The sequence below is a fragment of the Crinia signifera genome, chromosome 4 (genome assembly GCF_055691185.1).
Source record: "Crinia signifera chromosome 4, ASM5569118v1, whole genome shotgun sequence".
NCBI classification, from domain to species: Eukaryota; Metazoa; Chordata; class Amphibia; order Anura; family Myobatrachidae; genus Crinia; species Crinia signifera.
In genome coordinates, this window is record NC_139220.1 from 316,496,490 (window position 1) to 316,784,847 (window position 288,358).

Sequence of the window (288,358 nt, forward strand, 5' to 3'; positions counted from 1 at the left end):
CCTCAGGGAATTCATCTAGGGGTATAGTGTACATTTCAAACCCTCAGGGGTTTCACCAATTTTGGTACAACTGGGCTGTGAAAATGAAAAATTACATTTTTTTACACAAAAATGCAGTTCTGGCTCAAAATTTTTCATTTTCACAAGGAATGAAGGAGACAAAGCACCCCAAAATCTGTGCCCCAATTTCTCCCGAGTACGGCAATGCCTCACATGTGACCAAAAAATACCAGTTGGGTGCATGGCAGGACTCAGAAGGGAAGGAGTGATTTTTGGATTTTGCAGCACAGATTTTGGTGGAATGAATGGTGGGTGCTATGTTGCATTACCAATACAGTGGAACCCCCCCACAAGTGACCCCATTTTGCAAACTACACCCCTCAGGGAATTCATCTAGGGGTATAGTGTACATTTCAAACCCCCAGGGGTTTCACCAATTTTGGTACAACTGGGCTGTGAAAATGAAAAATTACATTTTTTTACACAAAAATGTACTTCTGGCTCAAAATTTTTCATTTTCACAAGGAATGAAGGAGACAAAGCACCCCAAAATCTGTGCCCCCATTTCTCCAGAGTACGGCAATGCCTCACATGTGACCAAAAAATACCAGTTGGGTGCATGGCAGGACTCAGAAGGGAAGGAGTGATTTTTGGATTTTGCAGCTCAGATTCTGGTGGAATGAATGGTGGGTGCTATGTGGCATTAGCAAGACCCCCGATGCACGGTGAAATGATGAACCTAATAATCCATCGATGTGTGGTATATTTTGAAACACTCCTTTATACATAGGCCGGGTTTGTCGGGGCAAGTTTCACAGTGGAAAATAGTTTCCTTTCTTATTCCCTTTTTATAGCAAACTTTGCACCTTTTTTGTGTCCTGCCCTTTCTTGCAGTGGAGGGGATTTCGTTGGGAAAATGCTGCCCTGGTACAATACGGGGGCCAGTACTAGAAGTACTGGGGCCCTCTGCCTGCTGGTTACCAAATATTAGGCCCTTTATGACTTCCTCTTGAAAGTGCATAAATGTCCCCCTCTGGCCGGTAGAACGGAATAGCACGTAAGCGTTATACAGTGCCATCTGGATGATATACACGGCCAGCTTCTTGTACCAGATATTTGTTTTCCGCAGGGCACTGTACGGCTTCAGTACCTGATCTGAAAGATCCACTCCGCCCATGTACTTATTGTAATCTAGGATACAATTTGGTTTTGAGGTGTGGGTACTGGTACCTCGTACAGGGATGGAGGTGGTACTGTCTCCATGAATTGTTGTCAGTATAAGGACATCCCTCTTGTCCTTATATTTGACCAACAACATATTTTCGGTGCATATTCCCCTGCTTTCACCCCTTCTCATTACTTGGGCAATGTGCGTTTTGGGGAGGCCTCTTTGGTTCTTGCGCACAGTACCGCAAGCTGCTGTACCTCTTGAACCAAGGGCCTTAAACAGGGGGATGCTGGTGTAAAAGTTATCCACATAGAGGTGATAACCCTTATCCAGGAAGGGGTGCATTAAATCCCAGACAATTTTGCCACTAACACCTACGAGGGAGGGGGGGCATTCTGGCGGCTCAATTCTTGAATCCTTCCCTTCATATACCCTAAACTTGTGGGTGTACCCTGTGGTGCTTTCACACAGCTTATACATTTTTATGCCATACCTTGCCCTCTTACTGGGAAGGTACTGGCGGAATTTAACCCTTCCTTTAAAATGTATAAGGGACTCGTCAATACAAATAAATTTTTCAGGGATGTATAGCTCTGCAAATTTGGCACTGAAATGATCAATGACCGGCCTGACTTTGAATAGCCGGTCAAAGGTGGGATCATCTCTGGGTGGGCACTGTGCATTATCGGTGTAATGTATAAATTTATGGATTGCCTCAAAACGAGTCCGAGTCATGGCCATACGGTAAAATGGGGTGCTGTACAGAACATCTGTACTCCAATATTGCCTAATTTGTGGCTTTTTTACTATGCCCATATGAAACACCAGACCCCAAAACGTCATCATCTCTACTGCATCTACAGGGGTCCACCTAGCAAATGATGACGTGGGGTTTTGAGCAATAAACTGCTGGGCATATAAATTAGTTTGGTCCACCATTAAATTTATAAAATCATCAGAGAAAAATAATTTGAAAAAGTCAATTTCTCTGAGACCTGTGGAATCAAATTGGATTCCTGGCATGGCCAAAAACTCAGGAACCTGGGGCTCAAAATTGTCTGGTGGTGGGGTCCATACGAGATCAATTATTGGGGGGGGGGGTCTCAGCTGCTCTACGGGGGCGTCTTTGAGGGGGTCCCTCATCACCAGAGGAGGAAGAGGAGCTTAAGACGAATCCTTCAAATTCCCCGCTTGCCTCACTGGCTGTGTCAGAATCAGAGGCAAGCATGGCATATGCCTCCTCCACTGAATACATTCTTCTGGATGACTGGGATGACATTTGGGATGACATTTGGGATGACATTTTTATTTTTGTGTTACTGGTAGTGAAATGTTTCAACACGTGTATAGTGTAGGGGGGGGTACAAACTTTATTTCAACCCGGGGGGTATGTAGTGTGTTGTGTGTATGTAGTGCAGAACAAAAAAAATACTTTATACAAAAAAAAAAAATGAAGGGGTTAAAAAAAAAAAAAATTGAAGGGGTTAAAAAAAAAAAAAAATTGAAGGGGTTAAAAAAACAAAAAAAAAGGTCCTGCGCCAAAAATTGAGCACAGATGTTGGTCAGTAACGTCTGTCACTGAACAGCGCTCAAAGGCAACAGGAATTTGATCAAAAAAAAAAAAATAGATCAACCCTGTGCCGAAAAAGCTGATCAGTGATGTACGTCACTGATCAGCGCACAGTGGCCACAGGACACCCACAAAATCACAGTGTGTGTAAAAAAAAAATTAAAAAAAGACCACAGAGCACCCACAAAAAAAAAAAAAAGGTGATCAGTGATGCGACACTGATTACCAGTGAGGGGCAGCAGGTGCACAACCTTTGGTGCAACTGGCAGCAACTGACAGGTATATATAAAAAAAAAAACCTCTGCACCCCCAAAAAGTTGCTGATCACCTCAGATATAGTGATCAGCACAAAAGGCGGGGGTAGCAGACACAAAATATACACTCTCTATCACTCTCTGTCACTATTTCTCTCTATCTCTCACTATCTATCACTATCTATCACTATCTATCACACTGCAGCAGCAGCACTGACAGTTATATGTATAAAAAAAAACCTGCACCCCCAAAAAGGGGGGGTAGCAGACACAAAATATACACTCTCTATCACTCTCTGTCACTATCTCTCTCTATCTATCACTATCTATCACTATGACACTGCAGCAGCAGCACTGACAGTTATATATATAAAAAAAAAACCTGCACCCCCAAAAAAGAGGGGGTAGCAGACACAAATCTCTCTATCTCTCACTATCTATTACTATCTATCACTATCTCTCACTATCTATCACTATGACACTGCAGCAGCAGCGACAGTTATTGGTACTTGTGAGTTATCTGGACGCCCGATTTTTTGATTGTATGCCTTAAGTTAAGGCATACAATCAGATACAATGCGATGCGATATCGCATCGCATCGCATCGCATGCGACCATCGGATGCGATGACCCGATTTTTCCATAGGAATCAATGTTAAAATGATTCCTATGGAAAAAGGGGTCCTTTTCATACCCCTACTATCCAAGTGGGCATGGAGTTGGATATAAACCTGTGGCGAGCGTAGCGAGCCACCGAGCCCGAAGCGTGGCGAGCGAAGCGAGCCCCGCGAGGGGACGGTATTCCGTGTCCCCTCGCGGGGCTCGCTACGCTCGCCACGCTTCGGGCTCGGTGGCTCGCTACAGGTTTATATCCAACTCCATGCCCACTTGGATAGTAGGGGTATGAAAAGGACCCCTTTTTCCCATTGAATTCCATGTTAAAATGGACTCAGTCCATTTTAACATTGATTCCTATGGAAAAATCGGGTCATCGCATCGCATCGCATCCGATGGTCGCATGCGATGCGATGTGCCCGATCCGACTCGATTTTGAAATCGGGCGTCCGGATAACTCACAAGTACCCAGTTATTTATATATAAAAAAACCCTGCACCCCCAAAAAGGGGGGGTAGCAGACACAAAATATAGCTCTCTCTGTCACTATCTCTCTATCTCTCTCTATCTCTCTCTCTCTATCACACTGCAGCAGCAGCAGGAAGTCTCAGGAAGTCAGATCCAGGAAGCGTCCAGCACGCTACAAGCAGTGATCAAGTGATCAGGTAAGGTATTTGCAAGGATCAGGTAAGTATTAGCAAGGATCAGGTCAGTATCACGGCAGATAGGCACGGTGACCGCTCTGCACGCTACTCCAGACCGGAATGGCGTCTGCAGCGCAGTCACCGTTAGTTTAAATGTCGCGCCTTGGCTGTGATTGGTCCGTGGGTCCCACGGACCAATCACAGCCTTGGGGGCAGGTGGGGTGAGGTGTCATCGTCACCGATGACCCCCTCATGCCCCCTGACGCCCGGCGGTGATTGACACCTGTGTTACCAAGCGTCTGATTCGCTGGTAACACAGGAAAACGCTGTGAATGGCTGTTCACACTGAACAGCCAATCACAGCGATCGCCGACGGGGGGGCGACATCGCAGCCCCCCCTGGGCATGCAGGGACATGTCTGCTGTCAGGGACAGCAGACATCGTCCCTCTGTCACTGCGTCTCGAGACGCAGTGACAGTTTAAAGTCATGACGTATATATACGTCATGTGTCGGGAAGTACTTCCCGGCCATGACGTATATATACGTCAAATGTCGTGAAGGGGTTAAAAAATTTGAAGCCGAAATCCCACAATCTGTCAAAGACAATCCATTACTGTGGACTACTTATAAATTATTGCATAAGCTGAGACATACAGGGGTGGGGTCCTGGGGTGCACACCAATTGAGAGGTGCGACCCTGCGGAGACCTTTCAGTAGAACTGCATACAAAGTCAAAGGTGCAGGTGCACAAATTAAACTCCCAATTTCAAAAAATGCAAAATTTTATTGCAAAAATTTTGAAATTGGGAGTTTAATTTGTGCACCTGCACCTTTGACTTTATAAGCTGAGACATGCAAAACATTTGAATTCACACCACTCACTATTCTTAACATTCGTGGGCAATGAAGACTTCCAGCATGGAGAGGCTGCATTCCCCTTTACCCTGTTTGACAGAAGGAATCTCTAGTTTGAAGGACATATGCGACCCTTCCTCAAAGTATTAACCTTTCAACAGGCTTGCCAGAAATTCCCAATACTGAACAACTTTCCCCTCGCTTACTTCCAAATGAGCCACTATGCCAAAATAACAGTGAAACACCTCTCTGACAAAGATTGGTACAATGACTTGGATGGGGTATTGAGAGCTAAGCCCGTAATCGAAAAAGCCATTTCTTTACACTACAACTACCTCAGACCACTTATAGTACACGAGGACACAAGGTCAGGTATGAAGCTATGGCTCAGGGATTTCCCCGATCCATCATGCGAAATATTGCTTAAAACCTTGGTAAACTCTTGCCGTATGTTACCTGCTGCTCAATACCAGGAGCAATTTTTAAATCTTTTTCATAGAGCTTATTTTTCACCGCATAGACAGCTCCTGGCAGGGATGCCATCAAATGGATCCTGCCCTCGTTGTGGAGAGGCAGAGGCGGGGTTATTACACTGTCTTTGGACATGCCCAATTACAAGAGGCTTCTGGCTACAAGTGAGGAAATTCACGCTAGATAATTTAATAAACTACATACCCTTTAATGCAGAATGGGCCATATTTGGAATCATTCCTACAGAACAGAGGGTAACTAGGGGATGCAGAAAACTTGTACTGGCCATACAGGCAGCGGCATGTAAAACCATTTTGCATGATTGGATATCCACGCAGCCTCCTTCGTTTGCTCTCTTTAAAACTAAGCTCCATCACATCTTTCAGATGGATTGGTTGGAAACAACCTTAGATAAAGAAAAACGAACCCAACATTTTTTTGAAACCTGGGAAAGTTACATTGTGACTCTACCAGCAGACTTTCAAAAGAGAATTCAAAACACCTTACAATACACAGAATGGTATGAGACGAGGAGGCTGCTGGGAGATCCCCCAATAGTAGTGGCATAGGAGGAGGAAGTTTACATATAAACCTTGTACTAAGAGAAAGGGGTCATCATATTGTTATTCTCGGTTGGGGGGTTTGGGAGGATGGGGCCTTCACACACACAAACATATAAAGAAATAACTACCAATAACTCACAGGAGACTTTTCATGGTTACTTTTATACTGCCTTTTAATGGAGAGATGTGCAGAGGACATTTTTGAATTTTGAATATTGTTAAACAACAAAATAATGAAAATGTTTGCAGTTCATTTGAAGAATTGTATGATCAATTTGTAAACGTTTCAATGTCCTGATGTGTAATGCATTGCAACATTAACATAATAAAAAAAAAAAAGTTCATAATCTGCACGGTTTCATTGGCTATGTGCTGTAGTCAAATGTAGGAGGTGATCATAATTATGTAACTATACTGTGCATTCTGTCATTTGATGTGTAACAAGTTGTAGCCTTTGGGAAAAACAATTGCTACATTCAGAACATTTATATAGTCTCTCCAGTGTGACTCCTCTGATGTCGGACAAGCTCTGACTTCCAGGGAAAACATTTGCCGCATTCAGAACATTTATATGGCTTCTGTCCTGTGTGACTCCTCTGATGTCGGACAAGCTCTGACTTCCAGGGAAAACATTTGCCGCATTCAGAACATTTATATGGCTTCTCTCCTGTGTGACTCCTCTGATGTCGGACAAGCTCTGACTTCCAGGGAAAACATTTGCCGCATTCAGAACATTTATATGGTTTCTCTCCTGTGTGACTCCTCTGATGTCGGACAAGATTTGACTTACAGGGAAAACGTTTGCCGCATTCAGAACATTTATATGGTTTCTCTCCTGTGTGACTCATCTGATGTTGGACAAGAGCTGACTTAGATAAAAAACATTTACTGCATTCAGAACATTTATATGGTTTCTCTCCTGTGTGACTCATCTGATGTTGGACAAGATGTGACTTAGATAAAAAACATTTGCCGCATTCAGAACATTTATATGGTTTCTCTCCTGTGTGACTCATCTGATGTTGGACAAGATGTGACTTAGATAAAAAACATTTGCCGCATTCAGAACATTTATATGGTTTCTCTCCTGTGTGACTCAGTTGATGTATAACAAGAGCTGACTTGCGGGGAAAACATTTGCTGCATTCAGAACATTTATATGGTTTCTCTCCCGTGTGACTCCTCTGATGTAGGACAAGCTGTGATTTAGAGGAAAAACATTTGCTACATTCAGAGCATTCATATGGTTTCTCTCCTGTGTGACTCATCTGATGTTGGACAAGATGTGACTTTTGGGGAAAACATTTGCTGCATTCAGAACATTTATATGGCTTCTCCCCGGTGTGACTCCTCTGATGTACCAGAAGCTGTGATTTAAATGTAAAGCCTTTGTCACACTCAGAGCACACATGTGGTCTCTCTCCTGTATGAATCCTCTGATGTTTTACAAGATCTGACTTACAGGAAAAACATTTGCTGCATTCAAAACATTTATATGGCTTCTCTCCTGTGTGACTCCTCTGATGTAGGTCAAGCTGTGACTTACAGAAAAAACATTTGCTGCATTCAGAACATTTATATGGTTTCTCTCCTGTGTGACTCCTCTGATGTACGACAAGATATGATTTACAGGAAAAACATTTGCTGCATTCAGAGCATTTATTTAGCTTCTCTCCTGTGTGACTCCTCTGATGTACCAGAAGCCTCGATTTAAATGCAAAGCCTTTGTCACAATCAGAGCACACATGTGGTCTCTCTCCTGTGAGACTCATCATGTACGAGATAAGAAATAATTTAATGTTAAATGTTTCTTCTATCCAGAAAATAGTTTAGGTTAATCCTCCAGGTGTAAGAAGAAATTAGGACTAACTGGCTGGATCAGAGAACAATGTCCCTTCTTGCAGAATTTGGACTAATAATATTAGAAGATGTTGTACAATCGTCCTGTAAAACAGTTAAAAAGTAAAAGGTTAACATAGTTCAACTGTGATGTCAGAGTTATTGTGTATGGAACATTATATATTTCTATCTACAACAAATATTGGTCGCTGACCATTGTTTTTATATTCATGTATGTTGCCAAATTGCTGGGACTATTTGCAGTCGGATGCACAACAGAAGATTCAAATATGTATATAGTACACACGGCCTATTAATGTTTCTATGACTATTGTATAACCCTCTTCCTCGGAGCATTACTGACCCTCTGTACTGACCACAGATTAACAAGTGCTATTGATCCTGCACTTTTGGCTCCCTTATCTACATGCAGACATGGGTGATGTTACCCCAAAGATGGTGCAGTGTTGCACCTGTGTTTCCAGACGGCTTGATCCAATGGCTCTAGAAACATTCTACTGGCGGGAACTTGTGGCAGAAAAAAACACCCGAAGCAACACTCCCCATACATAGGGATAACACTCAAAGTGACAGTGACAATGTTATGCAGGAAACCACAATACACCGCTGTTAATCAAATATGGTTAAGGTCAATTATATGCAATAAGCATTAACACAATGCACAGTTAATATTGTAGACTCAATAACAGTAACTGCAAAGGCATATACATCTTACTATCAACTACTTGCATGAAGCATAAAGGCAAACATTCAAATATAAACATCAATCCAATATATTAAGGCAAGTAACACTGTCAGTAAAAGGCTGTAATATCTGGACTGTCCGCATGGTGATGTTACATCAGTCATGTGCCCGGTTAAGGTCTTTCAAATTAAACTGTGAAATGAAGAAAAGCTGTGCACAGTATATGTTATCCAAATTGGTATTATTGAACAAGCACTTGTAGTGTAACGCATATGCCTCCAACAGGTGGTGCTATGGAGCAGTTATTTGCAATGTACAGCACAGGCTTCCAATGGAGAGTGCTGTGACTAAACAAAACCTCCTTGAACAGTCTGTCTCTGCTGCTGGCAGTAAGAGGTCCTGAAGGGCTTTTCCTTTTCAGGACATCTTCACCTTTTCCTCTCTCCTGACCTCTGCCAGCCCCCTCTGCCCAAATGCACCAAAACTGTTTCCCACTCCTAGTGCTATACCGGTCTGAGTTTCTTAGTAGGGCTGTTGCCCAGAAACCAATCCAGGGAATTAACCCCTGCAGCACTCCATCTGGTCTCATACGCAGCCATTGTAGTCCACACAAATTTCTTAAAGGGGTATCCCAAGAGCAGGGTACAAATGTTCACCTGCTGTAGAGATGCCTGTCCTCAGGCACTACTTTGAAGAGAAATTTCTGAGCAAAAAGTCTTTGCAATATCACAGCAAACTTAAACAACAAAATGCAATCAAGATAAACATAAACAGGTAATACATTTCTACTTTTCTGTCACATAAATGGCTAAGGGTCAAACTGGGGTATTTCCCCGGGGCTCCCATCCCTCCACCACAGGACTCATTTTCCCTGATGGTGCACATGGATTGTACTCTACATCACGGCATGAGGTCTGCAATGAGCATGTGAAAACTTTATTACATCTTCTGGACCTTTGTATAGCCTTCTGTATCCTAAATTCAAACTCTTTTCCTATTATTGTTGTGTACTCCTGATCGGTGCCAGGCTTCTCTTCGGCCTTCTTTGATTTATTTGGGGTTTCTGCAGGGATATTAACTTCAGGCATTGGCATAACTGACTCAGAGATTGGGCCCCTTGGAACCCAAAAGCCCAATGCCTCAGCCATGTGGACCTTCAGTGCCCCTTTCTCATTTCGATCGCACCTGCATCTGTTTGCCTGAAGTCTGCTGCACTGGAATCTGCATCTTCCACTCTTTGTATACGGTCACACTTTGCCTCGTGAGAACGTTGTGGTCTAATGACATTTTGAAGGCAATGCTGCACTGTCTCATTCTGACCTTTAACAACTGGTCTCTCACTTGTTTTCAACAGTTTACTTTGCTTTGGGACTTCAGGTTCTGGTGGTCAGGGAGGATTGTTGTTAAAGCCTACCAGTCTCTCCATTAACTTCCTGTAGTCTTCTTCCCCTCTGGCTGTGCTGATCATATTGCCAGCAACTGTGTGGATCATTGCTGTAATGCATGAAGTGTTGGTACCTCTCAATGTGTTCACTCTGGTGACATCCTCTACAGATTGGTTGGACCTTATGTTGCAACTGGTTTGTAGCCTGTCGGCCTGATTCTCGAGCGACCTCCCATTATGGATGATTCCTTGCACTGCTTTCCTGTTTTTTAAGGTGTGGTACTCTGATGATTTACCTGATTGGTTTGGTACTATAGTCAGCCCCATCACTCTGGTTCAGCCCCAATAACTGGAAGACGGACGATTTAAAGTCTGAGAAGTAGCTGCCTGGTTGCTGGCCTTCTGCAGCTGTGACTGGTTCGATTTCCTTGCACTCCTTCCATGAAGAGTTTGATTAGAGTTTCATTGGCCTGTCCAACATCTTGAGAACCCAACGTCTGTATGGCCTTCATGGCATCCTGTAGACCTAGCATGAACTCCTGCAGTGATACAGGCGTCTCTATAGCTCCGCTACAGTATTAGAGACAAATAGTTCCCGCAGTTTTTGGAGTATTCGTTCTACTCACCCGCCTTTACATCATGAGGAGGAGCAGGGCCTTTTTACTGTCCCATCAGTATCACCACTTTTTGTTATTCGCTGAGAGGATATAGGCGGAACATGGAAAGCATTTTGGGGACCCATGTTTGCAGTCTGCACATGTGCATATTTGCACAGTCACCACATCATTCACTGGAGGTGTGGGATTGTTGCAGGCAGAGGGCGTTGGCATGGGTATGCCCAGCATTTCCTAAATGTACCCATAAAACCGCTGGGCATCCCCATGCAAACCCAGGTGGGGAGCTGCCTGTCAGGGGTGGACAGCTGATGTCACAGGATCTCAGCCACATTCTCAGATCAGACGGCACAAAGATAGGTCTGTCAAGACTGACATATTTGCAAACAGGAGAAATATCATTAGATCAGGGCTTGACAAGTTTCTTTAAAATCTAAAAGCCAGGATGAAAATGTAGGAGCCAGACAAACTAAGACTTAGGGACAGTGTGCCAAAGGAGCGCACCAAATATTTACACGTGCCATAATGCCTTTTACATATACCACATGCTGTAATGCCCATTACACATTACTCCACACACGGTAATCCCTACTACATATAATATGACACGCTGTAATTACATATTATGCCACATAAATTCCACTTACATACATGATTGTTGCTATGGGTTTCATGCTAAATTCCAGATGCTAACATGTTCTGCCAATGGGTTTACATGCTCTTCCAGGGGATTACAGGGTCTGCCAGTGGGGTTACAGGGTCTGCCAGTGGGGTTACAGGGTCTGCCAGTGGGGTTACAGGGTCTGCCAGTGGGGTTACAGGGTCTGCCAGTGGGGTTACAGGGTCTGCAGGATCTGGAGGTTCAGCAGAGCTGCCCTGACACATCTGCGGCTTCCGGATACTTAGGCCACAGCTGTAGCACGTGGCAGGCCCCAGTGTCGGAGAGCAGAACGCTGCTCAGTAGGTGCTCCGTGATGCTGTGCGGGGAGGGATGGGAGTGTCTGCGCTGCTGCCTGCACCCATTGTGCAGCCCAGGGGTCGCGCACCACTGCCTGCGCTCAGTGCACTGCCGTTGGTCCCTTAGGAGGGGGAGAGGGGGGGTTGGGCCCCACTACTGCTGACTTCCAGCAGGCAGCACGGGCACTGCTGGTCCTTCAGGGGGGGGGGGTCGGGTCAGGCACCCTGCCCGCGCTGCTGACTTCCAGCAGGTGGGGGGTGGATGGGCACCGCTCAGTGCGTTGCTGCTGGTTCCATAGGAGGGGGGAGAGGGGGGTTGGGCACCCTACCCGAGCTGATGACTTCCAGCCAGGAGAGCCGGCGGGGGGGTTAGCTGCCTTTGATGCTGCTGCTACTGACTTCCAGCAGGTGGGCTCAGTGCGCTGCTGCTATTTCATTAGGTTAGGTAACACTGCACACTGGCCTGCACATGACCAGATTCTGCTTCCTCCCAAAGAATCTGGTCGCCAGGAAGCAGAATCTGGTCACCATGACGACCTGGTATTTGTCAAGCCCTGCAATAGATGGTAGGGCCTAATCCGGAAGATGTACTTCCTACAACATATACCGGCTACGTAACGGTCCTTGCATCCATCTGTGTCACTGAACCTGCAATCTGATCTCTTCACCAACCCCATCTGCATTCTTCTGAGGTGTACTGTAAAGCTGGGTACACATATATACAATTGTCGGGCCATTCTTCCGTTCTGGGTCGGACAGCCGTTCAATTGTATAGGTGTGTACGCTGTCCCGTACGAGCGATAAACGGCAAAAAACTGTCTTGTCCGTCCATAGTCGGTCGGTCGGCGGTTCTTTGCTGTTTAATTTTCATCCGACAGGACGGCCTCATATCGGAACAAAAGTGCATTGTGTACGCACGGTCGATCGATATGATGGCCGTTCTTGTGACTATACTGCCAAAGTTGGAACGCCCATGTGGGCGTTCCATAGCTACATGATCTCTCCTACAGATATAGTTACTATAATAAAGTACATTGCATTCAGAACGCACACTTCAATAAATCATGTGTGGAGGTGACAGGGTTAATGTAGTTCACGGAGCCGCGGCTCCACTGCTCATGATATATCAGGCTGTCATATAGAGGCACAAGCAGACAGACAATAGCCCTTAAAATTAAGGATAATACAAGGCACAGTTGCTAATATTTCAATATGCATTACATAATGTGACACACACGGAGCACCAAACTTCTATAAAGCCGGGTATGCGACTAGTCAGTTTGCGGTAGTCACCCTGCCAAACTGCTATAAAGCCGGGTATGCGAGTATAGTCAGTTTGCGGTAGTCACCCTGTAGTCGCATATCCGGCTTTATAGCAGTTTGGCAGGGAGACTACCGCAAACTGACTAGTCGCATACCCGGCTTTATAGAAATAATGAACTACAATAGTTACACTATAATAAGTACATAGATTCCATTCATGAAGTTGTAATGGCTGGACGAACATGCATATTAGATGTAAATGTGAAGCAGCAAATGATATCAGAAATAAAAACGGGAGATTTATGAGGTGAATATACTGAACACAGTTTATTTAATCAGTAATAGTGCAAGGTTACAATGTTGTCAAAACAAGTCTAGATGGTAACAAATGGAAGCAACACATGTAACAATGTTAGATAAAAGGGTACGTGCACATATAATGTCTGAAAATGGTGAAGAGCAGCCGGATGTGGTGTGGAGCCCCTGGCTAGGGGTCTGTTGGCCGGCTGTTCGTAGGGGATGGACAGTAGTGGTGTGGGAGGAGTCAGGTGGGATACCTGAATTCCCACAAAGTTCTTTAAGGTACCTTGTAAGCACAGTCCAATGGTAATGAATAGGTTCCCCGTTGCAAGGTCGGTCCCTCGACGCCGCTTCCAGTCAAGGCACTGGTGTCCGCGGGTATCTGTGATACTGATGCCGATGATGGCGGATGCACAGGTGTGAGGCTGGATGGCAGTGGCACTGGGTTCCCGTGCTGGTACCGCTGGAGAGGCGCTCTGGGTATCCCTGTGCAGCATGGTGATGCCGGGGGGTGAGTTGTCAGTCGGGAACGAGACCCCCACTGATGGTATTGGCTTCCCTGTGTGAGTGGATGTAAGGTGGCCGTGGTGATGTGGTGCGGAGCCCCTGGCGGCGTGGACTACACAGGTCCCACCACCGAGGTCAACAGGCACCGCCGCCCAGCTCCCCCTGTCAGCGCAGCACGCCGCCAGCCTGCACGCGGCTGCTTTACATCCAATCACACAGGGCAGCCAATACAATCAGTGGGGGTCACATCCCTGCGATGTGCTCTGCCAGCTGCATGAACAGTCAGTCAGACCGAGCTGCACAGAGGGGAGAGTATCCCGCTATGACTACTTCCAGATGGCAGTAGCTCCGGGGGGCAATATTGGGAATGCTTTGCAAAAAGGCCAGCATCGCAATCCCCCATTAAAATATATGTGGAGTGCTGGGGAAATGGAGGTTTCTCCCGATACCTGCTGTGTGCGGCCCGTCCGTCACATAGTGCTCGGGCCTGAGTACCGGAGACGCAGGGTAGCTCGGGCATGAATGGCAGGCTGTAAGCGGTGGGAAGGCAGAGAGGTACCCGGGCAGCTTACACTATGGTTGCATCAGCCGGCATTCCTCTGTGTCCCTGCATACGTGCTGCCTACTCCGCTCCCCCGTCGCTGCACCACGGTCACTGGCAAGTGCTCCACGACTATGGGTACCGGGGCAGCAGCGCTCTCACTGTGACAGGAAGTCTGAGGTGACTGTGTCCCGACTGTATGGGCGCCTTATAGTGTAAGCTGCACGGGTACCGCTCTGCCTTCCCACCGCTTACAGCCTTCCATTGATGCCACGAGCTACCCTGCGTCTCCAGTACCCAGGCCACCTCACCGCCACTGCCTGGAGCTGCGGCCGGTCACTCACCGCATCCAACTCGGTCTCGGCTGGAACAACCCCGGAACAGCACCAGAAGAACAGTACCGGCAAGAGCTCGCTGAGCCTTGAGGACAGAGGTGCACTGCGGCAAACAGGAATTTAGATTAAATAAATATATATCTTGCTAACTGGAGCCTGGACATATATATTTATATATGAGGGGATATAAATAACAGAGCTACCGCAGTTAATGTGATTTTTCCCGACAACGTAGCAGCTGCTGGGGGTTTATTGGGGGAACTTAATCTGAATTCCTGTTAATGTGGCTATTACAAAACAATATGCATTACATAATGTGACACACATGGAGCACCAAACTTCTATAAAGCCAGGTATGCGACTAGTCAGATTGCGGTAGTCACCCTGCCAAATTGCTATAAAGCCGGGTATGCGACTAGTCAGTTTGCGGTAGTCACCCTGCTAAACTGCTATAAAGCCGGATATGCGACTACAGGGTGACTACCGCAAACTGACTATACTCGCATACCCGGCTTTATAGCAGTTTGGCAGGGTGACTACCGCAAACTGACTAGTCGCATACCCGGCTTTATAGCAATTTGGCAGGGTGACTACCGCAATCTGACTAGTCGCATAACCGGCTTTATAGAAGTTTGGTGCTCCGTGTGTGTCACATTATGTAATGCATATTGAAATATTAGCAACTGTGCCTTGTATTATCCTTAGCCATTTTAAGGGCTATTGTCCGTCTGCTTGTGCCTCACAAATTTAACTGCGGGACCAGACCGGCATTTCTATACAGAAGTTTAGTAGATGCGTACTCCGTCACTTTTGTTTAGGTTCTGTACCCATGCCTCTTTGTTTTAGTATGCCCTTAACCCAGCCCATTATGATAATTTTGTTCATATATATCGTGTCAAAAGCCCAAATCGAGAGAGTGTGTACAATCTTTTTCTTGCGTCTGTTTGGACGGGAGTGTTAAAGTAAAATTGTACAGGTGTGTATGCGCGTGATCGGCTGTTGTTTGTGGACGGTCCGATGGGAGTACAGTCGGCCACACGGTTGCAAGAAACAGGGATTGTATATATGTGTACCCAGCTTAAGTGTGTGATGAGAAAGTGCTTTAATTAATTATTGACTTTAAACTGGTCTATTTAATAGGAAGTAGAGCATAACGCTCAGTTTTGGACTCTATGCAACTAATGAATGTGAGATGTTGGAATCTATATCCTAACAATTTTATATTCACATGTATCTATAAGAATATGTTTTATGAAATATCTAGTGTTATACACGAATTATAATATTTTAAGTGTTATTATTAAACTCTAAATTGTTTATTTGCTCTCTTTTCTACTGCCTCTCTAATCACCCTCTTCTATCCCCGTCACCCCTTCCCATCCTCCATTAGCCGCTGCCTCCTTGCCACTTTCTACCTTCTCATATTACCCACTGCCATCCATTGCCAACCTCTGCTCCTTCCTAGTCACTTCTGCCTCAACCTTTCTCCCAGCCTAACCACATCTCTACCCCTAGCACCAAACCCTCCCATCTCAGCCTAACGCCATCTCTCACCCTAATGCCTAACCTTCCCGACACAGCCTAAGCCAGGGCTCGACAAACCCACAGTGACCAGATTCTGCTTCCTGGCGACATGATTTTTGTGGGAAGAAAGTAGAATCTGGTCATGGCCAGGTGGATGGCGCTGTTATATGTCCGCTAGAGCCGGCATTGCGGTACTGCAGCCGCAGCAGCCCGGCCTCCCCAGCACGCAGCAGCTCCGGCTCGTTCACCCATGTACCCGGCCGCCAGTGCTGTCAGAGTCCGGTCTCCCACACACACAGAAGCATCAGCTCTGGCTCCTCTTCCGGTTGGTTCACCCATGTACCCAGCTGCCGACACGGTCAGAGCTCTGTTCACCGCGCACAGAAGCAGCAGCAGCTCCTCCTCCGGGTGGATATGCACTATATGTACCCGGCTGCCACTGTCAGAGCCCGGCCTCCCCCGGACACAGCAGCAGCTTCAGGTGCAACTGGCCACCGCCGCTGCCACTAACCCCCAGCTGCTGTCAGACTATGGCCAGGCAACAATCAGTTTAACCCCTTGGCAAGAAGCAGGTTAACCCCTGGCAGAACATGGTAACCTCATAGCAACAAGCATATTAACCCCTGGCACAGCATGTTAACCCTATTGGCAATGAGCAGGTTTACCCTTTGCAATGAGAAGGTTAACCCCAGGTAGACCATGGTAACCCCATAGCAACAAGCATATAAACCCCTGGCACAGCATGTTAACCCCATTGGCAATGAGAAAGTTAACCCCTGGCAGACCATGGTAACCCCATAGCAACAAGCATATTGACCCCTGGCAGAGCATCTTAACCCCATTGGAAATGAGTACGTTAACCCCTGGTGTCAAGCATGAAACCCATGGCAACGAGCATGTAGGTATAAGCAGAACTTATGTGGCATAATATGTAATCACGGCATGTGGTATTATATGTAATGAGCATTACGATGTTTGGTGTAATGGTCATTAAGGCCCGTGGTATATGTAATGCCCGTTTTTTGGGGGACGCGCCTTCAGTGTGCACTGTCCCTATTATTAGTTTATCTGGCTCCAAACATTTTCATCCTGGCTCCTAGAGTTTAAATACATTTTGTCAAGCCCTGGCCTAAGCCCATCTCTCCCCCTAGTGCCTAACCCTCCCACTCCAGCCTAAGCCCCATGTCTCCCTTGTGCCTAAACCTCCGGACACAGCCTAACCTCATGACTCTCACCCTAGTGCCTCAACCTTAAATCCCAGCCTATCCCCATCTCTCCCCCTAGTACCAAACCCTTACATCCTAAAACCATCTCTCCCCCAAGTGCCTAACCCTCCCATTCCAGCATAAACCCCATCTCTCCCCTGTGCCAAAACCTCCTACACAGCTTAACCTCATGACTCTCGTCCTAGTGCCTAAGCCTGCCATCCCAGCCTATCCTCATCTCTCTTCCTAGGGACTAACCCTCCCAATCCCAAACTATCCTCATCTCTCCCCATAGCACATAACACTCCCATTCCAGCCTAACTCTATCTCTCCCCCTAGTGCCTAAATCTCCCACCCCAGCCTATAACCCTCCCACCCCTTAGTACCTAACACTCCCATATTACCCACTGTCATCCATTACAAACCTCTGCTCCTTATCACTCCTTCCACAACCAACTTCATCTCTCTCCCTACTGCCTTACCCTCCCATCCCAGGAAATCAGTTTGCTCCCACTAGTGCCTAATCCTCCCAATCTTAAGCCCACCTCTCCCCGTAGTCTCTAAATATCCCACTCTAACCTCCATCTCCCCCCTAGTACCAAACCCTCCCATCCTATCCCCATCTATCCCCCTAGTGCCTAACCCTCCCGACACAGCCTAACCCCATCTCTCCCCCAATTGTCTCAAACCCCCATGCCAGTCTAACTCCATCTTCCCCTAGTGCCTAACCCTCCCATCTCAGCCTAACGCCATCTCTCACCCTACTGCCTTACCCTCCCATCCCAGGAAATCCATTCGCTCCCCCTAGTGCCTAACCCTCCCATCTTAACCCCATCTCCCCCCTAGTGCCTAAATATCCCAATCTAACCCCATCTCTCCCCCTCGTACAAAACCCTCCCATCCTAACCCCATCTCTCCCCCTAGTGCCTAACCCTCCCGACACAGCAGTGTTTTTCAACCACTGTGCCGTGGCACACTAGTGTGCCTTGAGCTGTTCTCAAGTGTGCCCCCAGATCTAGAGATGCCCAAACCAGTTTACAGCCACCATCAGTTCAATTGTAATTTACTGGTCTCTTCTTTTCATGTAAAGGGCCAATGTATTTTATTTTTGTTACCTGTGGGGACCAGTGTGTTTGTTTTTTATATGGGGGCCAATAGGTTTGCTTGTTTTTCCTGTGGGGACCAATGTGTTTTGCCCTGTGGAGATCTCAGTGTGCTTTGGCAATTTAAAAAAACAGGATTTTGTATTTAACGTTAAATCCTTTTCTCCGATTCCACAGGTGTCACTGGAGTTACAGTGGGGAATAGAAGGGCGACTGCAGGGAGCATGGGCACTTTAATAATTTTCAGAGTCAGTGTGGCCAGCTCCTCCCGTTCTACCCCCAGACAGTCAAAAGAATTGTGCCCGGAGGGAGCTAGAAGATAGGAAAACACTTCCCAGGAGGAGGTTAGTACAAACAAAAACACTCTCTTACACAGAACAGTATAAGAAAAGAACTGAAATCGAAAAGAAGGTCATAACACACAACCTAGACCACACATACAACTGTGGAGAGTTTCAGCAAAGGCAAACGACCGAAACTCAGACCAAACTGGAACAGACCTATGGTGCTGTAAAAAACAAAAACAAATAGAAAACACCCTGGTCGGAATGAAGCAAAAAGAACTTCAGCGCAGAGGTGGGCGTCCAGTGACACCTGTGGAATCGGAGAAAAGGATTTAACGGTAAGTACAAAATCACGTTTTCTCCTTCATCCACTAGGTGTCACTGGAGTTACAGTGGGGACGTCCCAGAGCTCCCAACACGGGCGGGATAGTGATGAGATCCCCTCAAATGATCCCACTATCTTCCCGAGCAGTCTGGTGCAGAGATGTACCGTCACCCAATTGGTCTTTAAAATCTGCCGGACTAAGGTCTGCAGAGATAGGATCTTTTCTTCCGACAAGAAGATCTTCATCTGAACCGTGTCCATCAACATCCCCAGGAACAACAACCTTTGGATGGGTTGAAATTGAGATTTCTTGTAATTGAGGATCCACCCATGTTCTATCAGTGTCGACTGGGTCAGGAAGAGGCTGTCCAACAATTCCTGCTGCGATCGAGCCTTCAGAAGCAGGTCGTCCAGGTATGGTATTACCATGACCCCCTGAGATCCCAGAATTTCCATCATGACTGCCATGACCTTGGTGAAAATTCTGGGTGCAGATGATAGGACAAAAGGCAGAGCCTGAAACTGCCAATGTTGTTCCTGGATCGCGATGCGTAAGAATGCCTGATGAGGCGGCCAAATGGGGATGTGAAGATAGGCATCTCTGATGTCGAGGGACATCAGAAACTCTTCCCTCTCCAGTCCAGCAATCACTGACTGGAGAGACTCCATCTTGAACTTTATGGGCTTCAAATAAGGGTTTTGGCACCAGGAACATGCTGCAGTAGAATCCTTTGTTCCGAGAGTCTCAAGGCACATGGATCACCACTCCTAAATTTTCTAGCTTCGCTATGGCCTGCATCAATAGGATGCCTTTTCCTGGAGAAACTGGCAAACCGGTCTTGAAGAACCTTTGAGGAGGCGTATGTGGGAAGATGATCCCGTAGCCAGAAGCTATCAAATCCTTCACCCAGGAGTTGTGACACGAGTGTGCCCATTTCTCTTTGTAGAGTTGAAGGCATACTCCCACCCTGGAATCTCCCAGGTGGGCCGGGAGACCGTCATGCAGTGGTCTTGGCGGCAGTCTTAGGGTCAGACTGGGTACTGGCTGTACCCCCTTCCACGTCCTCTTGACCCTTCTTTGTGAGAAAAACCTCTGGCACGTCCACATAATCTGGAGACTGGGCGAAAGGACCGAAAAGAGGTCCCCTGAAAGGTCCTCCGCAGAGCCGGGGTAGGTGGTGCTGTGGGTAAAAAATTGGATTTACCTCCAGTAGCCTGGGAAATCTATTTGTCCAGTTCGGGCCCGAACAGAACCTCCCCATTAAAGGGTAGCGCTTCCACAGCTCTCTTGGACTCAGCATCCGCCTGCCACTGCCATAACCATAGGGCCCTTCGGGCAGATATGGAGAGGGCAGACAACTTTGCTGCCATGATGCAGATATTCGATGAGGCCTCCACCAGGTAAGCCGAAGCCTCTCGGATATGCTCTGCCAGCCTGACGAGAGTTTCCTTGTTTGGATTTGTGCATAAGTCAGAGGCTATCTGTGTAGACCACACACCGATGGCCTTGTTGACCCAGCACCCTACCTGTGCAGGACGCTGGATAACCCCTGCAGCCACGTATATGGACTTCAGTGTAGTTTCCAACTTCCTGTCCGAGGGTTCCAAGAGAGGAAGCCCCCGGGACCGGCAGTACTGTCTTTTTTGAAAGACGTCACACTGAAGAATCCACTGTGGCAGGAGTTTCGCATCTTTTTCTTTATCTAAGTAGATAAAAAATTCCAGATTTCTAGGTATTTTTTTTATCAGGATGATGCCAAGCTGTTTGTAAGTGGTCATCTAATTCCTCAGATAAAGGAAAAAATACCGCCTGTTTTTGGCGCTTTCCAAACATAGAGGGCCAAGAAGGAGTGGCATTGCCATCCTCCACTTTGAGGGCCAGGGTCATAATAATCACCCTCTAATGCTGGCATGTCATCATCAGTCATGCTCCTCCAAAATGTGAGGAAATGCTCTTTTGCTGTGTAATAAAGGGGGGGGGGGGGGGGGGGGGCTCTTTTGCTGTGTAATAAAGGGGGGAGGGGGGGGGGGCTTGAACTAACAGCAGCAGCTGGTCCAGGCACTAGAGCAGTGATTTTCAACCTTTTTACCTTGCGGCACACTAAATAAGTTTTAAAAATTCCCAAGGCACATTATGATCCCCACAGGGCAAAACACATTGGCCCCCACATTAAAAAAAAAACAAAAACCTATTGGTCCCCATATAAAAAGCAATCACATTGGTCCCCACAGGTAACAAAAATAAAATACATTGGCCCTTTACATGAAAAGAAGAGACCAGTTGAACTGGTGGTGACTGTAAACTGGTTTGGGCATCTTTAGATCTGGGGGCACACCTGAGAACAGCTCAAGGCACACTAGTGTGCCACGGCACAGTGGTTGAAAAACACTGCACTAGAGCCATGGTCAGTCCCTGTACAGGCGAGGACAAATTTGCCTGCTGTGATCTAGTTTCCACCATGTCCTTTTGAGAAGCTGCCAACTCTGAGGCCAGTTTAGACATGACCTCTGTGAGTTGCGCAGCCCTGACAGGGGTGACTGGGGCAGGCTGCACCGGAGTGTCTTCCATACATTTGTCACAGCAACTTTCTCCCTCTGTGGAAGGCACAAACTTAGTTGTGCACTTCCTACAAGCCACCTTTTTTACCATGTTAGACATATAATTTAAACACACAGTTGAAAAAATAGGATTTTGGGTACCTACCGGTAAATCCTTTTCTCGTAGTCCATATGGGATACTGGGCTTCACTACTATGGGGATTGAGACCTCCGCAGGAGAGACAGGCACATAAAAGAACTTTCAGTGTGGGTGCACTGGCTCCTCCCCTCAATCTCCCTCCACTAGTCAGTTAATGCAAAAACTGTGCCGAAGGAGAGCATGTGAGGAGTATGTGATAATGTATTGTGGTGAGATTCATCCAGCACACCCAAACGAACAAAAAACATATAAAAGAGGTGAATCCTAACAACTTAAGAGGACACCTGTAACTAGAACAAATCTATAGTCCTATTTATCCTATAGAAAACAAGGCAATAAGCCTAACCATAAAGTAGGTCTGACAGCAGAAAAAGCCGCACTGAGGCGGGCTCCCAGTATCCCATATGGATTACGAGAAAAGGATTTACCGGTAGGTACCCAAAATCCTATTTTCTCTACCGTCCAATGGGATACTGGGCTTCACTACTATGGGGAGGTCCCAAAGCTACCAGAACGGGTGGGAACGTGCGGATTCTGCTGTAGAACCGCATTCCCGAACTGGGAATCCTCCCTGGCCAGGGTGTCAAACTTGTAGAACTTCACAAATGTGTGTTGCCCTGACCAAGTTGCGGCCCTGCATAGCTGCATTGCCGACACCCCTCGAGCAGCCGCCCAAGAGGTACCTACAGACCTGGTTGAATGAGCCTTTACTGAAAAAGGAAGCGACAAACCAGCTGATGCATAAGCCTGCTGGATAGTACATCTTATCCACCTGGCAATGGTACGCGTTGAAGCAGGTAAACCCTTCTTCTGCGCATCATAAAGCACAAACAGGCTGTCCGTCTTACGGATCCTAGCTGTGTGCTTGACATACCCTTTAAGGGTGAGGACCACATCCAAGGTATCTGGTATATCTGGGTGTGTCGCGCTAGAAGGAACCACAATAGGTTGGTTTAGGTGGAACCCTGACACCACCTTTGGAAGGAATTGTGGTCTAGTCCTGAGTTCCGCCCTATCGTTGTGGAACACAAGGTAAGGGCTCCGACAAGATAAGGCCCCGAGCTCGGACACCCTCCTGGCCGAAGCTAGAGCCAGCAAAACAACAGTCTTCCAAGTGAGGTGTCGCAGCTCAGACTCTTCCAATGGAACAAACCGGGCTGATTTCAAGAAAGTAAGAACTACTTCCAAATCCCATGGTGCAGTGGGAGGCACAAAGGGGGGCTGAATCCTCAGCACCCCCTGTAAGAAGGTTTGCACTTCCGGCAAGGCCGCAATCTTTTTCTGAAAAAACACAGATAGTGCAGAGATTTGGACCTTTAAGGAACCCAATCTGAGTCCCTTATCCAGGCCAGCCTGAAGGAAACGTAGCAGACTGTTTAATCGAAAACTGGCCGGAGGCAAGTCATTCTTCTCACACCAGGCAATATATCTGCGCCATATTACATGATAATGAGCAGCCGTCACCGGCTTCCTGGCTTTTATCATTGTAGTGACGACAGAGGGATGGAGACCCTTGTGGACTAAGATCTGCCGCTCAACCTCCAGGCCGTTAAACGTAGCCGCTGTAAGTCCTGGAAGACGAACGGGCCCTGGAGGAGCAGGTCTTTTCTTAGGGGCAGACGCCACGGGTCTTCCACTAGCATGGCCTGAATGTCCCCGTACCAGGCCCTTCTTGGCCAGTCTGGTGCCACCAGTATGGCCTCCGTCCCCTGATGCCGGAGCCGCTTTAGCACCCGAGCCAACAATGGGAGAGGTGGGAAGAGGTACACCAATTGGAAATCCCAGGTCCAGGTGAGAGCGTCCACCGCTATCGCCCCTGGGTCTCTGGTCCGTGCACAGTACATTGCTACCTTGTGGTTCAATCGTGAAGCCATCAGGTCGATCTGAGGGAGCCCCCACAGATCCACTATGGCATTGAACACTTGAGTGTGAAGGCCCCACTCTCCCGGGTGAAGATCGTGACGACTCAGGAAGTCCGCCTCCCAATTGTCGACCCCCGGGATAAAAATGGCAGACAGGGCCTGGACATTCTGTTCCGCCCAGGACAGAATTTTTGACGCTTCTCTCATGCAAGGCATGCTCTTGGTACCACCCTGCCGATTTATATAGGCCACAGTGGTGGCATTGTCCGACTGGACCTGGATCGCCTTTCCCTGTAACAATGGAGCTGCCTGTAACAGGGCATAGTAGACCGCCCTCAACTCCAGCTTGTTGATATGAAGGCCTGACTCCAGTGGAGACCATCGACCCTGTAGGCGGACTCCCTGTGTCACAGCTCCCCAGCCCCTCAGGCTGGCGTCCGTGGTTACCAGAATCCAGTCCTGGATCTGGAACCGTCTGCCTGCCAACAAATTGGATGAATCTAGCCACCACTGTAGCGAGATCCTGGTTCTTGTTGCAAGGCCAATCCTTCTGCGCATCTGCAGGGGGGAGCCGGACCATTTTGTCAGAATATCCAATTGAAAGGTCCTGGAATGGAAGCGGCCAAATTGTATTGCTTCGAATGAAGCCACCATCTTGCCTAGAAGCCGGAGGCAAAGATGGATCTGTACCAGAGGTGACTGTAGGACCTCCCTGACCAGCTGTTGTATTGCAGTGACCTTTTCCATCGGCAGAAAAACTTTTTGTTCTGATGTATCCAGGATCATGCCCAAGAAAACCATCCTCTGGGTTGGAACCAGCGATGATTTGGGCATGTTTAGGATCCACCCGTGGTCTCTTAGAACCTGTATGGACAGATTGAGAGCACTGCTTAAAGCCTCCGCCGACCCTGCTTTTATTAGCAGGTCGTCCAGGTATGGCACTACATTCACCCTTCGGAGCCTGAGTAGTGACATCATTTCCGCCATTACCTTTGTGAAAACCCGCGGGGCTGTCGACAGGCCGAAAGGTAACGCCCGGAATTGGTAATGGTCGTTCCCCAAGGCAAACCTGAGATAGATTTGGTGTGGGGGCCAGATAGGAATGTGTAGATAGGCGTCTTTGACGTCTATAGAGGCCAGGAACTCCCCTCTTTCTAGGCTGGCGATCACAGAGCGCAAGGACTCCATCCTGAACTTGAACACGCGCAGGAAGGGGTTCAGTGACTTTAGATTCAGGATGGGTCTTACTGAGCCGTCTGGCTTCGGTACCAGGAATAAGTTGGAATAATATCCCTGGCCCTGCTCCGTGACTGGCACCGGTACAATTACCTGAGACTGAAGCAGCCTGGTAATGGCCCCCTGAAGGAGCACCTGATCTTCCTGGGATGCTGGGAGTGCCGACCTGAAGTATCGTCTGGGATGGTTTGTCGAATTCCAGCTTGTAACCTAGAGAAATGAGACCTCTGGCCCAGGTATCCAGACCCGAGGCGTCCCACACATGGCTGAAATGCAACAATCGCGCTCCCACCGCGAGAGAGTCTCGTGGCGGGAAAACCCCGTCATGCTGCAGGCTTAGAGGAAGTCGCGGCATTTGGACGGTCCTGGGTGTTGGAGGTGTTAGGCTTCCTAAACTTGCCTCTCGTGCCCCTGCTGGCATTGGAGGCGCCCCTAGCCTTGGGGCGAAACCTGTTCCCACGAAAGGACTGCTGGGAAGCACCTGTGAAGGTACGCTTTGCAACCGTGGGGGCTGATGGAAGGAAGGTAGATTTTCCTGCCGTGGCTTTGGAAATCCAACCGTCTAATTCACTGCCAAACAGCCATTCTCCTGTAAAGGGAATACCCTCCACACTCTTCTTTGAGTCTACATCTGCAGACCACTGCCGCAGCCACAAGGCCCGTCTGGCTGACACCGCCATGGCTGAATTGCGCGCGTTAATTGCGCCCAATTCCTTTTGTGCCTCGCACAGGATTTTTGCGGTATCCTGAATGTGACGCAGGCTGTCCCCTATCTGGGCCACAGTCATGTCACCCAACAAGCCTTCCTGAATCTGGGTTGACCAGGTATGAATAGCCTTGGCCATCCAGCAGCTGGCTAAAACTGGACGCTGGGATGCCCCACTTGAGGGTAGCTTCCAGCCTTCTGTCCGCCCCGTCCTTAAGGGTGGATACCCCTGGGACTGGTAGCAACACCTTCTTAGAGAGGCGGGAAACAGAGGAGTCCACTACCGGTGGCTCCTCCCATTTCTTTCTGCCCAAAGGTTCAAAAGGATATGCATTTGTGAACCTTTTTGAAAGAGTAAACCTCTTATCAGGGTTTTGCCATGCAGCCCTGAAAGCAGTTTCTAACTCTGCCTGCTCAGGGAAGTACACTGGCTGTTTCTTCTGAGTCATGAAGAAAGGATCTCCTTCTGTGGATGCCTCTACAGGGAGATCTAAAACATCCCTAATGGCCCTGATAAGGGGCTCGGGACCATGTACTGCCGTCTCAGGGGCTGGTTCCTGCAGACCCTGCTCCTCACCCTCCTCCAATATGTCCTCATCGTCCTCATCTGTGTCAGGATCCATAGCAGTAGCCTGCCTCTTTTGAGGCTGTGCGGGCGGGGGAGGTACACTTTGGGTATGAAGAATATCCACCCTGGCAGATAACATGGACAATTCCCTCTGAACCCTCTGCGTTTGCTGAGTGTTAGTGGAAAGCTGTGAAGCCACAGAATCCAACAAGGTCTTTATGTTGGAGGCCCACGCAGGCTCCTGCTCGTCTGCCTGCGATTGCCCCGCAAGCTGTGGGGGAACCCCACTGATCTGGGTGTCAGCACTACTGGGCTGTGGTGACATACAAGCCTCACAAGTAACCTGGGACTGTGACTTGGGCACAAACTTGGTGCTACACACCATACAAGTGAACTTTTTCACCATGATGAGATAGTACTACAATGTCTGTAGTAACAAACACAACCCCCACGCAGTCACACACGTGCACACACTGCTGGATGTGTTTCCTCTGAGTTTAAAATTATTGCGTCGACCCAGGGATTTGAACCTGTGAATGGTGCAGTTGGTGCTTTTGTTGCTAAGCAGGAGCACTGCTGATTCAGCCATTTGGCTCTATTGAAAACAGACTATGTGCTTGCTTTATGCTGTGTCTGTAACTAAACAGTGGGGAAAAAACAGAGCAATTGGGGAGCCAAGTGCACCCTTAACCTGAACTCACAGATCTGGGTGAGCTGGTAACGCTAAACACAGTGATATAAACAACACAGTGTCTGACTAAGCTAGATAGCGCAGCAGCGCTAAATCGCTATAAAAACCTGCTGTCTCTGCCGTGCTGCAAGTACCCGGATCCACCACGCCAGTGAGGAGCCCTGTAATGGAGTCTGGCAGCGTGTGAAGAAGCAGGAAGTGACAGCGCGCGCCCAGCAGAGCTTGGTCCCGCTCTGAGTGAAGCCCCGCCCCCTTACACGGAGCTGGCGCTTACATATAATTATACTGACATTATTAAAGGTGTAAAATATATATCATACATTATACCCTGAGGGGTGTCCCTGGTGGTCCAGCGGCAGCACCCCTATGCCAGTTATCAGACGCGGTGTTCACGCGGTCCCTGCTGGAGAGCCGCCATTACTAGCCGTCGTCTTGCCGCACCAGAAATGGCTGCGGGGACCCCTTGTGGGACCCCCAGCCTGTACTCACCACCGATGTCTTCAGACCTGTCAGGGGTGTGCGGCGGCTAGGGGACTTGCTCACTACAGCGCAATGCTGTGCGGTGACAAGTCCCACGCAGGACTGGATTGTCCTGTAGCAGGGTCAGCTCTGCACCTGAAGAGGTCGGGGACTGACCCTTCCCCTGACACCCACGAAGCAGGACAGCTGTGTGGTCACTACAGCGCCCCAAAATAACAAACTTGAAAATAAATGTGGAAAAAACTCTGGAGCATCCAGAAGCACTGCCTCTCCTGAGGCACATTTTTCAAAACTGACTAGTGGAGGGAGATTGAGGGGAGGAGCCAGTGCACCCACACTGAAAGTTCTTTTATGTGCCTGTCTCTCCTGCGGAGGTCTCAATCCCCATAGTAGTGAAGCCCAGTATCCCATTGGACGGTAGAGAAATAACAGCACCTTTCCCCCCAGCATCACACACTGCCGGATGTACAATAATGCTCTCAAACAGCATATTTGGAATTACATCATGGGTGGGGTTTTACTTCAAAAGTGAGATCTATATTGCAGTGTAAAAATAGAGCAGTCGGTATTTACCCTGCACAGAAACAATACACCCAAATGAAACTCTCTGCACATGTTACAGCTTCCCCACCTGCAGTGCACATGGTTTTGCCCATTAGAGAGTGATTGTGCCTTTGCGAGTGAACTAGAATAACCCCCTAAGTGCACGTCCCCTGCCTACTGTGTGCTTATTGGTGAAGAGAGGAGGAACATTCATATATACATGTTACTGAGCGGGCTGCTGTGTGCACATTTTACATATTATACACTAAGTGTATGTCACCTGCCTACTATGAGCTTATTGGTGAAGGGAGGAGGAACAGTGATGTAGGTGTTCCTGAGCAAGCTGCTGTGTGCGCACATCTTACATATTATACACGAAGTGCATGTCACCTGCCTACTGTGTGCTTATTGGTCATGGGAGGAGGAACCGTCATATAGGTATGTTACTGAGCGAGCTGCTGTGTGCGCACATCTTACATATTATACACTAACTGTATGTCACCTGCCTACTGTGTGCTTATTGGTGATGGGAGGAGGAACAGTCATATAGGTGTTACTGAGCGAGTTGCTGTGTGCGCACATCTTACATATTATACACTAACTGTAGGTCACCTGCCTACTGTGTGCTTATTGGTGATGGGAGGAGGAACAGTCATATAGGTATGTTACTGAGCAAGCTGCTGTGTGCACACATCTTACATATTATACACTAAGTGTACGTCACCTGTCTACTGTGTGCTTATTGGTGATGGGAGGAGGAACCGTCATATAGGTGTCGCTGAGCGTGCTGCTGTGTGCACACATCTTACATATTATACATTAAGTGTTCGTCACCTGTCTACTGTGTGCTTATTGGTGATGGGAGGAGGAACCATCATATAGGTATGTTACTGAGTGAGCTGCTGTGTGCACACGTCTTACATATTATACACTAAGTGTACGTCACCCGCCTACTGTGTGCTTATTGGTTACGGGAGGAACCGTCATATAAGTGTCACTGAGCGAGCTGCTGTGTGCGCACATATTACACACTAAGTGCACGTCACCTGCCTACTGTGTGCTTATTGGTGATGGGAGGAGGAACCGTCATATAGGTATGTAACTGAGCGAGCTGCTGTGTGCACACATCTTACATATTATACACTAAGTGTACGTCACCTGCCTACTGTGTGCTTATTGGTGATGGGAGGAGGAACCGTCATATAGGTATGTTACTGAGCGAGCTGCTGTGTGCGCACATCTTACATATTATACACCAAGTGTACGTCACCTGCCTACTGTGTGCTTATTGGTGATGGGAGGAGGAACTGTCATAAATGTATGTTACTGAGCGAGAGGCTGTGTGCGCACATCTTACATATTATACACCAAGTGCACGTCACCTGCCTACTGTGTGCTTGTTGGTGACTGGAGGAGGAACCGTCATATAGGTGTGTTACTGAGCGAGCTGCTGTGTGCGCACATCTTACAAATTATACACTAATTGCACGTCACCTGCCTACTGTGTGCTTATTGGACACCTGAGTGCCGCATCCCCATTGCCACATGAAGGTTTCCCTAATTCAGACATCATCTCCTGAGCCCCTATAATACCCTAATGACCCAGAGCAGAGATTGGCAGAGCCATTATAGGGACTACGTAAAAACCGGACTAGACTCCGGACCGCCGGACAGGACATCAAAATCTGCAGTCCGGAGCTTATAGGGTCCTGTCCGGGGGGTGTCTTGTCCGGGGGTCCCTGTGATAGCTATCACCAGGGACATGGGGGAGGGGAGATTACAGCCTCCCTCTGTGGTCCGGACCGTCCGGTTTTTGCTACATGCCCGGACCATACAGGGAGACTTTATTCTACCCCTCCTCCTCTACCTGGTGACAGGTGTCACAGGCAGAACCCCCAGACAGGACACCCCCGGACAGGACATCCCCCGGACCGGACGCTACAAGCTCCAAAATGCAGAGTTTGATGTCTGGTCCGGCAGTTTTGTCCTGGTCCGGTTTTTACCCATACCCGCCATTATATGGGGAACAATATGGGCCTATGAGGAACGAGGCAGTGACCTCCTGATGGAGTTATCAATGGATGGAACATTCCAGTGGTTCCACCTCAAGCTGCCAGTCTGTGCTCACTGCACTATGAGGCACCGGTGTTATTACCAGTGGCGGAACTACCGAGGGTGCAGCTGCTATGGGGCCCGGCGGCTGGGGGGCCCCATGGACAGCAAGCACTCCCCTGCACCGTGACTGGTGGTATAGTGATTTATAAAAGAGCTGTCGCGGCGTGGGAATTAGTGCAGGGGGGGGGGGGGGGGGTCGCGCCGTGCGGCAGCAGCATGCTGGGAAAAAGCAGGACACTGCTGCGGGGAAAAGATTTCAAGGAGCTAGGGGGGTGTCGCGCCAGGCAGGGATCTACAGCCGCATGTTGGGAGAGAGGTGAGGACAGCAGCGCTCACCTTCAACAGGGAGGCGGGGAGTGCCAGGCAGTGGCTGCCGTGGAACTGTATGTACATGTTGCTGTTACTGAAGAACTCGACAGCACAACCTCTGCTGCTGTGGGAGCCAAGAAATTCAAAGAACAAGTGAATACAAAAAGGTGAATGGATGCAATTGGACTAGAGCAGTGGGTCACACGTGTGTCTGTGTGTACAGTATATATATATATATATATATATAGTGTGGGATGTGTGTACAGTATATATAGTGTGGGATGTGTGGGTGTACAGCATATAGAGTGTGAGGCATGTGTGTACAGTATATATAGTGTGGGGTGTGTGTGTATACAGCCTATATAGTGTGGGACATGTGTGTACAGTATATGTAGTGTGGGGTGTGTATACAGCATATATAGTGTGGGGCATGTGTGTACAGTATATGTAGTCTGGGATGTGTGTGTGTGTGTGTGTATACAGCATATATAGTGTGGGGCATGTGTGTACAGTATATGTAGTCTGGGATGTGTGTGTGTGTGTGTGTGTATACAGCATATAAAGTGTGGGACATGTGTGTACAGCATATATAGTGCGGGATGTGTGTGTGTGTATACAGCATATATAGTGTGGGACATGTGTGTACAGTATATATAGTGTGGGGTGTGTATACAGCATATATAGTGTGGGACATGTGTGTACAGTATATATAGTGTGGGGTGTGTGTATACAGCATATATAGTGTGGGGCATGTGTGTACAGTATATATAGTGTGGGGTGTGTGTATACAGCATATATAGTGTGGGACATGTGTGTACAGTATATAAAGTGTGGGGTGTGTGTGTGTGTATACAGCATATATAGTGTGGGATGTGTGGGTGTACAGCATATAGAGTGTGGGGCATGTGTGTACAGTATATATAGTGTGGGGTATGTGTGTATACAGCATATATAGTGTGGGACATGTGTGTACAGTATATATAGTGTGGGGTGTGTGTATACAGCATATATAGTGTGGTGCATGTGTGTACAGTATATATAGTCTGGGATGTGTGTGTGTATACAGCATATAAAGTGTGGGACATGTGTATGCTTGGGAGCTGATTCATAGAAATTTAAAAGAACCACTGATTGGTGGGACTGACTGTGGGCATTGTAGTATGTGGTATAAGGTGTTATGGTCATTGTGGTGTGTCGTGTAATGGTCAGGGGGGGGGGCCCATTATAATTTTTGCTATGGGGCCCACAAACTTCTGGTTACGCCTCTGGTTATTACTTACAGTGCTGGCTGTGTCTGGGGGCAGATATTGGGTTATTACCTGCCCCCGTGCCCTCTGTCCTCCCACCCTCAGTACACATTACACGGTGCCCAGCACCAGGGTCCTCACACACACAGCGGGACTCACCTCTACCTCCCCGCCGCACTGCCCGTGATCCCGCCGCTTCCTGCACCCGGCTCCGTCCCCTGATCTGTGAGGTAATACAGCCAGGGAAGGGAATGGGCGGGGACACGTGGACGCTGGCGGTGTGCTCATGAAGTGCACGGTGTCAGCGTCATAGTGGATACACACCAGCCTATGCCTCTGAGGCCCTGCTCCTAGTCTCCCCCTGGCGGCCCCCTGTGGTCACACACTGCACGTTATAGCCACAGGGAATCACTACAGGATCCTGCAGCATCGTCACAGAACAGGAAGATCAGCGCCGCAATCCCTGCCGCACAGTAATGACCCGGTGACGTCAGCAGCAGCTCCGGCGCCCAGTCTCCTCCCCTCTGCCGCGTGTTCCCGCCCATTCCCTTCCCCAGTGCCGCGTGTCCCCTGCCCCGGCTGTATTACCTCACAGATCTGGGGACGGAGCCAGAGACAGGAAGCGGCGGGATCACGGGCAGCGCGGCGGGGAGGGAGAGAGGTGAGTCCCGCTGTGTGTGTGCGGGGGGACCCTGGTGCTGGGCACCGTGTAATGTGTACTGAGGGTGGGAGGAGACAGGACACGGGGGCGGGTAATAGCCCAATATCTGCCCCCAGACACAGCCAGCACTAGTAATAACACCGGCGCCTCATAGTGCAGTGAGCACAGACTGGCAGCGTGAGGTGAAACCACTGGAATGTTCCATCCATTGATAACTCCATCAGGAGGTCACTGCCTCGTTCCCCATAGACCCATATTGTTCCCCATATAATGGCTCTGCCAATCTCTGCTCTGGGTCATTAGGGTATTAATGGACCTCAGGAGATGATGTCTGAATTAGGGAAACCTTCATGTGGCAATGGGGATGCGGCACTCAGGTGTCCAATAAGTACACAGTAGGCAGGTGACATGCACTTAGTGTAAAATAAGTAAGATGTGCGCACACAGCAGCTCACTCAGTAACACCTATATGATGGTTCCTCCTTCCATCACCAATAAGCGCACAGTAGGCAGGTGACATGCACTTAGTGTATAATATGTAAGATGTGCGCACACAGCAGCTCGCTCAGTGACACCTATATGACTGTTCCTCCTCCCATCACCAATAAGCACACCGTAGGCAGGTGACGTGCACTTAGTCTTAGTGTAAGATGTGCGCACACAGCAGCTCGCTCAGTAACATACCTATATGACTGTTCCTCCTCCCATCACCAATAAGCACACAGTAGGCAGGTGACGTACACTTAGGGGGTTATTCTAGTTCACTCGTAAATGCACAATCACTCTAATGCAGGCATGTAAAGCCCACTGGCCGCATGTCGTCCTGGCCACCTACTTTTTCCGCATGTCGCCCTGGCCACCACAGGCTTATGTGCTGGCTGCTGATGCTGATCGTGACAAGCAGCGGTCCAGTGCCTGCGACCAAGGATCACTCAGTTGCCAGGTGCTCGTATCGCAGCAGCAGCAACAAGTGACACACCCTGCAGACACCTGCGATAAGCACTGCTGGGAACAGGCTTCAAGGGCTGCTGATTGACTTGAAGTTTCTTCTGAAGCCTGTTCCCAGCAGTGCTTTGCATGGGTGATGTCACAACGCACCAGCGCACAGGCTTAGGGTGCTTTCGTCAGGTGCTAAAGGATTGTGGATGCGGGCAGTCGGAGCGACGGAGGTGGGAAGGCATATTTGCGGCAGAAGCAAATCAGAGTGGCGGCTGAGGGTAGAGTGGCAGTGGCGCTGCCATAAAGTAAGACTGATTTTAAATGTTCATAATGCGGTTATGGTGGGGTGGGATGGCCGGTTGGGGGAGGAGGAAAGGGACAGGTTCTGCTGATCCCACCTGAATGTTTTGTCTGAAAAGTAAAAAAAAAAAAAGATAACACTCACTGACCCTCAGTGTAAGGTTGGTGGGCATAGCTTTCTTTTGTGGGGTCAAACTCATGGCCCTCCAGCTGTTGTGGAAGTACACGTCATAGCATGCCCTGCCACAGATTTTATATAATGGATTGCTAAAACTGTGACAGGGCATGCTGGGAAATGTACTTCCACAGCAGCTGGAGGGCCATGAGTTTACACCACTTGTAATTTATGGTGTGTTAGGTGTCAGCTGGAATTCCATGTGTCAGAATGTGTATTTCGGGCTCATTCCCTGTGTCAGAATGTGAATTTCGGGCTCATTCCCTGTGTCAGAATGTGAATTTCGGGCTCATTCCCTGTGTCAGAATGTGAATTTCGGGCTCATTCCCTGTGTCAGAATGTGAATTTCGGCCTCATTCCCTGTGTCAGAATGTGAATTTCGGCCACATTCCCTGTGTCAGAATGTGAATTTCGGCCACATTCCCTGTGTCAGAATGTGAATTTCGGCCACATTCCCTGTGTCAGAATGTGAATTTCGGCCACATTCCCTGTGTCAGAATGTGAATTTCGGCCACATTCCCTGTGTCAGAATGTGAATTTCGGCCACATTCCCTGTGTCAGAATGTGAATTTCGGCCACATTCCCTGTGTCAGAATGTGAATTTCGGCCACATTCCCTGTGTCAGAATGTGAATTTCGGCCACATTCCCTGTGTCAGAATGTGAATTTCGGCCACATTCCCTGTGTCAGAATGTGAATTTCGGCCACATTCCCTGTGTCAGAATGTGAATTTCGGCCACATTCCCTGTGTCAGAATGTGAATTTCGGCCACATTCCCTGTGTCAGAATGTGAATTTCGGCCACATTCCCTGTGTCAGAATGTGAATTTCGGCCACATTCCCTGTGTCAGAATGTGAATTTCGGCCACATTCCCTGTGTCAGAATGTGAATTTCGGCCACATTCCCTGTGTCAGAATGTGAATTTCGGCCACATTCCCTGTCTCAGAATGTGAATTTCGGCCACATTCCCTGTGTCAGAATGTGAATTTGAAGGCTAAATAGACACTGATATATAATATGATATAGAGGACGCGACTGTATTTATTTCCAGCTTTTGCTTGAGGTAGTGACCATGGCTTTTTATTTCTTGCGGCCCACACAAGACTTGAGCTGTGTACACAGGGGGCGATATATCGCTCAATGTCCCATTTGCATCTGGTCGCTGATGAAAAAGAAACTGCCGGGAGAGCCTGGCAGTGCTCCTGCAACCAGCGATCACTACGGGGGAAAAACGGGAGCACACACCCGTCGATATATCGCCGGTGCACATTCCCATCACTGGCAATATAGTCGCTCAGCGACCATATTGCCTACAATATTAGCAAAAATCACCCCCGTGTGTACACGCCATTAGACCTTGATTATTCGGCCCAGTTGGGATTTTGAGTTTGACATGCCTGCTCTAATGGGCAAAACCATGTGCACTGCAGGTGGGGAAGATGTAACATGTGCACAGAGTTACATTTGGGTGTATTGTTATTTCTGTGCAGGGTAACTGACTTCTTTATTTTTACACTGCAAGATCTCACTTTGAAGTAAAACCCCACCCACATCTAATTCTCTCTGCACATGTTACATCAGCCCCACCTGCAGTGCACATGGTTTTATCCATTAGAGATTGATTGGGCCTTGGCGAGTGGACTAGAATAACCCCCTTAGTGTATAATATAAGATGCGCGCACACAGCAGCTCACTCAGCAACATACCTATATGACTGTTCCTCCTCCCTTCACCAATAAGAAAACAGTAGGCAGGTGACATAGACTTGGGGGGTTGTTATAGATCTCACTTTGAAATAAAACCCCGCCCAAATCTAATTATCTCTGCACATGTTATATCTGCCCCACCTGCAGTGCACATGGTTTTGTCCATTTGAGAAGGAATTTGCCTTTGCAAGTGAACCAGAATAATCCCCCACATGTATGTCCTGGACTTCCCTCTTAAGTAATAATTGCCATCAGCTGTGGTAAAACACCTTTCTAATCAATGATCCTGCTCAATACAGGTGATAGCAATCATACATTAAGATGGATGTCCAGAAACAGAGCATTGTGTCCCTCTTGGAGAGGGTCATGTTGGGAAGTTTGCATGCCTAACGTAAGCTTAAACCAATTGGGTGTCGGATGGCCTCCCGACAGTCCGGCTTCTGATGGTCAATAGACGGGCATTAGAATTCCCAACTGGTAAAAGCCTGTCTGTTGGGATCCTGACTGGCCGGTTATTCTACCTGGTGGGGGTAGAACAGATGGAGAATAGAACCTGTGTCGAGCGCAGTGAGCATGCAAAGGGCTTTTATGCACTCACCCCACTGTCACAGTGTTGGCAGACGGGATTCCAACATTGGTGGTTGACCATCGGAAGGTATCACAACTATTGGGAGGTCATACAACACCCAAATTCATTTACCCTTACTCTATATGGCCAAACTCAAAGCTGGGAAAAGCAGGCTGATGCGGAGTTAATTGTTAGTAGTAGTAGTAAGTATACTTCTACAGTTTGTTGTAAATTCTCAGTTGAGTATGGTATTGTAGCTGCCATCCTTTGCCCTCCTCGTGGATGCTGCTGGTGGCGTCCCTCTGAAGTCCAGTCTTGTCTGGAGCTAGATCCTGGGAGACTCCATTGACCAGCCTGGCCAGTGGATAGCAGTCAGTGGGTACTTTAGCGCGACTCTCAGCCTTTAAAAAAATCAGCAGCTTCCTCCGTTTCTGATCTGACGTCAAGTACATAACCCAGAGCTCGACAAATTTGTTTAAAATCTTGGAGCCAGGATGAAAATGTAGGAGCCAGATAAACTAATAGGGACCAAAAATGTACAGACGCCATAATACCCATTACATATACCACATGCCGAAATGTAATATGTATATGTAATGGGCATTATGGCGTGTGTAAATGTAATGTAATGGAAAACTACATTTACACGCTCCATAATGCCCATTACATCAGGGCTTGACAATTTTTTTTAAATCTAGGAGCCAGCATGAAAGTGTAGGAGCCAGACAAGCTTAAGGCTGCCCATACATGGTGCGATGTGCCTGGGCGACAGAAGAGGACTGTTCGAGAGAGGGAGGAAAGAGAGAGAGGGGAGAGAAACTAGAGGCAGGGGGGTGAGTTAGGGTTGAGCGAAAGAGAGAGGGCATGCTGAAGAGAATAAGGAGAGAGGGGATGGGGGAGACATCAGGGGAGAGAGAGGGTTACAGACTGGGTGAGAGCATAGGAGAGAGAAATGGGACGGGAATAGAGCGAAAAAGAGGAAAGAGACAGCGTGGGGTAGAGGTGAGAGAGGGATGAGATGCGAGGGGAAGCTGACAGGGGTGAGGTGACAGCGCTATGGGGAAGGGGAGACATGATACAGGGTGAGATGACAGGGCGCGAATAAGTAAGGTGATGGAAGGAGAGGTGAGAGGTGTGATAAGGGGCAAGATGTAATGAGATGATGGGGTGATGTGACAGGAAGAGTGAGTGAATGGGTGGAAAGGTGAGGCAAGTCTTCTCACCAGCATCAGTGGGTCTCCTGGTCCCCAGCACCAGCTGCTGCTCGGCTACTGGTCCATTGCTTCCTCTCCCCTGGCTGCCACATTATCCCCTGCTCCCTGTGCCAGCCTCCGCTTGGCTGGGGAGAGGGGATGTGCGGGGGGTGATGTGCTGCTTCTGCACTGCTAGTAGAGGGGGGGGCGGGCAGCACTGCCCGCCGCTGTACTGGTAGGAGGGGGGTCAGCTCTGTCTGCGCCGTGGCTGTGCTATTAGCAGAGGGGGGGCAGCGCTGCCTGCGCCACGGCTTTGCTGTTTGGAAAGGGGGGGGACGGTCTGCACTGCCTTTGCTGCTGCACTGTTAGGAGGTAAAGAGGGGGTGCAAGGGGCGGCCAATGCTGGTCCATGACGAGATTCTGCTTCTGCCCAGGGTTAACGTGCTCTGCAAGATGTAAATTCTTGTGCTGTGGGTGACACTGTAGGAGCCCCCCGGCCTCGATGTCCCTGAGGCAGGCCTGCAGTAGGCTGTAGTTAAGGCCGGAGTTGTGCTATTGAAGAGGTTGGGTCTCTTCCTCCAGCCCCCGGGATTTGGCTGAGCAGCTGCTTTTTACCAGGGAAAGGAAGTCTACCTGCTCCAACAGCAGCTGGGGGTTAGTGGTGACATCGGCCGGGTGAAGTGGCTTCGCAGCCGGAGGAGGAGCTGGAGCTGCTGCGGCTCTTGGGGTGGCTGGGCTTCTGCGGCTGTGAGACCGGGATGCTGCCTGCTGGGGCTTGTGTGGGGGTAGCCAGGCTGCTGCCTGCTGGGTCTTGTGCGGGCTGCTTCGGCTGAAGTTTTGAAATAGCTACAGGCTGCAGTGGACCTGCTCTGGGTTGTCCAACGCTCTTCCCGGGTGTTAAGCGCACCTGGCCACGAGCAGATTCTGCTTCCTCCCCAAAAAATCTGGCGACCTGGCGCCAGCCCTGATGTAATTCCAAATATGCAGTTTGAGAGCATTATTGTGCATCCTGCAGTGTATGATGCTGGGGGGGAAAGGTGAGGTTAGGCTGTAATGAAGGGTTAGCTACTAGGGGAGAGATGGGGCTAGTTTTTGATGCAGGGTTAGGCACTAGGGGGAGAGATGGGGTTAGGCTTTGATGGGAAAGTTAGGCATGGGGGAGCGTTGGGGTTAGGCTCGGATGGGAGGGTTAGGCACTAGGGAAAGATGGGGTTAGACTTGCATTGTGGGTGAGGCAATAGGGGGAGAGATGGTGTTAGGCTGTGTCGGGAGGGTTAGGCACTAGGGGGAGAGATGGATTTGGGCTGGAATGGGAGTGTTAGGTGCGGAGAGATGGGGTAGGTTGGGATTTGGATGGTTAGGCCCTAGGGAGAGAGGTGGGATGGGAGGGTTAGGCACTAGGGGAAGATGGGGTTAGACTGGTATGGTGGGGGTGAGGCAATTGGGGGAGAGATGGGGTTACGCTGTGTTGGGAGGGTTAGGCACTAGGGGGAGAGATGGGGTTAGGATGGGAGAGTTTGGTAATAGGGGGAGAGATGGGGGTTAGGGTGGGATGTTTAGGCACTAGGGGGAGAGATGGGTTTAAGATTGGGAGGGTTAGGCACTAGGGGAGCGAATGGATTTCCTGGGTTGGGAGGAAATCCAATCCAAATCCAGTAGGGAGAGAGATGAGGTTAGGCTGGTTGAGGAAGGAGTGATAAGGAGCAGAGGTTGGTAATGGATGACAGTGGGTAATATGGGGGTTACGTACTAAGGGGTGGGAGGGTTATAGGCTGCGGTGGGAGAGTTAGGCACTAGGGGGAGAGACATGAGGTTAGGCTGGAATGGGAGAGTTAGGTGCTAGGGGGATAGATTGGGAGGGTTGGTCCCTAGGGAGAGAGCTGTGGATAGGCTGGGATGCAAGCTTAGGCACTAGGGCGAGAGACATGAGGTTAGGCTGTGTCCAGAGGTTTAGGCACAGGGGAGAGATGGTGTTTAGGCTATGTCGGGAAGGTTAGGCATAGGGTGAGAGATGGAGTTAGGCTGAGATGGGAGGGTTTGGTGTTAGTGGGAGAGAGGTTGAGCATTATGCTCTACTTCCGAGTCAATAATAAATTAAAGCACTTTCTCATCGCACACTTACAGTACACCTCACAAGAATGCAGATGGGGTTGGTGAAGAGATCAGGTTGCAGGTTCAGTGACACAGATGGATGCAAGGACCGTTACGTAGCTGGTATATGTTGCATCTATTGCAGGACTTGACAAATACCAGGTCGCTAGTGGCAGCGTTTCCCCACCCCCCTTTCCCTTCTAATGAAACAGCAGCAGCGCACTGAGCCCACCTGCTGGAAGTCAGTAGCAGCAGCATTCCAGGCAGCTCCCCTCGGCTCAGTCGGCGCTCTGTGTGCCGCTGCTCCACATGCAGTACCGTGTACAGGGGTGGGGAATGGTGTGGCCAGCACTGTCACATTGCAGGGGGAGGAGCAGTTCATTGGGGCGCCCGCTGGAGTGATGCCTGGTGATCCCTGTGCCCCTGGGTCATCCGCACAAAGAGGCCACTGTCTCTCCTCTAGAGGGTCATATTCTGAGGTATGCAGTGTGTTTGTACCACAGTCTATATAAGTTCTGTATATGGGTGCTGTGTATATATGGGTGTTCTGGGGAGGTGGTGCAGTGCTATGTGTGTATCAGTGTGCTGGGGGTTTCAGTGGTGCAGTGCTATGTGTGTATCAGTGTGCTGGGCCGACTCAGTGATGCAGTGCTGTGTGTATATCAGTGTACATTTTTGACGCGCATAGTTCCTCTGGCATCTGGCTCCTACACTTTCATCCTGGCTCCTAGATTTTAAAAATAATTGTCGAGCCCTGGGTTACATCACCCATGTATGTAGATAAGGGAGCCAAAAGTGCAGGATCAATAGCACTTGTTAATCTGTGGTCAGTACAGAGGGTCAGTAATGCTCAGAGGATGAGGGTTATACAATAGTCATAGAAACATTAATAGGCCGTGTGTACAATATACATATTGGTATCTGCTGTAGGAGGATAGAGGGCTCCATGCTGTGCGTCCGACTGCAAATAGTCCCAGCATTTTGTCAACATACACGAATATAAAAACAATGGTCAGCGGCCAATATTGTTGATAGAAATATATAATGTTCCATACACAATAACTCTGACATCACAGTTGAACTATGTTAACCTTTTACTTTTTATATTTCTTACAGGATGATTGTACAACATCTTCTAATATTATTAGTCCAAATCCTGCGCAAAGGGACATTGTTCTCTGATCCAGCCAGTTAGTCCTAATTTCTTCTTACACCTGGAGGATTAACCTAAGCGACTATTTTCTGGATAGGAGATTCATTTAAAATTAAATTTTTTCTTATCTTGTACGTGATGAGTCACACAGGAGAGAGACCACATGTGTGCTCTGAGTGTGACAAAGGCTTTACATTTAAATCGAAGCTTCTGGTACATCAGAGGAGTCACACAGGAGAGAAGCCATATAAATGCTCTGTATGCAGCAAATGTTTTTCCCAGAAGTCACAGCTTGTCCGACATGAGAGGAGTCACACAGGAGAGAAGCCATATAAATGTTCTGAATGCAGCAAATGTTTTCCCCAAAAGTCACATCTTGTCCTACATCAGAGGAGTCACACAGGAGAGAAGCCATATAAATGTTCTGAATGCAGCAAATGTTTTTCCCGGAAGTCACATCTTGTCCGACATCAGATGAGTCACACGGGAGAGAAACCATATAAATGTTCTGAATGCAGCAAATCTTTTTCCCAGAAGTCGGATCTTGTCCAACATCAGAGGAGTCACACAGGAGAGAAACCATATAAATGTTCTGAATGCAGCAAATGTTTTTCCCACATGTCACATCTTATTGTACATCAAAAGAGTCACACAGGAGAGAAACCATATAAATGTTCTGAATGCGGTAAATGTTTTTCCCAGATGTCACATCTTGTTGTACATCAGAGGAGTCACACAGGAGAGAAACCATATAAATGTTCTGAATGCGGCAAATGTTTTTCCAATAAATCAGATTTTGTTAGACATCAAAGGAGTCACACAGGAGAGAAACCATATAAATGTTCTGAATGCAACAAATATTATTCCCAGAAGTCACAGCTTGTCCGACATGAGAGGAGTCACACAGGAGAGAAGCCATATAAATGTTCTGAATGCAGCAAATGTTTTCCCCAAAAGTCACATCTTGTCCTACATCAGAGGAGTCACACAGGAGAGAAGCCATATAAATGTTCTGAATGCAGCAAATGTTTTTCCCGGAAGTCACATCTTGTCCTACATCAGAGAAGTCACACAGGAGAGAAGCCATATAAATGTTCTGAATGCAGCAAATCTTTTTCCCAGAAGTCGGATCTTGTCCAACATCAGAGGAGTCACACAGGAGAGAAACCATATACATGTTCTGAATGTAGCAAATGTTTTTCCCAGATGTCACATCTTATTGTACATCAAAAGAGTCACACAGGAGAGAAGCCATATAAATGTTCTGAATGCAGGAAATGTTTTTCCCAGAAGTCACAGCTTGTCCGACATGAGAGGAGTCACACAGGAGAGAAGCCATATAAATGTTCTGAATGCAGCAAATGTTTTCCCCAAAAGTCATCTCTTGTGCTACATCAGAGGAGCCACACAGGAGAGAAGCCATATAAATGTTCTGAATGCAGCAAATGTTTTTCCCAGAAGTCACAGCTTGTCCGACATGAGAGGAGTCATACAGGAGAGAAGCCATATAAATGTTCTGAATGCAGCAAATGTTTTCCCCAAAAGTCACATCTTGTCGGACATCAGAGAAGTCACACAGGAGAGAAACCATATAAATGTTCTGAATGCGGTAAATGTTTTTCCCAGAAGTCATATCTTGTCCTACATCAGAGGAGTCACACAGGAGAGAGACCATATAAATGTTCTGAATGCAGCAAATGTTATTCCCAGAAGTCACATCTTGTCCTACATCAGAGGAGTCACACAGGAGAAACAATATACATGTTCTGAATGCAGCAATTGTTTTTCCCATTCCTGGTGATGGTAATGTTATGGTCTGGGGAATGTTTTCATGTCATCCTCTGGGCCCAATCATCCATGTGGACAGCACTCAACCAGTTTGGTTATGAATCCATCCTAGCAGATAACGTACATCCATGCATGTTTGGGACACTGGGCTCTTCAGGCAAGATAATGTGACGTCACAGAGGTAGAAATGTCTGACAGTGGTTGGACAAGCACGAGTAAGACTTCTTAGTACTTCCCCAGCCCAGCCCACTAATACCCAGACTTTGAATTTGCCCCTTTCCGAGGGAATCAGAAAGACCCGGTTTGTATCCAGTACTCCAGTACAGGGTTCCAGCAGCTCCTCTGCGTACTGGAATTTCTATGACTGGCTGTGAGTTCTGGATATTGCTACAGGAACCCTGCACAGTGCCCTTTATCACCTACAGGTTTCCTATTACCTCCTCATTATTTCCATCAGGCATTTGTGTTATTGCTGTTTTACCTTCCTCTATTATATTATGTATTATATTGTCAATTAGTGCAACGAAGTCACTGGCCACCTGTTTCCCATAGTAACCAATCATAACATGTTTGACGGCATACTGATAAGAGCTGATATCAGGTTGCTATGGGTTACATCACAGCCTTGCGCTTCACACCATGGGCATCATGGCTACCTGCCAAGGCCAACCTTTTAGCAAAGATGCAATTTTTGTGGACAAAATCATGCTGCACTGCAGGTGGGGCAGGTGTAACAGGTGAAGAGAGCATTACACTTGAAATTTAAATTGCAGTGTTAGAAAAAGCAGCCAGTATTTACCCTGCACAGCAACAAAATAACTCACCCAAATCTCACGCTCTCTGTACATGTAACATCTGCCCCACCTGCAGGTCTGAACCAGGCCCCATGTCATTAACAAATTCTCAAGAAGAGCACATTGTGCACCAGGCTAATATCATAATATCATCGTAATAGTATATATGACACTGACTATATGTGTAATAACCATTGTGTCCAGCAGCTGTCCCCATACACTCATATACAAAGGGATCTGGATAAATGTGAGTAATTTTTTCCTTATTGTCAAATCATTTTGTACATTATTCTATATTTTAAAGTTATTTTGTAAGGTGTTTTCTGTCTTTATAGCTAATTCTGAAATGTAAACCAGATTCAGGACACAATGTTGTAACAGTACATTCTGCACATTACCGATGTTCTAACAGCACATTCCGCACATTACCGATTTTCTAACAGTACATTCTGCACATTACCGATGTTCCAACAGCACATTCCGCACGTTACCGATGTTCTAACAGCACATTACCGATGTTCTAACAGTACATTCTGCACATTACCGATGTTCCAACAGTACATTCTGCACATTACCGATGTTCCAACAGCACATTCCGCACATTACCAATGTTCTAACAGCACATTCCGTACATTACCGATGTTCAATACTTTGCGAACTTGCCAGATTCATAGTAAAATAGTTTTGTTGCGGATGTGGAAGATAAACTTCACTTCTAAATAATGTCCTTCATATATCTGCAAGATCTATACCAATCGATAGGGAAGACAAATGACGCATAAACACTCACGGTGTATAACCAAATGATACATGCATATACAGTTTCCATACATCAGATAGAGATAATACATACATGAGAAAAGCCTGAATCTGTATACCAACAATCCTGCTCCCCCCCACACCCCCTCCTCTTCTGGTGCCTGTCCGTACAAACATTCTTATCTTCTGAGGAATACTTTCTTATCTTGTTTGTTTACTCAGTGGGGATGCAGGTCCCAAACTCACTGGTTCAAGACAAAGAATATAGAATGTCAGCATTTATTATAATTTCTAAACTACAGTATGTGAAAGTTCACAAGATGACAACATGACTTATCTTATGATTTTTGTATTCTATAGACATTAGCAGTGAGATCTATATTAGATCAATACATATCAAACCGATGATACAGGATAACATAAATGGCATTTAAACAATAATTTTTTTTTTATAAAATCATCCCTGCTAAAGACTGATGCTAATATACTATATTAGCTATAGTTAAAGCTTACAAAACTAAATATAGATTAGTTCTTAAAATCATTTAATCAATTAATATCAATATAAATATTTTTTTTTTTTAAATATAAATACAGGGATAAAAAGCACTGAAGAGAGCATATACTAACGTAGTTCATTTAACTTCAACAGAATGTGATCAATGATTTTGTATCTCACTAAAGCTGTGTGCAATCCAAACTAAAAAGATTATAGTTGGCCACTATTAAGCTGTGGTTATAGATGGAGCCACACATCCATTGCACCAGTGCTCCTAGATGAGGGTTTGTCACACCACTTTCTCTATCATCCATATGGGATATTGGGAATTTCATCATAATGTATTGGGGAAGAGAGGTATCCGCAGGAGATAGGCACATAGAAGCTCTTTCACTGGGTGTACTGGCTCCTCCCCTCTACTTCCTCCCACATAACCAGTTGAAGAAAATGTGCCCTAAAGAAAGGGTGCTCACTGTGAAGCTCCAGTTTTTTTTCAGTTTAATTTCTTTATTATTTTGGGTCTGCTGTTTCGGCTTTATCAGCATTCCTGCATCATGGGAAACCAGGGGAAGGGTTCCGTTGCTGACCTCTCTATGTACCAAATTGACCCTGCTGCAGGACCACTGTCCTGAGAGGGTGTTTGCCACCGCTGTCGCGTAGATGTCACCCCTGGTTCAGCCCGAAAAACATCAGTGGTGAGTATGACCCGGTGTTTCCTCGGTGGGCACCCCAGTATGCGTTGCGGCAAGATGGTGGCGGCGATTGCAGCGTCCCTGCACAGCGACCACGAAGCCCTGCCACATACTGGATTTAGGTGCTGCCACTGTACCCGAAATGCAGCACTGCATTAGGGTTAATTATGCCCATTTTCCAGTATAAATATATGTGTACCACCCAGCGCTATGCATTGGGTGAAGCTTAGTCAGAGTGGGACCTGACCTCTGAGGGCACCAAACTAACAGGTTCTGCTTCTCCCTGAGCTCTGTAATCACCATTCACCTCCTGGGACACTCCTCAGCGGTGTGGGAGGAGGGAGAGTTCAGCAGTGACAGCACAGGTTTTGAGCGCTTTTAACCTGGTGAAGTTGAATTTATGTCTCTTTATTGATAGCGAGATCACATCCAGTGGAAAGTTTATTCATTTTTTGCGTCATAAAACTGTTATATCAATAATGAAAATTATTCACTGTTGGAATAAAGAGAAATCCCTATACAGATCAATAAAGGTATGATACATTCCTTCTACATAAAAGTACATAAAAATAATAAATTAGATATTCTTGATTGAAGCTTCCTATTCTCCTCTTTCTTCCATTTCCCATTTTGTAATTATATAAGGAGTATAAAGATTGAAAAATCTTCCTTATCTATTTGAAAATAAATTATAAGAATAACCTTTAAAAAGAACATCTAAGAGTCTTCCATATGTTCCTTGTTTATATCACCTGTCAAAAAGTAATTGTATATATCATTCTTTCCTTTTTTATATGCTTACCAATATGTTCTACTTTTTGTAGATATATGTAAAGCACCCCTGATGAAGTCTCATAGTGAGGTGAAACGTGTCGGGATTTTGTATACATCCACTATTTAAAGAAAATCCAAGAAACTATTGTGTGAAAAAAACTTTGTGTTTTTTAATAAATGTTTTATATTTGAGAATTGTGTCTATGAATGTTTTGAAATAAGGAAAGACAAAAAAGAAACTTGGCGATATATAACACTATTGTGGCTTTCTCCAATCTAAAGGTGGGCATACATCGAGCCGATTTGGTCCGATTTTGGCCGATTGCGATCAATCGGCCTGTTAAATCGGACCAAATCGTTTCTTCATGACATGGCGTCGGGTCGATGCGCGGTCCCATGCTTATCAGACCCAGGGGTTGGACCGGCGGGACATAAGATCCGTCGCAATCGGTGGGGCGGGCGCAGTGCTGGGGCGGGCGGCGGTGACCAGAAATGATCATCAGTGTCCACGGTGTCCAGCGCCGTAGCCGGTGGGCAGCAGCTGTGGCAATTACAACTTTAAAATAGCATGTCAAATGACTGCCCGGCTAATGATTGGCTGAGATAGAGCACTCTCAGCCAATCAGCGGCCTCCCTCTGCGGCCGCTGATTGGCTGAGAGTGCTCTATCTCAGCCAATCAAAAGCCGGAGAGTCATTTGACACATTATTTTAAAGATGTAATAGCCGCCGCTGCGGCGCCGGACAGTGAGTGTACACTGATGATTTGGTCACCGCCGCCCGCCCCAGCACTGATCTGATTAACGCTGCTGCCCCACTCCTTCCTCCCCAGCCGGCCACTCATTTGAGAGCCGCCGCTGCCCACCCCCACTGCTCCTCACCGCCCTGCAGCTCCCTGTTATTTTTTTTTTTGTTACATGTGATAAATCAAATGCGATTTATCACATGTAAAAAAATGGCACCTCAAGTCCTAAATCTTATGTGAACCTCCCGGGGAGCTGCCGGGTGGCTCGGAGGAAAATTGTGTCCGACTTGTCCTTAGGACAAGTCAGCTCTATGTATAAGGGCCTTTAGAGCTAGGTTGTTGGTGTACAGGTCCCCCTCAGTGCCTGAGTCTTACCCTCAGGTTTGTTAAGCTGCCACACATAAGCCGTAATTCACATAGTGCATTACCTGTCACATAGTGTGCCATGATGGGGGGACAACAACCTGAACCCACACACTCACAGTGATTTGTAATGTACAAAAAGTACATTACAAATCACTGTGTATGTGGGTTCAGGTTATTGTCCCACCCTCATGGTCAGGACAATAACCTGCATGTTATGCAGTGTGAAGTTTTCTCCTGCTTCTAGTTCACAAGTGACTTGTATTTACTCAGCGCTCAGTGGTGTCTCACCCCAGCTTAGTGGAAATATGCAGTCTGCCCCTCAAGAACCAGACTGGGCTAGCTCCATAAAGAGCATGCTGCAGGATGTGTCCTCTCAGCTAGCTGCAGTCACTGCTCAGACTCAGAAAGTCAGACAGGACCTATATATTCTGTCAGCCAGAGTGGATAATTTATCCCCCACTCCTGTGCACTCTTGTAAATGGGGCGCAGAGGCTATCCCTCCTGATACAGATGAGGAGCCTGAAGTGGGGGAGGATTTAGATGAGCCCTTATAGGACTCGCAGCCTGCACTTACAGGCACTGAACCACTCATTATGGCCATTAGGGATGTGTTAGACCTCCCTTTAATTGAGTCTGTAGTGGGGTATCCATTCTTTGGAGCCCAGAAAAAGCAGCCTATTGTTTATCCAGACCAGGCTGATTTGGAGGATGCATTCAAGGTGGCTTGGAAGTCCCCAGAACAACATTTTAAACTCACAAAGCGGTTTGTGTCTGCATTTCCTTTCGAGCCGGCTGGCCAAAAGGTGTGGGAGGAGCCTCCTGTTGTGGACACGTCCTTATCACTCTTATCCAAAAAGGTGGTGCTACCGGTACCAGGGTCCTCCTCTCTGAAGAACAGCTCTGGTAAAAAAAAGCTGCCCTTAAGGCTGTTTATACCGCTAGCGGCACGTGTCAGCGCCCAGTTCTGGCGAGTTGCTGGATGGCTAAGGCCGTCCACACCTGGGCCTCCCAGATACTGGAAGGTTTACAATGGGACATGACTGTGGCACAGATTTCAGAGAAACTGGGCCACATCCAGGATATGGCCAAAATGCTGTGTGATGCACAAAAAGAATTAGGTGCAATAAATGCACGCAATTCAGCCATGGCAGTCTCCGGGCGCAGAACCCTCTGGCTGCGCCACTGGGCAGCTGATGCTGATTTGATGCGTAGTGTGGAAAATCTCCCTGCCAGGGGACAAAGTTCAAGCACTCCAGATCCTGGTGAGCTATCTATTGGCTGCGGTACAAGTCTCTGTCCATCAATGCATCCGGGGCTTGGGCAAGATGGTTGCCTCTTTCGAGACAATCTCATATGGGAGGTTCCACTCCCGTGTGTTCCAGTTAGACCTCTTAAGCAAATGGTCAGGATCCCACCTCAGATGCACAGGAAGATTTTCCTGTCCATGAGATCCAGGGAATCACTAAATTGGTGGCTCCAGCCTCCAAACCTGCTGGGAGGCAGGTAAAAGTCCAGTCGGACAATGCGACGACTGTGACATTTATCGGCCACCAGGGAGGTGCGAGTAGCAAGTCCTGCATGAGGGAGGTCGCCAAGATCCTCAGTTGGGCAGAGGCTCATCTGACTGCGCTGTCGGCCATTTTCATCCCCGGGGTGGACAATTGGGAGGCGGACTTCCTGAGTCGTCACGACCTTCACCTGGTGGAATGGAGCCTAAAAGAACAAGTCTGTGCATGCATTGTGGATCGGGGGGGGGGGGGAACCCATAGATACATCTGATGGCATCCAGACTCAACAAGAAGTTGGCTCGGTAATGTTCCAGGACTAGAGATCCTCAGGCGGAGTCAGTGAACGCACTGACAACACCTTGGTGGTACGACCTGGTGTAGGTATTCCTGCCAATTCCATTACTGGCGAAGGTTCTATAAAAGATAAGAACAGACGGAGTGGAAGCAATTCTTTTAGCTCCTGACTGGCCTCGCAGAGCGTGGTACGCGGACCTTCAAACCATGTTAGCGGACGATCCATGGTGCCTCCCTCAAGAAAGAGACCTGCTCACTCATGGTCCCTGCGTCTGCCAGGCCTTAGAGCAACTACGTTTAATGGCCTGGAGGTTGAGCGGCAGATTCTAGCTCACAAAGGTTTGCATGCGTCAGTCATCTATTTTCTGTAGTCTGGTTTGGCCTACGTTTAGGTTCCTTAAAGGTACAGATTTCGGCCCTCTCCATTTTCTTTCAGAAGAAATTGGCTTCCTTGCCAGAGGTCCAGACTTTCCTGCAAGGGGTGCTGCATATTCAACCCCCCTTTGTGCCGCCTACACCTCTGTGGGAATTGGAGGTGGTCTTAGACTTCTTGCAGTCATCTTGGTTTGAACCCTTGAACTCAGTGGAGTTGAAATTCCTGACATGGAAGACAGCAGTTCTGTTAGATTTGGCTTCAGCACAGAGGGTGTCAGAGCTGGGCGCTCTGTCTTGCAAGAGCCCATGCCTTATATTCCATGAGGATAGGCTGGAGCTTAGAATGAATCTGTGGTTTCTTCCAAAGGTTGTTTCAACCTTTCATTTGAACCAACCTTTTGTGTTTCCAGCAGGTGGGCCTCACTCGGAGATCCCTGCTACGTTGGATGTGGTTCGGGCTGCAGGTTGTACATCCAGAGGATGGCTAGGCTTCGTAAAACAGATTCCCTCTTTGTGCTGTACGATGCCCAGAAAAAAAGGTCATCTGGCCTCAAAGCAATCAATTGCTCGCTGGCTTTGTACTGCTATCAAACAGGCCTATGCTGTGGCTGGCCTGCCTGGCCCTGCTACTGTTAGGGCTCATTCTAACAGGGCAGTGGGCGCATCCTGGGTGGCTACCCGGGGTGGTTTGGCACTGCAGCTATGTAGGAAAGCTATATGGTCGAGCCAACATACATTTGTCAAATTTTATAAATTTGACACCATTACCAAAGAGGACATTCAGTTTGGGAATGCGGTGCTGCAGCAATCTCTGAACGTTCCCACCCGTCCTTGAATCTTGGGTATAATTTCCATACGTTATGATGATACCATATGGATGATAGAAAAAATAGGATTTTAATACCTACCGGTAAATCCTTTTCTCGGAGTCCATATGGGATAATGGGCGCCCGCCTCAGTGCGGGATCTTGCTGCCTTATTGATCCGGAATAATGGATCCTGTTACTGTTATCTTGAATTACAGTTATACTGTTTCTTGACTTCAGTTATATTGCCAATCTTAGAGAAAAAATTAATTTAATTATGCACTGAGTATTCTCTTCGTCCTCCTGTGGTTCATATTTCCAATTTCTTTGTTATTTTGATAGCATGATATTTTCATATATTTGTGAGAATGCGGTGCTACCCCTCTCCTGTATAAAGGTTTACAATGGAAAGAAGAAGAGAAATTGAAGAATTTTTGGGGTGCACTCCGGAAATATGTCTGAAGGGCGTCCAAATGATATTTTCACAATTTCTAAAATTTAACTTTTATTGAGGCAATTTTAAAAAAGAGGTGAACTCATTACACCCTCTTCAATAAGACAATAGTAAGAATGTGCATAAAAGAGAGAAAAGAGATTGTGATTAAAACCAAGATGTGGATACTAGGTTGTGCAGTCTTATCTGCTATATTTATTATCCCATTTTTCAAGGATTCCTCTGGCTTTTAAATGTTCTCACATCCACTGATACAATACATGTATGTATTCATTTGAGACACTTTGTATTTTCTTCTTTAAACAAGGTGTCTATATTTATACAATGTATCAGTGATCTGATTGTTGTTGGTACTCCCCAGAGAAATGGCAACAAAATTTACCCTCCTATGTTGGATTAGGGCAGTGTTGTGCACTTTAATAGAATAGAGGAATGCAGTTGATTCTCTGCTATTTTTGTTGCTGCAATTATTTTCCTTGCAGATAGTGTGCAATACAGTTTTTATAGTCAATATTAGAGTTGTGTGAGTTATAACATAGACTCTTTTATTTATGCTTAATTTTTTTTTTTTTTTTTCAAAATATCTTTATTGGATTTTTTCCATAAGTAGAATACAGACATTTCCCAAACGTGAGAAATAACAGGTATGTACATACTGGTATTATAAACCATTATAAACCATGAACATGTCAAAGTGGGAAAAGTCTGTGGTAACAGGGAGTTAAGAATACATAGCATTTAGAGTCTTAAGCTGGGTACACATATATACAATCCAACCGTTTGGCCGACTGTACTCCCGTCCGACCGTCCGCAAACAACAGCCGATCACGCGCGTACACACCTGTACAATTTTACTTGCGACGTCCGATGTACTCCCGTCCAAACAGTCGCAAGAAAAAGATTGTACCACCGTACACACTCTCTCGATTTGGGCTTTTGACACGATATATATGAACAAAATTATCATAATGGGCTGGGTTAAGGGCATACCAAAACAAAGAGGCGTGAGTACAGAACCTAAACAAAAGTGACAGGGTACGCGTCTACTAAACTTCAGTATAGAAATGCCGGTCTGGTCCCGCAGTTAAATTTGAGAGGCACAAGCAGACAGACAATAGCCCTTAAAATGGCTAAGGATAATACAAGGCACAGTTACTAATATTTCAATATGCATTACATAATGTGACACACATGGATCACCAAACTTCTATAAAGCCGGGTATGCGACTAGTTAGTTTGCGGTAGTCACCCTGCCAAACTTCTATAAAGCCCGGGTATGCGAGTATAGTCAGTTTACGGTAGTCACCCTGTAGTCGCAAACTGCTATAAAGCCGGGTATGCGAGTATAGTCAGTTTGCGGTAGTCACCCTGTAGTCGCAAACTGCTATAAAGCCGGGTATGCGAGTATAGTCAGTTTGCGGTAGTCACCCTGTAGTCGCATACCCGGCTTTATAGCAGTTTGGCAGGGTGACTACCGCAAACTGACAAGTCGCATACCCGGCTTTATAGAAATAATGAACTACAATATTTCAAATGGGGATTAGTGCAGCGCTCTGCTCCTAGGTGTATGTGTGTGGGAATAAGTTGAGTGGTACAGTGTTGTTTAAAACTTTTACTTCAAAAATAATTCAGATACAATACAGTGTAGATACAAAGTATAACATATACAAAATTCATACAAATTAACGTTTCTGTGGGGATCGTAGTAAGCAAGAAGTAGCAGAATGAAAATGTCTGTCTGTCACAGAAGGCTGCGACACAGTGCTTCCTTGCTCTCTTACTACTGGGATTTCTGGGGGGCACTTTATGGGTTGGTGCTGGGTGGGTTGGGGTATCAGGGTGACAGAGTCCAGTAACGGTGCACGGTGGCGGCGTCCCGCTCGTCCGTGATAATTAGTGCGGTCCTATGCGCTTGATGGTTGACAGCGGTAACGGCAGAACATCAGCACCGGCCGAGACGCGACCAACAACAAGCGGAGAAGACACACGGGGAGAGCCGTATGAGAGAGACGAGAAGCAAGCCAGGGTGAGTAGGCGGGGGTCCTTAAGACAGGCACCGGGAAGGAAGGGGTTACCCAAGCCGCCTCCTACCCGCGCTCGCTGCCAGACATTCCACGTCCCCGACCGCGGCACAGGACTGCAAAGGCAGAGGGCTGTTAACCCGAAACCTAAGCAGCACTTCAGCCACGACGGGACACAAGGAGTGACCAGACCCACTGCCACCACTGAAAACCCGTTCGCTGCCGTACCACACCAACGAGCCCACGAACCACTAATTATCACGGACGAGCGGGACGCCGCCACCGTGCACCGTTACTGGACTCTGTCACCTTGATACCCCAACCCACCCAGCACCAACCCATAAAGTGCCCCCCAGAAATCCCAGTAGTAAGAGAGCAAGGAAGCACTGTGTCGCAGCCTTCTGTGACAGACAGACATTTTCATTCTGCTACTTCTTGCTTACTACAATCCCCACAGAAACGTTAATTTGTATGAATTTTGTATATGTTATACTTTGTATCTACACTGTATTGTATCTGAATTATTTTTGAAGTAAAAGTTTTAAACAACACTGTACCACTCAACTTATTCCCACACACATACACCTAGGAGCAGAGCGCTGCACTAATCCCCATTTGAAATATTGTAGTTCATTATTTCTATAAAGCCGGGTATGCGACTTGTCAGTTTGCGGTAGTCACCCTGCCAAACTTCTATAAAGCCGGGTATGCGACTACAGGGTGACTACCGCAAACTGACTATACTCCCATACCCGGCTTTATAGCAGTTTGCGACTACAGGGTGACTACCGTAAACTAACTATACTCCCATACCCGGCTTTATAGAAGTTTGGCAGGGTGACTACCGCAAACTGACTAGTCGCATACCCGGCTTTATAGAAGTTTGGTGCTCCGTGTGTGTCACATTATGTAATGCATATTGAAATATTAGCAACTGTGCCTTGTATTATCCTTCATTTTAAGGGATATTGTCGGTCTGCTTGTGCCTCTCAAATTCCTTTATGTTGTGACATGAGCAGCGGAGCCGCGGCTCCGTGAATTACATTAACCCTGTCACCTCCACACATGATTTATTCATGTGTGCTTTCTGAATGCAATGTACTTATTATATTGTAACTATATCTGTAGGAGAGATTATGCAGCTATGGAACGCCCACATGGGCGTTCCAGCTTTGGCAGTATAGTCGCAAGGACGGCAGCATATCGGTCGGACGTGTGTACACACTGCACTTTTGTTCCGATATGAGGCCGTCCTGTCGGATGAAAATTAAACTGCAAAGAACCATCGACCGACCGAGTATGGACGGACAAGACAGTTTTTTGCCGTTTATCGCTCGTACGGGACAGCGTACACACATATACAATTGAACGGCTGTCCGACCCAGAACGGAAGAACGGCCCGACAATTGTATATATGTGTACCCAGCTTTAGCCTGTAACAGGGTTGTAGGATACAGTAGGTTGTAAATTGGTGACAGTGTAGATATTGCATAATCTTTCAACCAAGCGGGCTTAGTGCCTTAAAGGTAAAATTTGTGACCGAATCCATTGTACATCAATAAAGAGGTGAGTAAACCTGTTTTAGGGGACGTCTGTATTTGGTGGAGGGGGGGAGAGATGAGTAAGGGGTGAGGGATGGAGAGGAAGGCCCAACGGGGCCAAAAGGGAGGAGAGAGAGGAGGGAAGAAATGGAGAAGGTTTTGAGAGAGAGGACCAATCACATTGTGGGTGTAAGGGTGAATGTATTCTTCCCGGAGGCAAGGGGGGGGGGGGGGGGGGGGGTAAAAAAATAGAATAAATAATAATAAAGGAGGGGGAGAGGGGGAGTCAGTTCTATGCATTATAACTTCACATTATTTTAGTTTTCACATCATTTCAGATGGTATCAATCATTTATGTATCTCTTGCAGTTAGGCTCTGTCAGGCCCTCCAAATCTACTGACATTTTAATACAGTATATATATATATATATATATATATATTATATATATATATACTGTACAATGCATTCTGCAACCTGTTACAAGTAGGGAGAAGCCTTAGATAGGGGGTCTGCATCTTAGTCAGAGTTCAAGTCCGGTTCGTGGATTTATTTATATCTGTGTTGGCAAGACTGTATGATCACCTGGTCTCTAGTGTGAGTTGGCCGGGGTTTTGGTCACTTATATACTAAAGGTAGCTCCAATTGGGCGCACTCTTAAGGTCCTATTTCCAGCATATCACTGAGTTGAGTCTGAGATTCTGGAGATCTTAGTTGGATAAATGGTCCCCATCTTCGAAGGAAGCCTGAAGTCAAAGAGCGGGTGTAATACAGGGAGTTGTACCTGTCGTAGGTCATGTATTTTAGCATCAATTCTTCTAGTTCGACCAGTGTGGGGGGTATGTTTGTCTATCCAGGAAGTCAATATGACTTTTTTAGCAGCAGTGAATAGTATGGAGAGGAATGGTATAAGGGATTTATGGGGCATCTGTAGGTCCCAGCTGTCAAAGTTTAGGAATAGCAGAGGGGCGGGGTGCAATTGTACTTTTAAGTTGAAAGAGTTATTTACATAATTCCAATCTTATACCAGAATTTTTTTATATTTCCACAGCTCCAGAAGCTGTGGCTGAGAGTAGCTGAGTGGAAGCCGCATTTGAGACATCTGCCCGTTTTGTCAGGGTCAAAAAGCTACGCTGCCTTTGGGATATGTACAGTATGCCCTGTGGACTAATTTAAAGTGTATTTCCTGCAGCGTGGAAGATTGGAGGACTTTCATGGAAGAGTGAAAGTGTTGGAAAATATCTGTGGATGATAATAAAGGGAAATCTTGTTTCCAAGCTGTTGTGATTTTGTCATGTGTGCTAGAAGCAGAGAGTGATTGGAGTTCAGTATAGATCAGTTTTGCTTTAAAGGAACCTTTTTGGAGTTTCTCTGTCCAGACATGCAGGTGGGAGTGGGGGGTGGAAGCTAAGGCTGAGGGAGACAAAGATTGTATGTAGTGGTGCAGTTGCATTATGGGGAACAGACTGATTTGAGGTAGGCCAAACTTTTCCCGTAAGGTGGGGAAGGAGAGTAATGTGCCTCCCGGGACAAATACCTGAGATACGATTTGTAAACCCTTGTTCTTAATGCGGTTAAAGGCGGGGTTATTTATGGCAGGCGGGAACATGGGGTTCCCCCAAATTGGAATCCATTCAGTTTGGATGGGGTTAATCTCCAATTTAATGCAAGAACCACGCCATGCAATATATCTCTAAACAAAGGGTTGTTATATATTTGTTTTTAGGAATATGTTTGTTTGGCCGAGGTGTGGAGCAGGGCTCCCCGGGAGAAGGGGAATAGAAGAGCGCAGTCTAGGTCGAATATAGAAAATGAGTCATTTTCCACCAGCCAACCCACCGCATATCTCATTAAGAGAGCATTGGAATAGTTGATGTCTGTGAGACCTAGGCCTCCATCAGTTTTAGGTAATTTCAGCTTGAGTTGGGCAATTCTGGGCTTTTTGCCCTGCCATATGAATTTTGTGCAGGCTTGATTTAGAATAGCTAGATCTGATGGTTTGGGTTTAATTGGAAGCATTTGTAACGGGTATAAGAGGCGGGGTAGCAGTACTGTTTTGACAACCTCTGTCCTCCCCAGAAGTGACAGTGGGAGATTTCTCCAGTCTTGTAAGGTTTTGGTAATTTTGTGTATAATGGGGGGTAATTAGCCTTGTCTAGTTTAGTTAAGTCATTTGGTATTTGGACACCTAGGTATTTGATTTGGTCAGAGTGGGATTTAATAGAGCGTAGCTAGTCTCCCTCAGGAAAGATTGGGGGGGGGGGGGGGGGGGTTTATAAAGAGTAGCTCGGATTTGTCCACATTGACTCTGTATCCTGAAAAACTTCCAAAGTCCTTCAGGATCTGAAAGACCGTTGGGATGGCGTGTTGTGGGTGAGACAGAAAGATTAACATGTCATCAGCAAACAATGACACCCGTAGGTCAATGTGGCGAATCCGTATACCCTGGAATAATGGGGAGCTCCGAAGTGTGATGGCCAGGGGCTTGAGGGCTAAAATGAAAAGGAGGGGTGAAAGGGGGCATCCCTGTCTTGTACCTCTCAGGATCGGGAACGGGGTAGATAGAAGTCCATTTATAATTATTTGGGAGGAGGAGGCATTGTAAATGGTAGATATAAAATCTATAAATTTAGTTGGGAAGGCAAAGCGCTGTAAGGTATGCCGAAGGTGATCCCAGTGCACCATGTCTGCATCTAACGAAAGAAATGGCCTTTGGGCTGTCCGACATGGCGCACTGGGACATAGAAACCCTCCTGATATTTATTGCGGAGTTCCGACCTTTAACAAAGCCGGTTTGATCCTTGTGGATCAATGAGGGGAAGATATGTTTTAGTCTCTCGGCCATTATTTTTGTCAGTAGTTTATAGTCAATAATTGAAATCGGGCGATAGGAGCCAGGGACTGTAAGGTCTCTGCCTTGTTTAGGGATAACTTTAATATTGGCTGAGTTGAAATATAAAGGGATGGATTTATTGCTGATGTCATTGAAGACATCAGTGAGTAAGGGGATTAGTTTGGGTGCTAATAATTTATAATAGTCTGGCATAAGACCATCGGGGCCAGGGGCTTTACCAGACTTGAGTCCTGAGATTGCTCTGGCTACTTCTTCTTGGGAGATATCTTTAGTTAGAATGGAGGCATCCTGATAGGACATCTCAGGAACAGTTAAGGAATTCTAGAATTGGGTTTCTTTTTGAGGGTCAGGGGAGGGGTGGGAATAGAGGTTAGTGTAAAAATCAAACAGTATTTGGGCAGTATGTTCATTGGAAGTGGTGAATGAGCCTTGGGGGGTATGTAATGGGCGGATTGTGGCAGGGGGTCTTTGACCTTGGAGAAGTGAAGATAATAATTTACTTGATTTGTTACCAAATCTATGGAAGCGGGAGGATTTGGAGAAGGAATAAAGTGATTCTGACTTTTCAATGATACCCTCATACAGGGCTCAGGCTTCAAGGTATGTTGACTTGTGTGCAGGGGAAGGGTGGGAGGTGAAAGTTTCATATGCGTTGGTGAGGGCTGTCTGGGCAGCCACATAGTCTGCCTATATCTTCTTTGGAGGCCTGCCAGGACAGGGGGGGTTGTCTTCTGAAATTGTCATTGTCTTTGGCATAATTATCCCAGGTCGTTTCTATGGCTGATCTGAGCTTGGTGGAGCACAGTAAAGTGTGTGTGGGGGGTGGGGGGGGTTAGAAGTAGGTTGGGGGCTGGAAAAATTAACCTTTATATGTATCACAGCATGGTCCGATATAACTATTGGGGCTATCTCGCACATTTCTATCTTTGGAAGAAGGAAGTGCGACATTAACACATAGTCAATGCGGGACATAGAACCCGTGGAAGCTGAGAGGCAAGTAAATTCACGTTCTGTCGGGTTTAGAGATCTCCAAACGTCTAAGAGTTGGAGGTTTGAGCAAATTTCAGGGATGCCCAATTTCGGGGGTTTGCGGGTATGTCTGGGGTTCGATTGTTTATCTAGGGCTAGGGATGAGACCATATTGAAGTCTCTGCACAAAATTATGGGGAGGTGTAAAAATGGAGAGAGCAGGGTAGTAATAGACCTCATAAATAATGTGGAGTATTGATTTGGAGCATAAATATTTAAACATACAAACTCTTGTTGGTCATATTTAAGACAGCACAATACATATCGACCCTCTGGGTCTTCAACATCTTTAGAGGCACAAATGTCTAGGTGAGATTTAGCTAGCATTAGTACACCTCTAGCTTTAGAATTATAATGAGCTGAGGCTAAGGGTTTCCATTTGAGCATATTTAACTTGACCAGTTCCGTAGGTAACAAGTGGGATTCTTGCAGGAATACAAGGTCTAACTTTAGCTTATTGAGATAAATCAGGATATTTTTTCTTTTTATCGGAGAATTAATTCCTCCAACATTCCAGCTGCCTAAGTGCAGTGCCATACCCTGTTACACACAAAGGTAGTCAAGGGGGTGCATAGCATGAATACTTTAGTTGTAGCATAAGATGTCTGCATAGAAAGGGTGAGGGAGGGGGGAGAAAACAAATAAGGAGAACATAAAATTAGCATAACAATAACAGTTACAGGACCATAATTGGCAGCTTCCGCGATCCATGTGAGAAAGCTTCTCCATTTCTCTCGGCTGGATCACAGAGTGGCTCCCAAGCCGGGGACGGCCCATCAAAGTTCTCTTTAATGTGACACACCAAAAGAGAGTACCAAGAGAAAAAAAGGGGGGGGGGGCTCTGGGGTTTGTCCCTGTTAAAAGGGTGTTTATACAGTCTTGAAGCCTCTGGGTTGGTCAGTGAGGATGCCCTTGTGTAGGAAGTTCAAGAGAGCACTGGGGAAGTGGCGTCGGCAACCCCTGGTTGTTGGGCGGGGAGGGTGTCTCTTTGTTCCCAAGAAATAAAGGGAGAGGCTCCGTGGAAGGGGCAGCGGGTCAGGCATCGGAAAGGGGGGGTGGAGGGTTCTGTTGAAGGAAAAAGGTTAATTTTTTGGAATCTTGGATCAACTAATGTGCCGGGAGGAAAAATTCAAAAATTTTCAGAGATAGTCATAAACATCCAGATGGTCTGTGATAATTGTCACGATCTGGGTAAAACAGACATTGTTTTTAATTTCAGGTGTCTCTCCACTGATGGACTAATGCTGCAGCTGTGCAGCAAGGCCTGCAATCTTGTCAGATGCCTCAGTTCACTACAGCTGCACTCATTAGCCAGCCAGGTCTCCTCCCACCTTCAGGTATAAAGGTGTGCGGAGGACTCCTGCACTTTGCTAGTGCTTCAATTGTCATCGGTCTTTCTCACATGCAAGTGTTGTCTGCTGGTGTTGTGTCTCCCTAGGTGCTCCAGTTCCTGAGCCTATCCAGGTTTACCATCTCCTGTGATTCCGTGTCTGCTGCCAGACTCACCTGCTATCCCAGCCTAGCTCCAGGATTCCAGTCCTGTTTCGATATTCCGCCATCATCCGATGTTCCGCCATCGATCCTGATCCGGGGTCCGTCATCATCCGATATTCCAACATCATCCATAGTTCCGATGTTCCATCATCATCTGATGTTCCACCATCATCTGTGAGTTCCTATATTCCATTGTCATCCATCATCTGTGATTCCGGTGTTCCATTCCTCATCCAAGATTCCGATATTCATCTGGTCTCCGATGTTCCAACATCACTTCATATTCTCATCACTTCAGTAAAGTATTGCCACTCAGTTATTGACTTTTGTTCAAAGTTCCATCTGCATACTTCACTGTTTACCGTTATACAACCTTCCTGACATTTTCAATAAATACTGGTTGTATTTTACCGCTGACTCTTCACTGCCTCTGGGTGCACTGTCGCACATCGCATATGCGCAGGGGTCCTCTGCAGCCTCCCCGGTTCAGGTACCGGTCCAGGTCCCCACCAGAGGTCTCAGTCTCCACGACTCAGACCCCTGGTGTGACAATAATAGATGTAAGGGTACTTGTTTCCTAGCACGGCCACACCGTTTTAGATCGGGTTGATCGTGCGTGAAAAAATCGCGTCGGTCGCATCACATGCGACCAGATCGCATGCGATGCGACCGACGCGATGGACCCGATTTTCACATTGATTCAAATGTGAATAGGGTCTCTGGGACCCTATTTTACATTGGATTCAATGTAAAATAGTCCCTAGACCCCAATTTTTACCCCCGCAACGCCACCCCATGATTGACGCCAACCCGAAGCGTGGCGAGCGCAGCGAGCCCGCGGGGGGCAGCGGTACGCGTCCTCTGACCTTTTCATTCCCCTACTATCCACGTGGGCGTGGAGTTGAGAATATAAAGTGTGGCGAGCCACCGAGCCCGAAGCGTGGCGAGGGGACGCGGACACCTGTGAAGCCCGCGAGGGGACACTGATACCTGGCTGCGCTCGCCACGCTTCGGACTCGGTGGCTCGCTACACTTTATTTTCTCAACTCCACGCCCACGTGGATAGTAGGGGTATGAAAAGGTCGGAGGACGCGTACCGCTGCGCTTGCCACGCTTCGGGTTGGCGTCAATCGTGGGGTAATGTTGACAATGGGGGGGGGCATATACAATGAGAAATGGCCCATATTAGGCCATTTCCCATTTTTGCCCCGATTACAATGTTAAAAATATTTTAACATTGAACCCTATGGAAAAATCGGGTCCATCGCGTCGGGTGCCATGTTAATGCACCCGACCGAAGTGATGGACCCGATTTTGCCTTTGCCGGCAAAATGGACCTGATTTCAAAGGAAATCGGGTCCATCGAGGGTCATCGTGTACCTTAAGTTAAGGTACACGATGACCCCCGATTGTGGCCGTGCTAGGAAACAAGTACCGATGTAAGTAGCTGAGATATCTCCGGAGTACAAAGGCCGGAACAATGGCCGCTGACTTGAACGTGCCAGTGAAACTTGAGGCGAGCCAAATTGCTAGTTCCAATGGTGTAAGGGCTAACTGTGCTGTCGGCTCTAACATGGAGGACCTAATTCCTTCTTATAAAGTGCAAAGCAGCGTTATCGATTACATCACTCACATTCAGACATTCTGCGCTGCGATGAGGATTGGCAGTCCATCTCCTCCAGGTAGGCCTCTGTATTGAAAAAACACAAGCACAAGGCTGGTGGAGCAGCGCTAAATAATTGATAACACAATGATACTGTTACCAAATGATTGGAATTGATAAAAATGCTTTACTAAAAAATGCACATAACCTAATCACAATAAAAAATACATAATAAAAAAGTACACAATACAGTAATAGTTACAAGAATTGGTGGTGTGCATACACAACAAATTCCAGACCACAGGGAAGAAATTGGTTCAATGTGGAAAAAATAGAGGGGATATCCCAAATTATTGGGGTACTGCACTTTACCGGATCCGTCTTAAGTAGATAGATTTGTGTCCTCGCAATGATGGTAGTATAGATGTTAACCACTGGAAGGAAGTAGGCTTCCGCTCCTTAGATGTATAGTTCCTCCTTATTAAGGTGCATGATGGTAATTGTAGTCACCAGAGGTTCTTTACAAAGAGCGGTGTCCGCCAAGAGAGTGCCAGTGAATCCATGTTGAAGGCTTCCAAGCCAGTGACACCACGGCCCAGCACTTGGGGTGACGTTTAGTTGGTAATGAGTCACGTGGGGTGTATGGCTCGGTGTCCGCCAAATTTGTAAAACAAGGGGTCCGGGTGGTGCTGGTATTAATCTGACTGCAACAATGGAGAAGTCCACACAAGAGTAGCCTGGGTCTGGAGGCACCTGACGCGTTTCGCTGCGTCCTGCAGCTTTCTCAAAGGTGTGAGTGTTTGGGTTGGTTCAGGTATATATATACCTTTCTTAATGAGGCAATCAATAACACATGTTCAATCCAATCATAGGTGAAATAATCTAAAATAATGTTAAAAATCCAATTACTATGAGGAGGCAGACATACTATATTCTATATAATATAGTTAATTCCTATTAGCATAAGGTTTATTAAGGAGAAACCAAACTATTTAGGTCCGATCACGTGATCGGGGCAGATCAAAGTTATAGGGACGTTATTACAGTACCTAGTGACTCCAAATTAATTTATATATCCTGTAAGTAATGGCGCTATAGATCTGATATAAACCTAACTGGTTTAAAGAAGAAATAAGGAGTATAAATATAAGAGAGTAAATGGAACGCAAATGCGTTCCAAATGTGTGATACAATTACTTCTGTGATGGACCCGGAAGTATATAGAGAACGAGGGCATAGAGAAAGCATTAGGCACATGATTACAGGAAATGTCTATGATAGGTGGATGCATGGGGAATCCTCCGAAAATTCGAGGGGAACAAGGTTTGGTTCCTCACCTAAAGTTAATCCTACAAAATATGTTTTGCATTGTAATGTTATTCACAAGGTTGTGTCTCTCTGTACGCTTCTCCGAGCGTATTGTTGGCCGGGGAGAGATACAGAATTGGGTCTTCTCGGCTTTACGTTTAGAGGGGGAGGGTCTGTGTGGGGGGGGGGTAAACCTTCCGTTGAACCCTACTCCCGGCTACTCAACTCCAACTTTAGACCATCATAGCCACCCCCACAATAACAGCGGAGATGACTCCGCCGCCTAAAAGGCCTAATCTGTATCTAGTCTCCTGGAATGTGGGAGGCCTCAACACGCCCATAAAGAGGAAAAAAGTAGTGACCCATTTTGCGCAAACTCCACCCAGCGGTTTCCTTATTCCAGGAGACACACTGGGTGGCGGAGGAAACCTCCACATTGCGTGCCCCCTGGATAGCTGAATGATCAGCCCCATATAAATCAAAATCGAGAGGGGTTGCAATCCTGTTTCCTAAAAATCTAAAATAAACCATTCTACACACAATACTAGACCCCAATGGGAGATATATTATAGTTGACGTAACTATAGAAGGCACAAACTACACCCTAGTGAATATATATGCTCCCAATGTGGGGACAGGCACATTCCTACGTAAACTTATCCATGTCCTGGCATCCAGAGCATGTTACCCACTTATAGTTGGGGGAGATTTTAATGCGGTATCAGATCCAGTGATAGACAGATCCCCGCCAGTATCGAGGCTGGCTTCCCCAGGTTGGAAGGAAATGCAGGAACTTAGAGAAACACTACAACTTAGTGACCCTTGGCGCCTCTTGAACCAAACAGATCACTCATACACCCACCTCTCCAGGGCTCACGGCTCTTTGTCTAGAATAGACTGTATCCTAATATCCAACTCCTTACTATGTAAACTTAAATCAACAGCATTAAAAGACATAGAAATTTCAGACCATGCCCCGGTCACCCTGGAGTGGTGGTGTGACTCAATGGAGGCATGCAGCCCTAGTTGGCGTTTCCCGGAGTATTTAGCTAAGTCGGGGGACTTTAAAAAATTTCTAAAATCCATGTGGTCTAATTTCTTAGACGACAATATCGAACACTGGGACAACCCGGTGTTACTCTGGGAGACGTCAAAAGCGGTGATGCGGGGACACATAATGAGTTATGTCTCAAAACTACGTAAAGATAACAAGCGGAACTATTGCTCCTTGCAATCTGCAGCCAGCGAAAGTTTCGAAAGATACAAAAACTCGCCCACGAGTGACAATATGGAAACCTACTTGAGAGATAGAAAATTACTAGAAACCTTTCTAACAGCGCAGGCCCAACAAAGAATAGACTACACAAAGAATACATACTACAGATGGGGTAATAAGGGGGGGAAATTACTTGCGGCAATGTCCAGACCCTGGAAAAAAAGAACTTATATTAATGCTATAAAAGACTATTCCTCAAATAAGATTGTAACCCAAACTAAGGATATTTTAAGATGCTTCCATAATTTCTATCAGGACCTGTATAGTCCCATCCCCCACCAGCCCTTACTGAGCCAATCCATGCTTAAGAGCGCAAATCTTCCCAAACTGACTCAAGAACAAAACGAAGGCCTGACTGACGTAATAACGGAAGAGGAACTTACTAGGGTTCTGAAAACGCTCAAACCAAATAAAGCTCCTGGCCCAGACGGGTACACGGGATCCTATTACAAAATACTTCACACCGAAATAACCCCTTCCCTTCTGGAACTATATAATAACATATACCAAAACTAACCCAATTACCCCTCCTTCACCAATGCATATACTACATTAATACCAAAACCAAATAGAGATCCACTCCGAGTAGACTCATACCGCCCAATAACGCTACTTAATGTAGACTTCAAGATACTTTCCAAAATCATAGCAAATAGGCTACAAGACATACTACCTGATCTATTAACCTCCCACCAATTGGGCTTTGTACGGGGACGCCACTCGGTCAGGGCCATTCGGACGGCCATTGCTGCAACAGTAGCAGCGGTGCAATCAAAAAACTCTGAACGTATGCTACTAAGTTTAGACACGCAGAGGGCATTTGACATGGTGGCCTGGCCGCACTTATTCCAAGTTTTAAAAACCAGGGGCTTCAATGAGGACTTTATAAATTTAATTCAATATTTTTACAAAAGCCCAATAACGGCTCTACTAGTTAACGGAATGAAGAGTGCACCGGTGCAGATACTCAGGGGCACACGACAGGGGTGTCCCCTGTGACAGTCTCCCCTGGTCACTATAAATGTTGTTATTACTGTATATATGTAGAGCCTGTAGTAGTACACTAAGGTTATGAGACAAGGACTGGTATAGCCTGCGTGCTGTACAGGGACTGGGCAGCATTACCCCGGAATATTATCAGACCCCTCGCGGGACAGTGTGCGGCACAGGCTGGACTAATAAAGTTATCTGGGGCGCGCTGGAGGGACACAACGGGTGCCAGGCGCGAGAGCAAGGAGTTAAGAGCGCTGACAGTTGGGAGGTCTGGGGCAGTTGTTCCGGAGGATAGAGAGAGAGCGGAGTCACGTCCATAAGGGAAGCGCAGAGCTGCGGAACTATGGTCTTAAAACTTACCTGGATGCTGGAGCGGGTTCCGGAGTGGAGATCGTGAAGTGTCCAGAGGTATCAGAGTAATCGGTTGCCGTTACGGGTCCTGTCGCCGGCTGAGGAAGTAGGAGAGGCTGGGAGATCCTGTCGGTGGACATCTTGCTGCGTCATCAGGAAGGCGGAGCGGGGCAGTGTCATTGCCTGAGGAAACAACAAGGGAGTGGTGAGTGAATATCACACCCCGCCCAGCTGGCATATTATCTTCACAAGTTTCCCCCCACATCCCTGTCACTCAGAGTGACTGTATTAGGGGAAGGGCGAAACCCGACCAATCGGGTCAGGGGAGGCCTTAGGGGAGTACTTCTACTATCCTACAACACGGAATATAGCATCTGAACTAATAATCACAGAGGCAGAGCACACAGGGCTAAACCCGATGGGAAGACATCAGGGGACGCCCCCTACTGGTCAGTGCTGAAGGTAACAAGCTGCCAGATATTGTTGAGTAGAAACAGACTATATAATTGCATCAGGAATAACCAGGAGAGGAGGGTTAAACCCGGCTAAGTGCCAGGGGAAGCCCACAGCGGTATCTTCCTTGCTAAGGAATCAGTGAGTACTGGATACTGAATAACAGAGTGTTCACCATCTTAGCATTCCCAAGGTGACAGGCAGGAAAGAATTTATGTACTTCAGTGTAATGCAGCCTCTTCACTAGAAATATCAGGACAGAACTTATTAAACTCCTAGTAGCTAGAGAGACTGGTAGTGACTCCGCAGTACAGAATTATCTATTCCGAGCCGGGCATGTATACGGCTGTATTACATAATATATTGTACATATGTTATTGCTAACGTATATATAAATTACACTGTAGTGAGTGAGACAGTTGGCTAGAGTGAAGTAACTACTGGCGATTTACTGTAACCGCTCGTATAGTTAGTATAGTCAGTTACCTACATTATTGCGCAATAATCCGGCAGTAGGTTTCCGTGCACGGATAGGGAAAACTTAACATTTAATAGGACTGTTTAGGTGAATACGTGTATTGTTTTAGAGTACATTGATTACACTCAGGTAAGATGGAGTATTGAGGCTGGAGAGAGAGAAAGTGGAAGCGTGAAGGAGTAATACACGTTCCGGCATAATAAAGCAAATCCTGAGTGTGTTCAGTTTGTTAATTCGATAGTTGTTGGCCTGCGTGCCTCTCACGGAAGAATTGGGACCACCTGTGGTCCGGTAAACTTTGTTAATAAATTTTACTATATTTATTCTGTTTGTCAGTCCTTATATCAAGAAGAAGAACAAAGCTCAGTTTAACGGGGTACGATCACTCGGATCCTGTTAACCCCCATCCTGTTAACCCCCATCTCCCCTCCTCTTTAACTTATCTATTGACCCCCTTTTGAGAATGCTACAATCAACCGCAACATTTAAAGGTATTGAGATAGGTAATCAAGAGGTCAGGGTCTCTACTTTTGCAGATTACTTGATGCTATACATTGACAAACCCAGTGAATCCCTACAGAATATTTTAAAATTGCTAAAAGACTTCGGGATTGTATCAGGTTTTTAAATAAATTTAACAAAATCAATAGGTCTATACTTAACCCCGGGAATCTCTCACCCTAGATGGAGCACTCACCTACACTTCCTATATAGTGTATCTTGGGGTGAAACTCCCTAAAAACCCGGCCGATCTATATAAAATCAGTGTCACAGAAGCCATTAAAGTCATTGCCGCAGAACTAGACAAATGGAAGACACTGTCTCTATCATACTTAGGCAGAGCCAAATTAATTAAAATGACAACGTTCCCGCGACTTCTGTACATATTGCAGTCTCTCCCTATTATGTTGAATAATCCAGATATCAATAAAATAAACAGTTTGTTCAGGAATTTCATATGGAGGGGGAAAAAACCCAGAATAGCGTTAATAAAATTACAACAACCAAAGATAAATGGGGGGATAAATTTCCCTAATGGTCAGTCATATAACTATGCGACCCTGTTACACTTTCTGCGTGACTGGTTACATAATGGGGAAACCTACGCTAACACGTAAATTGAAAAGCAATTCTTTTCAGATGGTAATTTAGTAAGCTTTCTTCAAAAATTTGAAGCCGAAATCCCACAATCTGTCAAAGACAATCCATTACTGTGGACTACTTATAAATTATGGCATAAGCTGAGACATGCAAAACATTTGAATTCACACCACTCACTATTCCTAACATTCGTGGGCAATGAAGACTTCCAGCATGGAGAGGCTGCATTCCCCTTTACCCTGTTTGACAGAGAAGGAATCTCTATTTGGAAGGACATATGCGACCCTTCCTCAAACAAAGTATTAACCTTTCAACAGGCTTGCCAGAAATTCCCAATACTGAACAACTTTCCCCTCGCTTATTTCCAAATGAGCCACTATGCCAAAATAACAGTGAAACACCTCTCTGACAAAGATTGGTACAATGACTTGGATGGGGTATTGAGAGCTAAGCCCGTAATCGAAAAAGCCATTTCTTTACACTACAACTACCTCAGACCACTTATAGTACACGAGGACACAATGTCAGGTATGAAGCTATGGCTGAGGGATTTCCCCGATCTATCATGCGAAATATTGCTTAAAACCTTGGTAAACTCTTGCCTTATGTTACCTGCTGCTCAATACCAGGAACAATTTTTAAATCTTTTTCATAGAGCTTATTTTTCACCACATAGACAGCTCCTGGCAGGGATGCCATCAAATGGATCCTGCCCTCGTTGTGGAGAGGCAGAGGCGGGGTTATTACACTGTCTTTGGACATGCCCAATTACAAGAGGCTTCTGGCTACAAGTGAGGAAATTTGGACATGCCCAATTACAAGAGGCTTCTGGCTACAAGTGAGGAAATTCACGCTAGATAATTTAATAAACTACATACCCTTTAATGCAGAATGGGCCATATTTGGAATCATTCCTACAGAACAGAGGGTAACTAGGGGATGCAGAAAACTTGTACTGGCCATACAGGCAGCGGCATGTAAAACCATTTTGCATGATTGGATATCCACGCAGCCTCCTTCGTTTGCTCTCTTTAAAACTAAGCTCCATCACATCTTTCAGATGGATTGGTTGGAAACAACCTTAGATAAAGAAAAACGAACCCAAAATTTTTTTGAAACCTGGGAAAGTTACATTGGCCCTTTTTCTGATCGGTGCGGATATTACCGCATGCGGACGGACCGCCGATGTTGATCGTCTGCGCATGTGCAGAGGTCACTCTGCGCATGTGCAGGCGATTTCGCCGCACGGATTCTATATACGCCGCACAGGGGGCGTAGAGGGGCGTGAGGGGCTACTTAGCCTCATTACCCTATGCATACGCCCCGCGTTTCATGGGCGTTCCCATGCAAACGCGGGGCGTATGCATGGTAATGAGGCCGTGACGCGTGGGTACGGGGCGGGCATCTGACATCGCCGGATGTCAGCTGCCCGCCCCCATACATGATTTCACACGGACAAGTGTCCGTGTGGTCTTGTGTTGCGGGACCTGGTGGAGCGTGCGGCCCTGCATTCGATTTTCGGCGACCATCGAATGCAGGGGCTGCTCCCAAGACGGAGGAGGCGTATGCCCGTCCAATTTCATGCGGATCGCCACGTATCCGCGTACGGACGGAAGGTGGCGATCCGTATGGAAGGCGGGGATTCGCCTGCACGGTCGTGGCCGCATATTCTGATCGGGCCGCACCGATCAGAATAAGGCCCATTGTGACTCTACCAGCAGACTTTCAAAAGAGAATTCAAAACACCTTACAATACACAGAATGGTATGAGACGAGGAGGCTGCTGGGAGATCCCCCAATAGTAGTGGCATAGGAGGAGGAAGTTTACATATAAACCTTGTACTAAGGGAAAGGGGTCATCATATTGTTATTCTCGGTTGGGGGGTTTGGGAGGATGGGGCCTTCACACACACAAACATATAAAGAAATAACTACCAATAACTCACAGGAGACTTTTCATGGTTACTTTTATACTGCCTTTTAATGGAGAGATGTGCAGAGGACATTTTTGAATTTTGAATATTGTTAAACAACAAAATAATGAAAATGTTTGCAGTTCATTTGAAGAATTGTATGATCAATTTGTAAACGTTTCAATGTCCTGATATGTTAATGTTGCAATGCATTACACAATAAAAAGAATAAAAAAAAAAAAAAAAGTTCATAATCTGCACGGTTTCATTGGCTATGTGCTGTAGTCAAATGTAGGAGGTGATCATAATTATGTAACTATACTGTGCATTCTGTCATTTGATGTGTAACAAGTTGTAGCCTTTGGGAAAAACAATTGCTGCATTCAAAACATTTATATAGTCTCTCCTGTGTGACTCCTCTGATGTAGGACAAGCTGTGACTTCCAGGGAAAACATTTGCCGCATTCAGAACATTTATATGGCTTCTCTCCTGTGTGACTCCTCTGATGTCGGACAAGCTCTGACTTCCAGGGAAAACATTTGCCGCATTCAGAACATTTATATGGTTTCTCTCCTGTGTGACTCCTCTGATGTCGGACAAGATCTGACTTACAGGGAAAACATTTGCCGCATTCAGAACATTTATATGGTTTCTCTCCTGTGTGACTCATCTGATGTTGGACAAGATGTGACTTAGATAAAAAACATTTGCCGTATTTAGAGCATTTATATGGTTTCTCTCCCGTGTGACTCATCTGATGTTGGACAAGATGTGACTTAGATAAAAAACATTTGCCGCATTCAGAACATTTATATGGTTTCTCTCCTGTGTGACTCAGTTGATGTATAACAAGAGCTGACTTACGGGGAAAACATTTACTGCATTCAGAACATTTATATGGTTTCTCTCCTGTGTGACTCCTCTGATGTAGGACAAGCTAACAAGTAACAAAAGATAGCAGTCCTTTGCAAAAATAAACAAGATGGCAGTCCGTTCAAAATAAACAAGATATGTGCCGGTAGTTCTGGGAGGATAAGGCAATGTTCAGGATTTGGGTTTAGAGAAAAGGATACCTGAAGATTGGACGATTGGCTGACTGAAGATTGGACGACTGGATGACTGAAGATTGGACGGCTGGATGACTGAAGATTGGACGGCTGGATGACTGAAGATTGGACGGCTGGATGACTGAAGATTGGATGGTTGGATGACTGAAGATTGGATGGTTGGATGACTGAAGATTGGATGGTTGGATGATTGAAGATTGGATGGCTGGAATCAGGATACAGGTGAATGACAGGATTACTGGGACGTAGCACACAATAGCTGGATGCAGATTGTAGCAGGCAGGTCAGGAAACTGGTATCAGGACAGGGTAGCGACTTGGCGTTGACACAGGAACAGGTGACTGAGATAACAGAACTGAAATGGCTGACTTGGCATATAACAAATAACTGAAGAAAACCGAGTATAAACACAGGAACTAGATGAGCAGGAACTGGAGCAGGAATTGGACAATTTGGGGACCAGACCGGGAGCGCTGGACAAGCAGAGCCTCTGGGAGCTGAACGCTGAAGACTCACATAGGGATTCCAGGAAGCAGGTTTGAACTGCACAGAGCATCCAGCACATGCAGCAGGAAGACAAGTTGCTGAAGTCAGTTCTGCCTCTGTGAGCAAGATATTTATCCCCCCTGCCTTGTATTGATTGGAGGAAATGACAGAGGGCAATCTGCAATCTGAGGCAGGAATCCAGAATACTTCAGTCTGAACTAAACAGGTGAGCCACATGGAACAGGAGAGCAAAGGGTTACAGGTGATTCCAGCTTCTGCCAGGATTTCTATCAGGTGCAATCAATCAATGAACCAGCAATGCACAGACTGTCTGGCAGCATGAATGGAGACAGGACTGAGTCAGACTGAGACACAGAGCAGAATCACCATACAGATAAGCTTGACTAAGCAGATCTGTGACATTACCCCCTCCTTCAGGGTGGACTCCGGACACCTATGCCAGAACCTTCTTTGGAAGGGAGCTCAAGGTTAACGACGATGCTTCTTCTTTTTCTTAGATGAATGCTTTGATTTTTTTGAGGAAGGTGAAGCTTTAGGTTCTGCAAAACAGGCACCAGAGAGCACAGGACCTCCCAGGAAGGGAGTGGCATCATAATCAGAATCATACTCTGAATTTGAGTCTTGGTCTAAGGTCAGGATTGAAGACCTCTCAGTTGAATTGAAACTCCCTGAAGGACCACTGAGGTAGCATGAAGCGGAAGATCCAATACATATGGTGGGTATTGACGGGGCAGATTGCTTTTCAGAAGATGATCCTGGAGAATTGGACAGTCCAGAGGAACCAACACAATGGGTGGACATGGATGTGTACCCAATTCTAACGTCCATAGATTTGGGCATCAATAGACAATTTTTTGAAACCTTGGAGGTTCTAAGGCATTGTTGAGATGGCGCACAATCTTGGATGGATGGCAAAGAATGGTTGGTTTTGGCCACCGGATGACTTTTAACTGTAGTGGTGGAGGAATTCTTACAGGGAGTCTTTGAACCGAACCTTTCCACTACGGCCTTGGAGAAGGATGTCAGATCTCGAAGTCTGGAGTCGTTAGATTCATAAAGCGGACAAGCCCACTCCAAAGCTTCTCTTTTAAATGACAAAAACAGGTAACTGACGATGTTGGCTAGCGTGAGACCAGATGAAGGTTCGGTTTCCAATATAGACAAATATTGGTTCACCAGGGCTTCATAATGGACAAGATCCCCATCAAAATAGATGGGCGAATATTCTCTGCTTGAATCTTGAAATGGTTTTGATGGAATTGGGGCTTTGGAAGGCTTCAGCTGATCAAGAATCTTGGACTTTTTAGAAAAAACTGGAACCACGGAAGCCTCAGACACGGCGGGCACATTGAGTGTTTTGTGCATGGCAGACCCCTCGGATGCCTTGGGCAAGGCAGTCTGCACTGGAATAACTGGAACAACCTCAGGCCCAGAGGCCAGGGCAGGTGTGTCCTCGGGCCCGGAGGCCAGGGCAGGTGTGTCCTCGGGCCCGGAGGCCAGGGCAGGTGTGTCCTCGGGCCCGGAGGCCAGGGCAGAAGTGTCCTCGGGCCCGGAGGCCAGGGCAGAAGTGTCCTCGGGCCCGGAGGCCAGGGCAGAAGTGTCCTCGGGCCCGGAGGCCAGGGCAGAAGTGTCCTCGGGCCCGGAGGCCAGGGCAGAAGTGTCCGACTCTCCTCCAGGGTCTCTGGTATACAGGACCCCCTCCTGGGACTGGACACTTGGAATTTCTCCCTCTTGGAGCTCGACACCTGGATTCACCCCTACTTGGGACTGGACACTTGAAATCCCATTTTGGGGCTGGACACAGAAAGCCCTCTTCTGGGACTGGAGACTTTGAACCCCCTCTTGGGGCAGGAGACTTTGAACCCCCTCTTGGGGCAGGATACTTTGAACCCCCTCTTGGGGCAGGAGACTTTGAACCCCCTCTTGGGGCAGGAGACTTTGAACCCCCTCTTGGGGCAGGAGACTTTGAACCCCCTCTTGGGGCAGGAGACTTTGAACCCCCTCTTGGGGCAGGAGACTTTGAACCCCCTCTTGGGGCTGGAGACTGAGAGCCCTCTCCTGGGGCTGGAGACTGAGAGCCCCCTCCTGGGGCTGGAGACTGAGAGCCCCCTCCTGGGGCTGGAGACTGAGAGCCCCCTCCTGGGGCTGGAGACTGAGAGACCCCTCATGGGGCTGGAGACTGAGAGACCCCTCATGGGGCTGAAGATTCTGGACCCCCTTCTGGGGCTGGATACAGCAGACCCCTTCTTGAGACTGGAGAGGCTGAACTCCCCTCTGGGGCTGAAAAGGCTGAACCCCCTCTTGGGGCTGGAGACGGGATACTCGTTCTGAATCTTTAGCACAAGATACCTCTGCTGGGGCTGCGGTATTGGACAACCCTCCTGAGGTTGATGAGACGGACACATGCTTTTGGGCAGAAAATCCTGAGACTCCACCTCCAGTAATGGATACAGGAACCTTCCCAGGAGCTCTGTGGACAGCAGTAAAACCGTGTTTGGCTAAGATGATCTTTGTTCTAGGGCCCCAAGTATTAACTCGGGTTTCTTTCTGAGCTGTAACGGGAGGAATCTCCCCATTTCTGGGCAGACGGAGAGAACAATCTTCTATGAAATGGTCTGAACCACCACAATAGAAGCACAGGTCTAGCTGCCTGCGCCGCTGACGTTCCTCCTCAGACAGCTGGGCTCGTGGTCTGCTTTGTGGTATGTCCTTACAAGGCTTATGAGAGGACTTCTCAGGAGTACTTGGAAGTGTAGTGGAAGTTCCTTTGCGCACAGTTCCACTGGAAAGGGGTACCAAAGAACTGTCCAATATGGCAGAGACTACAGAAAAATTTTTAGATGGTAATTCCTGTAGTTGATTCAGTAACTGGTGTAAAACCTTTAATGTCTCTGATTCTGGCTCTTTAAAGGTCCAAGCAGAACCAGATTGCAGATGGCAAAGTAACGGACTTATGACAGACCCACTGTCCGCAGAAGCCTCATCGTCCTCCTTTGGAGTAGCCAGGTAGTCAGGGGGTAGAGGTGAAGAGGCCAAATGACATGCGGCTGCAGATGTGACACGTGAGGATTCATTAGCCGGCAAGGATTGCTGCAGCTTGCAAGAACAACCAGATAAGTCTTGCCAGAACTTTGTGAGTAAGAACTGAAGATCAATCTGTCTCTCCATGCTGGTACTGTGATCTAGACAACCCACACTTCTCACACTCTGATCACTGACCAAGTCCATGTGACTTCAGCAAACTGTCACGAAATGGGTGTGTGGAATCAGTCGTGACTGGAGTGGTCAGATGGTGGATTGATGGAGTGGTGCGGATCTCAGGAAGAGAGGCGTGACCAGCCGGAGATGGGTTAACACAAACAGGTTTATTGAAGGAACTCATATAACAGATAATGTAACCAGGATCAATACTTCTTGATTGGACAAATAATAAAAAGATGCAAGTCTCTGATAAATAACAAGTAACAAAAGATAGCAGTCCTTTGCAAAAATAAACAAGATGGCAGTCCGTTCAAAATAAACAAGATATGTGCCGGTAGTTCTGGGAGGATAAGGCAATGTTCAGGATTTGGGTTTAGAGAAAAGGATACCTGAAGATTGGACGATTGGCTGACTGAAGATTGGACGACTGGATGACTGAAGATTGGACGGCTGGATGACTGAAGATTGGACGGCTGGATGACTGAAGATTGGACGGCTGGATGACTGAAGATTGGACGGCTGGATGACTGAAGATTGGATGGTTGGATGACTGAAGATTGGATGGTTGGATGATTGAAGATTGGATGGCTGGAATCAGGATACAGGTGAATGACAGGATTACTGGGACGTAGCACACAATAGCTGGATGCAGATTGTAGCAGGCAGGTCAGGAAACTGGTATCAGGACAGGGTAGCGACTTGGCGTTGACACAGGAACAGGTGACGGAGATAACAGAACTGAAATGGCTGACTTGGCATATAACAAATAACTGAAGAAAACCGAGTATAAACACAGGAACTAGATGAGCAGGAACTGGAGCAGGAATTGGACAATTTGGGGACCAGACCGGGAGCGCTGGACAAGCAGAGCCTCTGGGAGCTGAACGCTGAAGACTCACATAGGGATTCCAGGAAGCAGGTTTGAACTGCACAGAGCATCCAGCACATGCAGCAGGAAGACAAGTTGCTGAAGTCAGTTCTGCCTCTGTGAGCAAGATATTTATCCCCCCTGCCTTGTATTGATTGGAGGAAATGACAGAGGGCAATCTGCAATCTGAGGCAGGAATCCAGAATACTTCAGTCTGAACTAAACAGGTGAGCCACATGGAACAGGAGAGCAAAGGGTTACAGGTGATTCCAGCTTCTGCCAGGATTTCTATCAGGTGCAATCAATCAATGAACCAGCAATGCACAGACTGTCTGGCAGCATGAATGGAGACAGGACTGAGTCAGACTGAGACACAGAGCAGAATCACCATACAGGTAAGCTTGACTAAGCAGATCTGTGACAGTACCAGAAGCTGTGATTTAATTGTAAAGCCTTTGTCACACTCAGAGCACACATGTGGTCTCTCTCCTGTATGAATCCTCTGATGTTTTACAAGATCTGACTTACAGGAAAAACATTTGCTGCATTCAAAACATTTATATGGTTTCTGTCCTATGTGACTCCTCTGATGTATGAGAAGATATGATTTACAGGAAAAACATTTGCTGCATTCAGAGCATTTATTTGGCTTCTCTCCTGTGTGACTCCTCTGATGTACCAGAAGCCTCGATTTAAATGCAAAGCCTTTGTCACAATCAGAGCACACATGTGGTCTCTCTCCTGTGTGACTCATCATGTACGAGATAAGAAATAATTTAATGTTAAATGTTTCTTCTATCCAGAAAATAGTTTAGGTTAATCCTCCAGGTGTAAGAAGAAATTAGGACTAACTGGCTGGATCAGAGAACAATGTCCCTTCTTGCAGAATTTGGACTAATAATATTAGAAGATGTTGTACAATCGTCCTGTAAAACAGTTAAAAAGTAAAAGGTTAACATAGTTCAACTGTGATGTCAGAGTTATTGTGTATGGAACATTATATATTTCTATCTACAACAAATATTGGTCGCTGACCATTGTTTTTATATTCATGTATGTTGCCAAATTGCTGGGACTATTTGCAGTCGGATGCACAACAGAAGATTCAAATATGTATATAGTACACACGGCCTATTAATGTTTCTATGACTATTGTATAACCCTCTTCCTCGGAGCATTACTGACCCTCTGTACTGACCACAGATTAACAAGTGCTATTGATCCTGCACTTTTGGCTCCCTTATCTACATGCAGACATGGGTGATGTTACCCCAAAGATGGTGCAGTGTTGCACCTGTGTTTCCAGACGGCTTGATCCAATGGCTCTAGAAACATTCTACTGGCGGGAACTTGTGGCAGAAAGAAACACCCGAAGCAACACTCCCCATACATAGGGATAACACTCAAAGTGACAGTGACAATGTTATGCAGGAAACCACAAGACACCGCTGTAAACCAAATATGGTTAAGGTCAATTATATGCAATAAGCATTAACACAATGCACAGTTAATATTGTAGACTCAATAACAGTAACTGCAAAGGCATATACATCTTACTATCAACTACTTGCATAAAGCATAAAGGCAAACATTCAAATATAAACATCAATCCTATATATTAAGGCAAGTAACACTGTCAGTAAAAGGCTGTAATATCTGGACTGTCCACAAAGTGATGTTACATCAGTCATGTGCCCGGTTAAGGTCTTTCAAATGAAACCATGAAATGAAGCAAAACTGTGCACAGTATATGTTATCCAAATTGGTATTATTAAACAAGCACTTATAGTGTAAGGCATACGCCTCCAACAGGTGGTGCTATGGAGCAGTTATTTGCAATGTACAACACAGGCTTCCAATGGAGAGTGCTGTGACTAAACAAAACCTCCTTGAACAGTCTGTCTCTGCTGCTAGAATTAAGAGCTTTTCCTTTTCAGGACATCTTCACCTTTTCCTCTCTCCTGACCTCTGCCAGCCCCCTCTGCCCAAATGCACCAAAACAGTTTCCCACTCCTAGTGCTATACCGGTCTGAGTTCCTTAGTAGGGCTGTTGCCCAGAAAGAAATGCAGGGAATTAACCCCTGCAGCACTCCATCTAGTCTCATAGGCAGCCATTGTAGTCCACACAAACATTCCAAGGGGCCCAATTTCTATGCCTCAGCCATGTGGACCACTACTTCACTGCCCCTTTCGAATTTCGATCGCATCTGCATCTGCCTGAAGTTTGCGGCACTGGAATCTGCATCTTCCACTCTTTGTATACGGTCACACTTTGCCTCGTGAGAACTTTGTGGACAAATGACATTTTGAAGGCAATTCTGCACTGTCTCATTCTGACCTTTTACAACTGGTCTCTCACTTGTTTCCAACAGTTTCCTTTGCTTTGGGACTTCAGGTTCTGGTGGTCAGGGAGGATTGTTGTTAATTCTACCAGTCTCTCCATTAACTTCCTGTAGTCTACTTCCCCTCTGGCTGTGCTGATCATATTGCCAGCAATGTGTCCACTCTGGTGACATCCTCTACAGATTGGTTGGCCCTGATGTTCGAACTAGTTTGTAGCCTGTCGGCCTGATTCTCGAGCGACCTCCCATCATGGACGATTCCTTGCACTGCTTTCCTGTCTTGTAAGGTGTGGTACTCTGATGATTTTCCTCCTTGGTTTGGTACTATAGTCAGCCCCATCACTCTGGTTCAGCCCCAATAACTGGAAGACGGACGATTTAAAGTCTGAGAAGTAGCTGCCTGGTTGCTGGCCTTTCCACTTTTGCAGCTGTGATTGGTATGATTTCCTTGCACTCCTTCTATGAAGAGGCCAATTACAGTTTCATTGGAGAACACAATCTCGAGAACCCAACGTCTGTATGGCCTTCATGGCTTCCTGTAGACCTAGCAGGAATTCCCGCAGTGATACAGGCGGTTCTATAGCTCCACTACAGTATTAGAGACAAATAGTTCTCACAGTTTTTGGAGTATTTGTTCTACATTTTTCTTTTCCTTATACACCCCTGCCTTTACATCATGATGAGGAGCAGGGCCTTTTTACTGCCCCATCAGTATCTTCACTTTTTGTTCTTCGCTGAGAGAGTATAGACGGAACATACAAAGCATTTTGGTGACCCATGTTTGCAGTCTGCACATGTGCATATTTGCACAGTCACCACATCATTCACTGGAGGTGTGGGATTGTGGCAGGCAGGGGGCGTTGGCACGGGTATGCCCAGCATTTCCTGGACGTACCCATGAAACCGCTGGGCATCCCCATGCAAACCCAGGTGGGGAGCTGCCTGTTGGGGGTGGACAGCTGACATCACAGGATCTCAGCCACATTCTCAGATCAGACAGCACAAAGATAGGCATGTCAAGACTGATGTAATGCCTATTACATATACCACATGCTGTAATGCCCATTACACATTACTCCACACACAGTAATCCCTACTACATATAATACGACATGCTGGAATTACATATTATGCCACAAAAATATTACTTACCTGCATGCTTGTTGCTATGGGTTTCATGCTAAATGCTAGGGGCTAACATGCTCTGCCAGTGGGGTTACATGTTCTGCCAATGGGGTTACTTGCTCTTCCAGGGGATTACATGCTCTGCAGGAGCTGGAGGTTCAGCAGAGCTGCCCTGACACATCTGCAGCTTCCGGATACTGAGGCCACAGCTGTAGCACGTGGCAGGCCCCAGCGTCGGAGAGCAGAACGCTGCTCAGTAGGTGCTCCTTTATGCTGTGCGTGGAGGGACGGGGGCGTCTGCGCTGCTGCCTGCTGCCCAGGGGTCGCGCACTGCTGCCTGCGCTCAGTGCGCTGCCGCTGGTCCCTTAGGAGGGGAAGAGGGAGGGTTGGGCCCCACTACTGTTGACTTCCAGCAGGCAGCAGGAGGGGGACGGGGTTGGGTCAGGCACCCTGCCCAAGCTAATGACTTCCAGCAGATGGGGGGTGGATGGGCACCGCTCAGTTTGCTGCCACTGGTTCCATAGGAGGGGGGAGTCAGGTCAGGCACCCTACCCGCACTGCTGACTTCCAGCCAGGAGGGGGGTTTTAGCTGCCTATGATGCTGCGGCTACTGACTTCCAGCAGGTGGGCTCAGTGCGCTGCTGCAGTTTCATTAGAAGGGAAAGGGGGGTTAGGAAACGCTGCCACTGGCCTGCACACGACCAGATTCTGCTTCCTCCCTCCAAAAGAATCTGGTCGCCAGGAAGCAGAATCTGGTCGCCATGGCAACCTGGTATTTGTCAAGCCCTGCAATAGATGTTAGGGCCTAATCCGGAAGATGGACTTCCTACAACATATACCGGCTACATAACGGTCCTTGCATCCATCTGTGTCACTGACCCTGCAATCTGATCTCCTCACCAACCCCATCTGCATTCTTGTGAGGTGTACTGTAAGTGTGCGATGAGAAAGTGCTTTAATTAATTATTGACTTTAAACTGGTTTATTTAATAAGAAGTAGAGCATAACGCTCAGTTTTGGACTCTATGCCACTAACGAATGTGAGATGTTGGAATCTACAGTATATCCTAACAATTGTATATTTACATGTATCTATAAGAATGTTTTATGAAATATCTAGTGTTATACACCAAGTATAATATTTTAAGTGTTATTATTAAACTATGAATAGTTAATTTGCTCGCTTTTCTAAAACATCAACCACTGCCTAGAGCAGTGGTGGCCAACCCGTGGCTCTTGAGCCTCATGCGGCTCTCCCCCTTGTAAAGTGCGGCTCCTGCTCCCACTGCTGCCCGCCGCCCACCGTCCGTCCCAGTCCCCCCTGCTGCCGATTCCCTGAATCCCTTCTCCTTCTGAGGGGAGGAGAGTGCACATCGCGCATCTCTCCTACCCCTTACTGTGCATCCTTGTGACTGGGCCGTCTGCCAATCAGAGCTTGGTGGCCAGCAGCCAATCAGGAGCTGGCCAGCGAGCTTTGAATGGTGGACGGCCCAGTCAGAGGGAAGTGAGGGGGAAGGAGACGCGTGCTGTGCTCTCCTCCCATCGGTGACATGACAGGAGGACTGCAGGGGGACACCAGACTGTCCTCTCCCCGCCCGGCAGCAGCAGCAACAATGGTGAGTGCTGCTGCTGGGGAATTTGCACTGTGGGGGCATAGCAGTTTGTGGCACTGTGGGGGCATAGCAGTTTGTGGCACTGTGGGAGCATAGCAGTTTGTGGCACTGTGGGGGCATACCAGCTTTCTGGCACCGTAGGGGCATACCAGCTTTCTGGCACCGTAGGGGCATACCTGGCACCGTGTGGTGTATACCTGGCACCGTGGGGGGCATATGTGTATCTGGCACTATTGGGGGCATATGTATATATGGCACTGCACTATTGGAGGCATATTTGTATCACACCCACCCAAGGGGTCAAAATAGACTACACCCTTTTTTTGGCGCATGCGCCTTCGGCGCGCGGATGATGTCGGCTCTTTAGCTTGACTACCGATATTTTTTGGCTCTTTACCTCTGACCGGTTGGCCACCCCTGGCCTAGAGGAAAAAAACCAGTAGGCGCCTTCTGTACACTTAAAACAATTTATTAACAAATACCGCAAAAAAAACATAAAAACATATAGATCAATAAACAATAAGACGATAATGCATGCATGCACAAAACCACAATTATTTTAAAAAGCCATTTAAATGCAAGTGCATAAGGTTGTAACTATAGTTACCAGTTCCTTTTTAAACAAGTGGGGTGTTGAACTTTGGCAAATATTTCCAGCAGATCACACTCACTGGTGGTGTGGGTAATACTTAGAGAAAGTCCTTTCCAGCAGGGTTTATAGTATCAATTCTTTCCTTAATGCTGGTAATATGATAGTTACTTTGTTTAGTAGGATACGTCAGTCTTTTAATTAGCAACGCAACCTCTGTATCCATCTGACCTGTAGATTGCTCAGTGTGTATGCTAGGTCACAGTACCTTTGTGTAGTTTCCCCACTTTCTTTGTCCGGCCAGTGGATCTAGCTGCAGCCAGACTGTACGGTACTCCAATGGATATGGAGCAGGTGATTACCGCTCTTGTGTGCGCCGCTGTCAGACCACCGTGTGTGGCGGCTGCCGGGTGATGTCCTTATGCCGGCTAAGTGTGTCAGCTGGGGGGACCAGGTTACCGCGGGTGGGATTAAGCCAATTGGCAGATAGTTCCTCTCGGAACAATGCCGTCAGTGTACCCCGCCGGTCCTCAGCTGTAAGCACTTCTGAATAGCTCCTCACAAAGACGCGTTTCGCCGCACTCAGGTGGCTTTGTCAATTTCAGGAATGAGGGGTTCGTGTTGGGGGAAGGCTTTATACCTATCAGTTAGTTATACACAGGTGTGTGTCTCCTTTGGCAAATCAATCACTAGCACTTGCATGGCTACACTTTCTGTCTTACTTCACATATGCAAGACAGCTGGATTTAATTCACAAAATCGGCAATTGCAAATATATAAAAAACGACACAACCTTAAAATCACACATATATGTATAAATAAACAAGCACACATGTACACATATGTGCTTGCTATACTGACAGACTTTCATTTCTTTTTACTGTATTAATTTGTATTTTTCATTTTTTATTTTCAACCACTGCCTCCCTGTAATCACCCTCTTCCATCTCCGTCACCCCTTCCCATCCTCCATTAGCCGCTGCCTCCTTGTCACTTTCTACCTTCCCATATTACCCACTGCCATCCATTGCCAACCTCTGCTCCTTCCTAGTCACTTCTGCCTCAACCTCTCTCCCAGCCTAACCACATCTCTTCCCCTAGCACCAAACCCTCCCATCTCAGCCAAACGCCATCTCTCACCCTAATGCCTAACCTTCCCTACACAGCCTAAGCCAGGGGTCGACAAACCCCGGGCGCCAGGTCGCCAAGGCGACCAGATTCTGCTTCCTGGCAACAAGATTTTTGTGGGGAGGAAGCAGAATCTGGTCATGGCTGGGTGCATGGCAGAGCAGATCTGCCGCGGCTATATGTCCTCTACAGCCGGCATTGCGGTATTACAGCCACAGCAGCCCGGCCTCCCCAGCATGCAGCAGCTCCGGCTGGTTCACCCATGTACCCGGCCGCCGGCGCAGTCAGAGCCCGGTCTCCCCTGCACACAGAAGCAGCAGCAGCTCCGGCTCCTCTTCCGGCTGGTTCACCCATGTACCCGGCCGCCGGCGCAGTCAGAGCCCGGTCTCCCCTGCACACAGAAGCAGCAGCAGCTCCGGCTCCTCTTCCGGCTGGTTCACCCATGTACCCAGCTGCCGGCGAGGTCAGAGCTCTGTCTGCCGCACAAAGAAGCAGCAGCAGCTCTTCCTCCGGGTGGATATGCACTATATGTACCCGGCTGCCGCTGTCAGAGACCGGCCTCCCCGGACACAACAGCAGCAGAAGCTCCGGGTGTAACTGGCCACCGCCGCTGCCACTTACCCCCAGCTGCTGTCAGTGTATGGCATGGCAACAAGCAGTTTAACCCCTTGACAAGGAGCAGGTTAACCCCTGGCAGAACATGGTAACACCATAGCAACAAGCATATTAACCCCTGGCACAGCATGTTAACCCCATTGGCAATGAGCAAGTTAACCACCCCTGCACACCATGGTAACCCCATAGTAACAAGCATATTGACCCCTGGCAGAGCATCTTAACCCCATTGGAAATGAGTATTTTAACCCCTGGCGTCAAGCATGAAACCCATAGCAAAGAGCATGTAGGTATAAGCAGAACTTATGTGGCATAATATGTAATTACGGCATGTGGTATTATATGTAATGAGCAATACGATGTTTGGTGTAATGGTCATTACGGCCCGTGGTATATGTAATGCCCGTTTTTTTGGAGGGACGCACCTTCGGCGCGCACTGTCCCTATTATTAGTTTATCTGGCTCCTACATTTTCCTCCTAGATTTTAAAGAAATTTGTCAAGCCCTGGCCTAAGCCCATCTCTTCCCCTAGTGCCTAACCCTCCCACTCCAGCCTAAACCCCATCTCTTCCCTGTGCCTAAACCTCCGGATACAGCCTAACCTCATGTCTCTCGCCCTAGTGCCTCAACCTTCCATCCCAGTCTAAGCCCATCTCTCCCCCTAGTCCCACTCCAGCCTAAACCCCATCTCCCCTCTCTCCTTACTCTCTTCCGCATGACCCCTCTCTTTGGCTCAACCCTCACTCACCCCCCTGCCTCTAGTTTCTCTCCCCTCTGTTTCTTTTCTCCCTAACAGTCTCTCCCTGTCTCCCCTATTAGCAGGAGACTAGACTAGTGCAAGAGACAAAAGTATATGTGATGGGATCCAGGAAAAGCAGAGAAGGACCCTAACTTTATAAAGTCAGGGGTCCCCGGGACTCACACTTTTTCTCTGACCGCGATCACTGGACACTCACCTCACTCCACCCTCTTTTGCCACACGTCACCTCACTCCCTCTCAAACCCCATCACCTCACACCCAGCCTCTTCTGTCGCCCAGGCACATGGCACCATGTATGGGCAGCCTTAAGCTTGTCTGGCTCCAACACTTTCTTCCTGATGTAATGGGCATTATGGCACGTGTAAATGTAACATTACATTACATTTACACACGCCATAATGCCCATTACATATACATATTACATTACGGCGTGTGGTATATGTAATGGGTATTATGGAGTGTGTACATTTTTGGTCCCTTTTATTAGTTTATCTGACTTCTACATTTTCATCCTGGCTCCAAGATTTTAAAGAAATCTGTCGAGCCCTGGGTTATGTACATGGCCTCAGATCAGAAATGGAGGAAGCTGCTGATTTATGTAAAGGCTGAGAGTCGCGCTAAAGGACCCACTGACTGCTAACCACTGGCCAGGCTGGTCAATGGAGTCTCCCAGGATCTAGCTCCAGACAAGACTGCACTTCAGAGGGACGCCACCAGCAGCCAGGAGCATCCACGAGGAGGGCAAAGGATGGCAATTACAATACCATACTCAACTGAGAATTTACAACAAACTGTAGAAGTATACTTACTACTACTACTAACAATTAACTAAGCATCAGCCTGCTTTTCCCAGCTTTGAGTTTGGCCATATAGAGTAAGGGTAAACGAATTTGGGTGTGGTATGTCCTCCCGATAGTTGGTATTCCGATGGTCAACCACCAATGTTGGAATCCTGTCTGTCAATACTGCAACAGCATAAAAGCCCCCGGCATGCTCACTGCGCTCAACACCGGTTCTATTCTCCATCTATTCTACCCCCACCAGGTAGAATAACCGGCCAGTCAGGATCCCAAGAGACAGGCTTTTAACAGTTGGGAATTCTGACGTCTGTCTATTGACCATCAGAATCCGGACTGTCAGGAGGCCATCCGACACCCAATTGATTTAAGCTTGTTAGGCACGCAAACCTCCCAACATGACCCTCTCCAAGAGGGACACAATGCTCTGCTTTTGGACCTCCATCTTAATGTATGATTGTTATCACCTGTATTGAGCAGGTTCATTGGTTAGAAAGGTGTTTTACCACAGCTGATGGCAATTATTACTTAAGCGGGAAGTCCAGGACATACATGTGGGGGGATATTCTGGTTCACTTGCAAAGGCAAATTCCATCTCAAATGGAAAAAAAACATGTGCACTGCAGGTGGGGCAGATATAACATGTGCAGAAAGAATTAGATTTGGGAGGGGTTTTACTTCAAAGTGAGATCTATATTGCAGTGTAAAAATGAAGCAGTCAGTATTTACCCTGCACAGAAACAATATAACACCCAAATCTAAATCTCTCTGCACAGGTTACATCTGCCCCCTGCAGTGCACATGGTTCTGCCCATTTCTGAAAAATTTGCCTTTGCAAGTGAACCAGAATAAACCACCAAGTGCACGTCACCTGCCTACTGTTTGCTTATTGGTGAAGGGAGAAGGAATCGTCATATACAGATGGAGCCACTGCCATCTATCTCTATAATAGGATTAAGTGAGTAATTGGATTACACTACTAATCCTCTACTCTATTGTTCTATGTATTGTATTGCAGCTGAGAACAATAGGCTAGCCATCCTGAGCCAGGGCCTAAGGAAGATAGATGAGATGGGCTCCTACTGCAGGTATGTTACTGAACGAGCTGCTGTCTGCCCACATCTTACATATTATACACTAAGTGCACGTCACCTGCCTACTGTGTGATTATTGGTGATGGGAGGAGGAACCGTCATATAGGTATGTTACTGAGCGAGCTGCTGTGTGCGCACATCTTACATATTATACACTAATTGCACGTCACCTGCCTACTGTGTGCTTATTGGTGATGGGAGGAGGAACCGTCATATAGGTATGTTACTGAGCAAGCTGCTGTGTGCGCACATCTTACATATTATACACTAAGTGTACGTCACCTGCCTAATGTGTGATTATTGGTGATGGGAGGAGGAACCGTCATATAGGTATGTTACTGAGCAAGCTGCTGTGTGCGCACATCTTACATATTATACAGTAAGTGTACGTCACCTGCCTACTGTGTGATTATTGGTGATGGGAGGAGGAACCGTCATATAGGTGTTACTGAGCGAGCTGCTGTGTTCACCCATATTACATATTATACACTACTGCTGTGTACACACGGGGGCGATATGGGCTATAATCGCTGGGTATATGGTCGCAGGCGACCATATTGCCAGTGATTGGAGTGCGCACCAGCGATAAATCGCCGGGTGCGCGCTCCCGTTTTCTGCCCCATTGTAATCGCTGGTCGCAGGAGCTTTCTCCTGCGACCAGCTAATTACCTCTGCGGCTCCCCCAGCAGAGGTTCCTTTTCATCAGCGACCATCTCTGGTCGCTGATGAAAAGGAGACACTGAGCAATGTATTGCTCAGCCATATATTGCAAGCAATATATGGCTGAGCAATATATCTCCCCCCGTGTGTATGCACCTTTAGTGTATGTCACCTGCCTACTGTGTGATTATTGGTGATGGGAGGAGAAACCGTCATATAGGTGTTACTGAGCGAGCTGCTGTGTGCGCACATCTTACATATTATACACTAAGTGCACGTCACCTGTCTACTGTGTGCTTATTGTACACCTGAGTGCCGCATCCCCATTGCCACATGGTTTCCCTAATTCAGACATCATTTCCTGAGCCCATATAATACCCTAATGACCCAGGGCAGAGATTGGCAGAGCCATTATATGGGGAACAATATGGGCCTATGGGGAACGAGGCAGTGACCTCCTGACGGAGTTATCAATGGATGGAACATTCCAGTGGTTTCACCTCACGCTGCCAGTCTGTGCTCACTGCACTATGAGGCGCCTGTGTTATGCCCCTTTCAGACCGCACTTTTAAAACGGTAAATTGCCGTTTTTTTACCGTTTTAAAACGGTAATGTGTGCGGTCTGAAAGGTCCAGTCCCACTTAACCGGTTAGAAAATGCCGTTTTTTCTAACCGGTTAAAATGCAGGGTCCTACCCGTTTCTGAACCGGTATTTTAGCGCAAAAATCGGCTCAGAAACGGTATTTAGGACCCAGCCAATGAGCTGGGTCCTAAATTCAGCACAGTGAATACTTAATGAGCGCTCATTAAGTATTCACAGCACTGGAGCCCCCCCGCGCGTGTCGACACCCCCCCGCGCGTGTCGACGCCCCCCCGCGCGTGTCGACGGCCCCCCCGTGTGTCGACCCCCCGCGCGTGTCGGCGCCCCCCCCCCCCCGTGTCGACTTACCCCGTGCCGGTATCTCCGTTGTGGTTCCCGGCACTGCAGCTCAGTATGCTCGGAAAGCACTTATGAAAAAAGTGTCTTTCAGAAAATGGCTGCCCCCCATACGGAAGACAGTTTTTTTAAACAGGGTTTCCTATGGGGCAGCCATTTTCTGGGAGACACTTTTTTCATAAGTGCTTTCCGAGCATACTGAGCTGCAGTCCACAACGGAGGTACCGGCACGGGGTAAGTCGACACGGGGGGGGGGGCGCCGACACGCGGGGTGGGGTGGGGGGGCGTCGACACGCGCGGGGGCGTCGACATGCGCGGGGGGCGTCGACATGCGCGGGGGGCGTCGACATGCTCTCGGTCGACACGCGAGGGGGGGGGGGAGCTGCACGGAGGGGAGGGCTGAAGGCCGCACTGGCTTTGACCCTGTATTTGGAAAGTTTCCAAAAACGGGTCTGCCAGTGTCAAAAAATCGGCACTTAAACGGTAATATACCGTTTAAGTGCTGCGGTGTGAAAGGGGTTTTATCTGGCAGACCCGTTTTTGGAAACGTTTCCAAATACAGGGTCAAAGCCAGTTATGCGGTCTGAAAGCAGCATTATATTACTTACAGTGCTGGCTGTGTCTGGGGTAGAGATGTGTCGTTCGCGAACGATCCGGTTCTTTTGAACGGATCCATCAAAAGAACGAACGAGCCGCCGATCCCAAAATGGTGATCCGGATCGGTTTCGCTTAGCATTACATACAATACAATGCACATTGCATTGCTTGAGCTCAGCACTGCCCCCTTTGGCAGCTGAGATATTTTCTTCTAATTGGCTGCTTGTGCTGCTGCTGCTGTTGCTGTGTCACGTGCAGATCTAGTTTCTTCTGAATCTGGAAGCCCTGAGGGAGGTCTGGTGACTACACATCAACAGCAGACTAAGCAGAGCAGAGGCATTGGCACTGGCAGGCATTTCAAGATTGCTTCACCTGAGTTCACCAGTAGTATCACAGAAAGGTGTGTAGTAGAAGTATGAACACACAGACACACAGACATAAATTAGGCAGTGCACATGTGTTTTTTTTTTTTACTAGATCTGTGTTTGCTGGGCTGTGTAGTACATTTAACTTTAATTTGGAGGGGGAGGGGGCCTTCTTTTAACTTTCATTTGGGGGGGGATGGGGGGCTTGGCAATGAGCAAATTTAGTCTCCCTTGGCAACGAGCAAATTAATACCCCTTTTACACAGCTGCAAAACCCCGGGTCTTCAGCGGGTCAGACCCCTGTCAGCGGCAGTGTAAATGGGACACGCCGTGTCCCTTTATACGGGACTTCTACCCAGGTCCTGGGAACTGGATTGTTCGTCAGACAAGCGTTGGTCAGACAGTCACTAGGTCGACATGCAGAAAGGTCGACATGGGAAAAGGTTGACATGGGAAAAGGTAGACATGGACGTTAGGATGACATGAGGAAGGTCATAAGGTCGACATGGGGTTTTCGCTGTTTTTTGACCCGAATGTCAACACAGTTGACATGGACACAGTTGGAAGTGAGAATCGGACCCTCGCATCGCTCGCAATGCTTTGGGCACAGTGTCTCACTTCGCTCGCCACACTATTATAATCTCACTCCATGCCCTAGTGGAAGGTAGGGCATGAAATACCGCCTGTCGGCACATGTCGGCTCAAAAAACAGTGAAAATCCCCATGTCGACCTTATGACCTGTCGACCTTCCTCATGTTGACAACAACTTGCACCTTACTTAGAACAAGAAAGTTCTGTAAATGTTACTCAGTCGAGTATGTTCTGAAAAAAAAAGTTTTACATATTTTTACAGTTTATTTTGAATAAAATAAATGATTGTTGAACAAATTATGCTTCATTATTATTAAATTACCCTTTCAAGAATTCACAGCAACTTGAACAGTATTGACGCCAATCAGCTCCTACCTGTCATGTTTCAAACCAAGCCTTTAACTTCACAGGAAGGATCTGATTGGCCAGTGAAAAAAAAAAGCAGACACTATCACTTCACCGAGCTTTAAAATCTTAAACCCCTTAGTGGCACATTTATCAAACCATATTTGCGGCTAAATCCCTGAAAACACACGTTTTCGGGGTTTAGCAGCAAACATTAAGTATCCCCTAAATGTATCATCGGGGAACCGCAGCAGGAATCTCCGATCCCTGCTGCGATCCCCCTTTCAGCGCCGCCGGCCGCATCCCCATAGGTTTCTATGGGGGATGCGAAGCTGCCCGACGTATCAACATCGGGCAGCCCGGCTTCGCACCCCTGGGCTACCGCCATTCTGAGATGGCGATAGCCCATTGTAGTCTATGCCTACACATCGCACTGCCCGGCTCGGATGAGAGGGGTCAGCGGGGGTCTGACCCCCCGGCTTCCAGGTTAGGGCTTCGCTGCGCCCTCAAAATTGATAAACTGCCCCAATATAATCAATACCCCAGGACACCACCTCACAAAGGATTATTCCCTGTATTTGTCATTGTACAAGTATATAGGTTGGCATGAGGGAAATGGTTGTATTTAATGGGTGAGTAGACACTTTTATTTTTATATCATAGGGACCCCCTCCTCCCTCCCGAAACTGGCAATGAAAAGGGGTCTTCAAGAGGGAGGCCTGATTTGTACAGTGAGCCACAGAATGTCAGACCCCACCTCCCCCTACTGCCGTATCCGGCGGCATGTATGCCTGAAATGCTGAGGGCCTATTGGGGAGATATTCAAGGGGAGGGGCTACAGGCTAATTGTAGTAGTAGTACAGAGACCGGTAGGGACCCTGAGATATATAAGGGGGCAAACCGGCGTATTCAATATTCAATTATCTACTGTGTTTACCACGCAGGGCTATTCAATTATTAGTCAATTTCCCCTGTGTGTAAAACCATAGATTCTACGGGCTAATACTGTGGAGAACAATCTATGTTAAGTGCACCACCTAGGTCAGGGTTAGAGATCCTTTGGCCCCAGCTGTTGTTGGACTACACATCCCAGCATTCCCTGCAACAGTGTTATCATGGCCAAATAGCAAATTGTAGCAGGGCATGCTGGGATGTGTAGTCCAACAACAGCTGGAGGGCCAAAGGTTCCCCATCTCTGACCTACGACTTTGCTCTGTTTCTGGACTTCCCTCTTAACGAATGATTGCTATTACCTGTTCTAAACAGGTAAATGGGCAAGAAAGGTGTTTCCACACAGGTAATAACAATCAAACATGAAGAGGGAAGTCCAGAAACAGAGCATTGTGTCCCTCCTGGAAAGGGTCATGTTGGGAGGTATGGTACACTAACTCAAACCATAAATAACTGTCTTTTTTACACAAACTGACCCGTAGAGCCGCCCAAAGGAACTAGATCTTTTCAGTGACCGACCCGGGTCGAGTCGGGTCCGCAAAAAGAGCCGTTTTGCCCATCTCTAGTCTGGGGGCAGATATTGGGCTATTACCCGCCCCCGTGTCCTGTCTCCTCCCACCCTCAGTACACATTACACAGTGCCCAGCACCAGGGTCCCCACACACACACAGCGGGACTCACCTCTCTCCCTTGCCGCCGCGCTGCCCGTGATCCCGCCGCTTCCTGTCTCTGGCTCCGCCCCCAGATCTGTGAGGTAATACAGCCGGGGGCGGGCAGGGGACACGTGGCACAGGGGAAGGGAGTGGGCGGGGACACGTGGACGCTGGCATGGTGCTGTAGTGCACGGTGTCAGCGTCATAGTGGATACACACCAGCCAATGCCTGTGAGGCCCTGCTCCTAGTCACCCCCTGGCGGCCCCCTGTGGTCACACACTGCACGTTATAGCCACAGGGAATCACTACAGGATCCTGCAGCATCGTCACAGAACAGGGAGATCAGCGCCGCAATCCCTGCCGCACAGTAATGACCCGGTGACGTCAAAACAGCTCCGGCGCCCAGTCTCCTCCCCTCTGCCGCGTGTTCCCGCCCATTCCCTTCCCCAGTGCCGCGTGTCCCCTGCCCCGGCTGTATTACCTCACAGATCTGGGACGGAGTCGGGTGCAGGAAGCGGCGGGATCACGGGCAGCGCGACGGGGAGAGAGTGAGGTGAGGGTAGAGACTAGATCCCCTTCAGTTACAGTAACTGCCTTAGGAACTAGCACTTTTTTATTATCTCAGCTAGTTCCTCTTCAGTAAATCAGTTACAGTTACTGCATGGGAACTAGCATTTTTTATTATGCCAGCTAGTTCCTCTTCTGCTAGTGTAAATATTTCCCCCCTGGAGGTCATGAACGGAATCAGAAGTGTATTTAGCCTACTTTATTATTTGTGTCTACATCCACTTCTGTTATTGTACCTAGTACATGAATTGAAGTGGATGTAGCCCATTTATTATGTTGTGCCTTCATCCACTTCTGTTTATGTAATTTATTATGACCCCCTTGCTGTCAGATACTAAAACTGATGTGGATTTAGCCAATTTATTATAATGTGTCTAGAACCACTTCTGAATTTGTATAAAGAGGGTGATTCACTAGCATTACCAGTGTATTCGTGCTGGGGACCGATGGTGTGGCTCTGTGCATATATGTGCATGTGTAGTTTCTCAGTTTGAATGCCTTCGGTGACTAGCACAGTTGCCAATGTATTCGTACGAGTAGTGGAGGGTGGACACCGGTCTTTGGCATGAGAATGCCCAGCATTTTATGTGTGCCCCTATGAAACATTACCTGCATGTGAAGCATACAGTATGCCCCCTATAGGTCGTGAACAAAATTAGAAGAGGATTTAGCTCATTTTATAAAACAACGCTAGTTCCTCTTCAAATCTAGTACTAAGAACATAACCTGCATGTGAAGCATATGCCCCCTATAGGTCGTGAACAAAATTAGAAGTGGATTTAGCTCATTTTTTAAACAACGCTAGTTCCTCTTCAAATCTAGTACTAAGAACATTACCTGCATGTGAAGCATATGCCCCCTATAGGTCGTGAACAAAATTAGAAGTGGATTTAGCTCATTTTATAAAACAACGCTAGTTCCTCTTCAAATCTAGTACTAAGAACATTACCTGCATGTGAAGCATATGCCCCCTATAGGTTGTGAACAAAATTAGAAGTGGATTTAGCTCATTTTTTAAACAACGCTAGTTCCTCTTCAAATCTAGTACTAAGAACATTACCTGCATGTGAAGCATATGCCCCCTATAGGTCGTGAACAAAATTAGAAGTGGATTTAGCTCATTTTATAAAACAACGCTAGTTCCTCTTCAAATCTAGTACTAAGAACATTACCTGCATGTGAAGCATATGCCCCCTATAGGTCGTGAACAAAATTAGAAGTGGATTTAGCTCATCTAAAGAAAAAACAATAATTCCTCTTCAAATAATGTACCATGAACTTTTATAGATTTTGAAAACTGCACTAAAGGCATCCATTTTTTACCTTGCATTCATAAATACATTTTTCAAGTACAAGGACAATCATGTGAGTACTCTCAGGGTGCATGGAGTACACAACACCCAAAATTAGGTTAATTGGAGGCAAAAGTGTATAAATTGTAAAAGTTGACAAAAGTACTGTATGCATCAAAGACCTGGTAGCAGCTTGGCACACAGCTGTGCCAGAGAAGCCCCTTCATGTGCTTCCCAAAAGGAAACCAAACAGCTGAAATCATGTATGGCAAATAAGCTTTAAATTGCATGGTAGAAATTGTTCACTTGAAAATGTGTTTTTCTGTGTTAAAGGGATATTCATTCAGAATATTAAGCATAACCATCATGCACAGTAGCACTGCCTAGACACAAAACATAAATTAAGAGAGATTGCTTTTTTACAAAACCTCCTTTTGTACCTCCTGACCTACATGTTTTATTAATGCATATATACAGTATACAAGATTTATCTCCTGTGGGTATGGAAGTGTACAGGCTTAACTAGGTAAAAGGGCATACACACGTAGAGATGTTTGCTAAGTAATTTTGCTAAGCTATTAAGGGTAGGCAATTTCCTGGTGTCCAGATCCAGATCATACACATGCAGAGATTTGTGCTAAGCAATTTAGCTTAATAAACAAAAAAAGGCCGGGTAGTAGTTTGGAATGGGATAGGGTGATCATTATCTCTCATTCTGTACACACAAAGAGATTTCCTGTCTTTGCAGATGATAATTTGACTGCATGCACTGACTTAATTAGCAGGTTAGGTCTGTGTTTACTTTCTAAAAGTTAAAAAAGAAAGCAGCGCTGGTAGAATTAAATATGCATAAAATTTAATGGAAGTATGACACAATAAAAATAATCACATGAACATATAAACATATATTAAAATAATTTAAATGGACCCAAGTTTGAATAGTCACCAATTTTTGGAGAAAGGTAAGTCCTGCTCTGATCTTGGTATAGGGGGTTTTTGGGGAGTCCGTATTAGCCAATGATGGTATCCTGTAGATTTTAGAAAGTGGACTCAACCGATGGCACAGTTGGAAATTAGCCCAATCGGGAGTCCTCACTGCTGCGAGTGACAGGTATCCAATTTTTTGATGGCAAGAGACTTCCAGAGATGATGAGAGAAAAGACGATCAGATAAAGTAAGCAGGTGAAGCGAGTCCTTAGATGTTTGTAGGTAAATTGTTTTTACACCCACGTTGCTTTTGTGGGTGTCCTGTGGCCGCTAAGCGCTGATCAGTGACGTACATCACTGAACAGCATTTTTGGCACAGGGTTGATATAATTTTTTTTCTACAGTTTTTTTAAATTGATTTTTTTTGGAGAGTGCTGTGGTTTATTTTTTTTTAAATTGTTTTTACACCCACTTTGCTTTTGTGGGTGTCCTGTGGCCGCTGAGCGCTGATCAGTAACGTACATCACTGATCAGCATTTTCGGCACAGGGTTGATCTATTTTTTTTTTTTGGATCAAATTCCTGTTGCCTTTGAGCGCTGTTCAGTGACGGACGTTACTGACCAACATCTGTGCTCAATTTTTGGCGCAGGACCTTTTTTTTTTTTTAACCCCTTCAAGGTTGTACCAAAAGCTGCCTTGAAGTTGCTGAGTGACGTACATCACAGATCAGCATTTTTGCCACAGGGTTGATCTAATTTTTTTTTTTTTTATTGGGATCAAATTCCTGTATAAAGTATTTTTTTTTCTGCACTACATACACACTACATACCCCCGTGTTGAAATAAAGTTTGTACCCCCCCTACACTATACACGTGTTGAAACATTACACTTACAGAAACACAAAAATAAAAATGGCATCCCAAATGTCATCCCAGTCATCCAGAAGAATGTATTCAGCGGAGGAGGCATATGCCATGCTTGCCTCTGACTCTGACACAGCCAGTGATGCAAGCGGGGAATTTGAAGGATTCGTCTTAACCTCATCTTCCTCCTCTAGTGATGAGGGACCCCCTCAAAGACGCCCCCGTAGAGCAGCTGAGACCCCCCCCCCCCAAATGATTGATCCCGTATGGACCCCACCACCAGACAATTTTGAGCCCCAGGTTCCTGAGTTTTTGGCCATCCCAGGAATCCAATTTGATTCAACAGGTCTCAGAGAAATTGACTTTTTCAAATTATTTTTCTCTGATGATTTTATAAATTTAATGGTGGACCAAAGTAATTTATATGCCCAGCAGTTTATTGCTCAAAACCCCACGTCATCATTTGCTAGGTGGACCCCTGTAGATGCAGTAGAGATGATGACGTTTTGGGGTCTGGTGTTACATATGGGCATAGTAAAAAAGCCAGAAATTAGGCAATATTGGAGTACAGATGTTCTGTACAGCACCCCATTTTACCGTATGGCCATGACTCGGACTCGTTTTGAGACAATCCTTAAATTTCTACATTACACCGATAATGCACAGTGCCCACCCAGAGATGATCCCACCTTTGACCGGCTATTCAAAGTCAGGCCGGTCATTGATCATTTCAGTGCCAAATTTGCAGAGATGTACATCCCTGAAAAATTTATTTGTATCGACGAGTCCCTTATACATTTTAAAGGAAGGGTTAAATTCTGCCAGTACCTTCCCAGTAAGAGGGCAAGGTATAGCATAAAAATGTATAAACTGTGTGAAAGCACCTCAGGGTACACCCACAGGTTTAGGGTATATGAAGGGAAGGATTCAAGAATTGAACTGCCAGAATGCCCCCCCCCTCCCTCGTAGGTGTTAGTGGAAAAATTGTCTGGGAATTAGTGCACCCCTTCCTGGATAAAGGTTATCACCTCTATGTGGATAACTTTTACACTAGCATCCCCCTGTTTAAGGCCCTTGGTTCAAGAGGTACAGCAGCTTGCGGTACTGTGCGCAAGAACCAAAGAGGCCTCCCAAAAACGCACATTGCCCAAGTACTGAGAAGGGGTGAAAGCAGGGCACAATCCACCGAAAATATGTTGTTGGTCAAATATAAGGACAAGAGGGATGTCCTTATACTGACAACAATTCATGGAGACAGTACCACCTCCGTCCCTGTACGAGGTACCAGTACCCACACCTCAAAACCTAATTGTATCCTAGATTACAATAAGTACATGGGCGGAGTGGATCTTTCAGATCAGGTACTGAAGCCGTACAGTCCCTTGCGGAAAACAAAAATCTGGTACAAGAAGCTGGCCGTGTATATCATCCAGATGGCACTGTATAACGCTTACGTGCTATTCCGTTCTACCAGCCAGAGGGGGACATTTATGCACTTTCAAGAGGAAGTCATAAAGGGCCTAATATTTGGGAACCAGCAGGCAGAGGGCCCCAGTACTTCTAGTACTGGCCCCCGTATTGTACCAGGGCAGCATTTTCCTAACGAAATCCCCTCCACTGCAAAAAAGGGCAGGACACAAAAAAGGTGCAAAGTTTGCTATAAAAAGGGAATAAGAAAGGATACTATTTTCCACTGTGAAACTTGCCCCGACAAACCCGGCCTATGTATAAAGGAGTGTTTTAAAATATACCACACATCTATGGATTATTAGGTTCATCATTTCACCGTGCTTCGGGGGTCTTGCTAATGCCACATAGCACCCACCATTCATTCCACCAGAATCTGAGCTGCAAAATCACTCCTTCCCTTCTGAGTCCTGCCATGCACCCAACTGGTATTTTTTGGTCACATATGAGGCATTGCCATACTCGGGAGAAATCGGGGCACAGATTTTGGGGTGCTTTTTCTCCTTCATACCTTATGAAAATGAAAAATTTTGAGCCAGAACTGCATTTTTGTGTAAAAAAATGTAATTTTTCATTTGCACAGCCCAGTTGTATCAAAATTGGTGAAACCCCTGGGGGTTTGAAATGTACACTATAGCCCTAGATGAATTCCCTGAGAGGTGTAGTTTGCAAAATGGGGTCACTTGTGGGGGGTTCCACTGTATTGGTGCTTTGGGGGTCTTGCTAATGCGACATAGCACCCACCAACATTCCACCAGAATCTGTGCTGCAAAATCCAAATATCACTCCTTCCCTTCTGAGTCCTGCCATTTTTTGGTCACACATGAGGCATTGCCGTACTCGGGAGAAATTGGGGCACAGATTTTGGGGTGCTTTGTCTCCTTCATTCCTTGTGAAAATGAAAAATTTTGAGCCAGAACTGCATTTTTGTGTAAAAAATTAAATTTTTCATTTTCACTGCCCAGTTGTACCACAATTTGTGAAACCTCTGGGGGTTTGAAATGTACACTATACCCCTAGATGAATTCCCTGAGGGGTGTAGTTTGCAAAATGGGGTCACTTGTGGGGGGGTTCCTAACTTTTAGCATCTTATGGTGCCTAGAAACCTACATGGTGCCTAAAAAATAATCTCATAAAAAGGAGGCTCCAAAATCAAGTAGGTGCTCCTTCTATTATGAAGCCTGTGGTTTGGTCAACGTGCACACTAGGGCCACATATAGGATATTTATGAAAACAAAAGAATTGGGAGAATCAATTTTTAGTCACATTTCTCTAGTAAAATCTACTGTGTTCCTTAGAAAAATCAGCAAAAAAAATGAAATTTTGAAATTTCACCTACACTTTGTTTTAATTCTTGTGAAACACCTAAAGGGTTAACAAACTTCCAAAATGCTGTTTTGAATACTGTTTTGAATACTGTGAGGGGTGCAGTTTTTGAAATGGCATCATTTATGGGGGTGTCTCACATACAAGTCCCTCAAAGTCACATCAAAACTGAACTGGTCCCTAAAAAAAATCAGTGTTTGAAATTTTCTTGAAAATTTGAGAATTTGCTATTCATATTTTAAGCCTCCTAGTGTCCAAAAAAATTAAAAGGAGGTTGAAATAATGATGGAAACATAAAGTAGACATATGGTCTATGTTAGTTATTAACTATTTTGAGTGGTATGATTATTTGTCTCACAAGCAGAAAATGTAACATTTTTAAAATTGCTAAATTTTCCATTTTTTTACGACATTTTGGTATTTTTCACAAACAAAACACAGACTGTATCGACCCAAATTTACCACTAACTTGAAGTACAATGTGTCACGAGAAAACAATCTCAAAATCACTGGGATAAGTAAAAGCAAAAAAAAGTTATCCCCACTTAAGTGATACATGTCAGATTTGAAAAAAAGGGCTCTGTCAGGAAGGCAAAAACAGGCTGCGGCGGGAAGGGGTTAAAGACAAGTGGTAAACATTCACAGTTTTGTGCTACCTTTAACATAAAAACAAAATTTTATTTATATATATATATATCTTCATACCTTGTTAACCATTTCACTGAAACTACTATCGTTCATACAAATGGAACAATGTACAAACATACAATCTTTAACAAAACATTTAGCATAGGACAAAAAATGTAAATTAATAATACAGGGTAGGGAGGAGAGAAAGCACAGATGTTCACAAAATTGTTGAGCATGAATAATTGGGGAAAAATGTAAACGATGGGTGTTGATTTTTCGGCATGTTAAAAATATCTAATAACCCTGCCCCATGCACTGATAAATAAAATTAGAATGATAAAAAAGGCAATGTTTATTGCCTTAAGGTCCACACAAAGAACGATCCAGAGGACAGATTATTAGATTTCCCATCAACTCACTGGTAGCTTCCCGATAGCTCATGGACAAACAATGTGGTAAGTTTATACATGACTTAAGATACCACCGGAGCCTGTAAATGGGGCAGATTTATTAAGCTTGGAGAAGAGATAAACTGGAGATAAAGCGGAGAAAAGGTAAAAGGAGATAAAGCACCAGCCAATCAACTCCCAACTGTCTTTTTCAAACACAGCTGATTGGCTGGTGCTTTATCTCCTTTTACCTTTTCTCCGCTTTATCTCCAGTTTATCTCTTCTCCAAGCTTAATAAATCTGCCCCAATATTACAAGCAGCAGGTAAGATCACAGGATTAAAGGAATGATCTGCAGAAATGCGCATGACAGTTAAGGGCCCTACATATGCAGAGATGTGTGCCAGAGATACATAACGGGAGATTCAGCACAAGAGATTTCACTCTTGTGGCTCATTTCAGACAATGAGCCACATACAGAGAGATTTGTGTCAGAGATTCATAATGGGAGATTCAGCACGGGAGATTTCTAATCTGTCACAGAAAGTGAAGAAACGTTGGTGGTACAGTGGGAACGGACATAAAAAAAATACTTACCAAGTCCGGGGTCCAGCGTCTCGTCCTGTCATAGACAATAATTTTGTAAAATAAAAAATGGCATGGGGTCCCCCCCCCCAGGCATGACCAGCCCCGGGCTTTTTGAGTGGTCCTGGTTCCCAAAATCCAGAGGACAAAGTGTGTGGGGTCCCCCGGATCTTGGGGACCAGCACCAGGCTCTTGAGCTGGCCCTGGTTTCCAAAATATGGGGGACAAAATGAATAGGGGTCCCCCATATTTTGGAGACCAGCACCAGGCTCCACTAGCAGGGGGTGTAATGCCATAGCCAGGGGACACGCTTGATGGTGTCCCGTGGCCAAAGCATTACCCACCCTAACTAGTCAGCCCAGGCCGGGAGTTTTTGGGGAGGTGGGGACCCCCCAAATAAGGGAGTCCCCCCTCTCCAGGGCACCCCAGGCCTGGGCTGCAGCCCGGGGCTATCCCCTGCACCCCTGGGCGGTGGGTGCAGGGTTGATAGCTTAACAATAATATTGTCTTTTACAGTAGGACTACAGGTCCCAGCAAGCCTGCCCCACATGCTGGCACTTGGGAGAACCACAGGTACCAGCATGTGGGGCATTAAAGGCCAGTCGGTACCTATAGCCCCCCTGTAAAGGAAATATTAAAATAAAACACAAACACAGATGTTTTAGTATTTTATTAACTGCATCTGGTCTTCACCCAGGGGGGCTCCTGCCCCCCCCGGGCTTCTGCGGTGTCTTCACCTGGGGGGCAGCGGCTCCCTAAGCTCTTTTGCATGGCCGCTGCCTCCCAGGGCTTCTGCCTCTTCATCTGTGTTCTTCACCTGGGGGCGGCGGCCTTTTAAGCTCTTTTGCATTGGCCGCGCCTCCCAGGACTTCGGGAGCTCTTCTCTCCTCCTCCGCCGTCGGACTGACTGCCCCTACCCTGTCTCGAGCTGGCTAATATAGCCAGCTCGAGCGGGCGGGGCAATGACGCGGCGAGCCGTGATTGGCTGGCCGCTGCCATTTTGAAATTTGAATTTTTTTTCACATTTTCGTCCCGACGCCGCCGCCGAGAGGAGAGGTGGGGGTGGCGATGGGGATGGGTGCTACTGGTGGTGGGGGAGGGGGGTCAGGGGTGGAGGCGGCGGGTTCTGCAGTCGCTCGCCCTGCTCATCTGCCCGCAGCCACACATGCGGGAGATGAGCAGGAGCTTTCTGAGCGACTGCTCTGAATTGAACAGCCCGTCCGTTCTGAATCTATGACAGATTCAGAACGGCGGGTGCGCGCATGTAAATCGCTGTGTGGGCTATATACACAGCAATTTACATGCATTTTCTGAGCGATTTGTTAGAATCGCTCAGAAAATGCCTGAATATCGTGCTGTATGTGGGGCCCATTACAGTGTATGGACAACAAACGATTTGCACATTTATGAACGATTTGTCGTTTAGATGCACTGGAAAATGCTAAATTTTTCAGAAAAAAAAGTCTGTGTGGTGACTTTTAGACACTAGGTTGGCCCTATATCAGGCATTACCAACCATGGCACACGAACAGTGCATGTTTTAGTGATATCCAGGCATCAGCACAGATGACTATTAGTGCCTCAGGTATTTTTATTTAGCCTGTGAAGCATGTATATCACGAAAACATGCACTGTTGGTGTGCCATGAGGACCATGGTTAGAAATGCCTGCTCTATACAGTACATGATTATAGATGGTATTATTGATTAACTGTAGAAGAAAATAAGTGAATTTGAAATGACATATATGCAACCTTGAAATAATAGGTACTGAACCTTTCTAATGGATATAATAGAACAAAATATGTATAAATTTCCAGTCTAAACCAGTGGTTCTCAAACTGCGTGACATGGCACACAGAGGTGCAGTGGGAAACTTGCAGGGATAACTCAGGTTGTGGTCAAGGACCAATTCTAATTATTTTGATTCAATGGAATAGGCAAATCCAGTGCTGGTGGATGGTGATCATAAAACACGTGGACAAACAAAAGCAAATCCTGTCCCTCACCATGTAAATGTACCTAAGGTTGACATAAAAACACATTGAATATATTTTTCGCAATTTCTCAACCAACCAACTTTTGGGCTAGAAGTGCCACTAAAAAACTTCAGATACTGTAAAGCCCCCCATACATTAGCCCGACTTGTCCTAGGGACAAGTCGGACCCGATTTCCCCGGCAGCTCCCCGGGAGGTTTCCATCATGATAAGGCACTTGATGTGCCAAGTTGTGCATATGATAAATCGCCATGCGATTTATCATATAAAACTCCCGGGGAGCTGCAGGGGGAGAGCGGGGTGAGGGACACTGGTGAGCAACAGGGGGGTAGCCGGGCATTGTAGCTGTCAAATAGGCAGCGGGCGGTGGGGGGGCGCTGGAGAGCCGGGCTGGGGACACAGGCAGCAGCGGGCGGGGGTGGACGCCGGTGAACGAGCTGGCCGGGCGCATCATGACCGGGGACGGGGAGAACGCTGCAAGAAAAAAAAAAAAAAACATTACAAATGAATTGGAAGCCAGTGATTGGCTGAGAGCTCTCTCAGCCAATTGCTGATTGGCTGAGAGAGCTCTCTCAGCCAATCACTGGCTTCCAATTCATTTGTAATGGGTTTTTTTTTCTTGCAGCGTTCTCCCCGTCCCCGGTCATGCTGCGCCCGGCCAGCTCTGTTCACCGGCGTCCACCCCCGCCCGCTGCTGCCTGTGTCCCCAGCCCGGCTCTCCAGCATCGCCCTCCCCAGCGTCTGTCACCGCTGACGCTGCCCGCTCTCCCCCTGCCTGGCTCTGGCGTCCCCCGCCCGGAGGCTGCACATAAGATTTAGGAAATCCGACTGCCCGACTCCGATCCGATGCGCACGGGACCGCGCATCGGGGGGGCTGTCAAACCATGCGATTTGGGCCGATTTCATGGCCCGATTCATCCGAATCGGGTGAAATCGTGCCCAAATCGTATAGTGTATGGGGGCCATTAGGCTACAGTATTCACAAAAGTTTTAGAACTACTGCTCTAAAACATTGGTTATCTAAATATAAAGATAACAAGTAAACTTTCTACAGGTCAAACAGCAGATGCACAGGTGTATTCATTGTTCACTGGAACATTTTACAAGGTGAGGAGGCATGTAAAATAGGAACCATTTGTGGGCCTGAGTACAGTGATAGATCACATTTGTTTACACAAAGTAAACATTTAATGATTGGCAAGATAAAAACAGCAGACATGAAATACAAAAGCACAGGCTTAAGTTTAACTTAATACTGTATATTAATATAATTATGGAATCATTTTTGATTATATAGGTTTTAAAATGGAATGAAGTCTTCTTAAACACAGGTAACCGATTGTGTGAAGCGTGACCGACTTTTTCCAGGTGTGTTCAAAACGAAAACAACTCTTATCAGATAATGTTTATTAAGAGCACTTTATGATTATGGATTTAAATAATGACAAAATAAAGTTTACTTTTTAGCGATCTTTTTAGAACCCTGCACCTTTAAAAATGTGTGCAGTTCCTCGTCCCTGCCTGGGGTGTCACTCTTCTGGTGATTCTCAGCACACTCTTGTCTGTATCTTGGTGCTTATATACAAACCAGAGTGTGCTGAGTATCAGCAGTACAGAGTGACACCCCAGCCAGGGAAGAGAAACTGCACAAATTTTTAAAGGTGCAGGGTGCTAGAATGAACACTACTTTTACTGTACAGGTGAGGCATTCATGTCTGATGTAATAACATGCAGTTTGAAAGCAGAAGAAATGTAGCTCATTTTGGAATACTAAAGGGGCATAGACACGGTGAGATTTAGAGTAGGCCAGATTTGTGCCATGTGATTTTCCTAAAACTGTAGACATGGCCGGTTTTAAATACGGACGATTTTGACTATACTACAATATATCGTTTTAAATATTGGCTGGGTGTGCAATATAGTAAAATTTTGCTTGCAATACGGACACATTTGGAGCGCTTACCAACATTGTACGATTTGAACCATACAGGCTAAACTAGTAGTTAAAATATCATTGTATGTACGGCATGATTGTCAGCTTGAAAATTGATAAAAAAAAAAAAAAAAAAAAACACAGGAGTCCAATCAAAAGACGCCACAATAGTTGAGTTTTTCATTTTCAGTTAGTGTACAGACATTCTGTCAATGACTTTCTGCGTTACGTCCAGCAGATAAGGTTTTCAATTCTGAGAGCCGTAGAAATCTGGGAAGAGAAGGAAAGTCTGCATGAGTCAAGTTGGGATGTAATGAGATAGTAATATCTGTGACTTTAATGCTGCCTGCACAACATAGTTGAAAGGACAACAGAGGGTGTCCGTCCCCTGCAATATGCTAATTTCCAAAACAAATCGTGGAAGTTGCTGTAGTTTCTTAATTTACTATTGCTGAAAAGAAAATGAATAGTAGCTCAAGCGAAATCTTGAGGATTGCTGCAGCATGGACACAATCTATTGTGAACAAAAAGCTGAATGCAGATTATAAGGGAATCACATGTTGAACAGGATCATTTGACATCCTGGAAATCACAATAAATCCAATGCAGGCAATTAACTGATAAAGTGGTCCAGAACAATTTTTCACAAGTATCACAAGGGAGTGAACTGGTTCAGGAGTCTGCTGATCCTACCAGGCTGATTGTAAGTGCTACCTTAAAGCATTCAAGGCAGTTTCCCTTACTCTCTAAAGAGAGCTAAGCAATATATTACCACCCAGTAACAACACAGGCATTTATTGGTGTACATACCAGAATTTCCTAAATAACATAACATGCGCACCTAAGATGAGTCCACAGGATCACTGACCACAGTGTACACAAAACTGAGAATACAGTGCTGGAAAAGCATGGAGACGCGCCATATTACCTCTCACAGCAAGATCTTGCAATTCAAGATCAACTGCAATTCTCCCAGTGGTATCTGGTATAACTTGGTATTGCAGACAGGAAGATTCCATGCTCACATTATAGAGGCAACTTTGGACCGGCTATGTGTAAAAGGTGATTGTTTTTCTTTTTAAATGGTCTTAATTTTTATCAAATTTTTTGATCTATTTTTCACACTCACATGAATTATGTTTTGGGAATACTTTTTTTTTCTGTGTATGCTATTTTGTATATTGTATGCAACATGGTCCATGTGCATAAAACCCACATTGCACAGAGGGAATGATTAATAAAAGCACAAACGCAAGTTAAACTACATTTTACATAGTGATTTAGCATGAGAAAAATCGGAATGACTGCACGCAGTGACCAAAAGCTGTGGCATATATGAAAGGATGTTGCTGTTTTGAGGATGGGGCAGTGCCATCCTGCAATCCTGGAATGGAGGCTAGTCAATTACATTTTCTGTGAGTGAACAAGCCAGGGTCTGCATAGGAGGAAGATTTCTTCACCTGGCAAACTGTCAGGACGTTACCATTGTGAGAAACCTTTATTCTGGTAACATTGTAAACGATGGGTGCAAAGGGGATCGAATCAGACGCAGAGACTGGTAAAACTGAAACACCTTTGTTCTGCGAATGGCCAATATGCATCACTTATCCCAATGGGAAATGCGTGCAAAAGGATCAACCAGAGGTGAAATTGCTGGGGCTTCAAACATGGAAGCCAACAGGAGCTGAATGGAGAGGTTGTGGCTAGCTCAACTTGCGTTTTTGTAACAAAACAGAAGTTACTATCCAACCTCACTCCTCCAAATCAACATGGACATAGAGGAGAAAAATAACCTGTGGCGAGTTAAGCAAGCCCGCAAAAGGGCAAATTGTTCCTCTTTGAGGTACTAGGAAAAAAAAAAGGGATGAGCGCTTAAAGAGGACATCCTCTAAAAGTGCAGAGAAGGAAGACCAGGTCACTAGTAGTCAGAGGTACTTTGAAAAATAGAGTATTTTAGCCTTGGGGCTAAAGGAAAAAACGGGCGCCTACTGGGGTGGTGTGTCAAGCTGCTCCTACTGGGGGGGGGGGGGGGATGTCAAAACCCCTAAGAGGGTACACGTAAATCAAAAAGGTGGCGTGCTAGAAATGGATCAGTTTAGTGAACAGTATTTATTAGTATACTAGGTGATTCATCGCGCCCTACGGGCGCTCTTCACACCGTCGTAAGGGGCTGCGCCCCCTTAATTTGTGAACGTTTGTATATGAGAAATATGGTTGGAATTGTATGAAAGATGCCCTGTATTGCAACTTAGGTGTCCGCGAATCGCGGGAGGGGGGGTCGCGGAGGGTGCCGCGAATTGCAGGAGGGGGGGTCGCGGGGGGTGCCGCAAATTGCAGGAGGGGGGGTTGTGGGGGGTGGATGCTGCGAATCGCGGGAGGGGAGGGATTGCAGAGAATCGTGGGAGGGGGGTCGCGGGGTGGGTTGCCGCAAATCGCGGGAGGGGGGTTACGGGGGCGGGGGTTGCGGCGAATCATGGTAGGGGGGGTCGCGGGGGGTGTGCCGTGAATCACGGGAGGGGGGGTCACGGGGTGGGGTGCCGAGAATCGCGGGGGTGTGTGTGCCCTGAATCGCGGGAGTGGGGGTTGCGGGGGGGGTGGGGGGGTGTGACGCGAATCGCCACAAGAAAAAATCAACACAGAAAGGTCAACACATGTAAATGTTGACATAAGTGTGGCACTTCATTGGTGTCCATGTCGACACATGAGAATGAATATGAAAACATTCAAAAAATGAAAAAAAAAACTTCAAAAACTCATGTCAACCTTTTTCATTGTCGACCATAGCCATGTCAGTGTTTTCCATGTGCAATTTAATTCTGGAGCTGCCGCGAATCGCGGGGGGGGGGGGTTTCCCGCGAATTGCGGGAGGGGGGGTCGCGGGGGTGGGTGCCGCGGATCGCGGGAGGGCGGGGTTCACAGGGGTACCGGTGGGGGGTTGCAGCGAATTGCGGGAGGTGGGGGGTCACGGGGGGTGCCGCGAATCGCGGGGGGGGGGGGGGTTGCGGGGGGTGTGACGCGAATCGCCACAAGAAAAAATCAACACAGAAAGGTCAACACATGTAAATGTTGACATAAGTGTGCCACTTCATTGGTGTCCATGTTGACACATGACAATGAATATGAAAACATTCAAAAAATGAAATAAATCTTCAAAAACTCATGTCAACCTTTTTCATTGTCGACCATAGCCGTGCCAGTGTTTTGCATGTGCCATTTAATCCTGGGGCTGCCGCGAATCGCGGGGGGTGCCGTGATTTGCGGGAGGGGGGGTTGCGGGGGGTGGGTGCCGTGAATCGCGGGAGAGCGGGGTTCATGGGGGTTCCGGTGGGGGGTTGCCACGAATTGCCGGAGGGGGTCGCAGGGGGGTGCCGCGAATCGCCGGAGGGGGGGTTGTGGGGGGTGTGACGCGAATCGCCACAAGAAAAAAATCAACACAGAAAGGTCAACACATGTAAATGTTGACATAAGTGTGGCACTTCATTGGTGTCCATGTCGACACATGAGAATGAATATGAAAATATTCAAAAAATGACAAAAAAATGACAAAAACTCATGTCAACCTTTTTCATTGTCGACCATAGCCATGTCAGTGTTTTCCATGTGCAATTTAATTCTGGAGCTGCCGCGAATCACGGGGGTGTGCCGCGAATTGCGGGAGGGGGGGTCGCGGGGGTGGGTGCCGCGAATCACGGGAGGGCGGGGTTCACAGGGGTTCCGGTGGGGGGTTGCCGCGAATTGCGGGAGGTGGGGGGTCACGGGGGGTGCCGCGAATCGCGGGAGGGGGGGTTGCGGGGGGGTGTGACGCGAATCGCCACAAGAAAAAATCAACACAGAAAGGTCAACACATGTAAATGTTGACATAAGTGTGCCACTTCATTGGTGTCCATGTCGACACATGACAATGAATATGAAAAAATTAAAAAAATTAAAAATAAATCTTCAAAAACTCATGTCAACTTTTTCATTGTCGACCATAGCCATGTCAGTGTTTTGCATGTGCTATTTAATCCTGGGGCTGCTGCGAATTGCGGGGGGGGGGGGGGGGGGTTGTGCCGCGAATCGCGGGAGGGGGGTCGCAGGGGGGGTGCCACCAATCGTGCAAGGGGGGGTCGCGGGGGGTTCTTTTTGCCGCGAATCGCGGGAGGGAGGTCGCGGGGGGGGTGTTTTTTCCGCGAATCGGGGGGGGTCACGGGGGAGGGTTTGCCGCGATTCACGGGAGGGGGGGGTCGCGGGGTGGTGGTTATGCCGCGAATTGCGGGAGGGGTCGTGGGGGGGTACTTTTTGCAGCGAATCGCGGGAGGGGGGGTCGCGGGGGTGTTTTTGCTGCGAATCGCGGTAGGGGGGGTCGCGGGGGAGCGGGTGTTTTTGCCGCGAATCGCGGGAGGGGGGGGTGGCGCGCGGGGGGGGGGTTTGCCGCAAATCGCGGGAGGGGGGCGCTCACCTGGTGGCTGTGGAGTAGCAGTGCTGGGCAACATGGGAAGGCAGTGGGTGTCTGGCACTGTCTGTGGGCTCACTGGGCTGGTTCTCTGTCACATACCTCCCAACATGACCCTCTCCAGGAGGGACACAATGCTCTGTTTCTAGACTTCCCCTTAATGTATGATTGCCATCACCTGTTTTAAACAGGTTAATTTCTCAGAAAGGTGTTCAGCACAGATGAAGGCAATCACACATTAAGAGGAAAGTCCAGGAACAGAGCGTTATAGACACAGACACCCACTTTGAGTGACAGATGTAGCCAAATATATAGGAGAAAACATATAATTAATCAATGTTCATTCTAGCATCCACCATATTTGAAATCTATGCAGTTAATCTTCCCCGTCTGCTGTGGTGTTTCTAGCACATGTCAGGTTTGCATATCAGTGCTGATATACAGACCACACTGTGCTAGAAGCAATTCAGCAGACAGCGACACCCTAGGCGGGGAAGAGGAACTGCATAGGTTTTCAAATATGGCGGGTGCTAGAATGAACACTACTTAATGCATGTGTATAAAAAAATAGACAGTTTTTAAATTATTAAAACATAAACATATATAGTATTCAATGTAAAAATAAAAATGGGGCAATCAAAGCTTGGACACATATAGGTTGGAATCGCGTTGTGTCCCTTTGCAAAGTTGGTTATAAATGTTCAGTTTACCCAGGATGGGTCCATTGTGTGATTAGAGTACAAATCCATTAACCTTGCAGGGACACAAACGCAATTCCAACTTATAAGTATACAACATTTGATTGCCCCATTTTTATATTGAGTACTATAGATGTTTGTTTAAATAATTTTTAAACTGTCTATTTTTTTTATACCCATGCATATGCATGTTTTATACTAATATACTGTTTAATATTAGCACCCAACTGATCCATTTCTAGAGCTCAACCTTTTTTTGGGTCACAGGTACATTGTAAAAGGGGATTTTTGTAAGAACTTACCGTTCGAACCCCTTTCTCTGAGTCCAGTCCGGTGACACAGCTAACCTTGGGATGTAGAGGGGTCCGCCAGGAGCCAGGCACCTATGCTTCAAACTTTGGGAGCAGGCTCCTCCCTTCTGCATCCCATCATGCCTCAGTTCGACTTCAAAAGCACACTAGGATACATAACTCAGAACAATGCCTGAACATCTTTTATATATATACATATATTTTTTAAGGCAACATAACATTAACCATAACATGGCAACACATGAACGGTACACTTAACTGAGCGTAAGGGAGGGATCGCTGTGTCACCGGACTGGACTCAGAGAAAGGGGTTCGAACGGTAAGTTCTTACAAAAATCCCCTTTTCTCTTTCGTCCAGTCCGGTGACACAGCTAACCTTGGGACGTTCACGAGCCGGTCCTTTGGGAGGGTACGCTCAGACCAGCAGTTCTCATCACTGCCTGTCCGAATGAAGCGTCCTCCGACGCGAACTCATGGAACCTGTAAAATTTGGTAAAGGTATGAACAGAGGACCAGGTGGCAGCCCTGCACAACTGCTCCGCCGTAGCCCCATGGCGCACCGCCCAGGAAGAAGCAACCGACCTGGTAGTGTGTGCATTAATACGAGATGGAACAGGTCTACCCGCTTTACAGTAGGCAAAGGCAATGGTAGATCTTAACCAACGTGCGATGGTCTGCTTGGATGCAGGCCACCCAATCTTATGCACATCATATAGCACCAAGAGCAAATCCGATTTGCGAAAGTCCTTTACCCTCTCAATGTATATCCACAAGGCGCGGACAACATCCAATCTCTTCATTTTGTCCCTATTTTTAACCCCTTCTGGGGGAACAAAAACTGGAAGTACAATATCCTGGTTCAAATGAAAAGACGTCACTACCTTAGGTAGGAATTTTGGAACTGTGCGTAACACAGCCCTGTCATCATGAAAAATCAAAAACGGTGACTTACATGACAAAGCACCCAACTCTGACACACGTCTGGCTGATGCAATAGCCAATAAAAAAGTAAGTTTCCATGTTACGTACTTCAATTCCGCAGATCTAAGCGGTTCAAAAGGAGGATTCTGTAGCATGGATAGAACCAAAGACAGATCCCAAGGTGCCACCGGCTGCTTATAAGGTGGTTTGAGTCTAGCAACTCCTTGTAAGAATGTCTGAACCTCCGGCAACAAAGCTACCCTTTTTTGAAAAAATATGGATAAGGCTGATAGCTGTACTTTTAACGATTGCAGACTAAGGCCTGAAGAAACGGTGTGCAGCTTCTGTCTCTCACACCATCTAATGTAGATTTTCCAGACCCTATGGTAGTTAGCCGCAGACACTGGCTTGCGGGCCCTCAACATGGTCTGTATAACCTCATCAGAAAACCCCTTTTTCTTCAATAAGGAGGTTTCAAAAGCCACGCCGTCAAACTTAGACGAGCTGGGTCCTCGTGAAGGAACGGGCCTTGCAACAACAGGTCCTGCCTTAGAGGTAGTTTCCAGGACTCCTTCGACAACCTCAGTACAGTGGAGTACCAAGACCTCCTGGGCCAGTTTGGAGCAATCAGAATTGCTCGTACCTTTTGGTCCCTTATCTTCCTCAAGACTCTCGGCAACATGGGCAAAGGTGGAAAGATGTACACCATCTGGAACTCCCACGGAACTGTCATGGCGTCCACCGCCCAAGCAGTCGGATCCCTTACTCGGGAGCAAAACGTCTGAACCTGACGGTTCGATCTCGTTGCCATAAGGTCTATGTCTGGGAGACCCCAACGACTGACAATCTCCTGAAAGACATCCCGATGAAGAGACCACTCCTCCCTCCTGTAGGGATTCTCTGCTGAGGTATCCGCCTCCACATTTTTGACTCCCGGTATAAAAATGGCCGATAATGCTGGAACATTGATCTCCGCCCAGCTGAGATCTTGGATACCTCGGCCATAGCCATCTTGCTGCGAGTCCTGCCTTGATGGTTCAAATAGGCCACCGTCGTGGCATTGTCCGACTGAATTTTCAGTGGAGACCCTCTGAGATACGACTCCGCCTGCAGTAAGGCATTCAGTACTGCCCTCAGTTCTAGGATGTTTATGGGCAATTTTGTCTCCTCTACTGACCAAAGTCCTTGTAGTCTTAGATGAAGGGTCACTGCCCTCCAGCCCTTCAGACTGGCGTCGGTCGTTATGACCAGCCAATCCAAGACCTGAGAGATTTTCCCAGTTGTAAATTCTCCACATCTGTCCACCACAAGAGAGACCTCCTGGACTCCGTGGACAGGTAAAGAATCTCCAATTTCATCCTTTTGGCATCTCCTGACCAACAAGCCAGGATGTTCCATTGAAAAATTCTGGAGTGGAACCTGGCGAACTGCAAGGTTTCGAAGGTTGCCACCATCTTCCCTAGTAGTCTGACTCCCTGCCACACTGATGGTGCCGGGGCTTGGAGAATTTCCAAAACCATCAGCCGAATTTCCAACGCTTTGGATTCTGGGAAGATGTGTGTCTATGATCACCCCCAAAAATTTCAGATTTTGCGTCGGTGTCAAGTGGGACTTGGGTTGATCTCTTAAAAACTGTGTCGCCCTCTCCAGGTGGACCTTCAACTTCTCTGCTGATTCCGCTTTGAAAAGCAGATCGTCCAGGTAAGGGATAACAGTTATCCCCCCAACCTGAGAGCTGCCGCCATAATGGACATCACTTTGGTGAATACTCTCGGAGCCGTGGCTAGTCCAAATGGGAGTGCCTGGAATTGCCAATGCTTCTCTCCTATTGCAAATCTTAGCAAAGACTGGAATTCCCTGTGAATGGGAACATGGAGAGGCATCTTGAATGTCTACTGATGCTAAAAACTCCCCTGGTTCTATACTCAGCAGCACTGACCGTAGAGATTCCATGCGAAAGTGATCCACCCAGAGATGAGCATTCAAAGATTTTAAGTTTAGAATGGGCCTGAAAGACCCGTCTGGCTTGGGAACCAAAAAGAGTATTGAATAAAACCCTTTTCTTCTCTCCCCTAGGGGCACTGGAATAACTACCCCCTTCTCCTCTAGAGATATGGCTGCTGCCAAAAGAGAAGCTCTGAGGGAGGCTGTCCTTGGTAAGGGCGTTGGAAGGAATCTGTGAGGGGGCGGGGCCTCAGTTTTATCCGATATCCTTCTGAAACAATGGAAAGCACCCACGGATCGTCCGTGACTACCTTCCAACTGTCCTGAAACTGCAGGAGCCGACCCCCTACCCTGATTCCAGAACAGGGAGTCTCCGCCCCGTCATGCCGAGGGTTTGTCCTCCCCCTTGGCAACGTGCTTCTTATTAAAGGCGCCAAACCTGGACTTGGAAGCCCTACCTCTGCCGGCTTGAAATCTTCCCCGGCCTGACTGACCTCTGCCAGATGCTCCCCCCCTAAAGGAGGGCCGAAAGGACTGCTTAAACACTCCAAACTTCGACCCAGTAGACTTTGAAGTAGTAGGAAGAAAGGTGCTCTTACCACCCGTTGCCTGTTTGATTATCTCATCCAATTCAGAACCAAACAACAACTCCCCTTTAAAGGGAATATTCTCTAAGGATTTCTTGGACTCACTATCTGCGTCCCAAGCTTTTAACCAGAGAGCCCTTCTGGCCGTGACAGACGTGACCGAGACTTTTGACGCCATCTTGGCGCCCTCCTCACTGGCCTCACCAATGTACTCCGCGGCACACTTTAACTTTTCAACCATGGCCAAAGCTTCAGCATCATGCTGCAGATGACTCTCCAATGACTCAGTCCACTTGATCATGGCCTTAGCCACCCAAGCCGAGGCAATGATGGGCCTCATAGTGAAACCCACTCCCTCAAAAACTGCCTTTAAACAGCCTTCTACCTTTTTGTCTACCGGATCTTTAAAAGCCGCGCCACCCTGCACTGGAAGTGCCGTGGCTTTTGACAATCTGGCCACGGAGGAGTCCACCAACGGAACTTTCTCCCACACCTTAACATGATTCTCCGGCATGGGATACATGTTTGCATATTTTTTTGCCATCAATAGCCTCTTGTCCGGGGCCTTGCCAGCCTCACCCAGCAGAGCCACCATGCCCTCATCTGATGGGAAAGAAACTGGTTCCTTTTTACTCCGCTTAAACACACACTGTGTAGAGGACTTTTCCTCTACAGGTAAATCCAATGCCTGTTTGACGGCCCAAATGAGGTCCTCAATGCCAGAGGCTGAGAAATCTGCTTCCTCCCCCTGTGACCAAGTTAAATCCTCTTCCTCCACATCATCATCAGCATATACTGGAGGAACCACTGGGGACCCCTGCCGTAGCATAAATTCATCAGAAACCTTTGTGAATTGCTCCAAAAGGGAAGACATTTTATGCACCCCCTGAGCAGTATCCTGCATAGTCTGCAGCAATATGGGGTCTCCCTGTGAAAGGGGAAGAGATCCCTGAGATGAGGGAATAGGACCTGGTGATCCTACTAACGATCCCCTCTGCCTGTTTAAAGCCTCTGCTAAAGCTTTTACAGACTGTCCCAAAGCCACAGCCCAGGCCGGCTCAGCCTCCCTGGGACTTGTGGTGCGAGTTCCACAGGAAGGGCACAATTCCCCCTGGTCCAACTGTTCAACCGACATATTTACATTACATTTTTTGCAATGATAAAACATCTCAAGCGCTCCCTCCCCAGCAACAGAACTGCACTCGTCTGCCATGATAATATCAAAGAATTAAACACTGCACAACGTTCAGGCAAAGTCACAGAGTAATGCACCAAGTGTACTTATCTGTGTTCCTGTTGCTAGCGATACAGTGGAGGAAGCGTTCTCCAGAGAAACTTCTGAGCAGGCTCTGTCTTTCTCAGCTCCGCAGCAAGCACAGAGTAATGGCGCCAGAAACGAGTGGAAGAGTCCAATCTTCCTAATAGTGAGGGAAGTCGCGCTTTTGGCGCCAAATCCCCTTCAGGCGCACCCACCGTGTCTCTCTCTCATCTCCAGTGACTCCCCCTCTAGGGATCACTTGGAGTTGCCCAGAAACGCTGGGCGTCCTGTAAGGAGCTTCAACTCCCCTGGGGGATTTCAGCTCCCAAACCGTTAAAGATGGCGTCTGCCATCGCTGGAGGACCCTTCCCCAAGATCCCCTTCTAGCAAGGCGCTGGATGGGGTCCCCCGTGGCCCAGGACCAGTCTCCGTCTGAGCGGAGCTCAGCGCTGTGCAGAGCGCACATTCTCCCTGAATGTACCTCTCTGCACACAGGACGCGCTTCTGTCTGTGTCCTGCTGCGCTCTTCAGCATGTAATGACTTCCACAGAAGTCCTATGCTGGCAAAACCTGCACTATAAGTTAAGAAAATAATAAAAACCTAACTAAAAAATCAAAGAATAAAAGTGTGGCTGCGCGCAGCCACTCAGCATTGCACCCACTCCTGTGGGCACCTAAACGAAACTGAGGCATGATGGGATGCAGAAGGGAGGAGCCTGCTCCCAAAGTTTGAAGCATAGGTGCCTGGCTCCTGGCGGACCCCTCTACATCCCAAGGTTAGCTGTGTCACCGGACTGGACGAAAGAGAAATATAGATTACACAGGAATAACGTGTTAAATGGCGTATGTTAAAAAAAATTATACCCATGACTTGCCACTTCTGCAGCTTTCTTCACAATACATTCCCCACATTTGCGCAACATCTCCATGGAATGCCTTACCCTGCTTCACCATGCACTCGCTTTGTGTGCACACTTGTCCCGCACACCTGCTGTCAATATGCACCGTCACTGTGACCAATTGCCCTCAGTGTTTGAATGACCCTACCCCCCCCATGCATCCTGACCTGCTCTAACCCCTATGCAACCTGCTTCCCCTATTTTGCCTTACTGTCCCCACCACCTGTAACCCCCAATCCATATATAGTCCATAGCTGTGCTCACTCACCTTCACCCTCTTCCCCCCCCATGTGCCCCCACTGTGCAACATGCTCCCCATATGTGCCCCCACTGCGCAGCCTGCTTCGAAGCAGGCTGCACAGTAGGGGCACATGGGGACCAGGCTGCAAAGTAGGGACACATAGGGAAGCACATGGGGAGCAGTAGGGATGGTCATCGGTGCAGTCGCCATCTATGGCGAGTCTACACCCAGAAATCTATAGTCATAAACTATGTGATGGATAACCATCGATAGTTTTAGCTATCAATGGTTATCCATCACCATTGACTGAATGGCTGGAGGACCAATCAAAATGTGGGGGTAGGGCTTCATGGTGTTGGGGGCGGAGCTATGCTCAGTGTCCCGGCATCTTGAAGAGAAGAAAAAAAGAGAAACATTGTTTCTACTATGCCATCGATGTAGGAAAACCATCTGGCATCAATGGCAAAAGTATTTAACAATGGCCATAAGCCATAGATGACTCAAAATAATTGATTGTTTATGGCCGTTGATGACTGATGGTTTTCCTACATCGATGGCATAGCAGAAACAATGCTTTTTTTTTCTTTTCGTCAAGGTGCCGGGACACTGAGCATAGCCACGCCCCCAACCCCAGAATGGATTTTGAATGGTCCTACAGCCACTCAAAGGTGATGTATAACTATCGATTTCTTTTAGCAATCGATGGTTATCCATTACATAGTTTATAGAAACAGAATAGAGGTGCGCTACAAATGTCACCAATGATTATTTCAATCAATAAACACAAACATTTGATGTTACAGCATATATTGTTTCATCAGTAAAATAAATCCAATTTCTTAAAGTTAATAGTTTATGACCATTGATGGCAAGCATCGACTGCACCGATGGCCATCACTACTGCTCCCCATGTGCTCCCCCCTGTGCAGCCTGCTCCCCATGTGCTCCCCCCTGTGCAGCCTGCCCCCCATGTGCTCCCCCCTGTGCAGCCTGCTCCCCATATGTTCCCCCCTGTGCAGCCTGCTCCCCATATGCTCCCCCTGTGCAGCCTGCTCCCCATATGCTCCCCCCTGTGCAGCCTGCTCCCCATATGCTCCCCCCTGTGCAGCCTGCTCCCCATATGCCCCCCCGCTGCAGCCTGCTCCCCATATGCCCCCCCCCGCTGCAGCCTGCTCCCCATATGCTTGCCCCTCCAGCCCGCGCCCCATATGCCCCCCGCTGCAGCCTGCTCCCCATATGCCCCCCCCCCCCGCTGCAGCCTGCTCCCCATATGCTTGCCCCTCCAGCCCGCGCCCCATATGCCCCCCGCTGCAGCCTGCTCCCCATATGCTTGACCCTCCAGCCTGCGCACCATATGCCCCCCCCCCCCCCCCGCTGCAGCCTGCTCCCCATATGCTTGCCCCTCCAGCCCGCGCCCCATATGCCCCCCGCTGCAGCCTGCTCCCCATATGCTTGACCCTCCAGCCTGCGCCCCATATGCCCCCCCCCCCCGCTGCAGCCTGCTCCCCATATGCTTGCCCCTCCAGTCTGCGCCCCATATGCCCCCCCGCAACCTGCTCCCCATATGCTTGCCCCTCCAGCCTGCGCCCCATATGGCCCCCCTTGTGCAGCCTGTTCACCATATGCTTACCCCTGCAGCATACTCCCCATATGTTCCCCCCCTGTGAAGCCTGCTCCCCATATGCTCCCCCCTGTGCTGCCTGCTCCCCATTTGCCCCCCCGCTGCAGCCTGCTCCCCATATGCTTGCCCCTCCAGCCTGCACCCCATATTCTTTCCCCTGCAGCCAGCGCCCCATATGGTCCCCCCTGTGCAGCCTGCTCCCCATATGCCCCCCCCCAGCCTGATACCCATATGCTTGCCCCTCCAGCCTGCGCCCCATATGGTCCCCCTTGTGCAGCCTGCTCCCCATATGCTACCCCCTGTGCAGCCTGCTCCCCATAAGCGCCCCATATGCTTGCCCCTCCAGCCAGCGCCCCATATGCTCCCCCCTGTGCAGCCTGCTCCCCATATGTTCCCCCCCTGTGAAGCCTGCTCCCCATATGCTCCCCCCTGTGCTGCCTGCTCCCCATTTGCCCCCCGCTGCACTCTGCTCCCCATATGCTTGCCCCTCCAGCCTGCGCCCCATATGGTCCCCCCTGTGCAGCCTGCTCCCCATATGCCCCCCCCCCCAGCCTGATACCCATATGCTTGCCCCTCCAGCCAGCGCCCCATATGCTCCCCCCTGTGCAGCCTGCTCCCCATATGTTCCCCCCCTGTGAAGCCTGCTCCCCATATGCTCCCCCCTGTGCTGCCTGCTCCCCATTTGCCCCCGCTGCAGCCTGCTCCCCATATGCTTGCCCCTCCAGCCTGCGCCCCATATGGTCCCCCCTGTGCAGCCTGCTCCCCATATGCCCCCCCCAGCCTGATACCCATATGCTTGCCCCTCCAGCCAGCGCCCCATATGCTCCCCCCTGTGCAGCCTGCTCCCCATATGTTCCCCCCCTGTGAAGCCTGCTCCCCATATGCTCCCCCTGTGCTGCCTGCTCCCCATTTGCCCCCCGCTGCAGCCTGCTCCCCATATGCTTGCCCCTCCAGCCTGCACCCCATATTCTTTCCCCTGCAGCCAGCGCCCCATATGGTCCCCCCTGTGCAGCCTGCTCCCCATATGCCCCCCCCCCCCCAGCCTGCTCCCCATATGCTTGCCCCTCCAGCCTGCGCCCCATATGGTCCCCCTTGTGCAGCCTGCTCCCCATATGCTACCCCCTGTGCAGCCTGCTCCCCATAAGCGCCCCATATGCTTGCCCCTCCAGCCAGCACCCCATATGCTCCCCCCTGTGCAGCCTGCTCCCCATATGTTCCCCCCCTGTGAAGCCTGCTCCCCATATGCTCCCCCCTGTGCTGCCTGCTCCCCATTTGCCCCCCGCTGCAGCCTGCTCCCCATATGCTTGCCCCTCCAGCCTGCGCCCCATATGGTCCCCCCTGTGCAGCCTGCTCCCCATATGCCCCCCCCCCCAGCCTGATACCCATATGCTTGCCCCTCCAGCCAGCGCCCCATATGCTCCCCCCTGTGCAGCCTGCTCCCCATATGTTCCCCCCCTGTGAAGCCTGCTCCCCATATGCTACCCCCTGTGCAGCCTGCTCCCCATAAGCGCCCCATATGCTTGCCCCTCCAGCCAGCACCCCATATGCTCCCCCCTGTGCAGCCTGCTCCCCATATGTTCCCCCCCTGTGAAGCCTGCTCCCCATATGCTCCCCCCTGTGCTGCCTGCTCCCCATTTGCCCCCCGCTGCAGCCTGCTCCCCATATGCTTGCCCCTCCAGCCTGCGCCCCATATGGTCCCCCCTGTGCAGCCTGCTCCCCATATGCCCCCCCCCCCAGCCTGATACCCATATGCTTGCCCCTCCAGCCAGCGCCCCATATGCTCCCCCCTGTGCAGCCTGCTCCCCATATGTTCCCCCCCCTGTGAAGCCTGCTCCCCATATGCTCCCCCCTGTGCTGCCTGCTCCCCATTTGCCCCCCGCTGCAGCCTGCTCCCCATATGCTTGCCCCTCCAGCCTGCACCCCATATTCTTTCCCCTGCAGCCAGCGCCCCATATGGTCCCCCCTGTGCAGCCTGCTCCCCATATGCCCCCCCCCCAGCCTGATACCCATATGCTTGCCCCTCCAGCCTGCGCCCCATATGGTCCCCCTTGTGCAGCCTGCTCCCCATATGCTACCCCCTGTGCAGCCTGCTCCCCATATGCTCCCCCCTGTGCAGCCTGCTCCCCATATGCTCCCCCCTGTGCAGCCTGCTCCCCATATGCTCCCCCCTGTGCAGCCTGCTCCCCATATGCTCCCCCCTGTGCAGCCTGCTCCCCATATGCCCCCCGCTGCAGCCTGCTCCCCATATGCCCCCCCCGCTGCAGCCTGCTCCCCATATGCTTGCCCCTCCAGCCCGCGCCCCATATGCCCCCCGCTGCAGCCTGCTCCCCATATGCCCCCCCCCCCGCTGCAGCCTGCTCCCCATATGCTTGCCCCTCCAGCCCGCGCCCCATATGCCCCCCGCTGCAGCCTGCTCCCCATATGCTTGACCCTCCAGCCTGCGCACCATATGCCCCCCCCCCCCGCTGCAGCCTGCTCCCCATATGCTTGCCCCTCCAGCCCGCGCCCCATATGCCCCCCGCTGCAGCCTGCTCCCCATATGCTTGACCCTCCAGCCTGCGCCCCATATGCCCCCCCCCCCGCTGCAGCCTGCTCCCCATATGCTTGCCCCTCCAGTCTGCGCCCCATATGCCCCCCCGCAACCTGCTCCCCATATGCTTGCCCCTCCAGCCTGCGCCCCATATGGCCCCCCTTGTGCAGCCTGTTCACCATATGCTTACCCCTGCAGCATACTCCCCATATGTTCCCCCCCTGTGAAGCCTGCTCCCCATATGCTCCCCCCTGTGCTGCCTGCTCCCCATTTGCCCCCCCGCTGCAGCCTGCTCCCCATATGCTTGCCCCTCCAGCCTGCACCCCATATTCTTTCCCCTGCAGCCAGCGCCCCATATGGTCCCCCCTGTGCAGCCTGCTCCCCATATGCCCCCCCCCAGCCTGATACCCATATGCTTGCCCCTCCAGCCTGCGCCCCATATGGTCCCCCTTGTGCAGCCTGCTCCCCATATGCTACCCCCTGTGCAGCCTGCTCCCCATAAGCGCCCCATATGCTTGCCCCTCCAGCCAGCGCCCCATATGCTCCCCCCTGTGCAGCCTGCTCCCCATATGTTCCCCCCTGTGAAGCCTGCTCCCCATATGCTCCCCCCTGTGCTGCCTGCTCCCCATTTGCCCCCCGCTGCACTCTGCTCCCCATATGCTTGCCCCTCCAGCCTGCGCCCCATATGGTCCCCCCTGTGCAGCCTGCTCCCCATATGCCCCCCCCCGCCTGATACCCATATGCTTGCCCCTCCAGCCAGCGCCCCATATGCTCCCCCCTGTGCAGCCTGCTCCCCATATGTTCCCCCCCTGTGAAGCCTGCTCCCCATATGCTCCCCCCTGTGCTGCCTGCTCCCCATTTGCCCCCCGCTGCAGCCTGCTCCCCATATGCTTGCCCCTCCAGCCTGCGCCCCATATGGTCCCCCCTGTGCAGCCTGCTCCCCATATGCCCCCCCCCCAGCCTGATACCCATATGCTTGCCCCTCCAGCCAGCGCCCCATATGCTCCCCCCTGTGCAGCCTGCTCCCCATATGTTCCCCCCCTGTGAAGCCTGCTCCCCATATGCTACCCCCTGTGCAGCCTGCTCCCCATAAGCGCCCCATATGCTTGCCCCTCCAGCCAGCACCCCATATGCTCCCCCCTGTGCAGCCTGCTCCCCATATGTTCCCCCCCTGTGAAGCCTGCTCCCCATATGCTCCCCCCTGTGCTGCCTGCTCCCCATTTGCCCCCCGCTGCAGCCTGCTCCCCATATGCTTGCCCCTCCAGCCTGCGCCCCATATGGTCCCCCCTGTGCAGCCTGCTCCCCATATGCCCCCCCCCCAGCCTGATACCCATATGCTTGCCCCTCCAGCCAGCGCCCCATATGCTCCCCCCTGTGCAGCCTGCTCCCCATATGTTCCCCCCCCTGTGAAGCCTGCTCCCCATATGCTCCCCCCTGTGCTGCCTGCTCCCCATTTGCCCCCCGCTGCAGCCTGCTCCCCATATGCTTGCCCCTCCAGCCTGCACCCCATATTCTTTCCCCTGCAGCCAGCGCCCCATATGGTCCCCCCTGTGCAGCCTGCTCCCCATATGCCCCCCCCCCCAGCCTGATACCCATATGCTTGCCCCTCCAGCCTGCGCCCCATATGGTCCCCCTTGTGCAGCCTGCTCCCCATATGCTACCCCCTGTGCAGCCTGCTCCCCATATGCTTGCCCCTCCAGCCAGCGCCCCATATGCTCCCCCCTGTGCAGCCTGCTCCCCATATGTTCCCCCCCTGTGAAGCCTGCTCCCCACTGTGCTGCCTGCTCCCCATTTGCCCCCCCGCTGCAGCCTGCTCCCCATATGCTTGCCCCTCCAGCCTGCGCCCCATATGGTCCCCCTTGTGCAGCCTGCTCCCCATATTCTTGCCCCTCCAGCCTGCGCCCCATATGGCCCCCCTTGTGCAGCCTGTTCACCATATGCTTACCCCTGCAGCCAGCACCCCATATGCTCCCCCCTGTGCAGCATACTCCCCATATGTTCCCCCCCTGTGAAGCCTGCTCCCCATATGCTCCCCCCTGTGCTGCCTGCTCCCCATTTGCCCCCCGCTGCAGCCTGCTCCCCATATTCTTTCCCCTGCAGCCAGCGCCCCATATGCTCCCCCCTCCAGCCTGCTCCCCATATGCTCCCCCCTGTGCAGCCTGCTCCCCATATGCCCCCCCAGCCTGCTCCCCCTTGTGCAGCCTGTTCCCCATATGCTCCCCCCTGTGCAGCCTGATCCCCATATGCTCCCCCCTGTGCAGCCTGCTCCCCATATGCCCCCCCCCCATTGCAGCCTGCTCCCCATATGCCCCCCCATTGCAGCCTGCTCCCCATATGCTCCCCCCTGTGCAGCCTGCTCCCCATATGCCCCCCCCCAGCCTACTCCCCCTTGTGCAGCCTGTTCCCCATATGCCCCCCCCCCAGCCTGCACCCCATATGGCCCCCCCAGCCGGCACCCCATATGCTCCCCCCTGTGCAGCCTGCTTCCCATATGGTCCCCCTTGTGCAGCCTACTCCCCATATGCTCCCCCTTGTGCAGCCTACTCCCCATATGCTTGCCCCTCCAGCCTGCCCTGCGCCCCATATACTCCCCCTTGTGCAGTCTGCGCCCCATATGCTCCCCGCTGCAGTGTCCTCCACATGTCCCCACTTTGCAGCCTGGTCCCAGGTTTATTACCTTAGTGTCGCTGGCACGGGAAGTCAGTGGCAGAATGGCAGAGCATGTAGCAGCATTCGGCGACGGGTAGAGAGTGAGTGGCTGGCGGGTGACAAGCTTAAGTATATAGTGGTCGGTCACTTGCTGGTGACATGGTGTGGTGGGTCAGCGGGCATCAGACTGACTGGCGCCTGAAAATCCCGCGCAGTCGGGCAGCATTGGGTCAGCTAGTGTCCGGCACACAGGTCAGCTAGCGGGCATCAGACTGACTGGCGCCTGCAAAGCCCGCGGCGCGCAGTATCGCGCTGTGTATGGTGTAGCATGGGCAGACTGAACGGCGTCTCTGAATTGAAAATCCCGCTGCTGCAGTATAGTGATCACATGGGGTGATCACGTGATGGTCACGTGGGATGTGACGTAATGTTGGTACGCCTGGAGAGAAGGAACTAGACACTACCGTGAGGTGAGTCCCGCTGTGTGTGTGCGGGGACCCTGGTGCTGGGCAGTGGGCACCGTGTAATGTGTACTGAGGGTGGGAGGACAGAGGGCACGGGGGCGGGTAATAGCCCAATATCTGCCCCCAGACACAGCCAGCACTGTATGTAATAACACAGGCGCCTCATAGTGCAGTGAGCACAGACTGGCAGCGTGAGGTGAAACCACTGGAATGTTCCATCCATTGATAACTCCATCAGGAGGTCACTGCCTCGTTCCCCATAGGCCCATATTGTTCCCCATATAATGGCTCTGCCAATCTCTGCTCTGGGTCATTAGGGTATTATAGGGGCTCAGGAGATGATGTCTGAATTAGGGAAACTTTCATGTGGCAATGGGGATGCGGCACTCAGGTGTCCAATAAGCACACAGTAGGCAGGTGACGTGCACTTAGTGTATAATATGTAAGATGTGCGCGCACAGCAGCTCGCTCAGTAACACCTATATGACGGTTCCTCCTCCCATCACCAATAAGCACACAGTGGGCAGGTGACGTGCACTTAGTGTATTATATGTAAGATGTGCGCACACAGCAGCTCACTCAGTAACCCCTATATGACGGTTCCTCCTCCCATCACCAATAAGCACACAGTAGGCAGGTTACGTACACTTAGTGTATAATAAGCAAGATGTGCGCACACAGCAGCTCGCTCAGTAACACCTATATGACGGTTCCTCCTCCCATCACCAATAAGCACACAGTAGGCAGGTTATGTGCACTTAGTGTATAATAAGTAAGATGTGCGCACACAGCAGCTCGCTCAGTAACACCTATATGACTGTTCCTCCTCCCATCACCAATAAGCACACAGTAGGCAGGTGAGGTGCACTTAGTGTATAATATGTAAGATGTGCGCACACAGCAGCTCGCTCAGTAACACCTATATGACGGTTCCTCCTCCCATCACCAATAAGCACACAGTGGGCAGGTGACGTGCACTTAGTGTATAATATGTAAGATGTGCGCACACAGCAGCTCACTCAGTAACCCCTATATGACGGTTCCTCCTCCCATCACCAATAAGCACACAGTAGGCAGGTTACGTGCACTTAGTGTATAATAAGCAAGATGTGCGCACACAGCAGCTCGCTCAGTAACACCTATATGACGGTTCCTCCTCCCATCACCAATAAGCACACAGTAGGCAGGTTATGTGCACTTAGTGTATAATAAGTAAGATGTGCGCACACAGCAGCTCGCTCAGTAACACCTATATGACTGTTCCTCCTCCCATCACCAATAAGCACACAGTAGGCAGGTGACGTGCACTTAGTGTATAATATGTAAGATGAAGATGTGCGCACACAGCAGCTCGCTCAGTAACATACCTATATGATTGTTCTTCCTCCTATCACCAATAAGCACACAGTAGGCAGGTGACTTGCACTTAGTGAATAATATGTAAGATGTGCGCACACAGCAGCTCGCTCAGTAACACCTATATGACGGTTCCTCCTCCCATCACCAATAAGCACACAGTAGGCAGGTGACGTACACTTAGTGTATAATATGTAAGATGTGTGCACACAGCAGCTCGCTAAGTAACATACCTATATGACGGTTCCTCCTCCCATCACCAATAAGCGCACAGTAGGCAGGTGACGTGCACTTAGTGTGTAATATGTAAGATGTGCGCACACAGCAGCTCGCTCAGTAACATACCTATATGACGGTTCCTCCTCCCATCACCAATAAGCGCACAGTAGGCAGGTGACGTACACTTAGTGTATAATATGTAAGATGTGCGCACACAGCAGCTCGCTCAGTAACACCTATATGACGTTTCCTCCTCCCATCACCAATAAGCACACAGTAGGCAGGTGACCTACAGTTAGTGTATAATATGTAAGATGTGCGCACACAGCAGCTCGCTCAGTAACACCTATATGACGGTTTCTCCTCCCATCACCAATAAGCGCACAGTAGGCAGGTGACGTACACTTAGTGTATAATATGTAAGATGTGCGCACATAGCAGCTTGCTCAGTAACATATCTATATGACAGTTCCTCCTCCCATCACCAATAAGCACACAGTAGGCAGGTGACGTACACTTAGTGTATAATATGTAAGATGTGCGCACACAGCAGCTCGCTCAGTAACACCTATATGACGGTTCCTCCTCCCATCACCAATAAGCACACAGTAGGCAGGTGACGTACACTTAGTGTATAATATGTAAGATGTGTGCACACAGCAGCTCGCTAAGTAACATACCTATATGACGGTTCCTCCTCCTATCACCAATAAGCGCACAGTAGGCAGGTGACGTGCACTTAGTGTGTAATATGTAAGATGTGCGCACACAGCAGCTCGCTCAGTAACACCTATATGACGGTTCCTCCTCCCATCACCAATAAGCACACAGTAGGCAGGTGACGTACAATTAGTGTATAATATGTAAGATGTGCGCACACAGCAGCTCGCTCAGTAACACCTATATGACGGTTCCTCCTCCCATCACCAATAAGCACACAGTAGGCAGGTGACGTACACTTAGTGTATAATATGTAAGATGTGCGCACACAGCAGCTCACTCAGTAACATACCTATATGACGGTTCCTCCTGTCACCAATAAGCACACAGTAGGCAGGTGACGTACACTTAGGGGGTTATTTTAGTTCACTCACAAAGGCACAATCACATAATACAGGTATGTCAAGCCCGCGGGCCGCATGCGGCCCTGGCCACCTTCTTTTGCGGCCCACAAGTTGATGGGCTGGCTGCTGATGCTGATAGTGACAAGCAGCGCTCCTGTGCCTGGTGCCATGGATCACACAGTTGCCAGGTGCTCGTAGCTCAGCAGCAGCAACAAGTGACACTCACACTGCAGGCACCTGCGAAAAGCACTGCTGGGAACGGGCTTTGCATGGGTGATGTCACGACGCACCAGCACACAGGCTTAGGGTGCTTTCATCAGGCGCTAAAGGAGCGTGGAGGCGGGCAGTCGGAGCGATGGAGGTGGGAAGGCATATTTGTGGCAGAGGCAAGGCAGAGTGGCAGCAGCGGCTGAGGGCAGAGGGCATAAAAGTAAGACTGATGTGCTAAATGCAGTTATGGTAGGGTTGGGCGGTCGGGTGGGGGGTTGGAACAGGTTCTGCTGATCCCACTGGGATGTTTTGTCTGAAAAGTAAAAAAAAAAAGGTAACACTGTGACCCTCCGTGTAAGGTTGGTGGGCATAGCTTTCTTTTGTGGTCAAACTCATGGTCCTCCAGCTGTTGTGGAAGTACACGTCATATAGGGAAGCCAATCCCGGGATTGGCTTTCCTAATAAAAAAAACGCCCTGGCCGCCCCGCATTTACTTACTTTTGCGGCCAGGTTGCTGGGTGGGTGGGCAGCTACATACTGCCGGTACCCGGGTTGCTGCTTGCTGGCTAGGTGGGTAGGCGCGAGTGCGCCTTCATACTGCTGTGGGGGAGCGGGACTGAGGAGTTGCTTGCTACCTTGCTGTGGGCGGGCGTGATCTCTGCCTACCTGCCTGCGCAGCGTGCTCTCCGGGTATGGGAGAAGCCGGGCAGCTTCTGAGCGTGTGCCCAGACGCTGCCCGGCATTAGACTGCGCATGCGCAGTCTAATCCCGAAATCCCAGGATTGGAAACTCCAATCCCAGGATTGAAATCCCGGTGTTTTGGGGGCTGGATCCCGCCGATCCTGGGGTTGGCCACCCTAACGTCATAGCATGCCCTGCCACAGATTTTATATAATGGATTGCTAAATCTGGGGCATGGCATGCTGGGAAATGTACTTCCACAGCAGTTGGAGGGCCATGAGTTTGACACCACTTGTAATTTATGGTGTGTTAGGTGTCAGCTGAAATTCCCTGTGTCAGAATGGCCCTTATTCTAGTTCAGAGGCAAATTCCTTCTTAGATGGACTAAACCATGTGCACTGCAGGTGGGGCAGATGTAACATGTGCAGAGATAGTTAGATTTGGGTGAGTTATTTTGTTTCTGTGCAGGGTAAATACTGGCTGATTTATTTCTACACTGCAATATAGATCTCACTTTGAAGTAAAACCCCACCCAAATCTGATTCTCTCTGCACAAGTTACATCTGCCCCGCCTGCAGTGCATATGGTTTTGTCCATCTAAGAAGGATTTTGTCAGAAAGAGTGAACTAAAATAATCCCCAATGTGATTTTCAGGGCTCATTCCCTGTGTCAGAATGTGAATTACAGCTCATTCCCTGTGTCAGAATGTGAATTTCGGGCCATTCCCTGTGTCAGAATGTGAATTTCGGGCTCATTCCCTGTGTCAGAATGTGAAATTCGGGCTCATTCCCCGTGTCAGAATGTGAATTTCGGGCCCATTCCCTGTGTCAGAATGAGAAATTCGGGCTCATTCCCCGTGTCAGAATGTGAATTTCGGGCCCATTCCCTGTGTCAGAATGTGAATTTCGGGCCCATTCCGTGTCAGAATGTGAATTTCGGGCCCATTCCCTGTGTCAGAATGTGAATTTCGGGCTCATTCCCTGTGTCAGAATGTGAATTTCGGGCTCATCCCCTGTGTCAGAATGTGAATTTCGGGCTCATCCCCTGTGTCAGAATGTGAATTTCGGGCACATTCCCTTTGTCAGAATGTGAATTTCGGGCACATCCCCTGTGTCAGAATGTGAATTTCGGGCACATCCCCTGTGTCAGAATGTGAATTTCGGGCACATCCCCTGTGTCAGAATGTGAATTTCGGGCACATCCCCTGTGTCAGAATGTGAATTTCGGGCACATCCCCTGTGTCAGAATGTGAATTTCGGGCACATCCCCTGTGTCAGAATGTGAATTTCGGGCACATCCCCTGTGTCAGAATGTGAATTTCGGGCACATCCCCTGTGTCAGAATGTGAATTTCGGGCACATTCCCTGTGTCAGAATGTGAATTTGAAGGCTAAATAGACACTGATATATAATATGATATAGAGGACGCGACTGTACAGTGCTGACAGTGGGTATTTATTTCCAGCTTTTGCTTGTGGTAGCGACCATGGCGGTTTTTTTTCTTGTGGCCCACACAAGACTTAGACCTTGATTATTTGGCCCAGTTGGAATTTTGAGTTTGACATGCTCTAATGGGAAAAACCATGTGCACTGCAGGTGGGGAAGATGTAACATGTGCAGAAAGAGTTACATTTGGGTGTATTGTTATTTCTGTGCAGGGTAACTACTGACTGCTTTATTTTTACACTGCAATATAGATCTCACTTTGAAGTAAAACCCCACCCAAATCTTATTCTCTCTGCACAAGTTACATCTGCCCCACCCGCAGTGCACATGGTTTTATCCATTAGAGAGTGATTGTGCCTTTGCGAGTGAACTAGTATAACCCCCTTAGTGTATAATTTGTAAGATGTGCGCACACAGCAGCTCGCTCAGTAACCCCTATATGACGGTTCCTCCTCCCTTCTCCAATAAGCACACAGTAGGCAGGTGACATACACTTGGGGGATTATTCTGGTTCACTTGCAAAGCTAAATCTTTCTCAAATGGACAAAACTATGTGCACTGCAGGGGGCAGATGTAACATGTGCAGAGAGATTTAGATTTGGGTGTTCTATTGTTTCTGTGCAGAGATAATACTGACTGCTTCATTTTTACACTGCAATATAGATCTCACTTTGAAGATAAACCCTACCCAAATCTAATTCTCTCTCATGTTATATCTGCCCCACCTGTAGTGCACATGGTTTCTCCTACCAGCAGCAGGGAACACTGCAGTAATCATGTGTGGGATAGAGTGGGTGCATTGGAGGAGTCGGCACTTTAAGTGAAAATTTGTCTGTGGCTGACTCCTCCCCCCTCTATCCCCACCCAGACCCCAGTCAGGGAGATTAGGTTTTACTTTATTTTTTTCTTTTAATTTCTGCCTATTTTTACTCAGTGACACAGGCAGCACCTGGCTACAGGTCTGCCTGCTACGAGGGAGCTCTGGAGGGGTCTGGTTGACACTGCTCGCAGTGATCCTCCAGTACCCAGCCTCCGGAGCACCGGCTCCGGGTACTCACCGCAGCTGCTTGCGTTACGGGTCCACGGCTATCCCCCGCCCCCCGCTTAAGCTCCAGGGCGGTGAGTAAGGCGCTGTGCGCCATGTAAGGGGGTGGCCAGAGTAGCACGCTGGCCAGGCAGAACATGCAGCACATGGCTTTGGAGGTATATGGCTTGTGGGAGGTCCTCTATCCACACAGACGCCATTGCTGTCGGCGGGATCCAGGTAGCGGTGCGTCTGCAAAACTAAGTCTGCAGGCCTGGTTTACTAGTTTCTGTACAGACTTCAAAGCACTACCTTCCTACACTACAGGGGCACTGTAAGTTGCGGAGGGTCTTTTACACACACACATTGGGAGGGTTGTGGCTCCTCTCTACCAGGGCTTGACAAATTTTTTTTGAATCTAGGAGCCAGCATGAAAGTAGGTGCCAGACAAACTAATAATAGGGGCAGTGCGCGCCGAAGGCATGGACATTTTTTTACAATGCAATGCCTATTACACATGTCACACCCCTATTACATGTTATTCCACATGCCATAATGCCCATGACACGTTATGCCACAGACTGTAATGCCCATTACACATTCTACAAAACACCGGCATACCCATTACATATAATACCACATGCTGTAACGCTTAGTACATATAATGTCACATAAATGCCACTTACCTACATGCTCATTGCTACAGGTTGTATGCTTGATGCCAGGGGTAACATGCCCTTTTGCCAAGGGGTAACATGCCCTTTTCCTCGAGGTTGCATGCTGGAATCCGGGCTTGTCCAGCAGCAAGAAGCGGTGGCGGCTCAGCGCACGGTGCCCCGGAGAGCAGAGGTGCAGCTGCCAGTAGAGGTGCGGAAGTGGGGCCGGGGGGGAAAGACCCCTGTTAGCAATAGTAGCGCTGTCTCCCTCGCTGATCCACACAGTGGGAGAGTCAGGAGGCGCATCGGCTCCGCGGGGACTCGGTGCCTGGAGCAGGATGACGCACTGCAGGGAAGGAAGGTCTCAGCCTCAGGCCACCCTGCAGTGATTGGATGAGGCAGCGTTGGCGCTGGGGACTTTGATTGGCTGCTGCAGGACCAAGTATTTTAAAAATGTGTTCTGCTGCTGCGAATACGGGGAGGGGGTCAGGAACCGTGCTGCCGCTGGCCTGACAGGACGGGGAGACGGGTGGTCAGGCTGCCGATGACAAGATTCTGCTTCCTCCCTCCCTGCTAAAAATCTGGTCGCCGTGGCGACCTGGCGCCTGGTATTTGTCGAGCCCTGCTATAGACACCCAGGCCCTAAGGCTGCTATCTGTACCTTTCAGGGTTTTTGTGTGTCCTCAATCTCTGTGTATATGTGTATGTCCTAAGTATTATTTATATATATATATATATATATATATATATATATATATATATATATATATATATATAGTAACCTTCGGATGTGCGGCACTCGGAAATAACGTGATAAACACAGGGTAATCCTACTGATTACCCTGTGTTTATCACGTTATTTCCGAGTGCCGCACATCCGAAGGTTACTGCATTTGTCTACTAGTGAAGGCACCGGGACCCGTCATTAAAGGGGTTTTACATGGTTATTGGGAGTGCCGGACCCGGAATCTTTTATATATATATATATATATGTATGGAGTATAGTGGCACACACTCGGATTTGCACAAAAGAAGTCAGACTACAGCAGTAGAATCCGTTTCGGAGTTTAATCCGTTTCAAGGACAGAACAAACAGTAATGAAAGAACACTTACATATATAGCCAGGTACCGGATCCCACTTCACGGCGCTCTCCCCGTTGCTCACTCCTCTCAGAAGGCGCACTTCCTGGTAATTCATGTGTTCAGACAGCTGGTCTACCTCCTGACTCGCTGGACAGCGTCCGTTGCTAAGAGACAGCAGCGTAGGGTAGAGATGCCAGTTCAGTGGGAGCGATGTGCAAAACACCTAAAAACCAATGCAAAAAATGTTAAACCACACTCGGGCCCTTATTCTGGTTGGTGCGGCCAGAGCCGCACACGGGGCTCCGGCCGCACAAACCAATCCCCGCCCACCCTACGGATCGCCACGGCCGTCCGTACACGGACGGCTGGCGATCCGCATAAAAATGGTGGAGGCGTACGCCTCCACCATGGTGGGAGCTGCCCCCTGCATTCGATGGTCGTCGACCATCGAAGGCAGGTCCGCACGCCGCGGCAGCTCCCGCAAGCTGAGACCACACGGACAATCGTCCGTGTGGTAGCTTGTATGGGGGCTGAAAGCTGACATCCGGCGACGTCAGCTTTCCGCCCCCATGAGTTGCGTCATGGCCTCATTACCATGCATACGCCCCGCGTTTGCATGGGAACGCCCATGAAACGCGGGGCGTACACATAGGGAAATGAGGGCATGATGCCTCTCACGCCCCTATACGCCCCCTTTGCGGCGGACGAAATACGTCTGCGGCGAAGGGGGCTGCACATGCGCAGATTCACCTCTGCGCATGTGCAGAGTAAAAACATCGGCGGTACGGCCGCACGCGGGCCGTACCGTCCGAATTAGAATAAGGGCCTCGGTGAGGGAGGACGGAGGGGGAAAGGAAAAAGAGGAAAGGAAGGATGTACCGGGAACAAAAGGGGGTAAGGCGGGGATGACATGGGGAGGTATACGTATCAGCATACAACAATGTACAGCAAATGATGATAAATGCGAAAAAAAACAGATAAATGGCAACGTTAATGTCAAGTGGGGGATAAGTAGTCTGTCTAGAAAAACATGTTAAATGACAGTTGTTCATTTAAACCTCTAGGGTTCACTGTATCAAGTTTGAAAATCCATGGAGTCTCAATTTGTAAGAGGCGTCTGCCCCTGTGATAATTGTGTATCGCAGATTGGCGTGATAATTGTGTTTGGCAGCTACGAAATGTTTTGCAACAGGCTGTTCAATAGTCTTGTTGGATAGAGCAGCTCTTATGGCAGTGCGGTGGAGGGCAATCCTTTCTTTAAAAGTTCTGATGGTCTTACCAACATACCCGAGTCCGCACGGGCATGTAATAAGGTAGACCACGTATGTCGATGAACATGTGAGGACATGTTTAATAGGTATCTTTCGTCCCGTGTGAGGATGGTTGAAGGTTTTACAAGCAATCAGGGCACTGCAGGTAGTGCAGCCCGTGCATAGATAGCACCCCGCAGGTTTGCGGTAGGTGCCAGGAGGAAGTCTGTTCGAGATGTCTGTGCGTACGACCAGGTCTCTGACGTTTCGGCCTCTCGTGTAGCACGACATCAGTCGTGTATTTTTTAGCGATTTGAGGTCTCTATCTTGTTGTACAGCAGGCCACAGTGATCGTGATGTGCAGCGAATGTGTTCATCTGCTGAATTAAAGGACCTTACCCAACCCATCGTGTCAGGGGGGAAGTCTTTAGTTCTCCTTTTTCTGAGAGTCTCCTCTCTAGGTATCCCATCTATTCTTGCTCTGGCTCCTTTGATCGTTTCTTTGGAGTATCCTCGCACATAGAATTTATTCTCCATTGCTTCTAAGTCCCGATTCAGGGCTGTATCGGAGCTGGTGATTCTCTTTACTGTGAGTAGTTGTGAGAACGGCAGTCCTCGTTTGAGAGCTGGGGGATGGTGGCTTTGAGCCACCATAAATTCTATGTGCGAGGCTTAAATGCATTGATCAATTCAGGAACTAAATCTCCACTATTTATTAATATCAGTTAATTTAGTGTGTGCAGAGCCCCTACAATGTCTGTTTAAACAATGTGGTCACAAGCCATAGGGCACCCCAAAACTAGGAAAGGTGAGTGCCGATGTTTAGTGTGTGTGTGTGTGTATATATATATGTATATATATGTATATATCCATATCCTTGTACAATCATGGCTGGAAAGGCTACTTCTTCCAATTCTGCTGTAAAGTTGTACTCCTGTAAAAACTGCAAAGGGCAATACACCCAGCAGCATATGAAGGGTGTTTCCCTCTGTGAGTCCTGTTAGGCACTTGTGGATCCATTTCAGAATGTTCTGGCTAATTTAACTGCTGAGTTGGTAGCTTCTAGAAAGGATAGGTATCTGTTGCAGTATCCGCTCACAAAACTGGCATCATCTGAGCCAGTTTGGGCTAAAACTCATTAACTCTGTGAATTCCCTGTCACACTCCTTGGCAGGTACATCTCACAAAAAGCCTCCTTCTCCAGTCTCAACTAAAAGGAAGGCATTGGCTTCTTTATATATTCCTCAGGATTCAGATGATGATGACTTTGAGGATTTAGAAGAGGGAGAGTTTGTCACAGCCCAGGTTCATGATCCCCCACAGGAGGATTTAGATGAAGAGGATGCTCAGGGCTGTAGATGGTTTAATTAGAGCCGTTCGAACTACCCTAAATTTAGAGGAGACAAAAGCCCCTCCTCAGGTTTCTATCTTTGGCCGTACTCCGAAGAAACCTTTGTATTTACCAGATTCTATTGAACTGGACAACCCGCTGTTAACTATTTGGAAAGTTCCTGATAAAAAATTTCAGATTTCATCCCGTATTAGGACTTTATATCCATTTTTTTCCAGAATCCAGAGAAAAGTGGGAATCTCCGCTACCCCAGATGTTTCTCTGTCTAGGCTTACTAAGAAAACTACCCAAGGGCGGTCTCTCTTAAAGAGGCTCCAGATCGCCATCTGGATACTACCTTAAAAACCATTTACACCACAGCTGGGGTTTTGTAGAGACCTGCACTAGCTTCTGCTTGGGTGGCTCGGGCCATGGAGGTGTGGGCTACACAGCTTATCTTAGGCCTAGAACAAGATACTCCTAGGGACGAGCTGTTACCCTTGGCAGAGTTCATCAAGGAAGCATCCACCTATATTAGAGAGGCGTCTTCTGACGTTATGTCTCAGGGAGCCACAGTCTCTGCCTCAGCTGTTGTGGCCAAACGCACAGTATAGTTGAGATCTTGGCAAGCAGAGGTGGAGATCAAGAAGGCGGTTGAGGCTCTTCCATTTACAGGTGAAATGTTATTCAGCTCGGAGCTGGATAAGCTCATATCTCAGGCCACAGGTGGTAAATCTGCATTTTTACCATCTTCAGCCCCGGCCCATAAACGATAGTTTATGGCGTCTTTCTTTCATGGCTCATCCAGTTTTCGAGGCAGATCCAGAGGAGGATTTTCATCCTTCAGGGGCCGTAGAGGTAGAGGTGCAAGAGTGGCCACAGCCACTACTGCCACTGTCCGTAGACAGGATCCCAAGCCCACTGACGAGCCAGTGGCATTACGGTCTCGCCACGGTGGGCGTGCGTCTACTGCTTTTTGTCGAGATATAGAAAGCTCACTGCAGAGATGCGTGGGTATTAGACATAATTTCGCAGGGATACAAACTGCAGTTCGCGTCTCTTCCCCCATCAAGATATTTTCCAATAGGTCTTCCAAAACTCAACAAAGCAAAACAGGCCCTTTGTGGATCAATTCAGGGCCTCTTAGATTCAAAGGTAGTTGTCCCAGTTCCTACACACCAGCGGGGCAGAGGATTCTACTACAGCGTTTTTGTAGTGCCCAAGCCGGACGGCTCGGTGCGCCCAATTTTGAATCTAAAAGACCTCAACCTTTACGTTTGTTATCAGAGATTCAAGATGGAATCAATCCGGTCTGTAGTAGCGTCTTTAGAAAAGGGAGAGTTTTTAATGTTATTAGACATAAAAGACTCATACCTACACGTCCCCATAATGGAATAGCACTAGAGTTTCTTGAGGTTCGCAATAAACGATTGCCACTAGCAATTCAGGGCTCTGCCATTTGGCCTTTCATCGGCTCACACAGTCTTTACCAAAATAATGGCTTGCATGATTGCTGCGGTCAGTCTCCAAGGTATCACGATCATCCCGTATTTGGATGACTTGCTTATCAAAGCTCCAAGTCAGGAGAAACTGATGGAGGATGCCCTTGTCACATGCAATTTCTTGACAAATCATGGTTGGATCCTCAACTTCAAAAAGTCACACTTGACCCCGTCGAGGAGACTGAAATTCCTAGGACTCATTTTAGATACAGAAAACGAGACCATCTCACTTCCCATGGAAAAGATCAGGGCAATACAAAAGATGGTTCGCCAGGTCTTGTCTACTAGCAGACTATCAGCACACGTCTGCACTCGCTTACTAGGGATTATGGTAGCTTCATTCGAGGCTCTACCATATAGTCGTTTTCATACCAGGACCTTCCAGGGAAATCTCCCAATGGTCAGGCTCCCATTTACAAATCCACAAGAGGTTTCTCTTGTGCCGGGAAGCACGACTGTCCCTGAATTGGTGACCACTCCTCATCTGTTGAGAGGCCGCAGTTTCAGGCCCTGCAATTGGACCGTTCTCACGACGGATGCCAGCTTGAGAGGTTGAGGGGGCGGTGACCCTAAACCACACTTTTCAGGGAAGATGGTCCATACAAGAATCAAAGTTGTCGATAAATGTATTGAGCTCAGAGCCATCAGGCTCTATACCAGGCCCACAACCTAATCAAGGGCCTTCCGGTAATGATACAATCGGACAACGCGACTTCTGTCGCTTATATAAATTGCCAGGGTGGTACCAAGAGCAGGGCAGCGATGAAGAAGGTTCGCCCAATCCTGGAATGGGTGGAGGTCTTCGCTCCCAAATTCTCGGCAGTATTCATCCCGGGGGTGGAAAACTGGCAAGCAGACTACCTCAGCCGTCAGACTTCCACCCAGAAAAATGGGCCCTAAATCCGGAGGTTTTCGAACTTATAACCCATCGATGGGGCACTCCCCAGATCAACATGATGGCATCCAGGCTGAATCACAGACTTCCCCTCTATTGTGCCAGGTCGAGGGATCCAGCAGCTCTGGCTGTGGACGCGTTATCGATCTCCTGGTATTTTGACCTCATTTACGTTTTCCCTCCATTTCCCTTACTACCACGGGTACTTAAATGGATGAATGGGGTCCGCTTCTGTGATATTGATAGCCCCGGATTGGCCAAGATGGGCTTGGTACTCCGACCTACATTTTCTGCATGCCGACGCTCCGTGGGGTCTACCTCTCAGGTGCTGCATGTCAGTCCTAGAACGCAGCATAATTTTTACTGAACACAAATAGCTGCCAGCCGCACAACTAGCCATGGACTGAGCGTTGTAACATAGCAACGCCTGACGCGCAAACAGGAAGCCCAGTGCGTTCCACACGCCGTGAGGCTTCCAGCGCTGTGTTGATACTAGGAGGGTGGAAGTGACGCGCGAAATGCGGGTCACCTGCGTTCCATTTACCGGAAGCCAATACTAAAACAGTGCTCCAGACCCTGGAAATGAGTGAAATACACCAGCGTCTTCACTCCTATGCATCCAACTCCTGCACACCCACAGGAGTTGGATGCATACTGTACACCAATCGTATTTTAACCACATAAACGTGGAAGTGATCCCTGTGGTTGAGCAGTTCACCTCAAGCTATTTTTTGGCAGAAATTGGGCTTTTTGAAGTCCTATACCTCTGCAGGACAGAGGTTTTATCGAAACTGACGTGGTCAGTAACCCTTATATTCATTTCTTCACCATTGGAAGAAAACCTATTTTTATGGTTCAAACCAGATTGGATCCTCACTTGCCCCATATGAAGTCCTAAGGGACGAAACGCGTAGGGTTTCGTATCCTAAGAAGTTTCATGTACCTTGAAGTTGGATCTGTTGACATTCACCTGAATTAAACTGTATCCGAAGTTGTAACCTGCATCAAATGTTGTACAAACTTGTTTTTATTGATATTTTGTCATTGTAAAAGTTGAATAAATATAAATCTTATGCACCATTGTATGATTTATAATATACTAAAGTGGTGAAATAGACAGAGCGCACATCCACCTTTTCTTCCTTCCATCTTTCCCATTTAGTACCTATATTAACAGCTAGGTACGGTAGAAGTGCAGCTCACAAACCAGCGCAGAAAAAGGACCACACTCCCCCCCACTTTTGATATATATATATATATATATATATATATATATATATATATATATATATATATATATATATATATATTCTCTATAATAGGTCTGCCTCCTATATGTATATAAGTGTAAAAATAAACTAATGATTGTAATAAATATGATATACATAATTGGTTAATGAGCAAGCTTAAAGACCTTAACTGGGCACATGACTGATGTAACATCACCTTGCGGACGGTCCAGATATTACAGCCTTTTACTGACAGTGTTACTTGCCTTAATATATTGGATTTTGATGTTTATATTTGAATGTTTGCCTTTATGCTTTATGCAAGTAGTTGATAGTAAGATGTGTATGCCTTTTGCGGTTACTGTTATTGAGTCCACAATAATAACTATGCATTGTGTTAATGCTTATTGCATATAATTGACCTTAACCATATTTGGTTTACATTGGCGTCTTGTGGTTTCCTGCATAACATTGTCACTGTCACTTTGAGTGTTATCCCTATGTATGGGGAGTGTTGCTTCGGGTGTTTATCTTTCTGCCATAAGTTCCCGTCAGTAAATTATTTCTATAGACGTTGGATCAAGATATCTGGAAATACAGGTGCAAAACTGCACCATCATTGAGGTTACATCAGGGCTCGACAAACCCCAGGCGCCAGGTTTTGCTTCCTGGCAACCAGGTTTTGCAGGAAGCAGATTGCCCCGGACAGGGTGTGGCACGGTCCTGCACATGGAGCAGTGGCACACAAACACACAGAGCGGATACGCAAGGTGACAACTCACCCCCGCTGGCTGCCTCTGTATCTGATGGATCAGGTCCGTGGGGCGGGTAATTCAATCTCAAGGCTTCAATCAGAGCTCACTGCCGGCACCTGATTGGCTGCTTAGCCGTGAGCCAATCAAAGAGCTCTAGGTTCAGCAGCCAATCAAGTGCTGGCAGTGAGCGCAGATTGAAGCCTTGAAATTTGAAATAGCTGTGCCGTGGACCTGATCTGAATTGGCAGCCAGCAGGTGTGAGTTGTCATCTTGCGCTCTGTGTGCTGCCGCTCCACATGCAGTACTGTGTACAGGAGGGGGGGGATGGTGCAGCCAGCACTGTCACGGTGGAGGAGCAGTTCATCGGGGCGCCCGCTGGAGTGATGCCTGGTGATCCCTGTGCCCCTGGGTCATCCGCACAAAGCAGCCACTGTCCCTCCTCTAGAGGGTCATATTCTGAGGTATGCAGTGTGTTTGTACCACAGTCTATATAAGTTCTGTATATGGGTGCTGTGTGTGTATATTGGAGTTCTGGGGTGGTTGTGCAGTGCTATGTGTGTATCAGTGTGCTGGGCTGACTCAGTGATGCAGTGCTGTGTGTGTATCAGTGTAAATTTTTGGCGCACATAGTCCCTGTTTATAGTTTGTCTGGCATCTGGCTCCTACACTTTTATCCCGGCTCCTAGATTTAAAAAAAAATTGTCCAGCCCTGGGTTACATCACCCATGTCTGCATGTAGATAAGGGAGCCAAAAGTGCAGTTACTCTGTGGTCAGTACAGAGGGTCAGTAATGCTCAGAGGATGAGGGTTATACAATAGTCATAGAAACATCTATAGGCCGTGTGTACAATATACATATTGGTATCTGCTGTAGGAGGATAGAGGGCTCCATGTTGTGCGTCCGACTGCAAATAGTCCCAGCGGTACTTGTGTATTAGCACGGTGCCCACTTTCCCTACGTACGCTAACGTAGTGAAATTGTATTGCATGCCATTATTGTATGGCATGCGATGAGATACGATTTTCCTATGGAATTTATTCACTGCTCTCTGTCAGTGAATAAATCAAAAAAATCGTATGTGATCAAAAAATCGGGTCCGATGAAAAAATCAGATCCGATATCGGATTTCACCTGTTATAATGGCATTTTATGTACTAAAAAAATCAGGTCCGATCAAAAAATCGGATCTGATATATCGGATCCGATTTTAACTGTTATAATGGCATTTAATGTGGTATACAATTAAATTACATATGATGTAATTTATTTAGGTCCCCCCAATATCAACGTCATCCCGAAGCGTGGCGAGCGGCGGCGGAACGCGTCCGCCCGACCTTTTCATACCCCCACTATCCACGTCGGCGTGGACTTTATTTCATATAGTGGCGAGCGGATACATAATACATGTAACATAATACGCATCCCCTTGCCCTCGCCACACTTCGGGCTCAGTGGCTCGCTGCGTTCACCACACTGTATAAAATCAACTCCACGCGGGGCTCACTGCGCTTGCCATGCTTCGGGATGACGAGGATATTGGGGGGGGACCTAAATAAATGACATGTCATTTAATTGTATACCACATTAAATGCCATTATAACAGTTAAAATCGGATCCGATATCGGATCTGATATCATCTGATATATCAGATTCCAATATTGGATCCGATTTTTTTAATCTGACCCGATTTTATTTATTTATTTTTTTTAGTACATAAAATGTCATTATAACAGGTAAAATCGGGTCCGATATCAGATCCGATATTTTCATCGGACCCGATTTTTTTTTTTTTTTTTTTTGATCGTATACAAGTTTTTTTTAATTTATTCACTGACAGCAGTGAATAAATTAAATAGGAAAATCGTAACTCATCGCATCGCATGCCATATTATAATGGCATGCGATACGATACAATTTCTCTACGCAGAATAGCCCACTAAGCTATTTGCTTAGTGGGCGCCGTGCTATTACACAAGTACCGTCCCAGCACTTTGGCATCATACACTAATATAAAAACAATGGTCAGCGACCGATATTTGTTGTAGATAGAAATATATAATGTTCCATACACAATAACTCTGATATCACAGTTGAACTATGTTAACCTTTTACTTTTTAAATTTCTTACAGGACGATTGTACATCTTCTAATATTATTACTCCAACTCCTGCACAAAGGGACATTGTTCTCTGATCCAGCCAAGTAAAGTCCTAATTTCTTCTTACACCTCTAGAGGATTAACCTAAGCGACTATTTTCTGGATAGAAGATTCATTTAAAATTAAATTTTTTCTAATCTTGTACGTGATGAGTCACACAGGAGAGAGACCACATGTGTGCTCTGAGTGTGACAAATGCTTTACATTTAAATCACAGCTTCTGGTACATCAGAGGAGTCACACAGGAGAGAAGCCATATAAATGCTCTGAATGCAGCAAATGTTTTTTTTCTAAATCACATCTTGTCCGACATCAGAGGAGTCACACAGGAGAGAAACAATATAAATGTTCTGAATGCAGCAAATGTTTTTCCCAGAAGTCAGTTCTTGTCCAACATCAGAGGAGTCACACAGGAGAGAAACAATATAAATGTTCTGAATGCAGCAAATGTTTTTCCCGGAAGTCACAGCTTGTCCTACATCAGAGGAGTCACACAGGAGAGAAACCATATAAATGTTCTGAATGCAGCAAATGTTTTTCCTCTAAATCACTTCTTGTCCGACATCAAAGGAGTCACATGGGAGAGAAACCATATAAATGTTCTGAATGCAGCAAATGTTTTTCCCGGAAGTCACAGCTTGTTCTACATCAGAGGAGTCACACAGGAGAGAAACCATATAAATGTTCTGAATGCAGCAAATGTTTTTCCTCTAAATCACTTCTTGTCCGACATCAGAGGAGTCACACAGGAGAGAAACCATATAAATGTTTTGAATGCAGCAAATGTTTTTCCTCTAAATTATATCTTGTCATACATCAGGGGAGTCACACAGGAGAGAAACCATATATATGTTCTGAATGCAGCAAATGTTTTCCCCTGAAGTCACAGCTTGTCCTACATCAGAGGAGTCACACAGGAGAGAAACCATATAAATGTTCTGAATGTAACAAATGTTTTACCTATAAATCACAGCTTGTTATACATCAGAGGATTCACATAGGAGAGAAACCATTTACATGTTCTGAATGCAGCAAATGTTTTTCCCGGAAGTCACAGCTTGTCCTACATCAGAGGAGTCACACAGGAGAGAAACCATATAAATGTTCTGAATGTAACAAATGTTTTACCTATAAATCACAGCTTGTCATACATAAGCGGAGTCACACTGGAGAGACACCATATAAATGTTCTGAATGCAGCAAATGTTTTCCCCGGAAGTCACAGCTTGTCCAACATCAGAGGAGTCACACAGGAGAGAAACCATATAAATGTTCTGAATGTAGCAAATGTTTTACCTCTAAATCACAGCTTGTTATACATCAGAGGATTCACACAGGAGAGAAACCATTTACATGTTCTGAATGCAGCAAATGTTTTTCCCGGAAGTCACAGCTTGTCCTACATCAGAGGAGTCACACAGGAGAGAAACCATATAAATGTTCTGAATGTAGCAAATGTTTTTCCCAGAAGTCACAGCTTGTCATACATAAGCGGAGTCACACTGGAGAGACACCATATAAATGTTCTGAATGCAGCAAATGTTTTTCCCAGAAGTTACAGCTTGTCATACATCAGATGAGTCACACAGGAGAGAAACCATATAAATGTTCTGAATGTAGCAAATGTTTTACCTCTAAATCACAGCTTGTTAGACATCAGATGAGTCACACAGGAGAGAAACCATTTACATGTTCTGAATGCAGCAAATGTTTTTCCCGGAAGTCACATCTTGTCCTACATCAGAGGAGTCACACAGGAGAGAAACCATATAAATGTTCTGAATGCAGCAAATGTTTTTCCCTGAAGTCACATCTTGTCCTACATCAGAGGAGTCACACAGGAGAGAAGCCATATAAATGTTCTGAATGCAGCAAATGTTTTCCCCAGAAGTCAGATCTTGTCCAACATCAGAGGATTCACACAGGAGAGAAACCATATAAATGTTCTGAATGCAGCAAATGTTTTTCCCTGAAGTCACATCTTGTCCTACATCAGAGGAGTCACACAGGAGAGAAGCCATATAAATGTTCTGAATGCAGCAAATGTTTTCCCCAGAAGTCACATCTTGTCCTACATCAGAGGAGTCACACAGGAGAGAAGCCATATAAATGTTCTGAATGCAGCAAATGTTTTCCCCAGAAGTCAGATCTTGACCAACATCAGAGGAGTCACACAGGAGAGAAACCATATAAATGTTCTGAATGCAGCAAATGTTTTTCCCGGAAGTCACAGCTTGTCCTACATCAGATGAGTCACACAGGAGAGACTATATAAATGTTCTGAATGCAGCAATAGTTTTTTCCCAAAGGCTACAACTAGTTACACATCAAATGACAGAATGCACAGTATAGTTACATAATTATGATCACCTCCTACATTTGACTGCAGCACATATCCCATGAAACAGTGCAGATTGTGAACTTTTAACTTTCTTTGTGCCCACTCTGTGGAATGCCCTCCCACACACAATAAGTCTCTTCTCCAATCTCCAAACCAACAAGCACTCCCTGAAAACTCACCTCTTCAGGCAAGCTTATCAAATTCCAGAACCAGCCACTTAACCTTCATACAGTATATCGTTCCCATCTAATCACATCCCCACTGTACAGTCCACACATATCCACTCTCTTCTTTTTCACATATTCCATCCTCCTGACCCATTGCCAAACTGCTGGGTCACCGTATCATACAGCAGACCAGGAACCTTTGCATTCTGGTGGAACTAATGCAATAAAGAATATCCTTGTGTATCAATGCCTATTTCCCTATAGATTGTAAGCTTGCGAGCAGGGCCCTCATACATTTGACTGTCTGTAAATACCCTTTTTGCTGCATCACTGCAGAAAGATGGTCCCCTAAGGGACAAACAGGCGCTGGTGGTGGTTCAAATCTCAGCTGCTGTGCAAAAGTGGGGTAGTTAATCCCACAAACAAGAAAAGAAACAAAGTGGTGGCACAGCGCTAGTTTGAGGAGGAATAATAACCATGGGATTAAGAATTAATTTTAATTAAAACACATAAAAATTGATTACATAGAAAATGACATATAAATCATGGTATTTGTAATAAAATAATCTCACTGTCAGGATGGATATCAAGGGCACCGGGGATTGGAAACTGTATTGAGATTCCTATTGGTGGAAACTGTATTGAGATTCCTGTTTGTGGATGGGGGGGGGGGGGGGGGGGGTAATGTCCATCGTTTTTTTTGTGTAATCCAATGATGGAGAGGGAGTTGTAACAACTCTGTTCAGAAAATGTCCCCTTTTGGGTATCTGAGGGAATCAATGTGGTGGGTAGTGACTGGATCCAAGGGGGTCTCAATGTCCTGTGGTCACTCCGTGGTCAATCGTGCTTCAATCCCCTGACCTGCTTTTGATTCACTTGTCTAGTATCCACCAAAAATGTCTGAAAGTGGGTACAGTGGGGTGGGCTGGGGACCTCTCAATGGGGTCCCAGGGGGATTGGACTGGACTGGAACAGGTGGCTATGATGGACAAGCTGCACCCGGAGGAATTCCTCTATCCGTAGTCCCTGTTGATGGAAAGTCTCAGTAGGTGGCCAGTGTGATAAGGCTCACCTGGGGAGATGTTCTCTGAGAAGTCCCAAGTGCTGATAAGCTGGTCCAAAGAAGGAGTATTCCCAGTGGCAGATGGGGGGGGGGTGATGCAAGGTGGCTGATTCCAATCCTGTACCCACTTTCGGACATTTTTGGTGGATACTATAAAAGTCCAATCCCCAGTGACTCACTCTCCATCATCTCTATCAATGGATTACACAAAAAAACGATGGACATTACCCCCCCCCCCCCCCCCCACATCCACCAACAGGAATCTCAATACAGTTTTCACCAATAGGAATCTCAATACAGTTTCCAATCCTCAGTGCCCTTGATATCCATCCTGACAGTGAGATTATTTTATTACAAATACCTTGATTTATATGTCATTTTCTATGTAATTACATTTTTTGTGTGTTTTAATTAAAATTCATTCTTAATCTCATGGTGGTTATTCCTCCTCAAACTAGCGCTGTGCCACCACTTTGTTTCTTTGTTGCATCACTGTCTCCTATTGTAAAGTGCAATGGAATATGCTGCGTTATATAAGATACTTAAATAAATATTAAATAAGCTGGTGGCGGCAATGTTTTGGTCTGGGGAATGTCATCCTCTGGGCCCAGTCATTCATGTGGACAGCACTCAACCAATTTGTTTATGAATCCATCCTAGCAGGTAACGTACATCCATGCATGCCGGGGCCACTGGGATCTTCATGCAAGATGATGTGATGTCACACAGGAAGAAATGTCTGACAGTGGTTGGACAAGCACGAGCAAGACTTCTTAGTACTTCCCCAGCCCACTAATACCCAGACTTTGAATTCGCCCCTTTCCGAGGGAATCAGAATGACCCCCTTTGAATCCAGTACAGGGTTCCAGCAGCTCCTCTGAGTACTGGGATTTCTATAACTGGCTATGAGTTCTGGATATTGCTACAGGAACCCTGCACAATGCCCTTTATCACCCTACAGGTTTCCTATTACCTCCTTCATCCTAAGGGGACACTGAAGTACTACGCTGGGGATTGAGTGGTGTATTTGAGGAGTCAGCACTTTAAGAAACTTTGAAGTGTCGAAGTGTAGCATGGCTCCTCCCCCTCTATCCCCCCCCCCTCAGACTCCAGTCTTAGTTAAGTGCCCGGAGGAGTCGGTTCCCTGGGCAAGGGCTCCTTCTAAGGGGGCTCTTAGTTTATAGATTTTTATTTTTTAAGAAGTGTTACAGGCAGCCAGGGGACCCTGCTGGCTGCCTGCTACGTGGGACGCCCTCCAGGAGGGTCAGAGCGGCACTGCCTGCGGCGCACTCTCCTGGCCCCGACCACCAGCGCATCGTCACCGCCGGAGGTCTCGGGCAACAGAGGTGACGGCTGGACCAGAGAAGCGCGCTGGTCCAGCGAGAACAAGCAGCAATCACTCAGCGCTGCTGCACACAGCGCGTGCTGAGCGGGTGACGACAGGGCGCGGAGCTTATGCACTCCCGGTCCCCTGGTTCTCTGAGCGCCATTTTAACCAACGCTGCCTGTTCATCCTGGTGTGCCTCCAAGGATCTGTCTGCACAGGACATCAGAGCGCTGCTCCAACTCATCAGCACTGCGCTGGATTAGTGTCAGGGGGTTTTCCCACTGGGTGCCCCCGCTGGAGTGTTTTTAAATTGTGGTGGGCCTGATTCGGGGAAAGCAAGCTCCTCTCCCCCTATTACTTATTCTCTCCTTCTCTGCTCCCTATCATTGTGTGTGGGTCAGTGTGTACCGCTGTGTCTGACTGCTGTATATACGGTTTTCAATATGACTGCTAGATCTCAGTCTAAGGCACAAAAACTGGCTGTGTGCACACAGTGCAATGAACAGTTTACACAGCACGTTAAGGGTGTCACCCTGTGCAAAGATTGTCATGGAGGAGATGAAGAAAAAGCTTCTTCCATAGTTAATGTGGAAGGGGTTACCAGTGTACTATCCACCCTAGCAGCAGAATTGGCTGCGTCACGCAGGGATAGGGAAGTGTTACACTCACAACTGGCCTCCATGGGTTCAGCTGGACCAGGGACCTCATAAAATCTGTGGATTCCCTGGTAAAAGCAACATCCACTCAGCCAGCAAGCATCCCTCCCCCTTCTCTTAAAATAACTATTCCCTTGTTGCTACGGGGGGATTCATCGGGGGACGAGCAGGACGACCCCCTGGGAGACTATGGAGACTTGCAGGATGACCCCCTCCCTCAAGCAGATGGGGGGATGAGGTAGTACAGGAAGGGTCCCAGGGTCTGGACGCCCTTATACAGGCTATCAAATTCACCTTAAATGTAGCTGAGCCGGATCCTCCGGCCTATACCCCTATCTTTGGCCCGCCCACTAAGGCGGCGGTATGCTTCCCAGAATCTGTGGAATTAGACAAACCTTTATTGGACATCTGGAAAGCTCCGGAAAAGAAGTTCCAATTGTCTAGACGCTTTAAGGGGACCTATCCCTTCTCCCCTGAGGCAAGGGCTAAGTGGGAAAACCCACCTTTCGTAGATGCTTCGGTGTCTAAGCTTTCAAAGACTGCAGCCCTTCCTATACCAGGGGCAGTAGCCTTAAAAGAGGCTCCTGACAGACGTCTGGAAGCGGGGCTAAAACATTTTTACCACTGCAAGCGTTACCCTGCGCCCCATTTTGGCCATTTCCTGGGTGAGTAGAGCCATGGAACTATGGGTCGAGGAATTATCAAAGGGCCTTGATGAGCAAAGGTCTGTTGAGGACTTGGCTTTGCTGTCCGCTCAGATGCGTGAGTCTGTGGCATACATAGGAGAGGCCGCTAGAGATTCTGCAACCTTGATCGCCAGGGTTTCCGCTTTATCTGTCACAGCTAGGCGCTCCCTGTGGCTCAAATCATGGCAAGCAGAAGCAGATGTCAAAAAAGCGGTAGAGGGGCTACCATTCACAGGAGAGGTTCTTTTTGGACCTGAGCTGGACAAACTAATTGCTCAGGCCACAGGAGGGAAGTCCACCTTCTTTCCATCTTCGGCTCCTCCTCCAAAGAGGCCTTATCAAGGACCTACTTTTCGTTCCTTTCGGGGAGCCCCAAAATTTAGGGGTAAATCCAGGGGTTCATTTGCCACATGCAGGGGCAGAGGCTTTGGTGGCACGGCCACTGGCTCAACAACAGGAACCCGCCGTCCTGAAACCAAGCTGCCAGAAAAACCCACAGCATGACTGCCTCCCATCTTACCTGGATTCCAGGGTGGGGGGACGACTAAGGGACTTTCAGCACATCTGGAGAACGTCCTGTACAGACAATTGGGTGCTGTCAATTATCACTCAGGGTTACAAGCTGGATTTTGCTTACAACCCTCACCAGTTTTTCACCATGGGCCTTCCCCATGTCGAAAAGGACCGCCTGCTTCTGATCCAAGCGATTCAAAAATTGTTGGCGGCTCAAGTCATTATACCGGTTCCAACAGACAGAAGTGTAGAAGGCTTTTATTTGCCTCTTTTTCTGGTGCCAAAACTAGACGTTTCGGTCTGCCCGATACTAAATTTAAAAACCTTGAACAGGTACATAGCCTACCAAAAGTTCAAGATGGAATCGCTACGATCAGTAGTCGCCGTTCTAGAACCACTGGAATTTATGGCTTCCTTAGACATCAAGGATGCCTACTTACATGTACCCATTCACGAACACTACCAAAAGTTCCTTCGCTTTGCCATCAAGGAAGAGCATTTCCAATTTCGGGCCCTGCCCTTTGGCCTTTCCTCCGCTCCGCGCCTCTTCACCAAGATCATGGCGGTGATGGTCTCACTACACACAAAAGGGGTGAATGTGGTTCCTTACTTGGACAATCTTTTTATCAAAGCCCCGCCCGAAGCCCTGCTACTTCAGAGCATCCAGGTCTGTTGCAAAGTTCTTCTGCAACATGGGTGGGTCCTGAATTACAAAAAATCGCAACTGATGCCGTCCCAACGGATTCTCTTCTTGGGACTCGCAGAGGATTTTCCTGCCAACGGACAAGATTCTCTCCCTTGAGGAATTGACCAGACAGGTTCTCAGGCCTCACAAAGTGTCAGTACACTTGTGCATTCGCCTGTTGGGCAAAATGGTGGCCTCTTTCGAGGCCCTCCCATTCCGACGCTTCCACTCCCGTACTTTCTAGCTAGATCTCCTCAAAAAGTGGTCAGGTTCGCATGTGCACATGCACAAACAAATAGTTTTGTCTCCATGCAGTCGCCTATCTCTACATTGGTGGCTCCATACACCAAACCTGATGGAGGGCCGTCGGTTTGGGGTCTGGGACTGGACCATTGTCACAACCGAGGCGAGCCTCAGAGGTTGGGGGGCTGTTGTGCTGGGCCAACACTTCCAAGGTCGCTGGTCTCACCAAGAAGCACAGCTTCCAATCAACATCCTGGAGCTTCGGGCGATCCGCCTGGCCTTACTCAGTGCAGACCTCCTCCTCAGGGGACAGGCAGTTCGGATTCAGTCAGACAATGCCACGGCGGTGGCATATGTCAATCGCCAAGGAGGGACTCGCAGTCGCAACGCGATGCAGGAAGTCCGACCGATTCTGCAGTGGGCAGAGCGGCAAGCCATTGCCTTCTCAGCAGTGTTCATACCGGGGGTGGACAACTGGGAGGCAGATTACCTGAGCCGCCAGGATGTTCACCCGGGGGAATGGGGCCTCCACCCGGAAGTCTTCGCTCAGATTGTCCATCGTTGGGGAGTTCCCTAAATAGATATGATGGCATCAAAGCACAACCACAAACTTCCCCGGTACTGCTCCAGGTCCCGGGACCTGACGGCGGTGGCATCGGATGCCCTAACCGCGTCCTGGGATTACTCCCTGATTTATCTGTTCCCTTCGTTGCCGTTGCTTCCACGAGTACTCAAACGGATAAAAAGGGAATCGGCAACAGTCATCTTGGTGGCACCAAATTGGCCTCGGCGCCCTTGATACGCCGACCTTCAGGGGCTCCTGATAGACAAGCCATGGCTTCTTCCTCAAAGGGACGACCTTCTTCTACAGGGGCCGTTCGTTTACCAAGGCTTACCGCTGTTGCGTTTGACGGCGTGGCTGTTTAAGCCGCACTGTTGAGTAGAAGGGGTATCCCCAAATCTGTCATTCCAACGATGATGAGGGCCAGGAAGGAGGTCACTTCCCGTCACTATCACAGTACTTGGAAAGCTTATGTGGCTTGGTGCGAACGCCATAAACTACACACATCTGTTTTTTGTCTGTCCCGGGTACTCCGGTTTTTGCAGTCTGGATTTAAGGCAGGACTTCGTCTCGGTTCGCTTAAAGTCCAGGTGTCTGCCTTGTCGATATTTTTCCATCGACGACTGGCGGTCATTCCGGAGGTCCAAACTTTCCTGAATGGGGCCTCCGGTTCATGCCCCGGAGGAGCCTTGGAATTTGCCACTGGTTCTGGATTATCTTAAGTCCAGTGTCTTCGAACCTCTGGAATCCATTGACCTTCGTCTTCTTACGTGGAAAACGATCATGCTTTTGGCTCTTGCTTCGGCGCGACGGGTGTCAGACCTAAGCGCTCTGTCATGCAGGTCACCGTATCTCGTGTTTCACCACGATAGGGCGGAACTTCGCACTAAAATGGATTACCTTCTGAAGGTTGTGTCTGCGTATCACCTCAACCAGCCAATTGTTGTACCAGCATTGACAGGTGATTTAAAATCTCTGGATGTCGTTCACACCTTACAGGTCTATGTGAACAGAACCAAAGAGGTCCAGAAGTCAGACTCACTCTTTGTGCTTTATGCTACTGCCAAGCGAGGTTGGCCGACCTCAAAACAAACCCTAGCAAGGTGGATCTGTTTGACCATTAAGCAAGCTTATGTACAGGCTTCGCAAGTTCCGCCTTCAAGGGTGTCAGCTCATTCCACACGTTCTGTGGGTCCTTCTTGGGCGGCAGCTAGAGGCATGTCTCTGACTCAGCTGTGCAGGGCAGCGACGTGGTCTGGTCCAAACACGTTCATCAAGTTTTACAGGTTTGACACATTTGCGGCCTCCTCTTCCAGTTTTGGCAGTGCTGTTCTACAGGATGCCCAGTGCCTTCCCACCCGTGGGGATGGCTTTGGGACGTCCCCAGCGTAGTACTTCAGTGTCCCCTTAGGATGAAGGAGAAAATAGGAATTTGGTACTCACCGTTAATTCCCTTTCTCCGAATCCGTAGGGGACACTGAACGCCCTCCCGGCGCTGTTCTAGCCTGTGTAGGGTTGTTCAATCTGTATGCGTGGCTGTTGAGTGCATACGATTGTCTGCAGTTTACTGTTATGTTATGTTCTGTTCTGTTTTCTGTTTGTAACTCTCTCTCTGTCAGAAATTCCCTGGTCTCTTTTCTCCTCTCGGCCACAGTTAACTAAGACTGGAGTCTGAGGGGGGGGATAGAGGGGGAGGAGCCATGCTACACTTCAAAGTTTCTTAAAGTGCCGACTCCTCCAATACACCATTTAATCCCCAGCGTAGTACTTCAGTGTCCCCTATGGATTCGGAGAAAGGGAATTAACGGTGAGTACCAAATTCCTATTATTTTCACTATCATTCATATGGGTTACTGAGGTCTCATTACATTGGGAAACAGAGGGTATCCGACAGGAGACAGGCACATAACTTTTCTTCAACCAGGGTGTGCTGGCTCCTCCCCTCTACTTCCCCTTACTAGCCAGTTTTAGAAAATGTGCCCTCAGGAGAGGATGCACACTCCTGGAGTTCCAGGAGAGTTTTTCTTCAGTTTATTTTATTATTTTCGGGTTGCTGTTTGGGCTTAACAGCTTCCCTGTGACGAGGGGATCCGGGGGAAGGGATAGTTGTAGGCCTTTCAAGGAACCGAACTGATCCCAGCTGCAGGTCCACCGACTTGAGGGTGCTGTTACTACGGGCATTGTGCTGCAGAGAGCACACCCCCAGCATGCCGCACACCCCCTGGCTCAGCCTGAAAACATCTGTGGTGAGTGTTAACTGGGGTCCCCACAGTGGGGTACCTCTGTTTATGTGTGGCAGAACGGCGGTGGCCCTGCACAGGGACCGCGCATGGAAGTTTTCAATTCAAGCCACGCTGAGACTGGATGCCAGGCAGTGCCACTGGACCACCAGGGCATATACCGCTATGTGGGTTCATCTTTATTAAAAGGTTCCCAGGCACCATTATTAATATTGGAGAAGCCCGGGCGCCATGACAAGGGGCGGGCCTTAGCTCAGAGCAGGACCCGAGCGCGCCTGTACACTGCTTCCTGCTTCTTCTCATGCTGTGGGCACCATTACAGCAGAGATCACTCCTCAACGCAGCTTTGGGAAGGAGAGATCCGTCCGCAGAGACAGCAAGTATAGCGCTTTAAGTGTGCAATACAGCCGCTTATTGCAGTACACAGTATACATATATTGGTGTCTCTACATTGAGACCAGTCTACCTAATCTGAAGACCAGGTTACAGGGTGCTGGTGTCCCCATATACCTCTGAGTTAAGCATTTAACTGCTAGTTAAGCATTTTACATACTGTTTATACCTATATGTGATAATCTGCGCATAGAATCAGATACTGTACATTCACTGCTTGTGTGATTGCAGTGTGTTTATAGGGAGTGTTATTTTCTCCAGCATGGTGAGGAAAATAATTTGCATGATTTGCAGCATCAAGTTTGCATCAAATTCTACATCACAGGTTGCTTGTGAGCAATGTATGTCACCACAGCTCAGTAACATGTCTCCGCAGCTCAGTGGTGGTTCGCAAGCTGATTCCCAGCCTGATGGACTGCTTGCAGCCAAGAGGGTTAAACGAATATAACAGTTATTCAGCCTTCCTCAAACGGTCACCATGCAACTGCCAACCAGACCTATACACAAAAATTACCCCCAAATAATTTAATCAGTCCATATTGAAACCTCTCTATTATATGTACCCAAGCGTCTCTTCAACATATACCTTATATCCCCCTATCAGTACCACACAAGTGGAACACATATAAAACATGTAATACAAACAATAGGTGTGATACTTACCAATACCGGTTGAAATCCTGTGTATATATATAAAAAACAAAAAAGAAAAAACAAAAAGAGAGAGAGAAAGAGAAAAATGTTATTATAAGAAACATGAAATCAAACATTAAATTAAAATGCACAATCCTTCCAAACACTCTACTTAAACCACCACCAAAATACTCATTACCACCCAATCTTAATCACTATCATCCAATCACAATATTTATCCCTCACATCACACCAATCCAATCAGATTGGTCCCCATTGGATCACAGTCAATATCCAATTGGTACCCACAAGACTTTGTATAGCTTATCCAAAGCATCACAACTAATGAGAATTAGCACAATATAAACTCAAGCACAGATTCAAAACACTATCACTGCACCATTAACATAAACTCAGTAATCCAACAATCCTAATACAATCGCATACATTTCTTATGATTTTTCTCACAACCTATTTGTTATGTTATCACACATATTTTGCTTTTTTGTCACCAAATCACGTTTATTTCTCAAAAGTCATAACCCCCATCCTAACACTGCCTAATAATAGGACCTACCTTTGCACACGAGATAACACCAAATAATAGAATAAATATAAAATAACTAGCATCTTGAGCACTCTCAATATTGACGACTCAGACATCACGCATTCAAAGGCAGGATATAAGATATACAGAGTACCGGGCAGGAGAATCACTAAGCATACTGAATAATAAAGAACGCCAAATGGGTACCTAACATCAAACCGAAGGAGTGACAATATAAACCCATGAACTCAGGGGGAGAATGGACTCCAATAAGCAGAATATGTAAACCATGCTACGATTACCCCAAAGATTAAAACCACGTAAAATAACCACAACTCTAAACATACACGTTCCGGGGCGCCAGTACACAGCATACAGATGGACGGGCGATGCCCGAGAGAACGATCATTGGCGTATAGTAAACACGTGACACAGGCAGCGGCAGCAGCATAATGCCGCACAGTAATGACACGCGTCTAGTGACTCGCGTCATTGGCCAATTGACCAACACGTGACCCGCGAAACTCGAAAATGATTGGCGGGACATCCTAATAAAGATTAAATGGCGGAGATCAATCATTTGGCTAGCTTGAAGAAGCACCTAAGTGTGAAACACGTGTCCTAGACCCGTGCTAGGCAGGTGTAATAGGATGTAAATTGTACTATCTGTTGTTATATTATTTCCACTGTTTGTTTATCTATAGCTGAAATCGCTCTGACCTATTGCTGGCATTATTGAACTACTATAGCTCACGCAATCTATCAACCTAGGTAGATAGTAATACCAACTAGGTGAATGTATGGTACAAACACCCAGCCAATATTGCACACCTAAGTGACCACCTAACAAAGGAGTGGTGCACAGAAGGGTGTAGCAGGCACAATTGAAGAGGGTGCTTGTAGGCAATACCAACAAACCATATATATAAAAAACGTGACATAGTTGCTCAAAATTGGCACTGACAATTGAACCAGTATATCAGGAGATACATATATAATATCAGTTCACCAGCAGATGTCAGTAGCGACTAGGAGGAACATAATAAAGTGTATCCAAAGTTGTTGTATTAAAATCCTGGACAAAACGCCAAGACAGGAATCAGAACAACAAAGTATCCACTGAAAGCTATAGAATTTATATGTACACTCTGAGAAGCGTGTAGCATATGCGGTCAGATTTTTCATACAGTATCAAGTCCCATATGATACACTCCATCATATATAAACCTGAGGTGAATACAGTAAAACACTATATAACAATCTACTGTGACAGAGCCAAAATTAAGGCCATAATCACAAATTTCACTAACTGCCATATGCTGATTATAACAGCTTAAAAGGCACAGCTTATAAAACTGAGGAGGAAGCAATAAAATCTCGGGCATACAATAACAGTGTGACATAGAGCCGGACTTACGGCCAGACCACACACCCGATACGTACCTCACCATCTGCCAAATGCTGACATAAACAGCTAAATAGGCAATAACAACAAGAGATGTGAATACGATATATAACATTTATGTGACATAGAGCCTAATATACGGCCAAATCACACAGCCTGTTCAAACATAGAGATACCGCTCCACAGACAAAATAACCATATGTGATAGAAATTCACAGTACAAATGTGACAGTGTATACCCTCAGAGATAAATAATAAAAACATAACTAAATCTATGGGACTCAGAATATCCATTTGAAAACTACAAAGTGGAATATAGAGCCAATTCTAAGGCCAAAACACTTACCAATACAGCCATTAGAAGCTGAAAGGAATAATTTGAAGCAGATAGATCTAACTGTATCCTAAAAAATCTGCAGGTGTGTCAGTTGGACATATGGGTTGGTAAAATAAGTAAATTTACTCACTACCAAGATAAAACCCTGGGACCAACTGTCATATCCCCTTGTACCAACAAGAACAACAATAACAGTGTATTGACAATTGAAAACAGTGGAAGTACATACATTTTCTTTATATAGGAATACCACCCAACTATTAATAAACTAAAACATCCTATGAAACCTGCCTACACGTTTTAAAAATCTGTCCTACACTAATTTTTCTTTCTTATCACTGTGTATATATGTATGTTGGGATATTTTAACCTCTTCAATTTTCGCACATCCTTGTGGCCTACCCCGTGTCAAAGTTCATAACAATAAAGACGATAGGGGTCCCCACAATTTTATGTATATAAAAAGAAAATTATTTGATCAATGATATTTCCGTGAGACCAGGAGTGCATCCATAAATAACTGTCTTTTCCTTCCCCTCAATATTTTGACTACTGACTTACAGTTGGTCAGGATAGCACCCCCGCTACATGATAAAAATAAAAAATATATAGCGGCGAATACCCGATAATATAGGGTAAAATATACATTATTGAGTGCAGATTCCAGAACCCTATCTGTTCTTGCTCCAAATATACTGCTACCCATGCAGTCTCTTGGACTCTAGCACCATTAAAACTCCAATTGTATTAATCAAATATCTACAAAACTTAACAAATATAAAGCCAAACGGTTGTAATCCAAAATGTCGGCATTTAGTCTAGCCAAAGACCTAGAAAGCAGAAGGGACAAATTAAGAAGTGATATGGATTCTATATTTTTAGACCATTCAGAAAAATCCGGTGGTCCCCCGACTAATTGGTCAGATGACCTATACGCACTAAAGAACGCACTCATGAGACAGAGTAAAACCGTGTGGAATCGGACCACATTCGATAATTACTTGAAACACAATCTGGTCCCCCGAGGCCTAAGACCTAGAGTCTTTCCGGCGTTTGATTTGGCAAACGAAGACCTGAAGGTAGAGTGGGAAAAAACGTTATTACAATGTTCCAAAGATCTGATCAAAATTCTGGTAAAGCATGATGAAGTTATTTTAAATCAGCTCTCACAGGAAATAATGGTACTGGGAGAAAAGCTTAAAAACTTCGAAACATTAGATCAATTTCAAAAACAATACGATAAATATAAAAAAGAAATTGAGGCCTATGAATCAGAAATCATTGAACGCAAGAAAAGGAAGTTCCATAGAGACAAAATGGACTTCCAAAATAACAAAGTATTCAAATGGAACATGAGAGCAAATAGACCTGCAAACCCCAATAGAAGTGGCAACACTTCAAACTACACCACGTCGGAACCTGACTCATCCGATAATGAAACAGGGGACAATAGACTTGCACGACCTCATTTTTTAGGACTAGGCAGAAGGGGCCGAGACACTGGAGAAAGAGCAGGAGGGGCCAGGGGAGGAAGAAGAAGGAAACGGGAATACCTCGATTGGCAGGAGGAACCCAGAGACAGGAGGCGTTTCAGGGAATGAGATATCCCGAAACTGCAGATGTTACATCAGACTCTGCACCCCTAAAAATTATCAACCTCACAGACAGGGAGTTAACACCTAGCCAAGAATCTATTCTTAAGAGAGGCCTTTCCTTCTCACCCTCCACACAGGCCGACAGGTTTGACCTGGAAAAGGATTTAAACTTATTCACTAGGAAAATCCTCTTGAAAAAATTCTTTTGTCAAACAAAAACTCCACCAGCCAACCCCAGCAATCAGGAAACCTTAGGGGAAGAAGACCAACTCGCATTGGATATCTTATTACACCTAGAATCCGAAAACCAGAATGATGAGCCTAACCCACTGGACACAGACCAATATCATAAAGCACCAGAACCCTTTGATAAGTCAAAAATAAAGAAAAAATCAACATTCATACCAGATGCAAAAATTTGCCCCCAAATACAGGTATATCAGTCTTTAGTCTCACAAGATCTAGACAAATTGCTGGGTAAACAAAGACACAAACCAGAGAATATCACAGCAGGAGAAAAACGAGCTCTTAAAGAAATGGCATCCTGGCATGACACAATTACAAAACCATCAGACAAGGGGGGGAACGTGGTATTGTGGCCACGCACCCTGTACACTCATGAATTACAACGTCAACTAAAAGACTCTGAGTGCTACAAAAAACTTATCTTTAGCCCTTGCACTGAATTCTCCCGCCAGTACAATACTCTGATTAAGTCAGCACATGAGAGAAAAATCATCTCCAATAATGATTACAAATTTTTACAAATTAAAAACCCCAGGACACCAATCCTATACCTCCTCCCCAAAGTCCACAAAAATGCCAAAGTACCACCGGGCAGGCCAATTCTATCTGGCAAAGGAAGCTTAACTGAGAATTTAAGTATATATGTGGACCAATTCTTGAGACATCACGTCACATCTTTACCATCATACCTACGAGATACGATGGACGTATTAAATAAAGTTGACAATCTTACAGTTAACCAGAATATATGGCTGGTATCCCTGGACGTTGAAAGCCTTTATACCAGCATCAAACATGATAAAGGCATCGAAGCAGTACAGTATTTTCTGAATATGGACGCAAATCATGATTTTAACCAATTTTTGATAGAATCCATCAGATTCATACTCACCAAAAATTACTTCACGTGCCAGGGTTCCCACTATCTCCAGGTACGGGGGACTGCAATGGGGACAGCGTGTGCCCCAACGTATGTGAACCTGTACCTGGGATGGTGGGAAAGGGAGGTAGTGTTCAGTGATCCAAATACGAAATTTACAGAAAAAATCCCATTGTATCTCCGTTTCATTGATGATATCCTGCTATTGTGGGAAGGAGAAAAAGGCGAATTGGAGGAATTCATTGGAATTCTAAACCAAAATGACTTAAATCTAAAGTTGACACATGAAATAAGCCAGAGCCAAATCCATTTCCTCGATCTCCTAATCAGTATTGACACCACTGGAAATTTGTGTACAGACCTATATAGAAAAGAAACCGCAACGAATAGTTTGCTGCACGCCTCAAGCGGCCATCTGCCAAGCACAATTAAGGCCATCCCTAAAGGGGAAATGATAAGGACCAAAAGGAATAGCTCAAACCCTCAAATCTTGCAAAAAAGAGAACAAGAATTAGCTGACAGACTAATAGAGAGAGGATATAGTAAAAACCTTATTAAAAAGTCTCGAAAGGAAGTACAAAAAATTACACGTGACTCCCTGCTCCTCCCCAAAAAACGGAATCCAAACCAGACAGAACCTGTTAGGTTCATTGGTACGTATAACAACCACTGGAAGGATATCCGTCAAATTTTACAAAAACACTGGCCTGTCCTACAGACAGATGAGGATCTAAAGCAAATCCTCCAACCCCAAGTCCAAGTCAATTGGAGAAGAGCAAGAAACGTAAAGGACCATCTAGTACGTAGTCACTTGGCAGAAATACCCCCAGCAACAGCCATTACATCGAAACAAGGCTCTGAAAAATGCGGCAGGTGCAAAGCATGTAGCTATATGATTCCGACAAAATCATATAAAGACAAATTCGATAAAATATGGCACATAAAAGGTCTGATAACCTGTACTACCATTGGGGTGGTATATCAGATACAATGCCCATGTGGCAAAGCCTATGTGGGAAAAACCAAGAGGCCATTCAAGGTCCGAGTACTGGAGCATGTTGGCTCCATACGGAACGCCAGAAAGGATTCGGAAAATTTCAGAAAACTTAGCCCGATAGCAAGACACTTCATGCACCATCATAATAGTGACCCCACGGGGCTCAAAGTGTTTGGCATGCGGCATATTCAAATGGGCATCAGAGGAGGAGATTTAGATGCTGAACTCCTAAAGACTGAAACCAAGATGATCTTTCTGATGGACTGCTTGCAGCCAAGAGGGTTAAACGAATATAACAGTTATTCAGCCTTCCTCTAAACGGTCACCATCCAACTGCCAACCAGACCTATACACAAAAATTACCCCCAAATAATTTAATCAGTCCATATTGAAACCTCTCTATTATATGTACCCAAGCGTCTCTTCAACATATACCTTATATCCCCCTATCAGTACCACACAAGTGGAACACATATAAAACATGTAATACAAACAATAGGTGTGATACTTACCAATACCGGTTGAAATCCTGTATATATATAAAAAACAAAAAAGAAAAAACAAAAAGAGAGAGAGAAAGAGAAAAATGTTATTATAAGAAACATGAAATCAAACATTAAATTAAAATGCACAATCCTTCCAAACACTCTACTTAAACCACCACCAAAATACTCATTACCACCCAATCTTAATCACTATCATCCAATCACAATATTTATCCCTCACATCACACCAATCCAATCAGATTGGTCCCCATTGGATCACAGTCAATATCCAATTGGTACCCACAAGACTTTGTATAGCTTATCCAAAGCATCACAACTAATGAGAATTAGCACAATATAAACTCAAGCACAGATTCAAAACACTATCACTGCACCATTAACATAAACTCAGTAATCCAACAATCCTAATACAATCGCATACATTTCTTATGATTTTTCTCACAACCTATTTGTTATGTTATCACACATATTTTGCTTTTTTGTCACCAAATCACGTTTATTTCTCAAAAGTCATAACCCCCATCCTAACACTGCCTAATAATAGGACCTACCTTTGCACACGAGATAACACCAAATAATAGAATAAATATAAAATAACTAGCATCTTGAGCACTCTCAATATTGACGACTCAGACATCACGCATTCAAAGGCAGGATATAAGATATACAGAGTACCGGGCAGGAGAATCACTAAGCATACTGAATAATAAAGAACGCCAAATGGGTACCTAACATCAAACCGAAGGAGTGACAATATAAACCCATGAACTCAGGGGGAGAATGGACTCCAATAAGCAGAATATGTAAACCATGCTACGATTACCCCAAAGATTAAAACCACGTAAAATAACCACAACTCTAAACATACACGTTCCGGGGCGCCAGTACACAGCATACAGATGGACGGGCGATGCCCGAGAGAACGATCATTGGCGTATAGTAAACACGTGACCAATCACGTGACACAGGCAGCGGCAGCAGCATAATGCCGCACAGTAATGACACGCGTCTAGTGACTCGCGTCATTGGCCAATTGACCAACACGTGACCCGCGAAACTTGAAAATGATTGGCGGGACATCCTAATAAAGATTAAATGGCGGAGATCAATCATTTGGCTAGCTTGAAGAAGCACCTAAGTGTGAAACACGTGTCCTAGACCCGTGCTAGGCAGGTGTAATAGGATGTAAATTGTACTATCTGTTGTTATATTATTTCCACTGTTTGTTTATCCATAGCTGAAATCGCTCTGACCTATTGCTGGCATTATTGAACTACTATAGCTCACGCAATCTATCAACCTAGGTAGATAGTAATACCAACTAGGTGAATGTATGGTACAAACACCCAGCCAATATTGCACACCTAAGTGACCACCTAACAAAGGAGTGGTGCACAGAAGGGTGTAGCAGGCACAATTGAAGAGGGTGCTTGTAGGCAATACCAACAAACCATATATATAAAAAACGTGACATAGTTGCTCAAAATTGGCACTGACAATTGAACCAGTATATCAGGAGATACATATATAATATCAGTTCACCAGCAGATGTCAGTAGCGACTAGGAGGAACATAATAAAGTGTATCCAAAGTTGTTGTATTAAAATCCTGGACAAAACGCCAAGACAGGAATCAGAACAACAAAGTATCCACTGAAAGCTATAGAATTTATATGTACACTCTGAGAAGCGTGTAGCATATGCGGTCAGATTTTTCATACAGTATCAAGTCCCATATGATACACTCCATCATATATAAACCTGAGGTGAATACAGTAAAACACTATATAACAATCTACTGTGACATAGAGCCAAAATTAAGGCCATAATCACAAATTTCACTAACTGCCATATGCTGATTATAACAGCTTAAAAGGCACAGCTTATAAAACTGAGGAGGAAGCAATAAAATCTCGGGCATACAATAACAGTGTGACATAGAGCCGGACTTACGGCCAGACCACACACCCGATACGTACCTCACCATCTGCCAAATGCTGACATAAACAGCTAAATAGGCAATAACAACAAGAGATGTGAATACGATATATAACATTTATGTGACATAGAGCCTAATATACGGCCAAATCACACAGCCTGTTCAAACATAGAGATACCGCTCCACAGACAAAATAACCATATGTGATAGAAATTCACAGTACAAATGTGACAGTGTATACCCTCAGAGATAAATAATAAAAACATAACTAAATCTATGGGACTCAGAATATCCATTTGAAAACTACAAAGTGGAATATAGAGCCAATTCTAAGGCCAAAACACTTACCAATACAGCCATTAGAAGCTGAAAGGAATAATTTGAAGCAGATAGATCTAACTGTATCCTAAAAAATCTGCAGGTGTGTCAGTTGGACATATGGGTTGGTAAAATAAGTAAATTTACTCACTACCAAGATAAAACCCTGGGACCAACTGTCATATCCCCTTGTACCAACAAGAACAACAATAACAGTGTATTGACAATTGAAAACAGTGGAAGTACATACATTTTCTTTATATAGGAATACCACCCAACTATTAATAAACTAAAACATCCTATGAAACCTGCCTACACGTTTTAAAAATCTGTCCTACACTAATTTTTCTTTCTTATCACTGTGTATATATGTATGTTGGGATATTTTAACCTCTTCAATTTTCGCACATCCTTGTGGCCTACCCCGTGTCAAAGTTCATAACAATAAAGACGATAGGGGTCCCCACAATTTTATGTATATAAAAAGAAAATTATTTGATCAATGATATTTCCGTGAGACCAGGAGTGCATCCATAAATAACTGTCTTTTCCTTCCCCTCAATATTTTGACTACTGACTTACAGTTGGTCAGGATAGCACCCCCGCTACATGATAAAAATAAAAAATATATAGCGGCGAATACCCGATAATATAGGGTAAAATATACATTATTGAGTGCAGATTCCAGAACCCTATCTGTTCTTGATTCCCAGGAACCCTCATGGGCTACTGACATGAAAGCCATACTTGAGAATGTTTCAACACAGCTGGCAACTAATACTTTGCAGACTAAGCAGGTACAGCAGGATTTAAAGGTGCTCACGGCAAGGGTGGATATTCTAACACCCATGCCAGGGGTGTCCCGTAAACGGGCACTTGAAGCCATTGCACCTGACTCTGATATAGACGATGGTGACGCAGATGATGTTGTAGATTCTCAGGCGTCACAAACTTGCATTCAGAGCACTGAAAATTTGATCCTAGCTATTAGAGAGTTATTAGATTTACCTTTAGAGGCACCTGCTGAAGGGGATTCCTTCTTTGTGTCACATAGGTGGCAAGATGTTTTCTTCCCTGAACATTCTGATTTAGAAGATGTGTTTAAAGCTGCCTGGAAAAATCCAGAGAAACGCTTCTTGTTATCCAAGCGTTTTAAGTCTGCCTTTCCTTTCGACCCCACGGGCAGAAAGGTGTGGGAGGAGCCCCCTATAGTGGATGCTTCGGTGTCCCGCCTTTCAAAAAAGGTGGTACTCCCAGTCCCAGGTACTTCGACCTTAAAAGACACAGTCGATAGGAAACAAGATGGCACTGTAAAGGCTATGTATACAGCCAGTGGGGCGTCCCAACTCCCAGTGCTTGCTAGTTGCTGGATGGCAAAAGCTATCTTTACATGGGCAGGCCAGATACAATAAGGCCTGCTGGGTGACATGGATGTACCTACTGTGGCTGAAAAGCTACGTCACATTCAAGACACGGTAAAATGATGTGTAAAGCACAGAAGGAGTTAGGAGCCATTAACCCCCGTAACTCGCCCATGGCTGTGTCGCAGGGCCCTGTGGCTGCGACAGTGGGTCGCTGATGCGGACTCCAAATGCAGCGTGGAAAGCCTCCCCTTTTCAGGGGACAGGCTATTCGGGAGTGAGTTAGATGACTTAATTTCAAAGGCTACAGCTGGTAAGTCCACCTTCCTCCCGTCAGCTTCCACTCCGGTGAGACGCCCCTTTACAGGTGGTACACAACAGTCCTTTCGGACCTCCAAGTTTAGGCCTAAGGCCAGAGGGGGCTCCAACGCCAATAGAGGTGCACGCGGTAAGCCCAGAAAGGCAACGGCTTCTGCAACTAGAGATCATAGCACAGGCACGGCCGCACCTAAACCTGCCGCATGACGGGCTTCTCCCACCTCAGGATATTCTCGCGGTGGGGGCTCGGCTGAAATATTTCAGCCATGTGTGGGATGCATCCTCCCTCGACCCTTGCGTCAGGGAGGTTATTTCACACGGTTACAAGCTGGAGTTCGAAAGACAACCCCGTCAAAGATATTCCAGGTCTGGACTCACAGCAGCTACAGAGGATCGCAGTATCCTCAGACATGCAGTACAAAAGTTGGTGCATGCACAGGTGATTGTACCAGTGCCTCCATCAGAAAAGAACAAGGGTTACTTTTCAAACCTATTTGTGGTTCCAAAACCAGATTGGTCAGTAAGACCCATCTTGAACTTAAAGTCCTTTATCCCCTATCTGAGGGTTTTCAAGTTCTGAATGGAATCCCTGAGGGCGGTTATTGCAGGACTGGAAGAAGGAGAGTATCTAGCGTCCATCAATGTGAAGGACACATACCTGTGTGGGCTCCACACCAGGCATTCCTGAGATTTGGAAAAAAGTTTTTATTCACTAGAAATAATCAGGCGCAAGGTATTGAGCTGGATCTCCAGAAAAAGCTGCTGCTCAGGTGTGGGGGAAGTCACTCCCCACTCTTAGAAAAAAGAGAGAAACAGGACATGCACTAGGCGAGTCAAGCAGCGCTTAAATCAATGAATGATACCAAATGGTAAGAAAAATAGCAAATTTTACTGTTTAAAATGCATACAAGATAATATAATACATAAATTACATAAATAAAACCAGTATAATAGATCAGGTGGGGAAGTAAACGTAAATTGGAATGAATGAAAAATAATAATAATTAAATAAATGAATCCCCGCCTCAAGTGGACAGATTTGCAATTCTGGACGAACAGTTCCAGTTCCAAGCCCTACCATTTGGACTTTCGACGGCCCCATGAGTCTTCACCAAGGTGATGGTGGAAATGATGTTCCTACTAAGGACTCGGGATAAATATTATCCCATACTTGGACGACCTGCTACTGAAAGCTGAGTCAGTGTCGAAGTTAATGGGGGCCATAGAAATGACCAGACATCTTCTGTCGGATCATGGATGGGTACTAAATATACCCAAGTCTTCACTGATACCATCCCAACGTCTCCAGTTCATGGGGATAATTTTGGACACAGTGGAAAGAAGGGTGTTTCTCTCATTGGAGAAAATTACTGCACTACAACAGCTGTTACGAGAAGTGCTGTCTCCGGAGAGAGTCTCTGTCTTCCTCTGCATCAGGCTGATGGGGAAGATAGTGGCCTCGTTCAAGGCTCTCCAGTTCAGGAGATTCCACTCGAGAGTATTCCAGTGGGACCTGTTAAGCAAGTGGTCGGGATCACACATCCACATGCACAGGTTTATTTGCCTGTCTGTAAAGGCAAAACAGTTGCTGCAATGGTGGCTACATGCGCCAAATCTCCTTGCGGGGAGACGATTCGGGATTCAGAACTGGATTCTGCTTGCTACAGATGCTAGACTGGGGGGCGGTAACCCAAGGAATGCGGTTCCAGGGACGATGGTCACCACTGGAAGCACAGCTCCACATAACTTGGAGCTGAGGGCAGTAAACTATGCTCTTCTGGAGGCTTAATCCCTCCTGGAACATCAGGTGATACAAGTCCAGTCGAACAATTCAACAACGGTTGCTTACATAAATTGCCAGGGAGGTGTGAAGAGCAGAGCATGCATGCGAGAAGTCTTCAAGATTCTTGACTGGACAGAGCTCCATGCGGTGGCAATTTCTGCCATCTTCATCCCCGGGGTGGACAACTCAGAGGCGGACTTTTCTAATGACCTCCAGGTCCAACTACAAAGTGGACAGGTATTGCTCAAGGACAAGAGATCCACATGCAGAGGCAATAGATGCTCTGACTACAATGTGGTCGTACGGACTGGTGTATCTGTTCCCGCCCCTTCCCCTTCTGGGGAGAGTGTTCCAGAGAATCAGACACCAAAGGGTGGAAGCAATCCTAATTGCACCAGATTGGCCCCGGAGAGCGTGGTACGCAAGTCTGCAAAACATGTTGGTAGAAGAACCTTGGAGACTGCCTCTCAGAAGAGATCTTCTGGTACAAGGCCTTGTCTTTCAGGACTTAGGGAGGCTTTGTTTAATGGCCTGGAGGTTGAGCAGAACATCTTAGGGTACTTGTGTATTTTGGCGGCGCCCATCTCATCGCATACCATAACGCATGCGATGGTATGCGATGCGACGCGATTTCGTTGGATAGTGTGCGATGGCATACAATTTTCAAATTGTATGCCATTGTACATGGCATACAATGCCATACGATGCGATGCGATTAAACATTGTATAAGCACCCTAATGGGTGCTTATACAATGTTAAGCACTCTAATGGGTGCTTACAATGTTAAATGCACCCCCACGCCACCCCCCACTATAAACGTGAACCCAAAGCGTGGCGAGCGCAGCGGTACACGTCCTACGACCTTTTCATACCCCCACTATCCACGTCGGTGTGGAGTTGAGAATAGAAAGTGTGGCGAGCGCAGCGAGCCCGAAGCGTGGCGAGGGGACGCGGAAACCTTCACAGGTATCCGCGTCCCCTGGCGGGCTTCACAGGTGTCCGGGGGGCTCGCTGCGCTCGCCACGCTTCGGGCTCGGTGGCTTGCTGCGCTCGCCACACTTTCTATTCTCAACTCCATGCCGACGTGGATAGTGGGGGTATGAAAAGGTCGTAGGACGCGTACCGCTGCGCTCGCCACGCTTCGGGTTCACGTTTATAGTGGGGGGGTGGCGTGGGGGTGCATTTAACATTGTAAGCACCCATAAGGGTGCTCAAAAGCACCCTTTAGGGTGCTTATACGATTTTTCATCGCATAGGGGTCAAAATCGCGTCGCATCGCATGCCATCGGGTACATGGCATGCGATGCGACGTGTTCATCGCACAATGCTGAAATCGGGCGCCGCCAAAATACACAAGTACCCATCTTAGCTCTAAAAGGATTTAATTCCTCGGTCATAGATACAATGACCCGGGTCAGGAAGGCAGTGACGGTGTCACACTACCACAAGATTTGGTGAAAATATGTGTCTTGGTGTAAGCACATGAGTTTTCCGCCAGCGAACTTCAGATTGGACCGTTTTCTGCATTTTTTGCAGGTGAGCCTTGACAAAGGACTCCGGCTGGGGTCCTTGAAGGTTCAAGTATTCGCCCTCTGTCTTTTTCTAGAAAACTTTAGCATTGAGAATACAGCCTCCATTTGTACCCCCGATGGCGCCTTGGGACTTGGATGTCGTCCTGACTTATCTTCAGTCATCCTGGTTTGAACCAGTGGACACTATTGACTTAAATACCTCACCTGAAAGACAGTGACGTTACTAGCTCTGGCCTCGGCCAGGAGAGTTTTTGAGCTTAATGCTCTGTCTTGTAAAAGTCCATGCCTGATATTCCATCAGGATAGGGCGGAACTTTGGACGAGACAGCAGTTCCTGCCAAAAGTTATCTCGGCATTCCACGTGAACCAGCTGATTGTGGTACCTTCTCATTCGGGACATCAGGATATCCCGGGAATCATTGGATGTGGTGAAGGTCTTGAAGGTTTATGTCAAAAGGACAAGGGTCCGTAAGACAGAGTGTCTTTTTGTGCTTTATGATGCACACAAGAAAGGCTGCCTGGCATCAAACAATCGATTTGCTAGGTGGATTTTGTTCCACCATACAGCATGCATATGTGGCAGCCCAATTGACTATACCGGCCTCTGTGAGAGCTCATTCCACTAGAGCCGTGGGCGCATCCTGGGCGGCTGCTCGAGGTGTGTCTGCATTGCAGCTATGTAGAGCTGCCACTTGGTCAGGTCAACATACTTTCGTCAAATTGTATAAGTTTGACACTATGGTCAAGGATGATACCCAGTTTGGGCAGGCGGTGTTGCAACATGCTTCGCACGTTCCCGCCCTTTCTGGAAGCTTTGGGACCTCCCCAATGTAATGAGACCTCAGTACCCCATATGAATGATAGTGAAAATAGGATTTTAATACCTACCGGCAAATCCTTTTCACAGAGTTCATATGGGGTACTGAGCGGCCACCTCAGTGCGGTGCTCTGATTGCAATTATTGTAATCCTGTTCCAGCCCTTCTTGCAGGTTGCGAGACAGTGGCTTCTGTACTCTTGTACTTTACAGGTCCGTTGGCCTAAGTGGGAGCATCTGAGTTTCGGTGACTTATTGCTCCCCACAAATCATTAAGTGATATAACGTTTAATGTCAATATAACACAATGACGGGGTTAACTAAGTTTAGTTGAGATTGTTGTTATGTTTGTTGTGGTGTGCTGGTGCGAATCTCACCACCTTACTTATGCTAATCCTACCTCACATACGTTAGCCTTCCTTCGGGCACAGTTTCTTAACTGACTAGTAAGGAGAAGTAGAGGGGAGGAGCCAGCACACCCTGGTTGAAGAAAAAGTTATGTGCCCATCTCCTGTCGGATACCCTCTATTCTCTAATGTAATGAGACCTCAGTACCCCATATGAACTCCGTGAAAAGGATTTACCGGTAGGTATTAAAATCCTATTATTTCTCTCAGGCATTTGTGTTTTGCTGTTTTACCTTCCTCTATTTTGATAAGTATGTATTATATTGCAAATTAGTGCAATTAAGTCACTGGCCACCTGTTTCCCATAGTAACCAATCATAACATGTTTAATGGCATACTGATAAGAGCTGATATCAGGTTGCTATGGGTTACATCACAAGGCTGCAATTTTTGTGGACAAAATCATGCTGCACTGCAAGTGGGGCAGATGTAACAGGTGCAGAGAGCATTAGACTTGAAATTTAAATTGCAGTGTAAGAAAAAGCAGCCAGTATTTACCCTGCACAGAAACAAAATAACTCGCCCAAATCTAACTCCCTCTGTACATGTTACATCTGCCCCACCTGCAGGTCGGAATCAGGCCCCATGTCATTAACAAAGTCTCAAGAAGAGCACATTGTGCACCAGGCTAATATCATAATATCACAGTAATAGTATATATGACACTGACTATATGTGTAATAACCATTGTGTCCAGCAGCTGTCCCCATACACTCATATACAAATGGATCTGGATAAATGTGACTAATTAGTTCATTATTATCTAATCATTTTGTACATTATTCTATATTTTAAAGTTATTATTTAAGGTTTTTTCTGTCTTTTTCTAGCTAATTCTGCAATGTAAACCAGATTCAGGACACAATGTTATAACCGCACAGTACCGATGTTCTAACAGTACATTCCGCACAGTACCGATGTTCTAACAGTACATTCCGCACAGTACCGATGTTCTAACAGTACATTCCGCACAGTACCGATGTTCTAACAGTACATTCCGCACAGTACCGATGTTCTAACAGCACATTCCGCACAGTACCGATGTTCAATACTTTGCGAATTTGCCATATTCAAAGTAAAATAGTTTTGTTGTGGATGAGGACGATAAACTTCACTTCTAAATAATGTCATTCATATATCTGCAAGATCTATACCAATCGGTTGGGAAGATGAATGAAGCATAAACACTCACGGTGTATAACCAAAAGATACCTGCATATACAGTTTCCATACATCAGATAGAGATAATACATACATGAGAAAAGCCTGAATCTGTATACCAACAATCCTGCTCCCCCCACACCCCCTCCTCTTCTGGTGCCTGTCCGTACCAACATTCCTATCTTCTGTGGGGATGCAGGACCCAAACTCACTGGTTCAAGACAAAGAATATAGAATGTCAGCATTTTTGTAATTACTAAACTATGAAAGTTCACAAGATGACAACATGACTTCTCTTATGCTTATTATATTGTCTCTCACTCACCTATAGACATTAGCAGTGAGATATGTTGCATAAATACATATAAAACCGATGATACAGTATAACATAAATAGCATTTAAACAATACTTTTTTTTTAAATCATCCCATGCTAATATTCTATATTAACTATTCTGAAAGCTTAAAAAAAGTAAATATAGGTTAGATTCTAAACTCCTGTAACAAATATCAATATAAATAATTTATTTTTAAAATAATACAAATACACGGATAAAAGGCACCGAAGAGAGCATATACTAACTGTGACAAGGACACTGGAGTAGTGTTTGAGGGCAGGTATATTTCTCCCAGGTTCTTGTCCTTTTAGAAACAGTTGTTTTGCCTCAGAGGGCTAATCAGCAAGCAAGCTGTAAAAAAGGCTGCCAGAGAGCAGTGTGAGGAGACTGCAGAATCTCTGTGTGAGAAACCAGCTGCCTTATACAAGTGAGCCACCCAGTGTTGACTGGGAAACTTTGTGTTTTGTTTAGAGATAGTTAGGAATATCCTGTGTTTAGTTAGTGCCGGACAGGCAAGGTATTTTCTTTTGTTGTTTATTTTATTTTCTGCTGAATAAAACTGGTTGCGGCCAGTTGCACCACAAAGACTGGACTTATATGATTTCTCAGCTGCTGCTGGCTGCCTTCTACTCCAGGAAAAGGCATCCAAATTGCCCTACAGTGTTATAACTGTAGTTCGTTTAACTTCAACAGAATGTGATCAATGATTTTGGATTGCACACAGCTTTAGTAAGATTCAAACTAAAAAGACAATAATTGGCCACTATTAAAAACTGTGGTTACAGATGGAGCCACGCATCCATTGCACCAGCGCTCCTAGATGAGGGTTTTGTCACACCACTTTTGTAGCGTGCTCAGATGCACTTTTTTGAGACGCCACACAATATGCATGGAATACACATTGCTACCGCTGGGTGGATAATGCTCCACGGTACTCTTTACCTAGAAGGGCGCCCACGATTTTGATCGTGGGCATCGTAAGGAAAAAAATAATGCGTCGGTCGCATCGCATGCGACCAAAAAATCGCATGTGATGCGACCGACACGATTACCACGATTTCCCATAGGGAACAATGTTAAATGTCCCAAATGACCTGTTTTTCCATAGGGAACAATGTTAAATGGCCCACAGAAGCCAAATAGGCACCCTGAAGTGTGAAATGGGCCCCCCCAATTGTTAACGCCACCCCACGATCAACGTCAACCCAAAGCGTGGCGAGCCCGCGAGGGGCGGCTGTTCGCGTCCTACGACCTTTTCATACCCCCACTATCCACGTCGGCATGGAGTTGAGAATAGAAAGTGTGGCGAGCCACCGAAGCGTGGCGAGCGGACGCGGACACCTTGACAGGTATACAAGTCCCCTCGCGGGCTTCACAGGTGTGCACTCGCCACGCTTCGGGCTCGCTGCGCTAGTCACACTTTCTATTCTCCACGCCAACGTGGATAGTGGGGGTATGAAAAGGTCGAAGGACGCGTACCGCTGCGCTCGCCATGCTTCGGGTTGACGTTGATCGTGGGGTGGCGTTAACAATTGGGGGGGCCATTTCACACTTCAGGGTGCCTATTTGGCCTCTGTGGGCCATTTAACATTGTTCCCTATGGAAAATCGGGTCAATTGGGACATTTAACATTGTTCCCTATGGGTAATCGCGTCAGTCGCATCGCATGCGATTTTTTGGTACATGCGATGGGCGCCCTTCTAGGTAAAGAGTACCTGCTGAACTAATACAGCTGAGGATTGTTATTGATATTTCAGTACAAATCAGGCCGCGCCATTCACCAAGAATGGGATGCAGTTGCATCTGAGAAGCCTGTTTATGTCATGCACGGGGAATGGCGCTGTGGCTCCATCTGTACAGTACATTACAATACAAGCTCAGGCAAATGGCCCGTGGAGCATCTAGGTCCACTCGGGCAAATGGCCCGTGGAGCGTCTGGGTCCATTGTGGGAGGAAACCAGAGTATCCGGAGGAAACACACACAAGTACAGGGAGAATATACAAACTTCCCATGGTTGGAAACAAACCTGTGACCTCAGTGCTGTGAGGCAGTAATGCTAACCATTACACCATCCATACTGTATATGGGCACTTTTGGTACATGTGTCTCATTACGCTAGTTAAAACACATAGGGGCTATGGGGATACAGCAAGCATACAGTCACCATACTTTTTCATAGTAGGCCAGACTTGTGCACCGAGCTGGTTAACAAAATGATTACCAAGTCTGAACCAGGGCTTTATTGAAGCCCACATCTGTGGAGCAAGCAACGGCAAGGTGCGTCTTATTATGCTAGTTAACACACAGGGGCTGCTGACAAAGTCACAGACACTGCAATGATCAACCTGCAATTCCAGTCCCCTACCCGCACAGCTGTCCAGGTTTGGGCACACCTGCTGTGAAACTGAGCTGAGCACCTGGCAGAAGCTGACCTACCTGAGCCAGGATTGCTCACTGTCGCCTCCCTGCAGTCCGGCAATGGAGCCCTGTCAGCAGAAAAAGCCAGAAGCTCCTGCAAGCTGAGTGGACAATTGGAGGGGATCCCACACATGGTTGCTTGCAGCTTCCCTTGCCGGTATCCCATAAACTATTAGCTAATCTGACCCGAAAGCTAAGAGTCTCATCTTTCATATGGTACTAGTCTCGAGTCTCTAGGACACCTAGAACCTGAGATATTGGGGTAAACAAACAGCTTTTATTGTACTGTGCTGTAATGGCTACCACTATAAGTGATATCTCTAGAAGTATAATGGGGAGAGATAAAAGCTCCTCGCTAAGTACCTGGATGCCAAAACACTGCTTAGCATTTCCAAACCATTTTTTCCATAGTGGGTCTGAATTAACAGGCCCATTATACTCTATGGGAAAAATGTGTCCACCTTGGCTTCCAGGCAGACTGGCTACTAGTTTTTTTTTTAATTCTGGCAAGGGAAGTGGGGTGGGGTCCCTTCTAATTGTCTGGCCAGCTTGCAGGGTTCTCTGGCTAGGGGACTTGGATGGAATTTACAGTCATCACGCTGGCTTTCTTGACTGAAAAGAGAAGGTCTACCATGGGAGGGAAGAGGTGGAGGTAACCGTCCTGCAGTAACCTTCAGTGGCAGGTTTTTATTACCATGTCACCCCTCCCGGGGCGGGTTTTTAAATGATGAGTCGATCATGAAAATTCATCTTACAATAATTTATTTAAGAATACAATAAGTCGTCTTTAGAATATTTTGCCATGAAGGCAGACTATAAGAAAAATTATATAAACAAATTCTAATACTTTTTTTTTGGTGTGATAATTTGAAAAGCAGCCTCCTGGATGTAATGGGATGTTCCCACACAGGTTACATTCCCATCTTGTTTCTTTTCTTCCAGGACAAACTCTGCACACTGGGATACTTCTTCTTTTCTGCGGCGGTATATGAGTTGGGAAGTGTCTTTCAGTAAGACGAGCTGGTGGGTCCGTTTTTGAGGGTCTTCCTCCCACGAACAAATTCCTATTAATTTTATACTTCTCTAAAATCCCATGAATGGCTTTATGTATAAATTGTAGGAGACTGCAGTTTTCAGTTATGGGCATTCACAAGAGTTATATCTGTCAAATGAAAGAATAGTTTCCTATACCATCTGACACTCTTTCTGAGGCACTCATACAGTTTTATTTTTTGGTCTAATCTGTCTACTCCCCCCCCCCCCTCCCCCATGTTTGCATTGTAATCAATAACTGACTCTGGTTTCTTCACCACTTCTCTGGTCTTTCTGTTATTTTTTCCTGTGTGGAATATTCTTCCCCTGTGAGATGTGGATGAGCTGAACAATTTTTACTGCAGATTTGAAAAAGGAGCCCAGTGCCTCAACCTCCCCCCCCACTCCCCTCAACCATAGTAAGGCAGCTCCACCACCACACCACCCTGACTGCCACTCTGAGGTCTTGCAGGTGGGCCAGGGGGAGGTGGAAGCTTTGTTCAAAAGGTCAGACTTAGGAAGGATGTGGGTTCTGATGGAGTGTCATCATCTACCCTTAAGACCTGTCCAAAGCAGCTTGCACCCATCTTCACTGTGATCATTAACACCTCACTGGAAACGAGTAGGGTCCCTGCCTGCTTCAACAGCTCAGTTATTCCGGTTCCCAAGAAGTCGGCTGTGAAGGATCTAAATGACTACAGGCTAGTCGCACTGGTCATGAAGGCATTCGAAAGACTGGTACTGAACCATCTGAGGGAAGTGACCAACAAGATTCTCGACTCCCTAAAGTTCCCCTACCGAGCAAACAGATGTGTTGAGGATGCAGTTAACCTAGGGATGCATTATATCCTGGAAAATCTGGATCATCTAGGCACAAACGCGAGGGTCCTATTCATCGACTTCAGCTTGGCATTTAGCACAATTGCCCCCGCTATCCTACAGCCCAAACTTCTTTCTTAGGAGTTCCAGAATCTACCTACTCCTGGATAGTGGACTTCCTGATGACACGGAAACAGGTTGTGAAAGCTGGAGCCTTTACATCCGCCCTACATATGATCAGCACTGGTGCCCCCCAGGGATGTGTCCTTTCCCCCCTTCTCCCTCCACACTAACGACTGCACCTCGAGTGACCAGTCAGTAAAAATCATAAAATTTGCTGATGACACCACCATCATCGGCCTAATCAAGGAGGCGAATGAGTCTGCATAGCGTTGAGAAGTGGACAGGTTTTCACAGTGGTGTGGCAGAAACAACCTGGACCTAAATCCCATCAAAACAGTCGAGATGGTAGTAGACTTCAGGAGAAAACCAAATGTCACGGTCCCACTAGTAATTTTCAACAGAGTGGTGTCATGGGTAGAGACCTTCAATTCCTTGGGACAAAAATCTCCCGCAACCTCAGATGGGAGCCCAAGGAATTCACATTGACATTCCGCAGGAGCTGCTACGGCTCTTTTACACTGCTATCGTGGAGTCTGTTCTATTACAATCTGGTTTGGAGGGGCCAATGAATCTGACAAACAAAGCCTGCAAAGAATGGTATGGACAGCAGAGAAGATAATTGGGATGGACCTCCCCCTGTAAGGGAAATATACTTAAGCAGGGTCAAGAAGCACGCTGGGAGGATCGTGGCGGACAAACTCCACCCTGGCCATAACCTGTTTGATAGGTAGACGCTTCAGATCCATCCCTGGCAAGTTGGAAAGAACCCCAAAAAGCTTCTTCCCGATAGCTATTAAACTATTGAACAATGTACTCTAAGATACTGCTAATCTCAACACCTTACAGCTCTGTCTAACCTTGCAAATCATAACACGTGAATTGTCATTTTGTATGCACAATTGATGCTATGTATGTATGTCATCCCTCTTGCACCATGCTTGAAGCTGCACTGTATCCACAAAAAATTCCTAGTATACGAGAGTATACATGGCCAATAAAGGGATTCTGATAACATTGCCACATCTTTTTGTCCCGCCATTTGGTTGCTATATAAATTCCTGATGTGTAGCAAAGTTCATCTTTCTTCAAATTAGAAGCCTGCAGTTCCTTTGGCATCTCCTACCTTTCAAAAGAAATATCCAAGAGGGATATCGAGAAGTCTCCCGGGTGGGGCACAGCCTTCTAGTTCAGAATGTTAAACAACTCAATTTTAATGTTTAAAAAGGGGGGTCTTTTTAATCAGACCTGAATGACATTGGACAAAGACAAAACAACATTAAGTTCCCACTTATATCAGAATTGATCGTGTGGGGGATAATTACATCACTAGTCGTGAGAAAGCAGTGAAATATCAGCTTTCCTTATTTCCCTGTTGTGCATGAGACAGTGCAGAGTCAAAATTGGGGTCTCTGGGAATGAGAGAACCAATAGTAGTAGTAGTATTAAATAGGTGAAATACAAATCACTATGATTCCTTGCGGTATGCTGCTGCCCGTTGTGTACAGCAAATAGCCGAAGTGAACAACGGGTGAGCGATAACACTCTGGTAGTGAGGTATATAAAGAAGTATTTTTGGTGTGTTTAGGTATGTGGTCCTCAAATGTTCCCAGTTCAGTCCCTGTTGCCAGAAATGGCATTGCAGGGAAAACAACATAGGTTCAAAGGTACACCACTGGGATGCCGTTGCAGGAATAATCAGAAAAGTGGGAAACTTGATTATTTACGGCATAAATACCGACCTTAATAATCATTTCCCCTCTCTTATCGAGGATATCAGACCCTACTGCTTTAAATAGTAATCCACTTAGGTCAGTTCCCGTTGCCACAATGTTCCTACCATAATTAATAATCTATCAAATCCACTCCATTCTCTTTCACAACAATATACCCTATTTGGAGATTTAATACTGCCCCGTCACTATCATTTCTTCAACCTTTTATTTACTATTTATTTTGTAATATTACCATTACTAGCATTATCATCGTTATTATCTCATTAGCATGATTCATGCTATTTTCATTATAAATCCATCTATAGGTCATTTTTCAATACCATCTCAACTTTGTGCATACAATTAACCAAACTTGCAGTGGCAAGGGCATATGTCATTCTTTCCTACCTGACCCTCTCCATGAGGGAGACAATGCTCTGTTCCTGGCCTTCCCTGGTAATGTAGGATTGCCATCACCTGTGGTGAAACACCTATCTTATCAATTACATTACCAGGGATGTCCAGGAGCAGAGCATTTTCTCCCTGAAGGAGAGGGTCAGGTAGGCAAGCATGGTATACGCAGTCACCGATGCTCACAGCAACGGAACGCTGGTGGCAGCAGTGTGTATGGAGGGTGTGGCTGGCTTCCGCTGCAGTGCATGGTGTCATAGTGGATACACACTAGCACAGTGTTGCCAACCCAAAAATGAAAAACAAGCAAATGATGACTGAAAGAAAAGCTCAAAACAAGCCCAACCCAATCCTAAAAAGCCCCAAAATAAGCTGTACTGGGCAGCCTGGAGCCAGCAGCAGGAACTGCGATGTCGCTGTGGTGGGAATAGGGCTTTGCCACCCTGCAGCTATTGAAGCTGATAGCGGCAGGGGGTAGAACAGTCAGCGCTGTGGACCATTCATACATTTGCCTTGCATATCGTCGTGTGCACACAAGCTCCTTACATGAGGGAGAAGCGGTATCATTGCACATAACATGCGCTGATATCCCCTTCTTCCCCATTGTGCTCAATATGAGATATTGTGAACTTGCGATATTTTACTTGTCGGTACTTATTTCCTAGCACGGCGCCCGCGATTTTGATTGTATCAATCGCGTCGCATGCCAACCAAATCGCATGCGATGCGATCGACCCGATTTTTACATTGGAATCAATGTAAAATGGTCCCGGAGACCCGATTTTACATTGATTTCAATGTAAAAAGCCCCAAAACCCCAAATTTGTTACTGAAACCCCCCCATATGGTTGAAATGTCCCCCCATTATTAACGCCACCCCACTATTGATGCCAACCCGAGGCGTGGCTAGCGTAGCGAGCCCGCGTGGGGCGGCGGTACGCGTCAGCTGACCTTTTCATACCTCCACTATCCACGTCGGCGTGGATTTGATTTTGTAAAGTGTGGCGAGCCCGAAGCGTAGCGAGCCCCGCGAGGGGACGCGCATAACTTCACAGGTATGTGCGTCCCCTCGCCACGCTTCGGGCTCGGTGGCTCGCTATGCTCGCCACACTTTATAAAGTCAACTCCACGCCGACGTGGATAGTGGGGGTATGAAAAGGTCGTAGGACGCATACAGCCACCCCTCGTGGGCTCGCTGCTCCCGCCACGCTTCTTCGGGTTGCCGTCAATAGTGGGGTGGCGTTAACAATAGGGGGGGGGGGGGGGGCATTAACCATAGTTAATACCCATGACAGGGGCATATACAATGAGAAATGGGCCATATTGGCCCATTTACCATTGTTTCCTATGTAAAATCGGGTTGATCGCATCGCGGGTGGCCCGCGACTGACGCGATCAACGCGATTTTAACTTAAAAAGTCAATTAACATGGTTCTCTATGAGAAAATCGCGTTGATCGCAGACGCGATCAACGCGATTTTTACTTTTACCGGCTATTAAGCTGGTAATTGACATAAAATCGGGTCCATCGCGTCGATCGCATGCCTTAAGTACCTTAACTTAAGGCATGCCATCAACCCCGACGGGCGCCGTGCTAGGATACAAGTACCAAAAAATCTGAGCTCTGGCCACTGAATATATTTGTGGTCCTTTATACGCACTGAGAAATATTAATAGTAAAGGTGCCCATAGATGGTGCGATAGGCACCGTGCATTTTGAATGTGATGCAATCTAGTGCTGGAACACGTTTATCATCACTGAACTAGTTCAACACAGGTGACTGCAATTATCAATTAAGAGGGAAGTCCAGAAACAGATAATTTTGTACCTAATGGAATGGGTCATGTTGGAGGGTATGAAAACAATCTAACAACAAGCATCATTGTTAAAAACAGATTGGCCCTACTGAATACACACATAGTACATAGTTCTCACCAATTTTGTCCCTTATCTCTATGCTGAATGACTTACAAAGAAAAACAACACCAAGCCCAAAATAAAACAAGGCCAAAAGCAGCTACGAAAAATAAATGTAAGCCCAAAAACAAGCAACCATCAAAAAACATAAGCAACTCAGAAATATAACAAGCCCAAATCCGCTTGTTATAAGCTGACTTGGAAACTACTATGCAGGGAGGGGAGGGGGGGCTAAGGTAAATGCTAAATTGTAGTGGGCTAAAAGACCTTCCATGCCCAGGGGGAGGAGCAAGGCCGGGGGGTTAGCTCCTTCACTATGCACGCCACCACTGGTTGCCTTTAGTAACCAGGGGGCGAGCGGAGTGTGGGGAGCGTCCATTTGGCACCCTTCTTCCGACCTTGCTCCTCCTCTCTCCACCCCCTCTTTTCCCCTGTGACGTTAGCTCCCAACTTTCATGGAGCCGGAGGCGGGACACAGTTGATGCACGCCGAAATTTCGGGGGAGTGGGCTGATTTTGGGGGCGTGGCCTATACTCTTAGTTCTTCCACGAGGCCACGCCCCCATTTTGCCGCTATGCGGGCATGCCCAGGGGCAAATTTAGGGGTCAGGCCGCCCCTAGGCACAACATTTTTGGCCGCCCCCCCCCTATTTTAATGTAATCATTATTAAGGCAAAAGTCCTAACTAGTATTTCCCAGATATTATCAATAATTCTCAAAGTTATATTTCATTTTTCATTAAATGACTCTTAAAGCACATTATTGCTTTTTTTTTTTTGGTGCATATATGTTTATGTATATATATGCAGACAATGGACCGGCACTTCCCACAAAGATGGAGATAGAAGCTGCTTGCCTTTGTAAAATACAATAAAAAGCAAGGTTCCCAGATCCCCACAAGGTCACCAGGAACAACACGTCACTGCAGCAATTTGTAGAAATGTGAAGAAATTTCTACACATTGCTGCAGTGACATGTTGTTCCTGGTGACCTTGCAGGGATCTTGGAACCTTGCTTTTTATGTGTACATATATATATATTTCACTCAAATTTAACTGTAGTCCACCTTTATTATTTTTTTAAGCAGCCTGCACTGCTCACTGTACGGAGGACCCGGAGGGAGGGAGGCCGGCAGTTGGAGGATCTTTATTAGAGGTGTCTCAGTCAGTCTCTCTCACAGTCTCACACTGTGACTGACTGAGCGCAGGGAACTGTGCACTGCTTAGCTCATCTGCTGTACCCGCCTATTGGCTACACAGCAGCCAATAGGCTGCGTGTATAGGGTAGCCAATGGGCGCAGGCGGCAGTGAGCCTGAGCCAAAAGCCAGATGCGCAGGAGGACCACCGGTGATGTAATGTGCATGGCAGAGCGGGTGGATAGCGGACTCCCAACAGCCCCCTCGCCGTGGGACACTGCCTGCTGCGGGAGGGACGCGGGAATGTCCCCGAAAACCAGGACATTCCCGCGGTTTTCGGGACTGTTGGGAGGTATGCGTTAGGATACCCTCCAACTGTACCGTTTTAGTCGGTACAGTACCGTTTTTTAATGGCCTGTACCGGCTAAAACCCCCTGTACCGATTGTACCGTTTTTTTATTTTTTAAGCCATAGCACTTTACATGCACGGCGCGCTTCCTCCCCGAGGTGACCAAGGGGACTCTGGGACATGTAGTTTTCTACACGGCTGGCTGCTTCCTGCGTAGCTTGAGGGGTAGCCGACTGACAGGACTACAAATCCCGAGGTGCACCTCCAGAGGGGAGCGCAGCAGTGCAATCACAAAACACCTGTATACTGGCAGCTGTACAACTGTGAGGGAGAGGACCAGCACCGGGAGCAGGGCTGCTAAGGTAAAACCCAATATTACACTTACAGTATATATATTCACAAGCCCCATTGCCACCAGTCCACTGTGTTCATCTCTATATATAGTTTACCACACACGGCGTACCACAATGCCCAGCATAACCCTAAAACTCCCTGCTGCAATTGTAAAATCCTGTATCTGTGTTACAAGGAAACAGATGCACGGCAAGGCCATGTATCATAGCTGCACCGTGTCACAGTGACCTGACGTGTTGCTCTGACCCTCTAAACAACAGATCAAGTACTAACCTCAACTGTGCCATAACATTGAAAGTATAGGAAATGATGCATAACCACGCCCCCTTCCTGTGGCCACACCCCCATTCTGAGTCGTACCCCTTTTTGCCCTTCAGATGTTGGGAGGTATGCGGGTTAGGAGGTCCTTTAGTCCACTACAATTATGGGCCCTACACACATGCCGATGTGTGCAGGGCTACCTAGCTATGCTAGGTCGGGCTGTGCTGCGCCGCTAGGGTTACCACCCGTCCGGGATTACTCCGGACAGTCCGGTAATTCATACCGGCGTCCGGAGTCCGGAAGGGTGGCTGTCCCGGACTATACATTGTCCGGTAATTGGTCCCCCCGTGGCAGCCCGCCCGGCTGGCACCACCTATACTGATGCGAGAGGCTGCAGTGCGCCGGCTGGCCATCAGTGACAACATCATTTACATACCCGGCCGGGCAGGGTCCCACCCCGTCGTGAGGAAGCCGGCGCCGGGAGGAGGGCAGCGGGGCGGTGATGATGACGTCAGACGGACCGTCCTCCTAATCTCCCCCTATGTCTGTTGTTGCTGAGTGACACTCCGCTGCTTCTGCGCTGGCTTGCTGGGAGGAGGTGGGACACAGAGCTCCGGCTCCTCCTGCGGGCTGCGACCATGTGACCTAGGATGGGGAATCCTGATGACTACTAAAACGGTAATGGTACTTATCCCTCCTTCTGACCCATGTTATGGGTTCCATGCTTTTATCTTCTTTTACCATGTGAGTGTGCCTAATAAATATTTGTATTTGTGACTGTGAAAACGGTATTTGCACCATATTTGCTTCAATCGAGTCCCATTTAGGGCACAAAGAGGAAGAATATATCTTTGGGAAGTAGACATATATGCTTGATATGCAATTTTACTACAAACCTTTGTGAGTGGAATATTAAAATAAAATAAATCCACCCTTTCTGTATAGTGTTGCACTATGTCTTTTCTTGTTTGAGTTTCAGAGGAAAAGAATTACAAACTTTCTATGTGAATTGTGCCCTACTTGTTAGTGGTTACACGTTTTATGAAATTTCGCCAGTGGGTGTCACCATTTTTGGGACCCGGATTAGACTCCGGACCTAGGGTTACCACCCGTCCGGGATTACTCCGGACAGTCCGGTAATTAAGCCGGGTGTCCGGAGTCCGGACGGGTGGTGTTCCCGGACTATACAATGTCCGGGAACCGCGCTGCCACTAGTGACTAGAGGTGAGTGTGAGTGAGGAGTCGGGAGTGGGACACGGGGAGATGGCTGCTGCATGGACCTGGCTTGCTCACTGGCTATTTCAAATCTCACGGTTCATCAGCCAATCAGGAGTGGTGGCTCCTGATTGGCTGTCGGACCGCGAGATGGCGCGAGATGTGAAATAGCTAGTGAGCAAGCCAGGTCCGTGCAGCGCCTAGCTCCCCGTGTCCCGGCCGGCGCTCTGTTATAGCCTGCCTGCCTGCCAATAACACTACTGGTACACCGGATGCAGTGGCACCAAAGATCAGCCCACCCACAGTCTCCCCCCGCACTTAGGAATCACAGCCGGCAAGTGAGAGCGCTCCCTGGAAGCGCTCTATCGCATTACCGTCTGCCTAGAAGTTGCACCTCGTATAGCAGGTGGTCTATAGTGCCGGCGTGCAGGACCACTGGCAGCTCAGCACCTGGATGCAGACGGGGACTGATCATGTGGCAAGCGATCAAGTCCAGCCCAGCAAACCGTGTGAGAGAGCATTAAGGTACCGACTCCTATATTGGGGCAACTGGGACGCCAGACCCCCTTCCCAGGGCTCACCCCAGCTTTACAAGCAAACTAAGCTTTACAAGCAAACTAATTATTTGTAAAGCACAGGCTCAGCCCATTGAGATGGAGACATTATTATCCTTTTGCACCAGTGAAAGTTACCACACTCTGTAAGTATAGCAGCGCCACAACACATGATAGCATCACAGGTAAGCGCGGTGTTGGACTACAATCCTGTTACCTGCCTGTTTAAACTCCCCCTTGACAATGAGCATTATTAATATTCCCCCCTTGGCAACGAGCATTAATAATATCATCCCCCCCTGGCAACGAGCATTAATAATATCCCCACCTTGGCAATGAGCATTAATTAAATTCCCCCTTGGCAACAAGCATTAATTAATCTTGGCAATAGGCATTTGTTCTCCCCCTTGGCAAAAGGCATTTGCACTCCCCAGTGGCATCGAGCATGAAGGCCCTGGCATCCAGCACAAAACCACTATCAATTAACATGTAGGTAAGCAACACTTATATCTAATAGGCATTACGGTATATGTAATGGGCATCACAGTGTGTGGCATAATGTGTAATGGGCATTAAGGTGTTTGGGATAATGTGTAATGGGCATTACGGTGTTTGACATAACATGTAAAGGGCATTACAGTGTGGAATCATGTGTAATGGGCCTTATGGTATTTGGTATAACGTGTAATGGGCATTACAGCATGGGGTATAATATGTAATTGGTGTGACGTGCAATAGGCATTACGGTGTAAATTTTTGGCATAACATGTAATGGGCATTATGGCATGTGGTATACTATGGCATTTTGTACACTATGTAATGGGTGTGTGACGTGTAATCTGCATTATGTTGAAAATTTTTGACGCGCGCCTACGGCGTGCACTGTCTGTGTTATTCCGACTTTCCAAAATACCTTTTCAGTCCTAGCATATCGTGTAATGGGCATTGTGGTGTATGGCGTAACATGTAATAGGCATCACGCTGTGTGGCATAATGTGTAATGGGCATTATGGCATGTGGCATACTATGGCATTTTGTATGCTATGTAATGGGTGTGTGACGTGTAATCGGCATAATGTTAAAAAATTTTGGCGCGCGCCTACGGCGCGCACTATCTGTATTGTTACTCCTTTCCTAAAAACTTTTTCAGTCCTGGCATATTGTGTAATGGGCATTGCGGTGTATGTCGTAACATGTAATGGGCATCACGGTGTGGGGCATAACATGTAATGGGTATTATTGTGTATGATGTGTAACATGTAACTGTTATGGTATGCAAAATCAAGAATGAAATTGAAGCAAAGGTTAAAAAAATTCAACGTAAGGGGGTAAAAGGGCGGAGCTGGGGGCGGGACATGGGTGGGGCAGTGGGTGTGTCCAGGGGTGGGCCAATGTCCGGGAATCTCTCAACAAAAAGGTGGTAACCCTATGCGCCGCTATAGCATAGCACACAGAGCTGACAGCCCACACACAGAGCGAGCTGTCAGCTCTGTGTGCTAAGCGAGCGGACAGCGCCAGTGTTCTCCGGTGGGAGAACACTGCCGATGCCGAGATTGATGGACACTGTCCATCAATCTCGGCCACCGATAAAGACGCGCGGGGACGCGCACGGATGCCGATCCAGCCCCCACACATACACTGATGTGAGGGCATTTGCTAAGCGACTTTGCCAAACTAAGCAAAATCGCTTAGAAAATGCCTTAATATCATTATCGGCATGTGTGTAGGCCGTATTAGACCTAACTATGCATGCTAATTCCTGTATGTAGCCCTGCTCTTGGTCTCCCCCTGCTGGCCCACTGTGGACACACACACGTCACAGTTACAGGAAATCACCACAGTATACTCCGGCAACGTCACTGCACAGGAGGATCATGGGGTATCAGCGCCGCAATCCCTGCTGCAGCTGCAGAGTCATGTCCCGGTGACGTCAGCAGCAGCTCTGAGTCTGCCAGTCTCGGTGATCGGACAAAGCAGCGTTCACGTGTCTTCGCCCAGTCCTCGTCCCTCTTCCTGGTCTCCCCGCCCCATTCCCTTCCCTTGTGCCGCGTGTTCCCGCCCATTCCCTTCCCTTGTGCCGCGTGTTCCCGCCCATTCCCTTCCCTTGTGCCGCGTGTTCCCGCCCATTCCCTTTCATTGTGCCGCGTGTTCCCGCCCAGTCTCCTCCCCTCTGCCGCGTGTCCCCTGCCACGGCTGTATTACCTCACAGATCTGTGGACGGACTGGAGCCGGGTGAAAGAAGCGGCGGGATCACGGGCAACGCGGCGGGGAGGGATTGAGGTGAGTCCCGCTGTGTGTGTGTGGGGACCCTGGTGCTGGCCACCGTGTAATGTGTACTGAGGGTGGGAGGAGACAGGACACGGGGGCGGGTAATAGCCCAATATCTGCACCCAGACACAGCCAGCACTGTAAGTAATAACACAGGCGCCTCATAGTGCAGTGAGCACAGACTGGCAGCGTGAGGTGGAACCACTGGAATGTTCCATCCATTGATAACTCCATCAGGAGGTCACTGCCTCGTTCCCCATAGACCCATATTGTTCCCCATATAATGGCTCTGCCAATCACTGCTCTGGGTCATTAGGGTATTATAGGGGCTCAGGAGATGATGTCTGAATTAGGGAAACCTTCATGTCGCAATGGGGATGCGGCACTCAGGTGTCCAATAAGCACACAGTAGGCAGGTGACGTACACTTAGTGTATAATATGTAAGATGTGCGCACACAGCAGCTCGGTCAGTAACATACCTATATGACGGTTCCTCCTCCCATCACCAATAAGCACACAGTAGGCAGGTGACGTACACTTAGTGTATAATATGTAAGATGTGCGCACACAGCAGCTCGGTCAGTAACATACCTATATGACGGTTCCTCCTCCCATCACCAATAAGCACACAGTAGGCAGGTGACATACAGTTAGTGTATATTATGTAAGATGTGCGCACACAGCAGCTCGCTCAGTAACACCTATATGACGGTTCCTCCTCCCATCACCAATAAGCACACAGTAGGCAGGTGACGTACACTTAGTGTATAATATGTAAGATGTGCGCACACAGCAGCTCGCTCAGTAACACCTATATGACGGCTCCTCCTCCCATCACCAATAAGCACACAGTAGGCAGGTGACGTACACTTAGTGTATAGTATGTAAGATGTGTGCACACAGCAGCTCGCTAAGTAACATACCTATATGACGGTTCCTCCTCCCATCACCAATAAGCGCACAGTAGGCAGGTGACGTGCACTTAGTGTGTAATATGTAAGATGTGCACACACAGCAGCTCGCTCAGTAACATACCTATATGACGGTTCCTCCTCCCATCACCAATAAGCACACAGTAGGCAGGTGACGTACACTTAGTGTATAATATGTAAGATGTGCGCACACAGCAGCTCGCTCAGTAACACCTATATGACGGTTCCTCCTCCCATCACCAATAAGCACACAGTAGGCAGGTGACGTACACTAAGTGTATAATATGAAAGATGTGCGCGAACAGCAGCTCGCTCAGTAACACCTATATGACGGTTCCTCCTCCCATCACCAATAAGCACACAGTAGGCAGGTGACGTACACTAAGTGTATAATATGTAAGATGTGCGCACACAGCAGCTCACTCAGTAACATACCTATATGACGGTTCCTCCTGTCACCAATAGGCACACAGTAGGCAGGTGACGTACACTTAGGGGGTTATTTTAGTTCACTCACAAAGGCACAATCACATAATACAGGTATGTCAAGCCCGCGGGCCGCATGCGGCCCTGGCCACCTTCTTTTGCGGCCCACAAGTTGATGGGCTGGCTGCTGATGCTGATAGTGACAAGCAGTGCTCCTGTGCCTGGTGCCATGGATCACACAGTTGCCAGGTGCTTGTAGCTCAGCAGCAGCAACAAGTGACACTCACACTGCAGGCACCTGCGAAAAGCACTGCTGGGAATGGGCTTTGCATGGGTGATGTCAAGACGCACCAGCGCACAGGCTTAGGGTGCTTTCATCAGGCGCTAAAGGAGCGTGGAGGCGGGCAGTCGGAGCGATGGAGGTGGGAAGGCATATTTGTGGCAGAGGCAAGGCAGAGTGGCAGCAGCGGCTGAGGACAGAGGGCATAAAAGTAAGACTGATGTGCTAAATGCAGTTATGGTAGGGTTGGGTGGTCGGGTGGGGGGTTGGAACAGGTTCTGCTGATCCCACTGGGATGTTTTGTCTGAAAAGTAAAAAAAGGTTGGTGGGCATAGCTTTCTTTTGTGGTCAAACTCATGGTCCTCCAGCTGTTGTGGAAGTACATGTCATATAGGGAAGCCAATCCCGGGATTGGCTTTCCTAATAAAAAAAAAACGCCCTGGCCGCCCCGCATTTACTTACTGTTAGTTGCTGGGTGGGTGGGCAGCTTCATACTGCCGGGACCCGGGTTGCTGCTTGCTGGCTAGGTGGGCAGGCGCGAGTGCGCCTTCATACTGCTGTGGGGGAGCGGGACTGAGGAGTTGCTTGCTACCTTGCTGTGGGCGGGCGTGATCACTGCCTACCTGCCTGCGCAGCGTGACCTCTGAAGTCACGCTGAGAGGTCACGCTGCGCAGTGCTCTCCGGGTATGGGAGAAGCCGGGCAGCTTCTGAGCGTGTGCCCAGACGCTGCCCGGCATTAGACTGCGCATGCGCAGTCTAATCCCGAAATCCCAGGATTGGAAACTCCAATCCCAGGATTGAAATCCCGGTGTTTTGGGGGCCAAATCCCTGGATCCCGCCGATCCTGGGGTTGGCCACCCTAACGTCATAGCATGCCCTGCCACAGATTTTATATAATGGATTGCTAAAACTGTGGCAGGGCATGCTGGGAAATGTACTTCCACAGCAATAGGAGGGCCATGAGTTTGACACCACTTGTAATTTATGGTGTGTTAGGTGTCAGCTGAAATTCCCTGTGTCAGAATGGCCCTTATTCTAGTTCAGAGGCAAATTACTTCTTAGATGGACTAAACCATGTGCACTGCAGGTGGGGCAGATGTAACATGTGCAGAGATAGTTAGATTTGGGTGAGTTATTTTGTTTCTGTGCAGGGTAAATACTGGCTGATTTATTTCTACACTGCAATATAGATCTCACTTTGAAGTAAAACCCCACCCAAATCTGATTCTCTCTGCACAAGTTACATCTGCCCCGCCTGCAGTGCATATGGTTTTGTCCATCTAAGAAGGATTTTGTCAGAAAGAGTGAACTAAAATAATCCCCAATGTGATTTTCAGGGCTCATTCCCTGTGTCAGAATGTGAATTACAGCTCATTCCCTTTGTCAGAATGTGAATTTCGGGCCATTCCCTTTGTCAGAATGTGAATTTCGGGCCCATTCCCTGTGTCAGAATGTGAATTTCGGGCCCATTCCCTGTGTCAAAATGTGAATTTCGGGCCCATTCCCTGTGTCAGAATGTGAATTTCGGACCCATTCCCTGTGTCAGAATGTGAATTTCGGGCCCATTCCCTGTGTCAGAATGTGAATTTCGGGCTCATTCCCTGTGTTAGAATGTGAATTTCGGGCTCATTCCTTGTGTCAGAATGTGAATTTCAGGCACATTCCCTGTGTCAGAATGTGAATTTCAGGCACATTCCCTGTGTCAGAATGTGAATTTCTGGCTCATCCCCTGTGTCAGAATGTGAATTTCGGGCACATTCCCTGTGTCAGAATGTGAATTTGAAGGCTAAATAGACACTGATATATAATATGATATAGAGGACGCGACTGTACAGTGCTGACAGTGGGTATTTATTTCCAGCTTTTGCTTGTGGTAGCGACCATGGCGTTTTTTTTTCTTGTGGCCCACACAAGACTTAGACCTTGATTATTTGGCCCAGTTGGAATTTTGAGTTTGACATGCTCTAATGGGCAAAACCATGTGCACTGCAGGTGGGGAAGATGTAACATGTGCAGAAAGAGTTACATTTGGGTGTAGTGTGGTTTCTGTGCAGGGTAACTACTGACTGCTTTATTTTTACACTGCAATATAGATCTCACTTTGAAGTAAAACCCCACCCAAATCTTATTCTCTCTGCACAAGTTACATCTGCCCCACCCGCAGTGCACATGGTTTTATCCATTAGAGAGTGATTGTGCCTTTGCGAGTGAACTAGTATAACCCCCTTAGTGTATAATATGTAAGATGTGCGCACACAGCAGCTCGCTCAGTAACCCCTATATGACGGTTCCTCCTCCCTTCTCCAATAAGCACACAGTAGGCAGGTGACATACACTTGGGGGATTATTCTGGTTCACTTGCAAAGGCAAATCTATGTGCACTGCAGGGGGCAGATGTAACATGTGCAGAGAGAGTTAGATTTGGGTGTTCTATTGTTTCTGTGCAGGGATAATACTGACTGCTTCATTTTTACACTGCAATATAGATCTCACTTTGAAGATAAACCCCACCCAAATCTAATTCTCTCTCATGTTATATCTGCCCCACCTGTAGTGCACATGGTTTCTCCTACCAGCAGCAGGGAACACTGCAGTAATCACGTGTGGGATAGAGTGGGTGCATTGGAGGAGTCGGCACTTTAAGTGAAAATTTGTCTGTGGCTGACTCCTCCCCCCTCTATCCCGACCCAGACCCCAGTCTTAGAAAAAGTGCCCGGAGGAGTCGGTCTCCTGGGCAATGTCTCCTCAGGGAGATTAGGTTTTACTTTATTTTTTTCTTTTAATTTCTGCCTATTTTTACTCAGTGACACAGGCAGCACCTGGCTACAGGTCTGCCTGCTACGAGGGAGCTCTGGAGGGGTCTGGCTGACACTGCCCGCAGTGATCCTCCAGTACCCAGCCTCCGGAGCACCGGCTCCGGGTACTCACCGCAGCTGCTTGCGGCTTGCGTTACGGGTCCACGGCTATCCCCCGCACCCCGCTGAAGCTCCAGGGCGCTGAGTAAGGCGCTGTGCGCCATGTAAGGGGGCGGCCAGAGTAGCGCGCTGGCCAGGCAGAACATGTCGCAGCACATGGCCTCTATCCACACGGACGCCATTGCTGTCGGCGGGATCCAGGTAGCGGTGCGTCTGCAAAACTAAGTCTGTAGGCCTGGTTTACTAGTTTCTGTACAGACTTCAAAGCACTACCTTCCTACACTACAGGGGCACTGTAAGTTGCGGAGGGTCTTTTACACACACACATTGGGAGGGTTGTGGCTCCTCTCTACCAGGGCTTGACAACTTTTTTTTAAATCTAGGAGCCAGCATGAAAGTAGGTGCCAGACAAACTAATAATAGGGGCAGTGCGCGCCGAAGGCATGGACATTTTTTTACAATGCAATGCCTATTACACATGTCACACACCTATTACATGTTATTCCACATGCCATAATGCCCATGACACGTTATGCCACAGACTGTAATGCCCATTACACATTCTACAAAACACCGGCATACCCATTACATATAATACCACATGCTGTAACGCTTAGTACATATAATGTCACATAAATGCCACTTACCTACATGCTCATTGCTACAGGTTGTATGCTTGATGCCAGGGGTAACATGCCCTTTTGCCAAGGGGTAACATGCCCTTTTCCTCGGGGTTGCATGCTGGAATCCGGGCTTGTCCAGCAGCAAGAAGCGGTGGCGGCTCAGCGCACGGTGCCCCGGAGAGCAGAGGTGCAGCTGCCAGTAGAGGTGTGGAAGTGGGGCCGGGGGGAAAGACCCCTGTCAGCGATAGTAGCGCTGTCTCCCTCGCTGATCCACACAGTGGGAGAGTCAGGAGGCGCATCGGCTCCGCGGGGACTCGGTGCCTGGAGCAGGATGACGCACTGCAGGGAAGGAAGGTCTCAGCCTCAGGCCGCCCTGCAGTGATTGGATGAGGCAGCGGTGGTGCTGGGGACTTTGATTGGCTGCTGCAGGACCAAGTATTTTAAAAATGTGTTCTGCTGCTGCGAATACGGGGAGGGGGTCAGGAACCGTGCTGCCGCTGGCCTGACAGGACGGGGAGACGGGTGGTCAGGCTGCCGATGACAAGATTCTGCTTCCTCCCTCCCTGCTAAAAATCTGGTCGCCATGGCGACCTGGCGCCTGGTATTTGTCGAGCCCTGCTATAGACACCCAGGCCCTAAGGCTGCTATCTGTACCTTTCAGGGTTATTGTGTGTCCTCAATCTCTGTGTGGTGTGTGTATATGTGTATGTCCTAAGTATTATTTATATGTATATGTGTGTGTGTGTGTGTGTGTGTGTGTGTGTATATATATATATATTAATATATAGAAATTCCGGACCCCTATAAAATTAATTAATCCATTCCATTTCGTAAAAAGATGATGGTGCGTGTCACCGTAAGGAGCGCAGCATGGACGCTGCGTTCCATATAACAATAACATGACGGTGCGTGTCACCGGAAAGAACACAGCGTGGACGCTGCGTTCCATAGTTATTCACGTAAGAAGACTCCTCTAAGAAATGGCCGTGCGTGTCACGGTATAGGAAAGTTGCGTTCCAAATAGCCGGACCCGGAAGTGACATATGCGGAAGTCCAAACGCGGCACAGGGGTCCGCGATCACCGCAATCAGTAGTAGTATAAATATGGGAAGAAGGATATGTTACAGTTACGCTCCTGAGGAAGTCCAGGACACTACCAGTGGACGAAACGCGTTGAGCAGAGTGGGGGTTATACCGCGGATACCCCAGAACTTCAGTGCTTTGGAGAGAAAGCATTCAGATAAGCTCCATTTGTTTTTATTGATGTACGGGCAATTTACTGTCCTCATTTGAATAAATACTTGTGTTTTACAATATTACGCAAGGTTCTCTTTTTCTTTTTCTCTATATCTTCTATGCATAACTCTGGTTGAGAATTTGAACTGGCCGTGCTGAAGTGCCTGTGAGATTGATCTCATGCGTTTGAACAAAGTGGTTGGATACCACTTCTAATGGTACACCTATATAATTTGGGGTGCTATTGTGTTTATGGTGATGGTGTTTGAACACCCATTAATGCTACACTAGGAGGCGCTTTTTTCACCCTATATTTTTCAGATATATATATATATATATATAAGTGCAATGTACGTGCGGCACTCTCGGGTACTTGTAGAAATAAATAACACTTCGTGCAAGTATTGAAGTCTACGTTTCGGTTTATTTACAAACCGTCATCAGGAATATATATATACAACAGCAATCTGCCGGCACTCGGATGGATAGGTCAACGGATGGGTGCCTTCCCACATAGATAATGCAGAGTCCAGTGGGGGAGGGGCGGCACTCCAAAGAGAGTAATAATCACGCAATCAGGCAGTCATGTGAAGAAAAAACGTGTATTTTAGCGCCAAGCGCTTTCGGGGAATCACCCCGTCCTCAGGGCATCAATACACATAGGGGGTGTGCCATGGGTTCTTCTGTGGCACCCTCCTATGCTAACATCTTTATGTTCCTTATTGAATTTGAGTTATTCCTCTCAGACCCGTCCACTAGGGGGCACCTACTGATGTATACCCGATACATCGATGACGTGTTCCTGATGTGGACGGGTGGGGAGGAGCGTTTTGTGAGTATGATGAACCGGGTCAACGAAAACAGTCCATTCATCAAGTTTACCTATGAATTTGATCAGAACTGTCTCCATTTCCTAGATGTAGAGGTACAGGTGAGAGAGGGTAAAATCCACACTAAAGTGTACAATAAGCCAACAGACCGCAACACATTGTTGAGGTCATCCAGCTTTCATCCGCCACCTTTAAAAAGAGGGCTACCCCTGTCGCAGATGGTCCGGGTGGCACGGATCACCAGTGACAGGGAAGAGCTATCTTCTAGTCTGGATGCAGTGGTGGATAAATTCCATTCACGTGGATATGACAAAAATTCCCTCCTAGAGGCTAAACGTAAAGTTCTGCGGAGGAATAGAGCGGAACTCTTGTCTCCATCTAATAGGGATAATGATAAAATCATTCCATTCGTTACTGAATTTTCTACAGTGCACCCCATCCTCAGCAGAGCCAACAAGGCCTTATGGCCTATTGTTAGCACGGACAAGGACCTTCCAGTGTTTAAAGAAAAACGTCCCATCTTAGCATTTACCAGAGGTAGGAATCTGAGAGACCGGCTGGTTAAATCGGATATTACAGGGATGGGGAAAATTACACCCCCTAATGTTTATAAAAAACCTATGGGGTGCTACAGTTGTTTCAACTGTATCACCTGCAAATTTATAATCCCCTGTAAAACGTTCAAACACCCGCATGTGGATAAAATTTATAACATCAGGTTTGTCCTCACATGTGACACCACGCACGTGGTGTACATTGTTAAATGCCCGTGTAACTTACTGTATGTTGGCCAAACTACTTGCAAATTTAAACAAAGGATGACGGGACACAGGTCTTCAATCTCCCTGGCCTTAAAAGGCAGGGAGTTGGATCAACCGGTAGCCAGACACTTCAGGGAGGCTGGCCACTCCTTGGAGTCGGTGAGATATTTCATCATAGACCATATCCCTATGTCACCCCGAGGTGGAGACAGAGCTAAGGCTCTACTCCTGAAGGAATCACAGTGGATTATCCGCCTTGGGACCACTAGCCCAGGCGGGTTAAATGAAAAAATAAACTGGAATAGTTTACTTTAAGAATGTGGTGTAGTGTATTTAACTCCACACTTTTGTGTCGGTGTGTACCATCTAATCTTGTATAGACATCCAGTTGTCAGCCCTTTCAAGTTTTGCTGTGTCTATATTTATGAATATAGGGCTGTTATATATGTACATGTTGAGATTTTTATGTTATTTTATGTTTGTGTATCTTTTGCATTTTTATTTTTTATTTTTTATTTTTCATATTTTTTGTAATATGTGGTGTAATGTCTTTATTCTTCTGGTTGCTGTCTTCCGTTTTTTCAGCAGAAGTATTTTTAGTGACCTTTTGATATGTCTGTATTATGTGGCTCAACTGTGGATAATTATGCTAAGATCCATAGTCGCTGCATGTATATTCACTTGTATTTTCCTTCTCTTAAACAGGCTGGACTCCTCCTGACCTGATGGTGTCGCTGCATCTCTGCAGCAGCCTAAACGGGACTTACTGATCGGGTGAACCGCAAGGAAGTCTCTGCTGGAACGCAGATGACGCGCTCCCAGCGAGACTGTATGCGCAACCCGGAAGTGGGTGCCCTGGACGCTCGTGGATGGAGGCGGCGACTCCTGGCGTGGAGGAGACGCCTCAGGTAAGAGATGGGGTATTTAGGGGGGTTTTGTACTGTGAGAAGGTGCTTCTCTCCTGTGTATTGATGCCCTGAGGACGGGGTGATTCCCCGAAAGCGCTTGGCGCTAGAATACACGTTTTTTCTTCACATGACTGCCTGATTGCGTGATTATTACTCTCTTTGGAGTGCCGCCCCTCCCCCACTGGACTCTATATATATATATATATATATATATATATATATATATATATATATATATATATATGCATTGTAGGGGCTCTGCACACACTAAATTAACTAATATTAATAAATAGTGGCGATTTAGTTCATGAATTGATCAATGCATTTAAGCCTGCAGCCCCCTTCACGGGACCCCACTTTTCTGCAGGTCCTAACACTATCACTCAAAATGGTTACAATACACATAGCTATGACATTAATGTTTGATTCCAGGCATGCTACCTGGTCTAAAGCTCACTGGGGTCCTGTGAAGGGGGCTGCAGGCTTAAATGCATTGATCAATTCAGGAACTAAATCTCCACTATTTATTAATATCAGTTAATTTAGTGTGTGCAGAGCCCCTACAATGTCTGTTTAAACAATGTGGTCACAAGCCATAGGGCACCCCAAAACTAGGAAAGGTGAGTGCCGATGTTTAGTGTGTGTGTGTGTGTGTGTGTGTGTGTGTGTGTGTGTGTGTGTGTGTGTGTGTGTGTATATATATATATATATCCATATCCTTGTACAATCATGGCTGGAAAGGCTACTTCTTCCAATTCTGCTGTAAAGTTGTACTCCTGTAAAAACTGCAAAGGGCAATACACCCAGCAGCATATGAAGGGTGTTTCCCTCTGTGAGTCCTGTTGGGATGCGGTCATCTATTAGAATGAACTTAGGTCTACAGTCATTAGGTCGACTCCACTAGGTCGACTGGCAGGAAGGTCGACCTGACTTAAGGTCGACATGGGCCAAGGTCGACATGACTTAAGGTCGAATTTGCATAAAGGTCGACATGAGGAAGGTCGACTGGTCATAAGGTCGACATGGGTTTTTCACTGTTTTTTGAGCCGACATGTGCCGACAGGCGGTATTTCATGCCCTACCATCCACTAGGGCGTGGTGGGAGAATAAAATAGTGTGCCGAGCGCAGCGAGGCACCGTGCCCGAAGCATTGCGAGCGATGCGAGGGTCCGATTCTCATTGCCGACTGTGTCGACATTCGGATAAAAAAACAGGGAAAAACCCATGTCGACCTTATGACCAGTCGACCTTCCTCATGTCGACCTTTATGCAAATTCGACCTTAAGTCATGTAGACCTTGGCCCATGTCGACCTTACGTCAGGTCGACCTTCCTGCCAGTCGACCTAGTGGGGTCGACCTAATGACTGTAGACCTAAGTTCATTCTGACAGATGTCCCGATTCTGTCCTGTTAGGCACCTGTGGATCCATTTCAGAATGTTCTGGCTAATTTAACTGCTGAGTTGGTAGCTTCTAGAAAGGATAGGGATCTGTTGCAGTATCCGCTCACAAAACTGGCATCCTCTGAGCCAGTTTGGGCTAAAACTCATTAAATCTGTGAATTCCCTGTCACACTCCTTGGCAGGTACATCTCACAAAAAGCCTCCTTCTCCAGTCTCAACTAAAAGGAAGGCATTGGCTTCTTTATATATTCCTCAGCATTCAGATGATGATGACTTTGAGGATTTAGAAGAGGGAGAGTTTGTCACAGCCCAGGTTCATGATCCCCCACAGGAGGATTTAGATGAAGAGGATGCTCAGGGCGTAGATGGTTTAATTAGAGCCGTTAGAACTACTCTAAATTTAGAGGAGACAAAAGCCCCTCCTCAGGTTTCTATCTTTGGCCGTACTCAGAAGAAACCTTTGTATTTACCAGATTCTATTGAACTGGACAACCCGCTGTTAACTATTTGGAAAGTTCCTGATAAAAAATTTCAGATTTCATCCCGTATTAGGACTTTATATCCATTTTTTCCAGAATCCAGAGAAAAGTGGGAATCTCCACCTACCCCTGATGTTTCTCTGTCTAGGCTTACTAGGAAAACTACCCTCCCTGTCCCAAGGGCGGTCTCTCTTAAAGAGGCTCCAGATCGCCATCTGGATACTACCTTAAAAACCAATACCACCACAGAGACCTGCACTAGCTTCTGCTTGGGTGGCTCGGGCCATGGAGGTGTGGGCTACACAGCTTATCTCAGGCCTAGAACAAGATACACCTAGGGACGAGCTGTTACCCTTGGCAGAGTTCATTAAGGAAGCATCCACCTATATTAGAGAGGCGTCTTCTGACGTTACGTCTCAGGGAGCCAGAGTCTCTGCCTCAGCTGTTGTGGCCAGACGCACAGTTTAGTTGAGATCTTGGCAAGCAGAAGTGGAGATCAAGAAGGCGGTTGAGGCTCTTCCAATTACAGGTGAAATGTTATTCAGCTCGGAGCTGGATAAGCTCATATCTCAGGCCACAGGTGGTAAATCTGCATTTTTACCATCTTCAGCCCCGGCCCATAAACGACAGTTTATGGCGTCTTTCTTTCATGGCTCATCCAGTTTTCGAGGCAGATCCAGAGGAGGATTTTCATCCTTCAGGGGCTGTAGAGGTAGAGGTGCAAGAGTGGCCACAGCCACTACTGCCACTGTCCGTAGACAGGATCCCAAGCCCACTGACGAGCCAGTGGCATTACGGTCTCGCCACGGTGGGCGCGCGTCTACTGCTTTTTTGCCGAGATATGGAAAGCTCACTGCAGAGATGCGTGGGTATTAGACATAATTTCGCAGGGATACAAACTGCAGTTCGCGTCTCTTCCCCCATCAAGATATTTTCCAATAGGTCTTCCAAAACTCAACAAAGCAAAACAGGCCCTTTGTGGATCAATTCAGGGCCTCTTAGATTCAAAGGTAGTTGTCCCAGTTCCTACACACCAGCGGGGCAGAGGATTCTACTACAGCGTTTTTGTAGTGCCCAAGCCGGACGGCTCGGTGCGCCCAATTTTGAATCTAAAAGACCTCAACCTTTACGTTTGTTATCAGAGATTCAAGATGGAATCAATCCGGTCTGTGGTAGCGTCTCTAGAAAAGGGAGAGTTTTTAATGTTATTAGACATAAAAGACTCATACCTACACGTCCCCATAATGGAATAGCACCAGAGTTTCTTGAGGTTCGCAATAAACGATTGCCACTAGCAATTCAGGGCTCTGCCATTTGGCCTGTCATCGGCTCACAGAGTCTTTACCAAAATAATGGCTTGCATGATTGCCGCGCTCAGTCTCCAAGGTATCACGATCATCCAATATTTGGATGACTTGCTTATCAAAGCTCCAAGTCAGTAGAAACTGATGGAGGATGCCCTTGTCACATGCAATTTCTTGACAAATCATGGTTGGATCCTCAACTTCAAAAAGTCACACTTGACCCCGTCGAGGAGACTGAAATTCCTAGGACTCATTTTAGATACAGAAAACGAGACCATCTCACTTCCCATGGAAAAGATCAGGGCAATACAAAAGATGGTTCGCCAGGTCTTGTCTACTCGCAGAGTATCAGCACCCGTCTGCACTCGCTTACTAGGGATGATGGTAGCTTCATTCGAGGCTCTACCATATGGTCGTTTTCATACCAGGACCTTCCAGGGAAATCTCCTGTCCCAATGGTCAGGCTCCCATTTACAAATCCACAAGAGGTTTCTCTTGTGCCGGGAAGCACGACTGTCCCTGAATTGGTGACCACTCCTCATCTGTTGAGAGGCCGCAGTTTCAGGCCCTGCAATTGGACCGTTCTCACGACGGATGCCAGCTTGAGAGGTTGAGGGGGCGGTGACCCTAAACTACACTTTTCAGGGAAGATGGTCCATACAAGAATCAAAGTTGTCGATAAATGTATTGAGCTCAGAGCCATCAGGCTCTATACCAGGCCCACAACCTAATCAAGGGCCTTCCGGTAATGATACAATCGGACAACGCGACTTCTGTCGCTTATATAAATTGCCAGGGTGGAACCAAGAGCAGGGCAGCTCATGAAGAAGGTTCGCCCAATCCTGGAATGGGTGGAGGCCTTCGCTCCTAAATTCTCGGCAGTATTCATCCCGGGGGTGGAAAACTGGCAAGCAGACTACCTCAGCCGTCAGACTTCCACCCAGGAAAATGGGCCCTAAATCCGGAGGTTTTCGAACTTATAACCCATCGATGGGGCACTCCCCAGATCAACATGATGGCATCCAGGCTGAATCACAGACTTCCCCTCTATTGTGCCAGGTCGAGGGATCCAGCAGCTCTGGCTGTGGACGCGTTATCGATCTCCTGGTATTTTGACCTCATTTACGTTTTCCCTCCATTTCCCTTACTGCCACGGGTACTTAAATGGATAAATGGGGGTCCGCTTCTGTGATATTGATAGCCCCGGATTGGCCAAGATGGGCTCGGTACTCCGACCTACATTTTCTGCATGCCGACGCTCCGTGGCGTCTACCTCTCAGGGATGACCTATTGAAGCAAGGACCGTTTGCCTACCCAGGCTTAATGCAGCTACGTTTGACGGCATGGCTGTTGAAGCCGACCTGTTAAAGAGGCGTGGAATTCCTGTTGTGGTTGTTCCCACCATGCTCAAGGCTAGAAAAGAGGTCACTTCCACACATTATTATCGTATCTGGAAGTCTTATGTGGCATGGTGCCAACAGAAAAAGGTGGAAAGAGCGATGTTTCAACTTTCTCGCCTTTTAGAATTTCTTCAGTCAGGTTTGGACAAAGGTATCCATTTGGGATCTCTTAAGGTCCATATTTCTGCCTTAAAGGTATTCTTCAACTGTAAATTAGCACTTATACCAGAAGTGCAGACATTTTTTAAAGGGGCTTTGCGGATGCAGTCCCCTTTCATCCCGCCGTCTGAACCATGGGACCTAGGATTGCTTTTGGAATTTCTCAAGTCTGATTTATTTGAACCTCTTGATTCGGTGGATATCTAATACTTAACGTGGAAAACTGTCATGCTTCTAGCCCTGGCTTCAGCTAGGAGGGTTTCAGAAGTGGGAGCTTTGTTATGTCGCTCTCCCTTCCTGGTTTTTCATAGGGACCGAGCAGAATTTTAGGACTAAACCTAATTTCCTTCCGAAGGTAGTCTCTAAGTTTCACGTGCATCAGCCCATTGTAGTTCCAGTTTTGTCTGGGGCTGCAGAGACCTTGGATGTTGTAAGGGATTTACGCATCTACATGGATAGAACTGCTTCCTTTCGGAAAACTGAGAGTTGGTTTGTTCTCTATGGGGCAGAAAAGAAAGGATGGCCAGCATTAAAACAATCACTGGCCAGGTGGTTATGCCTTACAATAAGGAGGCATACGCGAGAGCTCATCTACAGGCTCCATCGCGCTGCCCATTCTACTCAATCGGTCAGCACTTCGTGGGCGGCAGCCCATGGGGTCTCTATCGCAGGTGTGCAGAGCAGCCACTTGGATGGGCTCCAACACCTTTGCAAAATTTTACAAGTTTGATAGATTTGCCAGTGAGGAATCTTCTTTCAGAAAAGAGAATATTGATATCTCCTCCACTGGCGCCAAATTATACGTTCCTGTGAATGAAGGAACGTCCTCTTCTCCAATTTTAGGGAAAGCTAGTGTATAAATACCATACGCTCCTTCACGGGTAAGAGGGCTCCTCTTCTCCGGGTGTGATAAGCTCAGACAGATCTCAAAAGGTGGTTGTCACACTGATGAGATATAGTTACAGACACTTCGTCCCTTATAGCGTCCGTGTGATGTCATGGTGACCCAAAATGAAAGATAATTGGGGGGTAAACCCCCCAAATGTATGTCCTGGACTTCCCGCTTAAGTAATAATTGCCATCACCTTTGGTAAAAAAAACCTTTCTAATCAATGAACCTGCTCAATACAGGTGATAACAATCATACATTAAGATGGAGGTCCAGAAACAGAGCATTGTGTCCCTCTTGGAGAGGGTCATGTTGGGAGGTTTGCATGCCTAACATAAGCTTAAATCAATTGGGTGCCGAATGGCCTCCCGACAGTCCGGATTCCGATGGTCAATAGACAGACGTCAGAATTCCCAACTGTTAAAAGCCTGTCTGTTGGGAACCTGACTGGCCGGTTATTCTGTGAACAATAAAGTGACTGAGTGCAAAAGTGCGCAAATATAACTTTTAAGGCAGCAGGTAACAATCTAGAGGTGTTATTCTAACACCACCTCAGAGAATAAATTAATATATGTGCAATAAGAAAGTCACACTGTGCTCAAAAAGGTCCTCCTTATAGTCACCATACAAATCAGACTCCCAATTGAAATAAATACGGGTTGATTCTTCCAGACCATATAAATCAGAATCCCAATAGGAATAAATGATGCTGTTTAGCTCCTCCAGACATGTAAAAGAGAAAGGTACACAAATAGTGCATAACGTTTTTAAAACACACTGGGCCAAATGTAATAGGGTGAGAGTTTCAGAAAGTGAGAGATTTTGGGAGAGTTTTCCAATGTTTTTATAAAGCAGCAATCAATAACATGGCAAAATCAACCTGGTTTTGCAGTGTAATTGATTGCTACTTTAAAAAACATGGGAAAACTCTCCCAAAATCTCTCACTTTCTGAAACTCTCACCCTATTACATTTGGCCCACTATTTATTAAAGATTTACACTCTCATTTAGCTGAGGGTTAAAAGCACATAAAATAATGAGCCCGGGGCGATAACAGGATACCACTGGTCCATACATGGTGCGATGTGCCTGGGCGACAGTAGAGGCAGGGCGGGGTGTGAGGTGATGGGGTTTCAGAGGGAGTGAGGTGACGTGTGGCAAAAGAGGGTGGGGTGGGGTGGAGGGAGGTGAGAGGGTCCAGTGATTGCGGTCAGTGACAAAGTGTGAGTCCCGGGGACCCCTGACTTTGTAAAGTTGGTGTCCTTCTCTGCTGTTCCTGGGTCCCATCACATATACTTTTGTGTTTTGCATTAGTCTAGTCTCCTGCTAATAGGGGAGACAGGGAGAGACTGTTAGGGAGAGGGAGGAAAGAGAGAGAGGGGAGAGAAACTAGAGGCAGGGGGGTGAGTGAGGGTTAAGCGAAAGAGGGGGCATGCGGAAGAGAGTAAGGAGAGAGGGGATGGGGGAGACAGCAGGGGAGAGAGAGGGTGACCGACTGGGTGAGAGCACAGGAGAGCGAAATGGTACGGGAAGAGAGCGAAAAAGAGGAAAGAGACAGGGTGGGGGGTAGAGGTGAGAAAGAGGGATGAGATGCGAGGGGAAGCTGACGGGGGTGAGGTGACGGCGCGATAGGGGGGACATGATGCAGGGTGCCTTCCCTAACCAGGTCTTTCCCTCACCTCTCCCCTCCCCCCAACCCTCTTTTTCTATATAGGATAATTAATAATAAAATCGTTATGTATCATAAATATATATAGACTGATACCATATTCTAATAACTCCCAATTGTTATCACTACTAGTGCCCAAATCCTTGAAGCGATTGTCTGTGTCCCATTTTCTAAAAACGAAGAAAATCTTTTGATATAGTAATGTTTGTATATATATGAATAACCCATATACACATTATTAACATTGAAACTTATAATGTAAAATCCTATTAATTATCTGCAACTGCTATTTATATACCAATAAGTATACATGTGTAGATGTTATGTGTGCCTCCATTATAAGATACAACTAATAAGCTGGCAGAGTGCTGCATGACAGTCCGAGAACGCAGCATCATTTTTACTGAACACAAATAGCTGCCAGCCGCACAACTAGCTATGGACTGAGCGTTGTAACATAGCAACGCCTGACGCGCAAACAGGAAGCCCAGTGCGTTCCACACGCCGTGAGGCTTCCAGCACTGTGTTGATACTAGGGGGGTGGAAGTGACGCGCGAAATGCGGGTCACCTGCGTTCCATTTACCGGAAGCCAATACTAAAACAGTGCTCCAGACCCTGGAAATGAGTGAAATACACCAGCGTCTTCACTCCTATGCATCCAACTCCTGCACACCCACAGGAGTTGGATGCATACTATACACCAGTCGTATTTTAACCACATAAATGTGGAAGTGATCCCTGTGGTTGAGCAGTTCACCTCAAGCTATTTTTTGACAGAAATTAGGCTTTTTGAAGTCCTATACCTCTGCAGGACAGAGGTTTTATCGAAACTGACGTGGTCAGTAACCCTTATATTAATTTCTTCACCATTGGAAGGAAACCTATTTTTATGGTACAAACCAGATTGGAACCTCACTTGCCCCTGATGAAGTCCTAAGGGACAAAACGCGTAGGGTTTCGTATCCTAAGAAGTTTCATGTACCTTGAAGTTGGATCTGTTGACATTCACCTGAATTAAACTGTATCCGAAGTTGTAACCTGCATCAAATGTTGTACAAACTTGTTTTTATTGATATTTTGTCATTGTAAAAGTTGAATAAATATAAATCTTATGCACCATTGTATGATTTATAATATACTAAACTGGTGAAATAGACAGAGCGCACATCCACCTTTTCTTCCTTCCATCTTTCCCATTTAGTACCTATATTAACAGCTAGGTACGGTAGAAGTTCAGCTCACAAACCAGCGCAGAAAAAGGGCCACACTCCCCCCACTTTTGATATATATATATTTTTTTTCTCTATAATAGGTCTGCCTCCTATATGTATATAAGTGTAAAAATAAACTAATGATTGTAATAAATGTGATATACATAATTGGTTAATGAGCAAGCTTAAAGACCTTAACTGGGCACATGACTGATGTAACATCACCTTGCGGACAGTCCAGATATTACAGCCTTTTACTGACAGTGCTGCTTGTCTTAATATATTGGATTTTGATGTTTATATTTGAATGTTTGCCTTTATGCTTTATGCAAGTAGTTGATAGTAAGATGTATATGCCTTTGCGGTTACTGTTATTGAGAGTCCACAATATTAACTGTGCATTGTGTTAATGCTTATTGCATATAATTGACCTTAACCATATTTGGTTTACATTGGCGTCTTGTGGTTTCCTGAATAACATTGTCACTGTCACTTTGAGTGTTATCCCTATGTATGGGGAGTGTTGCTTCGGGTGTTTATCTTTCTGCCACAAGTTCCCGTCAGTAAATTATTTCTATAGACGTTGGATCAAGCTATCTGGAAATACAGGTGCAAAACTGCACCATCATTGAGGTTACATCAGGGCTCGACAAACCCCGGGCGCCAGGTTTTGCTTCCTGGCGACCAGGTTTGGCAGGAAGCAGATCGCCCCGGACAGGGTGGTGGCTTGCGTTAATGGCACGGTCCTGCACATGGAGCGGTGGCACACAAACACACAGAGCGGATACGCAAGGTGACAACTCACCCCCGCTGGCTGCCTCTGTATCTGATGGATCAGGTCCGTGGGGCGGGTAATTCAATCTCAAGGCTTCAATCAGAGCTCACTGCCGGCACCTGATTGGCTGCTTAGCCGTGAGCCAATCAAAGAGCTCTAGGTTCAGCAGCCAATCAAGTGCTGGCAGTGAGCGCAGATTGAAGCCTTGAAATTTGAAATAGCTGTGCCGTGGACCTGATCTGAATTGGCAGCCAGCAGGTGTGAGTTGTCATCTTGCGCTCTGTGTGCCGCCGCTCCACATGCAGTACTGTGTACAGGAGGGGGGGATGGTGCAGCCAGCACTGTCACGGTGGAGGAGCAGTTCATCGGGGCGCCCGCTGGAGTGATGCCTGGTGATCCCTGTGCCCCTGGGTCATCCGCACAAAGCAGCCACTGTCCCTCCTCTAGAGGGTCATATTCTGAGGTATGCAGTGTGTTTGTACCACAGTCTATATAAGTACTGTATATGGGTGCTGTGTGTGTATATTGGAGTTCTGGGGTGGTTGTGCAGTGCTATGTGTGTATGTGTGCTGGGCTGACTCAGTGATGCAGTGCTGTGTGTGTATCAGTGTAAATTTTTGGCGCACATAGTCCCTGTTTATAGTTTGTCTGGCATCTGGCTCCTACACTTTTATCCCGGCTCCTAGATTAAAAAAAAAATTGTCGAGCCCTGGGTTACATCACCCATGTCTGCATGTAGATAAGGGAGCCAAAAGTGCAGTTACTCTGTGGTCAGTAATGCTCAGAGGATGAGGGTTATACAATAGTCATAGAAACATTAATAGGCCGTGTGTACAATATACATATTGGTATCTGCTGTAGGAGGATAGAGGGCTCCATGTTGTGTGTCCGACTGCAAATAGTCCCAGCGGTACTTGTGTATTAGCACGGTGCCCACTTTCCCTACGTACGCTAACGTAGTGAAATTGTATTGCATGCCATTATTGTATGGCATGCGATGAGATACGATTTTCCTATGTAATTTATTCACTGCTCTCCGTCAGTGAATAAATCAAAAAAATCGTATGTGATCTAAAAATCGGGTCCGATGAAAAAATCGGATCCGATATCTGTTATAATGGCATTTTATGTACTAAAAAAATCGGGTCCGATCAAAAAATCGGATCTGATATATCGGATCCGATTTTAACTGTTATAATGGCATTTAATGTGGTATACAATTAAATTACATATAATGTAATTTATTTAGGTTCCCCCCCCCCCCCAATATCAACGTCATCCCGAAGCGTGGCGAACGGCGGCGGAACGCGTCCGCCCGACCTTTTCATACCCCCACTATCCACGTCGGCATGGACTTTATTTCATATAGTGGCGAGCGGATACATAATACATGTAACATAATACACGTCCCCTTGCCCTCGCCACACTTCGGGCTCGGTGGCTCGCTGCGTTCACCACACTATATAAAATCAACTCCAGGTAAAATCGGGTCCGATATCAGATCCGATATTTTCATCGGACCCTATTTTTTTTTATCGTATACAAGTTTTTTTTTATTTATTCACTGACAGCAGTGAATAAATTAAATAGGAAAATCGTAACTCATCGCATCGCATGCCATACAATAATGGCATACGATACGATACGATTTCTTTACGCAGAATAGCCCACTAAGCTATTTGCTTAGTGGGCGCCGTGCTATTACACAAGTACCGTCCCAGCACTTTGGCATCATACACTAATATAAAAACAATGGTCAGCGACCGATATTTGTTGTAGATAGAAATATATAATGTTCCATACACAATAACTCTGACATCACAGTTGAACTATGTTAACATTTTACTTTTTAAATTTTCATACAGGACGATTGTACATCTTCTAATATTATTACTCCAACTCCTGCACAAAGGGACATTGTTCTCTGATCCAGCCAAGTAAAGTCCTAATTTCTTCTTACACCTCTGGAGGATTAACCTAAGCGACTATTTTCTGGATAGAAGATTCATTTAAAATTACATTTTTTCTAATCTTGTACGTGATGAGTCACACAGGAGAGAGACCACATGTGTGCTCTGAGTGTGACAAATGCTTTACATTTAAATCACAGCTTCTGGTACATCAGAGGAGTCACACAGGAGAGAAGCCATATAAATGTTCTGAATGCAGCAAATGTTTTTCCCAGAAGTCACTTCTTGTTCGACATCAGAGGAGTCACACAGGAGAGAAGCCATTTACATGTTCTGAATGCAGCAAATGTTTTTCCCAGAAGTCAGATCTTGTCCAACATCAGAGGAGTCACACAGGAGAGAAACCATATAAATGTTCTGAATGCAGCAAATGTTTTTCCCAGAAGTCAGTTCTTGTCCAACATCAGATGAGTCACACAGGAGAGAAACCATATAAATGTTCTGAATGCAGCAAATGTTTTTCCTCTAAATTACATCTTGTCATACATCAGGGGAGTCACACAGGAGAGAAACCATATAAATGTTCTGAATGCAGCAAATGTTTTCCCCTGAAGTCACAGCTTGTCCTACATCAGAGGAGTCACACAGGAGAGAAACCATATAAATGTTCTGAATGTAGCAAATGTTTTACCTATAAATCACAACTTGTTAGACATCAGAGGATTCACACAGGAGAGAAGCCATTTACATGTTCTGAATGCAGCAAATGTTTTTCCCAGAAGTCAGATCTTGTCCAACATCAGATGAGTCACACAGGAGAGAAGCCATATAAATGTTCTGAATGCAGCAAATGTTTTTCCCGGAAGTCAGTTCTTGTCCAACATCAGATGAGTCACACAGGAGAGAAACCATATAAATGTTCTGAATGCAGCAAATGTTTTTCCCAGAAGTCAGTTCTTGTCCAACATCAGATGAGTCACACAGGAGAGAAACCCTATAAATGTTCTGAATGCAGCAAATGTTTTCCCCTGAAGTCACAGCTTGTCCTACATCAGAGGAGTCATACAGGAGAGAAACCATATAAATGTTCTGAATGTAGCAAATGTTTTACCTATAAATCACAGCTTGTTAGACATCAGAGGATTCACACAGGAGAGAAACCATTTACATGTTCTGAATGCAGCAAATGTTTTTCCCAGAAGTTACAGCTTGTCATACATCAGATGAGTCACACAGGAGAGAAACCATATAAATGTTCTGAATGTAGCAAATGTTTTACCTCTAAATCAGAGCTTGTTAGACATCAGATGAGTCACACAGGAGAGAAACCATATAAATGTTCTGAATGCAGCAAATGTTTTTCCCGGAAGTCACATCTTGTCCTACATCAGAGGAGTCACACAGGAGAGAAGCCATATAAATGTTCTGAATGCAGCAAATGTTTTCCCCAGAAGTCAGCTCTTGTCAAACATCAGAGGAGTCACACAGGAGAGAAGCCATATAAATGTTCTGAATGCAGCAAATGTTTTTCCCAGAAGTCAGTTCTTGTCCAACATCAGATGAGTCACACAGGAGAGAAACCATATAAATGTTCTGAATGCAGCAAATGTTTTCCCCTGAAGTCACAGCTTGTCCTACATCAGATGAGTCACACAGGAGAGACTATATAAATGTTCTGAATGCAGCAATAGTTTTTTCCCAAAGGCTACAACTAGTTACACATCAAATGACAGAATGCACAGTATAGTTACATAATTATGATCACCTCCTACATTTGACTGCAGCACATATCCCATGAAACAGTGCAGATTGTGAACTTTTAACTTTCTTTGTGCCCACTCTGTGGAATGCCCTCCCACACACAATAAGTCTCTTCTCCAATCTCCAAACCAACAAGCACTCCCTGAAAACTCACCTCTTCAGTCAAGCTTATCAAATTCCAGAACCAGCCACTTAACCTTCATACAGTATACCGTTCCCATCTAATCACATCCCCACTGTACAGTCCACACATATCCACTCTCTTCTTTTTCACATATTCCATCCTCCTGACCCATTGCCAAACTGCTGGGTCACCGTATCATACAGCAGACCAGGAACCTTTGCATTCTGGTGGAACTAATGCAATAAAGAATATCCTTGTGTATCAATGCCTATTTCCCTATAGATTGTAAGCTTGCGAGCAGGGCCCTCATACATTTGACTGTCTGTAAATACCCTTTTTGCTGCATCACTGCAGAAAGATGGTCCCCTATGGGACAAACAGGCGCTGGTGGTGGTTCAAATCTCAGCTGCTGTGCAAAAGTGGGGTAGTTAATCCCACAAACAAGAAAAGAAACAAAGTGATGGCACAGCGCTAGTTTGAGGAGGAATAATAACCATGGGATTAAGAATTAATTTTAATTAAAACACGTAAAAATTGATTACATAGAAAATGACATATAAATCATGGTATTTGTAATAAAATAATCTCACTGTCAGGATGGATATCAAGGGCACCGAGGATTGGAAACTGTATTGAGATTCCTATTGGTGGAAACTGTATTGAGATTCCTGTTGGTGGATGGGGGGTAATGTCCATTGTTTTTTTTGTGTAATCCAATGATGGAGAGGGAGTTGTAACAACTCTGTTCAGAAAATGTCCCCTTTTGGGTATCTGAGGGAATCAATGTGGTGGGTAGTGACTGGATCCAAGGGGGTCTCAATGTCCTGTGGTCACTCCGTGGTCACTGGGGATTGGACCGCACTGTGCTTCAATCCCCTGACCTGCTTTTGATTCACTTGTCTAGTATCCACCAAAAATGTCTGAAAGTGGGTACAGTGGGGTGGGCTGGGGACCTCTCAATGGGGTCCTAGTGGGATTGGACTGGACTGGAACAGGTGGCAATGATGGACAAGCTGCACCCGGAGGAATTCCTCTATCCGTAGTCTTTGTTGATGGAAAGTCTCAGTAGGTGGCCAGTGTAATAAGGCTCACCTGGAGAGATGTTCTCTGAGATAAGTCCCAAGTGCTGATAAGCTGGTCCAAAGAAGGAGTATTCCCAGTGGCAGATGGGGGGGGGGGGGGTGATGCAAGGTGGCTGATTCCAATCCTGTACCCACTTTCCACTGTACCCACTTTCGGACATTTTTGGTGGATACTATAAAAGTCCAATCCCCAGTGACTCACTCTCCATCATCTCTATCAATGGATTACACAAAAAAACGATGGACATTACCGCCCCCCCCCCCCTCCCCCATCCACCAACAGGAATCTCAATACAGTTTTCACCAATAGGAATCTCAATACAGTTTCCAATCCTCAGTGCCCTTGATATGCATCCTGGCAGTGAGATTATTTTATTACAAATACCTTGATTTATATGTAATTTTCTATGTAATTACATTTTTTGTGTGTTTTAATTAAAATTCATTCTTAATCTCATGGTGGTTATTCCTCCTCAAACTAGCGCTGTGCCACCACTTTGTTTCTTTGTTGCATCACTGTCTCCTATTGTAAAGTGCAATGGAATATGCTGCGTTATATAAGATACTTAAATAAATATTAAATAAGCTGGTGGCGGCAATGTTTTGGTCTGGGGAATGTCATCCTCTGGGCCCAGTCATTCATGTGGACAGCACTCAACCAATTTGTTTATGAATCCATCCTAGCAGGTAACGTACATCCATGCATGCCGGGGCCACTGGGATCTTCATGCAAGATGATGTGATGTCACACAGGAAGAAATGTCTGACAGTGGTTGGACAAGCACGAGCAAGACTTCTTAGTACTTCCCCAGCCCACTAATACCCAGACTTTGAATTTGCCCCTTTCCGAGGGAATCAGAATGACCCCCTTTGAATCCAGTACAGGGTTCCAGCAGCTTCTCTGAGTACTGGGATTTCTATAACTAAAAAAAACTATAAACCAGGCGCAGAAAAACAAATAGGGCTAGTGATTGTCCTTGCTGCTGTCCTGGAGGGGATACTCGGCCCCTCCTAAACTCAAAAAGCACAAATACACACAAATAGACAGCGCAGACTGGACAATCAATGACCCAAGAAATTAAAATTAAATTTGTTTATTTTGCATAAATCTCCTAGAAATGTAAACAACTTTTAAAAAGAGGTCACCGGCCGGTGGGGTTCATACAATACATAGCATTTTCCATAAAATAACAAAAATATAATGGTAAAAATGAATAAACTTAGGAGCAGCTTTCAATAATGCATAGTTCCAGCTTAGTTAAGCATATATAGGGTTAATAGCTTTTTCTAGCAGGGTTAAATAGAAATCCAGCTTTTTGTCAAGAAGGCTGTATAATTGACAAACTACTTTACTGTGCTGCCTGCACAGAGCTTGCTTTCAGCAACTTTGTTAGAAGGTTAGTCAGTCAGCCATACTATTCAAAGTTAGTGACAATTTGGCACATATAAGCAGAAGGAAAGCAGATAGATATACTTATGCTCTTGCTCTGCGGCTTGTGTGATGCTGTATATTTGTAATCCACTTTGGGGAGTATTTGCTGGCTCCGCCTTGAGTGTGTTCCCAGCTGATTTGGTGGAATTCTTTTCAGCTTTATACAGAACTCTCCGGCTTCCAGATCCCCACAGCAGTGCCTTTCGTGCCTCTCGTGTGAACAAAACAGGGGCTGATGACGCATTTCCCCACCTCTCCTCTAGTCAGCGGCTTCCTCAGATCTGAGTCAGCACTTTAAGAAACTTTGAAGTGTAGCATGGCTCCTCCCCCTCTATCCCCCCTCAGACTCCAGTCTTAGTTAAGTGCCCGGAGGAGTCGGTTCCCTGGGCAAGGGCTCCTTCTAAGGGGGCTCTTAGTTTATAGATTTTAATTTTTTAAGAAGTGTTACAGGCAGCCAGGGGACCCTGCTGGCTGCCTGCTACGTGGGACGCCCTCCGGGAGGGTGAGTGCGGCACTGCCTGCGGCGCACGCTCCTGACCCCGACCACCAGCGCATCGTCACCGCCGGAGGTCTCGGGCAACAGAGGTGACAGCTGGACCAGAGAAGCGCGCTGGTCCAGCGAGAACAAGCAGCAATCACTCAGCGCCGCTGTATACAGCGCGTGCTGAGCGGGTGACGACAGGGGGCGGAGCTTATGCACTCCCAGTCCCCTGGTTTTCTGAGCGCCATTTTAACCAATGCTGCCTGTTCATCCTGGTGTGCCTCCAAGGATCTGCCTGCACAGGACATCAGAGCGCTGCTCCAACTCATCAGCACTGCGCTGGATTAGTGTCAGGGGGTTTTCCCACTGGGTGCCCCCGCTGGAGTGTTTTTAAATTGTGGTGGGCCTGATTCGGGGAAAGCAAGCTCCTCTCCCCCTATTACTTATTCTCTCCTTCTCTGCTCCCTATCATTGTGTGTGGGTCAGTGTGTACCGCTGTGTCTGACTGCTGTATATACGGTTTTCAATATGACTGCTAGATCTCAGTCTAAGGCACAAAAACTGGCTGTGTGCACACAGTGCAATGAACAGTTTACACAGCACGTAAAGGGTGTCACCCTGTGCAAAGATTTTCATGGAGGAGATGAAGAAAAAGCTTCTTCCATACTTAATGTGGAAGGGGTTACCAGTGTACTATCCACCCTAGCAGCAGAATTGGCTGCGTCACGCAGGGATAGGGAAGTGTTACACTCACAACTGGCCTCCATGGGTTCAGCTGGACCAGGGACCTCATAAAATCTGTGGATTCCCTGGTAAAAGCAACATCCACTCAGCCAGCAAGCATCCCTCCCCCTTCTCTTAAAATAACTATTCCCTTGATTCATCGGGGGACGAGCAGGACGACCCCCTGGGAGACGATGGAGACTTGCAGGATGACCCCCTCCCTCAAGCAGATGGGATGAGGTAGTACAGGAAGGGTCCCAGGGTCTGGACGCCCTTATACAGGCTATCAAATTCACCTTAAATGTAGCTGAGCTGGATCCTTCGGCCTATACCCCTATCTTTGGCCCGCCCACTAAGGCGGCGGTATGCTTCCCAGAATCTTTGGAATTAGACAAACCTTTATTGGACATCTGGAAAGCTCCGGAAAATAAGTTCCAATTGTCTAGACGCTTTAAGGGGACCTATCCCTTCTCCCCTGAGGCAAGGGCTAAGTGGGAAAACCCACCTTTGGCAGATGCTTCGGTGTCTAAGCCTTCAAAGAAAGCGCCATGGAACTATGGGCCGAGGAATTATCAAAGGGCCTTGATGAGCAAAGTGAGGACTTGGCTTTGCTGTCCGCTCAGATGCGTGAGTCTGTGGCATACATAGGAGAGGCCGCTAGAGATTCTGCAACCTTGATCGCCAGGGTTTCCGCTTTATCTGTCACAGCTAGGCGCTCCCTGTGGCTCAAATCATGGCAAGCAGAAGCAGATGTCAAAAAAGCGGTAGAGGGGCTACCGTTCACAGGCGAGGTTCTTTTTGGACCTTAGCTGGACAAACTAATTGCTCAGGCCACAGGAGGGAAGTCCACCTTCTTTCCATCTTCGGCTCCTCCTCCAAAGAGGCCTTATCAAGGACTTACTTTTCGTTCCTTTCGGGGAGCCCCAAAATTTAGGGGTAAATCCAGGGGTTCATTTGCCACGTGCAGGGGCAGAGGCTTTGGTGGCAAGGCCACTGGCTCAACAACAGGAACCCGCCGTCCTGAAACCAAGCTGCCAGAAAAACCCACAGCATGACTGCCTCCCATCTTACCTGGATTCCAGGGTGGGGGGACGACTAAGGGACTTTCAGCACATCTGGAGAACGTCCTGTACAGACAATTGGGTGCTGTCAATTGTCACTCAGGGTTACAAGCTGGATTTTGCTTACAACCCTCACCAGTTTTTCACCATGGGCCTTCCCCATGTCGAAAAGGACCGCCTGCTTCTGATCCAAGCGATTCAAAAATTGTTGGCGGCTCAAGTCATTATACCGGTTCCAACAGACAGAAGTGTAGAAGGCTTTTATTCGCCTCTTTTTCTGGTGCCAAAACTAGACGTTCGGTCTGCCCGATACTAAGTTTAAAAACCTTGAACAGGTACATAGCCTACCAAAAGTTCAAGATGGAATCGCTACGATCAGTAGTCGCCGGTCTAGAACCACTGGAATTTATGGCTTCCTTAGACATCAAGGATGCCTACTTACATGTACCCATTCACTAACACTACCAAAAGTTCCTTCGCTTTGCCATCAAGGAACAGCATTTCCAATTTCGGGCCCTGCCCTTTGGCCTTTCCTCCGCTCCGCGCCTCTTCACCAAGATCATGGCGCTGATGGTCTCACTACACACAAAAGGGGTGAATGTGGTTCCTTACTTGGACGATCTTTTGATCAAAGCCCCGCCCGAAGCCCTGCTACTTCAGAGCATCCAGGTCTGTTGCAAAGTTCTTCTGCAACATGGGTGGGTCCTGAATTACAAAAAATCGCAACTGATGCCGTCCCAACGGATTCTCTTCTTGGGAATCATTTTGGACACATCCCTGCAGAGGATTTTCCTGCCAACGGACAAGATTCTCTCCCTTGAGGAATTGACCAGACAGGTTCTCAGGCCTCACAAAGTGTCAGTACACTTGTGCATTCGCCTGTTGGGCAAAATGGTGGCCTCTTTCGAGGCCCTCCCATTCGGACGCTTCCACTCCCGGACTTTTCAGCTAGATCTCCTCAAACAGTGGTCAGGTTCGCATGTGCACATGCACAAACAAATAGTTTTGTCTCCATGCAGTCGCCTATCTCTACATTGGTGGCTCCATACACCAAACCTGATGGAGGGCCGTCTGTTTGGGGTCTGGGACTGGACCATTGTCACAACCGATGTGAGCCTCAGAGGTTGGGGGGCTGTTGTGCTGGGCCAACACTTCCAAGGTCGCTGGTCTCACCAAGAAGCACAGCTTCCAATCAACATCCTGGAGCTTCGGGCGATCCGCCTGGCCTTACTCAGTGCAGACCTCCTCCTCAGGGGACGGGCAGTTCGGATTCAGTCAGACAATGCCACGGCGGTGGCATATGTCAATCGCCAAGGAGGGACTCGCAGTCGCAAGACGATGCAGGAAGTCCGACCGATTCTGCAGTGGGCAGAGCGGCAAGCCATTGCCTTCTCAGCAGTGTTCATACAGCGGGTGGACAACTGGGAGGCTGATTACCTGAGCCGCCAGGATGTTCACCCGGGGGAATGGGGCATCCACCCAGAAGTCTTCGCTCAGATTGTCCATCGTTGGGGAGTTCCCTAAATAGATATGATGGCATCAAAGCACAACCACAAACTTCCCCGGAACTGCTCCAGGTCCCGGGACCTGACGGCGGTGGCATCGGATGCCCTAACCGCGTCCTGGGATTACTCCCTGATTTATCTGTTCCCTTCGTTGCCGTTGCTTCCACGAGTACTCAAACAGATAAAAAGGGAATCGGCAACAGGCATCTTGGTGGCACCAAATTGGCCTCGGCGCCCTTGGTACGCCGACCTTCAGGGGCTCCTGATAGACAAGCCATGGCTTCTTCCTCAAAGGGACGACCTTCTTCTACAGGGGCCGTTCGTTTACCAAGGCTTACCGCGGTTGCATTTGACGGCGTGGCTGTTGAAGCTGCACTGTTGAGTAGAAGGGGTATCCCCAAATCTGTCATTCCAACGATGATGAGGGCCAGGAAGGAGGTCACTTCCCGTCACTATCACAGTACTTGGAAAGCTTATGTGGCTTGGTGCGAACGCCATAAACTACCCACATCTGTTTTTTGTCTGTCCCGGGTACTCCGGTTTTTGCAGTCTGGATTTAAGGCAGGACTTCGTCTCGGTTCGCTTAAAGTCCAGGTGTCTGCCTTGTCGATATTTTTCCAGCGACGACTGGCGGTCATTCCGGAGGTCCAAACTTTCCTGAATGGGGTACTATGGCTCCAGCCTCCGGTTCATGCCCCGGAGGAGCCTTGGAATTTGCCACTGGTTCTGGATTATCTTAAGTCCAGTGTCTTCGAACCTCTGGAATCCATTGACCTTCGTCTTCTTACGTGGAAAACGATCATGCTTTTGGCTCTTGCTTCGGCGCGACGGGTGTCAGACCTAAGCGCTCTGTCATGCAGGTCACCGTATCTCGTGTATCACCACGATAGGGCGGAACTTCGCACTAAAATGGATTACCTTCTGAAGGTTGTGTCTGCGTATCACCTCAACCAGCCAATTGTTGTACCAGCATTGACAGGTGATTTAAAATCTCTGGATGTCGTTCACACCTTACAGGTCTATGTGAACAGAACCAAAGAGGTCCAGAAGTCAGACTCACTCTTTGTGCTTTATGCTACTGCCAAGCGAGGTTGGCCGGCCTCAAAACAAACCCTAGCAAGGTGGATCTGTTTGACCATTAAGCAAGCTTATGTACAGGCTTCGCAAGTTCCGCCTTCAAGGGTGTCAGCTCCTTCCACACGTTCTGTGGGTCCTTCTTGGGCGGCAGCTAGAGGCGTGTCTCTGACTCAGCTGTGCAGGGCAGCGACGTGGTCTGGTCCAAACACGTTCATCAAGTTTTACAGGTTTGACACATTTGCGGCCTCCTCTTCCAGTTTTGGCAGTGCTGTTCTACAGGATGCCCAGTGCCTTCCCACCCGTGGGGATGGTTTTGGGACGTCCCCAGCGTAGTACTTCAGTGTCCCCTTAGGATGAAGGAGAAAATAGGAATTTGGTACTCACCGTTAATTCCCTTTCTCCGAATCCGTAGGGGACACTGAACGCCCTCCCGACGCTGTTCTAGCCTGTGTAGGGTTGTTCAATCTGTATGCGTGGCTGTTGAGTGCATACGATTGTCTGCAGTTTACTGTTATGTTATGTTCTGTTTTCTGTTTGTAACTCTCTCTCTGTCAGATTCCCTGGTCTCTTTTCTCCTCTCGGCCACAGTTAACTAAGACTGGAGTCTGAGGGGGGGATAGAGGGGGAGGAGCCATGCTACACTTCAAAGTTTCTTAAAGTGCCGACTCCTCCAATACACCATTTAATCCCCAGCGTAGTACTTCAGTGTCCCCTATGGATTCGGAGAAAGGGAATTAACGGTGAGTACCAAATTCCTATTATTTTCACTATCATTTATATGGGTTACTGAGGTCTCATTACATTGGGAAACAGAGGGTATCCGACAGGAGACAGGCACATAACTTTTCTTCAACCAGGGTGTGCTGGCTCCTCCCCTCTACTTCCCCTTACTAGCCAGTTTTAGAAAATGTGCCCTCAGGAGAGGATGCACACTCCTGGAGTTCCAGAGAGTTTTTCTTCAGTTTATTTTATTATTTTCAGGTTGCTGTTTGGGCTTAACAGCTTCCCTGTGACAAGGGGATCCGGGGGAAGGGATAGTTGTAGGCCTTTCAAGGAACCGAACTGATCCCTGCTGCAGGTCCACCGACTTGAGGGTGCTGTTACTACGGGCATTGCGCTGCAGCGAGCACACCCCCAGCATGCCGCACACCCCCTGGCTCAGCCTGAAAACATCTGTGGTGAGTGTTAACTGGGGTCCCCACAGTGGGGTACCTCTGTTTATGTGTGGCAGAACGGCGGTGGCCCTGCACAGGGACCGCGCATGGAAGTTTTCAATTCAAGCCACGCTGAGACTGGATGCCAGGCAGTGTCACTGGACCACCAGGGCATATACCGCTATGTGGGTTTATCTTTATTAAAAGGTTCCCAGGCACCATTATTAATATTGGAGAAACCCGGGCGCCATGACAAGGGGCGGGCCTTAGCTCAGAGCAGGGCCCGAGGGCGCCTGTACACTGCTTCCTACTTCTTCTCATGCTGTGGGCACCATTACAGCAGAGATCACTCCTCAGCGCAGCTTTGGGAAGGAGAGATTCGTCCACAGAGACAGCAAGCAGCCGCTTATTGCAGTACACAGTATACATATATTGGTGTCTCTACATTGAGACCAGTCTACCTAATCTGAAGACCAGGTTACAGGGTGCTGGTGTCCCCATATACCTCTGAGTTAAGCATTTAACTGCTAGTTAAGCATTTTACATACTGTTTATACCTATATGTGATAATCTGCGCATAGAATCAGATACTGTACATTCACTGCTTGTGTGATTGCAGTGTGTTTATAGGGAGTGTTATTTTCTCCAGCATGGTGAGGAAAATAACTTGCATGATTTGCAGCAACAAGTTTGCATCAAATTCTACATCACAGGTTGCTTGTGAGCAATGTATGTCACCACAGCTCAGTAACATGTCTCCGCAGCTCAGTGGTGGTTCGCAGGCTGATTCCCAGGAACCCTCATGGGCTACTGACATGAAAGCCATACTTGAGAATGTTTCAACACAGCTGGCAACTAATACTTTGCAGACTAAGCAGGTACAGCAGGATTTAAAGGTGCTCACGGCATGGGTGGATATTCTAACACCCATGCCAGGGGTGTCCCGTAAACGGGCACTTGAAGCCATTGCACCTGACTCTGATATAGACGATGGTGACGCAGATGATGTTGTAGATTCTCAGGCGTCACAAACTTGCATTCAGGGCACTGAAAATTTGATCCTAGCTATTAGAGAGTTATTAGATTTACCTTTAGAGGCACCTGCTGAAGGGGATTCCTTCTTTGTGTCACATAGGTGGCAAGATGTTTTCTTCCCTGAACATTCTGATTTAGAAGATGTGTTTAAAGCTGCCTGGAAAAATCCAGAGAAACGCTTCTTGTTATCCAAGCGTTTTAAGTCTGCCTTTCCTTTCGACCCCACGGGCAGAAAGGTGAGGGAGGAGGACCCTATAGTGGATGCTTCGGTGTCCCGCCTTTCAAAAAAGGTGGTACTCCCAGTCCCAGGTACTTCGACCTTAAAAGACACAGTCGATAGGAAACTAGATGGCACTGTAAAGGCTATGTATACAGCCAGTGGGGCGTCCCAACTCCCAGTGCTTGCTAGTTGCTGGATGGCAAAAGCGATCTTTACATGGGCAGGCCAGATACAATAAGGCCTGCTGGGTGACATGGATGTACCTACTGTGGCTGAAAAGCTACGTCACATCCAAGACACGGTAAAATGATGTGTAAAGCACAGAAGGAGTTAGGAGCCATTAACCCCCGTAACTCGCCCATGGCTGTGTCGGCCCGCAGGGCCCTGTGGCTGCGACAGTGGGTCACTGATGCGGACTCCAAACGCAGCGTGGAAAGCCTCCCCTTCTCAGGGGACAGGCTATTTGGGAGTGAGATGACTTAATTTCAAAGGCTACAGCCTTCCTCCCGTCAGCTTCCACTCCGGTGAGACGCCCCTTTACAGGTGGTACACAACAGTCCTTTCGGACCTCCAAGTTTAGGCCTAAGGCCAGAGGGGGCTCCAACGCCAATAGAGGTGCACGCGGTAAGCCCAGAAAGGCAACGGCTTCTGCAACTAGAGATCGTAGCACAGGCACGGCCGCACCTAAACCTGCCGCATGACGGGCTTCTCCCACCTCAGGATATTCTCGCGGTGGGGGCTCGGCTGAAATATTTCAGCCATGTGTGGGATGCATCCTCCCTCGACCCTTGCGTCAGGGAGGTTATTTCACACGGTTACAAGCTGGAGTTCGAAAGACAACCCCGTCAAAGATATTCCAGGTCTGGACTCACAGCAGCTACGGAGGATCGCAGTATCCTCAGACATGCAGTACAAAAGTTGGTGCATGCACAGGTGATTGTACCAGTGCCTCCATCAGAAAAGAACAAGGGTTACTTTTCAAACCTATTTGTGGTTCCAAAACCAGACTGGTCAGTAAGACCCATCTTGAACTTAAAGTCCTTGATCCCCTATCTGAGGGTTTTCAAGTTCTGAATGGAATCCCTGAGGGCGGTTATTGCAGGACTGGAAGAAGGAGAGTATCTAGCGTCCATCAATGTGAAGGACGCATACCAGCACATACCTGTGTGGGCTCCACACCAGGCATTCCTGAGATTTGGAAAAAAGTTTTTATTCACTAGAAATAATCAGGCGCAAGGTATTGAGCTGGATCTCCAGAAAAAGCTGCTGCTCAGGTGTGGGGGCAGTCACTCCCCACTCTTAGAAAAAAAGAGAGAAACAGGACACGCACTAGGCGAGTCAAGCAGCGCTTAAATCAATGAATGATACCAAATGGTAAGAAAAATAGCAAATTTTACTGTTTAAAATGCATACAAGATAATATAATACATAAATAAAACCAGTATAATAGATCAGGTGGGGAAGTAAACGTAAATTGGAATGAATGAAAAATAATAATAATTAAATAAATGAATCCCCGCCTCAAGTGGACAGATTTGCAATTCTGGACGAACAGTTCCAGTTCCAAGCCCTACCATTTGGACTTTCGACGACCCCATGAGTCTTCACCAAGGTGATGGTGGAAATGATGTTCCTACTAAGGACTCGGGATAAATATTATCCCATACTTGGACGACCTGCTACTGAAAGCTGAGTCAGTGTTGAAGTTAATGGGGGCCATAGAAATGACCAGACGTCTTCTGTCGGATCATGGATGGGTACTAAATATACCCAAGTCTTCACTGATACCATCCCAACGTCTCCAGTTCATGGGGATAATTTTGGACACAGTGGAAAGAAGGGTGTTTCTCTCATTGGAGAAAATTACTGCACTACAACAGCTGTTACGAGAAGTGCTGTCTCCGGAGAGAGTCTCTGACTTCCTCTGCATCAGGCTGATGGGGAAGATGGTGGCCTCGTTCGAGGCTCTCCAGTTCAGGAGATTCCACTCGAGAGTATTCCAGTGGGACCTGTCAAGCAAGTGGTCGGGATCACACATCCACATGCACAGGTTTATTTGCCTGTCTGTAAAGGCAAAACAGTTGCTGCAATGGTGGCTACATGCGCCAAATCTCCTTGCGGGGAGGCGATTCGGGATTCAGAACTGGATTCTGCTTGCTACAGATGCTAGACTGGGGGGCGGTAACCCAAGGAATGCGGTTCCAGGGACGATGGTCACCACTGGAAGCACAGCTCCACATAACTTGGAGCTGAGGGCAGTAAACTATGCTCTTCTGGAGGCTTAATCCCTCCTGGAACATCAGGTGATACAAGTCCAGTCGAACAATTCAACAACGGTTGCTTACATAAATTGCCAGGGAGGTGTGAAGAGCAGAGCATGCATGCGAGAAGTCTTCAAGATTCTTGACTGGACAGAGCTCCATGCGGTGGCAATTTCTGCCATCTTCATCCCCGGGGTGGACAACTCAGAGGCGGACTTTCTCAGTCGTCACGACCTTCATCCTCAGGTGTTCGGAAGCATCGTAGATCTGTGGGGGCTCTGAAAGATAGACCTAATGACCTCCAGGTCCAACTACAAAGTGGACAGGTATTGCTCAAGGACAAGAGATCCACATGCAGAGGCAATAGATGCTCTGACTACAATGTGGTTGTACGGACTGGTGTATCTGTTCCCGCCCCTTCCCCTTCTGGGGAGAGTGTTCCAGAGAATCAGACACCAAAGGGTGGAAGCAATCCTAATTGCACCAGATTGCCCCCGGAGAGCGTGGTACGCAAGTCTGCAAAACATGTTGGTAGAAGAACCTTGGAGACTGCCTCTCAGAAGAGATCTTCTGGTACAAGGCCTTGTCTTTCAGGACTTAGGGAGGCTTTGTTTAATGGCCTGGAGGTTGAGCAGAACATCTTAGGGTACTTGTGTATTTTGGCGGCGCCCATCTCATCGCATACCATAACGCATGCGATGGTATGCGATGCGACGCGATTTCGTTGGATAGTGTGCGATGGCATACAATTTTCAAATTGTATGCCATTGTACATGGCATACGATGCGATGCGATTAAACATTGTATAAGCACCCTAATGGGTGCTTATACAATGTTAAGCACCCTAATGGGTGCTTACAATGTTAAATGCACCCCCACGCCACCCCCCCCACTATAAACGTGAACCTGAAGCGTGGCGAGCGCAGCGGTACGCGTCCTACGACCTTTTCATACCCCCACTATCCACGTCGGCGTGGAGTTGAGAATAGAAAGTGTGGCGAGCGCAGCGAGCCACCGAGCCCGAAGTGTGGCGAGGGGTCGCGGATACCTTCACAGGTATCCGCGTCCCCTGGCGGGCTTCACAGGTGTCCGGGGGGCTCGCTGCGCTCGCCACGCTTTGGGCTCGGTGGCTTGCTGCGCTCGCCACACTTTCTATTCTCAACTCCATGCCGACGTGGATAGTGGGGGCAGGGCTGGCAACAGAAATCTTGGGGCCCTGTACACTGATATTTCCGGGGCCCCCCCGCCCTTCAAACCCCCCCCGCCCCGCCCCCACGTAATCCTAAACCGACACAACCCTCTTCTGCATGTAGATCCTACTGGACACAAGAATAAAAATAAAATAAAAAAAGAGTAGCATAATGAAAACACAACTTTAATACACCCTCTGTACTGCCCCGTATATATAACACATGGTGGGGATAGAACCCATGACCTCAGTGCTGTGACTGTGAGGCAGTATAACCAATTCACCGTCCGTACTGCCCAGTATATATAACACATGGTGGGGATAGAACCCATGACCTGAGTGCTGTGACTGTGAGGCAGTATAACCAATACAAAAAATTAAATTTTGAAGTATAATAGTAATACTGTACAAAATACATTATTGTGGATTTAAAAGGTAGGACTGAGAGATACATTGTTATATTCATACAGGCATGCTGAGAGCCTGAGACTTGTAGTTCCACATAGCATAGGCATAGCAAAAAGAGAGAAAATTCTTCCCTCCTAGTCAGTAGTGTACCTACTGTATACCATAGAGGATCCGGGGGTGGGGGGGTTGGCAGGCTTTCACGCTGGTTTTCTGGAATCTCAGTCACGCTGGCACAGCCTCAGGCAGTCAGCAGGCACCGTCCAGACGACTCCACAATGCACATGCGCAGTAAGATCTTTACTTGCGCAGTGCAGCCCGGAGACAGCCGACTCAGGCTCAGCCTCCGAGCGCTGAGCGGCTGTCTGTGATGTAGACGGCGCGGCGCGGACACACACAATGTGTCAATCACCGGCGCAGGCAAGTCGGGCGACATCACACAGCCGGAGGAGACGAAGAGATACCCGTGGACGGAGCCAGCTGAGGTGGAGGGCGACTGTGAGTGTCAATCACCGCCAGCTGCCCGCGTGCCTGACGGAGCTGAGGCGGGGGCCGGCCGCACAGACTTTCACAAACACCACGCCCTTCAGATCGCCGGGGCCCGTCACACATGTCCCCTTTGACCTCCCCTGTCGCCGGGCCTGAGTGGGGGTATGAAAAGGTCGTAGGACACGTACCGCTGCGCTCGCCACGCTTCGGGTTCACGTTTATAGTAGGGGGGTGGCGTGGGGGTGCATTTAACATTGTAAGCACCCATTAGGTTGCTCAAAAGCACCCTTTAGGGTGCTTATACGATTTTTCATCGCATAGGGGGTCAAAATCGCGTCGCATCGCATGCCATCGGGTACATGGCATGCGATGCGACGCGTTCATCGCACAATGCTGAAATCGGGCGCCGCCAAAATACACAAGTACCCATCTTAGCTCTAAAAGGATTTAATTCCTTGGTCATAGATACAATGACCCGGGCCAGGAAGGCAGTGACGGTGTCACACTACCACAAGATTTGGTGAAAATATGTGTCTTGGTGTAAGCACATGAGTTTTCCGCCAGCGAACTTCAGATTGGACCGTTTTCTGCATTTTTTGCAGGTGAGCCTTGACAAAGGACTCCGGCTGGGGTCCTTGAAGGTTCAAGTATTCGCCCTCTCTGTCTTTTTCTAGAAAACTTTAGCATTTTTTCCGGAAGCCCAGACTTTTTTACAAGGAGTCTTGAGAATACGGCGCCTTGGGACTTGGATGTCGTCCTGACTTATCTTCAGTCATCCTGGTTTGAACCAGTGGACACTATTGACTTAAATACCTCACCTGGAAGACAGTGACGTTACTAGCTCTGGCCTCGGCCAGGAGAGTTTTTGAGCTTAATGCTCTCTCTTGTAAAAGTCCATGCCTGATATTCCATCAGGATAGGGCGGAACTTTGGACGAGACAGCAGTTCCTGCCAAAAGTTATCTCGGCATTCCACGTGAACCAGCTGATTGTGGTACCTTCTCATTCGGGACATCAGGATATCCCGGAATCATTGGATGTGGTGAAGGTCTTGAAGGTTTATGTCAAAAGGACAAGGGTCCGTAAGACAGAGTGTCTTTTTGTGCTTTATGATGCACACAAGAAAGGCTGCCTGGCATCAAACAATCGATTTGCTAGGTGGATTTGTTCCACCATACAGCATGCATATGTGGCAGCCCAATTGACTATACCGGCCTCTGTGAGAGCTCATTCCACTAGAGCCGTGGGCGCATCCTGGGCGGCTGCTCGAGGTGTGTCTGCATTGCAGCTATGTAGAGCTGCCACTTGGTCAGGTCAACATACTTTCGTCAAATTGTATAAGTTTGACACTATGGTCAAGGATGATACCCAGTTTGGGCAGGCGGTGTTGAAACAGGCTTCGCACGTTCCTGCCCTTTCTGGAAGCTTTGGGACCTCCCCAATGTAATGAGACCTCAGTACCCCATAAGAATGATAGTGAAAATAGGATTTTAACACCTACCGGCAAATCCTTTTCACAGAGTTCATATGGGATACTGAGCGGCCACCTCAGTGCGGTGCTCTGATTGCAATTATTGTAATCCTGTTCCAGCCCTTCTTGCAGGTTGCGAGACAGTGGCTTCTGTACTCTTGTACTTTACAGGTCCGTTGGCCTAAGTGGGAGCATCTGAGTTTCGGTGACTTATTGCTCCCCACAAATCATTAAGTGATATAACGTTTAATGTTAATATAACACAATGACGGGGTTAACTAAGTTTAGTTGAGATTGTTGTTATGTTTGTTGTGGTGTGCTGGTGCGAATCTCACCACCTTACTTATGCTAATCCTACCTCACATACGTTATCCTTCCTTCGGGCACAGTTTCTTAACTGGCTAGTAAGGAGAAGTAGAGGGGAGGAGCCAGCACACCCTGGTTGAAGAAAAAGTTATGTGCTCATCTCCTGTCGGATACCCTCTATTCTCTAATGTAATGAGACCTCAGTACCCCATATGAACTCCGTGAAAAGGATTTACCGGTAGGTATTAAAATCCTATTATTTCTCTCAGGCATTTGTGTTTTGCTGTTTTACCTTCCTCTCTTTTGATAAGTATGTATTATATTGTAAATTAGTGCAATTAAGTCACTGGCCACCTGTTTCCCATAGTAACCAATCATAACATGCTTAATGGCATACTGATAAGAGCTGATATCAGGTTGCTATGGGTTACATCACAAGGCTGCAATTTTTGTGGACAAAATCATGCTGCACTGCAAGTGGGGCAGATGTAACAGGTGCAGAGAGCATTAGACTTGAAATTTAAATTGCAGTGTAAGAAAAAGCAGCCAGTATTTACCCTGCACAGAAACAAAATAACTCGCCCAAATCTAACTCCCTCTGTACATGTTACATCTGCCCCACCTGCAGGTCGGAATCAGGCCCCATGTCATTAACAAAGTCTCAAGAAGAGCACATTGTGCACCAGGCTAATAAATATCATAATATAATCGTAATAGTATATATGACACTGACTATATGTGTAATAACCATTGTGTCCAGCAGCTGTCCCCATACACTCATATACAATGGATCTGGATAAATGTGACTAATTAGTTCATTATTATCTAATCATTTTGTACATTATTCTATATTTTAAAGTTATTATTTAAGGTTTTTTCTGTCTTTTTCTAGCTAATTCTGCAATGTAAACCAGATTCAGGACACAATGTTATAACCGCACATTCCGCATATTTCCGATATTCAATACTTTGCGAATTTGCCATATTCAAAGTAAAATAGTTGTGTTGTGGATGAGGACGATAAACTTCACTTCTAAATAATGTCCTTCATATATCTGCAAGATCTATACCAATCGATTGGGAAGATGAATGAAGCATAAACACTCACGGTGTATAACCAAATGATACCTGCATATACAGTTTCCATACATCCGATAGAGATAAGACATACACGAGAAAAGCCTGAATCTGTATACCAACAATCCTGCTCCCCCCACACCCCCTCCTCTTCTGGTGCCTGTCCGTACTAACATTCCTATCTTCTGAGGAATACTTTCTTATCTTGTTTGTTTTCTCAGTGGGGATGCAGGACCCAAACTCACTGGTTCAAGACAAAGAATATAGAATGTCAGCATTTATTATAATTTCTAAACTATGAAAGTTCACAAGATGACAACATGACTTCTCTTATGCTTATTATATTGTCTCTCACTCACCTATAGACATTAGCAGTGAGATATGTTGCATAAATACATATAAAACCGATGATACAGTATAACATAAATAGCATTTAAACAATACTTTTTTTTTTTAAATCATCCCATGCTAATATTCTATATTAACTATTCTGAAAGCTTAAAAAAAGTAAAAATAGATTAGATTCTAAAATCCTGTAACAAATATCAATATAAATAATTTATTTTTAAAATAATACAAATACACGGATAAAAGGCACCGAAGAGAGCATATACTAACGTAGTTCGTTTAACTTCAACAGAATGTGATCAATGATTTTGGATTGCACACAGCTTTAGTAAGATTCAAACTAAAAAGACAATAATTGGCCACTATTAAGCTGTGGTTACAGATGGAGCCACGCATCCATTGCACCAGCGCTCCTAGATGAGGGTTTTGTCACACCACTTTTGTAGCGCGCTCAGATGCACTTTTTTGAGACACGCCACACAATATGCATGGAATACACATTGCTACCGCTGGGTGGATAATGCTCCACGGTACTCTTTACCTAGAAGGGCGCCCACGATTTTGATCGTGGGCATTGTAAGGAAAAAAAATTGCGTCGGTCGCATCGTATGCGACCAAAAAATCGCATGCGATGCGACCGACACGATTACCACGCTTTCCCATAGGGAACAATGTTAAATGTCCCAAATTACCTGTTTTTCCATAGGGAACAATGTTAAATGGCCCACAGAAGCCAAATAGGCACCCTGAAGTGTGAAATGGGCCCCCCAATTGTTAACGCCACCCCACGATCAACGTCAACCCGAAGCGTGGCGAGCCCGCGAGGGGCGGCGGTTCGCGTCCTACGACCTTTTCATGCCCCCACTATCCACGTCGGCGTGGAGTTGAGAATAGAAAGTGTGGCGAGCGGACGCGGACACCTTCACAGGTATACGAGTCCCCTCGCGGGCTTCACAGGTGTCTGCGTGCGCTCGCCAGGCTTCGGGCTCGCTGCGCTCGCCACACTTTCTATTCTCAACTCCACGCCGACGTGTATAGTGGGGGTATGAAAAGGTCGAAGGACGCGTACCGCTGCGCTCGCCACGCTTCGGGTTGACGTTGATCGTGGGGTGGCGTTAACAATTGGGGGGGCCATTTCACACTTCAGGGTGCCTATTTGGCCTCTGTGGGCCATTTAACATTGTTCCCTATGGAAAATCGGGTCAATTGGGACATTTAACATTGTTCCCTATGGGAAATCGCGGTAATCGTGTCGGTCGCATCGCATGCGATTTTTTGGTACATGCAATGGGCGCCCTTCTAGGTAAAGAGTACCTGCTGAACTAATACAGCTGAGGATTGTTATTGATATTTCAGTACAAATCAAGCCGCGCCATTCACCAAGAATGGGATGCAGTTGCATCTGAGAAGCCTGTTTATGTCATGCATGGGGAATGGCGCTGTGGCTCCATCTGTACAGTACATTACAATACAAGCTCAGGCAAATGGCCCGTGGAGCATCTAGGTCCACTTGGGCAAATGGCCCGTGGAGCGTCTGGTCCATTGTGGGAGGAAACACACACACAAGTACAGGGAGAATATACAAACTTCCCATGGTTGGAAACAAACCTGTGACCTCAGTGCTGTGAGGCAGTAATGCTAACCATTACACCATCCATACTGTATATGGGCACTTTTGGTACATGTGTCTCATTACGCTAGTTAAAACACATAGGGGCTATGGGGATACAGCAAGCATACAGTCACCATACTTTTTCATAGTAGGCCAGACTCGTGCACCGAGCTGGTTAACAAAATGACTACCAAGTCTGAACCAGGGCTTTATTGAAGCCCACATCTGTGGAGCAAGCAACGGCAAGGTGCGTCTTATTATGCTAGTTAACACACTGGGGCTGCTGACAAAGGCACAGACACTGCAATGATCAACCTGAAATTCCAGTCCCCTACCCGCACAGCTGTCCAGGTTTGGGCACACCTGCTGTGAAACTGAGCTGAGCACCTGGCAGAAGCTGACCTACCTGAGCCAGGATTGCTCACTGTCACCTCCCTGCAGTCCGGCAATGGAGCCCTGTCAGCAGAAAAAGCCAGAAGCCCCTGCAAGCTGAGTGGACAATTGGAGGGGATCCCACACATGGTGGCTTGCAGCTTCCCTTGCCGGTATTCCATAAACTAGTAGCTAATCTGACCCGAAAGCTAAGAGTCTCATCTTTCATATGGTACTAGTCTCGAGTCTCTAGGACACCTAGAACCTGAGATATTGGGGTACAAAAACAGCAAACCATTTTTCCATGGTGAGTCTGAATTAACAGGCCCATTATACTCTATGGGGAAAATGTGTCCACCTTGGCTTTCAGGAAGACTGGCTACTATTTTATGTAATTCAGGCAATGGGAAGAGGCAATCAACCACGGGTGAGGGTCCCTTCCAATTGTCTGGCCAGCTTGAAGGGTTTTCTGGCTAGGGGACTTGGATGCAATTTACAGTCATCACGCTGGCTTCCTTGACTGAAAAGAGGTCTACCATGGGAGGGAAGAGGTGGAGGTGACCATCCTGCAGTAACCTTCAGTGGCAGGTTTTTATTACCATGTCACCCCTTCCAAGGTGGGTTTTTAAATGATGAGTCGATCATGAAAATTCATCTTACAATAATTTATTTAAGAATACAATAAGTAGTTTTTAGAATATTTTGCCATGAAGGCAGACTATAAGAAAAATTATATAAACAAATTCTAATACTTTTTTTTGGTGTGATAATTTGAAAAGCAGCCTCCTGGATGTAATGGGATGTTCCCACACAGGTTACATTCCCATCTTGTTTCTTTTCTTCCGGGACAAACTCTGCACACTGGGATACTTCTTCTTTTCTGCGGCGGTATATGAGTTGGGAAGTGTCTTTCAGTAAGACGAGCTGGTGGGTCCGTTTTTGAGGGTCTTCCTCCCACGAACAAATTCCTATTCATTTTATACTTCTCTAAAATCCCATGAATGACTTTATGTATAAATTCTAGGAGACTGCAGTTTTCAGTTATGGGCATTCACAAGAGTTATATCTGTCAAATGAAAGAATAGTTTCCTATACCATCTGACACTCTTTCTGAGGCATTCATACAGTTTTATTTTTTGTCTAATCTGTCTACTCTCCCCCCCCCCCCCCCCCCCCCATGTTTGCATTGTAATCAATAACTGACTCTGGTTTCTTCACCACTTCTCTGGTCTTTCTGTTATTTTTTCCTGTGTGGAATATTCTTCCCCTGTGAGATTTGGATGAGCTGAACAATTTTTACTGCAGATTTGAAAAAGGAGCCCAGTGCCTCAAACCCCCCCACTCCCCTCAACCATAGTAAGGCAGCTTCACCACCACACCATCCTGACTAACACTCCGAGATCTTGCAGGTGGGCCAGGGGGAGGTGGAAGCTTTGTTCAAAAGGGTCAGACTTAGGAAGGATGTGGGTTCTGATTGAGTGTCATCATCTACCCTTAAGACCTGTCCAAAGCAGCTTGCACCCATCTTCACTGTGATCATTAACACCTCACTGGAAACGAGTAGGGTCCCTGCCTGCTTCAACAGCTCAGTTATTCCGGTTCCCAAGAAGTCGGCTGTGAAGGATCTAAATGACTACAGGCTAGTCGCACTGGTCATGAAGGCATTCGAAAGACTGGTACTGAACCATCTGAGGGAAGTGACCAACAAGATTCTCGACTCCCTACAGTTCACCTACCGAGCAAACAGATGTGTTGAAGATGCAGTTAACCTAGGGATGCATTATATCCTGGAAAATCTGGATCATCTAGGCACAAAAAGGGTCCTATTCATCGACTTCAGCTTGGCATTTAGCACAATTGCCCCCGCTATCCTACAGCCCAAACTTCTTTCTTAGGAGTTCCAGAATCTACCTACTCCTGGATAGTGGACTTCCTGATGACACGGAAACAGGTTGTGAAAGCTGGAGCCTTTACATCCGCCCTACATATGATCAGCACTGGTGCCCCCCAGGGATGTGTCCTCTCCCCCCTTCTCCCTCTACACTAACGACTGCATCTCGAGTGACCAGTCAGTAAAAATCATAAAATTTGCTGATGACACCACCATCATCGGCCTAATCAGGGAGGCGAATGAGTCTGCATCCCGACCGGAAGTGGACAGGTTTTCACAGTGGTGTGGCAGAAACAACCTGGACCTAAATCCCATCAAAACAGTCGAGATGGTAGTAGACTTCAGGAGAAAACCAAATGTCAAGGTCCCACTAGTAATTTTCAACAGAGTGGTGTCGTGGGTAGAGACCTTCAATTCCTTGGGACAAAAATCTCCCGCAACCTCAGATGGGAGCCCAAGGAATTCACATTGACATTCCGCAAGAGCTGCTACGGCTCTTTTACACTGCTATCGTTGAGTCTGTTTGTTCTATTACAATCTGGTTTGGAGGGGCCAATGAATCTGACAAACAAAGCCTGCAAAGAATGGTGAGGACAGCAGAGAAGATAATTGGGATGGACCTCCCCCTGTAAGGGAACTATACTTAAGCAGGGTCAAGAAGCACGCTGGGAGGATCGTGACGGACAAACTCCACCATGGCCATAACCTGTTTGATAGGTAGACGCTTCAGATCCATCCCTGCCTAGTTGGAAAGAACCGCAAAAAGCTTCTTCCCGACAGCTATTCAACTATTGAACAATGTACTGTAAGATACTGCTAATCTAAACACCTTACTGCTCTGTCTAACCTTGCAAACCATAACACGTGAATTGTCATTTGTATGCACAACTGATGCTATGTATGTACGTCATCCCTCTTGCACCATGCTTGAAGCTGCACTGTATCCACACAAAATTCCTAGTATATGAGAGTATACACGGCCAATAAAGTGATTCTGATAACATTGCCACATCTTTTTGTCCCGCCATTTGATTGCTGCATAAATTCCTGATGTGTAGCAAAGTACATCTTTCTTCAAATTAGAAGCCTGCAGTTCCTTTGGCATCCAAGAGGGATATCGGGAAGTCTCCCGGGTGGGGCACAGCCTTCTAGTTCAGAATGTTAAACAACTCAATTTTAATGTTTAAAAAGGGGGGTCTTTTTAATCAGACCTGAATGACATTGGACAAAGACAAAACAACATTAAACACAGAGTTCCCACTTATATCAGAATTGATCGTGTGGGGGATAATTACATCACTAGTCGTGAGAAAGCAGTGAAATATCAGCTTTCCTTATTTCCCTGTTGTGCATGAGACAGTGCAGAGTCAAAATTGGGGTCTCTGGGAATGAGAGAACCGATAGTAGTAGTATTAAATAGGTGAAATACAAATCACTATGATTCCTTGCTGTATGCTGCTGGCCGTTGTGTACAGCAAATAGCCGTAGTGAACAACGGGTGAGCGATAACACTCTGGTAGTGAGGTATATAAAGAAGTATTTTTGGTGTGTTTAGGTATGTGGTCCTCAAATGTTCCCAGTTCAGTCCCTGTTGCCAGAAATGGCATTGCAGGGAAAACAACATAGGTTCAAAGGTACACCACTGGGATGCCGTCGCAGGAATAATCAGAAAAGTGGGAAACTTGATTATTTACGGCATAAATACCGACCTTAATAATCATTTCCCCTCTCGTATCGAGGATATCAGACCCTACTGCTTTAAATAGTAATCCACTTAGGTCAGTTCCCATTGCCACAATGTTCCTACCATAATTAATAATCTATCAAATCCACTCCATTCTCTTTCACAACAATATACCCTATTTGGAGATTTAATACTGCCCCGTCACTATCATTTCTTCAACCTTTTATTTACTATTATTTTGTAATATTACCATTACTAGCATTATCATCGTTATTATCTCATTAGCATGATTCATGCTATTTTCATTATAAATCCATCTATAGGTCATTTTTCAATACCATCTCAACTTTGTGCATACAATTAACCAAACTGGCAGTGGCAAGGGCATATGTCATTCTTTCCTACCTGACCCTCTCCATGAGGGAGACAATGCTCTGTTCCTGGCCTTCCCTGGTAATTTAGGATTGCCATCACCTGTGGTGAAACACATATCTTATCAATTACATTACCAGGGATGTCCAGGAGCAGAGCATTTTCTCCCTGAAGGAGAGGGTCAGGTAGGCAAGCATGGTATACGCAGTCACCGATGCTCACAGCAACGGAACGCTGGTGGCAGCAGTGTGGATGGAGGGTGTGGCTGGTACCCGCTGCAGTGCATGGTGTCATAGTGGATACACACTAGCACAGTGTTGCCAACTCAAAAATGAAAAACAAGCAAATGATGACTGAAAGAAAAGCTCAAAACAAGCCCAACCCAATCCTAAAAAGCCCCAAAATAAGCTGTACTGGGCAGCCTGGAGCCAGCAGCAGGAACTGCGATGTCGCTGTGGTGGGAATAGGGCTTTGCCACCCTGCAGCTATTGAAGCTGATAGCGGCAGGGGGTAGAACAGTCAGCACTGTGGACCATTCATACATTTGCCTTGCATATCGTCGTGTGCACACAAGCTCCTTACATGAGGGAGAAGCGGTATCATTGCACATAACATGCGCTGATATCCCCTTCTTCCCCATTGTGCTCAATATGAGATATTGTGAACTTGCGATATTTTACTTGTCGGTACTTATTTCCTAGCACGGCGCCCGCGATTTTGATTGTATCGATCGCGTCGCATGCCAACCAAATCGCATGTAAAATGGTCCCGGAGACCCGATTTTACATTGATTTCAATGTAAAAAGCCCCAAAACCCCAAATTTGTTATTGAAACCCCCCCATATGGTTGAAATGCCCCCCCCATTGTTAACGCCACCCCACTATTGATGCCAACCCGAGGCGTGGCTAGCGTAGCGAGCCCGCGTGGGGCGGCGGTACGCATCAGCTGACCTTTTCATACCTCCACTATCCACGTCGGCGTGGAGTTGATTTTGTAAAGTGTGGCGAGCCCGAAGCGTAGCGAGCCCCGCGAGGGGACGCGCATAACTTCACAGGTATGTGCGTCCCCTCGCCACGCTTCGGGCTCGGTGGCTCGCTACGCTCGCCACACTTTATAAAGTCAACTCCACGCCGACATGGATAGTGGGGGTATGAAAAGGTCGTAGGACGCGTACCGCCACCCCTCGCGGGCTCGCTGCTCCCGCCACGCTTCTTCGGGTTGGCGTCAATAGTGGGGTGGCGTTAACAATGGGGGGGGGGGCATTAACCATAGTTAATACCCATGACAGGGCCCATTTCCCATTGTTTCCTATGTAAAATCGGGTTGATCGCATCGCGGGTGGCCCGCGACTGACGCGATCAACGCGATTTTAACTTAAAAAGTCAATTAACATGGTTCTCTATGAGAAAATCGCGTTGATCGCAGACGCGATCAACGCGATTTTCACTTTTACCGGCTATTAAGCTGGTAATTGACATAAAATCGGGTCCATCGCGTAGATCGCATGCCTTAAGTACCTTAACTTAAGGCATGCGATCAACGCCAACGGGCGCCGTGCTAGGAAACAAGTACCGAAACATCTGAGCACTGGCCGCTGAATATATTTGTGGTCCTTTATACGCACTGAGAAATATTAATAGTAAAGGTGCCCATAGATGGTGCTATAGGCACAGTGCGTTTTGAATGTGATGCAATCTAGTGCTGGAACACCGTTATCATCACTGAACTAGTTCAACACAGGTGACTGCAATTATCAATTAAGAGGGAAGTCCAGAAACAGATAATTTTGTACCTAATGGAATGGGTCATGTTGGAGGGTATGAAAACAATCTAACAACAAGCATCATTGTTAAAAACAGATTGGCCCTACTGAATACACACATAGTACATAGTTCTCACCAATTTTGTCCGTTATCTCTATGCTGAATGACTTACAAAGAAAAACAACACCAAGCCCAAAATAAAACAAGGCCAAAAGAAGCTACGAAAAATAAATATAAGCCCAAAAACAAGCAACCATCAAAAAACATAAGCAACTCAGAAATTTAACAAGCCCAAATCCGCTTGTTATAAGCTGACTTGGAAACTACTATGCAGGGACGGGAGGGGGGGGCTAAGGTAGATGCTAAATTGTAGTGGGCTAAAAGACCTTCCATGCCCAGGGGGAGGAGCAAGGCTGGGGGGTTAGCTCCTTCACTATGCACGCCACCACTGGTTGCCTTTAGTAACCAGGGGGCGAGCGGAGTGTGGGGAGCGTCCATTTGGCACCCTTCTTCCGACCTTGCTCCTCCTCTCTCCACCCCCTCTTTTCCCCTGTGACGTTAGCTCCCAACTTTCATGGAGCCGGAGGCGGGACACAGTTGATGCACGCCGAAATTTCGGGGGAGTGGGCTGATTTTGGGGGAGTGGCCTATACTCAGTTCTTCCACGAGGCCACGCCCCCATTTTGCCGCTATGCGGGCATGCCCAGGGGCAAATTTAGGGGTCAGGCCGCCCCTAGGCACAACATTTTTGGCCGCCCCCCCCCCTATTTTAATGTAATCATTATTAAGGCAAAAGTCCTAACTAGCATTAAATGACTCTTAAAGCACATTATTGCTTTTTTTTTTGGTGCATATATGTTTATGTATATATATGCAGACAATGGACCGGCACTTCCCACAAAGATGGAGATAGAAGCTGCTTGCCTTTGTAAAATACAATAAAAAGCAAGGTTCCCAGATCCCCACAAGGTCACCAGGAATAACACGTCACTGCAGCAATTTGTAGAAGTGTGAAGAAATTTCTACACATTGCTGCAGTGACATGTTGTTCCTGGTGACCTTGCAGGGATCTTGGAACCTTGCTTTTTATGTGTACATATATATATATTTCACTCAAATTTAACTGTAGTCCACCTTTATTATTTTTTTAAGCAGCCTGCACTGCTCACTGTACGGAGGACCCGGAGGGAGGGAGGCCGGCAGTTGGAGGATCTTTATTAGAGGTGTCTCAGTCAGTCTCTCTCACAGTCTCACACTGTGACTGACTGAGCGCAGGGAACTGTGCACTGCTTAGCTCATCTGCTGTACCCGCCCATTGGCTACACAGCAGCCAATAGGCTGCGTGTATAGGGTAGCCAATGGGCGCAGGCGGCAGTGAGCCTGAGCCAAAAGCCAGATGCGCAGGAGGACCACCGGTGATGTAATGTGCATGGCAGAGCGGGTGGATAGCGGACTCCCAACAGCCCCCCCTCGCCGTGGGACACTGCCTGCTGCGGGAGGGACGTGGGAATGTCCCCGAAAACCAGGACATTCCCGCGGTTTTCGGGACTGTTGGGAGGTATGCGTTAGGATACCCTCCAACTGTACCGTTTTAGTCGGTACGGTACCGTTTTTTAATGGCCTGTACCGGCTAAAACCCCCTGTACCGATTGTACCGTTGTTTTTTTTTTAAGCCATAGCACTTTACATGCACGGCACGCTTCCTCCCCGAGGTGACCAAGGGGACTCTGGGACATGTAGTTTTCTACATGGCCGGCTGCTTCCTGTGTAGCTTGAGGGGTAGCCGACTGACAGGACTACAAATCCCGAGGTGCACCTCCGGAGGGGAGCGCAGCAGTGCAATCACAAAACACCTGTATACTGGCAGCTGTACAACTGTGAGGGAGAGGACCAGCACCGGGAGCAGGGCTGCTAAGGTAAAACCCAATATTACACTTACAGTATATATATTCACAAGCCCCATTGCCACCAGTCCACTGTGTTCATCTCTATATATAGTTTACCACACACACGGCGTACCACAATGCCCAGCATAACCCTAAAACTCCCTGCTGCAATTGTAAAATCCTGTATCTGTGTTACAAGGAAACAGATGCACGGCAAGGCCATGTATCATAGCTGGACCGTGTCACAGTGACCTGACGTGTTGCTCTGACCCTCTAAACAACAGATCAAGTACTAACCTCAACTGTGCCATAACATTGAAAGTATAGGAAATGTTGCATAACCACGCCCCCTTCCTGTGGCCACACCCCCATTCTGAGTCGTACCCCTTTTTGCCCTTCAGATGTTGGGAGGTATGCGGGTTAGGAGGTCCTTTAGTCCACTACAATTAGACCTAACTATGCATGCTAATTCCTGTATGTAGCCCTGCTCTTGGTCTCCCCCTGCTGGCCCACTGTGGACACACACACACGTCACAGTTACAGGAAATCACCACAGTATACTCCGGCAACGTCACTGCACAGGAGGATCATGGGGTATCAGCGCCGCAATCCCTGCTGCAGCTGCAGAGTCATGTCCCGGTGACGTCAGCAGCAGCTCTGAGTCTGCCAGTCGCGGTGATCGGACAAAGCAGCGTTCACGTGTCTCCGCCCAGTCCTCGTCCCTCTTCCTGGTCTCCCCGCCCATTCTCCTCCCCTGTGCCGCATGATCCCGCCCCTTCCCTTGTGCCGCGTGTTCCCGCCCATTCCCTTCCCTTGTGCCGCGTGTTCCCGCCCATTCCCTTTCCTTGTGCCGCGTGTTCCCGCCCATTCTCTTACCTTGTGCCGCGTGTTCCCGCCCAGTCTCCTCCCCTGTGCCGCGTGTTCCCGCCCAGTCTCCTCCCCTGTGCCGCGTGTCCCCTGCCCCGGCTGTATTACCTCACAGATCTGGGGACGGGACGGAGCCGGGTGAAAGAAGCGGCGGGATCACGGGCAGCGCGGCGGGGAGGTAGTGAGGTGAGTCCCGCTGTGTGTGTGTGGGGACCCTGGTGCTGGGCACCGTGTAATGTGTACTGAGGGTGGGAGGAGACAGGACACGGGGGCGGGTAATAGCCCAATATCTGCCCCCAGACACAGCCAGCACTGTAAGTAATAACACAGGCGCCTCATAGTGCAGTGAGCACAGACTGGCAGCGTGAGGTGAAACCACTGGAATGTTCCATCCATTGATAACTCCATCAGGAGGTCACTGCCTCGTTCCCCATAGGCCCATATTGTTCCCCATATAATGGCTCTGCCAATCTCTGCTCTGGGTCATTAGGGTATTATAGGGGCTCAGGAGATGATGTCTGAATTAGGGAAACCTTCATGTCGCAATGGGGATGCGGCACTCAGGTGTCCAATAAGCACACAGTAGGCAGGTGACGTGCACTTAGTGTATAATATGTAAGATGTGCGCACACAGCAGCTCGCTCAGTAACACCTATATGACGGTTCCTCCTCCCATCACTAATAAGCACACAGTAGGCAGGTGACGTGCACTTAAGGTGCCCATACACGTTACAATTATTGTATACAATATTGTATACAATATCGCATCTCATCCGATCTGGGTTTTGCGATGACATCAGATGAGATGAGATCTAGTACAAAAAGTATGTGCAGCACGTATTTTTTGTACTAGATCTCATCTCATCTGATGTCATCGCAAAACCGAGATCGGATGAGATGCGATATTGTATACAATATTGTATACAATAATTGTAACGTGTATGGGCACCTTTAGTGTATAATATGTAAGATGTGCGCACACAGCAGCTCGCTCAGTAACATACCTATATGACGGTTCCTCCTCCCATGACCAATAAGCACACAGTAGGCAGGTGATGTGCACTTAGTATATAATATGTAAGATGTGCGCACACAGCAGCTCACTCAGTAACCCCTATATGGCGGTTCCTCCTCCCATCACCAATAAGCACACAGTAGGCAGGTGTTGTGCACTTAGTGTATAATATGTAAGATGTGCGCACACAGCAGCTCGCTCAGTAACACCTATATGACGGTTCCTCCTCCCATCACCAATAAGCACACAGTAGGCAGGTGTTGTGCACTTAGTGTATAATATGTAAGATGTGCGCACACAGCAGCTCGCTCAGTAACATACCTATATGACGGTTCCTCCTCCCATGACCAATAAGCACACAGTAGGCAGGTGATGTGCACTTAGTGTATAATATGTAAGATGTGCGCACACAGCAGCTCGCTCAGTAACACCTATGTGACGGTTCCTCCTCCCATCACCAATAAGCACACAGTGGGCAGGTGACGTGCACTTAGTGTATAATATGTAAGATGTGCGCACACAGCAGCTCACTCTGTAACCCCTATATGACGGTTCCTCCTCCCATCACCAATAAGCACACAGTAGGCAGGTTACGTGCACTTAGTGTATAATATGTAAGATGTGCGCACACAGCAGTTCGCTCAGTAACACCTATATGACGTTTCCTCCTCCCATCACCAATAAGCACACAGTAGGCAGGTGACCTACAGTTAGTGTATAATATGTAAGATGTGCGCACACAGCAGCTCGCTCAGTAACACCTATATGACGTTTCCTCCTCCCATCACCAATAAGCACACAGTAGGCAGGTGACCTACAGTTAGTGTATAATATGTAAGATGTGCGCACACAGCAGCTCGCTCAGTAACACCTATATGACGGTTCCTCCTCCCATCACCAATAAGCGCACAGTAGGCAGGTGACGTACACTTAGTGTATAATATGTAAGATGTGCGCACACAGCAGCTTGCTCAGTAACATATCTATATGACGGTTCCTCCTCCCATCACCAATAAGCACACAGTAGGCAGGTGACGTGCACTTAGTGTGTAATATGTAAGATGTGCGCACATAGCAGCTCGCTCAGTAACATACCTATATGACAGTTCCTCCTCCCATCACCAATAAGCGCACAGTAGGCAGGTGACGTACACTTAGTGTATAATATGTAAGATGTGCGCACACAGCAGCTCGCTCAGTAACACCTATATGACGGATCCTCCTCCCATCACCAATAAGCACACAGTAGGCAGGTGACGTACACTTAGTGTATAATATGTAAGATGTGCGCACACAGCAGCTTGCTCAGTAACATATCTATATGACGGTTCCTCCTCCCATCACCAATAAGCGCACAGTAGGCAGGTGACGTACACTTAGTGTATAATATGTAAGATGTGCGCACACAGCAGCTCGCTCAGTAACATATCTATATGACGGTTCCTCCTCCCATCACCAATAAGCACACAGTAGGCAGGTGACGTACACTTAGTGTATAATATGTAAGATGTGCGCACACAGCAGCTCGCTCAGTAACGCCTATATGACGGTTCCTCCTCCCATCACCAATAAGCACACAGTAGGCAGGTGACGTACACTTAGTGTATAATATGTAAGATGTGCGCACACAGCAGCTCACTCTGTAACCCCTATATGACGTTCCTCCTCCCATCACCAATAAGCACACAGTAGGCAGGTTACGTGCACTTAGTGTATAATATGTAAGATGTGCGCACACAGCAGTTCGCTCAGTAACACCTTTATGACGTTTCCTCCTCCCATCACCAATAAGCACACAGTAGGCAGGTGACCTACAGTTAGTGTATAATATGTAAGATGTGCGCACACAGCAGCTCGCTCAGTAACACCTATATGACGTTTCCTCCTCCCATCACCAATAAGCACACAGTAGGCAGGTGACCTACAGTTAGTGTATAATATGTAAGATGTGCGCACACAGCAGCTCGCTCAGTAACACCTATATGACGGTTCCTCCTCCCATCACCAATAAGCGCACAGTAGGCAGGTGACGTACACTTAGTGTATAATATGTAAGATGTGCGCACACAGCAGCTTGCTCAGTAACATATCTATATGACAGTTCCTCCTCCCATCACCAATAAGCGCACAGTAGGCAGGTGACGTACACTTAGTGTATAATATGTAAGATGTGCGCACACAGCAGCTCGCTCAGTAACACCTATATGACGGTTCCTCCTCCCATCACCAATAAGCACACAGTAGGCAGGTGACCTACAGTTAGTGTATAATATGTAAGATGTGCGCACACAGCAGCTCGCTCAGTAACACCTATATGACGGTTCCTCCTCCCATCACCAATAAGCGCACAGTAGGCAGGTGACGTACACTTAGTGTATAATATGTAAGATGTGCGCACACAGCAGCTCGCTCAGTAACATATCTATATGACGGTTCCTCCTCCCATCACCAATAAGCACACAGTAGGCAGGTGACGTACACTTAGTGTATAATATGTAAGATGTGCGCACACAGCAGCTCGCTCAGTAACGCCTATATGACGGTTCCTCCTCCCATCACCAATAAGCACACAGTAGGCAGGTGACGTACACTTAGTGTATAATATGTAAGATGTGCACACACAGCAGCTCGCTCAGTAACACCTATATGACGGTTCCTCCTCCCATCACTAATAAGCACACAGTAGGCAGGTGACGTACACTTAGTGTATAATATGAAAGATGTGCGCGAACAGCAGCTCGCTCAGTAACACCTATATGACGGTTCCTCCTCCCATCACCAATAAGCACACAGTAGGCAGGTGACGTGCACTTAGTGTATAATATGTAAGATGTGCGCACACAGCAGCTCACTCAGTAACATACCTATATGACGGTTCCTCTTGTCACCAATAAGCACACAGTAGGCAGGTGACGTACACTTAGGGGGTTATTTTAGTTCACTCACAAAGGCACAATCACATAATACAGGTATGTCAAGCCCGCGGGCCGCATGCGGCTCTGGCCACCTTCTTTTGCGGCCCACAAGTTGATGGGCTGGCTGCTGATGCTGATAGTGACAAGCAGCGCTCCTGTGCCTGGTGCCATGGATCACACAGTTGCCAGGTGCTCGTAGCTCAGCAGCAGCAACAAGTAACACTCACACTGCAGGCACCTGCGAAAAGCACTGCTGGGAACGGGCTTTGCATGGGTGATGTCACGACGCACCAGCGCACAGGCTTAGGGTGCTTTCATCAGGTGCTAAAGGAGCGTGGAGGCGGGCAGTCGGAGCGATGGAGGTGGGAAGGCATATTTGTGGCAGAGGCAAGGCAGAGTGGCAGCAGCGGCTGAGGGCAGAGGGCATAAAAGTAAGACTGATGTGCTAAATGCAGTTATGGTAGGGTTGGGCGGTCGGGTGGGGGGTTGGAACAGGTTCTGCTGATCCCACTGGGATGTTTTGTCAGAAAAGTAAAAAAAAAAGGTAACACTGTGACCCTCCGTGTAAGGTTGGTGTGCATAGCTTTCTTTTGTGGTCAAACTCATGGTCCTCCAGCTGTTGTGGAAGTACACGTCATATAGGGAAGCCAATCCCGGGATTGGCTTTCCTAATAAAAAAACCGCCCTGGCCGCCCCGCATTTACTTACTTTTGCGGCCAGGTTGCTGGGTGGGTGGGCAGCTTCATACTGTCGGGACCCGGGTTGCTGCTTGCTGGCTAGGTGGGCAGGCGCGAGTGCGCCTTCATACTGCTGTGGGGGAGCGGGACTGAGGAGTTGCTTGCTACCTTGCTGTGGGCGGGCGTGATCTCTGCCTACCTGCCTGCGCAGCGTGACCTCTGAAGTCACGCTGAGAGGTCAAGCTGCGCAGTGATCTCCGGGTATGGGAGAAGCCGGGCAGCTTCTGAGCGTGTGCCCAGACGCTGCCCGGCATTAGACTGCGCATGCGCAGTCTAATCCCGAAATCCCAGGATTGGAAACTCCAATCCCAGGATTGAAATCCCGGTGTTTTGGGGGCCAAATCCCTGGATCCCGCCGATCCTGGGGTTGGCCACCCTAACCTCATAGCATGCCCTGCCACAGATTTTATATAATGGATTGCTAAAACTGTGGCAGGGCATGCTGGGAAATGTACTTCCACAGCAGTTGGAGGGCCATGAGTTTGACACCACTTGTAATTTATGGTGTGTTAGGTGTCAGCTGAAATTCCCTGTGTCAGAATAGCCCTTATTCTAGTTCAGAGGCAAATTCCTTCTTAGATGAACTAAACCATGTGCACTGCAGGTGGGGCAGATGTAACATGTGCAGAGATAGTTAGATTTGGGTGAGTTATTTTGTTTCTGTGCAGGGTAAATACTGGCTGATTTATTTCTACACTGCAATATAGATCTCACTTTGAAGTAAAACCCCACCCAAATCTGATTCTCTCTGCACAAGTTACATCTGCCCCGCCTGCTGTGCACATGGTTTTGTCCATCTAAGAAGGATTTTGTCAGAAAGAGTGAACTAAAATAATCCCCAATGTGATTTTCAGGGCTCATTCCCTGTGTCAGAATGTGAATTACAGCTCATTCCCTTTGTCAGAATGTGAATTTCGGGCCATTCCCTGTGTCAGAATGTGAATTTCGGGCTCATTCCCTGTGTCAGAATGTGAATTTCGGGCTCATTCCCTGTGTCAGAATGTGAATTTCGGGCTCATTCCCTGTGTCAGAATGTGAATTTCGGGCTCATTCCCTGTGTCAGAATGTGAATTTCGGGCCCATTCCCTTTGTCAGAATGTGAATTTCGGGCCCATTCCCTGTGTCAGAATGTGAATTTCGGGCCCATTCCCTGTGTCAGAATGTGAATTTCGGGCCCATTACCTGTGTCAGAATGTGAATTTCGGGCCCATTCCCTGTGTCAGAATGTGAATTTCGGGCTCATTCCCTGTGTCAGAATGTGAATTTCGCGCTCATTCCCTGTGTCAGAATGTGAATTTCGGGCTCATTCCATGTTTCAGAATGTGAATTTCGGGCTCATTCCCTGTGTCAGAATGTGAATTTCGGGCTCATTCCCTGTGTCAGAATGTGAATTTCGGGCTCATTCCCTGTGTCAGAATGTGAATTTCGGGCTCATTCCCTGAGTCAGAATGTGAATTTCTGGCTCATCCCCTTTGTCAGAATGTGAATTTCGGGCACATTCCCTGTGTCAGAATGTGAATTTCGGGCACATTCCCTGTGTCAGAATGTGAATTTCGGGCACATTCCCTGTGTGAGAATGTGAATTTCGGGCACATTCCCTGTGTCAGAATGTGAATTTCGGGCTCATTCCCTGTGTCAGAATGTGATATTCGGGCTCATCCCCTGTGTCAGAATTTGAAGGTTAAATAGACACTGATATATAATATGATATAGAGGACGCGACTGTACAGTGCTGACAGTGGGTATTTATTTCCAGCTTTTGCTTGTGGTAGCGACCATGGCGGTTTTTTTTCTTGTGGCCCACACAAGACTTAGACCTTGATTATTTGGCCCAGTTGGAACTTTGAGTTTGACATGCTCTAATGGGCAAAACCATGTGCACTGCAGGGGGCAGATGTAACATGTGCAGAGAGATTTAGATTTGGGTGTTCTATTGTTTCTGTGCAGGGATAATACTGACTGCTTCATTTTTACACTGCAATATAGATCTCACTTTGAAGATAAACCCCACCCAAATCTAATTCTCTCTCATGTTATATCTGCCCCACCTGTAGTGCACATGGTTTCTCCTACCAGCAGCAGGGAACACTGCAGTAATCATGTGTGGGATAGAGTGGGTGCATTGGAGGAGTCGGCACTTTAAGTGAAAATTTGTCTGTGGCTGACTCCTCCCCCCTCTATCCCCACCCAGACCCCAGTCTTAGAAAAAGTGCCCGGAGGAGTCGGTCTCCTGGGCAATGTCTCCTCAGGGAGATTAGGTTTTACTTTATTATTTTCTTTTAATTTCTGCCTATTTTTACTCAGTGACACAGGCAGCACCTGGCTACAGGTCTGCCTGCTACGAGGGAGCTCTGGAGGGGTCTGGTTGACACTGCCCGCAGTGATCCTCCAGTACCCAGCCTCCGGAGCACCGGCTCCGGGTACTCACCGCAGCTGCTTGCGGCTTGCGTTACGGGTCCACGGCTATCCCCCGCCCCCCGCTGAAGCTCCAGGGCGGTGAGTAAGGCACTGTGCGCCATGTAAGGGGGCGGCCAGAGTAGCGCGCTGGCCAGGCAGAACATGCCGCAGCACATGGCTTTGGAGGTATATGGCTTGTGGGAGGTCCTCTATCCACACGGACGCCATTGCTGTCGGCGGGATCCAGGTAGCGGTGCGTCTGCAAAACTAAGTCTGCAGGCCTGGTTTACTAGTTTCTGTACAGACTTCAAAGCACTACCTTCCTACACTACAGGGGCACTGTAAGTTGCGGAGGGTCTTTTACACACACACATTGGGAGGGTTGTGGCTCCTCTCTACCAGGGCTTGACAATTTTTTTTTTAAATCTAGTAGCCAGCATGAAAGTAGGTGCCAGACAAACTAATAATAGGGGCAGTGCGCGCCGAAGGCATGGACATTTTTTTACAATGCAATGCCTATTACACATGTCACACACCTATTACATGTTATTCCACATGCCATAATGCCCATGACACGTTATGCCACAGACTGTAATGCCCATTACACATCCTACAAAACACCGGCATACCCATTACATATAATACCACATGCTGTAACGCTTATTACATATAATGTCATATAAATGCCACTTACCTACATGCTCATTGCTATAGGTTGTATGCTTGATGCCAGGGGTAACATTCCCTTTTGCCAAGGGGTAACATGCCCTTTTCCTCGGGGTTGCATGCTGGAATCCGGGCTTGTCCAGCAGCAAGAAGCGGTGGCGGCTCAGCGCACGGTGCCCCGGAGAGCAGAGGTGCGGAAGTGGGGCCGGGGGGAAAGACCCCTGTTAGCGATAGTAGCGCTGTCTCCCTCACTGATCCACACGGTGGGAGAGTCAGGAGGCGCATCGGCTCCGCGGGGACTCGGTGCCTGGAGCAGGATGACGCACTGCAGGGAAGGAAGGTCTCAGCCTCAGGCCGCCCTGCAGTGATTGGATGAGGCAGCGGTGGCGCTGGGGACTTTGATTGGCTGCTGCAGGACCAAGTATTTTAAAAATGTGTTCTGCTGCTGCGAATACGGGGAGGGGGTCAGGAACCGTGCTGCCGCTGGCCTGACAGGACGGGGAGACGGGTGGTCCGGCTGCCGATGACAAGATTCTGCTTCCTCCCTCCCTGCTAAAAATCTGGTCGCCGTGGCGACCTGGCGCCTGGTATTTGTCGAGCCCTGCTATAGACACCCAGGCCCTAAGGCTGCGATCTGTACCTTTCAGGGTTATTGTGTGTCCTCAATCTCTGTGTGGTGTGTATATGTGTATGTCCTAAGTATTATTTATATATATATATATATATATATATATATATATATATATGTGTGTATATATATGCATTGTAGGGGCTCTGCACACACTAAATTAACTAATATTAATAAATAGTGGCGATTTAGTTCATGAATTGATCAATGCATTTAAGCCTGCAGCCCCCTTCACGGGACCCCACTTTTCTGCAGGTCCTAACACTATCACTCAAAATGGTTACAATACACATAGCTATGACATTAATGTTTGATTCCAGGCATGCTAACTGGTCTAAAGCTCACTGGGGTCCCGTGAGGGGGCTGCAGGCTTAAATGCATTGATCAATTCAGGAACTAAATCTCCACTATTTATTAATATCAGTTAATTTAGTGTGTGCAGAGCCCCTACAATGTCTGTTTAAACAATGTGGTCACAAGCCATAGGGCACCCCAAAACTAGGAAAGGTGAGTGCCGATGTTTAGTGTGTGTGTGTGTGTATATATATATATCCATATCCTTGTACAATCATGGCTGGAAAGGCTACTTCTTCCAATTCTGCTGTAAAGTTGTACTCCTGTAAAAACTGCAAAGGGCAATACACCCAGCAGCATATGAAGGGTGTTTCCCTCTGTGAGTCCTGTTGGGATGCGGTCATCTATTAGAATAAACTTAGGTCTACAGTCATTAGGTCGACCCCACTAGGTCGACTGGCAGGAAGGTCGACCTGACTTAAGGTCGACATGGGCCAAGGTCGACATGACTTAAGGTCGAACTTGCATAAAGGTCGACATGAGGAAGGTCGACTGGTCATAAGGTCGACATGGGTTTTTCACTGTTTTTTGAGCCGACATGTGCCGACAGGCAGTATTTCATGCCCTACCATCCACTAGGGCGTGGTGGGAGAATAAAATAGTGTGCCGAGCGCAGCGAGGCACCGTGCCCGAAGCATTGCGAGCGAAGCGAGCGATGCGAGGGTCCGATTCTCATTGCCAACTGTGTCCATGTCGACTGTGCCGACATTCGGATAAAAAAACAGTGAAAAACCCCTGTCGACCTTATGACCAGTCGACCTTCCTCATGTCGACCTTTATGCAAATTCGACCTTAAGTCATGTAGTCCTTGGCCCATGTCGACCTTAAGTCAGGTCGACCTTCCTGCCAGTCGACCTAGTGGGGTCGACCTAATGACTGTAGACCTAAGTTCATTCTGACAGATGTCCCGATTCCGTCCTGTTAGGCACCTGTGGATCCATTTCAGAATGTTCTGGCTAATTTAACTGCTGAGTTGGTAGCTTCTAGAAAGGATAGGGATCTGTTGCAGTATCCGCTCACAAAACTGGCATCCTCTGAGCCAGTTTGGGCTAAAACTCATTAAATCTGTGAATTCCCTGTCTCACTCCTTGGCAGGTACATCTCACAAAAAGCCTCCTTCTCCAGTCTCAACTAAAAGGAAGGCATTGGCTTCTTTATATATTCCTCAGCATTCAGATGATGATGACTTTGAGGATTTAGAAGAGGGAGAGTTTGTCACAGCCCAGGTTCATGATCCCCCACAGGAGGATTTAGATGAAAAGGATGCTCAGGGCGTAGATGGTTTAATTAGAGCCGTTAGAACTACTCTAAATTTAGAGGAGACAAAAGCCCCTCCTCAGGTTTCTATCTTTGGCCGTACTCAGAAGAAACCTTTGTATTTACCAGATTATATTGAACTGGACAACCCGCTGTTAACTATTTGGAAAGTTCCTGATAAAAAATTTCAGATTTCATCCCGTATTAGGACTTTATATCCATTTTTTCCAGAATCCAGAGAAAAGTGGGAATCTCCGCCTACCCCAGATGTTTCTCTGTCTAGGCTTACTAGGAAAACTACCCTCCCTGTCCCAAGGGCGGTCTCTCTTAAAGAGGCTCCAGATCGCCATCTGGATACTACCTTAAACACCATTTACACCACAGCTGGGGTTTTGTAGAGACCTGCACTAGCTTCTGCTTGGGTGGCTCGGGCCATGGAGGTGTGGGCTACACAGCTTATCTCAGGCCTAGAACAAGATACACCTAGGGACGAGCTGTTACCCTTGGCAGAGTTCATCAAGGAAGCATCCACCTATATTAGAGAGGCGTCTTCTGACGTCTCAGGGAGCCAGAGTCTCTGCCTCAGCTGTTGTGGCCAGACGCACAGTATGGTTGAGATCTTGGCAAGCAGAAGTGGAGATCAAGAAGGCGGTTGAGGCTCTTCCAATTACAGGTGAAATGTTATTCAGCTCGGAGCTGGATAAGCTCATATCTCAGGCCACAGGTGGTAAATCTGCATTTTTACCATCTTCAGCCCCGGCCCATAAACGACAGTTTATGGCGTCTTTCTTTCATGGCTCATCCAGTTTTCGAGGCAGATCCAGAGGAGGATTTTCATCCTTCAGGGGCCGTAGAGGTAGAGGTGCAAGAGTGGCCACAGCCACTACTGCCACTGTCCGTAGACAGGATCCCAAGCCCACTGACGAGCCAGTGGCATTACGGTCTCGCCACGGTGGGCGCGCGTCTACTGCTTTTTTGCCGAGATATGGAAAGCTCACTGCAGAGATGCGTGGGTATTAGACATAATTTCGCAGGGATACAAACTGCAGTTCGCGTCTCTTCCCCCATCAAGATATTTTCCAATAGGTCTTCCAAAACTCAACAAAGCAAAACAGGCCCTTTGTGGATCAATTCAGGGCCTCTTAGATTCAAAGGTAGTTGTCCCAGTTCCTACACACCAGCGGCGCAGAGGATTCTACTACAGCGTTTTTGTAGTGCCCAAGCCGGACGGCTCGGTGGGCCCAATTTTGAATCTAAAAGACCTTTTGTTATCAGAGATTCAAGATGGAATCAATCCGGTCTGTGGTAGCGTCTCTAGAAAAGGGAGAGTTTTTAATGTTATTAGACATAAAAGACTCATACCTACACGTCCCCATAATGGAATAGCACCAGAGTTTCTTGAGGTTCGCAATAAACGATTGCCACTAGCAATTCAGGGCTCTGACATTTGGCCTGTCATCGGCTCACAGAGTCTTTACCAAAATAATGGCTTGCATGATTGCCGCGCTCAGTCTCCAAGGTATCACGATCATCCAGTATTTGGATGACTTGCTTATCAAAGCTCCAAGTCAGGAGAAACTGATGGAGGATGCCCTTGTCACATGCAATTTCTTGACAAATCATGGTTGGATCCTCAACTTCAAAAAGTCACACTTGACCCCGTCGAGGAGACTGAAATTCCTAGGACTCATTTTAGATACAGAAAACGAGACCATCTCACTTCCCATGGAAAAGATCAGGGCAATACAAAAGATGGTTCGCCAGGTCTTGTCTACTCGCAGAGTATCAGCACCCGTCTGCACTCGCTTACTAGGGATGATGGTAGCTTCATTCGAGGCTCTACCATATGGTCGTTTTCATACCAGGACCTTCCAGGGAAATCTCCTGTCCCAATGGTCAGGCTCCCATTTACAAATCCACAAGAGGTTTCTCTTGTGCCGGGAAGCACGACTGTCCCTGAATTGGTGACCACTCCTCATCTGTTGAGAGGCCGCAGTTTCAGGCCCTGCAATTGGACCGTTCTCACGACGGATGCCAGCTTGAGAGGTTGAGGGGGCGGTGACCCTAAACCACACTTTTAAGGGAAGATGGTCCATACAAGAATCAAAGTTGTCGATAAATGTATTGAGCTCAGAGCCATCAGGCTCTATACCAGGCCCACAACCTAATCAAGGGCTTTCCGGTAATGATACAATCGGACAACGCGACTTCTGTCGCTTATATAAATTGCCAGGGTGGAACCAAGAGCAGGGCAGCTCATGAAGAAGGTTCGCCCAATCCTGGAATGGGTGGAGGCCTTCGCTCCCAAATTCTCGGCAGTATTCATCCCGGGGGTGAAAACTGGCAAGCAGACTACCTCAGCCGTCAGACTTCCACCCAGGAAAATGGGCCCTAAATCCGGAGGTTTTCTAACTTATAACCCATCGATGGGGCACTCCCCAGATCAACATGATGGCATCCAGGCTGAATCACAGACTTCCCCTCTATTGTGCCAGGTCGAGGGATCCAGCAGCTCTGGCTGTGGACGCGTTATCGATCTCCTGGTATTTTGACCTCATTTACGTTTTCCCTCCATTTCCCTTACTACCACGGGTACTTAAATGGATAAATGGGGGTCCGCTTCTGTGATATTGATAGCCCCAGATTGGCCAAGATGGGCTCGGTACTCCGACCTACATTTTCTGCATGCCGACGCTCCGTGGCGTCTACCTCTCAGGGATGACCTATTGAAGCAAGGACCGTTTGCCTACATGGCTGTTGAAGCCGACCTGTTAAAGAGGCGTGGAATTCCTGTTGTGGTTGTTCCCACCATGCTCAAGGCTAGAAAAGAGGTCACTTCCACACATTATTATCGTATCTGGAAGTCTTATGTGGCATGGTGCCAACAGAAAAAGGTGGAAAGAGCGATGTTTCAACTTTCTCGCCTTTTAGAATTTCTTCAGTCAGGTTTGGACAAAGGTCTCCGTTTGGGATCTCTTAAGGTCCATATTTCTGCCTTAAAGGTATTCTTCAACTGTAAATTAGCACTTATACCAGAAGTGCAGACATTTTTTAAAGGGGCTTTGCGGATGCAGTCCCCTTTCATCCCGCCGTCTGAACCATGGGACCTAGGATTGCTTTTGGAATTTCTCAAGTCTGATTTATTTGAACCTCTTGATTCGGTGGATATCTAATACTTAACGTGGAAAACTGTCATGCTTCTAGCCCTGGCTTCAGCTAGGAGGGTTTCAGAACTGGGAGCTTTGTTATGTCGCTCTCCCTTCCTGGTTTTTCATAGGGACTGAGCAGAATTTTAGGACTAAACCTAATTTCCTTCCGAAGGTAGTCTCTAAGTTTCACGTGCATCAGCCCATTGTAGTTCCAGTTTTGTCTGGGGCTGCAGAGACCTTGGATGTTGTAAGGGATTTACGCATCTACATGGATAGAACTGCTTCCTTTCGGAAAACTGAGAGTTGGTTTGTTCTCTATGGGGCAGAAAAGAAAGGATGGCCAGCATCAAAACAATCACTGGCCAGGTGGTTATGCCTTACAATAAGGAGGCATACGCGAGAGCTCATCTACAGGCTCCATCGCGCTGCCCATTCTACTCAATCGGTCAGCACTTCGTGGGCGGCAGCCCATGGGGTCTCTATCGCAGGTGTGCAGAGCAGCCACTTGGATGGGCTCCAACACCTTTGCAAAATTTTACAAGTTTGATAGATTTGCCAGTGAGGAATCTTCTTTCAGAAAAGAGAATATTGATATCTCCTCCACTGGCGCCGAATTATACATTCCTGTGAATGAAGGAACGTCCTCTTCTCCAATTTTAGGGAAAGCTAGTGTATAAATACCATACGCTCCTTCAAGGGTAAGAGGGCTCCTCTTCTCCGGGTGTGATAAGCTCAGACAGATCTCAAAAGGTGGTTGTCACACTGATGGGATATAGTTACAGACACTTCGTCCCTTATAGCGTCCGTGTGATGTCGTGGTGACCCAAAATGAAAGATAATTGGGGGGTAAACCCCCCAAATGTATGTCCTGGACTTCCCGCTTAAGTAATAATTACCATCACCTTTGGTAAAAAAAACTTTCTAATCAATGAACCTGCTCAATACAGGTGATAACAATCATACATTAAGATGGAGGTCCAGAAACAGAGCATTGTGTCCCTCTTGGAGAGGGTCATGTTGGGAGGTTTGCATGCCTAACATAAGCTTAAATCAATTGGGTGCCGAATGGCCTCCCGACAGTCCGGATTCCGATGGTCAATAGACAGACGTCAGAATTCCCAACTGTTAAAAGCCTGTCTGTTGGGAACCTGACTGGCCGGTTATTCTGTGAACAATAAAGTGACTGAGTGCAAAAGTGCGCAAATATAACTTTTAAGGCAGCAGGTAACAATCTAGAGGTGTTATTCTAACACCACCTCAGAGAATAAATTAATATATGTGCAATAAGAAAGTCACACTGTGCTCAAAAAGGTCCTCCTTATAGTCACCATACAAATCAGACTCCCAATTGAAATAAATACGGGTTGTTTCTTCCAGACAATATAAATCAGAATCCCAATAGGAATAAATGATGCTGTTTAGCTCCTCCAGACATGTAAAAGAGAAAGGTACACAAATAGTGCATAACGTTTTTAAAACACACTGGGCCAAATGTAATAGGGTGAGAGTTTCAGAAAGTGAGAGATTTTGGGAGAGTTTTCCAATGTTTTTTTTAAAGCAGCAATCAATTACATGGCAAAATCAACCTGGTTTTGCAGTGTAATTGATTGCTACTTTAAAAAACATGGGAAAACTCTCCCAAAATCTCTCACTTTCTGAAACTCTCACCCTATTACATTTGGCCCACTATTTATTAAAGATGTACACTCACATTTAGCTGAGGGTTAAAAGCACATAAAACAATGAGCCCGGGGCGATAACAGGATACCGCTGGTCCATACATGGTGCGATGTGCCTGGGCGACAGAAGAGGCAGGGCGGGGTGTGAGGTGATGGGGTTTCAGAGGGAGTGAGGTGACGTGTGGCAAAAGAGGGTGGGGTGGAGGGAGGTGAGAGGGTCCAGTGATTGCGGTCAGTGACAAAGTGTGAGTCCCGGGGACCCCTGACTTTGTAAAGTTGGTGTCCTTCTCTGCTGTTCCTGGGTCCCATCACATATACTTTTGTCTTTTGCATTAGTCTAGTCTCCTGCTAATAGGGGAGACAGGGAGAGACTGTTAGGGAGAGGGAGGAAAGAGAGAGAGGGGAGAGAAACTAGAGGCAGGGGGGTGAGTGAGGGTTAAGCGAAAGAGGGGGCATGCGGAAGAGCGTAAGGAGAGAGGGGATGGGGGAGACAGCAGGGGAGAGAGAGGGTGACCGACTGGGTGAGAGCACAGGAGAGCGAAATGGTACGGGAAGAGAGCGAAAAAGAGGAAAGAGACAGGGTGGGGGGTAGAGGTGAGAAAGAGGGATGAGATGCGAGGGGAAGCTGATGGGGGTGAGGTGACGGCGCGATAGGGGGGACATGATACAGGGTGCCTTCCCTAACCAGGTCTTTCCCTCACCTCTCCCCTCCCCCCCAACCCTCCCTTTCTATATAGGATAATTAATAATAAAATCTTTATGTATCATAAATATATATAGACTGATACCATATTCTAATAACTCCCAATTGTTATCACTACTAGTGCCCAAATCCTTGAAGCGATTGTCTGTGTCCCATTTTCTAAAAACGAAGAAAATCTTTTGATATAGTAATGTTTGTATATATATGAATAACCCATATACACATTATTAACATTGAAACTTATAATGTAAAATCCTATTAATTATCTGCAACTGCTATTTATATACCAATAAGTATACATGTGTAGATGTTATGTGTGCCTCCATTATAAGATACAACTAATAAGCTGGCAGAGTGCTGCATGACAGTCCGAGAACGCAGCATAATTTTTACTGAACACAAATAGCTGCCAGCCGCACAACTAGCCATGGACTGAGCGTTGTAACATAGCAACGCCTGACGCGCAAACAGGAAGCCCAGTGCGTTCCACACGCCGTGAGGCTTCCAGCGCTGTGTTGATACTAGGAGGGTGGAAGTGACGCGCGAAATGCGGGTCACCTGCGTTCCATTTACCGGAAGCCAATACTAAAACAGTGCTCCAGACCCTGGAAATGAGTGAAATACACCAGCGTCTTCACTCCTATGCATCCAACTCCTGCACACCCACAGGAGTTGGATGCATACTGTACACCAATCGTATTTTAACCACATAAACATGGAAGTGATCCCTGTGGTTGAGCAGTTCACCTCAAGCTATTTTTTGGCAGAAATTGGGCTTTTTGAAGTCCTATACCTCTGCAGGACAGAGGTTTTATCGAAACTGACGTGGTCAGTAACCCTTATATTCATTTCTTCACCATTGGAAGAAAACCTATTTTTATGGTTCAAACCAGATTGGATCCTCACTTGCCCCTGATGAAGTCCTAAGGGACGAAACGCGTAGGGTTTCGTATCCTAAGAAGTTTCATGTACCTTGAAGTTGGATCTGTTGACATTCACCTGAATTAAACTGTATCCGAAGTTGTAACCTGCATCAAATGTTGTACAAACTTGTTTTTATTGATATTTTGTCATTGTAAAAGTTGAATAAATATAAATCTTATGCACCATTGTATGATTTATAATATACTAAAGTGGTGAAATAGACAGAGCGCACATCCACCTTTTCTTCCTTCCATCTTTCCCATTTAGTACCTATATTAACAGCTAGGTACGGTAGAAGTGCAGCTCACAAACCAGCGCAGAAAAAGGACCACACTCCCCCCACTTTTGATATATATATATATATTTTTTTTCTCTATAATAGGTCTGCCTCCTATATGTATATAAGTGTAAAAATAAACTAATGATTGTAATAAATGTGATATACATAATTGGTTAATGAGCAAGCTTAAAGACCTTAACTGGGCACATGACTGATGTAACATCACCTTGCGGACGGTCCAGATATTACAGCCTTTTACTGACAGTGTTACTTGCCTTAATATATTGGATTTTGATGTTTATATTTGAATGTTTGCCTTTATGCTTTATGCAAGTAGTTGATAGTAAGATGTGTATGCCTTTGCGGTTACTGTTATTGAGTCCACAATAATAACTATGCATTGTGTTAATGCTTATTGCATATAATTGACCTTAACCATATTTGGTTTACATTGGCGTCTTGTGGTTTCCTGCATAACATTGTCACTGTCACTTTGAGTGTTATCCCTATGTATGGGGAGTGTTGCTTCGGGTGTTTATCTTTCTGCCATAAGTTCCCGTCAGTAAATTATTTCTATAGACGTTGGATCAAGATATCTGGAAATACAGGTGCAAAACTGCACCATCATTGAGGTTACATCAGGGCTCGACAAACCCCAGGCGCCAGGTTTTGCTTCCTGGCAACCAGGTTTGGCAGGAAGCAGATTGCCCCGGACAGGGTGGTGGCTTGCGTTAATGGCACGGTCCTGCACATGGAGCAGTGGCACACAAACACACAGAGCGGATACGCAAGGTGACAACTCACCCCCGCTGGCTGCCTCTGTATCTGATGGATCAGGTCCGTGGGGCGGGTAATTCAATCTCAAGGCTTCAATCAGAGCTCACTGCCGGCACCTGATTGGCTGCTTAGCCGTGAGCCAATCAAAGAGCTCTAGGTTCAGCAGCCAATCAAGTGCTGGCAGTGAGCGCAGATTGAAGCCTTGAAATTTGAAATAGCTGTGCCGTGGACCTGATCTGAATTGGCAGCCAGCAGGTGTGAGTTGTCATCTTGCGCTCTGTGTGCCGCCGCTCCACATGCAGTACTGTGTACAGGAGGGGGGGATGGTGCAGCCAGCACTGTCACGGTGGAGGAGCAGTTCATCGGGGCGCCCGCTGGAGTGATGCCTGGTGATCCCTGTGCCCCTGGGTCATCCGCACAAAGCAGCCACTGTCCCTCCTCTAGAGGGTCATATTCTGAGGTATGCAGTGTGTTTGTACCACAGTCTATATAAGTTCTGTATATGGGTGCTGTGTGTGTATATTGGAGTTCTGGGGTGGTTGTGCAGTGCTATGTGTGTATCAGTGTGCTGGGCTGACTCAGTGATGCAGTGCTGTGTGTGTATCAGTGTAAATTTTTGGCGCACATAGTCCCTGTTTATAGTTTGTCTGGCATCTGGCTCCTACACTTTTATCCCGGCTCCTAGATTTAAAAAAAAATTGTCCAGCCCTGGGTTACATCACCCATGTCTGCATGTAGATAAGGGAGCCAAAAGTGCAGTTACTCTGTGGTCAGTACAGAGGGTCAGTAATGCTCAGAGGATGAGGGTTATACAATAGTCATAGAAACATCTATAGGCCGTGTGTACAATATACATATTGGTATCTGCTGTAGGAGGATAGAGGGCTCCATGTTGTGCGTCCGACTGCAAATAGTCCCAGCGGTACTTGTGTATTAGCACGGTGCCCACTTTCCCTACGTACGCTAACGTAGTGAAATTGTATTGCATGCCATTATTGTATGGCATGCGATGAGATACGATTTTCCTATGTAATTTATTCACTGCTCTCTGTCAGTGAATAAATCAAAAAAATCGTATGTGATCAAAAAATCGGGTCCGATGAAAAAATCGGATCTGATATATCGGATCCGATTTTAACTGTTATAATGGCATTTAATGTGGTATACAATTAAATTACATATAATGTAATTTATTTAGGTCCCCCCCCCCCAATATCAACGTCATCCCGAAGCGTGGCGAGCGGCTGCGGAACGCGTCCGCCCGACCTTTTCATACCCCCACTATCCACGTCGGCATGGACTTTATTTCATATAGTGGCGAGCGGATACATAATACATGTAACATAATACGCGTCCCCTTGCCCTCACCACACTTCGGGCTCGGTGGCTCGCTGCGTTCACCACACTATATAAAATCAACTCCAGGTAAAATCGGGTCCGATATCAGATCCGATATTTTCATCGGACCCGATTTTTTTTTTTTTGATCGTATACAAGTTTTTTTTTATTTATTCACTGACAGCAGTGAATAAATTAAATAGGAAAATCGTAACTCATCGCATCGCATGCCATACAATAATGGCATGCGATACGATACGATTTCTCTACGCAGAATAGCCCACTAAGCTATTTGCTTAGTGGGCGCCGTGCTATTACACAAGTACCGTCCCAGCACTTTGGCATCATACACTAATATAAAAACAATGGTCAGCGACCGATATTTGTTGTAGATAGAAATATGTAATGTTCCATACACAATAACTCTGACATCACAGTTGAACTATGTTAACCTTTTACTTTTTAAATTTTCTTACAGGACGATTGTACATCTTCTAATATTATTACTCCAACTCCTGCACAAAGGGACATTGTTCTCTGATCCAGCCAAGTAAAGTCCTAATTTCTTCTTACACCTCTGGAGGATTAACCTAAGCGACTATTTTCTGGATAGAAGATTCATTTAAAATTACATTTTTTCTAATCTTGTACGTGATGAGTCACACAGGAGAGAGACCACATGTGTGCTCTGAGTGTGACAAAGGCTTTACATTTAAATCACAGCTTCTGGTACATCAGAGGAGTCACACAGGAGAGAAGCCATTTACATGTTCTGAATGCAGCAAATGTTTTTCCCAGAAGTCAGATCTTGTCCAACATCAGAGGAGTCACACAGGAGAGAAACCATATAAATGTTCTGAATGCAGCAAATGTTTTTCCCGGAAGTCACAGCTTGTTCTACATCAGATGAGTCACACAGGAGAGAAACCATATAAATGTTCTGAATGCAGCAAATGTTTTTCCCTGAAGTCACATCTTGTCCTACATCAGAGGAGGCACACAGGAGAGAAACCATATAAATGTTCTGAATGCAGCAAATGTTTTTCCTCTAAATCACTTCTTGTTCGACATCAGAGGAGTCACACAGGAGAGAAACCATATAAATGTTCTGAATGCAGCAAATGTTTTTCCTCTAAATCACTTCTTGTCCGACATCAGAGGAGTCACACAGGAGAGAAACCATATAAATGTTCTGAATGCAGCAAATGTTTTTCCTCTAAATCACTTCTTGTCCTACATCAGAGGAGTCACACAGGAGAGAAACCATATAAATGTTCTGAATGTAGCAAATGTTTTACCTATAAATCACAGCTTGTTAGACATCAGAGGAGTCACACAGGAGAGAAGCCATTTACATGTTCTGAATGCAGCAAATGTTTTTCCCAGAAGTCAAATCTTGTCCAACATCAGAGGAATCACACAGGAGAGAAACCATATAAATGTTCTGAATGCAGCAAATGTTTTTCCCAGAAGTCAGTTCTTGTCCAACATCAGAGGAGTCACACAGGAGAGAAACCATATAAATGTTCTGAATGCAGCAAATGTTTTTCCCAGAAGTCAGATCTTGTCCAACATCAGAGGAGTCACACAGGAGAGAAACCATATAAATGTTCTGAATGCAGCAAATGTTTTTCCCAGAAGTCAGTTCTTGTCCAACATCAGATGAGTCACACAGGAGAGAAACCATATAAATGTTCTGAATGCAGCAAATGTTTTTCCCTGAAGTCACATCTTGTCCTACATCAGAGGAGTCACACAGGAGAGAAACCATATAAATGTTCTGAATGTAGCAAATGTTTTACCTATAAATCACAGCTTGTTAGACATCAGAGGAGTCACACAGGAGAGAAGCCATTTACATGTTCTGAATGCAGCAAATGTTTTTCCCAGAAGTCAGATCTTGTCCAACATCAGAGGAGTCACACAGGAGAGAAACCATATAAATGTTCTGAATGCAGCAAATGTTTTTCCCAGAAGTCACTTCTTGTCCGACATCAGAGGAGTCACACAGGAGAGAAACCATTTACATGTTCTGAATGCAGCAAATGTTTTTCACGGAAGTCACAGCTTGTCCTACATCAGAGGAGTCACACAGGAGAGAAACCATATAAATGTTCTGAATGTAGCAAATGTTTTTCCCAGAAGTCAGATCTTGTCCAACATCAGAGGAGTCACACAGGAGAGAAACCATATAAATGTTCTGAATGCAGCAAATGTTTTTCCCAGAAGTCAGTTCTTGTCCAACATCAGATGAGTCACACAGGAGAGAAACCATATAAATGTTCTGAATGCAGCAAATGTTTTTCCCAGAAGTCAGTTCTTGTCCTACATCAGAGGAGTCACACAGGAGAGAAACCATATAAATGTTCTGAATGTAGCAAATGTTTTACCTATAAATCACAGCTTGTTATACATCAGAGGATTCACACAGGAGAGAAACCATTTCTATGTTCTGAATGCAGTAAATGTTTTTCCCAGAAGTTACAGCTTGTCATACATAAGCGGAGTCACACTGGAGAGACACCATATAAATGTTCTGAATGCAGCAAATGTTTTTCCCAGAAGTTACAGCTTGTCATACATCAGATGAGTCACACAGGAGAGAAACCATATAAATGTTCTGAATGTAGCAAATGTTTTACCTCTAAATCACAGCTTGTTAGACATCAGATGAGTCACACAGGAGAGAAACCATTTACATGTTCTGAATGCAGCAAATGTTTTTCCCTGAAGTCACATCTTGTTATACATCAGAGGAGTCACACAGGAGAGAAACCATATAAATGTTCTGAATGCAGCAAATGTTTTTCCCAGAAGTCACATCTTGTCCTACATCAGAGGAGTCACACAGGAGAGAAGCCATATAAATGTTCTGAATGCAGCAAATGTTTTCCCCAGAAGTCAGATCTTGTCCGACATCAGAGGAGTCACACAGGAGAGAAACCATATAAATGTTCTGAATGTAGCAAATGTTTTTCCCAGAAGTCAGATCTTGTCCAACATCAGAGGAGTCACACAGGAGAGAAACCATATAAATGTTCTGAATGCAGCAAATGTTTTTCCCAAAGGCTACAACTAGTTACACATCAAATGACAGAATGCACAGTATAGTTACATAATTATGATCACCTCCTACATTTGACTGCAGCACATATCCCATGAAACAGTGCAGATTGTGAACTTTTAACTTTCTTTGTGCCCACTCTGTGGAATGCCCTCCCACACACAATAAGTCTCTTCTCCAATCTCCAAACCAACAAGCACTCCCTGAAAACTCACCTCTTCAGGCAAGCTTATCAAATTCCAGAACCATCCACTTAACCTTCATACAGTATATCGTTCCCATCTAATCACATCCCCACTGTACAGTCCACACATATCCACTCTCTTCTTTTTCACATATTCCATCCTCCTGACCCATGGCCAAACTGCTGGGTCACCGTATCATACAGCAGACCAGGAACCTTTGCATTCTGGTGGAACTAATGCAATAAAGAATATCCTTGTGTATCAATGCCTATTTCCCTATAGATTGTAAGCTTGCGAGCAGGGCTCTCATACATTTGACTGTCTGTAAATACCCTTTTTGCTGCATCACTGCAGAAAGATGGTCCCCTAAGGGACAAACAGGCGCTGGTGGTGGTTCAAATCTCAGCTGCTGTGCAAAAGTGGGGTAGTTAATCCCACAAACAAGAAAAGAAACAAAGTGGTGGCACAGCGCTAGTTTGAGGAGGAATAATAACCATGGGATTAAGAATTAATTTTAATTAAAACACATAAAAATTGATTACATAGAAAATGACATATAAATCATGGTATTTGTAATAAAATAATCTCACTGTCAGGATGGATATCAAGGGCACCGAGGATTGGAAACTGTATTGAGATTCCTATTGGTGGAAACTGTATTGAGATTCCTGTTGGTGGATGGGGGGGGGGGGGGGTAATGTCCATCGTTTTTTTTGTGTAATCCAATGATGGAGAGGGAGTTGTAACAACTCCGTTCAGAAAATGTCCCCTTTTGGGTATCTGAGGAAATCAATGTGGTGGGTAGTGACTGGATCCAAGGGGGTCTCAATGTCCTGTGGTCACTGGGGATTGGACCGCACTGTGCTTCAATCCCCTGACCTGCTTTTGATTCACTTGTCTAGTATCCACCAAAAATGTCTGAAAGTGGGTACAGTGGGGTGGGCTGGGGACCTCTCAATGGGGTCCCAGGGGGATTGGACTGGACTGGAACAGGTGGCTATGATGGACAAGCTGCACCCGGAGGAATTCCTCTATCCGTAGTCCCTGTTGATGGAAAGTCTCAGTAGGTGGCCAGTGTGATAAGGCTCACCTGGAGAGATGTTCTCTGAGAAGTCCCAAGTGCTGATAAGCTGGTCCAAAGAAGGAGTATTCCCAGTGGCAGATGGGGGGTGATGCAAGGTGGCTGATTCCAATCCTGTACCCACTTTCCACTGTACCCACTTTCGGACATTTTTGGTGGATACTATAAAAGTCCAATCCCCAGTGACTCACTCTCCATCATCTCTATCAATGGATTACACAAAAAAACGATGGACATTACACCCCCCCCCCCCATCCACCAACAGGAATCTCAATACAGTTTTCACCAATAGGAATCTCAATACAGTTTCCAATCCTCAGTGCCCTTGATATCCATCCTGACAGTGAGATTATTTTATTACAAATACCTTGATTTATATGTCATTTTCTATGTAATTACATAATGTGCCACCACTTTGTTTCTTTGTTGCATCACTGTCTCCTATTGTAAAGTGCAATGGAATATGCTGCGTTATATAAGATACTTAAATAAATATTAAATAAGCTGGTGGCGGCAATGTTTTGGTCTGTAGAATGTCATCCTCTGGGCCCAGTCATTCATGTGGACAGCACTCAACCAATTTGTTTATGAATCCATCCTAGCAGGTAACGTACATCCATGCATGCCGGGGCCACTGGGATCTTCATGCAAGATGATGTGATGTCACACAGGAAGAAATGTCTGACAGTGGTTGGACAAGCACGAGCAAGACTTCTTAGTACTTCCCCAGCCCACTAATACCCAGACTTTGAATTCGCCCCTTTCCGAGGGAATCAGAATGACCCCCTTTGAATCCAGTACAGGGTTCCAGCAGCTCCTCTGAGTACTGGGATTTCTATAACTGGCTATGAGTTCTGGATATTGCTACAGGAACCCTGCACAATGCCCTTTATCACCCTACAGGTTTCCTATTACCTCCTTTTCTCCTTCATCCTAAGGGGACACTTAAGTACTACGCTGGGGATTGAGTGGTGTATTGGAGGAGTCGGCACTTTAAGAAACTTTGAAGTGTAGCATGGCTCCTCCCCCTCTATCCCCCCCTCAGACTCCAGTCTTAGTTAAGTGCCCGGAGGAGTCGGTTCCCTGGGCAAGGGCTCCTTCTAAGGGGGCTCTTAGTTTATAGATTTCTACTTTTTAAGAAGTGTTACAGGCAATCAGGGGACCCTGCTGGCTGCCTGCTACGTGGGACGCCCTCCGGGAGGGTCAGAGCGGCACTGCCTGCGGCGCACGCTCCTGACCCCGACCACCAGCGCATCGGCACTGGGGACCCGCCCGTGGCCAGTGTTACGGGTCCGTGGCCACGTCACCGCCGGAGGTCTCGGGCAACAGAGGTGACGGCTGTACCAGAGAAGCGCGCTGGTCCAGCGAGAACAAGCAGCAATCACTCAGCGCGGCTGTACACAGCGCGTGCTGAGCGGGTGACGACAGGGGGCGGAGCTTATGCACTCCCGGTCCCCTGGTTCTTTGAGCGCCATATTAACCAACGCTGCCTGTTCATCCTGGTGTGCCTCCAAGGATCTGCCTGCACAGGACATCAGAGCGCTGCTCCAACTCATCAGCACTGAGCTGGATTAGTGTCAGGGGGTTTTCCCACTGGGTGCCCCCGCTGGAGTGTTTTTAAATTGTGGTAGGCCTGATTCGGGGAAAGCAAGCTCCTCTCCCCCTATTACTTATTCTCTGCTCCCTATCATTGTGTGTGCGTCAGTGTGTACTGCTGTGTCTGACTGCTGTATATATGGTTTTCAATATGACTGCTAGATCTCAGTCTAAGGCACAAAAACTGGCTGTGTGCACAGTGCAATGAACAGTTTACACAGCACGTTAAGGGTGTCACCCTGTGCAAAGATTGTCATGGAGGAGATGAAGAAAAAACTTCTTCCATACTTAATGTGGAAGGGGTTACCAGTGTACTATACACCCTAGCAGCAGAATTGGCTGTGTCACGCAGGGATAGGGAAGTGTTACACTCACAACTGGCCTCCATGGGTTCAGCTGAACCTTCCTGGACCAGGGACCTCATAAAATCTGTGGATTCCCTGGTAAAAGCAACATCCACTCAGCCAGCAAGCATCCCTCCCACTTCTCTTAAAAGAACTATTCCCTTTTTGCTACGGGGGGATTCATCGGGGGACGAGCAGGACGACCCCCTGGGAGACGATGGAGACTTGCAGGATGACCCCCTCCCTCAAGCAGATGGGGGGATGAGGTAGTGCAGGAAGGGTCCCAGGGTCTGGACGCCCTTATACAGGCTATCAAATTCACCTTAAATGTAGCTGAGCCGGATCCTCCGGCCTATACCCCTATCTTTGGCCCGCCCACTAAGGCGGCGGTATGCTTCCCAGAATCTGTGGAATTAGACAAACCTTTATTGGACATCTGGAAAGCTCCGGAAAAGAAGTTCCAATTGTCTAGACGCTTTAAGGGGACCTATCCCTTCTCCCCTGAGGCAAGGGCTAAGTGGGAAAACCCACCTTTCGTAGATGCTTCGGTGTCTAAGCTTTCAAAGACTGCAGCCCTTCCTATACCAGGGGCAGTAGCCTTAAAAGAGGCTCCTGACAGACGTCTGGAAGCGGGGCTAAAACATTTTTACCACTGCAAGCGTTACCCTGCGCCCCATTTTGGCCATTTCCTGGGTGAGTAGAGCCATGGAACTATGGGCCGAGGAATTATCAAAGGGCCTTGATGAGCAAGGTCTGTTGAGGACTTGGCCTTGCTGTCCCCTCAGATGCGTGAGTCTGTGGCATACATAGGAGAGGCTGCTACAGATTCTGCAACCTTGATCGCCAGGGTTTCTGCTTTATCTGTCACAGCTAGGCGCTCCCTGTGGCTCAAATCATGGCAAGCAGAAGCAGATGTCAAAAAAGCGGTAGAGGGGCTACCGTTCACAGGCGAGGCTCTTTTTGGACCTGAGCTGGACAAACTAATTGCTCAGGCCACAGGAGGGAAGTCCACCTTCTTTCCATCTTCGGCTCCTCCTCCAAAGAGGCCTTATCAAGGACCTAGTTTTCGTTCCTTTCGGGGAGCCCCAAAATTTAGGGGTAAATCCAGGGGTTCATTTGCCACGTGCAGGGGCAGAGGCTTTGGTGGCACGGCCACTGGCTCAACAACAGGAACCCGCCGTCCTGAAACCAAGCTGCCAGAAAAACCCACAGCATGACTGCCTCCCATCTTACCTGGATTCCAGGGTGGGGGGGACGACTAAGGGACTTTCAGCACATCTGGAGAACGTCCTGTACAGACAATTGGGTGCTGTCAATTGTCACTCAGGGTTACAAGCTGGATTTTGCTTACAACCCTCACCAGTTTTTCACCATGGGCCTTCCCCATGTCGAAAAGGACCGCCTGCTTCTGATCCAAGCGATTCAAAAATTGTTGGCGGCTCAAGTCATTATACCGGTTCCAACAGACAGAAGTGTAGAAGGCTTTTATTCGCTTCTTTTTCTGGTGCCAAAACTAGACGGTTCGGTCTGCCCGATACTAAATTTAAAAACCTTGAACAGGTACATAGCCTACCAAAAGTTCAAGATGGAATCGCTACGATCAGTAGTCGCCGGTCTAGAACCACTGGAATTTATGGCTTCCTTAGACATCAAGGATGCCTACTTACATGTACCCATTCACGAACACTACCAAAAGTTCCTTCGCTTTGCCATCAAGGAACAGCATTTCCAATTTCGGGCCCTGCCCTTTGGCCTTTCCTCCGCTCCGCGCCTCTTCACCAAGATCATGGCGGTGATGGTCTCACTACACACAAAAGGGGTGAATGTGGTTCCTTACTTGGACGATCTTTTGATCAAAGCCTGCTACTTCAGAGCATCCAGGTCTGTTGCAAAGTTCTTCTGCAACATGGGTGGGTCCTGAATTACAAAAAATCGCAACTGATGCCGTCCCAACGGATTCTCTTCTTGGGACTCATTTTGGACACATCCCTGCAGAGGATTTTCCTGCCAACGGACAAGATTCTCTCCCTTGAGGAATTGACCAGACAGGTTCTCAGGCCTCACAAAGTGTCAGTACACTTGTGCATTCGCCTGTTGGGCAAAATGGTGGCCTCTTTCGAGGCCCTCCCATTCGGACGCTTCCACTCCCGGACTTTTCAGCTAGATCTCCTCAAACAGTGGTCAGGTTCGCCTGTGCACATGCACAAACAAATAGTTTTGTCTCCATGCAGTCGCCTATCTCTACATTGGTGGCTCCATACACCAAACCTGATGGAGGGACGTCGGTTTGGGGTCTGGGACTGGACCATTGTCACAACCGATGCGAGCCTCAGAGGTTGGGGGGCTGTTGTGCTGGGCCAACACTTCCAAGGTCGCTGGTCTCACCAAGAAGCACAGCTTCCAATCAACATCCTGGAGCTTCGGGCGATCCGCCTGGCCTTACTCAGTGCAGACCTCCTCCTCAGGGGACGGGCAGTTCGGATTCAGTCAGACAATGCCACGGCGGTGGCATATGTCAATCGCCAAGGAGGGACTCGCAGTCGCAAGGCGATGCAGGAAGTCCGACCGATTCTGCAGTGGGCAGAGCGGCAAGCCATTGCCTTCTCAGCAGTGTTCATACCGGGGGTGGACAACTGGGAGGCAGATTACCTGAGCCGCCAGGATGTTCACCCGGGGGAATGGGGCCTCCACCCGGAAGTCTTCGCTCAGATTGTCCATCGTTGGGGAGTTCCCTAAATAGATATGATGGCATCAATGCACAACCACAAACTTCCCGGTACTGCTCCAGGTCCCGGGACCTGACGGCGGTGGCATCGGATGCCCTAACCGCGTCCTGGGATTACTCCCTGATTTATCTGTTCCCTTCGTTGCCGTTGCTTCCACGAGTACTCAAACGGATAAAAAGGGAATCGGCAACAGTCATCTTGGTGGCACCAAATTGGCCTCGGAGCCCTTGGTACGCCGACCTTCAGGGGCTCCTGATAGACAAGCCATGGCTTCTTCCTCAAAGGGACGACCTTCTTCTACAGGGGCCGTTCGTTTACCAAGGCTTACCGCGGTTGCGTTTGACGGCGTGGCTGTTGAAGCCGTGCTGTTGAGTAGAAGGGGTATCCCCAAATCTGTCATTCCAACGATGATGAGGGCCAGGAAGGAGGTCACTTCCCGTCACTATCACAGTACTTGGAAAGCTTATGTGGCTTGGTGCGAACGCCATAAACTACCCACATCTGTTTTTTTACTGTCCCGGGTACTCCGGTTTTTGCAGTCTGGATTTAAGGCAGGACTTCGTCTCGGTTCGCTTAAAGTCCAGGTGTCTGCCTTGTCGATATTTTTCCATCGACGACTGGCGGTCATTCCGGAGGTCCAAACTTTCCTGAATGGGGTACTACGGCTCCAGCCTCCGGTTCATGCCCCGGAGGAGCCTTGGAATTTGCCACTGGTTCTGGATTATCTTAAGTCCAGTGTCTTCGAACCTCTGGAATCCATTGACCTTCGTCTTCTTACGTGGAAAACGATCATGCTTTTGGCTCTTGCTTCGGCGCGACGGGTGTCAGACCTAAGCGCTCTGTCATGCAGGTCACCGTATCTCGTGTTTCACCACGATAGGGCGGAACTTCGCACTAAAATGGATTACCTTCTGAAGGTTGTGTCTGCGTATCACCTCAACCAGCCAATTGTTGTACCAGCATTGACAGGTGATTTAAAATCTCTGGATGTCGTTCACACCTTACAGGTCTATGTGAACAGAACCAAAGAGGTCCAGAAGTCAGACTCACTCTTTGTGCTTTATGCTACTGCCAAGCGAGGTTGGCCGGCCTCAAAACAAACCCTAGCAAGGTGGATCTGTTTGACCATTAAGCAAGCTTATGTACAGGCTTCGCAAGTTCCGCCTTCAAGGGTGTCAGCTCATTCCACACGTTCTGTGGGTCCTTCTTGGGCGGCAGCTAGAGGCGTGTCTCTGACTCAGCTGTGCAGGGCAGCGACGTGGTCTGGTCCAAACACGTTCATCAAGTTTTACAGGTTTGACACATTTGCGGCCTCCTCTTCCAGTTTTGGCAGTGCTGTTCTACAGGATGCCCAGTGCCTTCCCACCCGTGGGGATGGCTTTGGGACGTCCCCAGCGTAGTACTTCAGTGTCCCCTTAGGATGAAGGAGAAAATAGGAATTTGGTACTCACCGTTAATTCCCTTTCTCCGAATCCGTAGGGGACACTGAACGCCCTCCCGGCGCTGTTCTAGCCTGGGTAGGGTTGTTCAATCTGTATGCGTGGCTGTTGAGTGCATACGATTGTCTGCAGTTTACTGTTATGTTCTGTTTTCTGTTCGTAACTCTCTCTCTCTGTCAGAGATTCCCTGGTCTCTCTTCTCCTCTCGGCCACAGTTAACTAAGACTGGAGTCTGAGGGGGGATAGAGGGGGAGGAGCCATGCTACACTTCAAAGTTTCTTAAAGTGCCGACTCCTCCAATACACCATTTAATCCCCAGCGTAGTACTTCAGTGTCCCCTATGGATTCGGAGAAAGGGAATTAACGGTGAGTACCAAATTCCTATTATTTTCACTATCATTCATATGGGTTACTGAGGTCTCATTACATTGGGAAACAGAGGGTATCCGACAGGAGACAGGCACATAACTTTTCTTCAACCAGTGTGTGCTGGCTCCTCCCCTCTACTTCCCCTTACTAGCCAGTTTTAGAAAATGTTCCCTCAGGAGAGGATGCACACTCCTGGAGTTCCATGGAGTTTTTCTTCAGTTTATTTTATTATTTTCGGGTTGCTGTTTGGGCTTAACAGCTTCCCTGTGAGGAGGGGATCCGGGGGAAGGGATAGTTGTAGGCCTTTCAAGGAACCGAACTGATCCCTGCTGCAGGTCCACCGACTTGAGGGTGCTGTTACTACGGGCATTGCGCTGCAGTGAGCACACCCCCAGCATGCCGCACACCCCCTGGCTCAGCCTGAAAACATCTGTGGTGAGTGTGAACTGGGGTCCCCACAGTGGGGTACCTCTGTTTATGTGTGGCAGAACGGCGGTGGCCCTGCACAGGGACCGCGCATGGAAGTTTTCAATTCAAGCCACACTGAGACTGGATGCCAGGCAGTGCCACTGGACCACCAGGGCATATACCGCTATGTGGGTTAATCGTTAGTAAAAGGTTCCCAGGCACCATTATTAATATTGGAGAAGCCCGGGCGCCATGACAAGGGGCGGGCCTTAGCTCAGAGCAGGACCCGAGCGCGCCTGTCTACTGCTTCCTGCTTCTTCTCATGCTGTGGGCACCATTACAGCAGAGCAGAGATCACTACTCAGCGCAGCTTTGGGAAGGAGAGATCCGTCCGCAGAGACAGCAAGTATAGCGCTTTAAGTGTGCAATACAGCCGCTTATTGCAGTACACAGTATACATATATTGGTGTCTCTACATTGAGACCAGTCTACCTAATCTGAAGACCAGGTTACAGGGTGCTGGTGTCCCCATATACCTCTGAGTTAAGCATTTAACTGCTAGTTAAGCATTTTACATACTGTTTATACCTATATGTGATCATCTGCGCATAGAATCAGATACTGTACATTCACTGCTTGTGTGATTGCAGTGTGTTCATAGGGAGTGTTATTTTCTCCAGCATGGTGAGGAAAATAACTTGCATGATTTGCAGCAACAAGTTTGCTCCAAATTCTACATCACAGGTTGCTTGTGAGCAATGTATGTCACCACAGCTCAGTAACATATCTCCGCAGATCAGTGGTGGTTCGCAGGCTGATTCCCAGGAACCCTCATGGGCTACTGACATGAAAGCCATACTTGAGAATGTTTCAACACAGCTGGCAACTAATACTTTGCAGACTAAGCAGGTACAGCAGGATTTAAAGGTGCTCACGGCATGGGTGGATATTCTAACACCCATGCCAGGGGTGTCCCGTAAACGGGCACTTGAAGCCATTGCACCTGACTCTGATATAGACGATGGTGACGCAGATGATGTTGTAGATTCTCAGGCGTCACAAACTTGCATTCAGGGCACTGAAAATTTGATCCTAGCTATTAGAGAGTTATTAGATTTACCTTCAGAGGCACCTGCTGAAGGGGATTCCTTCTTTGTGTCACATAGGTGGCAAGATGTTTTCTTCCCTGAACATTCTGATTTAGAAGATGTGTTTAAAGCTGCCTGGAAAAATCCAGAGAAACGCTTCTTGTTATCCAAGCGTTTTAAGTCTGCCTTTCCTTTCGACCCCACGGGCAGAAAGGTGAGGGAGGAGGACCCTATAGTGGATGCTTCGGTGTCCCGCCTTTCAAAAAAGGTGGTACTCCCAGTCCCAGGTACTTCGACCTTAAAAGACACAGTCGATAGGAAACTAGATGGCACTGTAAAGGCTATGTATACAGCCAGTGGGGCGTCCCAACTCCCAGTGCTTGCTAGTTGCTGGATGGCAAAAGCTATCTTTACATGGGCAGGCCAGATACAATAAGGCCTGCTGGGTGACATGGATGTACCTACTGTGGCTGAAAAGCTACGTCACATCCAAGACACGGTAAAATGATGTGTAAAGCACAGAAGGAGTAAGGAGCCATTAACCCCCGTAACTCGCCCATGGCTGTGTCGCAGGGCCCTGTGGCTGCGACAGTGGGTCACTGATGCGGACTCCAAACGCAGCGTGGAAAGCCTCCCCTTCTCAGGGGACAGGCTATTCGGGAGTGAGTTAGATGACTTAATTTCAAAGGCTACAGCTGGTAAGTCCACCTTCCTCCCGTCAGCTTCCACTCCGGTGAGACGCCCCTTTACAGGTGGTACACAACAGTCCTTTCGGACCTCCAAGTTTAGGCCTAAGGCCAGAAGGGGCTCCAACGCCAATAGAGGTGCACGCGGTAAGCCCAGAAAGGCAACGGCTTCTGCAACTAGAGATCGTAGCACAGGCACGGCCGCACCTAAACCTGCCGCATGACAGGCTTCTCCCACCTCAGGATATTCTCGCGGTGGGGGCTCGGCTGAAATATTTCAGCCATGTGTGGGATGCATCCTCCCTCGACCCTTGCGTCAGGGAGGTTATTTCACACGGTTACAAGCTGGAGTTCGAAAGACAACCCCCTCAAAGATATTCCAGGTCTGGACTCACAGCAGCTACGGAGGATCGCAGTATCCTCAGACATGCAGTACAAAAGTTGGTGCATGCACAGGTGATTGTACCAGTGCCTCCATCAGAAAAGAACAAGGGTTACTTTTCAAACCTATTTGTGGTTCCAAAACCAGACTGGTCAGTAAGACCCATCTTGAACTTAAAGTCCTTGATCCCCTATGAGGGTTTTCAAGTTCTGAATGGAATCCCTGAGGGCAGTTATTGCAGGACTGGAAGAAGGAGAGTATCTAGCGTCCATCAATGTGAAGGACGCATACCAGCACATACCTGTGTGGGCTCCACACCAGGCATTCCTGAGATTTGGAAAAAAGTTTTTATTCACTAGAAATAATCAGGCGCAAGGTATTGAGCTGGATCTGCAGAAAAAGCTGCTGCTCAGGTGTGGGGGCAGTCACTCCCCACTCTTAGAAAAAAGAGAGAAACAGGACACGCACTAGGTGAGTCAAGCAGCGCTTAAATTCTGGATGAACAGTTCCAGTTCCAAGGCCTACCATTTGGACTTTCGACGGCCCCATGAGTCTTCACCAAGGTGATGGTGGAAATGATGTTCCTACTAAGGACTCGGGATAAATATTATCCCATACTTGGACGACCTGCTACTGAAAGCTGAGTCAGTGTCGAAGTTAATGGGGGCCATAGAAATGACCAGACGTCTTCTGTCGGATCATGGATGGGTACTAAATATACCCAAGTCTTCACTGATACCATCCCAACGTCTCCAGTTCATGGGGATAATTTTGGACACAGTGGAAAGAAGGGTGTTTCTCTCATTGGAGAAAATTACTGCACTACAACAGCTGTTACGAGAAGTGCTGTCTCCGGAGAGAGTCTCTGTCTTCCTCTGCATCAGGCTGATGGGGAAGATGGTGGCCTCGTTTGAGGCTCTCCAGTTCAGGAGATTCCACTCAAGAGTATTCCAGTGGGACCTGTTAAGCAAGTGGTCGGGATCACACATCCACATGCACAGGTTTATTTGCCTGTCTGTAAAGGCAAAACAGTTGCTGCAATGGTGGCTACATGCGCCAAATCTCCTTGCGGGGAGGCGATTCGGGATTCAGAACTGGATTCTGCTTGCTACAGATGCTAGACTGGGGGGCGGTAACCCAAGGAATGCGGTTCCAGGGACGATGGTCACCACTGGAAGCACAGCAATTCAACAACGGTTGCTTACATAAATTGCCAGGGAGGTGTGAAGAGCAGAGCATGCATGCGAGAAGTCTTCAAGATTCTTGACTGGACAGAGCTCCATGCGGTGGCAATTTCTGCCATCTTCATCCCTGGGGTGGACAACTCAGAGGCGGACTTTCTCAGTCGTCACGACCTTCATCCTCAGGTGTTCGGAAGCATCGTAGATCTGTGGGGGCTCCGAAAGATAGACCTAATGACCTCCAGGTCCAACTACAAAGTGGACAGGTATTGCTCAAGGACAAGAGATCCACATGCAGAGGCAATAGATGCTCTGACTACAATGTGGTCGTACGGACTGGTGTATCTGTTCCCGCCCCTTCCCCTTCTGGGGAGAGTGTTCCAGAGAATCAGACACCAAAGGGTGGAAGCAATCCTAATTGCACCAGATTGGCCCCGGAGAGCGTGGTACGCAAGTCTGCAAAACATGTTGGTAGAAGAACCTTGGAGACTGCCTCTCAGAAGAGATCTTCTGGTACAAGGCCTTGTCTTTCAGGACTTAGGGAGGCTTTGTTTAATGGCCTGGAGGTTGAGCAGAACATCTTAGGGTACTTGTGTATTTTGGCGGCGCCCATCTCATCGCATACCATAACGCATGCGATGTGACGCGATTTCGTTGGATAGTGTGCGATGGCATACAATTTTCAAATTGTATGCCATTGTACATGGCATACAATGCCATACGATGCGATTAAACATTGTATAAGCACCCTAATGGGTGCTTATACGATGTTAAGCACCCTAATGGGTGCTTACAATGTTAAATGCACCCCCACGCCACCCCCCCACTATAAACGTGAACCCGAAGCGTGGCGAGCGCAGCGGTACGCGTCCTACGACCTTTTCATACCCCCACTATCCACGTTGGCGTGGAGTTGAGAATAGAAAGTGTGGCGAGCGTGGCGAGCGCAGCGAGGGGACGCGGATACCTTCACAGGTATCCGCGTCCCCTGGTGGGCTTCACAGGTGTCCGGGGGGCTCGCTGCGCTCGCCACGCTTCGGGCTCGGCTTGATGCGCTCGCCACACTTTCTATTCTCAACTCCATGCCGACGTGGATAGTGGGGGTATGAAAAGGTCGTAGGACGCGTACCGCTGCGCTCGCCACGCTTCGGGTTCACGTTTATTGTGGGGGGGTGGCGTGGGGGTGCATTTAACATTGTAAGCACCCATTAGGGTGCTCAAAAGCACCCTTTAGGGTGCTTATACGATTTTTCATCGCATAGGGGGTCACAATCGCGTCGCATCGCATGCCATCGGGTACATGGCATGCGATGCGACGCGTTCATCGCACAATGCTGAAATCGGGCGCCGCCAAAATACACAAGTACCCATCTTAGCTCTAAAAGGATTTAATTCCTCGGTCATAGATACAATGACCCGGGCCAGGAAGGCAGTGACGGTGTCACACTACCACAAGATTTGGTGAAAATATGTGTCTTGGTGTAAGCACATGAGTTTTCCGCCAGCGAACTTCAGATTGGACCGTTTTCTGCAGGTGAGCCTTGACAAAGGACTCTGGCTGGGGTCCTTGAAGGTTCAAGTATTCGCCCTCTCTGTCTTTTTCTAGAAAACTTTAGCATTTTTTCCGGAAGCCCAGACTTTTTTACAAGGAGTCTTGAGAATACAGCCTCCATTTGTACCCCCGACGGCGCCTTGGGACTTGGATGTCGTCCTGACTTATCTTCAGTCATCCTGGTTTGAACCAGTGGACACTATTGACTTAAATACCTCACCTGGAAGACAGTGACGTTACTAGCTCTGGCCTCGGCCAGGAGAGTTTTTGAGCTTAATGCTCTCTCTTGTAAAAGTCCATGCCTGATATTCCATCAGGATAGGGCGGAACTTTGGACGAGACAGCAGTTCCTGCCAAAAGTTAATCTCGGCATTCCACGTGAACCAGCTGATTGTGGTACCTTCTCATTCGGGACATCAGGATATCCCGGAATCATTGGATGTGGTGAAGGTCTTGAAGGTTTATGTCAAAAGGACAAGGGTCCGTAAGACAGAGTGTCTTTTTGTGCTTTATGATGCACACAAGAAAGGCTGCCTGGCATCAAACAATCGATTTGCTAGGTGGATTTGTTCCACCATACAGCATGCATATGTGGCAGCCCAATTGACTATACCGGCCTCTGTGAGAGCTCATTCCACTAGAGCCGTGGGCGCATCCTGGGCGGCTGCTCGAGGTGTGTCTGCATTGCAGCTATGTAGAGCTGCCACTTGGTCAGGTCAACATACTTTCGTCAAATTGTATAAGTTTGACACTATGGTCAAGGATGATACCCAGTTTGGGCAGGCGGTGTTGCAACAGGCTTCGCACGTTCCCGCCCTTTCTGGAAGCTTTGGGACCTCCCCAATGTAATGAGACCTCAGTACCCCATATGAATGATAGTGAAAATAGGATTTTAATACCTACCGGCAAATCCTTTTCACAGAGTTCATATGGGATACTGAGCGGCCACCTCAGTGCGGTGCTCTGATTGCAATTATTGTAATCCTGTTCCAGCCCTTCTTGCAGGTTGCGAGACAGTGGCTTCTGTACTCTTGTACTTTACAGGTCCGTTGGCCTAAGTGGGAGCATCTGAGTTTCGGTGACTTATTGCTCCCCACAAATCATTAAGTGATATAACGTTTAATGTTAGTTAACCCCGTCATTGTGTTATATTAAGTTTAGTTGAGATTGTTGTTAAGTTTGTTGTGGTGTGCTGGTGCGAATCTCACCACCTTACTTATGCTAATCCTACCTCACATACGTTATCCTTCCTTCGGGCACAGTTTCTTAACTGGCTAGTAAGGAGAAGTAGAGGGGAGGAGCCAGCACACCCTGGTTGAAGAAAAAGTTATGTGCCCATCTCCTGTCGGATACCCTCTATTCTCTAATGTAATAAAACCTCAGTACCCCATATGAACTCCGTGAAAAGGATTTACCGGTAGGTATTAAAATCCTATTATTTCTCTCAGGCATTTGTGTTTTGCTGTTTTACCTTCCTCTATTTTGATAAGTATGTATTATATTGCAAATTAGTGCAATTAAGTCACTGGCCACCTGTTTCCCATAGTAACCAATCATAACATGTTTAATGGCATACTGATAAGAGCTGATATCAGGTTGCTATGGGTTACATCACAAGGCTGCAATTTTTCCTCAGGAGGTGATCCAATCACCTCCTGAGGAAGCCGCTGATACGTGAAGGCGGAGAAACGCGTAGAGGGCGACAGGACATTTGTGGCGACTGGATACAAATTGATGGGAGAATAACATCTAGCGACCGCAGTAAACTGCTAAAATCAACTGGTCACAGCAAACTCCCAAGTACCAAGAGCCGGATCCCCACCATTTCTCAAAGGACATTCCTCAAGAAAGAGTGAGTCTATAATCCACTAACGTGCACATGAGTGGGGGACAGTTACTCCTAACAATTGGGAGGTTTTAAAGTGATACTAACCGTTTTTTTACTAATATGATGGACTAACAAGTTGAACACAGTTCAAAATACCATACTAACAAATCCTAAATTGAGCATTGTTATATGTGTGTTTGTCTTGTTTGTCACAGTGGCCACTAAAAATTCAAAGTATATGAAATTTATTGTTAATTGTTTTTAATAAATTATACATGTTTTTGCAAAGTGCAGCTCCTCTGTTTCTTTTTTTCTTGTAACTGCATTTCCAAAAGGGGTTGGTAATCCCCCTTTATTTGGGAGCTGCTGCAGTGCGAAATCTAAACAATCAGCGCTCAAACACTTTTTCTTTTTTCTGAGGTATACGAGTCCCCTCGCGGGCTTCACAGGTGTGCGCTCGCCACGCTTCAGGCTCGCTGCGCTCGCCACACTTTCTATTCTCCACTCCACGCCGACGTGGATAGTGGGGGTATGAAAAGGTCGAAGGACGCGTACCGCTGCGCTCGCCACGCTTCGGGTTGACGTTGATCGTGGGGTGGCGTTAACAATTGGGGGGGCCATTTCACACTTCAGGGTGCCTATTTGGCCTCTGTGGGCCATTTAACATTGTTCCCTATGGAAAATCGGGTCAATTGGGACATTTAACATTGTTCCCTATGGGTAATCGCGTCGGTCACATCGCATGCGATTTTTTGGTACATGCGATGGGCGCCCTTCTAGGTAAAGAGTACCTGCTGAACTAATACAGCTGAGGATTGTTATTGATATTTCAGTACAAATCAAGCCGCGCCATTCACCAAGAATGGGATGCAGTTTCATCTGAGAAGCCTGTTTATGTCATGCACGGGGAATGGCGCTGTGGCTCCATCTGTACAGTACATTACAATACAAGCTCAGGCAAATGGCCCGTGGAGCATCTAGGTCACTCGGGCAAATGGCCCGTGGAGCGCCTGGGTCCATTGTGGGAGGAAACCAGAGTATCCGGAGGAAACACACACAAGTACAGGGAGAATATACAAACTTCCCATGGTTGGAAACAAACCTGTGACCTCAGTGCTGTGAGGCAGTAATGCTAACCATTACACCATCCATACTGTATATGGGCACTTTTGGTACATGTGTCTCATTACGCTAGTTAAACCACATAGGGGCTATGGGGATACAGCAAGCATACAGTCACCATACTTTTTCATAGTAGGCCAGACTCGTGCACCGAGCTGGTTAACAAAATGGCTACCAAGTCTGAACCAGGGCTTTATTGAAGCCCACATCTGTGGAGCAAGCAACGGCAAGGTGCGTCTTATTATGCTAGTTAACACACAGGGGCTGCTGACAAAGGCACAGACGCTGCAATGATCAACCTGCAATTCCAGTCCCCTACCCGCACAGCTGTCCAGGTTTGGGCACACCTGCTGTGAAACTGAGCTGAGCACCTGGCAGAAGCTGACCTACCTGAGCCAGGATTGCTCACTGTCACCTCCCTGCAGTCCGGCAATGGAGCCCTGTCAGCAGAAAAAGCCAGAAGCTCCTGCAAGCTGAGTGGACAATTGGAGGGGATCCCACACATGGTTGCTTGCAGCTTCCCTTGCCGGTATCCCATAAACTATTAGCTAATCTGACCCGAAAGCGAAGAGTCTCATCTTTCATATGGTACTAGTCTCGAGTCTCTAGGACACCTAGAACCTGAGATATTGGGGTAAACAAACAGCTTTTATTGTACTATGCTGTAATGGCTACCACTATAAGTGATATCTCTAGAAGTATAATGGGGAGAGATAAAAGCTCCTCGCTAAGTACCTGGATGCCAAAACACTGCTTAACATTTCCAAACCATTTTTTTCCATAGTGGGTCTGAATTAACAGGCCCATTATACTCTATGGGGAAAATGTGTCCACCTTGGCTTCCAGGCAGACTGGCTACTAGTTTTTTTTTTTTATTCTGGCAAGGGAAGTGGGGTGGGGTCCCTTCCAATTGTCTGGCCAGCTTGCAGGGTTTTCTGGCTAGGGGACTTGGATGCAATTTACAGTCATCACGCTGGCTTTCTTGACTGAAAAGAGAAGGTCTACCATGGGGGGGGGGGTTTACACAGGTTACATTCCCATCTTGATTCTTTTCTTCCGGGACAAACTCTGCACACTGGGATACTTCTTCTTTTCTGCGGCGGTATATGAGTTGGGAAGTGTCTTTCAGTAAGACGAGCTGGTGGGTCCGTTTTTGAGGGTCTGTCTCCCATGAACAAATTCCTATTCATTTTATACTTCTCTAAAATCCCATGAATGGCTTTATGTATAAATTGTAGGAGACTGCAGTTTTCAGTTATGGGCATTCACAAGAGTTATATCTGTCAAATGAAAGAATAGTTTCCTATACCATCTGACACTCTTTCTGAGGCATTCATACAGTTTTATTTTTTGGACTAATCTGTCTACTCTCCCCCCCCCCCCCCCCCCCCCCCCCATGTTTGCATTGTAATCAATAACTGACTCTGGTTTCTTCACCACTTCTCTGGTCTTTCTGTTATTTTTTCCTATGTGGAATATTCTTCCCCTGTGAGATGTGGATGAGCTGAACAAGTTTTACTGCAGATTTGAAAAAGGAGCCCAGTGCCTCAACCCCACTCCCCTCAAGGCAGCTCCACCACCCTGACCGAGGTCTTGCAGATGGACCAGGGGGAGGTAGAAGCTTTGTTGCAAAGGGTCAGACTTAGGAAGGCTGCGGGTCCTGATGGAGTGTCATCATCTACTCTTAAGACCTGTGCAAAGCAGCTTGCACCCATCTTCACTGTGATCTTTAACACCTCACTGGAAACGAGTAGGGTCCCTGCCTGCTTCAACAGCTCAGTTATTCCGGTTCCCAAGAAGTCAGCTGTGAAGGATCTACAGGCTAGTCGCACTAACATCAATGGTCATGAAGGCATTCAAAAGACTGGTACTGAACCATCTGAGGGAAGTGAGCAACAAGATTCTCGACTCCCTGCAGTTCGCCTACCGAGCAAACAGAATTTTCCAGAATGCAGTTCACCTAGGGATGCATTATATCCTGGAACACCTGGATCATCTAGGCACCTATGCGAGGTTCCTATTCATTGACCTCAACTTGGCATTTAACACAATTGCCCCTGCTATCCTACAGCCCAAACTTCTCTCCCTAGGAGTTCCAGAATCTAAAGAAGTACAGTAAACTGTGTAGAGCAGGCATGTCCAACGTTGGCCCTCCAGATGTTGTGAAACTACACATCCCAGCATGCTTTGCCACAGTTTTGCTATTAGAGAATGCAAAAACTATTGCAAAGCATGTTGGGATGTGTAGTTTCACAACATCTGGAGGGCCAACGTTGGACATGCCTGGTGTAGAGCGCATAATCAGGGCTGTTTACCCAATGTGAGCTGCTGCAAGAAGGGCTAGTCAAACCCTTTAAAATATAGAACAAAGAAAGAGGAATTGCAGCGCTCTTTTAATGATGCAATATAATGATGTTACAAAACAAATTTATTAATAAAACACATAAAATGTAAGATATATATAGTGTGGCAAATTAAAAAGGAAAAATTCAGTATTGTGGGGACCTGTCAACAGAGAATAAAGGGATAGTATAACCTGCTCTGGTCACTCGTATAGTCCCGGCACTGGTATAGGTGTTAGGATCTCCTGTGCCACGCTGCCTGGCGAGGCACTACGTGGCACTGGCTGGTAGGAGAACTGATCGGGAATGGAGGGCAACCTGAATGTTAGGATCTCCTGTGCCACGCTGCCTGGCGAGGCACTACGTGGCACTGGCTGGTAGGAGAACTGATCGGGAATGGAGGGCAACCTCGCCAACCTGACTCCGTTGCTACCAGATGGAGTTGGCGTGTGAGTGCGGGATGCTAAGCTTCACCACTAATAGCCGCGTTCGTGGGAGCCCGTTAGTCAGGCTCCCACCTCGATGCCACCTGGTCTTATGTATGTGACAACTCACACGCCAAGGCCAGTGATGAACAAGGGGAAACTCTAACTGACACCTGCTGGCGAGAGTACCCACGGCGCTCCCGTAAGTGGCCCTAGGAGCCTGGTGTAACAACAGTGTCAGGATGCGACCACCCACGGGTGTAACAATACACAAAAGATGACTCAATAAGCTGAATGTAACAATACACAAGAGATGACTCAAAAAACAGGACTGTAACAATACACAAAGATGACTCAATAAGCAGGACTGTAACAATACACAAAGATGACTCAATAAGCAGGACTGTAACAATACACAAGGATGACTCAATAAGCAGGACTGTAACAATACACAAGGATGACTCAATAAGCAGGACTGTAACTTAGCTGGAGCTGAGCGGCTGCGGGCAAGGCAAGGAACCAGCCGAAGGGGTGGATAACGCTGGAGAGGGACACCCAGGAATACCAACAAAAGCTCCAGGAACCGGGAACACTCAGGACGCTGGGTCTGAACTATAACCGGCGTCTGAGTGTCCCGGCATCAGGGTTTAAATAGCACAGCCTCCATGGGCAGATGAGGCTGCGTTGAGCGCTTCCTCTTCCGCCCGGCGTCCCCCGTCGCCTAGGCAACCGGGGCGGGCGCTGAGGAAGTGGCCGGGCGTGAGACTCCTGGCCGTTCGTGACGTCAGACGGGGGGCGTGTGTCGTTGACGCGACCACGTCTCCAGACGCGGCGACGCCCCCTGACGCGGCGCCGTCCTGGTTGCGTCGTCACAGCCGGGACACACCGCGGAGAACCCCCTGCGTCAGCGCCAGAGCTGGCTGCAGAGGTAACAGCAGTCACAGCCGGGACGGAGCGCAGAGAACCCCTTACGTCAGCACCAGAGCTGACTGCAGGGGTCATAACAGTACCCCCCCCCTTGAGGAGGGGTCACCGAACCCTTACCCCCAGGTTTAAACGGAAATTTCCTAAAGAACTCTGCCCTAAGTCTGGGAGCATGAAGAAGTCTGTCCGGGACCCAGGATCTCTCTTCATCCCCAAATCTCTGCCAATGAACAAGAAATTTAAGTTGACCCCGGACAACCTTGGAATCAAGGATCTGTTCAACCAAAAATTCCTTGTGGCCCCTGATAATCACAGGTCTCCTGGACTGTTTCTGGTGAAAGAGAGTGGAAACCGGCTTAAAAAGGGAACAATGGAAGACGTTATTGATCCTCAATGATCGGGGTAATTGTAACTGAAAGGCCACTGGGTTAACCTGTCTGGTAATGAGAAAAGGTCCGATGAATCTGGGGCCCAATTTATGACTTTTCTGACGTAATTTGATAAATCGGGTTAAGAGAAAGACTTTCTGGCCCACCCTGAATGGGCAGGGTTTCCTGTGCCTGTCATAAAACATTTTGGAACGGGCCGAGGAAAGATTCAAGGCAAGACGCACCTTTTTCCAAGAATCCCTAAGGACAGAAACTGCCGAGGGAGTTGAGTGAGAGGATTTAACAGGAACATCAAAGGAATTGCATTTGGGATGAAAACCGGTGTTACAGAAAAATGGTGAAGTCTTGGTTGACACGTGATAGGAATTATTATAAGAAAATTCCGCTAACGGCACCAAGTCTGCCCAATCGGTCTGACATTTAGCAATGAAGCAACGTAAATATTGTTCCAAGGCCTGATTAACCCTCTCGGTTTGTCCATTCGACTGAGGGTGGTATCCGGAGGACAAGCTGAGCTGGATACCTAAGTTGGAACAAAATGCCCTCCAAAAGCTGGCGACAAACTGGGGTCCCCTGTCCGAGACAATATCTCTGGGGAGACCATGAAGTCTGAAAATATGGGTAATGAAAAGTTGAGCTAATTCTCGAGCCGAGGGAAGTTTGCGCAGAGGTATAAAATGAGCCATTTTACTAAAGCGATCAACAGTAACCCAAATGGTGGAAAAATGGGAAGACAAAGGAAGGTCGACGATAAAATCCATAGAAATGTGGGACCAGGGTCTGTCTGGAATGGATAAGGGTAGAAGCTGGCCCATGGGTGTTACTCTGGGAGATTTCTGTCGAGCGCATACCGGACAGGCTGAGACAAAACGGGTGACGTCCTGTTTCATGGAGGGCCACCAGACTGCAGTGGAGAGACTTTCAAAGGTCTTGGTGATGCCCGGATGGCCAGCCAACTTAGTGGAATGGAAATCCTTGAGGACAAAATCTCGCAGAGCCTTGGGGACAAAAAGTAGGTTCTGAGGAGTCGACCGGGGAGCAGAGGACTGGGAAGCAAGAACACGAGTGGCCAAGTCTTGGGTTAATCCAGCCAAGATAAAAGCTGACGGGATAATGGTCTCTTCTCCCAATTCCGGGTCCTGAGAAGACTGGAAACTCCGGGAAAGCGCATCGGCCTTGACGTTCTTAGGACCGGGTCTGAAGGTGATGTTAAATCGAAAACGGGTAAAGAAGAGAGCCCATCTAGCTTGACGTGGGTTGAGTCGTTTGGCCGACTGGATATATGCTAAATTCTTGTGATCGGTAATAACGGTGATCACGTGTTCTGCTCCCTCTAGCCATTGGCGCCATTCCTCAAAGGCCCATTTTATGGCAAGAAGCTCTCTATTACCTACATCATAGTTCTTTTCAGCGGCGGAAAATTTCCGTGAAAAATAGGCACAGGGATGCAGTTTATTATCCAGACTATGAGTCTGGGAGAGCACGGCTCCTGCCCCAACATCGGAGGCGTCAACTTCCACTAAGAACGGCTTCCGGGGGTCAGGATGGTGAAGAATGGGGGCAGAACAAAACGCTTTCTTCAGCCGTTCAAAGGATTCAACGGCCTGTGGGGACCAGTCTTGTGGGTCTGCTCCCTTGCGAGTGAGTTCCACAATGGGAGCCACGATATCTGAAAATGAACGAATAAATTTACGATAGTAGTTAGAGAAACCCAGGAACCTCTGAATGGCCTTGAGGTTAGTGGGGCGTGCCCATGACAGGATGGCTTGAACCTTCTTAGGCTCCATGGAAAAACCTTTGGGAGTAATGATATAGCCCAGGAAAGAAACTTGGGAAACTTCAAACTCACATTTCTCTAACTTGGCGTAAAGTTGGTTCTCGCGTAACTTTTGGAGGACCATGCAAACATGCTGCCTATGTTCGGTCAAAGTTTTGGAAAAAATCAAGATATCGTCTAGATAGACCACGGCAAAAACTCCTAAAAACGGCCGGAGTACCTCATTAATGAAATCCTGGAAGACGGCAGGAGCATTGGCCAATCCGAAGGGCATCACCAGATATTCGTAGTGGCCAGTATGCGTGTTGAATGCCGTCTTCCACTCATCCCCCTGCCTGATTCTTATGAGGTTGTATGCTCCTCTCAAATCGATTTTAGAAAAAATAACGGCTTCACGGATCTGGTCGAATAACACAGAAATGAGGGGTAAAGGATAAGAATTCTTAATGGTGATCTGATTCAAGGCCCGATAATCAATACAGGGGCGCAAGGTCCCATCCTTCTTTTCAACAAAGAAGAACCCTGCCCCCACAGGGGACTTGGACGGACGGATGAAGCCTTTCTTTAGGCTTTCTTTAATATAATCTTCCATAGCGTGGGACTCAGGAGCGGAGAGAGCATACAAACGCCCTTTGGGTAATCTGGCATTGGGGACAAGATCAATGGTACAATCAAACGGCCGATGGGGAGGCAGTGTTTCTGCTTCTTTCTTTGAAAACACGTCAAGAAAACTGTGATACGATGAAGGTAAAGAAGACAAACCAGGAGATACCGCCCGAAGAGGAAGAGAGAGACAGCTGTCAGAACATGCTGATCCCCATCGGGTGATCTCGCCCGTAGCCCAATTGACATTAGGATTGTGTTTCCTTAGCCAAGGCAGCCCCAAGACAAGAGGTGCAATAGGACAATGAAAAACTAAAAAAGAGATTTCCTCGGAATGTAAGGCTCCTATAGACAACCGGAGGGAAGGAGTACGGGAGGATATGCTGCCATTGGATAGTGGTAGGCCATCTAAACCACACACCGACAGGGACCCCTCAAGGGGGATGGGTTTGAACCCTAAGGATTCAACCAATGTGGCGTCCATAAAATTGCCAGCTGCGCCACAATCCAAAAAGGCAGACACCTCCCGAAACTGTTTCCCAAAGGAGATGGTGGTCTTGATATAAATGGATTCCATGGGGGAAAAACAGGTAAGGCCTAAGTGAACCCCCCCAAGGTTACCTAGGCCCTGTCTTTTCCCGCCTTAAGCGGACAGAGCACAGCACGGTGACCGGAACCACCACAATAAAGACACAATCCCTTAAGTCTTCTCCGACTCTTTTCGGAGGCGAGTGGCCCCTAACTGCATGGGTTCCTCCCCTGAGTGGTCGGAAGAATCACCCGGAGGGGATGAGGGAAAGACCCCAGACTCTCTTTCTCTCTGACGCTCCCGAAACCGTCGATCTACCTTGATGGCTAATTGCATCATCTCATCTAAGGATGTGGGAGATGGGTAGTGTACCAGGGCGTCTTTAAGACCATCGGACAAGCCAATTCTAAATTGGCTGCGTAGGGCTGGGTCATTCCACCCAGAATCGATGGCCCACCTCCTAAACTGTGTGCAATATCCCTCTGCCGTACCTTGCCCCTGACGAAGGGCTCGGAGATTGGCCTCAGCTGAGGCAGACCTATCGGGATCATCATATAACAACCCCATGGCTGAAAAAAAAGAAGTGACGGAGGAGAGGGCCTCATCTCCTGCAGGGAGCCCGAATGCCCAGGTCTGGGGATCCCCCTGTAGGAGAGAAATAATTATCCCCACTCGCTGAACCTCTGAACCGGAGGACAGAGGACGCAGTTTGAAATACAGTTTACAGGACTCTCTGAAGTTGTAAAAAAGGGAACGATCTCCAGAGAAACGATCAGGGAGATCGAGTCTGGGCTCTGGGCGTCTAGATGCCGACAGGACTCCGTGTACCTGTTCCTCCTGCGTATTGACCCGGAGGGTGAGTTTTTGGAGTTCCTGTGTGAGAGTGTGGATCTGGCCCACCAGAGCATGTCCCGTGGCCTGCTGGGAAGGATCCATGACAGACTATGACCCGCGACTGAGTATAAATATATATATTATCGGGCCGGTTATAATGTTAGGATCTCCTGTGCCACGCTGCCTGGCGAGGCACTACGTGGCACTGGCTGGTAGGAGAACTGATCGGGAATGGAGGGCAACCTGAATGTTAGGATCTCCTGTGCCACGCTGCCTGGCGAGGCACTACGTGGCACTGGCTGGTAGGAGAACTGATCGGGAATGGAGGGCAACCTCGCCAACCTGACTCCGTTGCTACCAGATGGAGTTGGCGTGTGAGTGCGGGATGCTAAGCTTCACCACTAATAGCCGCGTTCGTGGGAGCCCGTTAGTCAGGCTCCCACCTCGATGCCACCTGGTCTTATGTATGTGACAACTCACACGCCAAGGCCAGTGATGAACAAGGGGAACCTCTAACTGACACCTGCTGGCGAGAGTACCCACGGCGCTCCCGTAAGTGGCCCTAGGAGCCTGGTGTAACAACAGTGTCAGGATGCGACCACCCACGGGTGTAACAATACACAAAAGATGACTCAATAAGCTGAATGTAACAATACACAAGAGATGACTCAAAAAACAGGACTGTAACAATACACAAAGATGACTCAATAAGCAGGACTGTAACAATACACAAAGATGACTCAATAAGCAGGACTGTAACAATACACAAGGATGACTCAATAAGCAGGACTGTAACAATACACAAGGATGACTCAATAAGCAGGACTGTAACTTAGCTGGAGCTGAGCGGCTGCGGGCAAGGCAAGGAACCAGCCGAAGGGGTGGATAACGCTGGAGAGGGACACCCAGGAATACCAACAAAAGCTCCAGGAACCGGGAACACTCAGGACGCTGGGTCTGAACTATAACCGGCGTCTGAGTGTCCCGGCATCAGGGTTTAAATAGCACAGCCTCCATGGGCAGATGAGGCTGCGTTGAGCGCTTCCTCTTCCGCCCGGCCGCCCGGCGTCCCCCGTCGCCTAGGCAACCGGGGCAGGCGCTGAGGAAGTGGCCGGGCGTGAGACTCCTGGCCGTTCGTGACGTCAGACGGGGGCGTGTGTCGTTGACGCGACCACGTCTCCAGACGCGGCGACGCCCCCTGACGCGGCGCCGTCCTGGTTGCGTCGTCACAGCCGGGACACACCGCGGAGAACCCCCTGCGTCAGCGCCAGAGCTGGCTGCAGAGGTAACAGCAGTCACAGCCGGGACGGAGCGCAGAGAACCCCTTACGTCAGCACCAGAGCTGACTGCAGGGGTCATAACAATAGGAGGGTGGAGTCCAATAATTTGTATTCCAAGCAATTGTTGGAGGTGTCCTAGTCCTTTTGGGGATCCTCTCTAGAACACTGTTATGCTTGTTGGTGGTGCTCCAAAGTGATGCTTCTCCTTCTCGCTCTCTAGAGGAGTCACAGTCCATCTGGACTGGATGGTAAGCAAAGTCCTCTGTAAAGTGCAAAGTGCTGATGGAAGTGAGGAAGGTATTGTGCAGATCCAGATGATTCAGCAGGATATAAATGGCAAATCTCTGACAGGTCCCTGAGGTGACACCAACACATTTCGCTGTCACTCCAGGACAGCTTGAAAAAGCTGGTTAATCGTAGGCCCAATTTAGGGTAACAGTGGTGTGGGGTGCAGTGCCCCTGGACTGGTTGGGCTGGGTGCCTTTAGTGCGGCATGCCCTTACATTCTATTAACACTTTTCCCTCACTAACACTATCTTTCTCTTATTTTAATTGCATTCCATTTTTTATTTTATCTCTCTCTTTATATATAGCTTCAGCTTCCTATCACTAATTATTAACACTTAGTATCTCACTGGCATGCCGCACTGGGCCTCCTAGCTTATGATAGTTTTTGGGGTGCCACACCCTGCACCTAGATATAGCGCTAGGGACCCCCAATATACAGAGAAGCCTTGACGCGGTTTGGGGGCATGTCTAATACCACTTAGTGTGCTGGGGGAACCAATGTCTTGCTTTACTTACTCAGTATTAACCCCTCCCTTGCATCCACCTGAATGGTATTACTGAACTAATTTGAGCATCTACCACTATCTGTATGTAATTTGTAGGTGACTCAGGATATGGGTGTCATCCTTGGCTCATGACACCTCTGCGTAACCCACAAGGCCCTGCACAGCACTGCTACAATGCTGCACACATTGCCACCCGCAGTGTTGTGGAACGCACCTTTGTGGTGCTGAAAACCTGATTCAGGTGTTTGGACAGATCAGCAGGTGCACTCCTTTACCACCCTGCCAAAGCAGTATTGATTGTCCAGGCTTGCTGCATCCTACATCACCTTGCTCTGGACCAACCAAATGATGTTGATGTTGGTAATGCAGCAGTCGTGCAGGAAGCTGAAGCTACACAACATGTGGTAGTTAGGAGTTTGCAGAGGGGGAATGTGACTTGGGGAGAGATCATACGGCAGCATTTCACAGGGAATTTGGGGTTAAAACCTTTATAGTTAAGGCAAAGGCATATGACCATGACATTGTGTACAGTAATAACAAAAGCACTGTTTTTGCTACATTGTCCAGCCACCCCCAGCAAGTTCTGCACTACCTGCTTTGTGATTTCATTGAAACATGCTGGTAAGTATGAGAATATAATGTAAGTTATCCAAACACGGTTGTAGAGGAAAAAATAGTGTAAAATCCAAATATACTAAAGCATTTGACAAGATTCACCACAATTCTAAGTACACAGACGTTTAACATTTTTAACTTTTTAACATTTATTATTATCAGTTTATGTGTATCCCCCACTGACTCCCGCTGACCCCCGCTGCCCTCCGCTCACCTCCTATTACTCACGCCCGCTCACCTGCAACACCGCAGCTCCCGTTCCCAGGGATGCATTGCGGTAGGCGTGACGTCACGTGTTGCAGGTGAGCGGGCGTGAGTGAGAGGAGGTGAGCGGAGGGCAGCGGGGGTCAGCGGGAGTCAGCGGGGGCTACACATATCACGCACTGCAGCGGGGGTCAGCGGGAGTCAGCGGGGGCTACACATATCACGCGGCTGGCTGGCTGCTGCTCGTGGTGATACAGCGCCGTCAAGATACCGTTTAAGTACGGTAATAATAAAACAAACAGGTGGGGGCATGTAGTGGGGCATGTAACATGGAGCATCTATTAAAATAAGCCCTCCCCGAAAATAAGACCTATGGTCTTTTTTGACAGTGTCTTATTATCGGGGAAACACGGTAGCGCACACATATTCCGCAGCGCTTTACAGAGAATATTAGAACATCAGTCCCTGCCCCAGTGGAGCTTACAATCTATGTTCCCTACCACACGTACACGCACACACAGACATTTTACGGTTAATTTTGTGAGAAGCCAATTAACCTACCAGTATATTTTTGGATTGTTGGAGTAAACCGGAGTACCCGGAGGAAACCCACACAAGTACGGGGCCATGGTGGGAATCAAACCCAGGACCTCAGTGCTGAGAGGCAGTAATGCTAACCATTACACCATCCGTACTGCCATGAAGGAATATTTGGTACTTGTGAGTTATCCGGGCGCCCGATTTTAGATCGGGTACCATCGGATCGCGTCGCATCGCGTGTTAACCAAATGGCATGCGATGCAACGCGACGAGATCAGCACCCGATTTTAGCAGTGTACCCGATTTTAACATTGGAATCAATGTAAAATGGTCCCTGAGACCCGATTTTACATTTATTTCAATGAAAAAATGCCCAAAACCCCCAAAAAGTGTCAAAACTTAAATCCCATCCCCATTGTTAACGCCACTCCACTATTGACGCCAACCCGAAGCGTGGCGAGCGGCGGCGGTACGCGTCCTCCGACCTTTTCATGCCCTACTATCCACTAGGGCGTGGAGTTGAGAATAGAATAGTGAGGCGAGCGCAGCGAGCCACCGAGCCCGAAGCGTGGCGAGCGGACGCGGATACCTGTGAAGCCCGCGAAGGAACGCGCTTACCTGTGAAGGTATCCGCGTCCCCTCGCGGGGCTCGCTGCGCTCGCCACACTATTCTGTTCTCAACTCCACGCCCTAGTGGATAGTAGGGCATGAAAAGGTCGGAGGACGCGTACCGCTGCGCTCGCCACGCTTCGGGTTGGCGTCAATAGTGGAGTGGCGTTAACAATGGGGATGGGATTTAAGTTTTTACACTTTTGGGGGGTTTTGGGCATTTTTTCATTGAAATAAATGTAAAATCGGGTCTCAGGGACCATTTTACATTGATTCCAATGTTAAAATCGGGTACACTGCTAAAATCGGGTGCTGATCTCGTCGCATCGCATGCCATTTGGTTAACACGCGATGCAACGCGATAAATTTCAAGGGAAATCGCGTCGCATCATACTCTTATTGTACTGACATTCAATTTCAACATCGGGCGCCCGGATAACTCACAAGTACCGAATATTTGACCTACATTAGAATTCTAGGCAACAATGGGTTTGCCAATATGCACTCATTAATCAGGGTCTCCAACTGAATGTATATGTGGATATGATCCATTGACCACCGCCCGGAATTCTAGTTTAAATACAGGGTCACTGCAGACTGATTGGAGCTTCCATTGGACCTAAGATTGAGGACAGGGTGCTTGTGACTGACCGCAGATCCAGAACTAAGGAGGTTATTTGCTATAAGCAAAAGATGGATACTCGGCACTTGCTTATATGAAAAAAGATAATGCGAGATTTGGGGGTAGGGAATGAAGATGAAGGTTTGAGAAAACCTGGGAGTAATAGTATAGGGTTAAGGAGACAAAATAATAAAAATAATAATGAAAAATAAAATTAAAATGATACTAAAATTAATTATAAATAAAACAATTAAAAATAACAATAAAAATAAATAGTTACTTGTGTAGTTTCATGGCGCCCGATATATTGGATGCGATATCAGCCAATATATCTGATGCGATATCGCTGATATATCAAAGCGATCCGAAGCGATTTTTGACCTGTTCATAACCCCACTATCCATGGAATTGATTGTATATAGTGTGGCGAGCACCGTAATCCGCGTCCGCTCGCCATGCTTCAGGCTCGGTGGCTCGCTGCGTTTGACACACTATATAAAATCATCTCCATGCGTAGCGGATAGTGGGGTTATGAACAGGTCAAAAATTGCTTCGGATCGCATCAATATATCGGCCGATATCGCATCCGATATAATGGCCGATATCGCATCCGATATATCGGGCGCCATGAAACTACACAAGTACCAATAAATAAATAATAAAAATGTGCAGCAAATATGTTTCAGCTCTTTTTAGAGATATTGAGAGGTTCCAGGTGGGGACTGACTAGCTAGCCCAAGAATCTACCTGAGTTCAGATGGACTGTAAACAACAGGTGGCTCACTCAGCTTTGGCTTGTAGCGGCAGCTTTGGGTGACATCACCGCAAACTCAGGCTTCTGCTTCGGAGCTTTGGTGGACAGTAGTATCTCCTCCACGGGTCCCTCTCCTTCGTCCAATGCGTTTCACATCCATTGGATGCTTTATTTAGATCCAGGACTACACAGTGAGAGGAGGCTCCCTGGAAATACACCCTATGTTTGGACTCTCTTGTAACTGCCTTTGAGGAACGTGGTATAAGTATAATTTCTTGTTTGTTAATGATTTTGTAAATAAATAAATGTTAAACTGTATTGAGGTGTCCCTGATTCTCACTATAGTCCGAAACAATAGTTCCACTGGGAACAAAGGGCCAAAGCCGTAACTAAGATAGGTGCAAGGGTGTAGGTGCTATGGGGCCCTGTGCTGAGGGGGGACATATTTACTGTGTAAGTAGCATGTTATATACACATTTATTACCATCAGTTGGTAAATGGGGGACCCTTACAAACTTTTGCTATGAGGCCTACTGATATCTCAAAGGCCCCTTTTTAGCAGTAAGCGACCTCGTAAGGTAATATTTTGATATCACAATAAAAATATATACTGTAAGTATTCCAGTGGTGGAACTTGTGAGTGGTTGGGCCCAGGCTGTGCAGGCGCTACCACTAGGCAGCTGCCTAGGGTGCTGGCCACTAGAGGGAGCCTCTTGTTCTGCCCAATATTTAAATGAAGCAGCATGTGGAGGGGAGTGATTTAGGAGAAGCCAGATGCACGCCAGCAGTGTTATGGATTCTCCCTGCAGCCTGCTAACTGCAGCAGTGGCAACTCGGCTGACTGCACCTTGAGCTGTTCCGGGACTTCACAACACCCCTTTTCCTCCGACATTGTTGTTACCCCCCCCCCCCTTCCCGCTCCCCTGGCACAGTGTGTAACGGGTATTCTGCCTGGTGCAGTGTGTAATGGGAATTCTGCCTGGTGCAGTGTGTAACGGGCTTCTGTCTGGCGCATGGTGCAGTGTGTGATGGGGCTCTGTCTGGTGAAGTGTGCAATTGGACTCTGACTGGTGCAGTGTGTAATGGGAATTCTGCCTGGTGCAGTGTGTAATGGGTATTCTGCCTGGTGCAGTGTGTAACGGCTATTGTGCCTGGCACAGTGTGTAACAGAGCTCTGCTTGGCACAGTGTGTAACGGCTATTCTTCCTGGCACAGTGTGTAATGGGTATTCTGCCTGGCGCAGTGTGTAAAGGGTTTTCTGCCTGGCGCAGTGTGTAAAGGGTTTTCTGCCTGGCGCAGTGTGTAATGGATGTTCTGCCTGGCGCAGTTTTCTGCCTGGCGCAGTGTGTAATGGATGTTCTGCCTGGTGCAGTTTGTAACGGGCTCTGGTGTTCTGCCTGGTGCAGTGTATGGAAGTACATTTATTTATATATGCAAAGTCTATCTAATTTATTTATGTCGCATGCAATCAATAATTGAATGTCCAGATTTATAATCAATGAATATTATTTATAAGTGTAACCAGATGAAACTGTATCATGGATAATAAATATAACAATACAGGTATTATAATTAATAGCGATTATTATGCCAGCATCCTTAAATACAATTAACCTCAGTGTTAAATACTGTGTATGCGAATACAGCGCGGGAGGGGGCGTGGCTATGAAGCAGCCATTTTGTGATACCAAGTCTTTGTGTCCGCCATTTTGTGTACTGCCGCATGGCACACAAAGGAACCTTATCAATCTACAGGCACAAACAGCTGCCTGGCAATCACACATAAACTGCCTGTACTTTCCTTAATTGCTATCCACCACATTTACTCCAAATTAACCTCTAACCTGCATCATGCGGTACTCACGATCCTGAATATAACTCGCACATTCAGCAAACACACTTTACCTGCAGCATACACAATTGAATATCATTTAAGCTACAATGTACTTCTCTGTACAGAACACCTAACTGGCACTATACAATCTATGGCCTTGCTATATCATACTCACATCACATGCCGTTACACACACACCATCCGAGCATCATGCTAACAACACCTCTTACATATATGTTGGTTTATTCCGCCAGTTTATCTAGATATTCTCACTGGATATTACACAAAGCATTCACACTCTCCAATACAAAGAGTCCATACATGTTCACGCATAGCCTTACACATGCATTCAAATACCGAGAATCCCTTTGAGAACAACACACTCACTTTCATACAAAGAGTCCATACCATATACTACAGAACTCCTTTGCAACCAATTCCTTGGACACACAGTGGCTAGTTTAAATATCCAGACACATAGCAGAGAAAAGCAAGCTATTTACACTCCTTGCATACAAACGATCCAGGAACTAGGCCTCTGCTTTGCCACATGGCAGCAGCAGGCTTAGGCCTCACTTTGTCCACATGTAAACGTACACGGCTATATCTACCAATTTAAGCATGTCTATCCTCTTTCTACCAACCGCTGCTATACGTAGCCACCGTGAAACATATCATACTACTCATACAATGAAATACAACATTCCTGGCTATGTATTATTGAAGCTAAAATACATCTTTCCTATATCTCACACGAAGCTCTCTCTCTCTGCTTCATATTTCTCCTTAACATCCAGTCCATTAATCATATCCTAGTCCTGGCACACAATTAAGTTTGATGATACATATTTACTTATCACATCCAAATCCATATGTTATGGGAGGAATCTCCCGGTGAAGCCAGACCCATCCTTTCTGCGTCTTGATCGAACAGCAACTGAGCTGAGTGCTTTTCTCTTGCTATTCAAAAGAACTCTCGGGGGAGGGGAGAATCTATTCATTCACCTGGTATCACTAGCCTATGGACACGCCCCCTGATACTGTATTTCCTGGCTGGTTTTTCTGTGACTAACTTATAATTTGTATAACTTGTGAGTGCAATATGATATAGAATTCTAATAACTGTCATCTGATAGCTATTGTAATTCTACACATTCAGAGACTAAACATGACATTATGGGCATGGTTATAATTATAATTATGGAAATTATATGCTGGGAAAAATTAGGCATTGACAAGTGTGTAATGGGCTCTGCCTGGTGCAGTGTGCAACGGGTATTCTGCCTGGCGTAGTGTGTAATGGATGTTCTGCCTGGCGCAGTGTGTAATGGGTATCCTGCCTGGTGCAGTTTTCTGCCTGGTGCAGTGTGTAATGGAGCTCTGCCTGGCACAGTGTGTAATGGGTATTCTGCCTGGCACAGTGTGTAATGGATGTTCTGCCTGGTGCAGTGTGTAACGGGTGTTTTGCCTGGTGCAGTGTGTAACGGGTGTTCTGCCTGGTGCAGTGTGTAATGGAGCTCTGCCTGGCACAGTGTGTAATGGGTATTCTGCCTGGCACAGTGTGTAATGGATGTTCTGCCTGGTGCAGTGTGTAACGGGTGTTCTGACTGGTGCAGTGTGTAACGGGTGTTCTGCCTGGTGTAGTGTGTAATGGGTGTTCTGCCTGGTGCAGTGTGTAACGGGTGTTCTGCCTGGTGCAGTGTGTAATGGGGTGCTGCCTGGTGCAGTGTGTAATGGGTATTCTGCCTGGTGTAGTGTGTAATGGGTGTTCTGCCTGGTGCAGTGTGTAACGGGTGTTCTGCCTGGTGCAGTGTGTAATGGAGCTCTGCCTGGCACAGTGTGTAATGGGTATTCTGCCTGGCACAGTGTGTAATGGATGTTCTGCCTGGTGCAGTGTGTAACGGGTGTTCTGACTGGTGCAGTGTGTAACGGGTGTTCTGCCTGGTGCAGTGTGTAACGGGTGTTCTGCCTGGTGCAGTGTGTAACAGGTATTCTATCTAGCTCCATATGTGTGACATGGGCCGTGCCTGGTGCAATATGTGTGATGTGGGCACATCCGTACTTGTTTGGACTATCTTCCTAAGGTGGTATCCAGTTTCCACTTGAATCAGGAGATTGTTGTCCCGGCTTTTTTGCCTTCTGGTTCTTTTTGATCGCTTTCTCCGCAGACGTTAACGGCAAAACGCGTCAAGGACTGTCACTTTGTGACCCATACCTATCCAGAGCCCTCACTCATCACATCTTGATTTCCCTGAGAACGACTGCATCCTTTATAACGCACAGCTGCCACCTACTCAAAGTGTCTGCAAGCCGTTTAACACTGGAGAAGAAGGTCCTGTCACAAACATCAACAGGTCAGTGAGGCTTGCTCCCCGCTCTACCCACAACAGAGGCTCGCCACATACAGCTAGAGCCTAAGCGGGTCGTAGCGAGCTCACCTATTGAAAACCTTTCTTCTGCGGCAAATAAGAATATTTCACATTCATATACAGAGGAACATTGCAGCCAATATATTGTACAGTCTGTACCTCATGGTGATTAGACACCTATCCAACTCTCAGGGTGTCCTGTTATTTTCACCAATCAAAGTTTTAAGTTCTTTTGGCACTGACAAAAATTGCCATACACATATCTTCTAAAAAGAAATTTGGAGGACTATTTTTTTCAATTAATACACACACCCTGGTGCGCACAGGGTTGTGTGTCTAAGAAAATTTGAAATCTCATTACATATTCCTAAATTGAGTGATTTGGAGCCGGATACTATTAATTATATCTTGGTCATTTATTGTGACTTTTTTATACAGTATGAGTTATTTCTAATTGTGTATTTTTATATTTATTTTTATATGTATTTTTTATAATAAACTGTAATCAATTTTTCAAAAATTGTGTGGCGCTCTCTAAACATCTTCTATTAATTTAAATCATTGTTATATTTACTAATTTAGATCATTTATTCTACTAGACTGACTTATATTTGCGAACGTGAAAAAAAGTAATTTAATGGTCTGCGAACATTGAATGATTTTCCGAGCATATGAATGCGTGTGTAAGCGTACACACCCATTCACATGACTGCACATATATTCGTGCAGCAGGGGGGGCTTTAATTTGCCCAGCGTGCAGCATTTACTTACTTGCTAAGCAGCAGAAGAGCGCTGCTTAGCGAGTGGGTGTGAATCAGGCCCATAGAGAGGATATGTACAGTATGTTTGTCTGTATGAGACAGAGAATGAAATACAAAGCGATATGCAGATGCATAGGGTGCCAGGGTCCGGGGGGACCACTGAATGTGCCCATCCAATAATTAAGGATGTCTCTGAGAAACATGCTTGTTGTGCTCAATGCAGTCAGGTGGCGGGGCAACGTACATAATGCTGCATATGCCCTTTCTCTTGACTGACTGGGAAAGTGGGTAATTGGTGGTGTGTGTGTGTGGGGGGGGAGTAGGCATAAGTTTTGCCTAGGGTGCCAAGAAACCATGCACTGGCCCTGGGCCCAGGTGCAAAAACATATTTTGGACCCCCCTCCTCCACTTCAAACCAAGTTCACAATATGCCACTCAGCAGTGGGTGACAGCATTGGGCCCCGTGGTGCAATTCACCTGCTGTACCAATGGTAATTCCACCTCTGAAGTATTCACCAGAAATACACACACATGATTACATGAAAGAACGCTTTTTACTTGCAGAAAAAGGCACGTGTTGCAAACGGCAAAAAAACATTGTGCTATCACAATGCAAACATCAATAAGGATGCGTGATAAATCACACATCAATCCTTACTATTAAACAAATTACTTGGAAGGGGGGAGAAACAGCCAAACACTAGAGAGTGGGCAGCTGTTCACAGGAAGGATTCCTTGTGGGAGGCACACTTTTCTATTGTAAGAGATAATGAGTGAGATAAAACGTAGCTTTTAATTCCAATTATTTAAAATAATGGTTAAAAAAAAAAATTAATTTTTTTTTTCATTTCACACAACAGTTTATAATAAACAAATTTGATAGACAATAACTGCTTATAAGGTTGTGATTTATTGTCTATCAAATTTGTTTATTATAAACTGTTCATTGTGTGAAATGAAAATTATTATTTTTTTGAACCATTATTTAAAAAAATTGGAATTAAAAGCTACGTTTTATCTCACTCATTATCTCTAACAATAGAAAAGTGTGCTTCCCACAAGGAATCCTTCATGTGAACAGCTGCACACTCTCTAGTGTTTGGCTGTTTCTCCCCCTTTCCAAGTATTCTAGTACTTGATTCCTGGGGGCACCTCCAACATTAAGTAACTATCGTATATTATCGATATTAAAATTGGTTACGTTGGTTATTCACAAATTATTCTGCTCTATGTTTATTTTGTCCTGTGCATGATACAAATTTCCTTTGCTACCTATTCAACAAATTATTAATTTGTAGCCTGTGACCGGGAGGTACCCCCTTTGCCATAGAGGCACCACCACCCCTGGTGCGTACACTACGACGCGGGGGAGTAGTAGGTGAACCACTCATGGGTGTTGTAGACACACTGCTGCTTTGAGTTGATGTTGGTGGTGGGGGTAACAAATTAGGAGCGCTGGCGCTTAAATGTGTTCATAGGGGCACCTTATCTTGGGTCTGTGCCACCATATTTTCATTGAGTTCTCCCAAATTTGTGTTTTGGGCCTTAATGTCCTGCCCAATCTATGCTAAGCGTGTGTCTAGTGTGGCTGCCATATGAATTTGTGTTCCTATACTGACATGCACACTTTGTGTAACATTTTTAATTTGCTGACCAATGCTTCGCACATACCCCTTTGTGTGTTCAGTTTGGAAGATTTGCGACTCAATGAAAAATATTTGCTTTTCTTTGAAGGTGTGAAGGGATCTGGCCAATTTATCGGCAGTAGGAGGGATATTGGTTGCTTGTGGGAGTAGGGGCTGCTGTCCATCTGACTGACTATAGGGAGTAACACTGATGATTGGCTGTGTATTTTTTTGTGCAAGTCCCAATGCGGTGATGGGTGTGGAGGGTATCGGGTGGCTCCTGCATCTGTTGCGATGTTCCTAGGATTAATATTACATTGGTAGTATGTTAAGTTTCATGTTGAGTTGTGGTCATTGTGAAGTGACTTACAATGCTGAGGGCTGCCACATGCCAATTGCAACTATGTGGTGGGTTATTACTTCCACCATTAAGGTTTCATGGTTGACCTGTGTGGCTTTTTTTTGCCTTTGGATGTATTCCTTCAATATAAAATTACAAGTACCATTGCACTGTGTTTGTTTGTTAAACATTTCACACCATATCATCGCCCATTGCAATGTAATGTTAATAAAAGACAATTAAAAGAATCCTACCTGTCTAGTGCATGTGTTGTGTACAACACCATTCACTATATATTAATTGTAAATAGGATGTGCAAAGTGGTGTTATTTCTTTAACAAGATTTAAAGAATGTGTAGTTGCAGAGTACAGGCTGCAGGTTACATGCATGTGTGATTTATAGTAATTTTTTATATACATTCAAATCGGCACTTGTTTAGTTTCATGGCGGCAAATATTGCATGCGATTTGCATGTGCGATGTGATTTAGTACCGGTTCATAACCCCACTATCCATTACGGCATGGAGTTGATGCTATATAGTGTGGTGAGCGGAGCGAGCCACCGAGCCCCACGAGGGGACGCAGATTATTTAACATGTATTCCGTGGTGAGCATAGCGAGCCCCGCGAGGGGAAACGGATTACATGTAAAGTAATCCACGTCCCCTCGTGGGGCTCACCATGCTTTGGGCTCGCCACACTATATAATATCAACTCCATGCCGTAGTGGATAGTGGGGTTATGAACAGGTACTAAATCGCATCGCATCACATATGCAAATCGCATGCGATATATCTGCCGCTGTGAAACGAAACAAGTACCTGTGAAACAAAACAAGTACCTACAAGGCTCTCTCCTCCTCCACAGCTCCCTACCTCTCTTCACTGATCTCTATCCACACTCCCTCCCGTCCTCTTCGCTCCATCGCTGACCGCAGACTGACCTCTCACCTAATCACCTCCTCCCACTCCCGTGTCCAAGACTTCTCTCGCGCTGCCCCCCTGCACTGGAACAACCTCCCACCACCCATCAGGCTATCTGATTCCCTTACCTCCTTCAAGCGCTCCCTCAAAACCCACTTTTTTCGACTAGCCTATCCCTCCTCCTAACCTCTTTTGATCCTCCTATCCTGCCTCCGTTCCTACTTATCCTGTTGTTTTTCGTTCGTCCACCCACCTATTTTTAGTATGTTAACTCTTATGAGTAGGGCCCTCCTTCCATATGTACTCACCCTACCTCTTTACCTCACCTGTCCTCCT

The 288,358-nt window shown here is 47.2% G+C and overlaps 4 protein-coding genes and 1 pseudogene across 7 annotated transcripts; 3 read left to right on the forward strand and 2 right to left on the reverse strand.

Annotated features, from left to right (window-relative positions):
- Window positions 1–6,301: 6,301 nt before the first annotated feature.
- On the reverse strand, window positions 6,302–64,768 carry LOC146075887 (uncharacterized). Of its 3 annotated transcripts, none has more exons than XM_083185562.1 (2): window positions 64,599–64,768; window positions 6,302–8,085 (listed from the first exon to the last, which is right to left on the reverse strand). In XM_083185562.1, the coding sequence occupies exon 2, from the start codon at window positions 7,914–7,916 to the stop codon at window positions 6,627–6,629; it is 1,290 nt and encodes a 429-aa protein (XP_083041688.1). In that variant the 5' UTR covers window positions 7,917–8,085; window positions 64,599–64,768; the 3' UTR covers window positions 6,302–6,626. The 3 variants fall into 3 exon arrangements, 2 of the variants coding, with proteins under 2 accessions (XP_083041688.1, XP_083041687.1); XM_083185561.1 differs by lacking the exon at window positions 64,599–64,768 and adding an exon at window positions 31,643–31,943; XR_014473651.1 differs by lacking the exon at window positions 6,302–8,085 and adding an exon at window positions 60,791–61,543.
- Window positions 32,023–46,048, forward strand: LOC146075877 (uncharacterized; annotated as a pseudogene). Its single transcript, XR_014473646.1, has 2 exons — window positions 32,023–32,144; window positions 40,232–46,048. The product of XR_014473646.1 is annotated as an uncharacterized LOC146075877 (transcript).
- On the forward strand, window positions 32,095–139,808 carry LOC146075876 (uncharacterized). The gene is made up of 2 exons (XM_083185545.1): window positions 32,095–32,144; window positions 136,708–139,808. Exon 2 carries the CDS (start codon window positions 136,884–136,886, stop codon window positions 139,008–139,010), a length of 2,127 nt encoding a protein of 708 aa, XP_083041671.1. The 5' UTR covers window positions 32,095–32,144; window positions 136,708–136,883; the 3' UTR covers window positions 139,011–139,808.
- LOC146073356 (uncharacterized) lies at window positions 68,589–75,784 on the reverse strand. Its single transcript, XM_083180533.1, has 2 exons — window positions 74,639–75,784; window positions 68,589–69,433 (listed from the first exon to the last, which is right to left on the reverse strand). The coding sequence occupies exons 1-2, from the start codon at window positions 74,933–74,935 to the stop codon at window positions 68,927–68,929; spliced, it is 804 nt and encodes a 267-aa protein (XP_083036659.1). The 5' UTR covers window positions 74,936–75,784; the 3' UTR covers window positions 68,589–68,926.
- A 39,183-nt stretch (window positions 139,809–178,991) lies between the features above and the next one.
- LOC146073357 (uncharacterized) lies at window positions 178,992–251,710 on the forward strand. Its single transcript, XM_083180534.1, has 15 exons — window positions 178,992–179,311; window positions 199,367–201,072; window positions 206,547–207,575; window positions 208,130–208,884; window positions 210,947–211,082; window positions 212,872–213,060; window positions 213,424–213,588; window positions 216,326–216,487; window positions 222,095–222,344; window positions 238,867–239,066; window positions 239,539–239,755; window positions 239,835–239,980; window positions 240,457–240,992; window positions 241,745–241,974; window positions 248,474–251,710. Exons 2-15 carry the CDS (start codon window positions 199,543–199,545, stop codon window positions 250,987–250,989), a joined length of 8,061 nt encoding a protein of 2,686 aa, XP_083036660.1. The 5' UTR covers window positions 178,992–179,311; window positions 199,367–199,542; the 3' UTR covers window positions 250,990–251,710.
- The last annotated feature ends 36,648 nt before the right edge of the window (window positions 251,711–288,358 follow it).

What these genes read in the sequence shown, in the direction of transcription:
- LOC146075887 (XM_083185562.1), bottom strand. Translation starts at nt 7,916, where the DNA reads ATGATGAGTCTCACAGGAGAGAGACCACATGTGTGCTCTGATTGTGAC.
- LOC146073356 (XM_083180533.1), bottom strand. Translation starts at nt 74,935, where the DNA reads ATGATGAGTCACACAGGAGAGAGACCACATGTGTGCTCTGATTGTGAC. An exon ending in CACATGTGTGCTCTGAGTGT is followed by an intron (nt 69,434 to 74,638) that starts GACAAAGGCTTT and finishes GGAGAGAAACCA; the next exon opens with TATAAATGTTCTGAATGCAG.
- LOC146075876 (XM_083185545.1), top strand. Translation starts at nt 136,884, where the DNA reads ATGAGTCACACAGGAGAGAGACCACATGTGTGCTCTGAGTGTGACAAA.
- LOC146073357 (XM_083180534.1), top strand. Translation starts at nt 199,543, where the DNA reads ATGAGTCACACAGGAGAGAGACCACATGTGTGCTCTGAGTGTGACAAA. An exon ending in TCGACCCCACGGGCAGAAAG is followed by an intron (nt 211,083 to 212,871) that starts GTGAGGGAGGAG and finishes CAACGTCTCCAG; the next exon opens with TTCATGGGGATAATTTTGGA. An exon ending in TTTAGAATTTCTTCAGTCAG is followed by an intron (nt 241,975 to 248,473) that starts GTTTGGACAAAG and finishes GATTAACCTAAG; the next exon opens with CGACTATTTTCTGGATAGAA.